Raw genomic sequence first — 279004 nt, 5'->3', positions numbered from 1 at the left:
AGAATTAGGCTTCTTTGGAAGATTTCTTGGACTCCCCAATGACTAAAACGCATTCAATATCACCCCAAAAGGAAACAATCAAAAGCCATAAATATGCCATGAATGGCAGAAATATTAAGGTAATTGGATAATATCGGGCAATACACTGTGATTTTTTTGGAAAATACGTAACCAACGCGTGTTCATAGTAAAAGCCATGGGGACTAGAGAAGAAGATAAGGGGCCAGAAAATATACATGATTACATCTACATTAAAAATTAACCTTCAAATTAGAATCGAAATTCCCATTTCTTATAGTGAAGATTAAAGGTTTAATTTTTCATTACAATGTATTCAAGATCAAGTTGATTTGTATTAATAAAATTCTTGAACCAGTAAAGGAGGGACGTTGATTTTTAAAATTTGCATCTATGAAGATGAAAGTTTGCTTATTGGTTTCTAACTTTACTTCCGGGGGGTGGTAATTGGATATTACGGATCTAAACACAGTCAGTATGTGAGTTGGGGGGGGGTGACCAAAGTGACTGTAGAAGAGGGATGATAGTGTGGACACAGGCGTCGCAAGGGAGGCGGGAGGGATGCCAGTCCAGTGAGAGAGGCGACCAAAAATCCTGAACTGAGCCGTGGGAATTCAAGGAGCAGGAGAAGTAAAAAGGCACGTTTGGCGTGCCAGTCTACATTTTGGGGCTGTCTACTGAGTTTGCAGGCCTTAACCTTGGAATAAAATGTGGCATTTAAAGCTTAATGGTTTTAGTCGTTTGATTAGTTAAGAAGGGTATCGGGATAAGCATTTTTTGTCAGCACTAAAAACGGTATGAGAATCGGGTGCACAAAGCGCACTCCCATCGCCAATCGCCATCTATAACTAACAATACGAGCGATTCACAATAGTGCGCCTTCAAGAGTTTGCAACGCGTTCGCGCCACTTAATCATAACGCGCGAAATCCGTCGACCCTTTGCAAACGCGCATGTGGGTCGACAGATATCGCGCTTTAGGATTGGCCAGTGCGTTGCAAACTATCGGGAGGCATACCATCGTGAAACGCCCGTATTTAATCAAGAGGAGGGGTCTAATCCGAAGCAGAAATCGGGTCAAAAATATTGGATATTTTTTAACGCAGATGCTTTAGAAAATGCTGTCGGATGCTTTCTCAATTCGGACGAAATGGGATTTCGGGTAAAATGCGTTCGTCAAATAACAGTCAATAATTTTATTCCAATCTTAAAGAATGTTTGGACTTTAAAAATTCTTTCCAATCTTGAGAAAATGTTGGATTTGTAAAATCGAGTCGAATTTCGAAAACATGATCAATCTTTAAGAATGTACTCCAATGTAGAAAATATGTTCCGTCTATACAAATTCACCCGCTCTTTAATTAAAAATTCATTCGTCTAAAGAAACATGTATTGCATCTATAAAATTTCTTCCGTTTTTAAAAAATGCATTCCAAAAGTAAAAAATACGATCTTTTTAAAAATACATTCGATTAAAAAAACACGTTCGATTTTGAAACAAGGCCTTCCATTTAGCAAAAGCATGTTCTTTTTGACTCCAATTCTGCTTCGTATCTATCCTCCATCCACGCGATTCGCGCATTTGACCCGGTGGAAAAGACGTTTAGGGGACTCGAACTGAACAGAGATTCCACTTCAATCCGTTTGGTCCTTGTTCTTGTCCTTGAAAAGACTAATGAAAGAAATGTGTTACATTTGGAATGATAATCCTCGACGGAAGCAGTATATGTCCGGTATGGTTTCCCGAACACTTTCAAAGATGTTCCAAAAGGTCCATCTCTGTGACATGGTTGAGTGTATTGTTTGGCTTTGATAAATGGTACCACTGTACAAGTGCGCATTTCGTAGATAAGAATTTTTGGCGTGAGAAGAAGCTCACGTCTCGCAGATGTGAAGGTCTTGTACACAGAATATCCTTATTTATTTTTTCAGAATTGGAACACGGCTTCAAGTAGCACATCATCAGTGGTTTAGCAAGGATTTTACAAGTGGAGGGGGGCACAAAGAGGGCACCAGCATCTTGGGGGTGGGTGGGGGCACCAGCTTTCAGTGGACAGGTGTGGTTTAGGGGGCAAGTTTTTGTTAGCCTTGTTCAATATCCATTCATCCGTTTTTTTCGGGGGGGGGACACCTGTGGGGCACCCCGAAGAGATACGCAGGCAAAAGTATATACACTTCATTTACTCTTAACTTGCAGGAATAATCGACACCCGGGAAGTTTTGTGAAGTGCAATTATTTTTACGAATCAGTTCGTAAAAAATAATATGCACTTCATTAAATTTCCCAGCGGTTGATTATCATTGCAAGATAAAGAGCCGATGAAGTGTGTATACTTTGTCAACTTGCACCTGGGAGAGTATAGAAGGAGACACGCCGAATTCTTCAAATTACACAACTGTCGACTTGGCAAACTTTATAAGGCCCCAAGAATGTTATAATTTCCAAATTGATGATCTCTTTGGTAAAATAATTTCTGAACTGCACCTATGATGAACATAGACATGATACGGTTTATCTCCCATATTCAACAGGAAGAAAACGTGTATCGAAATCAAAGTCCAGAACAGAAGAGGGCGCAGTTCCAAAACAGGTGGAGCCGTTTCCGAGCGGCACGATTATTGCCAGTATTTTTAAATACAGTGATTTCTCCAAATAACCGGTCCCTCGCTACTAATTGGCGAGCCTTTAAACTATGCGCACACAGGAACTTCAGTTGAAAAATGAAATCAATTTCGCAAGCCTGAATGCCGCAGAACCGGCACCAGCCGCCGGGTATCCAGCTTTTGTGGTGGTGGCGGTGGTGGGGGGAGGCAAATTGGAGACTTCGGCTTTGGTCTCATTCAACATGATGTTGGGGGGGGGGAATCAAAAGCCTTACTCTCAGTCCCGAGATATACTTGCTTTTATTTTGTCGTGTTGTTTTCGTAGGGTTTTGGTGCTAATATTTGATAAATGGAATATTATTAATATTTGATAAAAAAATCTGGGGGCAAGCACCCCACCCTTCGCTAGATACGCCTCTAGTACAAAACTCCGGCAGCAGTGTCAGCTTCGGGTTTACACAGAATTAATATTGATATCTTCGTACACCTGATATATTCAGCATGTGGAAAACCTCAGGAGAAGTTATTCACATACCTTTCTTAATCTCAGTGTTAACCATAGTTAAGACCGAAATGAGACAACTGTCCTGGCACCCGCATAGGCACCCGGCACCCCGTTTGAAACCAAAATTCACCGGAAATCGTTTGGAAGTTCTTGTTCAAGTTACTTGCTTAATTTTGAGCACTATATTACAAAATAGAATGATCATAATCTGTGTCATTGGACCACTCTGTCGCCATTCAATTCTTTTGAAGTGTGTATTTTCACCAACTTATGACCACCGCGATTGAAGTTGTGCTGATATTTTGACTATTATTTCCCAGGTTATTGTTAGTGGTGCACTAACTTGAGGGCATTAAAGGAATGAGAAAGTTAACGATAGACTGGACAGAGAAACTGGCGTGACGCTAGGTGTATGAAATCGAAGGAAGGAAATGCTTGTGCTTGAAATGGGAACGTAATCATCTAGTACTAGCTTGACCAGCAGAGTACTACGTACTAGGCCTACATAGGATTGAAGAAATTGGTGGATCACTTACCGTCTTTGGAAGGAACTGATTTGCTACATTCAACTATGAATACATTTGAATTCTCTTTAATCGGGAACACTAATTAAACTGTCTGTGAACATTAATTTTGTAAAGTTCTAATCGACTTCTTTTTGTAGATTATTATTTCGAGATTTATTTCACCAAATCAGAGGTAAACGATAAAAGGACTGCAATAAGTCTAACTGCATCCAGCCAATCAGGCGGCATCATTCCATTGGAGCATTCCTGCATTTAACAGAGCACCACTTCCTGATTCACTCACCACGCGTGTTTACGATCGGGTTTGCGAGGGGACAACCCTAGCCGGTCTGTAATTCGATACCTCGCTCGTCAGAATTCCCTCCGTAGAATTCTGCTGACGACTGTGCCGACTGACAGCGAGAGAGTATTACCGAAACCGCATGCGGAATGGCCAGTGCGGCCGGTATCATCAACCATCGGCGCACCATTCGCCAGGCCAGCCTGAAGTCGGCCGCAAGCGCCATGGACATTCTGATGAGCATGGGCTTTCCCAAGCATAGAGTGTATGTATTCATGCAGTTTAAACGCTACCGTAGTCTTCACTGCTCACTGATTTTACCGCTCAGTTTGTCAATTTATTCCATGCTCTGTGATTTCAAAATTAAACCTATCTATGAAAGAGTTCCATATATGAGGACAAGACCAATTTTGCCTTAAGATGTCTGGTTATAATCAGTATTATGGCCACCAGGAAGTGACAACATGTCCTAGGCTAAAGAGTGCAATTTAGCTAAGGAAATTCTAAAGGATTTACTTAGAAAACACTGAAGGCTCATGGCATCAAGTGTTGTCCATATATGCGGAACTCTTTCTTTTCCCTGTGCATACATGTACACAGGGAACCAGCATCTGGTGACCAGTGAAGTCATTTCTTGGTTTTATGTAAGCATGATGTTAAAACTAGGAAAATACATACATGTATACTCATCTGCTGTCTGTCTGCTGGACCCAAGACTCTCCCAGCGGCGTAGCGAAGGCATTTTCTTTGGGGGGTGGTGTGCCAGGGTCAATTTGCCGACTGGTCGATGTACATCAATTTAATTCATGACATCAATTTCAGTTTCATTTGCCGACTGACCCTTTATTTGCCGACTGAAAAGAATTATGGGGGGGGGTGCAATACCCCCCACACACCCCCCACTCGCTATGCCGCTGGTCACTCTGCTTCGCCATTTTTGACATTTGAGCATAATCTGTTTTATTGTTTTGAGGTGAAATCTGATAATTTTGGTTCATGTAGAATGTGTGACGATTTTATACATGTACGTGTTCCTGCAAAGCAGCAAAGATCCTTGGATTAGAATGTGTAATAAAAAACCCATGATGTAGGGGGCTTTACATGTAGTTACTACTGTACCTACTGTACTCAGGTACCTCCTAATTGTGGACCCATTTGAGACATGCCTTACGTACATATATATGTGCACAGTCACATCCAAGCCTTTATTTATGCTTGACATGTCGCATTTTGAACATTTCTGGGTCTCTGGTAGCTGTCCTTCCTCATGGCTTGGAAAAAGCCAGCTCTTTTGGTTCTGTTGTTGAGATTTACTAATGGGACGAGTCTCTCCTTGTCATGAGTCTCAAAGCTGGTTTTTCCAAGAGTCTCCTTACCAACATCCATGCTTTTACAGGAGAATCTAGAACCCAATTTTTTTGGGGGGGGGTGGTGGTGGTGGAGGGTGTTACGTTTGGAATGTCTTATGAGGAACCCTTTATACTGTATGGCTTTGCTGGGGGGATAAGGTTACGTTATGGTTGGTTTTTTTTACCTGATTTTGCAAGGAAGGAAAATAATATCAGACCCCCAAAATACCTACTATTTCTCAATTGAAAAAAAACAAACAAACTTGGTGGCTCTTTTCTTTTGTTGGCCACCTCCCCATTCACACTTGGATGCTTTTGGAACTGGAAATGACCAAGTCAGTCTGCGCCCCATGGGGCTGCCTTTCTACTTTGGAAATGGTAACAAATGTCTACAGTTTACAGTGACCAAAAATCCCCACTCTGGCTTGCCTTGGGCCTGAAAAGGTGACCAAGGCTGCCCCCCCTCCACACACATAATCCTTGGGCAGTAAAGGGTACATGTACGTACATTGTACACACATGAAGTAGGCCTATTAACTACAGTAGGGATACATTTTTTTTAGCAGTTAGCATGGCAACAACATGCAGTACATACAGTTGTGCCTGTGGGCAAAAGTGATTTTGTTCTGGGCATCAATTTCACCTCCATCAGTTACCATTTTCAGTTCTAGGTACCGGGTATTCATCCCAGGATTTCTGTTGGATTATCCCTCAAAGGAAAAAAACAGGAGTTGTCATTTAAATTAAGTTTATCAATGTTGCATACATGTACATACATAGGGACCAGGAGAATACGTAAAATTGTAATGGACTCTCAGTCGGGAACTTTCAATCAGCCCTAACCCCCAAGCATTATTTGGCTTACACTTTACAGAACTCAGTACTACAAAACACCACGGACCGTAGTACTCTGAGCCTGAAGGACCTAGCGCTACAAATTACTACCTCTGGCTAGGGCACTTCTTTTGTCACTTGTACAGAGAACAATAAAGTCATGCATTCATAGTGCCAGAGCACTGTATGGTACATGTACATTGTCTAAATCTATTGTATTTTATGGCTTCGGACAATAAGGTCACGCCCTTCCACCATTTTTTTACTACATGTATATGGTATTTCCCTCTATTGATTAGGGTAGCAGAAACACGTAGCCTACATATTGTTCAATGTACGTGTACCAGGTACAATGTACATGTACATACATGTATGTGGCTGACTGTACAATAGTCCAACAAATGCACTCAGTCAAGGCGGAAGGCAAGTGGCCAGTCACTGCCCTCTTTCAGACTTTCTCAATGTGACACCCGGTCTGGCTTTAGAATGGTTTCAGTTTCTGTGATGGTTTTGATAAAGTGCTAAAGATCTGAATGCTGCATGCAAAATTTTGCTTTTAAAATGTAAATTGTGTACTATACATACACTTGGAAAATGTGTACAGCCGACATGTACATGTACATGTATGTATGTACCCAGTACACTGTACATACATAGTCCATAATGTGACCCACTCTGCCAAAAAGGCCCATAAGTCATACTCTGCCTCTGTATACATGTAACTGACCATTCCATACGTCTGCCAGAGATCCACTCTAAATTTTAGTGTATTTCAGGAATAGAATGTGCAACAGAGGTCAAAAATGCACAAATTTAATCCGTATTAAAGTGCTTCTCTATCCCTGGGAATCACTTAAAATCAGTTTGTCATAGTTAAGCCCAAGGGCCATTTTTGCAGAGCCAGTGACATACATGTATGAACCTACATAAATAGGCAAATGTGAAATTTCACTTTTGACCTTTTGCAAATTATTTTGTAAATTTATACACCTTCAACAGTGTGAACTGTGCATTGAAATCTTTGTTGAAGCATTGTTTACATGTGCGCGTACTGGCCAGTACATACATGTACATGTATGACGCAGTACGTGTATACGTGTGCATGTGCATACATGTACATAAATTGTGCAATGTACACGTGTACATGTATGTTGCCTTCTTAGTTTGCCGGTACAGTGTACATGTATATACATGTATACATGTACATGTGTACATGTACACTGTACATGTACATGTATACATGTACACATGTGTACATGTACAATGTACATACATGTGTACATGTACAGTGTACATGTGTACATGTACACTGTACATGTTATGTCTGTAAACTGCACAACATTGAATTCTCTGTCCAGGGTTTTAGCCCTGTTACTGGTAGAGTGTACTTCACCATCAAGGATGAGTGGGGGTGTGTGATTTGCAAACTCATCTTTGAATCTAACTGTTTGGAGCCCCCCCCACAAGATAGAATTCAGACTTATTGGAAATTCAGACTTTTGTCCAGTTACATGTATTATACATGCAAGTTAGTAAAGATGTCGTTCATAATAATTTACATGTATCATTTAATAAGAATTCAGGACATAAGTTTTTGGACTTAAAATGTCCATTTCAGCATCATCCAGTAGCGCAGAGTAGTCCAGCTTACAGAAAGAGCTGCTTCTCTGAAAAAATAACTGGAGCTAAATTTGTTTTGAGGAAAGCATTTGAATCGTGTATTTTTTTTTATCACAAAAAATAACTTGAACTACCAGTAAATTTGTTTTAAGGAAAGCATTTGCATCGTGTATGTTTTTTTTATCACAGAAACATGTACATGTATAGTCAGCAGCCAAGCAGTACAGGTTGGCATAGTAGTTCTTTCCTGGAGTTCCGTGTATGTGGATTAGGTTTTCAGTCCCTACCTGATTCTGTGGGTTTTACCCAGAATATTCCTCTGGGGTTTTCTTCCCACCTCTAAAAGTGTAACTGCTTTTTCTCACAGTCTCCTCTCTACAGATATGGGTCATTTATTGGCTGCCTGAGGCACCCTTGTACATGGAAGCCTTCAATCCAAGTTGTAAATTTGAGGGCCTCCATGGGAAAGCAGTGCTGTTCACTGATTGGGGCTTGCCCTCATGAAATATTCATGACATTTAAATGAAATTTATAGCACCACAATTCTTTATTGAGACACAGTTTGTGGTCAGAATTTGCAGCACATTTTATGGAATAGAGAGGGTGCTGAATACCATTGCGGCATTTTCAATGATTTCTGTTTACAACAATGTTTGTGAACACCCCTGAAAATATGACAGAACTTCAACTTTAAGTGATCACAGGCCCATGAACAAAAGAATGCCTCTCTCTTCAGATATAATACTATCGGTTGGGTGGCTACTGGTACTTTGTTGGTGAGGGAATGACTGCTGAATGGGAAACGTGACATTGACCCAACGCCTGGACCGTGAAGTCAGTGGGTAGGGTTGCACAAAAACTTGGGACTTTAATACAGTTCACCACACTTTACTGTTTCAAAATCTGCCTTAAACTGATACGGTTTTCAAAATGGTCCAAAAGATGAATGGACAATTTCAGACGCCCATCTGAATTGTGCAGTGCAGGGCGTACCAGTAGAGCTGCAGTGTCAAGGGAACCATGATTACCAAGTACATGTAGGCCTAGGGTAATTCCAAAAATGAGGGGTCCAAAAGTGTGACTTTTAGAACTGTATCCCTGTTACATCTGACTGTTGTTATTTGACCTGGAAATATCACCGGAATTGATTTCGAACTACTGCTGCATGTATTTGTTTGGCAGATAATTTGCATTAATTCATCACTCTTGGAAATTAGAAAATTTGGTTCTGAACTTACAAAATCATATGTCAGATGTGACAGGGATACCAAAAAAAATGGACCCCTAACGTCTGGAATTACTCTATTACGTGTTTTCCGAACAGTCAAAGTTTCCGCTAATATTTCGCCACCCAAGAACAGTTGAAAGCATGGGTTGTGCGGGGTATACATACATGTAGTTTGAGTGAAGTCAAAGGTGAACCGCACAAATTGCACTGGTCTGTTAGGAGTACCGTAGACTGAAATGGACATGGACATGTATGCGTGCATGTACATGTATGGTATACATGTACATGTGGGTGCATTCATGTAAAACCAACCTGATTGTTTCAATCCACTGTAGCCTCCGTACTGGCACCGTACAGGGAGAATCCAGCTTTACACGGAGTGTTCAAGTTAAATTTCAAACTCACACTGTCAGGGCAATGCTGCTAAATTATAATCTTAACTTACTGGCTTCCTTTACAATATTTTATGTCATTTTCTTCAATAAATGCCTACGTATAGGCCTACACGGGAATTGCAATCGAGGAAGTGAAGTGCTTGCCACTGTATACAAACGTACTAGTGTGCAAGTGTTGATAATCGTGGATGCACAAAACATGGCCTCGGTTACACGTGCATGTAGACATACATGTACATGTAGGCCATGTACAAATCAAATAAAATGAAGTTGTAACAAAAAGTTGAAAAGAAAGTGATTTATCGCTACTGTACAAGTGGTTGAAGAAATTGAGAGAGAATGCGGAAATGTGTTGTACCGAGGTGGATCTGGTACATGTTCTGCTATTTAACTATTATTTTTTATTATTATTACATGTGTGATCACATAATGTCTGGCAATGACACCAAGGATTCCTCAATAATGTACGTGTACCCGAGGCACTGTAGCCTGAAGAAACCCGTAGAGAGGAGACAGTGAGAAGCAGTTACCGTGTCAGAGGTGGGAGGGAAACCCCAGAGGAATATTCTGGGTAAAACCCATGGAATCAGGTAGTAATCGAATCCCCAATCCACATGTGGACCGAGTCGGGATTCGAACCTGGACCGCAGAGGTGGAAGGCAAAGAAAGGACCACTGCGCCCACCTGACGTGTACATGTACTGGTACAGTGTGTGTGCATACAATGCCCATATAAGAAACTCTACCAACAGCACACGTCGTGAAGAGGCATCTTCAGGGTCATTCTTCCTATCTGACCGACATCACAAACGTTGATGCTTCCTCCAGCGTCATTCTGAGGCAGTGTGAGAATTGAGAAAAATCACCCATTGGCCCAACGTTTTTGTCAGTGTCAGCACAGTAGCTGAAGATGGTGGTGGCGGGGGAGGGGGGAGTAACCCGGAGGGGTTAACCTACATCCTTGAGTTGACCACTGTATTGTAATGCATTGTAGAATAGAAGTCCAAATTTTTCATGTTTACAGTGTACATGTATAAATGTACATGTACATGTACAATCACATACATGTACATATGTACAAATGTATACACAAAATAAATTTACTTCTGGAATAGTTCACCTTTTCTCTTATTCACCTATATACATACATTCACTACATGTTTGATTCATGCTCCAAAAGTTCACATCAGTTTCCTACTTTCCTTTGTATATTTTCTTTGGCTCTGGTGTTGCTTTTTAATTTCTTCCCCCACTCAGACCAACTTTTGTTTTTTGGGGAGGCACTTTCCCTTTTCCTCATTTCGTACCAAATCATTCACGCACAGTGTACATTTCCTGACATTTCCAACTAAACTACGGTAAATGTACAAACTCTGAAATCACAGTATTTGGTTGCTTAGTACACTTTGCTGGATGTGCTGAACATGCAAATATTTGCATTATGCATTGTTAGCACCTTTATGGGATGATGAAACAAGCATTAATTTAGACAGTGGTTGTGACATCTGAAACCAGGTTGCCATAGTTACTGACTGTATTATGATCAGAACAGAAACCTGGCTGACAAAGGGGTATAAAAACCAGATAATTGACGAGCCACACGGACTTGTATGTACATGTACTATACATGTAAAATGAGGACAACTTATACAGGAAATGTGAAACCCAGAAAAAGCAACATTACAGTATGTACAGAATAGCAGCACACTGCATAGATGCACATGCACGTGTACTTGCCCACCTACCATCATGACCATACATGTGTACATGTACTGTACATATACCACACATTGTGTACTGCACCTGTGCTTGCTACTGTAAGATGTCCTTCACAGTCTACATGTAGGTTAAGGTTAATAAATTTTGGGTTAATCTCAGGTCAGGTTTCGGTCCCCATCATTCAACACTTCAGTGTGATGGCTGAGTGCCTGGTAAGCACAGGCCATATTGTATGGGCCATGTCAATCTACTTGCACCAGTACTTTGTGTATTCCAGATTTTCTTTTTGTGCAGGACTGTTGATGAATGAGAACCATCAGCTGTGGATTCAAATGACTGTATACTTGTACATGTCCAAATAGGAACATGTTTGTGTGTCCTTGTGCACAATGTATCTCACAGTTAGCTAAAAAACAAATGATGACTAAATTGCAAATTTGTAAATTGCTGGGCGTCCTTTCTAGTTGGATGCATGCATTGTAAATCAGACACATCATACAGAGAATGGAATTGCAACTCTAGCTGTTATTGGTTCTAGTTGTGAAACTTTGCAAGCGGTTTTGTTCATCATAAACCTTTCACCTTGGCTTGGAAATTTCACTGTGCGTTCTGGGGATGGTGGGAAAAAAACCAGGCAGGCTGGTATTTACATGTACATGTAGGCCTACACTCTGTAGATGTAGCGCCTAATGTATCTTGGAATTTTAAACGTTTTAAAAGAGGTTTCACCCAAAGATTGTATAGCCTCGCTTGGCGGGGCAAGATGGAGAACTCAGCCAAAAAGGTGTTATCACCATGGGCGAAATTCCAGTGTGAACATTAATGCATGTATAGGCGCAGGCATACCAGGTCTGCATTCCTGTCACGGCGCCTGCACCTGTTGCGTTAACATAAGGAAGTCCTACATGTACCAAAATGGCGCCCATGCAATAACAATGTTTTACACATATTCATGATGAAGTTCTCCATCTTTCAACGCTATACAATCTTTGGTTTTGCCAGGGGATTTTTTGAAGATTCCTGCAGGGAGGAAAAAGGTTCATAGATTTCGGAGTTCAAAAATGCCTGTCACACAGAACTCTGAAAGGATATATCATCAACGTTTTGTGATATTTTGTACATGTATGTACTTACATTTAGTTTGTGAATTAACACAACTTGTTTGCTTTCTGTTTTGTCTGAAATTCTGTCTGTTTTGTTTCCCTATTTCTAGAGAAAAGGCTTTAGCAGCCACGGGCCATCAGGACATCCAACTTGCATCCGACTGGTACGTTGATTTGTGCCCTTAGTACATGTAGTTTACATTTAGGCATGCAACGTTTCCTCAAATCATCCGATTTCGTCATTTTTCACTCCACACTCATGCCACTGAAAATTTTTATAGAACACTGTACAAAGTCTTCAATCTCTTGTAATGATTGGAATTTCCTGTTTTTTTTGTCAAGTCCAAGTTATATGCCTGTGCATTGGGCTTGCGCGTGGAGTTCTCAGACTAATAAGGCAGTGTCCCAGTTACTCATCTGCACTTTGACATTACATTGCAAATTCCTTATGTGATTAATTGCCAGTTTGCTCTGTAGAGTTGGTTGGACTCTGTTACTCCTCACGTTGTATTTGTCGAATGTAACCTTTTTGTTATCTCAGTCTTGAGTGTTTGTCTAAATTCAAGTAGTTTTAGTCCTTGAAGATGTCTACATTGCTTACAGTTGGTTTTAGATAAATCGGAGGATTCTGTTTTCATTTGTGTTGGTGTTTTTTAGCAATTTGAACTTAAGGCTTGAGTATTGAAATATTGTACATGTATTTTGAAACAGGTGCTGAAATGGTGTTTTTAGACTGTTTTGTGTATCTCAATCCAACCTTTGGTTGCAAGTAGTAATAAACCATCACTACCAACATGCATGGTTGACTCTGTATGGGAAGTGGCTACAGCCATTACCACGGATTCAGGCATAAAAAAAATTTATCAGACACACCCAAGTAAATTAGGACAAGCCCATTTTACACAGATGAGTGATGTGGACCTGTACACTGCACACACACAGAACAGAAACAGGATACGCAAGCAAGCAAATTGACTTCAAACAAATTAAAGTGCCCCTGAGGGATAATTGACGGTGCAATCTAGAAGCATGCCAGTCGGTTGATGCCGTAACTAATGAGACCACTGATGATTCGCCAGGACGCACTTTCTTCAATGGCACTGTCTCACTGTCTCTTTTTAAAAAATCTTCCCCAGTGTCTGTCTATACGACAGTGCAACATACACTCTACATGTATATCGCACAGTTTCTTTCAGTGTATGCAATCCCATAGGAAAGGACTGTTTGATACACGTGTACTGGGTACATGTACATGGTTTGTATCATGGAGAATTCTACTGCAGATCGTCTGTGAAGATAGGCCATAAAAGTATATGTATTTTTGACAACGTGACTTTTTTCTGTTAAATTCTTTTTCAATCCACAAATATCTCTGATCCATGGGGCTAAAGGCCAGCTGGGATCATTTTACCCGTGTATTCTTGCACCAAATCCAAGAAAAACAATTGAAATTCAAAACAGGATGTTGAAAAGAAAAACAACACTGGTAAAAAGGTGAAATTAGAGAGGGTGGATGCATATTTAATTGAGGAAAAATGGAAAAAAAAAAACCAAAACGAGCATTGTCAAATGGTTCAATAAATCTACTAGAGCTTGGAATAATGTCTGAGAAGGGGGAGTGGGTTAGCGTAGCGGTTCTTGCCTCGCTTTGCACCAATGAGGACCGGGTTCGAGTCCCGCCTTGGCTCAGGCTTTAAGTGCATTTGGTTTCCAGTCCATACTCGCTCTCGCAGGTTTTCTCCGGGTACTCCGGTTTCCTCCTGCCTCTCTAAAACTGGACCTTCTTCCTAACTCCGTAATGTGATGCTGATTAATAAAGTGTATGAATAAACGTACAGTTATTGGCGCAAATAGCCTGAGTTGCTGAAAGCGCCATAAAAACAAAACAAAACAAAACAACAACATAATGTCTCAGAAAACTACATGTAATACTTGGTCAGACTGCTGGTTACATGTATATAATGTATGGTTTTCAACCCTGCATGTAGTTTTCAAGAGAGCATACATGTACATGTACATGTAAGTTATCAACGGTTGAGTTTGTGAAAACTTGCTGTCGTGTTCATGTACAGGTACACACACACCGATACATACATGTATGGATGGGTAGGTATTCACCGCGTTCAGAGGATAAGTTCATTTGTTCGGGCAATTTGAACTGAGTTGTGAGGACATTTCTGAGTCCTCACCATGTTTTTCAGTCCCAATAAAACACCAGTAGCTGAAATGTCGAGTGAACATGTACTGGTATGTCCCCACAACTATGGTGCGGGAGTGGTGTACAGTACATGTGCACAGTATGTAGACAAAAGTGTACTCGTTGTAGTAGATGCTGCATGGGACAAGATAAACCAGCTGTGTCCCAGTATCATCCCGGTAGAGTAGACAACACCACATTATGACCAATAATAGCTTGTACAGTACTGTACATGTATGCACCGGTACATGTACATGTTTGTGATTAGTACATGTAACATCTTAATCTTTACATCAGTAGTCAGTAGTCACACGTAGGTGGATATATGTGGAGTTTGCAAGTTTCCTGCATTTTGACACATCCTGTAATCGTGGTATGGCAAACATATTGCACTCCGTGTTGACTGTTTCCTCTAAATTATCCTTGTGTCCTGTGTTATGTGCCCTTTAATCCTCCCACCCCACCAAAACAAAAAAGAAGAAAAGTCCGCAAGGCTGTGTCTAAAGCTCATATGAACTCACACTAATGTTTGCTATCGACAGGTCCGCACAATTTGTGGTCTTGTCCAGGAAGAGCGAAGAGCACTATTAAAAAAATAAATCTGATCAAGACTAATAACTGAAAGTAAAATGCATCCGCACGACGTGTTGTAGAGGCTGGTCCTCTGTACATGTTTGGAGTTTCGATATACCGGTATCGGGGGGGGGGCTACCAGAAAAAGAGGAAGGCCCTGTAGCCTGTGCAAATTAAATGCAGACCACTTCCCCCAGTAGGTGTGATAAGGATCACTCTATATCCTGCTTTACTGGATCAGTTCATGTGTTTCTTTTAGTGGGGAGAAAAAAGGTACTGGGTCGGTTCTGATTTTGCATTTGGGAAGATGCTTTTTATCAAAGTCTTGAGTTTTTAGAGATTAGAATGACATGCCTTGGGAACAGGGAAGGATGAGTCAGGCGACTGTGGTAATGCTATGGTATATGTATATATATATTACCTGTCATTTGTGGGGTTCCACCAGTGGTGGTGAGCGTTGTATTGAGTCAATGTTCCCAACGGCCACTCCATACAAAACCTAACGTGGTGGTTTCTGTCAAAAGTGGGGCCATAGGGAATGACTTGTGAGACTTCACTGATTTTAGAGAATAGTGAAAGATACATGTACATGTACGTGTACAACATCTTTCACTGGGTTTTAGTATAGCATGTATAAATTTTTCTGATTTACATGTAAGATACATATACATATGTGATCATTGTTTGTCATGATTAAACAAGTGATCTGTTGATGAAACACGGAGCCAGAGGACTTACTGAGTATTCATCTACATGTAGAGTATGCACTGCATATGTACAGTACTTGCTGACTTGGGATTTTTGGTATAGTTTTTACGGGTACTGTACGTTCATTCTCTGAAGTTCGGGCACTGTTTGTGACGGCGTCCCTTGTTACATCGATAACTTTTATTGCCCTTTATTTTCACATTACAACAGATTAAGTCATATTATTCCTCAAAGATGAAGCACACCACTACAAGAACTTAGCAAGATTTAGAACAATGTCTATTTAGAATCCACATCCAGGGACAAAAGATATTTATTTTCACTAATGTAACAAGGGACGCCGTCACAAACTGTGCCCGAACTTCATTGAATAACCCAGATGTAATAAGCAGGCTGTTACATGCACATACAGGTACCGGTACATGTGAGCTGTGTTGGCAGAAGTATTATAAGTGTGAATCATGCGGGGCATTGGACAAATGGGCACAGTGTCGGTCCTAAGCTGAAACGCCCATTTCGAAAGTATACTGATGCGGTTGAGTGACTTTGTGTCGTGGCCATTACAGTACCTTGGCAACCGAACAAAAAGGCTCTCCATTCATGTCACAATGATCTGGGCTGAGAGGTGTATTACACATTGCTCATTTGGGTCATTCTATAAGTTCGTTGTCCAAAATGTTTAATGTTAGTAGTTGTTTGTTGATCACTCAACCTTTATTGTGTTCTTCTGAATGAATAACAAAGATATTATTAAAGGCACGATACATGTATGCGTTGACTCAGGAGGAGGCATCTGGGCCAGGGACTTTATCCCAGCTCTTAGGGGGAGGGGCATGCTATTAGTCTAGATTTGTCAGGCTGTGATTCCTTATTCCTCTTCTGCCACTGTTCTCCCAGGCTACTGGACCATGTGGATGATCCCATGTTGGACGAGAATGTCCCTCGGGAGTACGTGCTGTACGCCTGCCCAGTGGGACCGTTGGGGGAGTCCTTGGATGAGTTCTGGACCAATTCCCTGCAGCACTGCGGGCGGAACGGGGCCCACAGTCTCCTGCCCCACGTCACGTTATGCTCTTTCTTTCCTGTAAGTGAAATCTCACCGTCCCCCCCCCACTTGCTGATGTAAAGATGCACCATCGCACCAAAGCATTATGTCCAAGTGTACACAATGTACATGTGCGTAAACATTTGAACACAATCTGACAGTTGTAAGTGAAGGTGACACACTTTCCTCCCCCCCCGGTGGGGGGAATGAAAAATAAAGGGAAAAAAAGGGGGAAGCAAAACAGATGAAAAAAATTGGGAATGGAGAGGGATGAAAGTCACCAATTTGCTTGAAACAAACCTGAAAATTCCCCCTCCCACTTTTAGTTGTTTGTCTGTTATTGGCTGATTCATGAATGCTTTGTCCCCCCTCCCCAAAAAGTGTCCCCCCCAAAAAAAAAAAAACCTGGTGATGTACATCATCAATCACTCATCAATCCTGTAAAGTTCACCTAGCCACATTACAAATTCTGAACAAACTTGGAAGACGTTAAATCAGATGCTGCCTTCTTTGTTCATATCTGTTTTTGGCTGCGGCCAGTGCGAGGATAGCAAGGTGGAGATGCTGACGGTGGCCTTGCTGGAGGCCGTGGAGTCCCTGGAGGACAAGGCCCCCGAGACCGTCAGCTTGGAGCACTACTCCTCGGCCAACTTCATTGGTCTGTTTGTGGAGGAGACGCACGCCGAATTCATGCGAATACTGACCAATCAGTTCAAGGCTGAAGCTCTGAAGAAAGCAGGTGATGACAGTAGGCCTACTCTGAGTTGTGGTTGAGAGTTTACACACATGCACACTGGACTACAATTGTTTTAATTACACGTTTTAAGAACTCATCTCTTTCTGGTAACCATTCCTCAGAATGTGTGCAGTACATGTTTTTCAGGGTTGGGTACTTGTACACATAATAAATGTTCATTGGTTGCAGGTCGACACGCTGCTGCAATTGAGCCCACTTTGGTACATAACTTAGGGATATTTAATTGATTGAGGCGTTCCCTACACCACACAAAACCATAATGTTGACTACCAGTACCTAACACCCGTTTGCAATTGAAGAAGAATTGAAGTTTCCCGCACACAGTGCAGTTAATGAATGAGGCTTTGTCAACTACTTATTCCACAACGCACTACGAAAAGGCCTCTCCGTGACAACCTCTTGGTGGCGCACGGCACTGTGAATCACCCCTTTGGTATGATGATCTGGTTTCAGGTGTGAAGGTGGACCCACATAAGAAGCAGTTGCACATGACCCTGGCCTACCAGTTCAACACCTCACATCACGACGTCCTGGAGAAGCTGTCCAATGAGGTGGACATCAAGGCTGCTGCCCGCTGGGAGCTCAGGCTGTACTCCAGAGATCCGAGGGCTGCAAAAACAGAGGTAATGGATACAGCGAAGGGATGTGTGTCTGCATACATGAGGCAATGGCCAGGCAAAGGGTGAAGACCCTAGACCGCAGCCATATTCTGGCACAGAGCCAAAACTGTGCTGTGGTATTAGTTTGCACATATTTTGTCATTCACTCATGTTTAATGTTCCCAAGGTCGTATGAAAATCTGGACAAAACGTTGCCTCAGAAAGTCATGAAATACAGTCTAGGAAAATGAGGAACAATAGGATAGTCATGGAATTCTTTATTAAGATTTTTGGAATGGAATGGAATTCTGTTCTCAGTGGCAAAAGTCATGGAAAATTCATGGAAATCAAGTTCATGCAAAGGTTTATTTTGATGGCCTGCGGGCCTTGTGGGTCTAAAGTAGTAACAGTGGCAGTGTCCCAGTTTCCTCTGCAAGGAGATGGTCGTATTTTACTCCTGGAAAGTCCTGGAAGAGTTGTGGAATTTGGTTTCTAGATTCTTTTGGGAACCCACATGTTGTTGATGGACACTTATCCCTAAAAGGGGGGGTTGTGAGATGGGCCAAATAACCCAGCTCTTTGAGGGTCAAGTGTCATTTGCACGACGGGACCACGCTCAAGGGCATCAGTCTCGTGTCTGCCATTTTGTACTGGTACGTGTAGGTTTGTACACATTCAGTTGAAAATCTATAGCTTAGATTCCCTTGAGCATTCCCTTGTTTTCTCATACACGTAGTTGAGAAAACTGGAGAAAAAACTCATTTTGTTCTGCGTGTACACTTTCAATGGTTGAATATAATCTTCATCCCTGCTCATTGGCTGGGGTCAAAAATAAACACGAGTGGAATGAAAGTGATGGAACCCTTTGGATGAATCGTTCGCTAATGCGCTTAGACCAGAAGCGCCACGTATTTGAAATATTCGAACTGTGTACGGACTATCCAGAATTATACACGTAGCTTTCTAAGCCGTAGTCAACGCTTGGTACAGTAGTAGACTTATATTTTAGTTTCCCCTGCTTACTACCAGGTGTTACGTGTCCTGTACTCCCACACTCCTCGGGCGCAGGACGAGCTGGAGCTTATCCCGGACGACTACATCTTCATGTCCTCTGCGGACAACCGGGCAGGGAGCAACGACGGCTGGTACAAGGGCACGTCCCACCAGACGGGCCTGACAGGAATGTTCCCGGGGAACTACACAGAGAAGGCACCGGAGTCAGATACATGGACAGTGCACAGGTAACTGAGGCCAGATACGGCTATAAAAAGACATCTCCGTTATTCTTTGGTTTAGCTCCAATTGATTGAAATTGAAATTGACACTTAAAAACATTTTCCATGTCACAGATATCTGAGAGCGCTGTACCGGTGCAAAAGTTACAGCATTTTACTAATAAATGAAAAGTATTAGGAGTAAAAGACAACAAGAGATGAAAAGGCTACCCCCTCCCAAAAAAAATCGAACCTTCCATTTAGAGAAGGACTGTTTAAAAACTTTCAAGAGGGTCTGCCGATGGAATTTCCATTTCCAGGGGTATAAATTGTGAAGAAATGGTCACCGTAGCACGGTGGAACGCCGCTATACTGAACACTGCTATACCGAACATTCGGCTGTACCGAACATCGTCTTTGGATCCCAGTAATTTGTGCGCAGAGCCTACTGAACACTATTCAGTTGCAGTTTGTAATTCCCGAACGTCAACCTGATAAAACAGTCGGTGTTTTTTTATGTTGGAAAGTGACAAGTGGCCATTATTTTCCCAAGGATTAGACGGGAAAGCCACTAGTTGTCAACGGTATTGAATAGAAACTGGTTTTGCGACTCCACATGGATCGGGTGCCGAAGAAAACTGCACGTACGCGCACGGTGGCATTGCACTAACAATAGTCTAAAGAGGGCGCCGCTGATACACAAATCAACCAAGATTGGCCACAGCATGCATCAGAGATTGATCCTGAGCGGTAGTTTCACGACTTTTAGGATAAACGTTATATCAATTTTTTGACTCAAGTTTAAATAAAAAGCAAAAATAATTAACAGATACATTTCTAGAAACCTTAAACTTGAATGCAACGGCAAAACATAACGAAAACAGCGATCCAAGGTATCACAAGAGGGTGCACTTCGGTTAGACAAGAGAGGGCACTATTCATCATGGCAACGAAACGTTCGGCAGTTAAATTCGCTGTACCGAACATTTAGCATGGACCCCGCCTTGTTCGTTATAGCGAGGTTCTACTGTATTTGCATGTATGGTAGTCATGCCAAGTGGTCATTGTAAACAAACTGCACCAGAGGTTGTCAAACGCAGAGTGTGTGTGCTTGATTTACATGTAACACTGAATACATGCACTTGTAGTTTACACATTATATTCTGAGGCTGATCCCTTTAGGCTCTATTTGAAATAGCGCCCTCAATGTCAGTTTTTCAGGGACTGCTTGCTGTGCCTGAAATCACTCATGGCATTGCCAACCACCACGGCAACAATGTACAGTCAACCTTGTTAATAAGAGGTCCTTCCGACTTGGCAAATTACATGTACCTTGTTATAACAGGAACCCTGTATTATCAGGAATGAAAACAATGAAAAGAAGAAGGATTGGGACCTTAAAATGTCCTTGGTTTAAGCAGAATATCTTGTATTAACTGTGCTCTTATTAGCGAGGTTGGACTGTATATTTTTCTGACTTTGCTGATACAGAAACTAAGTTTCTGAGACCTCATAAGGACCACATTGAAATGCAACGTTTAACCAGTTTGTTCCTGGGGATTTATTACCATGATGTGGTAGTCCTCTTGCTGGTGATCAGCTGACTGGTTAAACTGCCACACATGCCCTGAGTCACTGCTGGGTGCTGTTTTTCTGATAATGCTAATCCCAGCAAAGTGTCCCCGCAACTCGGTCCCGTTTTTTTACCCAACACAACAAATTGTGCCCTTAATGCGTTGGATTCCTGCCTCAAGGAGTCTGCAAAAGGCAGACTTCCAACCTTGACCTTGGCTGCTGTGCACAGCCTGTCGTCACAGTGAATAATTGTCCTGCCATGCCACATACATGTATAAGGTGTTGGCTTCATGGGTAACTCTGTGAAGTCCGTCTTTCTGTGTCTGGGTCAATTACCCAGATGGATGTGCGAACGAACACGCTGCGGCAGGTCTCTGGATGATCAGTGAAATCTTGTCCCCATGCATGAGTGATCACACAGAGGCTTGAACATGTCTGAGGAGGTGGACCATACGTGTATGCGGAGCTCTCAAATGTCTGTAGTTGCAAACATCGCTTTGCGACATTGTGTTGGAGTGTATTACAGTGACAATGCTGGGGATGTGTCACAAAAATCGGAGACAACTGACCACCAAGGGTCGGCGTTTGTAAAGTTCAACTTTGCAAAGATGTTTACTCTGAGCCAAAAATGAAGCTACGCCTGGGGGCAAGTTCATTGTAGAGCAATACCATCTGCAGCTGGTGAAAGGATTCAAGAAGGTTGCCAGCAAAATGCCCCATGATTAGGCTTTTTTTCCCAAAATAAACACATGTAGCCCCCTTTTTTTGCAGAGTGATTCCCCTCACCAAGTCGTTGAGCTCCAACCAAGCCTTGATCAACCTGGACAACAAGGTTCCCAGTCCCCCCACCCCGCTTGGAGCTGACGAACGCCGCTCCAGCCAGTACAAGACTCCGGAGGGCCTCCTACAACAGTCAGAAGAGGAGGCGTCCAAATATGCAAACGTGAGTCTCTGAATATGGACATTTCTGCAAAGAGAAGCCAAAAACAACTCCATATTTGACAAGGAAATGGGATTGTTTATTTTGCTTGGTGATGGAAACATCATGGTTTACTTGTATTTTTTTAAAGCTGATGCATCCATGTACATTTAGTTGTGATTCTGATGCTACACCATTGTGAAATAGCAGTAGGTTTTATTCACAAGATGACCATTTTGGATTATACCCCCAAATCCACTCCGTTCATTAAACCGTCTGAAATGGTAAAAAGCGTAACTATTTTTGCAACAATGACAGTTATAGCCATGCTTTGAAACACATGTTTTTCACTTGGACAGTAAAGATGGCACGACTTTATATACTTAATGTGGAATTGCCAATTGCACCTCAAGGATGGAAGTCTGTCATTTGCTCCTGCACTATCAACTTCATTCCTACAAAAATTGAGTTGCAAGAAAATTGTTCAAGAATCGCCTCACTTGCAATTCAAGATGACTGACTCTACATGTAGTATAAAGGCAGGGGCCAATTTCATAGAGCTGCTTAAGCACAAAATTTGCTTAAGCGCAAAAAGACCTTACTTGATAAATCAGGTAACCAGCCAAAACTCCATGTGATGTATATTGTTTGGGGATTGTATTTACCTGTGTTTTGGTTAGCATGACAGTCGGATAGAGTTTGAACTAGTAACCTTTGTTTAGTAAGCAAAGTTTTTTCCCGCTTAAGCAAATTTTGTGCTGAAGAAGCTCTTTGAAACTGGTCCCAGTTGCTTAGCACAACTGTGTCATTTTGATGTCATCCACTGAGGCGATGAAGGTGAGTGTCATTTTGATGTCATCCACTGAGGCGATGAAGGTGAGTGTCATTTTGATGTCGTCCACTGAGGCGTTGAAGGTGAGTGTCATTTTGATGTCGTCCACTGAGGCGTTGAAGGGAAGTGTCATTTTGATGTCGTCCACTGAGGCGTTGAAGGTGAGTGTCATTTTGATGTCGTCCACTGAGGCGTTGAAGGTGAGTGTCATTTTGATGTCGTCCACTGAGGCGTTGAAGGGGAGTGTCATTTTGATGTCGTCCACTGAGGCGTTGAAGGTGAGTGTCATTTTGATGTCGTCCACTGAGGCGTTGAAGGTGAGTGTCATTTTGATGTCGTCCACTGAGGCGTTGAAGGTGAGTGTCATTTTGATGTCGTCCACTGAGGCGTTGAAGGTGAGTGTCATTTTGATGTCGTCCACTGAGGCGTTGAAGGTGAGTGTCATTTTGATGTCGTCCACTGAGGCGATGAAGGTGAGTGTCATTTTGATGTCGTCCACTGAGGCGATGAAGGTGAGTGTCATTTTGATGTCGTCCACTGAGGCGATGAAGGTGAGTGTCATTTTATGCAGTGCATGGCCTTTGGTGAAATTATTCATTGAATTAAAAAGAGATACATTTGGATGTCTGAACTAAAGATCATATAGCACCATGTAGCGGCGCAAGATGGAGAACTTCACTGTGAATATTTGTAAAATGTAATTGCCTGGGTGCCATTTGAGCAAGCGATATGCCTGCGCAGTGGATGTTAATGCACGGGCGCAGGTGCCGCGCCTGATGCACAGTGGGTGTGCCTGGCATGGCACCAGCGCCTGTGCATTAACATCCACTATGCAGGGGTATCGCTCGCTCAAATGGTGCCCATGGTAATTACACCTTCTTGGCAGAGTTCTCCATCTTGCTTCGCTGCGGGGTGCCAGAGGATCTTGGTCTGGTTATTTATTTTTACACTTGCACCAGCAACATTCAAGTTGTTCTCAAGATCTTGACTGCATGACAGTACCATCAGGGTGGCAAAATTGCCACTTTGGGGATGAAGAAAACAAAATATTTCTACATTTGGGAGACTTTTGCCCATGTGTATGTGAGCCTGTACTTGATTGCTCCTTGCAGCTAGATACAAATGAAATATCGGAACTATATCCAAGTAAAAGCAACATTGTTTCTTTCAATCCTGTGTCGCAGCTCTTTAAGCTCACCAAGACACCAGCCCGATCCAACAGCATTCCCCTGGCCGCGACGACCGATCTACCCAGCCAGCCAAGGAGGCTGTTTGTGATACGGCACGCCGAGAGGGTGGACATCACTTTTGGCCAGCAGTGGCTTCAGCACTCATTTGACGTCAACGGTAAGTATTGTCAGACAAGGCCCGTGGTCTGATGATCTGAGCCAAAATTGTTTAGAGCCCTGTGGCACTTCTCCTTATCAGAGTCAAGACTCACAACTGAGCCCTGTGTTTCTATTCCTTATCACAGTCAAGACTCACAACTGAGCCCAGTGTTGCTACTTATCAGTCAAGACTCACAAATTAGCCCAGCGTTACTACTCGTTATCAGAGTCAGACTCACAACTGAGCCCTTGTCACTACTCCTGATCAGAGTCAAGACTTACAACAGATGTTGTACAGCTTGTGACCAAATGCTTGTCAGTAATGATGACCGTGTGGTCACCTGCTGGGGTTGCTTTTTTATTTGACCCTGTTTCAGGCTAGCTTGCAGGATGTAATTCTTTTCCATTCATTCTTTTTTGTGCTGGAAAAAGTTTAAGGAGAAATGATGGCCGAGATCCATTCATTACAGAACGGTCTGGTTCCTGTATCCAATGCCGCAGACTGGAGCGCTAGAAGTAGATAGCAATCAGTTTAAGGCCGTGCCCGAAATGGGGTTCCAGAGCTACGGCTAGGTCTATTGTCAGTACATCTCCGTGTATTTCCAATGGAATGAAGACTGAGGCCTAGCTCTAAAGAACAGATTTGGATGCAGCTTCAAATAATGTAACAGTAACGGCTTCTTATGTTTAAAACCCCGAACTCCCTGTTTTTGCCAACAGGAAAGTACATCCGGAAGAATCTGAATATGCCGAAGAGGGTTCCCATTCGGGCAGGAGGGTCACAGGCATTTAACAAAGACCCCCCGATCACTGAAGTCGGCAAGTTCCAGGCTAGACTAACTGGTGAGAATTCAGCCTGGTGTCCCAGAATATTAACATTTGTGACCCACCATTCCGGAACCAGACTGAAGTAGGTAACTCCATATCCCCAACACCCCTGTCCATGCTCGCGGAGGCTCCACCTGTGTCAGTGTCCATAATCACCAAAGCTTCCTGCTCCTTAGATCACTTTGAAGTGGAAAAAAACACTTGGGGAGAGGAAATGTAAAACATCACGATATACCTACCATGCCTACTCCAATCTGGTTTGGGTACGGTGAGTCCCATTTTCAACCCTATACCAGCCTCTAGGTGACATTTTGTATTTTTTCCCTCTGTCAACAAATTGTCCCAGTTCCTGTTAAACCGAACAAGCAGTCTTTTTTTTTTCATTCACTTTTTTCAGATGTTGAATGAAGCAATATTTCAATTACATTGAAGCACATCCCAGGAACCTCTCAGTGAGGCAAATCCTGTGGTATTTTCATTAGGTGATAACACTGTGCTATTGTATGACCCCCCCCGTTGCACTTCTGTATTAAAAGTTGTGTGCCCGGACTGTGTGATCCGTTTGTCATAACTTTCAACCGCACGTGTGGCACTTAAACACGAAAGGTTGACTTTGCTGGTCGCCTACAGCCTCTGCATGTGTTGCCGTTGTCACTAACCCCTCGCTGCTGTGGCGAGAAGGTTGATACCTGAGGACAAAGAAATGATTACATCTTATCCACTTACTACCGGGGACTCCGGGATCGGAGATGTATGGTTTATATGCATGGCGGTGGTCTCCGAACTCGGACAAAGGAAACAGGGCCCTGTAACAAAAGACAGTACTCCGAACAAAAGACCAGGCTCCTGGGCATTACCGACATTTTTCACTCTCAAAAGTGGTGATAATCCAGCCTTGTTTTGAAACCGTATACCATGGTTTGGGGCATTGAAAGCGAGCGAATTACCACCGGGGACAAAAGTGCTCCACCACCGTAGCGATGAGCCACACAGCACCGCTGCACGCTAATCTGGCCCCTATTGAAAAGGGGTCAGCAGTGCACTGAGCCAGGTTCGCGAACAAAAGACAGTTATACAACACCGCACAATCTGGGCTCTGTTTACAAGGCTGCAGACCTGGCTGAAACACTCGGGTGTCAATGAAGGTCACCTGACAACTTAGAGTTGTGCCTAAAGATTACTTTGTGCGCTTATAAATGACCGTTAAATGAAATGATGAATTTTTGAAGGATTCTGAAAATGGAAAAAATGATAGTTGTGCCGGCCTAGCATCATCAACATTGAAAAATGCCCCGGCATGAAGTGGTTATTCTGAGATTGAAATGTAATCCTTCTTAAACCTATTGTGTCTCACCACTGTTGTCCAGTCCGTATGTCTTTTACTTGTCTTGTCCAAGGGAAAGGGATGTTGGCATCTTTTTTTTCTTTTAGGCTAAGCTTATACATTGTGCTGTTATTATTATTATTATCAATATTATCTGACTTTATTATGTATTCTCATAAATAAAATCTACATGCTATCCTGTTGTAAATGATGTCAGTATGGATATATATGATGTTGACTGAAGCTTGTTGGACTGTCAAATTAACATGCTGTGGAACCGGGCGTAAAAAGGCTAGCCTTCTTCAGTGATCTGTCCGGTGTTCCTGTTTTCTAATTCAAAACTCCCCTGTCGTTTTTGAAATAAAAAATAACATACAGAGATTCCACCGGGTTAACCCAATCATAGTTGGATTCACTGACTTGTGAAGTGGTTCTTTTTTCAGGCCTTTATTCTTCTTTTTGAATCTTGATGCTGCTGTTTCTTGTCACAGGTGAAAGCATGAGGGAAAACGGCATCGTCATATCTCATGTGTACTCCTCCCCTGCCTTGCGGTGTGTGCAGACGGCCCAGGCTGTCATAGATGGTAAAATGCATGATACGCTGTCACTCATGCCTTACAAAGTGGCTCGATAGGCACAGCTTTTAAGGACGTGCTGCTGATTTGTTACAAGGCGTGATTTTATTGAACCTTTTTGATCAGATTTCAGTTCCAAATTTTCTAGAACCTGTTTCATCCTTTCCCATCTGGATCCTCTCAGATCTAATCTTTGGTCTAAATTTGCTAGGACCTGTCCGATTTGAAATGTCTTGTCTAGTCTGTTCCCCAGGCCTGAATTCTCTAGGAACCTGTCTTATTGACATGTATATCCAGACCTACATTTTGCAAATCCTTCCTGATCTGTTTCTAAGGTATAAATTCCCCAAAAGCTTCCAACCTGTTTCGAGAGTCATAACTATCTGTTGCCATTCCAATCAAATATTCCCATACCCAAAGTCTCAAGAGCCTGTCCGGTCATAGATTATTTAGAATCCTTCAGACCTGTTCTCGGCCTGAATTCATCTGGAAACCTTTCCAATCTCTGCCCAGGGCTGAATTCTCTGGAACCCCTCAAGATCCGAGTGGACACGGGGCTGTTTGAGTGGCTGGCGTGGTGCAAGGGCGCACTGCCCAAGTGGATGACCCTGGGCGAGTTGGAATCCCACGGCCTGAATGTGGCACTGACCTACAAGGAGATGATCTCTGCCTCTGACCTCAACCTGCAGGAGAACTGCCAGTCGTACTACAAGAGGGGGGACACACTGCTGAGACGAGAGATCAAGGAACATCCCAAAGGTAGGTCAGTGAGGTCAGAGGTTGGTGGCTAATGTCAGAGGTAAGTCACCGAGGTCAGAGGTTGGCTGCTTAAGTCAGAGGTAGGTCGCCGAGGTCAGAGGTTGGTTGCTGAGGTCAGAGGTAGGGGTCTGAAGTCAGAGGTAGGTTGCTGAAGTCAGAGGTAGGTTGCTGAGGTAGGTCATTGATGTCAGAAGTATGTCATTGAGGTCAGCGGTACAATGTAGGTCACTGAGATCAAAGGTAGGTAAGTGAGGTCAGAAGTAGGTTGGTTTGGTCGTTTGATTTTTTACAATATCTTTTGGTACAGAGCACTACATGTATTGCACTACTTCTTTCTCTCTCTATGAGAACTTCAATAAATCTAACCCCCAAAATTGCATATTTTGGCTGTTCATTTTTTGATGAGCACCTTCTGAGTGGAAATTTCTTTTACTTTGAGTAGCTGTGATTGTTGGGAAGTCTCCAATTGCATTGTGGTATTGTAAACGAAGAATGGACAAGTGTAAAACAGATTACGAAGAAAGTTGAAGAGGTGCCTCTTTGAGGCAAATGCCGATTGGTGCATTCACTGCATTTATAACAGGGATACCAGTTTTCAGGCAGCAGCGTGATTGTGGGCTTTTTTAGTTTCATTCGAAATGGTGGGCTGATTTGAAATCTCCATCACCAGGTGTACGGTAAGTAGGCGCCCATGGCTTTATTTGGATCTGGACAAGAACCTGATGGGCATCTAAGCTTATCGTACGATAGTTCATGTCTTTTTCCTGTCCTGATCGCTGCAGGTGATATCTTGATCGTCGGCCATGCTAGTAGCCTGGACGGGTGCACACGATACCTGCAAGGCCTGTCAGCCAGGCCGGCATTGGAGTTCTCCAAAATAGTACAGAAGGTGGGTGCTGCCGTTAGCTCTCTCTCTGTCGTCGACTTGCGTTTTAGTTCAGTACATCCCAAGTACTGATGGTTGCTTCACAAAAATGCTAACTGTTTCTCTTTTTTGTAAATGCTGCTATATCAGTGCAAGCAAGAAGATATCGATGGTTGAATAGACCAGTTGCGTCCTCTATAAAGTCACATGACCTAAAGTGGGTATTAAATATCAACAAACGCGGCGTCCACCAAAAGCAAAGTGTTTCATAAGTATCATTTACCAAAAATAAAGCTGAATGTAGGTACCATGCTCCGACTACTGATGTGCTGGGTACTGTACCGTAAATTGGCTTTGTTGTTCGAAAATAACACTCGAAACACACGTTGATACAGGGCAGATACCCACTATGGGTCACATGATTTAGTGGGTGCAGGTGGTCTATTGTTCTACACACTTGGTTTAATACGACAGTAAGCATACTTGTATGTATGTCAGTACATGTACCGTCAACCCTCTTGCTGGTAAGGACTGTCGATACATGTATATCAATAATATCCGATATATCAAATTTGCTTTGATATCAATTTGAATGATATCACTTTAATATTGAAATCCATATATTGAAAGTGCCCATGTAATGAAAAAAATGAAGCTATTGGCCTAATAGTTGTTGTTATTGACAATATCTTGTCTTGAAATAAAAGTGTTTGTTTTTCGTGGCCAAGAATAGCAGTTGGCAAATTTACCTTTGATTTCTTTTTTTCCTCTTCACAGAAGCTTGTAAAAAAGTGATTAAAAGTAATCAGCTATGCAGTGTACAGTGATTTTAACTCGTTTAGAACTTTTCACTAATAAATTCTCAATTATGCACGCACAAATGGCCTTGGCAGCAAGAGGTGTCAGTGGGCCATTGAAAATGTATAGGCGTGCGACTTTGATAGTCATTTTCTCTGAAACCAAAAACTGCAAGAGACTGAAAACCCCCAGAATTTGCTCTTTGGATAAGTCCGCCAAATGATTTCCATTTTGTCCCATACCTGATGTCACATTTTCTTTTTTAACTGCCACAGTAGAGGAAAAACATTGAAATTTGTCAAAGTTCTTGTCTTCAAGGGTAAAACTTGTGTAATGTACATTCCACATATCATTGCGCAAAATCATGTACGTGCCTTGTTATATCCGTATAACGGTGTCCCAGAAAAAAAATGGATCCTGAAATAAAAGGTTTGCTTGGCCAAAGTGTGTGCCATTTCTATTTTTGCCGTAAAGTTTGAGCAAAAGGCTTTCAGATGATAACACTGTTGGAATTCCTCCAGTCATTCTTCACTGGGCACAGGTGTTTTGAAATTGAAATGTATAATAGTGCTCTTCATAGGCATAAGAAGTTGACTCTTTTTGTGGGAAAATGTAAGAGTGACACTCTCTTGAGATGTTAAGAGGCTTCCCCTTGAAGTTCCCGGTTTTCTTTGGAAACGAGGAATGTTTACATGGACGTGTATCAAGCACTTTTTTTTTAAATACCCTCATCGGCAGATCCCGTACTGTGGCGCGGTGGCCCTCCAGGAGTACCAGGATTTTGGGATCTGGGACCTCATCACCCCGCCTTTTGCTACGCTGACGCACGCCCCCAACGGCCGCTTCGACTGGCACATTATGCAAGGATGAAACCAGCTTGGCCACATTGAAGCATCGTCTTTCATCAAATGCCTTGTTAGCTGAATATACTTGTATGCATTTTGTACATATCTATGCTCTGATAAATGTCAACAACAGAAAATTATATAGAGTTGGAAAAAGGAGAATTTTTAAAAAAGGAATTGACACGAATGGCAGTGATTTGTTTTATTTGCAAAAAAGTGGTAAAATCGCTTAGTTAATTGGAGTCTTTGACCACCAGAAGAAGGTTTGTGACTTTTCTGAAAAGAAAAAGCCAGGAAATACGTAGATTAGATCATAGTCAATTGGTCACGAGCGGTGTACATTTAGGCTGATGAGGGACTTGTAAGGCAAGACAAGATACAAGACCGGTTACAGGACCAGTATACAAGGCCAGACACAAGACCAGGCACTAGGCCAGACACAAGTGTCAGTGTGAACAATGACAATGGAGTTCTTGTTTAGGTTGTGGCTTGACTAAGACTGGGGGTCTTGTGTTGGTCTTGTGAAGGCCTTACGTGGTCTCGACTACAAACAGTTATCGGGAAGCACATTATTCAGAGGCAGTGGAGGAGTGGTCAAGCTGAAGTTCACACCCAAACTGACCCCATTAATGGGGCACCACCTTCAGTGGGTATCTACTCAACCCGTGTCTGTATTGGTCTGGAGAGGGATGTCAGATTTCAACGGGCTGGGATGACAAGTGGGCAGTGAGGGTTGGAAGATGTTGGAACTGAGTGATGTATAAGAGTGATCCTAAAGAAACAAATTAGATGAAATAAATGACATATGTCACAGGAAATGGAGAGGGCGCGGAACTAGATGGAACAAAGAAAGAAATCTATGCTTAAAATGCATAAAAATAAGATGAATGAAATAAGACGAGCACCTGGGAATAGTGTCTCGCTACGTTCTTTTTATGGCATCATCTAAGTAATGAAATATTAGATCGAGCTTTATGGCAGTCAAGAGTTTTAATCTGCAGACACTTCAGGTAGTTTGAAAAGCAAAATCCATCAAAATGAAATATAATAAACATTGTCATGGATCATGATTTCGTGATCCAGATTTTTACTATGCAATGCCATTGGCCAAGCCACAAGAAGCGATGATTGTCACCTGCCCAATCTAGGATTGGTGGGGATTTTGAAACGCAGGTGTCATCTCCTCAGCCTCAGGTGTGGCTTCATGGAAGCAGATATGATCTCCTGAAATGGGATCGATTCAACCTGAGATGAAACCCAGTGCTGATTTTTAGCCAGGATTTGGAAAATGGCTGAGGGGTTTAGCAGTACTCGGCTTTATATTTAACCCCCTAACTTTGCTGTAAGAGAATGTGTCCAGAAAATCAAAATATATACAACAGAGCTACCGCAATTAATGACGATTGTCTAGTTAATTTGAACACTATAGCCCTTATGCTAGGTGTTCGGTTTGAAAAATGAAGCCCGAGACAGAGATTGAGCTTATTATTGGAAACCCCCCTGGACTGCCAGTTGGTCTTGCTGGAGACCTAGGTGCTAGGGAGATCCCCGGACAAAGTAGAACAATTAAAACTAAATACCTCCAAGGGGAAATAAAACAGGAGAGAAAAAGAGAAAGAAAATGGAAATGAAAGGAGGAAAGGGGATGACAATTACTCATTTGATTGAAAATACCGCCGACTTGAAAAGCCCTCCTCCACTTTTGTTTGTCAGTTATTGATGACCATTCCTCTTTCTTGAGAACGGTTTTTGCGCAAGCCTTGCTTTGCCCATTTCCTCAGATAGCGCTTCGAAGACCACACGTCTTCTCTTCAACCTTAAACCGAATCGTATTATGTGTGTATTATCGACAGGAACGATCTAAATTGGTTCAGTTCTGATTTTTGTTTTGGTAAGGGTTTATTAGTTGTACCAAATAATTCTAACGATCTGCAATTATAACTATGATTGTGCTGCATATACTGTAAATTTGCATATTTTTTGAAATAATAATTTGAATTTTTGTTATGAGAGGTCATAGGTTACTGTATTTTATTTTTGTACAAGGACGCCCTTTTAATTCTAATATTTAATGCATTATTTGATGAGGGACACAGCTATTTGTAATATTTAATTAGTACGTGTAGATTTTGTATGCAAAGTGGCCTTTGTGTTATGTGGGATCCCTGGCGCCCAGTTACGGAGACAAGCGGTAATGGAAGTTGTCGCAGTAAAATATCAAAGACATGTTTCCTATGGAACTGCGAGCAGACTGATTTAAACTGCGTCACAGGGCAATAAGACGTCTCCTCTAGAAAAACCAAGCAGTTTTTCAAAGATGCCGCTCTGAGACAACGTGTTCTTTCTAATTAGCTGTCTAGTTAGGTATGATGTCACAGACTGGCTGAGAGACTGTTCTCGAGTTGAAGTGGGCGTGCCTTCAGCTGCCGCCCGTTCTTACTGTGGGGCATCATTGCTAATGTGGAGAGTGATTAACATAACATAACATTTTGCAGAACTAACGGTGTAACGCCTTATACTATGTAATGTACAGTATCTTGTAGCATTTTGTGACCGGTTTCCGTTATCGCTTGTCTGTGAATGGGCCCTTATATTGTGACCAAAGAAGTTGAATGCGTGTTTCTTGACATGGTTTGCCTGTCTTCGCTGGGATTGTGTGAAACTGTTGGGCAAAGATGTACCAGACATTCTTATTCAAGATTGCCATCGATATTGGCTCCTGGTCCTGGTCACTCTGAGTGGACAGGGTCTTTAGGAGGGTGTGAATTCAGACACGACTAAATCATACCCAAACCTGCAAAATCCTCCTTCCCATAATTCCTTTCCATATCAAATATAAGCTTTATGCAACAGTCCAAAATCACACCTAAGAAAATTGGAAATGTGCGATTTTGGACGGACATGAGTTAATCTCATATACCCAGCAAGAAATGAGACCGAGGGGTACCCCCCCCAACATGTCCAATCCCTATACACATTCCAGACTATTGTTACTTAACACATCCCCCCCAAGATGTCTGAAAGGAATTCCGCAGATTCCTGCGAGACAATGACCAACACAAAGCAGGGGGGGGGGTTATGTCCGTCTCATACCTTGCTGGCTATGTAATCTCCGGTGTGGCTTATTTGGCATATGAAGCGAGAGACGAGACAGAGAGAACCCTCCCCTGCTCTGTGTCGGTCATTGTCTCACTGGAATCTGAGGAATTCTTTTCAGACATCTAGAGGGGATGTGTTAGGTAACAATAGTCCAGAGTGTGTGTAGCGATTGGACATGTGGGGGGGGTACCCCTAGGTCTCATTTCTTGTTTTGTGGGATTGGGGTGCAGAATTGGGTGCCGATTTGTAACGTCATTTGTTGAAAAAGTCACAGCCTGTTAATGACACTCCTCGACCGTGTCTGTTCATTGTGTAATTCGGAGCAGTTATCGGTGATGTCCTCAGTAGCGGCCACTCCGAAGGCGTACCGAAATGGCTGCAATTTTCTGACTGCATTCTCTGCTTTGCTTTTCCACACTGTTCGAGAATTTGGAGCCTTTCCGATTTAGACTAGGGACGATTTTTGGCGCGATGTTTTCCTTTCTATCCCCGAACTTGCACAGGTTAATCCAATTTGTGCTTTTGATAGTTGAAATTAATGAAAGGTTACTATTGTTAAAGATTGTACGTATGATTTAACTCTAGTCTCAAGTGGTTTATAAAAAAAAAACCAAACTCTTTTCTGGTCATACTTTTACTAGGAAAAAACAACCGTAGTTGGAGCAAATTTAAAGCATTATATCTACCTCCTCCTGTAGAAAATAGCGTACTACTTCTTATGCATGCATCAACTTCCTGGGAACGGAGACATGTTTATTCTATGCAACTTTCGTTCAAACTTACATCTGCCACGGGGAATTCGTTACAGTATTTGCCAGAGTGATGAGAGTGGAATATCATTTCATGAGAAAGTAACCAGACACGTCATGTTATAGGGCTTGGAAATGACTTGTTGTTTTATTCACCTTTGCAGGAGCATCTTCAAGGCAAGTAATAATAGCAATAGCTGGCTTACGCCAGTCCTACTGGACGGTCAAGGAGTCTTGACATCACACAAGGCTTTAGACAGTATTGGAGCCAACGTGTATAATAGAGGCCGTTACCATAGATATAGAACGCCTGTCGGTTTTGCACTTCAAAAAGTAACCTTTTGTACTTTTTAAGTACACTGTAGCTAGAAATGCTTTTCATAGTCTTTCATGATTACATTTCGATCTATAAATATTTCGATAAATGCGCAATTTTATAAACCTTAATTGTTGGCGTAAAAATGTTAGCAATGCACAGAGTTTGGATTGTCCAATGTTTATAGAGGCTTTATGCAGCGTTGCGTAATGGTGCACTCTTCTCTCGGCCGCAACTCCTCTCGGATAGAAAAATCTATTTTTCTCCCATATTGTAACATACCCAACCAATACGAACCCGTTTTACTAGCACTAGCAATGCATAAACATCATTATCTGCCCCAACACAAGGCTTGTAATGCGAACCACAGCGATTCTCTTTTGATTGTTTCAACTCAACCAACTCACATGAGCACATTGGCGATAAAACTTTGCATTTATTTTCAATCCATTGTGGTAAACAAACGAGTCGCATGTACATGAACATACAGTCCAAGCTGAATTTCAATGCAGTCACAAATACCACTTGAGTTTCGTAATGAAAAGTGCTTTTTCACGTAAATTGCATTGAACTGCCGAGCGTTAGTGGCGGTTTAATATTGAGCAAACCTTGGACCTGTGATATTGTAATTTGTAAGTAACAGAACTGAAGATATGCATTGCTATAGCGACGTATTTTATTTCATTGTATTTTTTTATCTTTAGATGGTTTACATATATTCGCTGTCTTTAAGGCATTTTGAACAAATATTTTGCTCACTAGCTGTAAAGCATTATGTTAAAAAGATGAGATAAAATAAAAACTGATATTTTTAAATTATAAAATTCCGAGGGCTGATAGTCATTACAATTATTTCTTCAGCACATGATGGTATAGGAAACACACACGTAGCAATAATAACATGATGTCAAAAGTTGACCGGGATAGATGAATTACATATACTTAGATACTTATTTATTTGACCACAACGTACTTGTACAATACGCCTGGATTTGAATAAATTTGAATAAAGACTGGCACACTATTCAGTTATCTTATTGTACCTGAACATTCCCCAAGACTACACTTCGTGATTCGGGCAAGCTTTTGCATAGCGACCACCATCTCTGAAATGGATTCCTTTGTGCCGTCATCTGTTGAAAACAGTGTATTGGCACAAGGCGTCTCTTACGTTGGTATTAAGGAAAAGCTTGTCCCAAATTGCTAGGTATAGCCCATACCAAAAGTGATGTTAGTATGGAGAATTCAAATTGTTTAGTTCACGTGAATTTAAAGAACTCTGTGTACCGGATTTTATTCAAATGTAACTCGCAGAAAGCTTATTTAGTTGTCAAGGGCATAACAAGAACTATTTGGGGGGGGTTCTGGGGGAGGAATTGGAGAAATCGTTTGTGAAACCTTTTATCCTTTCTTTGGGTTAGGTAAAATTTTGGGCTTTTACATGCTTTTGGAAGTTCAAAATCGTTATTTATAACGAGTTTATGTATTTTGTTAGGGTGGTTTCAGTAAACCTCCTGATCTGCCGGTATCTATCGCAATCACAAACACATTTGTGTTAGCTTTGACATTTAACTCTGAAGGCTGCTCTTGGTTTTCTCAAGTCAGGAAAGCCCTGATTCAGTTAGCCTAATGCATTACAACACAAGCAAAAAGGGACAAGCTAGTCTCCTTTTATGCTCAGATTGTTTATGTAATTTCCCATTCGAGAAGCTCCTTATTAGAGTTAATGTACGTTGAGTGGATCACCAGTGAAGGAATGTATACGCCAATTATTTCCTCTTTCCCACAGTACGGCTTTTATGCAACATCGATCGGCAAGACGCGACGCTGGAAATGTTCTCTAGAAGCTTTCGGAAGATTCTTGGCCATTGACCAGTAAAGCTTCAACCCATCAAATCGCAATCTCAAAGCGAAAGAGGTGAACACTATTTTTGAATGGTACAACAAAGAAAAGGTCAGCTACACAGCTGTGGTACGACTGAATTCCATAGCTGAAGCCCCGCCCCTAATGTTGGACGTCGTCGACACTCATAACGATCACGTGAGTGTCACGGGGCGTTGACATAAGCGGTGCGACTTTTGTCCAATCAAATCGCTTGTTTCTAGCATTGCTGGCCGTGTGGCAAAACAGTTCCCCTTCGTGATTGGGCAGTGCGAGCCATTCCAAATCACGCAAGGTGACGACATCACTCCGGTTTTAATGCGCCTAATTCACACGTGAATTTCTGGCTTAGGCAGCCCATCTCAGCTCATCGTGCTTTAAGTAAGTAACAAATCCCCCGCTAAGTAATGCGTATTGATTTTTCCACTCGTCACCATATTGCTCTGTCCATTAGCGATCATTTCCAGTACTCGACGAGCTGCCAGACCGTACTAAGGATTGAAGGAAGACAGGATCTGAGGCTAATTTTGCCAGACTTTGAGGTTAGTTCACGAGCCTCGACCTTTAGTTTTCACCTTCCCATTCACGTTCATGTAATTAGAACGCAGTCCGGCAGATACTCTCAGCGTTGAAAGATTTCAGAGCCTGTTCATAACATTCCAGCCGCACGTCAGTTACAAATTCAAGTTTATTTTGGACAAGTAAAACACGATTACGCGAAGGTTTATTAAAAGCAAAGTCAGGGTTACGGGAATTAGATTACTCCTTGGTGTCGTTGAATTTTCATTTCCAGGATGGTGGAATGGACATCGTTTGATGGGTTCTGCAGCTTGATGAACTTTTCATTGCTGTTTCGTATGTTTCTGAAAGCCTCGATGGTTACTTAAGCCGTGTTTTTGTTTTTACAGAAATATGTTTCAACCCTAAGACAGCAAGTCACTCTAAGACCTCGGCTCTTGCATGCCCGATGTTTTGCTTTTTGAGAAGTTTTGTTGGTAGGGTATTTTAAGTCACTACCTCATGCCTGCTGCCCCCCGTGCATTGAGCTCGTCATTGGAAGAAGTTTATTTTTTGCTTGATCCTACTCGTGAAATTTTGAGGGCAACAAAACTTAGCTTACGTACTATTGTAAAAAGTCAAATGTTAATGGTATTTTGAAGTTGGTTCCTAACTCATTCACACGAGCCCTGATCGAATGCCTGTGTAAAGGTTGACACTATTGAAATTAAAAAGACATGGGTCTACACCGAAATTCCGCTTTAAACCTCAAAGTCAGACTCCTGTGTTGAGTCAGTAACCCAGCAACGTCTCCAAGCTGACTCTGCTCTCCAAATCAATTCCCCGGATTGTCTGGCCACGGATGTTCGGTCTAAAAGATGCCGGGCCCTATTATGAAGCGAGATATTGGCTCCCGTGCGCCAGAGGAGTGGATACCAAGCCAATTGTAATGATGCCAGGGCAATTTTTTAAGACTGCATGCAGTTCGCTATTGCACTTTTCTTCGTGTATTGGAAATTAGTAATTTCAGCGCAAAAGTAAACATACACACTTCACCCAGGAGCAATCATTTCGGTCGCATTATATGTAAAGTCAACACTCCAGAAGTACATGCTATCGGAATGCCAATTTTAGTCTCCAGAAAAACAACTGTAGCTGACAGGGAGGGATGAGCTGATCATGATGGTCGAGCCCGCAGGGTGCAGGTTAACGAATTTCTCAGATACGCAACGATTTATTTTCCTCTAGCCGTTGATTAAAACCTACTGTCACAGACAGGAGCTGATATCAAGCACGCGTTCGCTCAAAAAAAAACCAAACAAAAAAAAACACAAAAAAACCAACAACCAAACCAACCCAACCCAACCCAACCCTGTCTGGGCAAAACTTCCATGAATCGTGTTTGATGTGCGGTCTTCTTGCACCCTGGCCTGGCCGGGGGGGGGGGAGCAGTTGGCCTCCTGGATCGATGCTGTCACTTTTTAACATTAAGAATTGACAGTGCAAACTGTGAAGAACCGCTACTTTCTTTGGGGGGGGGAGGAGGTGATGATTTCATTATGGATGCAAAGCAATTTGACTGTCACTTTAAATAAAAATTGCCCATGCTACTTTCCTGTGGACCCAACACCTCGATGCGTCACTGACCTGGGCCACCATAAAAGGGGCGGGGCGTTCGATGTAAGGTGTTAATCATCTGGGAGTGTCACTCTTGAAACCTTTTGAAATAAATTGCGCGTTCCTTTTGCGTTAGATACCGGTATGCTTTGAGCTTATCGAGGAGACTTTGCTTACGAAATGAACCAACCACGCCCTCCAGGTAATCTCTGAGCAGTTTCTTGAAAGCAACGTGAACCAAACGGACACAACAAAGTCCCTCTTTTGAAAGACGCAGATAGACTTCAGTTAGCAGCTTTCCGAAAGAATACGATTTCCTTTATTTAACATGAGAGAACAGTTCTATTGAACTTGAATGATTGATATCCAGGGGCCAAAAGGCGGACAGGTCCCATCTTTTTCACCGATATTTTCAAAGTTTTCCACTGAAATATTGCGGCCGTTTTGACACTGTCTTGAAACAGATCGATGCACATCGTTCTCGCAAAATTCCCAAAGGCTTGTCTACTTAGGCGACGTTTTAATTGACCGTCACCAGTACACAATGGAATGCGAAGGTGCATCAACAGACTAACACCTGTGATCCTCTCAACTGTTAACAATCTGTTGTAATAACAAGAACCCACTGCTCGGTTGAAAAGAAACTTCACGATAACGTATGCAGTTTCTAAATCACTTGTCAAGTAAGAATTCTTTTTTTTTTTAATTATTTTTCATTATCAGAACTAAATGAAAACAATATCATAATGTCTTAATGTTTAAAATTGCCCATGGCAATGGAACTTGTAAAATTTGAAAAAAAAAGGTTGGAAGAAAATCTTAGATGTCCTAATCTCAGAAACCTCAGAGTAAGGTAGGGTCTGAAAACCCCTTTCCATATATCGGTGACGCAGGATTCGAACCTGGGTCATAAAGGTTAAGAGCCAGTCCCGTCTGAGGTGAGGAGCTCGGACTGAATGTCAGAAACAAGCCCTTTTGCGTGTTACAAATAATCTGTCTCGAATAGGCCTATACTTCTCATTCCATTTTCCAGCGACAACTGTTCTTGAAGTTGTCTGAAGTAGTTGTTTTATGCGACGTTATTTGAGCCAGAAATGTCTTGAAATGTCCAGTGCGAAGACAATTAGACGCACACGTTGGACCTTCTTGCTTCAGGTGCTGCGAAGTACGGGCAAATTAACTTGGTAATGACCATCGGATGAGATTAGATCTTAACGAATTCATTAAATTCTCAAGTCTATGAATGAAGTTGAAAAAAATCATGTCTACGAACGAGTGGTCGTTGACGGATGAGACGAAGGGGTTATATATATCTCAGGTCGATGTGCACGCTGCGAACTTAGCCATGTTACCTCGGGGAGGATCAAATTACAATTTCTTTTATCAATTATTGCACATCCGTTGGCAAACGATATTCGGTAATTTGTTTTTACCTGTCAGATTCGTTCCATCGTTGAAGTGTGACGGGAACGAAAGAATTATTTTGGTATGTGTCGTGAAAGTGATCCGTTCGCGTTTGGGCTGGTCGAAAAGTAATGTGACGTTTACGTGATTGGATTAAAAAAAAGTGACCCATTCTGTGAAAGTGAGTCTTAGCTCGCCAGAGACACTTTGGAGTAGGCATTCCTTTAGAATAATTTTGCACAGTGTAAACCAATAGGAACCCACATTATTTTTCACCACGGAGTATCCACTTTCATCAGGATGCCAAACTGAGTAATTCATCAAAACCAAAAACTCAATTTGCTCTTTCCAATACAAATGAAAACTCATACAGTGGCTCTGGCGACTTAAGAGTCATTTTCACAGAGCCAGTCACAAATATTACTGGAGTGCGATGGAAGTTGTCGACAACTAGTCTTCTGCAGGTAAGAGAGTGGTGATTTTTGTCTGTTTTGCTCTTCAATATCTTCGTGAATGTTGCAATAAATTGCAAATCCGTCGTTATTGTACCATATGACGTTACGGCATTCTAATCAAAAGAGGCTTTTAACAAGTGTTTTTTCCGTCTTCTTAAAAATCAGTGTTTAATGGTTTACAAGGAAATCCTCGAAGTTCCTTGTCGGCCACAAAGAAGACCATTATTTTTGAAAACAGAACACTGTAAGTCTAATGAAAAACGAGTCCACTCTTCCTTTTTCATTTCCTGTATTAAAAGACTTGAACAGTGACTTAGGAGTGAGTTTCAAAACTTGAATAAAAATTCACGAGAAGAGATATCAGTCACATCCATCCATTTAGGACAAGCAAAACTGCACCTTCTCCTTAGTTCTTGGCTTATTTTGTCCACTCTAAGGGTCGTAGTTGTTACCGATGGTGGAATAATCTTGCAACGAGTAGGCCTATCAAAGATTCTCCCTCCGCCCCCAACAGGAATTGTCCAGAATCGTGACCATTTGGTAGAACTGCGGCTTCAAAATATCATTTGTGTGCTTTCACGTTGTGGATTCTCTTTCGACTTCGAGGGAGCTGATCCCCACGGTGTTAAAAAAAAGCCGCCGCTCGAAGTTTGCCTAACTCTGTGATGGCTGAACTCCCTTTGTTTTCATGCATTGTGGGGGCACGACATCCGACTACCTATCGCTACTTTTGAGGCCTGTGCAGCAAAATAGCCTGCTAGAACTGTGATGCTAATATATTATCGCGAGATGCGATACAGTACGCAACTTGTAAGAGGGGCTAGTCAGCGTCACGAAAGTTTGCAAGCAGAAGGCTCGAACAAGTCTCACTTGTAAGTCTGCCTACTGTATTGCATTGTACGATAATATTTTAGCATCACAGTTAGAGCATGGCTATGTTGCTGCATAGGCCTCACAAGTAGCGGTGGGTAGTCGGATCGGGTGGTGGTGTACAGAAATCTTTACTTTGTGCAGAAGATTTTACGGTAACATTTTACACACTTTTGAGGAGGGGGTGGGCTGTTGAATCACCCCTACATTTTTTGTTGTGAGCAAAAAAATTAAAACGGATTGTGAAGAGGTTTCTGGTCTTCCCAGATGCATTCAGTACCACTCAAAGGGGGGGGGGTGGAAGCAATATATGCCATTCTGATGCAAGATTCTTCGTGAATGTAGGCAAACGTACATATCATGAACATCGACCCTATATAATGTCATAATGGTGTCAACCCCTCCCGCTTTTCAAATGTTCATGGCCGGGCAAGTCATTGCACCTTCACAAATTCCCATTAACCCCTCCCCCGCAATTTCCGGCACACATTTACGCCACTGCAAATAGTACATGATATTATCCGAGCAATTCCTTGAGTGAGATTGACCCAGGAACTGAAGCTGGATTTGCTCAACCCTTTTCTGGGTCAGAACAACAGTTCTCCCAGTTAAAAGGACATTTCAGCGCTTTCTTGTGTACACAAAAAGTGTCATTTTGAAGCATAAAAGAACTGCAAAAATCCGGATTTACAGTCTGGGTCAGTGTATTAGCTGAATAGTTTTAGAAAACATGAAACGTACCTAGACCAGGTGACTTCTAATTTTTGTTTATTTGAAATCTTCCCCTAGGTTGCAAGCAGATAATATTGTACACTTCAGATCTTTGTATTGTAAGTCAAACGATCAGAACAAGTGCAAGAACTTAACGTAAGGAGAAAAGAGAAGGCTAGCATCGTTGCATTTCCACATAAAATCATGCAAGGCTTTCATGAACAAATTAGTAGAAATAGATCAATAAACGGCATCTTACCCGCCCCAAAGATATATGGTCTTAAACCCGGCCTGGAAATTACTCCTGCCCACGGTTCAAGCGCCTCATCCTCGTTATACCTCCTTGGGCATGTTTACACTCTACCTGCCGATTATTTGGAGGATCCTTCACTGCCGTGTACGCCTCGTTTATTCAAGGGTATAAAGCAACACATCCCAGCTATTTTGCTTCGACCCCTCACGCCTGCGAGTTGGTAACTCCTGAAGGGTAGAAAACAGACTTGCACATCAATTTGCCGGCACCGGTAAACCGCGTATTCCGTTTCTGACCCGCCCGTGTTTTGTCAGAAATTGGCAGTGGAAAAAAAAAATAGGGTAGCAAGCTCGGGAACACTTCGGTTGGCATCCTGCGTACGTGACCTGTTCCACGCTGGTTCCACCGATTAAACACGTGCGGGAGGAGCAATGTTGTTGGTGGCGTCGTGCCTAATGGCCAGGCGGTGTTTTTTTGCGGAGAAACCGTGCACGGGTGCGTTGACATTACATATGGCCCATTGGTAAGAATTCTGTAAATAAAAGGTACGGAGCCTCAAGCCACTTAAAAAACATTTAAGGGCAAAACCTGGTATTAAACTTAATACTCCCCGACGTAAAGTACATCTTGAAATAGTTTGCAGTACCCTCTGCTACATCTGACTAGGACCGGCCGGCCGACCCCGGTAAGCTCGGTGGGGTCGAGTGGTTAAGACGTCTGCACGAGTAAAAGCAGGAGGTCATGGGTTTGAGTCCCATCCGAGTAAGCTGCCTAGTGAATTTTCCGTATTATGCTCTCGGACAAGCACTGAGCTTGCAGTGTTTATGAATAATACGTTGGTGTAAAGGCAAAACCTGTGATTAAAAGTTAAGGCCCCCTTACACAGACGAGCGATAACGCAATTCTGCGCGATACCAAATGTCGAACACAACAATGGCTTTGTGGAACTCTTTAGATGGAGAGCGGAGAAACGACGCTACAGGCGGATAATTCTCGCGAAACCTTGGCGCGGTCTGGCGTGACGTGACGTTATTACCCGCATGGTTGAGCGCTTCTTCTGATGCCTTCGATTCTTGGAGTCAGTGGCAGGATGATCGACGTACCAAACGGATTTCCACCTGTTTATATATACTGATGTACAGTGGTGCGATATGTCGCTTCCCGTTACCTTTTGTTTAGTGTACATTGAACATTTGTGTCTTAGACTGCAACATTGCTCATGGGTACTGCAACTTGTTCCCCCCCTGCAGTTTCTGTTTCTTTGGTGAGGCCATCCGAAAATGTTTCGGGATAGATCCTAAACACATTTTGCTGTGTTTCGAGCAGTCAGCACGTATGCAGGGCAAGTTCGGCCGCGAACTTCAGTTAGGCCAGAGATGTTCGTCCTTCAGAGGCGAAGATGACCATTGACTTCAGGAATATCATCGAGTAAACTAATTTTAAATTAATGACCTTTCAACTTTAAATTCAACCCCTCCGCAGTGTTCAAGTAGTCTTGCCACAAGATGTGATTTAGATGAAGCTCTCAGCCATTTCGCTTCAACTGAACATATTGATTACAATTTTTAAACGCTTCCAGCCTAAGTGTATGTAAAAGCATATGACCACAGCAGACTTTCCGCGGCTCTGTAAATATCCCTACGCATTTCACCAGTCCCTGGCAAAGGTATCACGCCGGTAGAGGGCGGGCTAGCTGGTAGGACTATAGACATACAGACACATAGACCACCAGTCTTGTGCGTGAAACTGTGACTTTAAAAAGCGTGGGCAAGCAATGGGCGAAACGACGAATGGCAGCGCATTTATTGCGAGTTGCGCGCAACGTACTGGGAATGCATGTTGTTTGCATAGGCTCTAAACAGACGCTCCCTATTTTGCTCTGTTGCACTGCTATCTCTTCTTTTCAAATGTTGCAACCGCATTGTTTTGAATCCCTATAGGTGAGATTAAGTACATAAAGGATTTTTTCACAATCAAAAACTGACTTCATAGAATTTTATGAATGGAATTCTTAAACTGAACGTAAATTCTCTATACCAAGGGGTGGATTTGCCCACGCTTTGGGGTTTTACCCGGATGTCGTCTCGGCAACAGTACCCCGCCGCTGCTTTGAATAGGAGCTGCCTGTCTATGGTTTCATATCTCCGTGGTAGGCCTCAGCTCGGTGGCTTCACTTAACAGTCTGGATGTCGCTTCTGACCCAAGCTTTGCATACTCGCATACACGATCGTTTGAGCGGTTTTGCGCACAGATTTTCTAGTTTTCCCGATATAATTCCGGCAATCAATTTAAATGAAAGGTGTGGCCTTCACCAGGGCAGAGCTGTTCATACATAGAGTTGCGACATGGGTGTTTCATTTGTTGGAAACAAAATGGTGGATTATGCGTCAGTATACGGGGACGATTAGCTCACAATAGCTGCGTGCTGTACTGCGCACATGGCGAACAGCCATTTTGGTTCCAAAGTCTGTGAACAGCTGTTCACCAGGGCGCGTTCAACTGCACGTTACTTTGCGTATGCAGAGCATGAACAATAAAGGCATACAAGGTATGTCAGGATGTACGTATTCCGCTACTGAACGTGCCACTGGATGCTAGCTGCATCTGTCAACCTATTTAATGGCGCCATTCCATATGCGCGTCAACACTTGCACCAAGTGTGGCGTATTCGTCCAAATCGGTCCTGGAGCAATTTTGACGGCCGAACGCAACGCACACGCGTTATGTTATTAGAGTCGATTTTTGTGTCCGTAAAAGTGAAACGCATGAGCGCATCGCGTACGCAACGCACCCCAAAATTGCACATATTGAAAGGCGCCTTAACGGTAAACGATTTCGTGTACAGTGGAACACTCTTATAACAGGGTCCTGGGGACCTTAGAAAATTACCTTGTTATAATAGTTGCCTTGTATTTTCAGTAATGGAAAACAAAGAAAAACAAAGACTTGGGACATAAAATTGTCCTTGTTAGAAACATGATCTTGTACTAACAGTGCTCTTCTTATCTGCGTTCAACTGTATATGCATTACAGTCGTGCATGAAGTCCAGCAGGACTCATCTGATGCTGAGGCCTCGTATCCGCTCCCATGGAGATTTCCATCTTCAAGGTGGGGCATACGGCACCACCTTAATCCCTGTCCCCGTACGTTTTTCTGCGAACACCTGCCCTCCTTCCCTCCAGGAGCCCTACCTGGCAATACCTATCACACTCGAATGACTTGACTGTCTTCACAGTCAACAACCACGCTCTGTCGTTTCCTGCGTAATTATGACCGTGCAAGATGACGTGCAGCGACCAATCCCCTTCTGCGTGCACATTTTTTCCCCTCACATTGAAGGAGCGAACGCTTGAGAGTTTCGGAAGCCAACAGCTAGGTGATAGTTTATGAAGCCTTTGAGCCCTAACAGGCTTGTTTAATCTATGATGCAGGTGAAGTTCACTATGGCACTTGAGTTTATATCCAGGACTTCAGTAATGTTTTTCTTTTTCAGTTTATATGCATATTTGTTTCAAAATGAGCACATTAAATAAGGATCTCCCATGCGCAACATTCATCGATTAATTAATAAGCCGAATGAATACTGACCCCAAGCCCTATGCAAACGAATTCCTCCCGGTACTCGCGATCCCTGCGCGGCTTATTTTCTCGCATAAAGAACCCTTGGATTGTTCCGCCTGTGCCCATGTTCTGTCCAACTCAATTCCTACCATTGGCCTATACAACGCAGGCAGCAACGGATTTTGTTTTCACGACGAATACATAATCGTAGTTTTTATTGCCACTTTGGCAGTGTTTTGCCATCCGGGACCCTTTGAGAAGTAGAAAACCCCTCCTCATGACGCCACTAGAATCAAATACGTCGGTATTTCACAACGGATGAATAGAAATCTGGTCAGAACAAATGGGATTCACCCACAGAAAAATTAGTTTTGCGTAACTTGTCATCCATCTTCCCTCTTGACAAAAAGATCCCATTTTTTTAGTCTTCATATTATGGCACAGATATGTTTGGGGGCCTGTTTGTTTCACATGGATCTGGATCATGATCAGTGATCCTGACGCTGGTTTGCACCATCCATTTAAGCGAGTTTTGGTGTCCGCAAAGCAACGACGGATCACCGATAGTGATCGAGATCCGTGTGAAACAAACACGTTTTTTTTCAGCACAGCTTAACAAAGAGGTACACTTTTGTCTGGGCAGCAGGACAGACGGCCCAAGAATCCCTTGTGCAAGTACCCTGAACCTGTGCCCTGGAAATCAGCTGCAGAAAGGTGGCAGAGCCAGTGTGGTCTCACCATCATTCGCTCCCATGGGTGACCGTCTCTTTGACGTATGGTATTGAACCGTATACTGCGCGTTATTGGGAATCACTCCACCCTCCAGGGCATCAATCAAGGAGTCCCATAATGTTGTGACAAAGGTGGCATTTTCGTCTGACGTGCGTGCGTGGACATGCTGCAGATAATTCCTTCATCTTGCCGCAGAGTAAACGCTTGCAACCCTCCAAATAAAGCATGAGTCAAGTGCCTAAGTCATTCTCGGGAACGAGCAGCCTCGGTATTAAGTTGAGAACAAGGGAGTGAGACAAGAAGTGGGCCTGTCCAAGACTTTTCTGTTGAAAGAAACAGATCGTGGATGGTGGATAGCCGGTTTAGAAATTAAGATATAAGTTGCAGAGTGTCCAGATGGTGGTCCTTTAAAAGATGATCGTAGGCTATAACATTGGGTGCATGGGAGTATCTCAGTATTTTGCACACATCTTTTAGGGAACAGTTATCTTCCTGACGACGGTGAATGTTTATTTTGCAAGTAATGTTGCAAGGAATTCGAAGATTAAAGATTGTGTTTACTTGGCGGCGTCCAGCGGCATGACACACATGTTATATTTTACTCTAGCAAAACCATCTGGCATTTAGAAGTATTTATTACGTCTTTTGTTACTTAAGGATCTTGCTTTAACTGCTGGAAATCTTTTTTTCGTGACGTAGCCGTCCGCACAGCTCAGTGCCCGAGCTTTGCGTTAACACCTCTATCCAGTTTCCAAACCATGGCAACTCCCGCCAAAAGACATGAACGTCATTAATATCCCGGCCTCGTGACCAGCGATGTGCGTTACGTCGTGAGGGGTTATCGTTCATCCATCGCCTTGGGACGACGTAAATGTGCAGACAGCGCGTTGTCCGCCTGGTTCCCAAGAGGCCCGCGATTCATACGCACAGGATCCTCGCCTCCCGGCGATATGTGAAAGAATCAAGCTCTTAGAGTTGTCTCCGACTAAGATAATCCAGCTCCTAACACTTGGATTCGGTTTTCGCTGAGCTGCCGTGTCGCTCCCCTGCCTCGGAGATTCTTTCCTCTGCGGAAGTTAATCGAGATTGTGGAGCTTCTCTTTGGGAAGGGTACACGCCAAGCGAGGAAAAAAATCGGTTGGGGAATAGGGAGAGCGACTTACAGCAAATTTGCTCAGTGTACGGGACTGGTCCTCGTTTAAAGGACAGGCAGGTGTACCGTGGTCATTGATGTATTTTTTAATGTGCGGAACCGTGCTGCAAACCACTTAGGTCTGTGTTCATGTGAAGAGGGCAGGTGGCCTTGCTTGAAATGGTCTGCGGTCGGTTCTCACGATGTTCTCCGCAGCAAAGCTACTGTGAGTGCTTGCAATGGATAGGCCTACTTTGCCTGCAGCCGCGGACATGATACATTGGATCTTCCGTCCTAAGGTGAGAAACAAGTTATTTTCGGTACACGTTTCGAGATGCAGCTGTCTGGGCTAAGTTTTGTTGGAAGTTTTGTTGGAATACAGTTAAAGGAGAGCGAATATGAAGCACACAGTATGTACTCTGAAACTCTTCCCAGAAATTGCAAAAAAAAAAAGAAAAACAACATTCATGAAAACATTAACATCACACTCACATTAAACCTTTTGACTATCGATTCTGAAGTTCCACCGAGGAGTGGTGGTATGAATGTCAAAGTCTGCGCACTGTTTTGGTTTGTTTTAGAGTAAATTCTCCCATCATCCTCACTTCTAATGCGGAAAAGTAACTTTTCACAGATGTAGGCCTAAGGTACGCAGTTACTGAAAATTGCTGATTCGGGAACAGTTGATGACGTTGACTTGCACAGTATTGCGGTCCTGTCATGGACCCTTATGGCTGTTCTGGCTACTCGGCCACCAGCGTCACAGGCATGACCTATGAAATAAAGCGCCGCAGGAACAGGGCCAAGTAAAGCCGAATGCAGCCCTATCGCTCCCCACGCAGTCGATAATGCCCGAATCTATTAGCCGACTTCTCCCACTTGACGCAAGCGACACTGTACCGTCAAGTTGGGAACTAGAAGCTCGAGTCACGTTTTAGCACTACATGTACATATAGCCCATGTAGAAACGACACGGTGTGCATAGTCTAGCAGTATCAAATCGGTCTCCTCATGTCTTTGGTAGGCCTATATTGTAGGTCACGAACACGGTCTGTCCTGTGTTACCTTTCCAAAAGAGCCCCACACAGAGGCAGTTTTCATATCAGACGATACGATGATCGTTTTACTTTGATTAACTTTTAATGCTGTCGGAGAAAAAATAACGAACCGGATCTCCCATTATTGCACACACTAATTGCACATCTTGTTACTTTGTTACGGGAACTGCACGGGACACCTGTCCCCCAAAGAACTGCATGCAGGACAGTAATACAGTTGCATCACATGCCTTTCTTGAATTATCGATTTATTGTTTTGTACACTTTACATCCATAGTTAAACTTGGAAGCTGTGGTTGGGGTGAACATCAGAAGCACCAATTTACATCAAAATGCATGACTATAAATCAACGTTATACCGAGAAGTTGTTTGCAGAGTGAGGATAGTTTTGGATATTTAACGTATGAAATCTAACCTTTGTAGGCCTACAAAACATCTTTGTATAAGACCTGCATGTACATGTATTTCAAAGAAACATGTACATCAGTGTTGTTTTGGGGAAGGACATTTGTTGGGTTTATCAATGATCTACATACAATGTACTTAGGTATAGTGGTAAGGAACTGTTGATTACCTTAAGCTAAGTGACCAATGCCTCATACCAATGTTGTTATGATCGTGGCTTGTTCACGAATACCCTTATGATAGAGCCATCAGAAAACCCCTCGTGTTTCTTATCAAGGTACGAAATTGAATACTGATATCAAAAATACGCTAACTTTAATATTTCCAAATAGGTCACTTGGGAGACATTTTGTGGTAGATTTTTCAACATTAGGAGACATCGGTCATTAGGGAGACATTTCAATGTCTCCCTAATGCTCCAACTACCAAAAGGAGGAAAATTTTTATCGTCCACAATTTGAGAGATGACAGATAAGGGTCTGAAAGGGAAACATGCAAAGTTTGGTTAAGATCGGATTAGAGAATACTGAATTATGGACGGTGAAGTTTGAATAAATTTGTGCACGTTCCCATGGGAATGTCTCCCAAGTGACCCATACTGAATGTTTGCTCACTGCCGCTGTCTATAAAGTGGAAAGTGCTACAGTCGTAAATGGCAATGCAACATTTTAAACACCAAACTCGCTTGTGTGGATGTGTCCGATGTGCACAAATTCATAGCCGCAAGAGCGTGTATTTTCTGACCCAGACAAAGCGATAAATACTTGATGACGTGAAGGTCTCGCAGCAGAAGGCGTTACGGATGTCGAAGCTTCTCGTTAGCTTGCTGGTTGTTTTTTCTTTTTCTTCTGCGGACTCGTTCAGTTACTGTATCAAGATACGCACTTCCCAGATCTCAGCTCGTGTGCAAGGTAATTTTAACTCGTAATTATGGAGTGTACCGCTTGCTCCAGGTTTAAAATGACGAGGAGGTTTACTGTGTCCTCCCTGACACAGTTTGTGCGTTTCAGTTCATTGCGTTTTTCATGGGGACAATTTCACGGTTTGGGTCAGTGTGACCATGACCTTCAGCATCTTCTAAGTGCTGCTAGTGACCGAATGAAAAGCGAGTAGTGCCGACACCAGCAAGGCCCTGTGAAGCCACACAATAAGCCTTTTGCGAGTTATATTAGAATGAAATCTGGTACACTAGTACCGAGTTATCTGATTGCACGTATACATGATAATTTGAATTCCCCAGACTGAAGACACTGTTGCTATGCCTCGTGATTCGGGGCAGCGTATTGGTGCAAGGTGTCTCTTAAAAAGCAAACGCTTCCCCCGAATCACGAGGCATAGCAACAGGGTCTTGTGTATGGCACATTCAAACTGTTATATCCCGTGAATTTAAAGATCTCAGTGTACCAGATTCGTTTTTCCAATTTAATTTGCAAAAGGCCTATTGGCGGACTCTGCAGCCATCTTAGCATTATCCTATGCTGGACGTACTTACGAATCACTCGAATGATTGTAGTTAAAACATAGCCGTCACCTTCTGCGTGCAAGAAATTGTGTTCCACCCTGCAGAAATGCTGTGCACGTCATATAATCTACAGGGCAACTTCCACCTTTCGACATTATACTTCTAGCTTCAGGCGTCCACACGTTGTGAGAGTTTTTTGTGCAGGCCTATCGTATCATCAATGGCAATGTACGTTGCGTGCCAGGATCGTGACAGAAACGCCTTGCAGTGACGTCAAATTCGGGTAAAGGATTTCGGAAGTGCGGTTCGCTTGTTTTTGGCTAGATTCGTTTTGAAGACTAACATAATACGACTGCTTAAAATGAGCTTGGAGCGGTGACGTAATAAATATCTGAAACATGTTCTTGAAGCATTATCTCTGAATTATCTCGTGGAATTTTGCTTAAAAACAGAAAATGTTCTGGAAATTTTTTTTCAGTTAAATGACTGATTGTTTTGGTGACATAAATATGCTAACTTATATCCTTTCATGAAGAGATTGCAAAAATAGTAAATCGGATTAAATTCAATCGTATATGCCATCATTTAAATCAGCATACATCTCCCTGCCAAAAAAGTACGGTCTTTTGAATACAAGCCTTTAGGAGTTTTCCAAACGATTCTTGCACCAATTGTAATGTTTACCAAGGAATAAATGCCATTAAAATGCCTGATTAAGAGCTAGTTTATGAGGGAAATGATTGCTGCCGTAGCTTCTGGCGATTTTCTCGAAATTACCGAAAGATCAATTTGCCTTTGAAACGGCTGTACACGATGTCCAACCCCTTGGAGATGAGCAGATGATCCGCTCGAACTGCACGCAGTAAAAGCAGTTGTTAGGTAGTCATTAACTACTCGTTTTTAAAAACACCCCCAGCAGTCTTCAAGGTTATGAGCGGCTGTATTGGAGCCAATTGCGCGTGGTCGTGCAATGGGCAACCCTCTCATAATACTATTAAACACTGGTTGATGAACTTTCTTCGATGGTTAATTCATGAGACAGTCTCCACGAACATTTGGTGTCGGCGTAGCACGCAGACGAATCGCTTGTTTCAAATTACATGAGCGTCGGTGATTTGTGAAGCGTTTGGAGGTGCCAGCATGGAGGATATGTGGTCTAGCCCGTTGGGAATCAGTTCCCCAGTGCCAGCGCGTTAATACCTCTCCCCTTCTTGTTGCTGTAGCGACGAGTACCAGTTTACTGGATGAACTCCCTTGCCAGCGTCAGCCCCCTTTAGCGGCCCGAAACCAAATACACATAGAGGGCACTTGGAATTACAGTGGGTTGTGTATTAGTGCACCTCGATGTGACCGTAAACGATGGAAAAGGTTTGTATCTAAAGCTTCTCGTACAACCGGAGAAACACGTGATCATGTCTGCCTTTGAGTGCCATTTTGACACCTTGCGTTTCCCCGCGTCGCGTGCGAGGATATAGCGGATATAGACGACTTGGGAATCAAGCAGGTGCATGTCCGAACCCTTTGCCTTGTTTTCCCTTCCCGGATTAGGATGTGAAGTGACGAGTTATGCGAGGGATGCAGGGCACAGGTGGTGAGTGCTTTATTAGTTCCCGATACAAGACAAACACAGGCCAACAAACGATGTGCGATTGCTGTTGTTTTGTACATCTTGCGAAGTGTGATAGATAAGCCTTTTGCAAGTTTTTAAATTTGAATAAAATCTGGCCTATTATTGAGTTCTTTAAATTCACAGGAACATAATTTGCATTCTCCATACGAAAGACACTATTGCTGTACTTTTAATTCTCCGCAAGGTTTTGCTTAGTTACATAAGAGACACCTTGCGCCAATGCACTGTTTTCGATGGACAAGACAGGGCACAAAAGAACCAGTCCATTCCAGAGATGGTGGTCGCTATGCAAAAGCTTGCCCCGAATCACGATACATAGCAACAGTTAGGAGATTTCAATGTTATTATGTTTTTGTGCAAACAGATAACTCAGTGTGCCAGATTTTATTCAAATTTAACTCGCAGAAGGCCAAAAGACCAATAAGGTCCAAGAGTTCCACCGGCGAAGCGCAAGACTTTGACATCCTACGTGTCCAGACCCCTTTAGCTTGTTTGATTGTAAGTAATCTTAAATTGGTTTCTTGCCAGTCGCCGTGCAGCTTCTCCTGTTGACTATTACTCATCACTTTCACAAATGCTGTTGATATATTGTCCCAAGGCATGTGAAAGTTGACGATATTAATTGATTTACGTCGTGGATGACCCGTTTGACCTAATTGCTCTGAACTTTACTAATGCCTCTCACAGTAGCGGCAGCATTCTCTGAAATTTGGTATGCGAGAGGCACGTCGAGTACTTGCTTCAATTCTTTCAAAGTTGCCGGCATTCATTATTCACACTGCCGACAGCAAATAAATTAAACACATTCCTCCGTGTTTGCGGTTAACAACTGGAAAAGTTAATATTGCCGCCACCTTGTGCACGCAAATCTGACGCTACGATTGAGGCCAGTAATGCACTAAAATGGCAATGGAAAAAATGTGATTTGAATTTGTAATGCCAACGTGACTTGAGCTTTCTGGAAATACCCTTTTCCATTCTCGTGCAATCTTTTGAGGACGTCAGTCAGAGCAAGTAGCTCAACTATTCTTTCCTTTGTCTCTCTGCAGCTGGCCGGACATAAGTAGAAGCATTCTCCTCGGAGGAATTCAGCCAATGAGCTCGTCAGCTGCTTCCAAATCGTATAAAAGGAGTCAAACCTGCGTCGGTTGAGGTTTGCCAATTGTGCCGAGTGCTGACTTAAAGCAGGGACGTTGGAGGAAATCCACAACCCAACGGATGTAGAACGGCAACAAAAGCTGTAACAAGGCGAGGCGGGAAAGAGGTGTTTTTGCCGGATCGGCAGCCTACGTGGCCCTGCTGAATAAAGTTTCTTAGATTTATCGAGTTTATCATATAAACAACAACCTCATGAGTGGAGCATTTAGCTTAACGAACATGTCATGGTGGATGTACACATCAGAATCCCTCGCTGTGCATTGACCAGGCTTCTTGTCTGTTAGGGGCAAAGTGGACCTTGCAGGGAGCAGTGAGTGAGGTTTTGTCCGGATCTTTCGGTAGGAAGAATTTCGGATTTGCTCAGGATTTCAAACAGCAACTCACTGGCGACATCGACGAAGCAGGCTGTAGCGTGGATCACGTTTGTGGAAATCGCCGAATAACCGAGGCAACATTGTGATGGACCCGCCACTTGCTAGATGCGTTGGTCATTCGTGAAGAATTGGCTCTGCTGGTCCCGTTCTTTGTGCCTCTGGGAGGAATACACAGAGTGTGAATAATCCATCTAATATCTCGCTTTGACCATATCCTGTATGACGGGTGAGGAAGGCTCGAACCATCGTGTGGATGGACGTGGATAGAGCCCAGGGCGTCAAAAGGTAAGATTGGAATTTGGAAATAGCAAGGATTCTACGAAGTGATAATCTCATACTCTGACCAGAGTACGGTTTAGGGTATATTTCATACATTGCGCATTATGTCATATACACAGTCGAAAACAGATACAAAGAGCATTGTTTAAACAAGGTCATATCTATAAGGACAATTTTAGGTCCCTTTTTTCCCGTTACTGATCACAGTAACGGAAATAATAACAAGTTATTTGTGGAGTCCCAAGGACCTCATTGTAATAGTGTACCACTGCTTTCTGCTGCCTATTATTACACTATTCTTACTCATTATTACGTAACATCGTGTGATTGTGGCCCGTTATTAAGATGTGGTACGTCCCATATTGTAGAAGTTATATAATGTTAAATTGTTTCCTGCACATTTGTGGTACGAGGTATTTACTGGTCCAAGTTTATGTTTTGATACTTCATGTATCATTTGTGTTCTTCACGGAACGATCATGGATCCATTTTAAATGAAGGCCGGTGAATAGTCTTAGAACATGAACTCGACTTAAGAAACGCCTGTAGATCATTTAACGAGGACTTGTATGGGTGCACGTGTATAGAGGGGCTTGTGGGGTACCGGAACGATAGGAAGTAGCCCATAGGGTACTTGTAGGGTACTGAGACGGTACCCGACAAGGATTTCACGAAATAGATATATCAAATTTACTCAAAAAAGAGGAATATAGTCCATTAAGAATGAAGTGCCATTCATCAGTCGCAAAATGAAGTATTTTAAATAAATACTTAAATAGGAAGTAGCCCATAGGGTACTTGTAGGGTACTGAGACGGTACCCGACAAGGATTTCACGAAATAGATATATCAAATTTACTCAAAAAAGAGGAATATAGTCCATTAAGAATCAAGTGCCATTCATCCGTCGCAAAATGAAGTATTTTAAATAAGGGACGTTCAGTCGAAGTAGGAAAGTGAATCTGGTTCAAATGGGAGTGATTTGAATTTTTTTCCGTGTTGTGTGGGAATTTTGTACACGAGCACAAAGGGAATACCCCACAAGTATAGCTGTGTATGGTTCATTGTGTGTGTGGTTCATTGTGCTGTGTATGATCTCATTCACTCACCGAGGTAATACAATCCGTGAACAGCATTTTCTGTTTCCTATTAATTTTTGAGTAAAAGAACACGTTGCTTTCCAACGGTGCAGATGAATGTATGAAAAGAAATGCATTCATTTTTAATACCGATAAATGCACCGGGTCAAGGTCCAGCCAATCAGGCAAGCCCTCGTAGTCATACTGGGGATTGCAATTATAGAAAAGGGGGGACCTGTGTTTAATACCCGTGCTCGCGCTGCCTGCACATGCACAAGCGCGTGCAGCTGAATAAAGCTGGCCATGTTTAGATTTAACACATGCGCCTCCAGACATATATGCCGAAAGAGCCTGCCAGGCATTACTTCCATTGCGTGTTGGAATCATTTTGAGTTCTGCTAATACTGTCGTGTTGGTCTTTGAGGGGCTGATTTTTATTGGGTTTTTTTTTCAGAGCCCCATCAAAAGGTGCCGGATCGCCTGTGCGCTGAAGGCTGCTTGTTTACTTGCGTTATGATTAGTTTTGCATGTTTGTCTTTGATTCGTTCGCTTAAAAATGATTCCAAGTGTGTCGCGTTTGGTTGGACTTATCATGCACGTTTTCAGTCATAGGGTTTCCGATATACAATCAAAGCTGCATTAATCTAAGAATATAAGAACTCGAAGTGGCTTCCTGAAGTTAAGAAGACACATCTCTGCATTATGCGATATTTGAGATAACCATTGTGTTCGGCTCTCCATTGTCAATCTCACTTCCTCTCTTTTTGTGTGCCCGCAGTGTCTGACATTACTTATATCCAGAGCAGCAGTGGGAAGTACATTACCAGTGCAGCTTTCCAGAGACTTCGGTCATACATGAGTTGCAAAATGAAAGTGTTGTCGCGTGCGGGTTGTACGGCCTATGTGTAACTCCACTTCAAACTGATTTCCAAGTTTGTTTTGCATTTTGAAAGGCCATTTTAGTATCTCTTTTCATTTTTATGGGAGGTGAATAATTATGTAACTTTATGAGCATTGTTACAGCCTCTTCATCATGGACATTCGATAAATTTGTCCATATTTTACTGTCCACGATTTTCTTTGGCGAGTCGTGGTTAGTTCAGCACACGGGAGTGCGACACTAGCCAACGTTTTCTTGCAAAATATTTTCGAACAGAAAACTCCCAACAGAGTCATCCCTGAAGTAAGTTTCATACACTGAAAAGGAGTAGGAAATTGCAGGACATATGTCCAAGCAAAATTCACGTGATGAGCCCCTGAAGGTCACTCTGTGCGAATAGTTCAAAGACGTTGTCGATGAACGAATGCATCGCGAACAGTACGGGCAAACAGTAATAATACTGTAGGCAACGTATACAATTAGCCCGGCTCAACGTGAACTCATGCGGACTGCGCTTGAAGGAAAAAAAAACAACTTCCACAAAAATCGTCAGATCAAATGCGTTTCTGGGAATCAAGCGATGAAAGGGTGAATCCAGTCTCAGGGTTGTGTGATGTCATCGGCGGAACCGTCTTGAAGCACTCGGATCATTATTGTGGAGCTGTGTAATTTCAGATTCCGATTCATAACTTGTGACGGGACTGCAAGGAATCACCCGTCTTGACATGAACCAGTCCTTAATTAGCGATTCCTTCGCTGGTTGCTGGGAGAATGGCCTAAACATGTGCAAGGGGAACGGGTTTCAATCATCGACGGAATGACTTTGATAGGCCGACCGTGTGCTGTCAGCATGACGCCTGTCCAAAAATCTCCTTGGTTTTCCTGCAGACGAAGCGCTGCCACTGAGCTTCAACTCCTAACTGGGGAGACGACTTTGTTAATAATGTAAGTTTGACGCTTGCACATGTCAGAGCATACGTCTTCCATCAACGGGTCTGATGATGGCTTGCTGGTCTAAACAGTAATGCAATTAGACTGGTTAGCTGTAACGGTGTCTTCAAACAGTGATACTCTTCAAACCACAAGGTTGAGGAACTACCGCAACACACACGCATTAAAATTATGGAAACTCGAGAAGTTCACGTAGGCCCAATGTTTTTAACTTCTGTCTGCTTCTGTCAGTTCATAGTCAGTGGTGTTATGAAGTGAGTCCTTTTATAATACCTCTCAAAGTGGGTTTCAAGTCACAAACGGACGAAAGCGACCAGGAAAAAGTATTTACCGTTTTTGAACTGTAATTCGTTTCATAGTACATACATTGGTTACCACTTACCAGGTTTCAATCTCTCGCAAAATATAAATACTAGCCAAAGTTTCAACTTGAGGCACATTTTGGAGCCGCATACCTTTCTAAAAATTAAGTGCCCACTAAATACAACCTTTTACTCGCTAATTAATAACATAATAAGGTACTTCTCATGTCCTGTGTGTACTTTTTAATAATAAGTGCGGTTTGCCGCAAATGTTACGTGCACCCGCTAAAACGAGTGCACCAAATGATAGTGTTCTTCTAATTCGCTGGTTCGCTAGGGATGGTCCAGATACACATAATCAAGACTCGGTAGCCACCAGGGAACCTTGCATATATCTCTTATACGACTCCATTCCTGTGTACCGCTACACAGTAGGCTCCCCAAGGAAAACAATCTAGGGGAAAGGCGAAACAGGAACGATGTATCCACGAGGTAGTTTAAAATTCAAGACATGCCACGGTCCCTTTTCAAGCGACTCTCAGCGCAATCGCCCACCGATTTTTGTCTTTCTGGCGTCGTTCTCCGTCGACTGAACCCGCCGTTGGCGGCCTCATTGTGCATGCACGGCTCGCACCAACGATACCAAAAAAAAAAAAAAAATCGAATCGCGACGAATTAGGAATCAGGCAAGCGTACCACCTGGCGTAACTAGATTTCGAGGAGGGCTGAAGTGATTTTCTGCCCCGGTAGGGATCCGGGAACCGATGCAGGGATTTCGGAATTAGTCTGCTATTGGGTGGTGATAATGCAATAGCCTCAGACGGTCCAAAAAGAACCTAATTCGAAAATAACATCTGCCCTCTTGAACATTCGTCCGGCTGTAGACCTTTATATAATAAGTCAAAAGGGTAGTTTTTGCCTAAGAAAATTAATTTGCAAATTGTTAAAAAAAACCTACAGTGAATATTAAGACACTTGATGACAATTTCTTTTTTCTTAATACCTATGACAATATCTCTTTTTCTTGATACTGATGAAGGAAAATGGATAATTTAAACTTCGGCCGCTTGTACAAAATGGCGGTCAGTGTTTGTAAACAATTAAACGAAAGAATTGCGGTTAGGTTGGTGTCTTTCGTATATTAGTTAGGCCTTGTCAAAATCACATAGCAATATTTAATCTAAGTGGTCCAAACATCCACCTAGAAAGGATACACCTGAGCTCTGTGGATCACCGTCCCTTGTGATTGACTCTAAAATATCTATCCGTTAACTATGGGTATATCACAGAGGAAGTGATTGCGATGTTTCGAGATCACAAAAGAGAAATAGGTAGGTTACTAGCATCGTAATATGTTTAATTAATCATGCCTGTTGAAATAGAAGGCATGAAACGAAGGAGATTTAGGGGAAATCATCTGGAAGATATGTCTATGCCGAACAGGTCTCTGTCGTTCTTATAACGTTCAAGGTTAAGCCTGCACATTTCTTAAAGATGACGGTCTGTTGACGGTATGCTCTGTAAAGATATCCAGATTTTTCGTTGGACATTATGCGCCTGGAATTGGAGTGGAAAATTGGTAATTCGTAATTACCCAATTAATTTCGAATCCATCCGGCAAATATTGTTCGCAATTAACGCAGGGAATGAGCCGTGGCTAATCAGCCATCTGCCGTTGGCCACTGCACTTTATCACGCCATAAAAAACTGTATTGTATTATTCGTTAATTTCATTCAATTTGTCTTGCACTCGGTTGGCCTGCTTCCATGTCAAAAGATACTTCAGCGATTGTGGAACACATATCTAAAATGCTGTTAACGGAGAAAACTGCACATATTGCAAGGACCCGCTGGCAGTATGCAGCGAGCCGCTGAAGTACTATTCTCACATCGTTTTGCGTCGTTTTGATCTGACCATAGGAAACAACGTCTGTTAGATTGGACAATTGAACTGCGTTTCAAGAAAGCGTATCTCCTCAAACGTGCATGGTTGCTGTGGGCGTTTCTTGTGACGTCATAGTGAACACCGTCACCCTTAATGTCACCATTTCAATAGGGAAATCTGAAGCTTCCACTTTTAGCCCTATCCCTAGCTCTGGAAGCCCGTTTTGGACACGGCCTAAGCAGTAGCTGTCTACCCTGAAGAATAATTTGTAATACTTGATCGCAAATACATCAGTGTTTAAGTCAAGCATTGCAAAATATTTAAAAGGAGGTTGGAGCGCCCCCGATCACTAAATAGTCCGCACCTGGCGCAACACTTTCAGCCAACAAGATAAAAAAATATCTTCCTCGTGAAGATGGTCTGTAAAGTCAAAAGTGTCATTTCGTTCCACTCCAGCGGCTTCCCACTGACTACTGTACTTCACAGATGTCTTGAGTGCAACTTTGGCGATCGGATACCACCGGTGAGAGAGAGGGGGGCAACGGGTCATACCCCAAGGGACCCCAAAACAATGGGGAATCAGGTCACCTCTGCGCCTGGGTTCCATTCCCTTCTCAGTCCACATGTGGATTGGGTTTTCAATCCCTACCTGATTCCGTGGGTTTCACCCAGAGTATTCTCCTGGGGCTTTCCGCCCACAGCTGAAACTGTAACTGCTTCTCACTGTCTCCTCTCTACAGACGTGGGCCTGCGGCGCCCTGGTAAAACCTTCGACCCACGTTGTACATCTGAGGGCCTCTATGGAGAGCAGTGCTGTCACTGATTGGAGCTTACCCTCATTAAAGATGACATAAATACATGTCTTTTAGAAATAACCAAACAAAAAGGGGTTAAAAGGAAGAGCCTCACCCTCCAAAAAGGACACCAAACAATACATGAATAAAGGTCTTTATTTAGCCTCCCCCCAAAAAAGTTTGCAATCTGTAACACCCGAAAATTAGGCTTTGGTTCCAACTTTGTGTAGGTGGTTCAGGTGAAAGGATGGAGATAGCATTCACGTGTAAAGTTGAATTGAAAGGGCTTCTGTTGTTATCGAAGCTCCTGGGAAGTATCATTCGCACCACACCGCAGCAAACACGGGAAGATGTCGGTAGTGAGCTGAATCCGGTTTCACGAAGAATCAAGGCACTAAACTCTGCTAAGCAGGAAAAAAATGGTTTTCAAAATACAAGTCACTGATTCGATGGAATAAATCCACTGATCCTCTTACATTTTTTATGTGCTCAGGAAAGCATCTCTTTTTGAACATTGGCAAGGCCAACACGTTATGATAATTAGGTATCTGGTGTATGTTCAAGTTGACAGCTCCTATGCCGTCGCGGAGTGCGGATGTTAATGATCACGCGCATGCGTGAGATCTTATGATATTGAGGCTTGTTTTCTTGTACACACCATGGAGAAAAGAAATGGTTTTCTTCGTGACTATGCAAGGTTGGCAAACGATGTGCCCAGACAATAAGAAATTAGTTTGCCGGCGTTTGGTAATTAACGTTTTGGCGTCATTGGCTCCATGATAGGAGACAATGAGAAAGCTTTGCGTGCAGGCAACTACGCAAACACGGCTGAGTTGCACAGCAAATATAACCATTATCTCAAAGTCTACTACGCCAAGAATAGTCGTGTTCCACCTTTATCAGTAGGGTAAATATAATTTAAGGTCATGGAAAGAAGAAAAACAGTTTCTCGTTTTGATATTTGAGGAGGAGGAGGCCTTTTTCTTTTTTACCGATTTTCAAGATGGCGGGTTCGAATCCATCCTGATACTTTTACATGTTTGTCAGAAGAAGCTATCATTCAATGAACTCTTGATCATGTTTTTTTTTTCAGAAAAAAAAGTTAAAACACAATGCAACTAAAGAGATGCTAAAACGCGAAAGGGAGGGACGTAACGCTGACTTTTATTCTGGCGCGCCAGTAGTCTGCAGTTTGAGAAATTGAAGACTATTTTGTCGCTTTCTCCAAGTTTTTCCCCGTTTTCTGTACATCAACTTGTCATTCTGTGATTTTTTTCAACAACAGAGAAATTATAGCATCGACTAGAACCCTGAACAAAAAGGCTCCGGGGGCTTCCTTTGAATATTCATGTGACTTTTCATAATACAGAATAAATGTTGAAAGTGGAGGTTTGGGGTCAAGTTCACAACCTTGGCTTTAGAATGGAAGACTTGTGATCGCCTTAACAAGGACTTGTGACGGTCTTGACAATTAACAACACTGTTCAGCAGTTCGCTGAGGTATCACTTATTCGTATCGTTTCGTTTTGATGAAGGAGCCACAAAGCCTACCTACGGGTTTATATCAAACTACATAATGCAAGGCATACTAAAAACAAACAAGTGTATGTGTGAACAACATACTCCTTCCCAAAAGCATGGATATCATAACAGTAAGCTGTTGTAAAAGGTAACCGAGGAACTTCGGATAAGCTTCTGCATCGACCCACTCAATAGAACTTGGAGAGGAGGGAGCCATATTGATTGATATTAAAATTGTGGTGTGGGTATGGCATAAACATTGCTTTATTGATTAAAAATGGGGGAAAGTTCATTGATTAGTTGGGCATTAATTTGTTGCTTTTTAATTTGTTATTTGGGGGTTTGCACTCGCGGGTCTGAATGACAGAGGACATATCAGCTAGAACGATATCGAGCTGAAGGCATCTAGAGGCGTCTCGGGCAGCCGCCAAACGACCCAGAGTTGACCTCGGAGCACAGCCAGAGATTGAAATAAGGGGAACTCGGAGAAAATCCCTCGTGGTCTGGGGGAGAATCAACGACCGGCTTCACTCACACATGGCACGGGTCGAAAATTGAATCCGAGTCATAACAGCGGGAGGTGAAGCAGTTTTGAATACGCACAAGCCAGTCAAACCACCTATGTGTGGAGTGCCGTGGCCTTGTGGTTATGAGCATTGAATTCGTAGTCGGCGGGGAAAGCCGCAGGTTGCGGGTTCAAATCCACCCTGGGGGTCACGGTGCGTGTGCCCTTGGGCAAGGCATTTTGTCACTCATTGCCTCCAGGAGTAATTGGGTACTTGTGAGGGCAGAGTTAGTTATTGTGGTTGATTTTAGCTGCTTTGCGCCGAAAAGGCAGCGTCGAGCTGTATACTCCCCAGGGAGCTGGGATGGTATTTAGAATGTTTCGTAGGCCCAGTTAGTAAGTAATAATAATGGAAAGCACTTGGATCTAAATTAGTTTAAGGTGCTATATAAAAACTGTTGTTATTATTCTATCAACACTCTCAGACCGCAAATATGGGGGAGATTGAAATATCCCTGCATAGCTAGCCTGCAGAGAAAATGGTTCCCGGATTTCTAACCCAGATCTGTCCCACGCGGTAACGTCATTCTGTGACTTCAGTGAGTATGCGCATGACACATCTGTCTGATGATGCACTCTTAGAGCTTTTTGGCATTACTGGTAATCTCGTAAAAATATTCTATAGCAATGTGTACACCTTAGCGATGGGAGTCAAGGTTTTTGTTCGGCACCACGGCCTTCGGAGCGCAGTTATTCCCATCTACACGTTACAAAATATGTGTGCTATTTCTTTCCTGAGACCCCCCCTTCTAAAGCTTCCTGTTCTCGGAGGCAAATGGGGATCGATAAAAACGACAGGACCTGGGAGCTGTGATCGTGTGGCTGCTGTTTGGACTGAGAGTCTACCCTCCACAACCGGTAGGAAAAAAAATCCCTTCTGTAATGTCACTTCAATTGTCCCTCGATTGATCGGGTCTGCATTTGCAGAGAGCCAACGCAGGCAGTCGGATGGTGGGCCAAGATATTTTGCTAATCGACCACTCTCAGCCCTATTTTGTTATCAGTTGTTGTGTACGCGAGCTACGGGTAAACATATTTCCCAGACGTAGAGATTTGTGAGCCTTTTATTTCCCTTTTTCGAGGAGCGCTTCAAGTGCCAAAGAAATTCTGATTCAATGCTACCATATTGTTGTCGAACCATAATCGCCTTATACAGGTTATCGTTTAAAGAGAACGAGGTTAACGACTCTCTGAAAACGAAGTTTGAAAGCATTGTCAAATGACTTTCTCTTCGGGTTCAGTTTAGCCACATTCGGGTTATAATATAAATTGCAAAACAACAAAAACTGGAGATTGAATTTTTGCCCTAGATTGAAAAACACGTTTGATTTTATTAATTTTCTGTTTTTCCTTAATATAATTGGTCCAAGTCAACTTAAACTGTGCTGAAGGGACCTTGTTTAGATGTTTAATAAAGAAGTTTGCATTTGGTCCTGCTGAAGGAGTTTGTGTTAGGTGAAAGTGGACACTGACATATCAACCAGCTGCATTGGTGAGTTGATATGTAGCTTTATGACACATACTGCTAGTCGTCATGGAGCAGATACCAGTCTTTGAGGCTGCTGAAGGATGTCAAGTTTTAGCAAAACAACATAATAACGGAAGGTGAAGGAGGTAGCACTTTGCATGAGTTAGTGTTCCACCGTCGCGATCTCGGCAATAAAGTCGCCAACGGCTTGTGAGATGATTGCACAAGGGTGCCAGATCATACAGAAAGTGAGTCCCGACCGAGCCGATGGAGGGATAGTCGAGGGAACTTGGGGTGGTCCTGTTTAATGTTTCAACACGGCCAGCTCTGCCAGACGCTGATTCGAGACCGAAAGTGCAGTGAAAAATCATGCTTCCACCAAGGGCAATAAATCTGGCTTCTGGTGACGACATCCCATCGATTTTCAAAAGGGGGAGAAGTTTAGGGGAATGGGTCTTGAGCTGGAGAATAAACTACACAACTACAGGATGGGTGCGGGAAGAATGCTAACTTATCAACAAAGTTTACACCCAACATTATTTGGACCTATCCATGGGCGGCTTGTTGGTAATAATTTGCTCACAGTATCAGCCAGCATTCCGTTATATGTCTTGCCGATAATAATGCTCCGCGATAGACCAGTCTGAAATCGATCTCTTATGAGGTCACAAGCATTGGCTTTGTTTATCCTATCGGAAAATACCAAATGGGTCACATTTGATTCATGAAAGATGAATATCGCGCTGAATACTTAGTCTGAGTCTCTCATGGGTAGGCTGTTCGATCGAAAATGGCCTTTTGTATTAACGCGGCGATACTGTCTCATGAAATGACATTGTCTGGGGACGTAGACTCTATGTTGTTCTCTCTGTGTATTCAACGAGAAAGATGGCACATCCTTTTAGAAAAGTGCAATTAGGGTACAGGGTCCTTGGGCTGGCTCAACTCAGAGCAAGGGTTTCTTAAATTTGGCGTAAGAAGTTCATTGTGCAATGCTTGGATTACATTATCTGCCGCCAAAACTTATAGCTGAGGATAACCGAGAGCTGGTAGTTATAACATATTGATAGTACATGTGGATGTTTTGACGCTCTGACAATAATAACATGTACCTAACAAAGACATATTAAAATTGGATCACGCCTACAGAAAAAGTCGACGCTGATGCGAATTAACCCCCAGGAATCGACAGAATCAGTACTACTCCGAGTAATCATTACTTTTGTGGAGTGCGGTGTATAATGTAATTCTGGATGGCTCGTAGAAATACCTGTTCCCGAGGCGTTGGATTTGTCGTCTCAGCGCAATATGCCACTTTGCAGTTCATCTCTATGTTTAAAGAGGAGTTGCCCGGTATCCACCGAGCCTAAGGCATCGGTAACCCCAGTGCTCAGCTTCAGCTGTGAAGAATGCTTGGCTCTAGCTGCATTTGTCCATTGAGGAATTTAGCTGATTCCCTGCTATAATTATCGTTAACATTAATGGGAAGTACCGTAGCCGTCCTTCGCGAAAATAGTGGTGTAAAATGTTTGTCGTGTCCCCTCTCCCTTTAGATGCAGCGCGCGCAGGTCCTCTAGTTTTGACCCGTCAGCATTAGCAAAGTTGTGGAAAACTGGAGGTCAATATGCATTGAAAAACCCCAAACAAAAGGGAAAAATCTGCAAAAGTAAAAAACAAAAAATTGAATTGTGAAGTATGTACACACTCTTGTATGTAATAAAATATGCATGAACATAAACACGCCCAGTATTCGTCGTTATTGACGACGCCATCTCAAAAACTATTCCGGATTCCTCCTGTTTTGATCGCGTAACCTCGGCAGATACTTGAGCTGAAGATTTCCTTCAATGGAATGGGTGAAAAAGCCTCGGAACCAAGCTAAAATGGACGGAACTGTTTGCCCTTGTTCGTAGAGAATGCACGCCCGGTTTTCACCTTAAAGCTGCACAAACTCGCAGTTTTTTTTCTTTAGAGGAACATACATGGGCATGAATTGGCAACAGTTTCCGTTACTGAGCTCGCTTTGAGTGCACCTTCTCGGCTAAAGCTGTCAGTTCAGTGTACCAAAGACGGGCGTTTCACAATAGTGTGCCTCCAAGAGTTTGCAAAGCGTTGACCCATCACAGAGCGCGAAATTTGTCGACCCTTTGAGTGCTTCTCAGCTAAAACCGTCAGTTCGGTGTACCGAGCGCGAAACCTGTCGACCCTTTCCAAACGTGCAAACTCTTGGAGGCGCACTTGGTGTTATTCACCTGTATTCTGAATCGACCTCCCTTGATTTGTAATGCCCCGATAGCCATATTATCTTTTTGCTGGAACTTACTTTATCAAGGGCTGCGTTGTTACTGTCCATAAAAGAAGTGCACTGTGATGCAACTTGGGAATTGCCACTACACTGTACTGCAGTTTAGGATGCCTTTAACAATAATCACAAGACATGCTGTTGATCTGACAGCCATTTAATTGAGCTGGCCTCGGCTTCGGGAACAACATCGGGGAAATAGCATAATGTGCACGAAAGGCAACTAATGCAGCATATAAGTGATTTGATGAGCGAGAAGAGCACAGTGTACTTTTGGTTCGAGTCCCAAATTCAAAGACGTGCGTTCTGTTCACGCAAACAGTGATAGGCCAACCTGTGCCATATTCATGCTTACTATACACGCTGAATGTTCAGCATGCAAGACGGTTACCAAATTGTGCTAAGAAATCGTGGGTTTTTTTGGCAAATGCACGTGTGTGTGCTTTAAAGCCTCGTGAAATGTTCCCAGTGTCTCATGCAAAAACGTTGGAATTGAATGGAGAAGGCCAAAGCATTTCTTCCGGTCATTTAGTAATCTATCCTTTGTACTTTCACCAAGAAGTATATCACAAATGGAAAATTTGGAAAACGGTAAACCACCAAATAACAGGGTTGACAATTAATTAGAGGCGCGGAACCAAAGTGGGGGGATTTTAGGGCCCTACGTCAAATTAAAAGATGTAAAGACCCCTTAGAAAGCGTAAAATATTTATGGATCCTGTTTAGCGTGTAAACTTTCGGACAAAACAAAGAGAATGCCTGGCTTCTCAAACGGTGACAAACAACATTAGTACACCGACCCAACAAAAATTCCCGACCCTTGACAAAAATTCCGATTCAGTCCCTGAATTACAGATTGTTAGCACATTGAAAAGGATCTGGTAACCTATAGCCAGCAAGATATGGGACGGAGGGGTACCCCCTTCAACACATCACCCCTTACATTACATCACCCCCCCCATGTCAGAAAATTCTTGAGAGTCCGATCAAACAATGACTGACACAAGGGTGTGTGTTGGGGCGTTCCCTCAGTCCCATATCTTACTTCAAATGTGGTAACCTTACATTATATGGAGAAATGTACACCAAATGTCGTGTAATGGGGCTGTTGATAACTGAACTCAAGTGGAATGCGTTCATCATTACGAGGAGACAGTGCGGCGCGACAGCTTGTCCCAGTTTCTAGAAACACAATAGCCCACCTGGCCGTGACAGAGAATGAAGCGCGTGCTTGCAGAAGAAAAACCAAAACTGCATGTGACATCGGGCTTGGGAGTTTCAGGTGTCGGACGCCTTCACTGTTCCACACAGCCGTTCAATGAAAAGCGATTGACAAAGCACAGTTGTTGAGAATTTCAAGCATCATTTCGATGAGAAACCACCGTTTCAATTGGTTCAGTACAAAATAACAAATCTGGCTTGTGAATATGGCGCACGTTCCAAAGAAATCTGTTTTTAACTGACTATTTTCTCTTTTCGGACTTTCATTATTTCTTCAATTAAGGTGCGTTGGCTAAATTGGCTGGGGACAAAACCGATCAGGCATAGGCCTACTCGTCTTCAGTCTTAGTTAATTACCTTTATTTAGTGGGCAGAATTACCTCATCTCGATTTTTAATTAACTTTCTCCGGGTATAAACACCTTGTTGATTCGTCTGTGATGAAATCCATCCCTGTGTAATTACTTTGCAATTGCAGTTGCCACTGTTGAGGTCTAAGCGCCGAAAATAGTCTTCAAAAGACTTTAAACATGAAATGATTTCTGGGAGAATTGTATCTCGAATTTAAATATAGAAAAAGCAGTGGAAAAAGCAATCAATTTGTATGGACCGAACACACACACGAAACTGAAAATTAAGACTTTTGCACACTAAAGACATCTGACATATTAAAGTTGTATCACATTCAAATGCTCCAAATGATACGTTCCAAACAAGTTAAACAAGATAGATTTTTGAAAATTCTTTCAATTAATGAATATAATTATATTGTTGATCTAAGTCATTGGAAACCCCAGAGGCCTATTTTTTTCATTATCTAAATAAAGAATAAACCAATATGGATAGCTATAAATCAGTTTATGATTTTGACATGATAGTTAACAGCCCCATCGTAAAAGTACTCACCGCAGGTTTGAGATTGTTTTTTAGCACAAGCAATAAATCTACACACGATGCTTTCTTCCCCTTTCTTCGTCTCCAGCCTCGGGAGACCCTAGGCCATATCTAACGACATCCGACAAGTATTACCCACAAGCCCGCCGGCTGATGGAAGACTAATGCCCGTTCCCAGGGCAACAGATGAGATGGGCGAAATCGAATGTGATGTCGAGGTTTTGATCCTCGAAATTGCTTCCCGCTTTTCCCCCAAAGTGCGTGAGCACGTTTGTGCGTCAGTCTGTACCCGCAGGCATGCACATTGCCAGCGGACGATGGTAGACACCCTTGTTGTGCACTGTGACAGTCTCAAGCCGTAAGCCCTGCTACGGTGAGACAAAAACAGAGGGAACTTGCATGGTTACAGCGCTCGCCCAGGCCAACGCTACCGCCCGGTTAACTATGATGAAAGTTCAATTTAGTTAGAATTGCTTGCTTGTTAAATGCGTCAATTGAAATTCATTGGCCGTTGGCAAAATCAGTCTTAGCTTGAGATCTGCGTCTGGATTTCTGAAGGAGTGTGGTACAGGAATCTTTGCGGGGTGGAGCTTACTTTCTCAAATTAAATTCCTATCCCCAGCCCGATGGAACTCTCTGCGGTTGGGAGTAACAGGCGTCTATGGGCATTGGCTGGAGGGAGAACGCAGTGGCTGCCACGTGCATATATACGATTTCAAGTCGTCGCCACGGTCTGCCAACAGTCAACGGTTACTAATTCTCACTGTCTCCTTTCTACAAGTTTCTACAGGCTTGTGAGCTACAGTGTCTAGGACGTTTTTGAGGAATCCTTGGTGTCATTACCAAAAATAAACAAATAAAGTGAACAGCCATGTCATGGTTTGGGGATGGATAGTCGATTCCAGCTCCGCGTTGTTGGAAGTTGACAAACTGATTCTCGAGGTGATACGATAGGCCTACCAAGGAACTTGTATGTCAGCTTCCAATACGGCAGGGAGCTAACATCAACTATCTACCCGAATAAACCATGTTATAAATATTAATATATAATGTCTCATGCGTGTTATCACAATGTCAGGCATCTATTAAAGTGCACGCGTTGCAAACTGTTCCCTGGGAACAGCGTGAAATATCTACCCTTGTGTGTTTGACTTTTGCTTCGATCTTTGCGTGCGCGCCTGCTAAACAGCACAAAGTGACCAGCACGTGATGACGAATTTACTAATGAGAATTCGGCATTTGTGAGAGAAATAGACCTGCTTACTCTGGCGTCATAAGTGGGCGAACCTGCGCGCGCACCTTTTGCCAGCCCATAGCGTGTTTGCTAGGTAGACACGTGACCTCTCTTAAACAAGGTAAAGAGTAGCGGTAAAAGAGAAATGTCATAACCATTCATCTGGTCTAAAATATGGAAGACCTCCACGTTTGGAACTAGCATTGAAATTGGGATTTTAATCTGGATTGAGCGCGGTCAGAACTCATTATAGGTCTCTGGGGGATTAAGACAATGATGGCAGAAGTGTGAAATTTATACCTTACACAAAGCTGCATGCAGTTCTTTAGTAACAAAGACAATCGAACGAATTGAATTTATCAGTTTCGCTTTACCGGACCAGTGCCCACCTGACTCCCAAAGTGCATGTCTCACGTCGTTTAGCGCACACAGGGTAATCGCGGTAACTTGCAACCATTAGGTGAGTGCACCCCCCCTCCCAGATTATTGCCGGTTGGGGGCGCCATGGCGTCATTTCCGCATTGCGTGGCGCTCACGCTCAGGTGCACCTCGCATGCGTTTATCTGCTTGTGCGCATGGTAAAGATTAGCCCCACAAGAGCGTGAATAGCTGTAGTGCGTTAATCGTTACGCCTATGCCGCATTGTCTTCCATTGCGCTCTCGCACATCATTACGGAACACTCTACCCGCTCAGTCTCCAAGCCAAGTGTATTGACAGCCCTGGATTTAAGATTAAGTGAACTCTCTCTTGGGTATATTCCTCTTTGAATTCCTCCTGCAGAGTGCCAACTTCCCTTGTAACTGCAACTCTTAGGTAAGAGTGACACAAGTAATCACATTTGACCAAAAACAAATGGGGAGAGACCTTAAGTGAGAGATGCTTAATAGACTAATAACAGGCAGCCAAAGAAGAAGTATGGAGGTTATTACTGAACTGTGCCACGTTTGCGCGCAGCTTGCTTATACGAGCACGTTAAATGCCTCTGCAACCAGTAGACTAGGCTGAGTTCGATTAGCTTCCACAGCTTGCACAGGTTTAACCTCGACCCCACAGTCTTGCTTGTTTAACACAGCACGCACGACCACACCAGGTCAGGTTTGCTCCGAGTAAGCTACTCGAATGCACCGCACCCATATGTTTTGTGACTGGCGAACATACAGACGCACAGAAGTTAAAAAACGCATTAGCTACTGAGGTGTCACCGCAATATTTGACGCACGTCTTCTCTGATTATTAAACAGGTTAGGTTGTGTTTTGTTGTTTGAGAGCGGGGTCATTCCCGGCCAGTGTCAGGGAGTAACCTTGCAATTTGATTTCGTGATTGTGAACAGGAAAGTTTTAAACCTGCATGGGCAGAGACCGCTGAACCGCACCACACAGTGAGCATGAATGAACCCAGAGTCATCCCTCACTCCAGGCTTGACTTCCGGTAACTAAGCTCACGTGAAGACGGCAGCTTACTCTCGCGTGTTACCACTGAACCGTATATCACATGCTTGTCAAAATAGTCCTTCATTACCCGGGAAATTAAATCATTCTACCTCAAGTTAACTGCCTGTCGTGGATCGACGTGATGGAAAAACCATCAATGCTCAGATCGATTCGAATCTGTGGTTGACAGGCACTCGCTGACAAAATGCATTTTTCTTTTCGTTCGTGCACTTTGATATCGTCGTGTGAGACGATAAAAAATTGGGCCAATGGGAAATGTATTCAGCTTGGAATTTTTTTCAAGCACACTAAGTAGATAATTTTGCAAGGACCGCATTGAATGTGGCCATTGACAACCGTTTTTATTCGGTCAAACTGCGGCAATACGCCGTCAAAGTACATTATGCAATTTTGTTATCAAGACATTACTACTGCACACTTATCTTCTGTCCATAACAATTAATCATCGAAAACATCCGGATACGCATTCAGGGTAAGTTTTGTTCAGAGCGCCTCCTTAAAGAAGTGACCGTAGACCAGAGAGGCTTTTGGCTACATTGTGTGTACGTTTTTTGCAACATAAAGGGTGTAGGTAAACACCACGGTGATGTTCAAAGTTACTATATTGGAGCTTGCGTAGAAAAGGGTTTCCTAACAACCTCACTCCTTGGGTCTAACTTCACCTTCGGACCCAACAGTATTCACTGAGAGGGTAACTGGCTGAAAATAAGAACAGCAATTCAAGTGATTTCAGGGACTATTTCCTGCCTCAGTTATTTCAGAGTATTGTATTTACAACAGAAATTGTCTCTGTGGAGCAATTGAGGTATCATTTACAGTTAGGAGAAAAAGTACTGGATCTTTTCTGAAATGACATATTGAGATTGTGGTCTTTACTACAATTTCATGTTCTCTCGTGACCCTTCCTTTTTCATTGGACTGTTTTACACATGCTTTTGCACACTTTGTAGACGTACGATATTACAATCTCTTTGTCTTCATATTGCACACCTAAATCAAAGAAAGTTAACCCCATCATGCTAAAAAAACCTCGCACTGTATGGCTATCACTGATGTCCTTTATAGTAGTTCTTTTGAAGCTGTTTATTTATCTCGTCTTCTTCCTGTATTCTCCCGGCCAACGACCCGCACCAAATGTGATTAATATCCACTTCGACACAATGGGCTCGCTTTTCACGTCTTGCGCTTTTCCCCCACTATCTAGAGGACTTCTCGTTCCCACAAAGGTCAATCGCTCAGGCAGAGAGCGCAGGCAGTGTGACGTTCGCAAACCGCTCTGATCCGAGAGCCAACAAACAACTTGAAAGTGAATTGCCAGCTTGCAGAAACGACAAGACGAAATCTTAATTAAATTAAAAGGAAGCAGGTTTAGAAGGAGAAAAAAATAACCCTTCGGGACCGAGTGCGTCATTTCTGATTCGCTCGTCTTACCATGAGACATATAATTCGACCCTCGTTTTAAAATTTTTCTTTATTTAAACTTTTTATTAGCAATGTTTCATAGAGTGGTCACGGACTTGCTAGCATTTATTGAGCAAGTGTGCTTGATCACTTCCTCAGATGTAGGGGAGGACGTGTTTTGCCCTGAACAAAACATACACATGCTGGAGAGGCGTCCCTTCAGAAACCTAAACTCAAAAGGACAGTCTCTCGAGATTACTAGCGAGAGGGATTATCCAGTGCATCCCTGGGCACATTGTTCGTGAGGTAAGGCATTATTCAGGTAGCTGCATACGTTTCCGAAGAGATATGTTACTAACTACCCGTATGAAAGTTTGTTTCAACACTGGTATAGATCTCACTTTTCGTCCTGGAAGAGCGCCATCTGGACCAGTAGTTTTAATGGTTTGATTCTTCACCGGCATATTTGCGGAGAATTGTCACCTTGGGCGTCTCACGTGCTTTTCACCGATGAAATTATACAAGCTAAAAATGGAAGTGTCGAATCCAACACTTACACTAGTGCGACTGGTGACTACACTTTGAAAGTGTTGAATCAAGACTTTTAAATAATTAATCCAAGATTTTAAATATTCAAGTGTAAAGAGTTAACAATTTAAGTGTGCATTTTATTATTTTTTTCTTGGAAATTGTCAGGATCATTCAAAAGTTCAATTATAATTCAAATGCTAGATTTAACATGTATTAATATGCAGGACTTGGCACTTTCAAAGGGCATTCACTGTGTGCACACATGTATTATTTAGCGTGTGACATACTCTACTTCAAGTGGTGCAAAACTGATTTCGGTAGTATTTTGACAGTCTTAAAGAATTAACAGCTTTTTGAAATTGGCTATTGTCTCTTTCCACAGCACCCAGTCGCTGCGTAGACGAACTGATTTTAGTTCCAGCTATTTTAGTGCTAATAAAAGCACTGGATTATTTAAAGAAAAAATTGGTCTGTTCGTAAAACGTATATGCTGCAGTGCAGTCACGTACTGCCAGTAATGCGACCAAAAAAAATAGGTTAAAATCATTCCCTGAGCGTCAAATGCTAAACGTTTATTATAGTCTTACACCGTGAAGGACTGATATCGGAACTTTCTTGTTTACTTATTAAATGCACCTTGGGTGTGGCTGAGCGTTGTCTGTATCTCGGGCTTAATATTACTCGGTCATTTTTTTTAAATAGTGGTATAATCGTCAACCAACACCTCACAACTATTTCTATTTTTATCCATTTTCAAAACTGTGTTCTGTGGGCAATACACTGCAGGGGTCTGCTAGAACTTTTTTCTTCATGGTCCTGTATCAGGGCATTGAAGTGCTTTCGGAATGGAAGAGCGTTGCTGGAAACTTGTGAAAGTTCATGGCATGATCCTTGAGGTTCTCTTGTACTTTGCGTTGCGTGCTAAGATCTTTCTGCTGTTGTGCATGTGGTTAAGAAAGCTTCACTTGACGTAAAGTCTAGCTGCCGAAGACAGAGGAACACGTTGACGTCGCTTTCTTATCGATCAATACAATTTCCCCGCGCATTGCAGCCAAGCGTTAGATAAGTCGAGACACGCGCGCACTTCAGCTATTAAGCGCAGTCGGTTCCCGTGCACACCTGTGTCCTGCTCAGTTTTGGGCAAGAGATGTTCGTTGCTTACTTGCACCACTTATTCGAAACGCTACCCTTTGGGGACGGCGCACAATTAAATTAGTGCTGGCCATTCTCCGGACATTCACTGACGGAATTGTTTATCAAATATCCCCAGGTGTTAGCAAGTCCATTTTTAAAGTCCAGGTCAAGTCACGAGTCATTTTTTGCAACTCCAATTCACAAGTCGTTTGATCGCAGGTCAAGTCATAAGTCAATTTGGTCCAAACACAAGCGAGTCACGAGACTTTTTTGTCCAAGTACAAGTCAAGTCGTGTGATTTCGAGCCACAGCCAAATGATTCAGACATGGCTTTTGGCAGATATGACCGAAGTAGAAGTCTTAATTCCGCTGATTTTCTTAAGAATTCTATAGGCACGCGTTAATAGGCCTAATTTAAACTTTAATGGGTTTGATTCAGTAGTTTTCTGACTTGCGTTAGTAACAAGTCATACAGTAATGTGCAAGTTCAAGTCAAGTCGCAAGTCACTTTTTGCAGGTCCAAGTCAAGTCAAGTCTCAAGTCAAAAACTGCTAGTTACAGTCAAGTCATGAGTAACAAAAATAGTCACTCCGGTCCGACTCGAGTCCAAGTCAAGTGACTCGAGTCTACAACTCTGAATATCCCCAGGATGTTTTCGAATGTGATATGGACACCTTTTGAATACAAATGATACATCAGTTGTATTTAAATCTGAAATGACAGCTACTGCCAGCCATCGTTTCGGCGGCGAGAACCATGAATGTTCCTTGAACTTACCCTAAACTAAGCCTTGTGATAGAACGGTTGAGAAGTCTGAGATTGTACTATTGCATTATCCCCTTTTCTCACATAAAGATATCGTGTTAGCACTGTTAAAGGCTAGCAGCATCAGTGTGGTGTTAAATCAAACCTTAGAAATACACCTTGGTGTCTACGTTAACGTTACTTTTAACTTTGTTTCGCTATTTCAATCGTATTTGTTCTGCCTTTTTGGTGTTTATGCTTATGAATAGTTCCATATTCATGAGCGAAATTGTAATAACGCTAAGCAAGCCTAAATGCTACACGTTTACACGAAAAATCCTGCATTTTTGTAGATTTGGCTGGACTAATTAATCTCTTTTCTGCTTATTGTCTGTGTGCATAGTAATAGCAAGCATCAGTCTCTTTCTCAAAAATGTTTGCGTTAAGTGAATTCTGGCTTCACATTTTTACAGAAATATCCGTGCACTGTGCTATGTTTTCCCCAAATGACATCACAGCAACAGCGACCTCAGTTGTCAAGGGAAGCATTGATGTTTTGAAGGTTTTAATAAAAAATAATGCACTTTTCAATGCATGCAGCCAAACAGGAGTGCAAGGGAGTTTTCATACATTGAAGAGGGGTATAAAATTGCAGAAAACTGTGCCTGAAAAAAATCCATTGCAGCTACAGTTTGAGTGACATTGCAGTGTAATATTTGAACTTTCTGGAGTTGGGACCCTTTGGCAGTATTGCGCACATCTCAGTGTACAGATCAGTTGTAACTTGACTGCAACACGGGAGGATTGGAGTGTACACAAGGAAACAAAAAAAAGACAAAAAGAAAATGGCGTCCTGATTTCCTGTGGCATTGATTCAAAATCATCATCGGCCAGAGTAATGGAGTCAGGCTCCAGATAGAATCACGGCATTATACTTGCTGATCAAACACATCCTTAATAGACTCGTTAATCTGTAAAACGTACGGTAAGCGTCCGTGCGTGGCAAAGTCTACTGGCTAGGCCGTCCAAGGAGAATGAAATTGTTCTCAATTGTCATCTATATTGAGCCCTGAGCTAGGCGCAGTTTTCCTAGCAACAGAGGCTCCTTTGGGGAGAACTACACTTCGGGCCCGTCCATAAAGTAGGTACACACGAAGGGGCGAGGAGCGATTGGTGCCGTTGCGTACAATATGCGTAGGGGGGGTCAAGCCAGCGCGTACCGTACGCAAAAGCGAAGATTTGCCTTTGATGAATCTTCATCATATCAATACGCTTTACAATACAATACACAATAAATAAACCGCAACATGACTCATGACACAAAGACCGGCAGCGTCTTCCGGAAACGTACAGGTGCCCTCTTCGTGCGTAAGAGGAAAAAAAACACACCAGGTTTGTTTTGGTTTTGCTTTTATTCAACAGCATCTTTATTCAGCCGCCAAGTAAATATTTCCCAGTACCACTATAAAAACTGTCATTACTTTGGTATTTTATTACAAATTTGAAAGTAACGCGCGAATAACAGCACTACAATAGATATACAATGTACTGTGCTATATAATGGTGCTAAAGCAAGATACCCTGAGAAGTCAAAAAATATGTGGAATGCACATGCGTACAGGGGGAGGGGTTGAAGCCACTGCGTACGCCATGCGTACAGTGGGAGGGAGTCTGAAAAGTCGGCATTTCGTGTATACGTGCTTTATGGACGGCCACTTTGCTGATTCACGAACGGCTATGAAATTCACGTGTTAGGGTCGCGTCGTTACCAGCAAAATGAACACTCCTTCTCAACCTGGCGCTTTTCAGCCAATGGGGGGATCGATGCTTCTGCTCAAGGTTGACAAGCCCACGAGGGTTATTTCTTCGAGAGGCTGCGACGCTAAGAAGATCCTCTTTATCTTTTCTGGGATTATCTGATTATGGTAGCTGTTTTGCAAATTGCCAAAGATTACAGCATGAATGATAGCTGTTTGGAAAAACAGCCTTTTAAAATCGCCGTAAGAAATGTTTCAACACGGAATTTAATAGCCCATCTGGTCGCGTGAATTGACTGCCTGCGGCCCCGGTCACTCGGCCGGGCGCGCCGAGCGAATCTTGCAGGTGCAGCAAATGATGACCTCACTTGAGCGCGAATGTCCCTTTAAAGCCTGTGACAAATTTAAGTGGTCTAGGACGGTATTTCACTGCACGCGTATTTGATGGAACAAGACGAAGCCAAAAGAGAGCAGTGACGCTGATTCCAACTACATACCAAAGAGTCTGAAGATGATTTCATTTGGGGGGGGGGTTGCACACACTGTTTGAGCAACTTTATTCATCTCTTCTACGTATGAAAACCGTTTGATATATTTTTTTGAGTGAGGTGTAAGAAAAAAGTGCAGTGCACTTTTTGACCATTTAAAAAGTCCATGTTCTTCCAGACAGCTCAGGACGCTATGTCAGTGAGGGGAGGATACCATTCATGTACGTCGTACCATAGAGGAAGTACGCAGAAGGATTTTGAGCTGCACGGGCCATAACATCTGGCCAATTACCGCTTTCTGGCATGCCTGGTATGTCCATAGCCATAGCGCAGCGAGCGCTGGCTACCCACCATCTGTTTCACAGCCACGAAACCCTATGATTGCCGCCTCAAATTGTCGCTGGTAATCTGCATCCTTAAAACTTCGTGTACTGACGCTTAGGGAATTGAATATTCATGCATTTGTTGGTGCTTGGTATGATCTCATAACAACATTAGATTTAATGCTTGGGCAGTTGCTTGCATTACCCTGTGCGCCCTAAAGATGTGCAATCACTGGCCTTAAAGAGCACTTTCGTCTGGACTCATTTTGGGAATAAAAAGCCCCGTTGCTTACAAGATTTTGTGTGTTGTTTGAATCATTTCTATTTTGGCATTTGTACAGAAGAGTATTTTACGAGATTTTATGATCACTCCCTGAGATGAAATTCACAGGGAGTTCATTTTGTTCCCTATGGACTTAGCTTTCCAGCAGTAGTCAACATTTTGTTCGCCATTCTTAGCCAAACTCGCGCCAAGTTTTTGAAAACTGATTTATTGAAGGGGGTAGAATAAAATTAGAAACTTTGTATGGATTATGGAACAGTGTGTCAAAATTTAAAAAGTTTATTCACGAAGGCAAAAGTATGTCTAATGTCAGGGATTTTTTTCTCTCTATTTCCTGGTCACAGTAATAAATTTTATTTAATTGCAAGCAAAAAACTGCAAGTATTGCTGGGATATTACTGGCCCCGCTGGTCCGGCTAAGGTGCGGGCAGTAATCAGGCATTTTTTGAATGTTTTCTATTATACGTCTAACTCGGCGGCGACCATCATCGAACACTCTGAAGTGCCAGAGTTGCAACTGTGTCTTTCTCCAAATGATGCAAGATATGGGGTGGAGAGCACCCCCCACCTTTGTGTTGGTCATTGTTTGATCGGAATCTCAGGAATTCTTTACAGACTTCTGGGGGGATGTGTTAGGTAACAATAGTCTAGAGTGTGTATAGGGATTGGACATGGGGGGGTACCCATCGGCCCCATACCGCGCACGATATCTCTTTCTGTGTCCTTCCTCTGTGGTCGTACTACGGAGTTCTTCAAACCAAACGTTGCTAATTGGAAACGTTTCTTAGACAGGCTTGCTCATTGGCTTATTGCCATACACCAACGCAACAATGACCCACCGAAGAAAAGGCAATGTTTTCCCGCAAAATATGAACTATAGCCCTTTTTGGTGCACAAATCAATGTAACTTTTCAGATTTTCATCCGGGGATGACATCGCAGCTTTGCTGATCGGCATAAAACCAAAATGGCACGAAAATGGCCTTAAAAGTAGAAAAAAAATTGTACATGAGGTTAATTGCGACACAAAGATGCCCTTTCGAAAGCTGTTTCCAACAAATTGCATTGCATAGACCCTCTAAGCGGAGTAAGGAGTGTTTAGTGCATTTTTTTTCACGATGTGCCACTATCAGCAGACTGTGGATTGCACATTGTTATCCTAACAAAAAATACCCCTAAAAGACTTTTTTCCCCATATGAATATTCCGTGACATTAATTGTTTTCACTGCATAAATGAGGTCCCCACGATGCTGGGCTGATTTGAAAGGATTCCCTTTGTCAGCATCACCTTACAGAAAGATCGTTAGGGCTATTGAATCATCTTGTACACTTTTCGTGGTGAAAAAAATATTGAGGCGGATTGTGAAGAATTTTTCGAACTTGCAAACAACCAAAAATGTATTCAATAGCACTCGAAAGGGAAAACGATTTTACAAACTATAAATATACTGTTCTGATGTGAGATTCTAGGGACAATTCAAACGCCAATTGGTGGCAGCAGGTGAGATTGTTGGTAGCATATGGAGGTGATAGTGTTCCTCAGAATGGGACAGCAAATGTTTCCGTGCATGACCTGCCAAATGTGACGGTCCAGTTGTCGAATTTTCGAAAGTTACGTCAGTGTGTGAGATATGTGGCCATCTAGGGAGATCACCAGCAAGTTGTCAAGGCTTCTGCCGATTCTATATAGACTGTGTGCTGAAAGTTTATATACACCCTGTTTTTCGTGCCTTTGTAGCCTTGAAACGTGGCGCGCCTGCTAGCTCACTTTGCTTCGTTGCTCAATCACCCTGAGTGCCAGCGTGTGCTGACCACCTCGATCAGCTTGGGAAACTGTGACTTTCCTCACGTCGAAAGAAAATAAGAAATAACAAATTCACAAGTATTTCGTACGCAAGCGTTTCGTTCCCCCAGAGTATAGTTCGTTACCTGTTTCACTAATTGAAGTGTATACTCACCACCTGTATTAATCCAGATCGTAGAATTCTTGGCTTGTTTTTGTAATGGTTCCATTTTAAAATGAGAAGTTCAAATGTCTTGTCCATGAACAGTCGTTTTCGTCTGTGAAACGACTACAGTTTGGTTTCGTTTTGGTTAAAACGTTTTTGCACTACACGTAAGATGAAACATAAAAACATTGTGAAGCATGTTTGTTTTGGAATAAAGTTGCCGTAATTTCCAGATAAACAGAGGAAAGGGTCACACTGTGAGACATATAGTTCTTGTTGCTTTGTTCGTTGATATTTCTTCTTTTCATTTGTGGTTTTGTGCACGTTGTAAATATTTCTTGGTGATGTTTACAAAGGCGTTCGCTGAGGCCGGTGGGTAGATATCGTCGGCCTTTTTTTACGTGTCGTTGTAGTTGCCAGTTCTTGGAAGAGTTCTTGTGGCAGCAAGTAGTAATTTTTTTCCCCCGGGTACCACTAATTCTCTCCTGGGATGCCTCTGCAGGGCAGGACGGTCAATATTTTCCGACAGGTTTCGCTTGCCCACTGATCATGAATTTAACAAATGCACTCACTGCCTTTCTCTGCCAATTCTGGGTCGACACAATCCAGAGTGATATGATAAAAGGATAGGCCAAATAGTGCGAGACGGGGCACCGCAACGTGTCATCACACTGGTGGCTCGTCTTCCTACATTATTGAGTCTTTTTTCAGAATGTCTCTCGCTGGCCGTTAATTATTGAGATTCAGAGCTGACTTGCCGTAGCTGCATTCGACCGTGAATGATAATTATCATGTGTCACACTGGCATCTACAGGACTTTATACGGCGATCGATGCATGCAACTCTATGTGCAGTGCATGTGCAGTGGGCGTAGTTTAAACTGAAGTGACGTCACACGTACTAACAGTTGGAGGCAATCTGCTGCTTTAATTGCGTCCTCTTCATCAACAGCTGGGCAGGCAGTTAATGTGGGCTTTTATGCCAAAATCATATGCAGCAAGGTATGAGACGGAGAGACCCCCCCTGCTTTGTGTTGGTCATTGTCTCGTAGGAATCTGGGGAATTCCTTTCAGACATCTTGGGGGGGGTGTCAAGTAACAATAGTCTGGAATGTGTATAGGGATTGGACATGTCGGGGGGTACCCCTCGGTCTCATTTCGTGCTGGGTATAGCCAAAATGCCACAGTACAAAGATTGCATTATAATGGGCACATGCATCACGTGACGGACAAAGCAGGCCGTTAGAGCTGGCGTGAGGAAGGTAATTGGGTAAGGGACAGAAATGGAATAGAGAATCCGGAGGGTACTTTTCTTTTCTTTCGACTCCTTTTTATCAGTTTCGCTCCTCCTAGAAAAGATTAGTTTCAAATTGAAAGGTTGCTTTATTTCCTGCCCAAAATTGTGACCATTAAGTTTGCTTCCACTGCCATAAACAGAACGCTCACTTCAACGCATTATCGACTCAAGCCTCGCCCAGTCAGCTTGGCACTTAAGTCACATAATGCGATGATATATTACTTTCACGTTGGAAAGTTAGCATTTTGCTATAAGAACCTCGTTTACTGACGGCGAGAGGTATTTGGATCGGGTGGACAGGAATCCATCGAGAAGAGCCGGTCTTGCGCCTGCTTCTGCATGCTCAGGTCTCGGCTTAGAGACCGTTTAAGTTAATTAGGTTTGGAATGAAGGCTTGTGAGGGTAAATGTCAATATTAAACAGCCCAAGGCTTGCGGCTTCCAGGAAATCAGACACTAGCAAACACCATTCGTAGCAGGTGATAGTCTATAGTTTATTTGGATAGTACTTGTAGTATTGCATTACCTCTGCATTTATTTTTCTGCTCTTAAATATTCATTACCACATATTAACTATTCAAATTGGCATGTAAACCCACCTTGCTGGTTGAGTCCACGCTGTAGACTTTGTTGATACAGGAAACAAGGAGTAAGTGATGATTGCCTGAACCTCCAACTAACACACGCTTGAGCGAGCGCCCAGAAATACAGAAGTTTTCCTAAACGTCTCAGTTATGTTGATTTGAAAACAGTGTGTTAACCACAACACCGAAAGGTTACATCTTCTGCATTCAGTGTTGTCTTTTTACCCCTTTGTTTTATTTTATTTGCTTACTTCTCAATGTATTAAAGCCATCAGTAGCTATTTGTTTCTCTTCGCAGTCGGTGAAATCTTTAAGTTGTGCGTCACGATGATAAAATAACCTAAGTCAAGTTTGCTTTCAGCACAGAAAATAATAATGAAAGCATCGGAATATAGGATAAAAAAAGTCGAAGACATCTCGTGACAGCAGAGCGTAATTCCCACTCAATGCGTCCATCTACTCATGACGCAATGCAAAACAATCTCTATTCAACCCGCCCCTGAGCTTAGGTTGTTATTGGCGCACTGATGCGGCGGACCATTAAACTCTTATATGCTCCCACTCAGCCCGGGTAACAACGTATTACACGCGCCTATAAATAGCTGCAGGCAGGTGGACAGGTCTGACCTTGACTTTGACGTCGACCAGACTCAGCGTTTGGGTTCCGTACCTGTAAGATGGCGTGCGACGGCTGTTTTGCGTCACGGTAATGTCAAACCAAGGCCAGAAGCCATCGTACGAAATTAAAACATGATCACGCAAGATTAGTCGTGCTTACTGTACATATGACTGTCATGGGATACATTGAACTTGCCGTATTTATTTTCTGTATACTAGAATTCCGTAACAGTAGCAATGGCTACCACCAAGTTGCATCTTAATGCCTGCAGTTGCGGGCGATCCTCGATAATTTCCGCGGTAAAACGTAGTCGTACACTAAACAGCCTTTGCTGTCTGCAATTGATAAAATTCTCGGCTGATTTCGATTGAAAAGTACCATCCAGCCACAATGATGTGCACGCCAAAGCACCATGTAATTCCTCCGACTTGAAAATAAGCCCACGTGAACGTACTAAGCGGAGGTGCCAACACATCGGTTTCCTCGAAAGTGAACGCACTTTGTTTTTAACTTGGTCACACGGATTGGCGGCTGAAGAAAAGGGTAAGAGATGTCGAGAGCATTACTGTGTAAGCAGAGACCATGTACACACACCCAAGTGTGTAAACGTCTTCAATCGTGGACTCCCTATTGTTCCTCTTTTGTCCGTACTTTAACTTTTTCGGAAGACCTCCCATATGTTTTGTACACGTTTTCCAACCGTGGACTCTTCGGCAACCGTGGACCCTATTGTTCCTATTGTTATAGGTCCACGATTGAAGGCGTTTACACACTCACACACACATCGCACCCTACATTATGTGGACTTCTTTTGTACAGATGTCCGCACTATGTATGCCAAGCTTGCGCACACAGACGGGCTTTTAAGAGAGCATCATCAGTGCACTATTCACGCCAATCTTGCAAAAATCCACCTTCATGCAACATTTAGCAAGAGGCGCAACCTTCCACGGTCGTTAAGTGCAGACATACCACAGAGCAAATGCCGTACTGGTTCTCACACCCTGAAAGCAAAAGCTTTGTAATCGGAGGGGGGAAGAGAGAAGGGAATATGGGATGAATTTTAGCTGGACTAGAGTCGATTTAGAAAGGAAGGGGGCCGGGGATCACAAGGCCTCATCCGCGGATGGGAGAAGTTCCCTATGTTTAAACATACTGCAAGGTATTTGATTTTTACGGCTTCAGTGTCTTTATTTAGTTATTTTAGTTTTAATGTAGGTTTAACTGTGATTTCATAGTGTCACCGTGTATGGTAGTTAGCTTTCTTTTCGCGCAGGTAGGGGTAGAGGCGTCTGTCCCCTGGAAAAATCGAGATATCACCGATGGAAGCAGGGTTAGGTCTAGGTAAAACTATTCTCCATGTTGGAGGGACAGACCTATACCCATACTGCGGTTTGGGTACTGGCGCGGCGACATTCATTCGACACTTAAATATCCATTTATTTCCTTAAGTTCTACCTGTGCTGCAACATTGATAATTTCTATGGAAACAGCGCATTATAAATCTTTAATTACTATTAAACAAAATGTAATTGTGTGAGGAGACCCACGCAATTATTCCAAGAGCGACAAGGGGCTGCTCCTGTTCTCCTCACCGAGTACAGCCAGCGGATCGATGACATTTTGTAAACAGAAATAAGAAACAGATCCGTTTCCCATAATTACAGTGTATCGTAAGATACTGGCTGATTGCCTGGGTCGGCCAAGACTTGTTGGCGGCCTTGTTTAAGATCTTTGCTCTCTTTGCAGCTTTAAAGGACAGTGGTTGAGACGACGCGGAAACACCTCAGTCGGCTTCTTACTCGGTCGTATTTCCAAAGCGTGCAAAGTGTTTACAACATCTGATGATTTGGTCGTGATATATGACTTTCTATGTGTAAAAACCACCGATTGTGTGCGTGTTACTGATACGCACAGCATGTGTTGTTGTTTGTTGTTGTTGCTGAAGCATTAAGATCACATTGAGGGAGACGGGTAAATCCCGGCTGTTTTCTCAATTTCGTATTCATGTTGTCTCTGTAGCCATTTGTGCAAATATCAATTGACTAACTGTTGTTCAACCATTTGTTCATGAAGGAAAGTGACCACATTATTGTACACCCAAATGGCTATCTCTAGTCTTAGGAATCCAACTTTACTGAGCAATTATTACCCGGGGCGTTCCGATAGTATACTTGAGTATCATTTCATTTTCAGTCATTTAGTGCAACTACAAAAACTACATGAGATTTGCGTGTGTGTTATTAGCCACAAAATGTCACATGCTCGCGAAGGATGACTGATAGCCCATGCCATAGCGGATGTCGGTGAAGCGGAACATTGCTCGAAGTTCGAGCGAGATCAAGCGTTGAGAATTGGTACTGTGAGTGTTTGATTTAATGTCAGATATCAAATAAAGGCCGTACGTACCGTACCGGCCTTGAGTCGTACAAACACGTGTCAGTATTTACGACAGTACTTAAGGACCTTCAGCCGAATTCGAAGGGTTTGCCTCTTCTTTTCCTAGTTTGGCTTCAAGTAAGATGCTTGATATACTTGCACAATTATATCTTTTCCCGTCTTATTTCCTCCTGAATTTCACTTCAAATTGTACATTGAACCATAGGCCATGTAGCGGCAGCTCTTATCTCTCGTGGAATTCGCTGGCCTTGATAAGATCCGCCACTAGAGGGATGCAGTGTAATTTCAAGTTGTGGACCAAAAAATAAACAAGCATCTCGACAGAAGCTTGCAGTTTCGATAATGTATTGTACATCTTTCACTTCCAGATTAGTAGTGACCATTGTAACAAAGCTCCAGACAGAGATTCGGTATACGCAAGTTCAAACGATTATCTCCAACAAAGCTTGTCTTCGCAGTATGGGTTACACGTGCAGCTCCAGAGAGATGAGTAGAGTACTACATTAACTTGCTAGGCTCCGTGTAAACTGCAATAAATCCAAGTACACGTACGTTGTTCAATATACTTGTAACAAGGCAAGAATTAGCATGTATAAGAATCAAGTGTTTTCTTATGAAAAAAAAAACTAATCCAAGACTAAAGCTCTGAAATACACTACAAAGTTATCATATCAGTAATTCAAAACAAACAGGAAAGACATGTTTATCACTCGTTCATTTTGGATGATTTGGTGACCAATATGTATCATGCAACGAAAATGGCTGTTGCAACAATGTGCTTTTAAAAAAGGTAAACTCCAGGAGGTCAACTGAGGGCGTACTACAGGTTTTCCAGGGGCTGCAGTTACAGGCTATCACTCATGTAGCCGTAGTTTATAAGACCCTGTTTTTCTGATATTTGACAACAGTGTTCAAACTTTCGAATCCTGTCGTTTCATTGACAAGGCTGTGGCAACTTGCACTCTGTTTCTTCATGGATGGCGCTGTTCATTCAAACCATCCTCAGTTGGACAGTGGCGAGAAAGCACTTGGTGGCGCTGTAGACTATTCCAGCGACCACGGTTTTAAAGGCTGCGGCCAAAATGTTATTGAGGCTACCGGTAAATTGCAGGGTTGGGCAAATGACAAAATCGAAACTGAAGCCACATGAATAGGCACACAGCGGAATGCACTTCCCTTGTGGGTTCCGTCCGTTGCCGGTTATTTTCAGTTACAACTTCTGACGTTGTGACAGCTTTGGTACCAAGCTGACACACATGATGGCAACGTGTTTACAGTCTGGGAAACGAATGCAAGAACAGGTGTTGCCATCGCATGAGCTTGCTCCTTGCTCTTCCACATAACTGTTAATTGTCTTTGCGGTTGTACGTTGTACACTGCTGCTTGGGGACATTGACAATTTCTGCTAGCACACAGGCCTTTTTTTGTAGCGTAGAATGATTCTTGTCTTGAGCTCTTTCGCCATAGCAAGAAAACACTTGGAAATCGTCTGTAAAGGAATATTTTCGCGGATAGCTGCGTACAGAAGATTACGTGGACTGGGTCACGTACTTTTGGACCGCACGAGCATGCAAGTACCCACTCCAAGGCGAGAAAAGAGCAGACTAGAGTTGCCATTGCCGTTTACGCCCAGTGCCGACGCGAGGACGCTTCAGGTTTGCACGCCATCCGTGGAAAGTTACCCGCGCTTGCATTATGGCATTTTCTAGGGGGAGTCCATGCTTGCATTTTTTGTATGTGTGTGTGGTCCCACGCACCGAGGCTGTCGTGAGGGCGTCAAACAGCTCCACCTGTATACTGTTCCTTACCCAGTACGCAGCCTTCAGGAACAACAAACACCGTGTCACTGCCATCAGACTTATATTCGAACTATTGTATGAGGAAATTTTGCTTGAGCGATGTTCTGTATTTTCCTCGGACAACTACAGAGTGTACAATGTGTGCAAATAATGTTTTTTTTTTGACGGCCTGGTACAGGCCCAAAGCACGCCCTTTTCCTCAAAATGAAAAACTTGGTTAGAAATATGCCTAATAACGTTTGGAAGACCCCCTTGGCTAATGAAAGCAGCGACGTAGCATGTGAAGTGAACGAGATAGAAGGTTTAAAGATTCAGTTGTTTCAGGGTGTACGTGTGACATCATATTATGTTGAAGTCTTGCCGGTCGCAAAGGAGTTCTCGGGTATTTTGTGAGAGTTTGCGAGCATCTTAAATGCATTATGATCGGTTTTCCCCTTAACTGCGTACTGCCTCAAGCTCAGGCCCGCCATGAATTTCAAAACCTGGCCTTTCAGAGAGTGTGATCCGCGACAGACGCCAAGTGGTGTGTACGGAGCTGGCTCCCGAAAACCACGCACTGAGCCCCCGCGCTGAAGTGGCATCGGCAGGGCGCTACAGCAGCAAGTGCGCTTGGGGGAGTGCAAAAGCCATTTAAGCACTCGAGTCAGGCCTTCGATGAATATTCCCGACGAATACATGTTTTTTCCCCTTCATCGCCTCTAACAACCAACTCATGGTTCTTTCGCTGGAGATGTTTGTCAATTAGTGTCGATCACGTGGCTACTCGCGTGAGGATGATCAAGCGCAGAATTCATCGATTGACTTTGAATAAAGTCCAGTCTAACTTGTTTTCATAATAGGCATGTCTACTGTTTTTTCGTATACTTCTCTGAGCCCACGACCCCTTGTCATTTCTAAATAACTGTTTTTTTTAAGCTTCAACATTTTGGAATATGCTGGAATAAACTAGACATGGACACGGCAGATGCAGCTGTGGGTCTAAGATCACACAAGGCCGTTGACGTCGTGAGGAAGGGGGCGCTCTTCCCCTGAGAAACAAGCCTGAAGAACAAGTTCATGAAATGAGGGAGGAGAAGAGATGAAACTCACCAATTTGCGGGCACTGTTTTCCTTGGAACTGACTCCCTTTTACCGTTGATGGTTTGTCAATTGGCTGCTGGTGGGTGCTTTGACCGCTCCTCTTCCCCCGCCCGAAGGAGCTTTGCGCTTCCTGGCAGGCCAGTGTGCCGAGATGCAGTGGTGTTGGCAACTCCTCCGGTCCAATGACAGGACGCCATATTTAGCTATATGCCGTGCGCAGACTTTATAACCCTTCACACTGTCGGGTAATGTGATCACTTTTATGTCTTCTCTTTTTCTTTCTGTGGATTTGTTTTGTATCGGTACTTCACAGACAGTTTGGGAAGCCACATGAATCAGACTATAGTTAAAAAACTGTAGTTATTCAGTCTGATGGGCTGACAGCAGCCATCTTGCTGTTGTGCATGATGCGCTTGCGGCCGTTGAGTATGGAAGGCAAAAATGGACACATCGGTATCTCTTACTTTGCATCCACTACTGTTGTAAAGATGGAGTTGCTTAGTTGAAAGCACTATATTTTGAATACAGCCCAGAGTTCCCAAAGACCCCCCCCCTTCGCTTGAAGGGAGCTTTTGGGGAGCTTCTGCAGTGGTGTATTTTGGGGCTGAAAGCATCAATATTCTAGACACGGAATTACAAACTTTGTTCGGGGGAGGGCTTGCGATTTCTTTGAGCTTTTGCACGTGACGTAACAAGACGGGCAAAGGCATTTCAGAAAGCGTACCATGTCAGTAGAGTCACATTTATTTTCGACTCTGTTTTTTTCCCATGGTAATTTCATGTACTCAAGAATGTTGAGAGACTTTAAAGGAGCAATTTCCGCGCATATCTTTGTAATTAACTCAAACCACGTGATTGAAACTCCTCTATATCATAAAGGGAAAGTCTTTTCTAAAACAAAAAATCCCCTCTGTCCCCCTAGAACCAAGATCTGGACACGCCCCTGAGCTACTGTAATATTATGCGCAAGGTTAGACGTATAATAATATGAAATATATAGGCTCATTGGCCCTTTTACAGGAGCGCTGTTTTCAATATAATTATCATATCTACATCAACTCCACTTAAAAAAGGAAAAGAAAGAATTACTTTGTTTTCAACCTGCAAAATTGAAAGTTGCCACTAATCTATGAGAAAATAATACCCCCCCTCCAAAAAAATAACCAAAATATCCATTGTCTATCCCATCGTCGGTATCACCCGGCTTTTATTAGAGTTCTGCCTGAAACACGAGAAGGTTGCTTGGATCTCCGCTGTCCCAGCTTTAGCCGTCTTGATTGGGGGTTCAACCCTCCTAAGACACAGTAAATTGATCTCGTCGATGGTTCCTTCATTAATTGCGTACGAGTGCCCCCAAACGCTACTCACACTGACGACTGGTGGAGACGTGGATGTTTCTCGTTTGGAGAAAAGAATAACAGCGAGTGTACCTGTGCGATATTTAAAACTATCATTTTCCCAGCTGAGATTCCGGTTTCATCCTCGCTCCCTGTGGGTTGCTCACCACTACCACTCAGCAGCGCTGCTGCTGTGATTGGCGGGTGTGGGGTTTATTTGAGGTCATATCACGACGCAGACGGCAGGACATAACTGTTCTCTTGCATATTTTGGCCACGTTTCAATTAGTTGTGATTTATGTTATTTTCAGACAATTTATTGCGTAAAATGTACTTGCATAAAGCGTCAACTATGATAAACCCATTGAAAGGTCCACAGTAGAAACAGAACTTGAAGTTTTGTGGTTCTTGCTGTAGCCAGCCTGTTGAGGGCGGGCTTTTGGTTGGTTATGTCAATGTCTGTTCTGTGTCTTTTCCTCTGTCCCATCCTTGACAGATTTAACAAGGTTTCGTATGGCGGGGGTCAGGAATTTTTCAAAGCTTGAGCTGGAAGGCCATATGGTTTGGTTTGGGGGACTTCGTTTAGAATCCTAAATAGACCAACAAATAAAGTAAAGGAAAAAAAAATAGACCTCAATCGATTTCAAGGTATGCAGCTGAGATAGGATGAAACAACAATAGTAACCCGACATCCTGTTCACATTCGTCTTCAGTATAGAGTTTTAGATGGGTAGAATCTGGAAGTGATTTGTGGTGTCTGGCCTTGTGGACCAGTTCCAGCGAACTGCCTGCCAGAGAGCCTGCATCCAGCTAGAATAATATAATGACCCACCGAGTCGGAGCACAGATAAATCGTAGTTGAATGTACTGAGATGCATACAGACACACGCACACATGTGCCGCCCGAAGTTCCTATTAAAACACAACGCTAAAGTGCTGACAGACGGTCTCTGCCATGGCTTGAATTTGCTCAAATTCTCTTACAAGGTCGCGGTTTGGTCACAATCATTCGCTAATGACGCAAAGAACTTGCAATATGGTGTGCTGATTTTCGTGAAAAGCCTGAGGCTGAAGAAAAGAACTTTGAATTCGTTATCTATGAAGCACGGTTGATGGACCATATGGTTGGGCTTAAGACGCTCAGGGTACCAGCTTGTTTGCATTGAATGTGTGATGTACCATGACATCAGAGGATTGATTTCCATATCACAAAAAAATATTTGAAAATTGTGCATTTTTTCTACATACATGAATAATTGACTCATGAAAGACCACCTCTGTGGAAAACATGTTTCCTCTGATTTTTTCTGTTACATAAATATATAAGCATTCAAATCGAACACAGTGTCATCTGTCAGCTCCACTATAACAAACTTAAAGGGCTTTTTTCCTGTTTATGCCAAGATGCAAATTCTGAACGTCGATTGTGTCATTCAGAGAAAACAGAGAAAATGAGGGATACCCTCGACCTATGTTCAAAGTGGATAAATCCTTGTATATGCCAAACAATGCATGTTGTCTGCCACATGACAATGTTGTTTGCCACAAGTTTTCTCCGGATGGCGCAATTTACAATCAGAATTTGCATCTTGGCATGAACAGAAAAAAATCCCTTTTCAGCTTGTTATAGTTGAGCTCTGAAGACAAATGACACTGTGTTCCATTTGGATGCTTCCATATTCATTTGAACAGACAAAATCAGATTAAAAAAAACCTTTTTCCTTAGAGGTTCTTTTTAAGTTGTGTTTTACCATACAAGAGCCGTTGACACTGATTACGTGTAAGCGGGTGTGGTTATAAGTGGACCGAAATGGCACTTTGGCATTTTGGAAATAAAGTCTATCATACCACTAAAGGGGTTACATTGAACGAATAGAGTTAAGGACCATTACATCAAGAGTACTCTGTAAACCATCGTGGTGTACTCAAATCGTTACATACACAACATCATTTTTTTTTGCCCCAGTGTCATTTGTACTTTTTTTGATAGGATTCATGAGTAATTAAGGCAATATCCTAACTGATTGGCAAGCAGTTTGCCGCGGGTCTTTCTGAATCATTTAACAGACCATCGTGTCTTTCTTGAGGATGGTAAGACTTGACCAAAGCACCACTACGTTTTACCAGCCCGAGAAACACTGGGCAAATGTAATTGCCAATTAGTTAAATTGTTATTTCCTATAAACCTCCTCCAAACCTTGGATATAGGTCTCTTACTTGGCGCGGTCCCCTTTTTTCCCACAGCTGCAAAATTTGCTCGCCACAAAGCACATTCGCGAAATTAACCCCGTCCCCGGCAAGGATCAATACCAATGTCTCCTGCTCTGTTTGCGGTTCAGGCTCATCAAATTAGCCTGAACACCGGGGGGAGGGGAGGCCTGCCTCATGTTACAGACAGACTCCCGGCCCGGCGGACTCGCCCCAAGGGAGGAAGGGATAAGTTCAACGAAATTCATGAAGAGGGGGATAGAGAAGGAGGGGAGATATCGGTAGACGGGAGGGGGGGGGGCGTTCGATCGTTCCTCCCAGTTTACAGTCTCGTGGACGTTAAACGAAGCGCGTGCACGCACTTCGAGGGGAAAATGAATGTGAAAATGTTACCGGTGACGAAGACAGTGACGTAATGGTTACGACGGCGACGACAATCGGATCGAGGTACGCTTAGTAATTACTGAAGAAGAGGGGCACTTTGGGGCGATGGGGGAGATTGCGTTAGCTTGTCCTGAAGAAGCACTGTTTGGAGGCGAGGATGCCAAGGACCTGTGATGCCATAGGCGTAAGGGGGAATGTGACAGTCTTGCTGGTGAATGAGCGCTTTGGAATACTGTAATGCCTGACGTCATTGACGATGTTACTTTTGCTATGAAAGTCATTCATATGACGTGAAGTGGCGTTTGTGTCAGTAATAGTTCTTGTAACTTCAGTCCGTCTGTCGCATTCATAACACACAGACTATCCCTCGTAAAACCTTAAAGCCTTAAAGCCTTTTGCGAGTTCAATTTGAATTAAATCTAGTAATCTGAGTTCTGTAAATACACGTGAATATAATTTGAATTTTCCAGACTAAAGATGCGTCGCTATACCTCGTCATTCGGGCACAAGCTTTTGCTTGTCTGGTTACATAAGAGACGCCTTGCCCCAGCTGTTTCAGTAGATAAGAAGGGCTCAAAGGAACCAACCAGTCCATTCCGGAGATGGTGGTCGCTGTGCAAAAGCTTGCCCCGAATCGTGACGTATAGCAACAGTGTTTCTAGTATGTAAATTCAATTTTTTTTTGTCAATGTGCAATCAGATACCTCGTTGTGCCAGACTTAACTCAAATTTAATTCCGATTTCAGTCAAATTTAACTCGCCGAAGGCTTATTATCGTTGATTTCTGAAGCGAAAGTAATGCTTCACACAATGTGCCGTCAGTGCCATTGATGAAGAGGACGAAATCACCGATCTGATGTCTGTTTTGACCGAACGACAGAACGCCTTTTAGAGAATAGGTAACTTCTTTTTAAATTATCTACTATCTATCTACTTGTCGTTTTGAGTAGGTGTGTCGTGGACGATATCACTTGCTTTTGTGACGCCAGTGAAATATCGTTAATAGAGCATCGCTCCTAGAAACCTCCCAATTATATTCGTTCTTCACATTCGCCGTTGGGTATGAGATCCATTGGGGCGCATAAAAATGCAAGAGAAAGGTATAACTGTGCTGAAAAAAACTATTGTCCGAGACAACCCACTTGTCCGGCCGGGGAATGTAACCCGACTCATCGGGGATCGCTGGCCGGCGAGGTGGTGGGTCGCGGGCAGAGTCTCGGTGAGGGTAACGCGATGAGTGCCGGTTGCTTTACTGTGAGACGAGCCATTCTGAATTGACTGCGGCGCCGCCAGCTGCCCGGGGCGATTCCCCGAGATTTTGTTGACGACGTCGATGTCGTCCCACGTATCAACCCCCCCCCGCCACGACCAGTGTGGCGTATGCGAATATTTCGATATCAACACGAAAACAAGTCCTCACGACCCGCTCCCCTGTTGAACCGAAACCTCGACTACGTTCATCTGCACCTGTATTGAGTGTCTCCTTCCTCTCAGTTTTTCTCTCAATCCGTCCGCTTTTCCACAGGTAGCCCTCTGGCGATATCCATCCTCGTAACAAACAACACACCTGTCTTCGACGACATTGACTAACAGTGTCTTCAAGTTATGTTCTCTCGCTTATGTGTGTCTGTTTTTCTCCTTTTTTTGGTTAATCCCAACCTTGCTGCCGGTTGCTACAAGATCAACCACGACCCGAAAATACATTCGTTTCACTAGTGACCTAATAACACACTGCACCGTGAACTCTCTGCGGTATACATGATTTATCCATGTATCTATCGTCATTCGGCGCCTCCATCTGAGCTCATCTGCTCATGTATGTGTTCTGTGTATGGCCGTATCGTATGGACAGTGTCCTTTCTGAACTCGAGTTGGCGCTACAATTCCGGAGCAGGGATTGCCTTTGTAACTCACTCCTCTGCAACTCTCGAGAGATCCGTCGCTTAACCCCCGCAGCGCCCTTCCAGTGCTGTCTCCTTCCCCTCTCGTCAATACTCAGTCTAGACATCCTTGGATTAGTCTGTTTGGGGGCTGTCGGCTTCCACTATTGACACATCAGTGGCAACGTCCTCCCAATAGTCTACCTTGATCCCGATCCATTCTCACCTACACATCCCGCTATCTCGCCGTGGCCTCGATGACCCAGTAACACGGTGCACTACGAACTTTCCATCGATCCCTCAGTCAGACCTGTGGTACCCCTCTCCACAGTTTGCTGTTGTCTCCATTCCCCGTCGCTGTCAATGTCCTCTTCATCTCTATCAATGCCGTTTCTAAGAGCCTTATGTCGTCTGCTCAACTCCGCGACCTCCTTGCTCTTTTTTCTTCTTTCCTCCATCCCCCATACGTCGAGATTCATCCCGAACCCTCACAAGTTGTCGACCTTTTCCAAGCACCCTTGACCGTGTCAGAGAGAGCCCTATAGATTTCAGCCAAAGACGGATCTTAGTAAAACCCAGCTTGGACTTTTGTAGACTCACTCTTGTATAGAAGAAGTCGGTATTGTTTATAAAAAGGCAAGTATTTACTCGTAAAGTTGTTTCACGCCATCGTTTAATACGTGAAGTTAACATCTCCCGCTGACCACTCCCTGTGTTTGAATTTTTCCTGTGTATGGGCGCCATGACAAATCAACCACTGTCAGTACCCTGCATCGAAATTGTGACGTTTGGTGAGAATGGTCTGAATAAGAAAAAGACTGCTCCACCAAACCTGTAAAGGTTTTGGGCAACATAGGCACGCAGCTTATACCGTGAGGAGTTTGCCCCGGTTCCTTGATGCTGAATGTACGTCTCTATCCGTTTCTTCACTTCTTTACTTTCATCTCCCCAGAATGGATTATGTTACAAAAGCATGGCACAGTACCTTTTATTGTCTTGATATCTGTCGCATTTTTCCTTCAGTCGTTGCACCGTCTTTATTTTCCCCAGGGAAAACTTCAACATTCTTTTCCTCAGATTTCTGCAATGTCTGTAATACTTAGCTTCCTTCAGGGACGGATCTGTTATTTCTTTCCTCTACTGGGGGAGTTTCAGGAATCTGTTTGTTCGTGGGGGGGGGGTGTTGCTACATTGTTGCCTTTGGCGACGTCATTTAATCTCCATGTTTTCCTGAACCGTACATGCAAATAATATTGTTACATGGCTCATTCTTTTCAGGGGTCTTCCAACCTGAAGACTGTGCCTCTCCAGCCCTAGGAGGGATGCGTAATCCTTACACACACATTATAGGTTTTTCAGGCCAATTTCGAAAAAAATGTGTAAGTGAATTAGAAATAGCGGCATTCGTTTTTGAGCGAAACGGAACCAACATTCAAATCTCCGTTTCTATTTAAACAATAAAAATTCTATTTCGAAGAGGGTGCATTCAGTCGTGTAGAGTCGGTGTTCAATTTTCTTTATATTGCATTGGTTTAGAGCGTTGACATTCATTTTTTGCACCTCTGCATTCCTGCATTCATCTTTATTTGAACTCTGTTTCGGAAAATGTGCAGGCAATTTCGCGCCAAGTGTTATTTAACATATGCCTTGGTCAAGAATTGGAATTCGTTGGGTGTCAACAGAAGTTACGTTCTGAAAAGTGTTTGACTGGTTAAATGTTTGAATATTAACGATTGAAATAAACCGTTCATTTTGTCATTGGAAACTACATACTATTGTATAGGAAACTTATAAATACCGGCGCTGAGGAAACCTTCCTTCTTGTGCTGCAGCATTTCAATCATAGAAACCTTTTTTTTACAGTTTAGTAACAAACACACTATAACTGACTAATAGGACATTTATTATCAAAGCGGTGCTGTGATTTCTGTCACTTTATATTCTAATGAAATTGAACGTGTATTTTGCGATTTCTAAGTACAGTCATTTTACAAAATAGATAGTGCATTTTCCGCAATTGGCCGGGAAAACCTACAGTACTCACCGCAACAGTCTCATATTCAGGGTTTGCGATCAAGCTTTTTGCGCTGGATTGTTTATTGTTGAAGTGTGTAGGCAATTCCAACACATCTACAGTGTTTCCAAACCCAGCAACGAACGTTTTGTGCACCGTTCGTCTTCTACCAAACATAACATGGGAAAAATAACATCATCCACTTTTCATCCCTTGGATCTTTACATATGCCATTTTCGGTCGGTAATATGATAAGTCATTTTTATTTGTCCCTTCTTCCCAGTTTTGAAGTTTTTGCTTCCCAATAATGGAATTCTATTCGAATAGTTCATCTTGCTTATCTGGAAGCGCTCCGGTGGGCCCCAGTTCCTTGAGCCTACGCAAAATCTCTCTTATCTCTTGATCCTGAGAATGCATTCATCGCTTCTGCCTGCTCCAACTTCATTGTGGAGTGATATATCGACCTGCCTGCCCTTTTCCTTCAATGCCCACTGTCCGAGCAGGAGAAAGGGACACGGCCGCGCCTGCAATCGCACACCGGTGTCGGTTGACGTAATTTGATAACTCAGGGTACTTTGCCCAAATAATTTACGTAAGGTGAACCGTCTTGATGACGGTAACCAAATAAAAAACCCCTCCTGAGATAACCAATTACACTGCCTGTGCATATATTTCACGGGTTTTGTCCTCTTATTTTTCCGTTTTCCTGTAAGATTAGTGGTGCCGTGTTTTCTTTGAAGAAGGCATAGCTTTTCAGATGAAGGATTTTCGACTTTGAAAGCAGAGAAGCCTGGTAAGTAAATGGATGAGTGGACGGAAATAGTGAAAAGTATTAAAGCCATTCAGAACCCGTTTTTTTCTTTTTCAGTGCGTTTTATCCTCAATACCTTTTCGGCAACTTTTCCTTGCCCAATAGGTTCTATTATTTTTACGTCAATCTGTGTTTTTCCTGCAAGCGGCTGCTAAAACTATGGCCGGCCGTCAGTACAAAAGTAAACGAATAATTCAAAAAGTGTTAAAATCCTGCGCAGCCATCAAACCTCGTAAAATCGAAAATCAACCCAAGGGTAATTTTTTTTTGGGGGGGAGGGTAAACTTTGGCTGCCCAAACAAGTTGTTGGCAAGAGAGTTGAGGGTGGCCTTTGCCACCTATTCAATTCGCTGGTTCGACGCACATACTGATACCACAACGTTAAGCAACTCATGTTTTCCACTCATACCTATATATCCGTAATATTTTCCTTCGTTATACAATCGTAAATCTATTTGTGTGTAGCTTGCGCTAGGCTTTTATTAATATAGGGGCGTAGTTCCTAGAGTGCGATTGCCTCAGATTGTAATCGTATGAGACGTCATTGTGTATACTTGTAAAAGTTCCAACACTGTTCAAATTCTCGGCCAGTGGATTGTTTCATTTTGTTGTACTATTTGGCATCAGTGGCATTGTTAATTCCTTTCCTTGGAAAGAAGTTTGTTTGGCGATGCGTTTCTATAAGGGCATCAGTTTACGCCACTAATTCAATAGCATGTACACACGCAAAGTAGAAAGCAGGGAAGCAAAGCACGATAGAGGAGTGCAATGTTTTCTCATAAAGAGTGACACTGGAATGGGAGACTTTGAGACGCTGGTGGCAGCAGACATACTGGTCCTTTTTCAAGGTATTGCACGTGCTCAGAACCATGCACGCATGTTCAAAACAACGCGCGCATGCTCAGAACTGGCAAAAAGGACCGGTATGTTTGTCGCCACCAAGCGTCTTGAAGTCTCCCATTCCCTTCGTACCCTGAAACTGACATTTCCCATAATGGATGATAACTTAGCCGCGTGGAAATCAACAGATTCGATTAACCTTCATCGGTTCGGTTCATCTCCTTAGACTGAATACAAGTATCAACACTGAACGGTGAGAAACTCCGATTGGAAGACACATTAAAAGCATTTTCTCCCTTTGGCCGTACTTTGGCCATCTGGAAATGAGACAAAACATTTTGCTCAAAGACTCATTTTCGCTCTGACAAAGCTCCAACATGATTTTAGGAGGCAAATTTGTGGTAACAGATTTGCTGAGCTTTGGCCTAGTGATATTTGGTGTCGGCGTCCAAGGGAATCGCTTGGCACTCACGCTTTCCACAAAAGGGAATAATCTGTGCGTGTTTTTTTTAATCATTCCGGTTCTGATGCCGTTTGCCAAAATGCTGGTGAACGCAAAGGCACGGTGCATTTCACGTTATCAAAACACTGTGTCTACGTGAACGTTGGTAAACCAAGCTTTGCTCATTCACATAAGACTAGGACATCTCCATTAGCAGTAAAGGAATGTGCCCAAATCAAAGATTTGGCATGCATACATCACACCACTAATATACAGAATATGAAAACATTAATATCATCAAATAACTTTCAATGTGTCTTGGTATAGTGGACATCCACATGCACCACACACAAAGTGGAGCAAAACAGTGTAATAGCAATGAAAACTGTATACCCAGCAAGAAATGAGACCGAGGGGTACCCCCCCAACATGTCCAATCCCTATACACCTTCCAGACTATTGTTACTTAACACATCCCCCCCAAGATGTCTGAAAGGAATTCCCCAGATTCCTGCGAGACAATGACCAACACAAAGCAGGGGAGGGGGTTCTCTCCGTCTCATACCTTGCTGCATATGGAAAACTGGATTGTACCAGCACCAGTCTTGTTCACCCCGATCGCTAGAACTAGGTCGAATATACCCATTAGCACAAAAGAAAAAAAAAAGTCTCAGTCGGCGGCTCTTGAAAATGACAAGCAGCACATCTTCTTCTCATTACTTGTCCTCGTCTTTCTGACAACCCGATGTTCCGTCAACTTTTTCCCCCTGTTTTAATTGCACTTTTTAATGGTGAACGGTCTTTTTTTTTTCCTCCGACGTCCCCTGCCGCCATTGATTATGGCCCTGACAGCGAGCAGCTGGGCTTTGAACGTCGTACCTGCCATTGCCAAACGTTCTCAGTCAACAAATGTTAAACTTAAGGGTTTTGTTTTTGTATTATTTGATGGGGGCTTTATTACATTGGAGTCTGGTTACCAAAGTCATTATCCTGGAGACAATGACGACACTAAGAAATTTGATGAGACTCTGACTGAGACAACCTTCAGGAGAGTTGTAATTTGAAGGCACAAGAAAAGATCATAAATTCCGAAGTCTACCGTCACATTCTCTTGAGTCTCCTTTCTCAACGTTTAGAAATGTCAATTTGTATGCACTGTTTCAATTGTTTGTTGTTTACCAAAATAATGGATCATATTTATGATAGAAACTAAGACTAGGCAAATATTGTACCGAAGGAGTTGTCCACGTTTCCAAGTTTGCGTGAATTCCCTGCATCTTTTAATCAGAATCCATCTGTAAACTGCTGCGGTACCCTGAAATTCTGACACACAGTTGCACAAACTATTAAAAATCTAGATATAAAGCAAAGTCTGAAACACGTGCCAGTTATGTGAGTGTGGATATGTAGACACATGGTTCGTCCGAGTGAGACATAGCAGCGGATACCATAACCTATTTCCAAAGATGTACTCGACCACTTGCCAGCTGGGTGGTCAGGTAGTTAAGACATCTGCACTTGTAGGCAGGAGATTGTGAGTTCGAGTGCCATCCGATTAAGCTTGTGATTTTATTGGGGGGGGGGAAGCTGTCGGACAACACGGAGCACAGAGTGTTACACATGTTGGTGTACGAGCAAAAACCATTATAAATTGATCAGAACCTCGTCATTCGAAACCAGACAAAAGTGCAGTTTTGTTGAACAAGCTTTCTTTCATTTTTGGCGGCATAGCTCACGCTGAGCTCACTGACGCAGACAATGCGCCCTTGCGGTCTGTTATTTGCTTCACAAGAAGGAAGATCTCTAAACAAACAGTGCCATAAAGCAACTGCGTAACAGATGCAACGTGTCCTTTGATCACGGAATGAGCAATATATAAATTGCTCCATCACACGCCCGACATTCCTTGCCGAAGTAAAACCCGCCGAAGTCTGTATAAATCATTCGCCGCGTTTAAATAAACCATCGCTTTCATGGTTATGTATACGGACTCTTGCCACAATACCACGCTGTGTAGTAAAGTGCTCGCGGAATTCGCCGGCAGGCGCCTGAGATTCGCAAGTTGACAACGTGGGAACCGATTGCTTCCATGATCATTATAGGCCAAGGGAGGGAGGCACAACGCGAACTAATCGAGGGTAATATATTAAAGAAATCCAATTATGCTATTCTCGTCGAGTCAGTAGTTGCACGCGATCATGATCAGGAATTATTGTCTGTGTTTTACGCGACTACTGGAATTTGAGCTTCAACAGATCAAAGCAATTTCCCCACTGGTAACATGGAGCTGGTAGCAAAGTAAATGGAAAATACTATCAGAGGAAGATATCATAAATTGACAAATTATTATGAAATGGTTCTTACTTGGAAACCAGTCACTGAAATCACAACTTTTGTCAGTATCTAAAAAAGAAAAAAACACCATGTGTATGTTTTTACTTCCATTTATTTCGAAAATGGCGCTGTAGAGTTACATTATATGAGAAGGGGTAACCTTTTTTCCTAGAAAGGACGGCTTTTTTACCGTCTCATTTCTCTCAGATATCTTTCCATTAAGATTACCGTGCACGCTTTCGCTGTTTCATTGGACTCTTGAAAAAAATTATGCTTTTCCCTAAAAAAATTATTAATTTAGCTGAAAGTTGAAATGGTATCAAAGTTCTTCAGGTATGAAGATGGTGCAAAGAGGTTGTTGAACCTTCCATCATCTGAGTAATTAAATTGTGTATTAAAACCGAAGAAGGAAATATTCACAGCAATCAATATCATTTATTCAATAATGTTAATAAAACACAATTAAGAAATACTGGCAAAAAAGTACTTTATTTGAAGAGTCCGTGGCCCGAGAGTCTGCCTGACGAGGAGGCACAAAAGTCCTCTTTAAAACGAGGTGAATCTCCTCCTGCGTGTGTCTCCGAGTCGGCGGGCATTATCCTCGGCAGTATGTTATCTCCACAGGACGACCCAGTGGAGGGTTCAAGTCAATTTTTCCCCGGTACCACTCCCTCTATCTGCGCCCGCCAGGTGCAGGGTGCCCCGGCCGGACCCGAGCCCGTTACACTCGGCTGAGCACGTCACATCGAGTCCATCACCGCCCACACTACACGCGGGTGAAGCCACTTCCGAGCGAAGTCTCCGAGACAAACCGATCCTGAAAATAGTCTGCCTACAGTTGATGTCGGTCGTCGGATAAGACTAACCTCGACAAAAAATATGTGTTTGTTGGTTTCAAAATGCAGGAGTAATATTGGTGGTGATCCATCTTTAATGTCAAATTGTAAATCTCAAGACGAGGTGAAGAATCCACCTTTGTAAAATCATTTGTCGAGGTGACAGCAGTTGATACTGCATTCTTTAAATTGACAATTTCCTGAGTAGTCTGTTGAAACACTTTCTAGCGCAGGTCCCCTTCCTTAACTCTTTATAGTACACTGTACTGTTGGTAATCGGCTTGACATGTAGACTTAACCTCGTCTTGAACATGGGATCATGGATAATTGCGTGTCATGTTAATCTGTAACGTAACCCGACACTGGGATCTACAACAAAAATCTGGACAGTGACAGTTTTCTCCGTTTTAGGCCATTTGTGCGATTTTTAGAGACAGAAAGCTTTTGTACGCAGAACGGATTCACTGATTCACGAATCTACATCATCAGATGTCATTCTGTTCACATGAATGATAACCTTCATTGTACACAGGGAAAGACAAAAAAGACTCTCAGAGTGGCTTTGTAATAACAGTGGCTTGATTTACTTGGATTGAAAAACTGACAGATCAGAAAAATTGTGTCCGGTGGTCATTAGAGTGTAAGTAGTTTGTTACACAATTTGGCCTGAAGTCGTCACGTAAAGCAAGCAAGAATGGATTTTCGCTGGGAACCAGTGGCCTCCGCTATTAAATATCGAATTAATTACAAGGAAAATGTGATTTAACAGCAAATAAATAAATTAGCCCTTACAAATCGGACTGCCGAAGGGCAGGACAGCGCACCATATACATCCAAAATTAATTTCCTGCGATATGTTGTTGTGCAGGATATTGCTTTATTATTTGGCGGGAACTGCATTTGCGATTGCGGCGGCCAAGCGTATCCATATTCCCCGCGGTTGTTTTTTACCGCTCGTTTATGAGACATGTCAACTTGCCTCGGAACCGGGAAATGTTTGGTTGTAGTGAGAACATGTTTATCGTGGAGGGGAGCCTTATCGTGCTTTGCTCACTTCCTGAACGCGGTATTCTTCTGGCCCGGAAGGGAGAGTTTCAGTTTGTTTTCTCAAAAGCGTGGCTTGTTTTGTTTAGATCAGTCAAAAATACAACCTTGTCCTAAGAGCCAATTTCAAAACAAAGGTGAACATGTGAATTTCTGCACACATCAACAAAGTGCAAACGTCTCTAACAATGCGCGAATGTGTTTCTGTTGGCGTTTTCAGAAAAAGAGAAAATGCAAAAGAGACTGCAAAGTACGGTGTTCCGGCATACTAAGCATCAACATCCATTGGCCCTACACACTTGCCGTAATATATAGGTTGAAGACTGGATTCATGTCACTGCAGCTTAATATCGAAGTTGCAAAAATGCTAATTTAATCGGTCAATACACCGCTGGTCGTAGATTCAGGTCTGCCTTTAAGGCTGTGCGGAATTTTCAAATAACCGAATGTTCGTTCGATCGATTATCGAATATTGGAATATAATTTTTCGAATTAATATATTTGAATGTATAATTCATGAAAAAGAAGGGAGAATTTTCTTTTGTTTTAAATGAGAAAAACTGCAATGTGGAGGCTTGTTCCAAATAGACTCAAATGAAAAGTGACAAAAATCTTACAACAATTTAAAAAGTACATTATTCATAAAATTTAAAGGAATATACCTGTTCAACAGCAACAGAAGTATTATTTGTGGCTGGAGATACTTGTAGAAATGAGAAGCTATTATAGTGATTATAATGTACAATTTTGTGCGTTATTGCAACGAATTTTGTATATGTCATATATTGGTTAGCTCCTCAGCAATCTGCCTGTCTGTACGACCGAATAATCGGATATTCGATGGAATTGAAGGTCAAATATTCGAATAATGAATTATTCGAATTGACTCAGCCCTACCATCCTTAAGGAAACCTGTGCACGTTGAATCTTTCCACAATTGTTTGGAAGATGTTTGTTCATTTTCTTTGAAGACTGCATAATAACCACTCAAATTATTGGCTTAAACACGAAAACAAATTTTGGTAATATTTTTTTCCCTTCTCTATTCACATTTTGCCTTATAAAGACCTTGTCCGCCCGTAAAACAAACAGACAGCAAAAGATCCCTGCATGATCTAGACTCTCTTTGCGATGTTATTATACCCCATCGATCGGAGGGATGTCTGTTTATACACCTTGAGTACCCTCGTTTTTTATTATTAGCTTTTCGCATCGGGGTCTTAAATAGGCGGGTCACATGGAGCCTCCCAATCGATGGAGTCTACAGCTTTCTCCCCGTTAGTTGACACTTGCAGAGTTTTCATTTCATTTTTTTTCTGGGTCTCAACGAATATTCCGTTCGGTCACCCGGATCCGCAGAGGGAAAACAACTTCAATTACAGCAGAGCTTTTGGCGCAGAGAGGCACGACGTTGACTGCTGGCAAGCTGCGTGAAACGAATCACTTTCTGGCGGGAAAGCCATTTTAATTTGATTACACGTGGTCAGCCGGGAAGAGAATGAATGTTGGTGTTCGGTTTAACCTCCCGCATATTTTCACACCGGGCGTGTGGTGGGTAGCGCTGAGGGAAGCGGTATCACATTCGGCCTGTCACTCCCCGGTAATTTGGAAACACGACCAGTGTCTTGTAACATACTCTTTGTATCTCACGCAGCGGGCAAGAACCTTCTTAAAGCATGTCATAGTTGGGGTCTGCGCTGGTCGTTAGCCTTTTAATCAGTAGCAATTAACGTCTGATCAGAACCATGACTTGTCTTGGAGCTTGTGACTTGTTTTATTGCCTGCCGTAGAGCCTGGAGGCCTGCAGGATTGTTCGAAGCGAAATCATTACGGTCCGTTACAGTGTCAGATTTATTATGTAGGCCTATGTGTACAAATTACAACGGGCCGCCAGTCACCGGCATTTCTGGTCACGAGCATGGCTATACATGCTTGGGATTGTATAGTTTCCAAATACGCACGTTTTTTTTTCTAATTCAGCGGTGTTGCACTTGTTTAGATTTTGAAATCTTCCTTTTCAAATCGAGACAAGTTCAATGTTCTCTTCAAACTCACACGGTCATGGTCTCAGACAGACTGCAGCCGACTCGTGTGCCCGCCTGCCATTTGCAGACATGCACATGTAACGCTTTACAGACAATGTAAATATTGAGGCTGTAGAGAGTAAGCAGCATATGGAACCCGCGAGTCAGTGCTCAGTAATGTGACGTCCCACATAAAACAACGTGAGATTCAACCTCGTCCCCTTCAACTCCCTCATTTGATGCACAATATGCAACAAAGGGGACCCCCTCTCTATTGTTTCTTCTTTCGTGTTGATGGAATCTTTGGAATTCCTTTCAGATTGCCGAAGGGGGGGGTACAGTAGGAACAATAGCCTAAGGGGATACAGCTTGCACATTAGGGGGTCCCCCGTTACCGCATATCGTGCAGGGTATCGACTCCCTCAGGAAACAGCATCTCCCGTCCTTTCTTCCGAACACTGTTATTAACGCTGTATGTAACTCACTGCCATTTTTCCTTTGTATAAGACAAATGGAATTATTTCATCGAGCCCCCCCCCCGCCGGCCGCGGGAGACTTCTCATAAACCGAGGCGCAGCTCAACCTAGTTTTACGCGATTCCGCCGGGCCGTAAACCAAACTGCAATCGAGTTGGAGTGAGAGTTCGCTGGATAGATAGAGAGAGAGAGAGAGGGCTGAATCTGGGTCAGGGAACCATCTCGAGCGGCGGTTGCAATCAGAGTAGAATGACATTATTAGAACTGTGGGCAGAATTACCGGTCACACAAAAGCCCAGAAAGACAGTTGTAGGAACCGGGCAGTGTGGAATGTAAAACTAATCAAATATCCGTCAACGGCGATAGTCTCTAGAGGGTGGATTGTTTCCCTATATATTTGTTTTTGGTAGGTTCTCTTGAGTGTTTGTATTCAAGACGCCAAACTCATTGAGTACTCCTTACCTTCTTTTCTTTGGAGGGAACCTTTCCCCTTTATTTGTATTTAATTTGGCTTGGTATTCGATATATTCCGATCTCGCTTTTTCTTCGTATTCTTTGGTTGTCGTATAAGATAAGTTTGATTTTCCCTTTTCCCTGAACTCCTTCAAAAAATCTTGAAAATGTTTTATTGTTGATGTGTTTCCTTTGTGTGAAATCAGATTAAAAATACTTAATTTAACATGGTAAATAAGTTTTTTTCTTCTAAATTTGTAATTTTAATGCACCAACTCAGCTAAAATGAAGCAGGATACTAGACACAGCTATCAATTAAAGTTTAAGTAGCTCATTTAAAATTAACCGCAAAAGAATATTTTTCGCCTGTTTGTAAAACAAGCTAGCCTATACTTTTGTCCATCACTATCAGGTGACTGTAAATTACTTTCGCCTTGAAAGGCAAATGCATTTCTAGAACAGTTATTAGTGGATTATGATCAAGTAAACCTGGGATATCAGGGTCATGGCCTTTAAAGAATGCTTAGCGTATGTCTTGACAGACGGGTTGTTTTCCAGAGTACATACCACTTCACTACCGGTTCTTTTCAGAACCGCACTTGTTCAAAGAGAAAAAAATGATTCCATGGTTGTACCAGAAAAAATAATATATCGACTACCTCATCTACCTTGCTCTGTCCTTGTTTTGTTTTGACTGTATTGTACTGTAATTGTCTTTTTGTGTATAATCTGTTCCCAGTCTTCCTTGTCTGGTACTTTTTTGTTGTCTTAAGGCATTTCTGTATAAGATTTTGTCTTCTAAATATGCCTCCGTATTTTCCCCCTTTTTATTTCAGTGTCCCGCGGTCTCATATATCTTTCACTATTGTAATAATAAATCTTTCATTTATTGACCTTGTGTATAACCTGATATATACATTGCAAAGCAGAAATAAATGTTGAGTCAAGAAAAAAAGCCGTGTTCCCATTGGAAGGGGGGGTTAACTTACCACGACTGCCCCTGTAGAATTACAAAATTAAATCCAATGGGAGCACACGGTAAACTAACATCCCTGTCAACTTAATTCGATCGCGATGTAAGCTTATGAGGGTCACTTGGAAGTTTTGGTCGCAAAGGTTAAAAGTTTGTCATTTGTCATCAGCGGGAAAGCGCGTGCCCCTCCACTCTGTGCAGGTGACTGTCCCGGTGACGCGGTAGCCCCGCTCGATCGCTGCGTCCTTCGGTTAATAATATCTACGAACTAGAAAGTGTAGATTAAATTTCCTTATGCTTAGAGAAACAGGTATAAGGTAGGCAGGAGTTTTGTCTAAAACTTGCCCTAATAAAAACCGTTCGTTGTTACAACTTTATTCAGATAGTCGTTGCCTATGGCAACAGGCAGAAATGCTTGAGTCGACGTGACTTCCTTTCTGCTTCATTCGATTCAAAACAGTGCCACTCAAGCATTTCTGCCTGTTATCTTTGGCGAGGATATCTAAGTGCAAATTATTATTCTTGTATGTAACCAAAGGAGTCGTTACTTGAGTGGTGTTTCACAAGATGTTTGTTTATACCATAAACATGTATGCTGAAACTGAAACGAATTTAGAGCACCTTGCACATTATTTTTAGTCACCGGGCAATGAACATGAAAATTATCATTATACTCAGCTAGTTGTGATGTCCAACATCTTATTTTGCCACTGGGCCTTTGTGTAATATTCAGAAATGTGTAGATTTTACATGTTTTTTTAAATTCTCAACGGAGAAAGAGCTTTAACGGTGGTGCGTAGCGACTTTTGACGGAGACTGTTACCTAAAGGCGTCGCTCACAGAAATACGGGCGATTCACAATAGTGCGCCACCAAGAGTTTGCAAGGCGTTGGCCAATCCTAGCGCTCGAAATTTGTCAACCCATTCCAAACGCGGAAAGGGTCGACAAATCTCGCGCACTGTGATTGGCCAACGCGTTACAAACTCTTGGTGGCGCACTTTTGTGAAACGGCCGTATTCCAAACCGAGTCGAAATTTGTCTGCGACCCACTGGTGAATGACTAGACTACAGGCGACTGAAGCAAGTCTACTCTGTAAATATTCTTCATAGCCAGAGCTAGCCTCTCTTCCAGCTCTCTCCCTTCCGTGGATTCCTCTGCGGTGTGTCGTTACTTCGACTCTGAAACCGACACCCAATTTTTGCTGCACGAATGCGGTGGCACTCGCATTGCCCGTCACAATTTAATTTGGGTCCCTCAGTCAGCCCACGCAGCGGGCACTGATTTTGGAATGCTTCTCTGGGTGTGCCCATCGTCCTACTTCGTGATGGCCAAAATATTTAGCTGAGGGTTAGGTCAAAGGACTGCAACAACTTTATGAGATGTATTGATCCAGGGGGTATCAGGACTGACCAATAACAGACGTATCACAGCTGACGATCTGAACACAGTAAATATGCTATTTTGCTAAATGAGTCATTTCTTCAAAATGGATAACTCGCCAAAGAGACAGTTTGTTGACGTAGTCCTGTTTACTGCTAAAAGTGGGGGGGGGTCATGACATTCATCCTCGCTGCTGTTACAATATTGCAATACACCGTTAATTAAGGCGATTGCAGTACGCCGACATTTTGTTTATGAACTATTGCCCCATTGATTAAATGAACCAGTTTGGTATTCCAACAGCGCATGCCCAAAATGAAGCGCGTCCGAGGTCATTCGGACACGCGTGCGAGAGCTGTCTATCCGCGCCGCCCTACGCTGACTTGCTTGCGCGCTTTGTTCCCCAATGATCTTGCTTTTTGAAATACCCAACTGGCTTATTCGACAGGACTATTTTTGCTGGGGAGTTCGGCAGTCACCAAATAGTGAAGTCTTGTTAGCCATGCATAGTCTTAAATTGGGTGTGTTAAGTGGATGGCAATGTGGATAAAAAGTACCCTCGCAATTTCTCTCGTAGTTTCAATTACGCCCAACACTGTCCACGGACACACTTTGATTCTTGTACGAAACGGGCTGGTCGCGGCTCTTACAGAAAAGATATTCGACAATACCTCTAAGTATTTATAAGGATTTTTAATCTTTTCTTCTTTTTCCACTTGGAAGAGCACTTTCCTAATTAGAAAGCCTCATTAGATTTATATTTTCCACAGAAGTGGACAAGGAAGAGATAGTTCAGTCCCATCTTGACCGCGGTTTTGTTATATGGTTTTATATCTCAATTCCACATTAGAAACGAAAAAACTAGACTTTAGACTATGGGGAGTTTGGTTCGACCATCATACGCAAGGAAATCTGAAAAAAACAGTTAGAAATGTGCTGTAGTTTTCAGCGTAGTTTATAGCAAACTCATTTTCAAACGTCGTGTTCATTTGTGCCACCTTGCGCGATTTCAACGAGTACAAAAAAAGTAGTGTCTTCTTTGCTCTAATTTTTATCAACTCGACTTTCCCTTACCTTTGTTGTTGATATTTCTATCTTCATTCTATAATTATAGTACCTTATAACGACTGTCATTGCACGGGGTTGATTGTGTAACAGTGATTAAATGTGCGTATTGTCTCTCCGTCCTATCTAGGTGTGAAACTGAAACGCGCTGTTGAAGTGAGGCATCCTGTTGCCGCCCTTTAGTGTAATTTGATCGGTACTGTAGCTATCGCGAACGCGTCGAGAGAGCTACCGATTGGCAGAAGTTCGCGTGATGGTCATCACGGCGTGGTGCTGGGTACACAATTTATGTCCTGCCGGTTCCTACTTTGTCACCGAGTTATCCTAGGATGGGGTCTCCATGAAATCCTCATTTACCCGGTGGGGTGGGCAATATTTCTTTCGTGGGAAATTATCCGAAAATAAAATGACTGTATCTCCTTGGGTATGTGCTCAATAGACGGACTCTGCTGGGGGTGATTTTCGATCTTTTTTTTTTCAACGATTTGAAGTCTTCATGATTTTCTTGCAAGACTTCTGTGGCCTTCTTGCGATTTCATTTTTCAAATTAATTTGATTTTATGCCAAAGGGTGTCTCTGCATAGTAATTCTTCTTGAGAAAATTCCAGACATTACAAGCCATTAACCCCAATAAAACAATATCCATCGAACCTGAAAGAAAAGCTGACTGTTGCAAGGGTTAACGACAGTAAAATATGGTCTAACCCTCAAAAAGCAGTTTCCATTAGCTGGTTGTAAAAAATAGCCATCCAAACCGCATTCTGGGACGAGCCAGATTATTTCGTTACCTTGTCAACAACGATTTATACGTGTTTAACAGTAGACCAACTGCGCCCAGGAAGTCACGTGACCTATAGAAGGTATCAAACATCAACAAACGTAGTGTCCTCCATATAGCAAAGTGTATTTTAATTTGCCATTTGCCAAAAACAAAGCCAGATGGTTGGTACAGTACCCAGACCACTGATGTGCTGAGTAGTGTACCCAAGTAGTGTACACTTAAAACACATTATAGTGTGTGTGGGAGGACATCAAGTTTGTTGACGTTTGATACTCACTATAGGTCACGTGACTTAGTGAGCGCAGTAGTCTGCTGAAGACGCTCCCACGTATTTGTCATAGTTGAACAAGGACTCACTGTAACTCATTTCCGACGATTCGTGTCGTCGGACTGCACGCTGCATTTTGGGGTTAGTCCGGCTTTCGAGAAATTAACATGGATGCCCCGAATTTCGAATAACTGGGGTCGCTTTAATACAAGGCAGTCAAGTGTCCAAACCTTAGAGTCCGTCCACAGAATAATTCCGCCCCACAGTCACCCTCAACCAAAAAAAAAAAAAATGGAATGTACACAGGCATCTCCACCTGCCTTTGCCACGGGCAATATAGGGATTCTACTCAACGCCAACAGGTGCCGGTCGAGTGCGCGCGTGTTGCTGCGTCGAAAGGCAACAGCGCCGGACCCGGGCAAAATATCGACTGCGTTTAGGTGGTGACGTCCTTGCGCCTTATTTTACAGGGAGATTTTGCCCTCGAGAGAACAGCAACTCCCGTCGTCAATAATGGAGACAGACACGTAGCACTCGTGAGTAACGGCACAGAGCAATCATTTGCATATTGGACCAAAACTGATTGGGAGCTTTTCACCGCTTAGAGGAACTTGGTTCATTTTCTTGCTTTCTCCTTGATCCCTTATGGTATCATATGTTTCTTGCGTTTCAAAGATTACTAATTGCATTTTAATAGTTTACTTTATATCTTTTCGCTCTTTAGGGGGCTTTGTGTTAAAGGAAATAGGTTGGCCGAAACCAAAGGCCGCGATGCCGGCTTTCCACGTTCACCACCTGCCGCCTCCTGTCCGAACCAATCCACCTCGGAACAATTTCCTTACCTTGGATAAAAATTGCTCCGAACGAAGACAAGCCAGGCAGACAGCCCCCACCTGCTTATCAATTGTAACCATGTGTCATGAGAGGAGGAAATAGACGCGCTGTCTGATTTCACTCCATCCCTGAGCTGCCGCACTCCCTCCCTGTTTCCCCGACCCCCTCTCCGCCCTCGCATCGTCAAACTTCCTCAAGGAGGATGCGCGACCCACGGCCCTCTCCTCCCCGTGATTAGCCACCACCTACTTCCCCGAGAGCAGCCTCTCCCCCGGTGACAAACAAGCTCGAGGCAGCATCGACCGGTCGGGTGGATGGGGGCTGCAGCTGGCAGGACGCGCAGCTAATTCCAGTGACGGCTCGCTTGCAACCTTCCAAAGGGCACAAGCGTCCCCGGCAACAGTTATATTCTGTGCCAGTCCTTGACAGAAACAAAAATATGTCGGTCGTGGTCTTGATCTGATCTGCATTAGCCAGGATTCACGTTCATTCGGCAGCCAGTGCGCACGTGGGCAGGACACTGAACCGCCCATCAATGCACAGAGACCCGTCCTTCATGCTTGAAGAAGCCCTTTTTCTTTTTTTCTTCTTTGTTTTCGTTTTACCAAGCAGGTAGTTGTAAGGACAGACCAAACTCCCCGGCAAAATAAGGTTTACGTTCTTTTATATTAAATCATCACACACATTGCTTGTCTTTGTAGAAGAGACATATTACAGAGGTCTTATGAAGAGAAAAGCTTTCATTATTTTTTTCGAGGATTCTTGGGTCAAGGACACCTTGGTGATTGCAGAGATATTGAGAAATATTTTAACATGAAAGCGGCATCGATACGTTGAACCCATGCAACGTTCAACCATTACCGACTACATTCTATGAAAACCCTTACATCCCGAGATGACCAAAAATGGAATGTAAGGCAGGGGGAATAGCCCTTGGATTTTCTGAGAGACCTGACAATGTTTGTAGTTGTCTCTAAATGTATGTTGAGATTTGGAATTACAATGCTTGCATTGGTTGGTTTGCCCTGGCCGGTATACGTTTCTGATGAACACTGCAGTGTCGTGTAAACATTGTCATTAACGTAAAAGCATCCTTCCCTTCAGCGCTCAATGATGCTGATCAACAGTATGGAGGTGAAGTGGATAATGATGCGTGTCGATGACCCAGTAAGGGGTGTGGACAGACGCTGCTGTGGTATTTTACAACGTCTGTATCAATCAGGACGCGCCACGCCGTTTGACAACGCACATTGGATTACCAACGTGCACTTGGATCGATGAGATGCTGTCTTATGATGACGGCGATATGAATTTCGTCGACTCTGTGCCGCAGCTTGGCTGTTGCCGCACAGAGGTCGTCGTGGAGTTCCAAGCGAGGCAGGTTGGGCAACAACTAAAATCTGCAGTATTTCACCTGTCGTCAGATCACAAAACAGGTCTAGAGTGAATTCATTTTTTTTAAACACGAATAGTTAACTTTTAAAAATGTAATCACTTTTTTAAAATATCGGCCTCTTTGCGTTCCTCGGTTGTTTGGACAGGGCGGTTCAGATTGCATCTTTTTATCTTGTATGCCTGTTGTAAACACGTAAACTTCACATGAAATAGGGCCTAAGCTTGGGGTATATTTTAATGCTTTTGTAAGGATTTTAATGTTTTTTTAAACGGATTTTGTTTTTCCTGGAAACGATTTCAAGGGGTTTGCCGAAAACAGGAAATACTGACTCCGTCAGAACCTTGACCTAGGGTGTGTCATATCGTTGTGTACACCTGTGACAGAATCTTTGTTGGATTTGTTGCTTGGCACCAATAAACTTTGGTCTTGGTGTCTGATACGATTGCTTATAAAAACCAGACTGTTTTCACGATGAAATCCGTTATACCAGTAGCAGTTTGATTGCAGCTCCTGCACCTATGGAACTCGTCTTGTCACTCATGTCCACAATAATTAGTTAATTGATTGGTTTAGGGCACTGCTACGCCCATACAGTTCTACCCTCAGATATGTTGACAGAATGTCGATACAGATGAATTTAATTTTAAGGAATCGATTCCAATTACAGTCTCAACAACTGGCCTCCTGTTGTTAATAACCTCACCGCACACGTAATTAAAAGGAAAACCTTTGTGCATAACGAGTGCTTTCTTGAGACGATTGCTGAAAGAAGCAAGAGGGAGTTGGACGTTATTCAGTGACGTTCCGCACCTCCAGCGGTCTGCAATGGCCACCACGCCTTACGCCAAACTAATCGATACTGCAGAGACCGCAAAATCGATACCCTGCGGTGCGTTTTTTACAAGGCTTCGGTAAGGTGTCAAAAATCGAACATTACAGGTGGGAATGCAGTAGGATGACACAAACATAATACTTATCGTGTGTGGATGAAAGGGGAGTGTTTGAAATAGAATGCATTGCATCAGTGACGTTTTTCTTTTCTTTTTTTTTTAAGGCGTAGAGTATTTTGAAGGCCTTACCCCAACAGTTTATCGCCGTATACAATGTCACAGACTTGGATGATACCATACCGTGATAGCCTGAAAAAAGTCTATATGGTAATCATGGTGCTATGACACACAAGGAGTCAGCACATACAGAGATCAAAAGGGTCAATGGTGGCCACCGCCAGCACTGCACGTGTTGCAAGGACAAAACAAATTCCGCGCCGCGTGCGGGCTACAAGGAATGCTTGGAGTTGCATTTGCAAAGGTTTGTGGGTACCGCGCATGCGGGTCCGTAACACTTCCGCGTGTTCAACATGGCTGCCTTGAGACGGAAACCACCGTCATCCGAGACTTAAATTTCGATAATTTTAGTGATTGTTCTGATACTCCGAATGCAATGTCTGGTTACATCTTTACATCCCAAAAACGTCTCTCTTAACAGCAAACAGTACTACTTACTATTACAAATTCTCCAAAAGTACGCACAAGAAAACTGAGAGAATGCAGTTGGTAAGGGGAAAAATATCAAAAAATACACCGAAAAAAACATGGGGAGATGCGTTGTCCTTTCTGTCATTGTCCACAACTGTCTCAACATGAAACCTCAACACGTTGTCAAATGCATTCCTGCGGCATGTTTCCACCTTCTTTTAACCGTAGGAACCACTAGGATTGCGACTTAGGATATAAATACCGCAGTTCATATTTTGAGTATTTGTTCTCTACCGCCGGAACCGCAAAGTGTCATAACTGACTTTAAAAAAGTCCGACCTTTTGCCAAATAACCACCGCTGATTCAGAATTTTCCAGCGCATCGGCGGAGATCATGCATCTTTTCCACCATTTATACTCCAGTATGCCGCAGCGAAACACGGCGAGTCTGTGGGTTACCAGCTACCTGGTGGGGGGGGCTTCGTTCTAACTCCTTTTGTTTAATAGCTCCATGGGTAAATTTAGACCTGCTCCTGTGAGTCACTAAGGACAAATAGTGGAAAACATTCCACTAATATTGACCGTTCAGCCTACGAGTGATGCGTTGTGCGTTCTATTTTACCCCTAGCAAAATGTAACACTCGTCGGATCACCGCGGGGGGCTGGTTTGAGAATGGTACGAATAATGCTGCTGCAACAACAACGCAGAATCTGTTTTTTAACACCTTGCACACTGATTCTTTGCTTTCTACAGATTTAAGATAGGCTAATGTTGTCATGGGACGAACATGATTGAAGACATTGTCAACGTAACAAACAGGCTGACATGAACCGACTTGATCGGAGACTAGTATGTAAACTCAGAGCAGAGGATACAAGGATACAATGAAAAAAAAAGGGCTGACAATCAGCATCATGATTTTCTCATGGAAATTCCGTAATAAATCTTTCATGGTCGACTGTTGGACTGCAAATCATATCCGAGGGCGTATTCCGAACTTTTGTTGTGTGACGGCAGTCACTAAACTTTCCGGGAACGTGCCTCTCATCCGAACTGGATTTTACATATCCGTGGTTTCCCTTGATAAAAATGTTTCCACCCTATATCTCTCAGCGCGCGCAGCATAATTTAGTCTGCGTGTCATCCTTTATTTCAACGGAGTCTGCAGCTAGCTACCCTAAACAACATCTATTGTGCAAGCATGATGCAAGTTTTGTGTGACCTTGAGTGCCAGCTAATGAACCTCGACTCCAAACAATGTAAAATCATTCTGAGAAGAAATCTACCAAAAGCCTTTCGATTGATGCTTGATATTAGCTAACCATACTCGGTCAGCTTACCGTATCAGCTGATCATGTTTAAAGAATCAAGTTGGTGACCTCTATGGGAAAAATTTATCTGTGTTTTATATTTTTTGATTATTTTTATTTATTTTTGTAGCCTTAGAGACCCTGGACGTACCATTGCATGGCAAACGTAAGTTCAAACATAAATAAACCAAACTAAAACACGTGTGCATGCACGCGCATTATTTCAGACGCGATACTCCAGTTGACAGTCGGTTGATGCTGGTTGAAAGGCACGTGGTCCTGATTTCGTACAGTGAGTATGGCACTGCCTAAATGTATGGGGGCCTAGAGGGACTTCTTCACTGTACACATTACTCAACTGTACCCCTCTAAAACACGTTAAAATTTCGCAGTAGCAGGATTCCAGTCGATGAAGCAGATTTAGAATATATACAAATTTATTTTTTAAAAAAAGGTATGTCACCAACGCACTGGTCTCGGCGACGCGCATGCTGACCAGAAACAGGAGACTTGTTTTGGGCCTTATACAGTTGAAAGTTGTTATCAGAACGAGACAGCCGCTGAATACTGTACTTTCTGCCTGTAAAAAAGAAGATACCTTGCGACGTGCTCTAGGCCGGATGAGGGTAGAGAGTCTGCGAGCGATGTTGCATGTAATAGCCCGGGTATGCAGTTCAGATGGTGGCTGCTTATAACGAATGCGTTTTTCGTCGAAATCATTGTTCTCTGATGTTACTTTAACATTGTGCAACCTGTGTGCCGTTCATGAAAAAAAAAGGGTTTGTATGATCAAGGATCCCTATTGGCAGAGAATGTTTATCGCATCCTGACTGGTCGGCCGATAGAATATCCCCCTCGTGAAATGTACTCCTGCTACCTGATATCTCCCCGGTTGGGATATGGCAAATATACATGTACGTTGCCGTATGAATCACCCTCCCGCACGCACGGTATTATGCAAATGCCGCACGATCTAAGGGCGGTGATTGTATGCAGTGATTGTGTGCGTATAAAACACAGGGTGTTGAGGTAAGGCGAGATACGGTGGAGGCGTCACGCGCGTCGCACAGGGTTGGCAGCGAGGCCCGATCAGGAATGCGGGATTTCTAACGGACATGGCGTCAAAACAATATCACAGAGAGTCCCTGCGATTTGGGTGACTCGAGGTCCTTTGCTAGAGACCACTGACAACCGCTCCAATTTGCAACCTGGGAAGATTTGGCTAAAATGAGGAAAAAACGCCAAGCGCATAATTTTGCAGCAATTGCTTGAAATGACATGTCTGCCCTTTTCTCTTATCCAAAATTGTTTGCGTTCCGTGTTTTTGCGTAGAGCGACTTGACGTGATTTCATTCTTGAGTCCTCGTTCGCCCCCCTCTCCCTTAAGTAAAATCAAATGAATGCGGTTGAAACCCAAGAGATTTTGAGAGCAAAGTCCTTTCCACTTGGAATTGGAGAAATTGAAAATGATTAAAAAAACCACTTCGGCGGAAAGTCAATTTCTTCCGCAGGATAAATTTCGTTTCCGTCGTCAGGTCCATAGATCCACTCTTTGGAAATAGAAGCCTGCGATAATATGACAATTGTTTTGTAATACCCCCCCCCAACTTTGCAATGTTTATTTATAGTTATTATCTTTGAGTTGCATAGGCTACCCGTTAACCGGCTCTTTGTATCCCCTAGATTACCTAGTGTGCGAAACGTTCCATAATTTTCTGACTCGTTTGAGATAGAAAATGACAGCTAAAAATCATCGCTGTAACGCTATCCGTCAGCCTTAGGGCGATTAATTTGGCTGACTATTTCAAGCGGCACTGGCTCGGATATCACCGCGGCAGGTTTTTTTTAACGTCTGCGTGCCGACCAAGGGCATCTTTGTCCTCGGAGTCCGACGAAGCCCGCATGCGCATGATAATAAAGCGCAGCGTTCCTCGTGAACGTGCGCGAGTGTGCCGTGCAAAGTTACGGTAACATTTAATCGTGAAATAGAGATGTTTGTATCTCTTTTTCTTTATTAATAATGGAGATATCTCTACTTCATATTAAATGTCGTTTTTGCACGCCATACGTGGGCTTGGAGGCTGGTGGAACGAAAATACAATAGAATCGTCACTGCGGACAGCAACACTTTCGACTGTAGGATCTCCGCAGACGTTGCGCTGTTCAATACTATATCCATTCCCACCGCCCTTACAGGGCAATGAGATATGTGGTAATGGGTTGTTTGCAATCCTTTCAAAACTATGTGATAGGGATTAGGCCCAGCACCCTGTAAAGGCGATTGTGACAAGCGATTTTGTACCTGTGTCTGTGTGAGGCAAGGTCTCCAGTCTAATGCAATGAAAGCTCAGCCACCGCCAGCTATTTTGATATGAAACAAAATAATGAGAGTAAGACGTTTTTGTAGGCTTTCACTTCCCTTCCTTCGAAAAGCACGTAAACAGACATTAAATGTGACCTCATCTCTCAGAAAAGCCCTAAAAAAGTTACATAAAGAAATGTTTCATTTTTTGCCACCCTTGGAGGCAAACAAACAAAATCGGTTCCCAAAGGTTTGATTCTTCAAGTACCCTTGCAGATAATGCGCAGCAAAGATGGCGGAATGAGAATGCAGCTTGGAAAGGTCCAAGAGTACTTTAGCTGTAGGGCACTTGTTTAGAATCTTCAGAATCACATTATCTTCATATTTAAAGAAAGAGGTTTGAGTCTATGAAATGGTTCTTTTCAAGTACGATTGAATGAAACCTTCTGTCAAAATGATATTGCTGTTTTGTTCATTTGTTACTCTCACAGTTTACCAACGGCGATAATATTTCATTGGTAAAAGAAACCGAGATGCGTGGCTCGCATGCCAGATTTCACGCGCATGGTACGGGCCGTTTTAAAAGCGAGCTAAATGGCGGCCGCGGGTCCAGTTTCCCGGTAAAGAATCGATTCGTACATACGTCCGGGTAATGAGCATCGATTCGGCATAATTCAGTTTAGGTGGGTGAACTGCGGTGTGCACATCCTCCCAGCGCAGGGTCGATCATCACGTCTGTCTCGGTAATGAATATCGACTTGGTTGGAATTCGGTTTTTATTCTGAGTGCTGAAGTTGGCCGTGCGTGAAGTGCGGTGTCCACTTTCCATCCAGTGTCTATGTGACGAGACGCGATTTGATTTTTGAGAATGTTCACATGTACCGTCATGCCAGGTTAAATTTCAGTGTGTTGTAGTGCTGTCCGCCCTCATGCTGAACAAGTAGGCTAATACCGCCTGGTTCTGAGACTCTCTGAATAGGCCGGTGTCGGTACAGTTCCATTTGTATTTAAAAAAGAGGAACTCAAGACACCTAAGACTGCGTGGTCTTAGCACCGGTACGGGAAACTGCCGCCTGCATGTTAAACATTTTGTCTTTAACCGACGCGCCTCAATCGCAGTCTCAGACTACCATTATCACAGACGGCACGTGACCCCATGCACGCGCTGTGTGACACCTTTTGAACGCAAATAGTATTCGTTCAGAAACACCCACCCTCCCCCATATTTAGTGCATTGTTGTTACTGACAGCGTGAACGTTTGCATCGTCTCCACACAGAGGAGTTTTTCGTCAGCGGGCTGGACAGCGCAGCGTTGCAATTTCGACTTCAAAATGCCGTGGCGGTGTGTAGCCTGTTGGCGGTAGACGGCCGTCTGTCGCTGGAGCAACCACGTTGGCACAGTCGTCGCGGTGATAAAATCAGCAAGGGGGACCCATTGGCACCACTCTGTTTGTGCTCCATTATGTTCTCCAGTACGGGCGTGCTACATCACCCCCAACACCCAGGCACAGAGGTGGAATCCCCACGGGCAACGCTGAACGTGGGCAAACTGGCAGGTTTGCAGTTCCGAGAAAGACGGTGGTGTTAAATGCGAGAGACTATCCACCAACTCGTCGCTGTCTGAGTCGAATACCTGTCCTGATTGTATCAAGAGATTTCCCAGAATGCATTCAAACACACAGGCATTTCTGTGAAAACCACTTCAGATGCTGTTGGTGGCGCTCAGACGTTCTCTAGGCACCTGATTTACACGGAATGCATACCTTTATGAAAACGAACACAAGGCTAGCCGTTTCCCTGATAGTCGCACAGTTTCACAGAGCAGTTCTGATCGTGTCATAGACCCAGCACGGAAACGTTATTCTTGTTTCCCGGACTTCACCCAGATACCTGGGTATAACCGGTGCGTGAAGGCGCTGTTGGCTCTACTCGCCCCTCAGCCACTTCCCAGTTTTCTCGGCTTTCCTCTATCAAGATACGTCTTGCGCGTTTCATCAGCTTCACAGGTCGGGAAGTTCTCCCCGTGTGCTCCATCACAAGCCCCTGGGATAACTTTCAGCCACGTCCTCGATATCACCTCTCCATTTCCGTTGCGTAATTCTCACTGATTGGCATTTGAAGCTTGATTTGCATTGGTTTATGCAGGTAAGTTAAACAAAAACATCGCAGTGGTTGTTCCATGTGAGTAGGGACTTCACTCGGCAGACACAGTCTGTGTTGTTGTGCAGGAGGGACTCGTCCCAGACGGGTGCGTAGGAATGTACATTACACTCTGATATAGTGTGGGATGTGAGCACAAACTCTCTGTTACCGTGGTCACACTAGGTCAGGACCAGTACTGGCCTCCGTCCGGGAATTCGGGATGATTGATTCATGATTGTTACTCAACCTTGACATCAATTCTGTTGATGTGGTCTTTTGGTCGCTACAGGTGGTGCATATGTTGTCTGATTGTAAATGAGTGTCTTGTTTTCACTTTATTTTGACCTTTACACGAGGTTTGTGTAATGCAGAAAACCCCTGACTGGTTCATTCAACGGGAAATCTTATAATTATAATTATTATAAGTATTAGTATTGTCATTGTATTTTAGGCTGCGATCTTAAATAATTGAGGTATAGGTCAGATAGTGCATAACTGGCAGTAATGGCTTCTCAGCAGTGCGGAAAAATATAGCAATACAAATCATGTCAAATATTTAAAAGGGTGTGATGTCAAATTGCCCGTGATTGGTGCTCATGGCCAGTCTGATGCAGACAACAGCACGCATGCGCATTGTGCGTGCAGTTTGGGTTGGTTCTATGCCTTTACGTAAGGTGACGGCAGGTAGCCGCTGATGGCAACAACAAAGTATGGCCTGGTGTCCAGAATGCCCCGAGTGTATGTAGATGCAGTATTCGCATGTTGGTTATTGTCAGTCAGAATTAATCAAAGTTGTGCAAAAGGGAGATCAGACAGCAAAGAAATTCACAGAGAAAACTTGAAGAACCGTTATTTTTATTTTAATTGCGACTTTTGTTGGGGAATCTGCAAATAGAATAGCAATATTTATACGCAACCAAAAGTCGCGAGTATTGACGACAGTACCCACAGATCAACAAAATTGGTTCAAAATATTTGGATGAAATCTGCAAATTTTGGAAACGGGTTTTGTTCTCGTTTTGGTCACGACGCCGTGACGGCTAACGGATGGGGAGCTCATCAAATTGTTGGAATCCTTTCACCTGGAAACAAGACAAGTGCAGTTCTGCACCACGAACAGGAATTACCCTTTTTTGAGGCATATTCCAGACAGAGTGAACAACGTGACAATAGAATGCAGCCAATTGTATGAACAATGTTATGGTTGCGTGGAGGCACTGACACTCTCATGGTGACAGCTGAGTGGCCCATGGGACAACCAGTTTTTCCAGTATCGGTACCGTGTACACCTGTACGGGTGCAGTGCAATTCCTGGTTGCAGTGTACATTTAGCATTTTATATGATGCAAGATATGGGGCGGAGAGAACCCCCCCGGTGTTGGTCATTGTTTGATCGGCATCTCAGGAATTCTTTACAGACGTCTGGTGGTGTGTGTTAGGCAACAATATTCTAGAGTGTGTATAGGGATTGGACATGTGTGAGTGTGGGGGTACCCATCGGCCCCATATCGTGCACGGTATCTATTATTTACGTGTGACTGTGGCCTAGTGCCGTCTGCTTTAGTTTTCATCACCTGCACTGGCCTCCTGCCCGGTTCCAGAATCATTCATGGGACTCATATTCGATCAAAACGAGGATCCATTGTAAGGCCTATAGGAATAAATAGAGTTTCTCCTTTGCGCCCGCCTCTTTCTTTAATTTTTATTTTATTTTTAAGGTGTGAGGCGGTTAAGTTAAAAGTACCATACGTTCCCCATTTTACTTATATTTTTACAAAATATCATTTTTCATAAATGTAAGTTAAGAACCTGTTAGATGGGGAGGAAGCTCGTCAAAGGGCATAAGAATGGCAGCAGAAGGGTCGAGGAAGGTTTTCTGCCATCTTGGAAAAATTTGCCACCTGTCCCTTTTTTCGAAGCACGGGTCAACAAGCTATTCAATTCAACTTGGCCTATTGTAACACCCCGAGCAGATACTGGACCAGTATTTGCCCGCAGTCTGCATAATCTGGGGCCTGCAGTTTTCAGGAGAGGGAGCCTGAATTCGAAAAATAAAAGTGTCGATGACTGACATGATTCTCTGTGGTCTGTTGGCAGCGTATCTGCAGAGAGCGTAGAGTTTTGAGTTTAATACGCGACTCCATGTATTGAAATCACTCTCATTGGCATCTTCAACAAAAAGGGAAACATTTTAAAGGGGAAGGACTGATAGAAAGTCGCAGGTTTTCATGGAAATACTTTGAAATTGACCTCTTTATATCCCTGATTAACAGTCTGCCACTGCTAGGTGCTTCTGCCTTATCCCCCAAAGAGTTACGTTCATAGTCTTGACGAAGCTCATGATCCTTGACTTTAATGTTAGAATGTAACCTGCGAGCTACCACACAGCGTGTCCTCCAAAACAAGTAACCTAAACGTAACATTCATTTTCTCCCCAAAAATAAACTGATTTGATATCAACTTGAAGCATGCAATGTTTTCTACCTAAATTAACCTAACGTACAGCGGATGCGCAAACAGTCTCGCTGTTAAGGATCCGAATTCGCTGAATTCAAATTCCTTCGTGTTTACACAACTGTTTGGGTTTTTTTCTTTATTGGTCTACACTTTGTGAAATAGAAGGCAATGGTTGTTTAATGAATTGCGCAATGAGTTCTTTGGGGGGCGTAAACAACCTCAGTTGCATTTGAACAATTTAGGCAATTTTATCTCAGTCAATTTGAACGATCCCATCTGTAACATTACTACTTAGAACCATTTCAGGACTTGTTTGTTTGTTTGTTAGTGGAAAATAATAGGGGTTTCAGCACCAAAGGGACCTCGCGTGTAATGAAGTTAACTAAACGTTTTGATTGCGGCAGTAAATCCCATCAGAGAAAAGGGAAAAAGTGGTTGTTTCTGACATTTATTTTTTGAGCAAAGAAATGTTAATTTGTATTTCAGCCATTATTCCAGCAGCCTTAATAACAGAGTTGTAATGACTCGAATCCATGACTCGACTCGAGTCCGACTCGAGTCACAATCCTTGTGGACTCAACTCGAGTACAAGTTTATAAGACTTGAGTCTCAAAAAAGTGAAAGCAAAATTTTAGTTGGCTCCATACCTATCACTCTAATTTATTTTCAGGGTGTCTAAAATGAAAATAAAAATACCAAAAATTGACTTACATGTAGCTTTGTTTTTATTATAATTATTTGTTCAAAAATTGTGACTCAAATTGACTCGAGCTAGGTATTTGACTAAATTGGACTGGACTCGCCTGCACGAAGTGACTCGACTCGTCTTGACCTAATGACTCTACTCGACTCGAGTCACCATGTTGAAATGACTCGAGTCACCAAATTTATCGACTCGTTCCAACACTGCTAATGGCAGTACCGGGCACAACATGACACACTTGGTCAATATGATGAGCATGATCACAAACGAATAAAGGCCTGGATTTCTTTTCACCATACATCAGTCTTCCCACTAGGATTATAACGAGCAAAAAAGAAAATGCTCCATCCATCAAAATGCACCTGAAGTGTAACGACGTTCGCAGCCTCGCAAATGGAAGTTAAGTAGTAATTTCAATAGATATTAATAAGCTCAGGCTAGGTGGAGTGGTATTTCTTGATGTTGGCTGATTTAAAGTTTGTTTCCGTTTTCATTTTTCTATTGTTTTCTGAAAGGAAGTGGTGATGGTGCGGGGCAAGATGGTTTGTTAATGGACTCCTTTTATGTTCACTTTTTGTATGTCGTTACATTCAAGTCTAGGACATCGTTGGATTTATGCGATAAACGATAGGCTTACTTCCAAAATTATGCTTACCGATTTTATGGAATACCTTTTTGGTAATAAGTGCATTCAGTTTTTCAGATAGAAACCTATTTACTTTAGTTACTTCTCTGGTACATCAACGACCATGGTGTTAAAGTATGCCGTGCAAGAAGTACCCTTTGTATATCCAAGGAGAGAGACTTTAGTCCCCCACTTACTGAAACCTGACACCAGCCCATAAGAGAAAATCGCTCGAATGTGAGGTTGTCCGAGTTTGACGGGGAAATCATCGCGTGAAAACTCAATCTATTGGTTGATTAGAGGCTTTGCAGGGCGAGAAAATGGACATCTGAGAAAATGATGAGAGCATTAAGAGTGGATAAGATGGCAAAATGGCTCTGATGCAAAACAGCCATACGAACTTCACGCATGGGTTAGCCCGCTCTGAATAGGGTTTATGGGCACGCTGACTCGACGGTATGACTCGTCGTCGTCCTGTCCCAAATTGCAGTCATATGGAGTGACTTAATTTTCACTCTTCGGGAATAAGAGTTTGATTGCTTTGAGACCACCATCCACTGCCTGTCCATAATCATCCATCAGAATGTGACTCGTACGCCAAATCACGAGTAGGTAATGCCCTGCTTAGTGAATGGTTTTCAAGAACTTTCAGGGAAAACTGCGTTCAACCATGTGAGCTTCGATTTGGGCTGAGAATTTAATGTGGCGAACGACTTGTCTTTTGTTTTCTTTTTAGCAGAGAGCCGGAGATGGAAGATGACGTCTTTTGAGGTCATTCGGACGCGCCTTCGAGGTCTGCCCTATCAATTGCGGCTCTTCGTGGACTTGCATATATGCTTTATTCTCAACCGGCCTTGCATTTATAAAATACCGAACTGGCTCATTCGGACCTCCGTGTTTGGACCAAACGCCCTCCATTGGCCTCGACTTTACTTAGTACAGTGAAGTGTAGGCGTCGAGCAGTGGGCTTCGCGCGCGCTCTTACGAGTCTTAGGGGTGGATGGGCTTTTTTATAGAAGTATCTTCAAAAGTCTTTGGTTATAACACACACCAACTTGAGAAGAAAAGGAAACATGGGAGATGACTTTTCATTTCATGTGTCTCTTCAGCATCGGAGAGACTTGTCAGTTGAAGTGGGGGCCTCTTGTATCACTGCAGTCTGCGGCAGCTTATTTATACTCGTTCGCATTTCCTAGGAATACCTCGCCGTGACAAAAGTGCTGGATATAAGGGCACCTCTGGATGCTTGCTCAATTCACTGGAACTTCAGGGAGTGAATTTATTTCCGAGCTCCCTCAACCGGAATATCTATCTCTATCTTGGACTCACGAGCGTTTTATTACCGTACCATTGCGCAGACGATTGGGTCATTATCGGCTTCACTGCTGACGCTATCACAGCGTGGCAGGATGTTCTTCCAACAAAGCGTACACCCCCCCCCCACGTTTGAGGGCGATGGTTTCCAAGTACGCTTTGGTACCAACGGCCCTGCGTAATGCGTGCACTTTCTTGGCGCGGTCTCTCTCCGTGAAATCCACTGCCATGCTGCATACGCTGGGCTGCAAATTTAGCCGACGTTTTTGCCTATGTAAACCAAAGTCCGGCTGCCCCAACTTAATAAGCATCGATTCCAGACTGTCGGCGCTGTGCATTTTTTTTTACCGTCATGAGGTTTAAGCGAGGAAGAACAAGAAGTGCAGGGGTCTTGTTTGGGAGAGGTGTAAAGAAACGTAGAGGCCCGTCGGGGGTGCAGACTACACAATGCTGCCGCCAAGGTCCTTTTAGAGCCTTTGTTTACGAGAGGGCGTTCGAAAATGTCAAGGGAAATAAGATCAAGCTTTTTGTTCCAATCGATGGTCCCACTCCATTTTCAATTGCGTTCAAAATTGCTAAGCCCAAAGATGTCACAGTTTTGATGAAGATCAGGAGACGGATTTGGGATTCAGCTGAGCCTCTCTGATCCTTTAACACGGCAGTCGCTTGAGTGGGAGTATGGGGTGTTATACCCCACCCCCTTCTGTCCGTTTGTCGGAAAATTCAAGGTGCCTTTGGCAATAATGCATGGATTAGCAAGGGGAAAAGAAAATGGCAAGTGCAGGTAATTATATAGTGTCAATTCGCGGAATCAGACTACCATTGCGCCCATGAAATCTGTCGACATGCCTTCGATAAATTTCTTGATGGCACCCCTCCTTAATGGTCTGGCAATGCTTGTGAACTTTGGCTGTCGTTGCTTGAAGTCCATTCGAAAAATCACTATGATCCGTTCTCAATTGCTGGATTGAATTTGAAATAGACTAAGTGCATGTGTTGCAAACTTAGCATTGTTAATAAATCTTTTACAAGTTTGACCTGAGCCTCAACTTAGGGGCTTTATTATAGCTGTAATCTCCATATATCGGCCAACATTTTAAAAGACGGTGCAATTGCCAACTATGAAAACCTTCATCTCCTATTTCATTGCCCTGGCATCGTGGCAGTTCATACCAATCATTGTCATTCCTTTAACGGGGCGTTTGTGTGAATCACATAGGATTTCATTTAATTTCATTTCCATAAGGGGAATTTTCTTTAAACTGGACGTCCATAAGAAATGCAGATGTAGAGAAGGAGTGAAACTCTGCTGCAATTCGACAGGGCCACCCCCTCCTGCGAGAATGCTCTCGCTCTGTGCTCTTTTCGAATCTAAGTGAGTGTTGCCAAAAAAAATGGCGTTAAGTGGACCATTACAGGTGGACCTATATGCTGCGTCTCTGCTCTGTAATACCGATCGTCCCTGAAGAAATCAGCAAGGGCCAACCGACTTGATCACTTCCATCAGGGTTGGAATGCAGTCATTCTGGTTTCAATTTTCGAAATGCCAGTGTGGAATGCGCATCTCTATTATTCAGACATTTGTCTGTCTCTCTCTCCCCGCTTTCTTTCCTATTTTTCTTACCTGATTGGACAACCTTGACTGATTTTATTAGGTAACCATCTGTTTGCGACTCGCTTCCCTCATTGCTCCAAACTTTGCCAGTTGATTGAGCTCTGCTCAGGCATTTACTGTCGTGCAGCAACGTTAATGGGTTCATGTCTTTTGCAATCAATTCCACGGTAATCTCTCTCCAGATCATTTTAACATGCAATGCTCAGCTGCGAGCGGAACCAACGAAACGCGGCCTACAAATGCATTGGTTGTCGAATTTATTAAAATATTTACCTATCAGTCCATCATTTTGTCAAATGACTTTGTCATGTGACAACCAATACGAGTAAGTTTGGCCAAGACTCGTAAAAGGCACCATCAGTTTGACAAAGACGCATAGGCGTCGTGTCGAAAGCTCACGTGAGTGAAATTTCACCTGGGAGAATTGTATTTAAATTTATTAAGCTGTTATCCCCGCTGTTGAATGTGTGACTCGATATGTTGTAATGATTACAGGGATTACGTGGGAAAACAGCAACAGTGACAGTTGCATCCAAGGTGCAACATTGAGTTGTTGCACGCATGCTAGTCCGGTTTGGCCGCAGGAATTTTGTGGCTGTTCAAGGCAGTCGAAACTATCTGAACAGTCGATTTTATCCATATGCATTGTTCAGTAGTTTGCATATGTTCTCTCATGACCCCGTAGGATTTACAAAGTACACTTGTAAAAGCTGTTGTTTTTGGACCGTCTTGCGTGGTTACGCCGTCTTTCAACCGGGAGTGAACGAGTCATCGGATTGGAATATGTCGCAGATGGCTCAATGCCCGGCAGAACGATCTTGGAGTCTCAAATTAAAAAAACGTGCTGGGTGCGCCTTGTGACAACACATAATAAAGTAATATCAGAAACGAATGACAGATATACATTGCCATGTTTATAAAATTGTACTGGGTTGATAGTGAGAAATTCAACAAGCCTTTTGCGAGTTAAATCTGAATAAAATCTGGTACACTGAGTTCTTTAAATTCACGTGAACATAACAATTTGAATTCTCCAGACTAAACACACTGTTGCTATACCTTGTGATTTGGGGCAAGCTTTTGCTGAGTTACATAAGAGACGCCTTGCAACAATACACTGTTTTCAGTGGATAAGAAGGGCGCTAAGGAACCAGTCCATTCCAGAGATGGTGGTCGATGATTCAAAAGCTTGCCTTGAATCACAAGGTATAGCAACAGTATCTGTAGTCTGAGGAATTCAAAATGTTACGATTATGTGCAGTCAGATAACACAGTGTACCAGATTTTATTCAAATTTAACTTGCAACCGGCTTCTTAACTGCTGCGTGATTAAAACATGCCTTGTATTTGCATTGTGTCGTTGTAGTTGCGCACTACTGAGAAAACTAGAGGGGCACAAAAGACGTCATTTCTCTGTCGAAGAAAAGGAACGCAGGGTAAACGTATAAACGTGATTGAAAAATCGTCACCTGCAACAAAATAAACAGTGTTCAAAGATGCACAGAACGTCACCGCTCAATGTTGCGTATCTGGAACATATTGTGTACTAATTAAAAGATACGTCAGCTCTTACTTTCAAAGAACAGGCGTACATTGGCAAATAAGATGTACATGTACGTGGATAGAAAATATTCCACAATGTAAGCTGGCCTCGCTGTCAAAATATTGACATTCGTGGGTAGGTAAAACAATTACTGTGTCTGAGCAGAGGCACGTAGATATGGCGAAGTGCAAAGACGGTGTACTGTGCCGCGGTCAGAGTTTTGTCTTAATTGGAAATAGTTATCGATGACAGCTTGAGGATTCTGTGTCAAGGGCTGGGCATTGTGGTTGTAATTCGATGTCGATAGTGGCTGGCTTATACCCGCCAGTGCAGCAGCGGTAGCAGTTTCCGGTAACGAGTTTCGCAGGCCGGGTGGTCGCCATTTTGAAACGATGTTGTTGTAGTGAGAATTAATTTATAGCCCTTTTTTTCTGGACAGGGTTTCCTTTGTCACTGTTTTAGTAAGCTTTGTTTTCGCATTACAATTTTGGTATAATTTATTTATGCTTGTATCTGTCTTGTATCTGTCTTTTATGGGAGTATTATTAGTTTTTCAGTTGTGTACGTAGATAACTTTCGTTGTATCACATTCACCGTCGGCAATAATTGACCAAAATAAAAGGGGTGGAAGTTGCCAGATATGTGTGTGAAAAGGAAATAGATCGGGCAGTCTACATCCGTTGGGAAAACGTCACTCGAAGTGCTGTTGTCTTAAGTTTCGAACTAGTTAAGAGACTTCTCACTCTTTAAAACTGTCTACGTGCTAAAAATCGCCAGTTTCAGAAAACATTGCCCCAAGAGCTGTAGTTGTCGTTTTGGAGAAAGGACAGCAGGCCTATCAAGAAAACTTGATTCGGCCACAGCCAGGACACAGATTTCGTTCGAGAGAAGCCTATAAGGAAAATGGGTAAACACTTTTCTCTGTGCGGGGGAGGTAAAAAAAAGAACATACCGAGGGCAGTGCCCGTCCTAACACTGCCCACGAGGACCCCGGAGGATCGTAAGTAGGGACACTTTCTACTTCAGCTAATCTAATTACACTTGAGTCGAACCCGTTTGGTGCATGCTAGCAGCAGCTACGGGTAGGCAGTGTGTATTTCCTGGTGGCATAAGAATGGCAAAGTTTACCTTGGCCGCCACTGTCAGCTAGGAGATTTTACTAACAATCTCAGCCGTGGTACAGGCAACAAGATGGTTCCTGATATCTCCTGTTTGTGGGGTTTGAAATGCGGTATTTCTACTCTGGACTTTTGAGTCACAGTCTTCGTTCTCAAAAAGAGTTCTACAGCTATATGTTTATGATTTCAGTTGACATTGGTTTTTGAGGGATGATGTATGCATTGACTGGTTTTTCGAAATTTTGAAGACCTTGGAAACTACAAGCACTTTCATGTGGATACGTGTTGTCTTCATATCCTAAAAGACATGTTCCCTTTGGCATATGGCTTATTTGTTAGTAGTGTTATACAAGCGGCGTGTTCAGTGGTTGTCGGGTTGCATTTAGAATCTGATCCCTGTCATGATGTGAGGCAAGTCTGCGCGGCTGGGGCATGATCAAAGTGACCGGCGTCAAGGGTTTTATCTTTCCGACCATGGGTCAGTGCTTGGCCGCCCCAGCCGCCAAGTTATCCTTGCCTGCAAGTCTGTCCAAGGGCGTTCATCTCTTATAACCAACTTCAACCTGAGAGTGCAGCAGGCCTTTCGCCAAATCAGCCGCATACTTTGAAAAGTGCACCGCGCACATGCATAATCCCTCCATGTACGCGATCACAACTTATGTTAGAAGACTTTAAAAACTTCCAAACTAGATTAATGTTGGCAATAGTCAGGCACCATCTTATTACTGGGCGAAAGGGACAAATTAGGGAAAACAACATGCAAATCTGCAACGGTTTAAACGTATAAGCCATCCCTTTAGAGGTTTATGCGATGTAATTAATTCCCAGACTCCATGCCCTTTGGGGTGAATCTTCGTGCGGCGGAGTGGAGATTACACGTATCCAATCACACACGCCTCGGAGCTCCCCTGTGGTGGAAATCCGATTACTAATATCGCTTACAAGCCTTAATTAAATCCAGGATGACGTAGGGTGAGGCTGGGAGAGCCTCATGAATATGTCTGATCAGTTTGGGGGGCTTGAGACAGCACGTGTAGGACGGGTTGAAACCAAATATGGACACGGAGGTCCCAAAGTATCAGTGAAATCGGCACTGGATAAGAGCATGCGCCCTTGATCTGGTCAATTAACAGCGACTAGAAGTGCACGTGTGGACGCCGTTCAGACGTGGCGCAAAAGCGAACACAAACCCGAACTGGTGACGTCAGATCATTGGCGCTGCGAATTAGCAAAGGTTGAACGCATTTCAACCCGAACGAAAGTTTGCTGCAAATCTTTCGTGACGTCAGATTCCCCGGGCTCTCGCATTCGCCTGAAGTATGGACCGGCCTTTAGATGTCGCAAACCTGAATATCATTTCACGCCACCTCAAAGCAAATGAAAAAGTGTAATACCTACAGTGGACCACTGGCCCTCACCTGAGTGAGAGAAGGTGGCGGAGAGAAGTCTGAGGACGAAACACTAAAACAAATGGGCATCAATATTCATGCCTTTGTCGGCTGTCTCAGGAACGTTTACCTCGATTCCTGGGGAAAAAAACCTGCCGAGTGGTATGCTGTTGGAGAACAAATCCCACAATTAAACACGCGAGTTGTTAAGATTTCCGTGTCACGAAGTGCCATCAGATTTCTGCTGTCGGCATCCGGAGCATAACTGTTTGAAGATCATACCTATCCTGTTTCCCTCAAACAGTAAGCCGCCAAATTGCAACAACAGGCACGGTGAGAAATTAAACAGGTGGTAAGTCTGTGTATTCCAACCTTCACATGTTCAGCAAACCTCAGCTGAGCAATGATCATATGCAGTAAGCATTACTTTGGAACTTAAGCTGCACGGTACACCTCTGTGTTACACCTAGTAAACTTAGCAGCTCCACATGTCTATATTGCTGAACCTATACCGCGGCCGCAACTATACTGCACGTGTATGCCGGATCAATATAGAGGAAATTGACATATAGGTATGCGCGTTAAGGAATATCCCTCATTCTGCGAGAGAAGATCACTTGGCGCAATAAAAGACATCCCAAAGGGATGCTCCAAACATCCAAATGGAAAACTGTCAAGAAAATCTGTAATATTCATGTTTGCGTTCACTGATCTCCGACAGGCGACAGGCGAATTGATCAGGTTGTGATATTTTATGGGGAAAGGACGTGAGCAATATATGAGCGAGGTTTGATTGAGATGCACTCTAGGCGCCGAAATCCCCCCATCAGACGGTAGTTAATTATTACGATTTGGGAATGCGATTAAAATCTGAATAGGCCATTTTGCTGTAAGAGGTGAAGTCACTGTCCTCCACACTGCCACTCCACCTGGAGTAGATTTCAAGAGACACTTTTGAATGACAGGAGTGGTTGAGACTGGTTCCCTTCGCGCATCCTATATAAAGGTAAAGAAACGGGAACCAGCGCGTACAGCTTCATTGATTTTTATTCAGCCTGAGCTCAGAGTGGTCAATGAGCTATCAAATGTAGTTCACGCGGAGATCAGTGAAACTATTGAGACGAGGCAAAGACATTTACCTAGAAGTGGGATTTAATATTGATGAATTGTCATATGTAGGTTTCTCCACGACATGTAGATGATCGTATGGTCCCCATTTGGCAGGAAAATAATCAACTTTCTGCAGCTGAAATGGTTTCGATTTCAAACTTTTAATCCAAAACATCTGCAGAAGTCGTTTGTGTTCGCGTGAGGTTCTCAGCATGTCTTTTAATTAAGACTGTAATTTAAAGGTAACCTTGAGATTTTCTAGTTGCTTTAAAAACTAAACCCTATGGATCTCTATTCTAAAATGCTCTATTCTAGAATGTTAAATGGCGACTGTAGGCTTTAATATGCATGTGGTTTGAAGGGGTTAGACATGAAGCTTGAGAATTCTGGTGTCAACAATCCGTCATCTGACTCTCTTGACATTACTCGCAATTTTGATTCTATAAACAAATCCCACTAAATATATGGAGTTTCCTCCACTTTAAAAAGAAAATAGTGAGATCAGTCTTGAGATTGAGTATTTTTTTTTACCAAATGTAAATAACCACGACTTTATCTGGTCCCAATAAAAGAGTTTAAAAAAAGGAACAGTTACAGATGACGTCACAAACGATGTTCAAGAAAAAGGGGATTGTTTTTTTTATTCTAATCTGGCCCGAGGTCGGCGTTATGGAAAATCTATAAGGATCAGAGACAACATGCGTGAATTTGATCAGCCAATCCCGCAAGGATTTCGTGCGAAGTTTAACGGTTTGATGTTCTTGGTATTTGCCTCATCGGAGTTGAGAAGACAAGGTCGGGTAGATGTAACACGGCAAGGCAAGGGGATATGTTGTCGGGTGGCAGGCGACGGCGCTGCAGCGCAAGGGATTGCCGCTAGATTTACTGGAATCGGCTTAGATCACGCCAGATGTTTATGCGCCGCCTTCAAAGAGATAATTCTGAGTCTGCCGCCAGCAGCTTTACGCGGTAATGTAGCATGGCATTTCACAAGCTTAGCCAGTTCTACACTTAAAAAAAAAGCCTGTTAATAACAGTGGATTCTATTGTCAATTGGCATTACAGAAGTTGCTGTTTTGGGACAGCACATTCTACCGTCAAATCTTCTCTGTATACTAGCACGAGATACTTATGGAAGTATATTTAGAACACGGTAAGAACAAAACTTAATTCGTCAGTTCATTGGGCCCGAGTGGGACTAAGAGAGGGCGTGATATCCTTGCAACGGAGGCTCCTTTGGTAGGAAATCCACTTTGCTGGTTTCCGAATGACGAGATACGTGCGTTGTGTAAGCGTCCGGCCCTACCAACAAAAATACTCCCCCAAGCATGGCTCTTTTCAACCGATGAGGGGGTGCTCTGCTCGAAGCGGAATTTTGAATGCGTCCAGTGCCCAGGATCATTATTTACAAAACCGTACGTACAAAGGAGTAATTGTACGAAGTGATAATCCGTACGTACGGTTTGGTAATCCGTATGTACGAAATAGTGATCCGTATACTAAATAGTAATCCGCACGTACGAATCTCCTGTTAGTATATACAGAGAAAAAAAATACACTAGAATGTGCTGTCCCAAAACAGGAACATCTGTAATGCCAATTGACAATAGAATCGATTGTTATTCAACAGATATTTTTACCTGTAGGAGTTAAGATTTTAACATGTCACAAGGCAAAGCCAAAGGTCAAGGGAGGCCCGGATATAAGAGTCAAGAGTTCCGACCAAGCTCTGAATAAGCACTCTTCTGTCATTTTAGATAAACCAATTTGTAACGCTACCAGGAAAGTTATATCGATAGGGTGTTCGTTGATGATATTTTTCGCGCAACTTTTTTTCGCGTGGGTGTGTTTGCACATTCCAACCCTTGTTTCGAGTTCTTAAGTATGCCAGAATACAAGAACACAAAATCAATATGTCAAATGCTAAACAGAAAACACGTCCACATGTAGCTGAGGCTTTTAATATAACAGGCTAAGAGAGTTTCAACAAGGTTTACATTCCCATGCAGCCCTCTTGATTCCCATTTAAAGTACATGTAGTGTCCACGCAATAAAAATGTCCAAGTACTTTCCTCTTTTCCCACACATACTAAGCAAATATTTGTCAGTGCATGCTGCTTTGCCACGGCATGCCAGTACTTAATCGAAGGCACACCCTCTCACACCCACACACTGCGAAAATGCAATGTACAAAGAGCGCTGTATTTGGAATCGACCTGTCCGTAAAGTTGGAACAATGTTTTATAGTTGGGACTTAGTTACACCCTTCCGTCTCGCCACTCCGCACAGAACAACGCACTGGGAAAAGTCGAACCTCTCCATGGTACTGAAGCACATATCTGGACACTTTATATTGCGCAAGACCAGTCTGTTCAGGACCAGTTATTTTTTATTGCAATCACAGAGCTATTTAAAAAGACGTCATCCATTGTGAAGTACGACATTTTAGCATGCACCACTTGTCTGATGGACATGTTTTGATTATTGACCGTTCCCCTGAGGCAGTGCGATTGCGTACAGAGAAATGTTACTCTTTTCCTGAAGTCCTGAAGGGAACAGACTTCAAAGTAATGAGCTTCTCTGTAAAACCCAGGGATCACAGGACCCAGAAGACGTGGATTACGGGAGCTGATCACATTCTGAAACCCTAGACGTTCTACCATCACACTTTTATGTCGACGGATCAAAAAGTGCACAATTTCGCGCTGAAAGTGATACTGCCAAGGATTATTGCTGTAGACACGATTGAGTAAAGGAGCTCCGTGCCATAATGCATAATTCAGACTAGCCAGATTTCGCTGCTGGTGCTTGCAGTTTGGGATATAGAGTTACCCATCGAAATGGGATGAGTGCATACTGTAGGAGCTATACTGATCTTATTTTGTACTTCATTTTTCTTTATAACCAAGAACAGGCTACAGTTGTTATCACGTGTTCATTATTTTACGGACTGGAGGAACTATACGCCTGTGTTCATCGACTGATGAGGACCCGTGTATGGGAATTCGAGCCAGAATCCCTGCACCGGTTGACCCACATCAGGAGTACACCGAGACCCGATGAGGCCTCGATGACTCCAGCATTTCAGCATTCTAACACACGAGAATAAAATAGAGATAGGATTCTGAACAGAAATAGCTGGTCCACAATCAAGCAGAAGAAAATTACCGTCGTTAATTCAGACATGGTTTCAGGATATGGCGCGCAGGCAAAACATTCACTTGGAAACAACTATACCAATGCAGGACAGTAACTTGTTCAACCAATACATCTTGAAAATTGTTCAACCTTGTCCGGGGGAGAACTTTATTTTCACTTTGTCCCAATTGTAACCTCTTAATAGGAAGCTCTTGTTCTGCGCCCTCTTCGATGCAGTGATAGCAAATAATTTATATCGTGTGTGTAAACAATATTAGTAATAAAAGTACATAATTATGTAATGCGCCGTATCTATCATGTCTGATACTCCGGATGCAGTCTGCCAATAACACGGGCATTTAGCAAATGAACAAGCTTAATACATGTACATGCATTTGTATCTCACAGTCAAGCTGAGATTTCTGCATCCACAGTTTGCTAATTTCCTGTTGGATATTGCACGTATGAAAAAGACGAGTCTTTTAACAGAGTCTTAAAATCTGTGTATAGAGGGTTTGCATGGCTGCCATTTTGCAGGCACGTGCTTTTGGTCCACATGGTAGGCACACAGCAGCTGTGTTGTATTTGAGTCCATCACAAGTCCCTGTTAGTCCATCACAAGTCATTCGGTCTGAAGCCAATTCACAAGCTATTCAAAATGAGCTGTGACAGGATTTTTTCGCCATTGTTTACCCTGTTACTTATAACTTACCTCGGTGAGGGAACTTGGGACTTCGAAGTGTGAAGGGACCTGTGAAGGGACTTGTGATAGACTTGAATAGAATACTGAAAAGGTGGTTTCCCTATGCATGGAACAAAAGAACTGTACTGCAAGATGGCTACTATGCAAAGCCTCTATCTGAAATCGAAATCAAGGACTGTTGTTTTTCTCGGTATACCGTATACAGTATTCCGAGAGCTGAAACTTCGTCAGCTTTGTTCGTAGGCACCTTTCTATAGATTTTGAGTAATTTTGTTGCTCGAAAAGACCTTTCGGGCAACAAATAACAGATGATGGGCAGTGCCTTTAATGTGCACTCAACCTCTACTTGAAATTGGCGGCCTGGTACATATATGGCTGTTATCGCTGTTTCATGTGTCTCAGACCATTAAAGAATCCTATGTGATTTCAGGTAGCAAGGTATGTTGTTACACGCATATTGGCCGGTCACTGTGGTGTGAAGTTTAATTCTGATGGAAACAGGTCTATGAAGAGTATATATCCTTCACGCAGGACTGCCGTTCTGTCGTATTTGCCACCATAAAGGCGCCTTTCCATATGCGCGTCAACACTTGCACCAAGCGTTGCGTATTCGTCAAAATCGCCCGGGAGCGATTTTAACGGCCGAGCGCAACGCACGTGCGTGCTATGTTAACGGAGTCGATTTTTGTGTCTGTGAAAGTGAAACGCATGAACGCATCGCGTACGCAACACACCCAAAAAGTACATAGGGAAAGGCGTCTTGAGGCGCACGCAATACAGCCGACGAGACCGGCATTTATAGGAGTCAACATTTCACGCTGCACCGGTTATCCATGCGCGTCTTGGAGGTGCTTTCTTTGTACTACGGGCCTCGAGCGGGACCAAGAGATAGCGCAGTTTTCTTAGTAACGGAGGCTCCTTCCGTGGGAACTGCACTTTGCTGGTTCACAAACAATATGAAATGCAAGCGTTGTGCTACCACCAAAATGAACGCTCCCCACCAACATAGCTCTTTTCAACCGACGACGGAGTCCTTCTGCTCAAAGCAGATAGGGACACGGGTGTTGACTAGTAAACTGTTTGTGTGCTATCGAATTTTTCCCAATTCGTTATCTGTGACATCCTTCTGTTGTTTTCCTCAGAACCCTGTATACAGCGTGTTCCTTCTTCGCGTCTTTGTAACACATCTTTCAACATATTCGATGTTCCACCCTAGTGGTTTTTTTTATTTCTTCGTCTTTTTTTGACAGCTGTCTCGATGACCTTTTTATGAGCACTGCCCGTTCCGCCGAAAGCGCAAAAATGAGGTACAGTTTCGTTCTCGCTTTGATCTATTCTTCCTGGTCTTCGAAAAATATGTCCGGCTCGACCGCCGAGGCGCCTTGCACAGTTGTGAACCTGAAATATTGCAGAAGCAGGTTGGCCCGATGATTCAATTACGGGCCCTTAATTACTACCCTCGGGGAAAGGTCAGCCGACGCAAAGTTTTGAAACTGAGGGCCGGGAGAGGGAAAGTGATATTTTGCCTCGTCTCCTGGTCCGTCAAAATTGTATTCGTTATACGCCAGCGGATGAGTGGCAGGTAGGCACAGCGACTGCACAACAGCCCTCGTGGTTTACTTTGAACGATATCGAAAGAAAAAAAATTCTTTGCAATTTTAAATTCTCACCAGCATGTAGAAGAAGAAAGTTATAATTGATTAGATTGCGTGTGGGGGGGGGTGTTGACTGGACGCCAATCACGACTGCATGCATACTAAGGACTGCAGAAATGCCTTCTTCGGGTCAAACATGTTCATTGTAACTCTGTGCTTGGGTCCAAAAAAGAATTCTAACTAGAAACAAGTCTAACGGTAATATTTTGGGGAAGTCTTTTTATCTTTTTACATTTTTGTCTTAATCTGTTTAGCTGTTTCTCACTCTGGTTTCTGATTGTTAAATCATTGTTTTGAATCTACTATAATATAACAAACGTTGAATTTGGGTTGATAAATACACCTTAGGCCTACTCCTCATACATCGCTACCATTTGTTGTCAAAACGCCATTTTTAAGGAAGGAAATTCATGATTTGGTTTGCTTTTCCCTTCCCTTGACGACGTATATCCGGATTGGTGCAAAAGACAAGCTTACAACTTCATGCCCACCGGGCAGAAATCCTTTTCATTCTGAAGGACCAATGGAGGAAACTCCGGTTACCATACAGTCTCTTGTCAGTTCATACAGTTTTAAAGTACTGTGTAATAGTAAACAGTGTCCGCAAATATTTTTAATTAAAGAAGATATGCACTACACGTGTACGGCGTAGCTAAGTCATAATGTCGAGTTTTAATTTAATTGACCGTCGAACCAAATACAAAGCAGTCTAGACAGGAGGCAGCGCTGCGACTCCACCTTCATCTGTTGTCACCGGCGTTGTCACCATTGTACCAGGGCGAGGTTGACACCATCGGCATACATCGGGTCTGGCCCGGGAGAGACGATACATTCCACGTTGCAATTTTAAAGAGCTGTTCCGTAAAAACACTATATAAAATGTTAGGGGCAAAATCACGCTCGAAAGTCGGTTATCTGCATTTTCAATGCCACCGTCTCGTCAGCGACACTATACTTGCACAGGAGATAAGGGTTAAGGACAGCAATAGCAGACGACGCGCAGATTGTGTTTGCCGTAATTTCGTCGGCATTTGCGCAATAGAAAGAAGTAACTCTGCATTCGTCGAGTCCATGATAAATTGCATCAGCGTGCATCAGCGATAGGGACGCACTGACACCTGCTCCTACGCGAGTCTTTCCCGCCAAGGAATACCAACCATTTCCCGCCAAAATCAATTAAGACCCGTATATTGGAACCCACAAAAAAAGAAAAAAAAACTGGAGTATCAACCGCTGCCGCCGAGATATTCGTCTCGGAAATTTAATTGTAGTGGCGTTCGTGATGCTGGGTATAACCCTTACCTCTCCAACTCAGCTCGACTCATTGAAAGCAAATCTACCGTCGGAATCGTTTGTGGATTTCAGTCTCACTTCCTATCGCGTTTTTTTTCACTCTCTGGAAATTCTTCAACTGCTGATTTTTTTCCCCGCTCTTTTTTTTTTTTCATATGTATTTTAATTCCACTTGTACTTCTCCGCTCGTCCGATTTCGAAATTAAAATTTGGGAGAACCGAACGTTGCCTTGGGGTTGTTGTTTTTTTAGCGAGAGGGATTTGTTTGGTTTACAGTTAAACGTAGCCTCCGGGTTTCGAACGATCATCGATGGTGATTTCGCCTAGGCCGTCGTTTCTTCCATCTTTTTATTTTTTTTCCGGATAACTTACAGCTACTGAATGTCCGGCATAACCTAACTCTTATAGTTCCAGCGAATTTCTTTTTCTGTTTTTGCAGGAAATCCATCTCTCTAAATCCCTGATTGAAAATGAATTTCAAATTGGAGCATGCTAAAGGCGATATGACTTCAACAACAAATGGTAAATTTAGCAGCCCTTTCCCCCCGGATGTAGAGCGTGCGTGTCTCAGCTCCACCCCCCCGTGCCACGGTTAAATAACCACAATCCCAGACACACTTCGCATCGCACCCACAACAAAACAGGGTCGAACCCATTTGCCAACAAATCTGCATCGTTCCCGGCACTTACGGAGATCCGCAACACAATCACGGGGGCAAATAATTTGATCTCCGCCATCCGTGTGGATTTACGCTAAAGCCTACCGCTTGACAGACAAGATCCTTCCGCGCCCTGCTTGGCGTATTCAGACCTTCTACCCCTCTCCATTTCTGTCTTCCTCTTCACTTGGCCAAACTAGCAATTATTGCTTCTGCAAATTGGCGCATATTTCGCCCACTCCTTAAATACCGCTCCCTGTGTGTGCTTCGGAACTGCAGCGGGCTGTGATTACTCCTTTGCTCCTTTCTTTTGGAACCGAAAGTGGTTCACTGAACGGGCACTTGGGATTTATTGCGTGCGAGGGGTTTCTTACCTGAATTTGGATTGGTCTGCTGAAGAGGACAGCCGGGATCGATAAGTACGACCGACAGGATTGGCTGGTTGAGTCCAACTTGATATTTGTACACCTGCGCCTGAAGTGTCACGAACAAGTGCTATGTCGTAAAGGAGAGAGATCAAGCTATATAGCTGTGAGTTCATTTCGTAGAAATAAACGGCAGCAAAAAGTAATGTTGTGCGCCGGCATTTGCAATTCACACTTCTAGTTAGAAACACTTATTGGAAAAACACAGTTCTATTCTTAACTATGACAGTGTATGCTAACTTCATAACAAATGGTGTCTTTCATTTTTCAAGGCCTTGTGACGGAAACTCAAGTATGTGTAGTTGTCACATAGTGTTCTTTGACAGCAGGCTGAGGGTCATTTTTAATTTCAGTCTTGCATATAAGATTGAACACCGTTAGTGTACATTAACGTACACTTGAATGCGGGGTTACTTTGCTTTGATGTCCATACTACGCCTAGGCAAATAATTGCTACCTCCAGCCATCGTGTAGTCTGGTTCCCTCCCCAAAGATTCCTTGACGCTTCTTGATAAAAAAATCTTAGGTCAGGCATTACCCACGAATATAAGTAGATATGACGCAAGGGTCAGGAGTCACAATTGGAGAGCCTGGGTGTTTTCGATATCGTTATATTTTGGTGCACCCTGTAGGTGTGGGCTTTTGCCAGTCGACGTCAGGTCCCGATTCTTCCTAGATTCTCCTCTAGGGAGATTACCGAAGAGAGCTTCGATTTCAGTGTAAAGTCAAATATTGTAGGATCAATAGCTGCCATTAGGATACGGGAGTTTACGTTCAATACCCAGCCGGGAATAACCGAACACCACTGACACCATCCGAACATGCTGGATATAGACAAAACAACTTTGGAATATTTCGGTTATTTCCGAAAAACTGGAGGAATTCCTCCAGTCTTGGTCACGTGGACATTGGGTGATACCGAACCCTTGATTCGTAGAGTAGTCAGAATCATCGGGTCTGGTGTCCAGATTAGCCGTGGTGTCCATTTACCCTGCATGCAAATATCTTAATTTACTTGATTTTCATAAGTTGCACCCTCTTTCAGCCTTGCCTGAGTGTAACCCAGTAGCTCACACATTAATCTAACCAGTGTGTTGCTGTGCGTAACATCAAGCAAAATTTACCGTCTCGGAGCGTCTTGGTTCTGCCTCTCCTTAACCCGGCATCGCGCACGCGTACATGCAGGTACGCACGTCATTGTCTCCAATAAAAGAACCGGTTATCAGCCTACTTGTTTACGCGGCCATCGCAGCCCGTGCAATCCTTCGTCGAATGTATCGATTGGTATCGATCCGATGGATCGCCGAGAGATCCGTCGGTTTAATTCATACGTACATGTATTATAGATTTTCCCCTCTCTCTCTCTCTTCCCCTCACGAGACCGGGGGGATGGTGGGCTTAATTCATTTATCCCAGCCACGGTCTGTCGCTCCTAATGCGCGGCTCGGGTTTCTCCCAATGCAAACACAACCCGGAGGTTGGCACAGACGGCAGTAGCATTGCGTAGCTAAACGGACGTGCGTGCTGCGGCCGGGACGGATGTAGGACCTGTTTCGAAAGTGGCACTCGCTCACAGACTCCGCGCCGGACCGGATCATTTTATTCCCAAACTCCTACGTGAAACTGTTTCACTGGAAGTTGGAACTATTATACCGAGAAGTGGTAGCAGCTTGATGACATATAGGGGGCCTACAGTCGTTTGGATCTCGTCAACCGGCCATTTCCCGCAGGATTTTTGGTGAGTTGTAACCGGCGTTATTCGGTTGGGAAACGAGTTGATACTTTGAAGACGGATGGCACGTAGATCGATATTGAAGGACGGTGAAGGTAGATGGGCTTTCGTTGTTTGGCTGAATAGCAGTTTCAAACTAATGGACAACCGTGTTCACTTTTCCGCAGTAAATTTCGATTCACAACAAGTGTACACACAAGTGTAGAATTTGAAATCTTTGTGCGACGTATGTAGTGTATGTCTAGTGTGAACTAGGTGATTTCAGGGAGGTGTCGCTTGTGCCCAGTTCAACTTCGAACCGAGCTCTCTGTTCGTCCCCCTCGAGATGTGATCTTACGTGTTTGCGCGCACTCGCCTCTTTCAGGAAACGAGTTTTCCATCCAGACTGTGTGGTGTAGTCCCACGAGGCCCTCGTCTCGATGGTACACCGCATGCCCCTCGGACCGATGCTTCGGCCGAGGGGGAAAGCCGTTGATACTCGGCGCGGATGAAATTCAGGCGGTTGCATTTAATCCAGAGAAAACGTGCACGGTAAAAACTCGGTCGTTCAGTTGCGCTTTGTCATGTGTTTGAAATGGAATTTTTCAGCACTTTGTTAACGAGGCAGATGCTCTATTGTTAAGGAAGTTTGGCGGTCCCATTTATTATCGTTTGTGAAATCATTTAAGCCGGGTATGAACATAACAGAAGTGCTCATTGGATTAATGTCGGATTTGCGATGAAATGCAATGACAAATTAAGTAACATAAGTCTATATTCTGTCCAGTTAAAAGCTGCAATGTACCAAATATTACATAGAAGTCACAACACATTGTTAATGCAGTTGCTAATGAGTAATTCGTGAGGACGCTTTCTGAATATTATGCATTGACCCCAAGAGCACACGGGCACATTAAAGACCCAGTTGATGGTTGTAAAACGATCCGAAATGTTATCAAGTCTGTAGGCAGAACACATGATTATCGTTCACCCGAGGTCCCGTCGAGGGAATACATTCGAGCGTGTGATGGATGGGGAATGTTGTCGGCATGTTTTCCGTTAATTTGTGAACTTGTGTAGGATGACAGGGTCAGCGTTGTTGGGATATCACAGACACATCGCTCTGTCTCTCTCCCTCACTGCCTGTCTGTGTGTTTATGTTAGTGTTCTTACAACACGGGCAGACGTGGCGTTTCAGCGCCAGGACTGGTTTTCTAAGATTGAATCTGCGCCGACCGGGGCTTTAATTACTTTTACAGGCCAATTGGAAACAGCACACGTATTACTTCGGACCGAACCCGTCCTTGTATAAAACGCACGGGGACGTGACAGTAACAATAAACCCGCGTCATGTGACAACCGATGCGCAAACATTCGGGGTGTTAAATCAAATCAAACCTCCCCCTCGTAATTTTGTGTGTGAACAGAGCATCCGTCCCCTGTCCCAGTCCCACCCTGAACCCAAACAGTCTTGTAGTAGCTCGCGTCCAAGTGCTCGCAGCGAGAATTGAACCCACCTCCCATGGACGTCCAGTCGAGGTATAAGTAGGATTTATCCATTGGCAAAGCACAGTTTATACAGCCAAGAGACTACGATGGACAGTCGCTTCGATCGAAACGACGAAAAGACTCATCGTTGTTCCTCGTGGGGAATGGCGCAAGTTGCATTTTAGTGGAATGAAAGCCACTGCCAGCGCCGGATGTCACCCTCAAACGAAACGTATACTTTTTCATGTAGAAAAAAAATAACCTCCGTCAAATAGAAACTCATACTCGATATCTGCTTGTATCGCTAATGAAAGTGGTTCCAATGGCTTTATTTTAATTGCCAGATCCATTTTGCAGTGCACATGAAAGGGTCGCTGCCCTAGTGCGCAGACGGTGAACAAACATCTATGTATACGGACAATACGCGTGCGGTATACTCGGGAAAGTCATCGGAGACATTTCCTCTGTTTACCAGAACTACACGAATACAATTTGTTCCACTCTACTTAATGGCCGGATGAACTCTCGTGCCAATACTTCAACCCCAGGAATCGTCTTAATCGTCAAACCAGCGAGCAACCAACTAAATGAAATTAATGCCCTGGAAACATGACCATATAGTATAACCAAGGCATTGTCCACTTTATCATTCAAGCCCAGCGTACGGTCTCGGATTTCTTTTCTGTTCCGTTCTTTTTTTCTTTTTTTCCCCTCACCAGACATTCCCCAATGCACTCGAGACCAAAGCTTTCCAGAAGCCCCCAGATTTCCATTTATAAAATTAGAGGTTGGTGGTGAGGGCGCTTCACCACAGTCTGGAGGAGATGCGGGCCGGTACACACTGCGGTTGTATGGCAGGCCAGGTGGAGTGCATTTCATAGCGTCGCGCATTGAACGTTGACAATATCAAGATAGATTTCTTACCCTAAGAGCAGTTTTTATGAACGAACCGAGGCGAGTGCACACACTGTGCACGGACAGCGACGCGTCGTCTCCGTACGTGCGAAGGGTTATGCATACTGGACTTTCTATACGTCTTGTGTTCAAAAGTCGTGGAACAGGGAAGATATTTTGGACATGCAAGACGACTGTGTGTGGTTTGTCAGCCCCGCGAACGACGTAAGTACCGCTGTTCAGGTCTTTGGTAATGAAGTTAAATTTAGAAACTCTAAAAAATGGTCTTGTGCAACACCTGGAGTTCTTATAATGACTTGTTTTGTTGGTAAACATGCCAAGTTGTCCCTAATGAATGGGTTCTTAGTAGGTTCAGACACTGTATCGATGTTCCCCGGTTTAACCTACCGTAATGTCTGGGACTGTTGAGGGGTACATGTTCCCATTCTTGACATCAGCCTGTCCATGGCGTGGAACACAGAGAATTGAAGATACCTCATGAATGCGCTGTTTCTCAGTCACGCTAACCTAAGTATGAACCGTGTGGCTCAGAGGTGAATTGTCAAAAAGTTACTGAAAGAGAAATCTTAAATCTTGGTATTATATTATATTAGCCGGCCATCGTGTAGACAGGTGCGTGGTTTGTCTCAATGTCTGGATCCATGCCTTCAACTGGACCCTGACACCTTAAAATGAAACGTAAATTGGCTTTAGAAAAAAATACAAATCTTGGTATTATACATTATTAGACGGCCATCGTGTAGACAGATGCGTGGTTTGTCTCGATGTCTTTATCCATTCGTTTAACTGGACCCTGACACTTCAACACGCAATTGAGCCCATTTCAAAAGACGGCAAAATGGTGACATTCGAGGTCATGACAGTCATGAAACTTTTAAATTTGTGGCGTTTGCCCCCATGCACTGCATTAATTAACACTGCAGCTCTGACATGTTGTGTATCTTAGGATGAGAATATCGCAAGCAGCGGCAGACCCTAGGCTATAACCTCTGTCGCATTATTGATAACATCGCTCTCGCGTCTGTCCATTCTACCTGCATGAACAAATCTGAAATGAATTTCTCGGTACTTCTGGATTTGTAGAAATAGAAAATCAGCGAGAGCAGCTTGCCACTGTGGGTTTCATTCTAACCGCCACTCAAATACAGTAAGTTTTGAAAACACGAAATCCCTAACTGTAGCTGTCAGGAGGATTCGAGTGACATCTGACTTTTTGTTTGGAAACAGCAGGCCGCTGCAGTGCCAATCAGCCGTTCACTCGAATGAGAAATGTGTTAGTTCATCCTCAATTCAGTGGGTTTGTGCCCACTGAAGAGCAAGTTGATTTTAGCAACTGCGCACCGGTATTTGTCTCACGGTATTTTAGAGTGTTTTTAAATGAAAACAAAAATACACAAATGTTTCAGTCAGAGAGGGGGTTTACTGTGTATGTCGGATGTTAATATGAACGCGTGCAAGGATTTTAGCAATATCAATGTTCACATACAATGGAAGAAATTCAAAAGGATTAATTCTGTCGTCTGGCATGCCTATCAAGGGACAATACGGACCTAATATATTGTAGTGTTATTACACATGTTTTTTTTTATCCTGTCGTTATCTTTATTTCTCATGGTCCAAATCCCACATGACCTGCATCGCTTACTCGGGCACGATGTGTCGGCAGGTTATGACACAGCGCGCTGCCTATATAAGCGCGTGCGGGTTATTAGTGCACTGCCGGCCTATTCGCAGTGGATGTTTTCATTTTACGCAGGATTTCCTCGGGGCAAAATCTCGCGAGATTTCCCCCCGAGGTTAAATTAGAAGGAGGGGGGAAGATCCCAGGACAAATACCGGAGCAGAGAAGGCAGCGCTGATTCCTCTTTGGTTCTCCTCGCTTCAGTTGTTGTCAGCCAAGGAGTGCGTCAATAAAATATATTCCAGCAGTGCATTCTTCAAATTCGAAACAGCTAGTTCTTGCGACGCACGCTCGATCCATTTCAGACCAAGGTTACTTCACATCGCGAGCCTAACCATGTCATCTGGTTCGAGAGTTCGTATTGTGTTTTGGCGTGCTGCAGTTGAGAAGTGAAAATTCGTTTGTGTGCTGATTACGCATGCGCGCGATGCTCAATGAAATTGAGAGACTGCGGCTATTGTTGTTTCGCCCCTTGTTAAGTTTGTGGAACCAAATCTGAGACTCGGAAGCTACTTCCTGCCCCCCCTTCCCCTACGCCTCAAATAGTATTCATCGAATTAATGCGATGCGAAAAGTGGGACGCTGCGTTAACAAGGAAAATCAGATTGCGAAACCAAATTTCTCTGTCTCTCTTTTTCGTCGGAGCCTGAGATTTTAGACAATACAGCAGTCTAACTATCGTTAGGGCCGGCGCGTGCTCACAAGTGTTTATCAAATTTTCTTTGAAGGAACAAACACGCCTGGGACTCGAAGTTGTCAGATGATTACTTTGGGCTGTTATTTTGGTCTTGTCGCTGACATTTGCTACAATGAGAGGGACCGAGAATTTCCCGATTTTTTCCCCATGTAGGCTTGTCGAAAATGCCTCTCGGATGCCCAAGTGCGGTTTGAACGGAAGAAATCCCGTATGGATAGGCCTCTCTCGTGTCCAATGACAGCTTAAGTATGCAATTAGAAAAAGCGTAGATTTGTTTTCCCCTCTTTGCGATCTGACTTTAGTACACCTCTTCAACTAACTCACATCTCATGTTAAACTCTTCAGAGGGAAAGCCTTGCTGTCACTTCACCTCATACAGGGACGAGGGGTGATATAGCTTCTGTGGAAATATATATTTTGTCGTTGTTGGTGATGTTCTCAAAATAGCACGCTTGCATGTACCGGAAAACGCGATATACGTTCTGTTATTGTTGAGGTGGCGATACCAACTCCTTAGGGAGAAGGTTCAGTTGGGCTAGTTCTGTCTTGTGCCAACTTACACCGATCTTTTAGGAGGATTCTGCGGACAGCTGAAAGCTGTCTGCTGCACAAACATTCCGTTTATGTATGTCTGCTGTAAGTTGGGTCGAGTAACAATCATCTTTCGGGCCTTTATGGATTCATGAACCTTAAAGACACAACAAGTTCATCTCACACCATGGCACAATGTTGAACCTTTTCATGCACTTTGCTGTTATTGTTTGAGGAAACTGAACGCGTGCCAAGCCCTTATCAAACGGTGGATTTAGGCCAAGATGCTTGCTTCATTGTCCTGCGGATAAAAATAACTTGTGTGTTAAATGCCATCAGATATGTAAGCTTTACATAGCGCAGGAGCTGATTTTAGGGAAGGGAAAGTAGTCAGACTCGTGCAATCGTCTCCAATGAAATGCATTGGACTTTTGAGGTACTTGGCACGACATTCTTCATATGTAATTGTGAAAAGTAATACAGTTGCATGACCTATTTTTGTTATATGCTTGTGTAAGGTTTCAAAGTCTAAGAATGCCCTTGTTCAAGCTGTGCAGGCATTGAATGTAGCGGCCCAGCTACAATTCTCACTACTGGAGGAAGGATACTACGGGGTCGCCATATTCCCCCTTCTTTTAAATTTGTAGAAATATCTTTTCTAATCTGTAGGAGTTCACGGCAACCGGGGGGGGCAGAATATTTTTTTGGGGGGTGGGGAATAAATCTCCGCACACCCCATTTATGACCACACCACCGATTAATGAACTAAATATTCCACAATTTCTGTTGTTCTCTTCCAGGTTCCACTGTTGGAACTGTGAGTGAGTGGAACGCGCCCAAATGAGGAATAAGGGGCTACAGCTGGAGAAGTCCGAGGTAAGTGCAGGAATCAAATTTTATTGGCTAATGAGGCCGCTTCCACTGTTTCACGACGTGTCAACCGGCCATTGAGGAAACTGTTTCCTCAAACCAGTGACACTTGATTGGCTATACAGCTGGCGTCGTTAGTTGTGTCTCCTCTCTTGTAATTTGATGGGTCGTCGATTTGTGTTACACTGCATTTGGTTCAATTTCATTGGCTGAAATCATTGGCTGATACACTGACGTCACAGCCGTTTCCTCATTTCGTTTAATTTGACTGGTTGACTAATAGACGTCACACTTTCCTCTCCGTGGTTCTCCTAATGTAATAAGGTACCTAGGTTGACGTCACATTGTCTTGGTGACAGCCCTTGTAATTAGATTGCATGTAATCAGTTGGTATATATGTGATTGGGGCAGGGCGAGGAAGACGAGGGGATGTTCCCAAAGGCCGGGTCCGAAAAATTTAGGCTACGGCTCTCAGTAATGCGCGTGTTAGGAGCCACTGGCTATAGCAGTTGCAGCCACTCCTTGTAGATGTGAACATGAAGCCCTGTCGCAGCCAATTGACATGCAGGGACACCGTGTGGCTAAATGGAAGTTTATACTTCTATCGATTGCTGCAGTCGCTTTGATGTCATTGTGAACTCGTATTGCGCGAGTTAGAAAGTATTCCGTCATCATCGAAGTGGAAATTTTGCCACAGAAATTTGATTTCTTTTTCCCGAGGTGCTTCCTCTGATTTGATTAAGTGGCTCCGAATCTTTATTGACCAATTTCGGTCCAAAATATCAAATTGTGCAAAAGGTTGCTGTGTTTATAGAAATAGTTTATATGATGTCTGCACTCGCAGTGTTAAGTTTTTTTTTGGGGGGGGTTGTAGGGTCTGAGTGTTAAAAACGGTGTTTTTGATATAAAAAGTGTTCCGAGTTTTATTAATTCGTTTGTTTTGGAACGTTTTCATTCTGAATGCCTGCTCCAGTGGAACAAAGTCATCGCTATATAATTGCGTGTGAAACCAGGGTCAAAGTTTGAGGGAGACCATTTGCCTGCGGGGGGGTGCTTAAACTCTGGAGGGCGCTCTCTGTGAGATCGCAGAAAAATTATGCCCAGCATTTGCCATCCTTAAGCAATGAGGGGATGACGAGAAATCCCCTTTTTGGTAAAGTTATACGGCTAATGGAAGCTTGACTTGTATCTGTTTAGTCGGGTCATGATCATTTTTACGACGTCACTGATTGTTGGTTATCAGAAATCTTGTGTGGTCGGACTGGGTTAGTAGCTCACTATTAAGCACGGGGCTAATCGGTAGCTTCCAGGTACTCAGGCTACTTGCGCCAATAATTGTACGTTTTATCCATAACCTTTGTTAATCAGCATCACTTCACGGAGTTAGGAAAAAGGTCCAGTTTTAGAGGCAGGAGGAAACCGGAGCACCAAGAGAAAACCTGCGAGAGCGGGTATGGATTTGAAACCAAATGCACTTAAAGCCTGGGCCAAGCCGGGACTCGACCCCGGGCCTCATTGGTGCAAAGCAAGGAAAGAACCGCTACGCTAACCCCCCACCCAAATATATTGCGATGTGGATTACCTTGTACCTCAATAACTGCGACACTCAACTGCGAATGTTTCGCTTTATTGTGCTGTTTTCTATGCACATGCTATAGCCTATTGAAAATATATACGTTGTGACAGTGCAGAACCCTGCCGTGATCATGCGGGTCTGCCTTTGATTAGAAACACCAGGAAGTTGCCTCAACATCTAGAACAAGCAGCAAGGCCTTATTGGAGGCACAAGAAAGGGAACTCTTCCATTGTGTGTTATGTCAATACTGTTCATGATCAGACGTTGACAGGGCAGACTTGATTTTGAAAAACGGCATCTTAATTAACCAAAAAATAGAGCGCGCCCCAAGAATCGGTCCAATTTCACTAGAAGCCATCAGCTATTCTGTTGACACAGTTAAACTTCGAACGCAACATGAGTGCTGAGGTTCAATTTGAGGTTCATTTGTGATGTTGTTGAAATTTTCAAATATAATTTGTGACCTGGGGTGTTATTTCAGACGTCGTGATTTAAACCTTCCTTTCTCCGTCGGCGTATTTCGTTCTGAAACATGATCCGTCGTGTTTCTAACCTCATTTTACATGTATCGCCTTGACTCGTATTTTACCTCCTGGACGAGGTGTTCAGAACTAATTTGATTTCGCCGAGCAAATGCATTTCGGCAGTGTCTAAAGTAATTCGATATATTTGGCGTGGTGCTGGTGCTTGAAAAAAAGGCATATTTCTATGAATATTTGGGAGCTACTGGCTACCTGAAGAGATCAATTGTGTTTGCCCATCTTAATTGAACTTGAATGGCTTTAGGCACCTGGCAAACACCTCCAGTTATTTCAGTGGTACCTCCAACTTCTGTATTGGGAAAACTGCGAGGTGCCTGTTTGCCACAAAAGCGAGTTTTAAATACAAGGGACACCAGGGAATATTGAGCAATGCAGCCAACGTGTTGTTAGGGTGAGGCCTACTTCGCGAGAAGTAGGGAATCGGGGATGAGAAAAACCTTGCGGCTGCGCCTTGACTTGGTCACGGAGGCGGCGCCGTAGGCTTTCGGTCAGAGTGGAAAGGAGATCTTTGGTATGGTTGAAACATGAGCAGTGAATGCGGCCATCAGCATAAATCCCTCACTAAGTGAGCTGTAAAGAAACTTAAGAAAACCTTGCATTTGGGGCTGATAACTTCTGTCTGAGATGACGGACCAAACTTTGTCACGTATAGAAAATCTGTGTGATTACTGGACCCTTGGAAATGGTTCTTTTTTTTATTTATAGCGCTGCCAGCTTTCGAACTGCACATATATATCGTGCTCCGGCAGATTTTAATAACCCCACTGGCCTACCAGCCATAGGCTGCTTGGACTTCACATGCGTTCCGCTGGGGAAATTGTGACGGATGTACTCATTAGTCACGGATGTTCTTGCGTGTATGGGGGGAAGAGGGCCAGGAATTGGAATATTGTGGCATTTCTATGTGGTGGACAGGGACTCGGGCACCTGGAGTATGTCGCACAGAACGATTGCGTCGCTCTTCGTTCTCCTGGGCTCGCGCTTTTCATGTGAATCGGCTCGGTCCGCGTTCAAATATGCACCTAGCAAATTTCAAAGCGAACATAGGTGCACAGTGCCTAACACTTTCCTTTGTTGACGGAAAATGATATAAAAAGTATTCCCAGTACATAATCATGATGCATGATGGGATGGCGTTGTTTTCTAGCGTTTGAGACTAACTTCACCTCATGCTTGAGCAGAATGCAACAAAGCAGCCGAGTGATGGGAAAACTCCAATTTCGGAAATAGTTGTAACAGCTGATCATAACGTCGACCAAAAATCTCTTGTTTTCGATGTGTTTTGAGGTTTCAGATGCGTCACCATGGAGGATTCCTGAATATTTGTGTCTTTTCCTTTACATTGTGGAACAGTAAATGCATTGAGATATTTATGCGTATTGTAACTATTGGAGAATCATTGGGAGGCCTACGGCAGCACCGATGGTCCAGAATCATTCTATTGTTGTACACAGTAATACCAACATATTGTTAAATAAATTTTATTGTCGCGTGCATAGCCTGATTAGATATCTACTTTGATATCTGTTGACAGTGTCTCTCTGTATTATTCGTTGCACTGGTAAGAATCATGACCACTTGAGGTCATGCTTAGTATATGCCGTGTTTTCTTTAATATGTTTGGGCATATTCTTTCACTGTACAAAGACAGGCACTAGTTAAAAAGTGGGTCCTAAAGCTGTAGGTTGTGAAGATGATGCATCTCAAAGTGGCAGTGCCAATGCCACGATTTTATTGAGGCAAAGTCGATTGGTTACGGTTTCTTGAAGCTGGTTGACTTGAGTAAAGACAACATGCCCTTGCTACCTAATAAAAAGTGGTTTAACAAATGGTCGTCTCTTGACCCCCCCCCATTGTCATTGCGCTGCAGCTTTCAGCATTCAGATGCCACAGGGTGCCTCCAACCTATCTGAAGTGTTGTAGCCTGGAGCCCATCCCTTTTACAAGTCTTTTACACAAGTCTAGTCACAGGTCCTTTCAAAAGACCCGTGTGAAGTTACACGGTGAGCAATGACAAAGGAAGTTTAACAGTTATGTAGTTACTCTTTGACTTGGCTTAAGGCTTGCGGTGGACTGACATGGACTTGTGATGGATCGACTACATTCCTCTGATGAAGTACCCGTGTCAGTTGTGTAGGGCAACGGTTTAAAAACCCTCATTACTAATCGATCAAGTTCATACATATTTCAGATACTTACAATGGGAAAGAGTTATTTTCGTGTTGAATAGTGGCATTTCTGAAGAGGCCTCTCGGAATAATTACTTGAAGGAGATTTGAAAACTCCGCGGTTCGTTGAGCAATCATTTTGTGCTTTTTGTTGTCATTAAAGGGACAATATAATGCAGTTATTTAATTCAGCCCAAGAAATCGGGCCTCGGTGGTTTAGATCCCCAAATTTTGTTATTTTATTTTTGTATTGCTATTTTTTTATGTATTCTGAAGCCTTTCGTTTCATGCTAGTGAAATTTGCTTATTCATGACAAAACAGGATGTCATCTAACTCACTGAGCCTCGTTGTTGTATTGATTTGTGCACAGAACGTATGGTGTTTCTATATTTTGCTATCGTAAATTTCCATTTCCTTGGCGAATTTATTGTTGTGTGAGTTTATGGCAGCACGCCATCGTGTAACTTTGTCTCAGAAACGTTTTAGTAGAGAAAATTCAGGGTTCAAGATATGGCCATGAAAATATGTAACTAAAAAGGTTCTTCCTTGATTTACGTCACTGCAAGGCCACCCTTATTCGTCTGGAAAAGGTGGTACGATTTTTAATATTGAAACAAGTGCACAATTAGGTATACTTTATTCTAAAGGGCATAAGTAGTTTTCATTCATTAAAGAAAAGTATAATGATACACAAAGCGTGAGTCCCGTAAAATATTGCATGCTGCCTTTAAATTGCATTCGCCAACAAACGTCGTCTTAAATTCCCTCGTTAGGAGAATCCCCTATGTATCAAAGGCCACTGTACTAATTTATCGCTCTAGCAATGGCACTCTTCATTCTCCGGAACAATCGATGAAATATTGATGATAATGTTGTGTTTGCTCCTGCCATTTTATTTTCGAAGAAACGCGATATGGTCTACTGTGTCGTTAGATTTCACGAGTCATCCATGACCGTGCCCGAAACCTTTTAATCACTCCGTATTGAGTGAAGAAAGAAAGCCCAACGTCTGCGGGGAGACCCCCTCATTTCTTTCACCTTTGTTGCATGAACTGATAGGGCGGGGGCTGATGAAGCTTCTGCGCATGGAGTGATTGTGTCTTCTATGCCCAATGAGTCGGTTTGTTGGGAAATGACTGTTTCACAGTGTGCACTGATTGATGAAAAGGGTTAAAGCTTTCCTCGTAACTCTGTGCTCGGTGCCTGCGTTGGCCATGCTTCGAAATGCTTATACAATCTCCCCCGTCTCGTACTGGAAATGGGTGATCCTAGCCTTTTCGCTTGTTGGTCTACGTTACGGTAAAGGCCAGTTGCATTTGCAGGAGAGGGGTGAGGGAAACCGTATGTGCACGCCGCATGTCCCCGTGTGTACCGTTGCGAATTATATCTGGGATTGCTTTTTGATTATGGGGGCCACCAGAAGGTCTCTGTACGTGGCATCCGGGGATATCCGGCTTGATGAGATCTAGTTGAAGGGGGATCGCGGGCACGTATGTTACCAGATGCCTCGTCTTCAGATCCGACGCTGAAGCTAGGTTTTCCTAGCCTTCAGCGGATATAGAAAGGAAAGGCTAAAAACCAAACCAAACTGAAGCTAAAAGAATAAAGTCTTTGAGGCCGCTTTTCGCACCATTTTTTTAAGGAGGTTAACACAGCAACTATAGTAGAAGCCGTCACTGCAGTGGTGCACGCTATCCTCTGTATAGGAGGTACCTGCATGAGGGCTTTGTACCTCGCCAAAATGCACAGGTGCCTTTAAGTTTGTGAACCTTCGTTCGCTCAGTGGTTGTACTGTGACACGTCAGATAAGTCTGTAATGCAACTGAATATTGTTTCATGTTGGGGGCTTAACCCCTGTGCATTTTCATGAAACTGTAGGCCCTAACATATTATCCAAGATCATTTAATATGATGATTTCATGTTGACGTGTGATTGAAATAATCAACTCCAGTGTTTTTTTACTGAACATGTTTGGAGAATAACCTAAAATCGGTCGACCCAAAGGGTGTTTGAAAAGGGTCGGCAGATTTTTTGCAGTGTGACTGGCCAACGCGTTGCAAACTCTAGGAGGCAATATTGTGAATCGTTCATATTGTCTTTCCAGTCAAACAAAACAACTGTACTTTCAATGAAACCATTTTTTTTGCTAACATGTTGGTTTAGATTCGAGTATGCCCAATGGAAGCACAGTATCCATGCAGTTACCAGAACGGGATTATCGTTATTAAGTATTTCTTGTAATGAAACCACGGATTCCTCAAAAGCGACCAATAGCTCTTAAGCCTAAAGGAACCTGTAGAAAAGAGAAAATAGGAAACAACTACATGTTTAGAAGTGAGGGGAAAGCCCACGGAATCAGGTAGGGACCAGAAAGCCCAGTCTATACGTGTGGACCGAGTCGGGAATCGAACCGGGGCAGCAGTGGCGAAAGGTAAGTGGAGAACCGCTACGCGAACCTCGCTCCCTTGCTGACCCAGTAATGACTTCGGAATGACCTCCTTCATAATCCTCAGAGTAATGATGGTCCCGCGAGGTTCCTGTCATTGTCTATTAACTGGTAACTGGATCGGCTGGAAGCAGGATATTGATGGTGGAGGCGACGATGGGAAACCGAGTGCATCCGATAGGAAAGAAACATAGGCCTAGGTAGGAATGGGCGCTACTTGGACGGAAGAGACGTAATGACAGAATGGTAATTTCCTTCGAAACGGTCCTATCGACTTACATTTCTGATTGCAGTTTTGTCCTGCCTGGCTGTGCCCAGCATCAGATGCGAGATTTGTGCTTTTCGAGATGTGAGCTTGTTTTACGGATGCTTTGAAGGTGTTTTATTATGCACGCGGGAGCTAAGTCGTCACAGAAAATTTCTGCCCTGCGTCGACTCTAACACCCCTGTGGATGTTTAATACAAATAACACCGACTTCATCAGACTTTGAAAGGGAAATATTTTACTTGGACCTGGTAGATTACAGTCAGACAGAATACTGTGCTCCCGTCGGCGATAAGGATGCCTACAATGGAACGTAGATATAAAATGGCTTCCGAGTACGTTATTGGAAAGGTATGTTTTAAGTGATTTTATTTCTGTGCAGGCAATCTGTGTCCTTAACGCTTCTTGTCAGGGAATTTGAGGAAATACGGCTGTCGTGTTTGGAACCAGGCGCGGATCCAGGGGGGTCAGGGGGTCGAACCCATCTCCTCCTTTAAAAAACAAAAGGTAAAGAAATAGAGAAAACGATTTAAACAAATAAAGTAACTGCACATTGTAAACAATGTACATAAATATCATGTAGGCCTTAATGTTACATCATTGCTCCGCTTGTTTGCATAAAATGAGTTATCAAATGGACTCTGAGCCCCCTCCTGTACAATTCCTGGAACATCCCCTTGGAACATCTCTGTGGGTCACGCCTAATGCATTATTGCACTTAACACCAAGCGCATGTATGATGACATTGTGGTATGGACAACATTGGTCAACGTTCTTGAGATTGTCAAGCTTTGGGCGACATCAAATTGTGCCTACGTATTCGCTCAATCTGCACAAGGCTTTTCAGCTCTCACGAGTTCTTCCATGTATCTCCGCTGCATGTCGATACACAAGCGGTTACTCGTCATGAATGTCCAAAAATATCTTCGGGATCGCTTCAAAACAACACCGTGCGTGGACTGTCGTGAACATGTGGCCAAATCGACTGGTGCACGAATGACGTGGTACCATGCCCCTGAGCATTACTGAACGATGGCAGGCAGCTGGACGCCCCTGGTGTCGAGTGCCCCACAAATCATTTTTTCCCAGGAAAAGTCAGGACTCGACTCTGCTGGCATAAAATCCCTTGTCGTTATGTTATCATCCGTTGGACCGTCAGACAGATTTCATCCAAGTCCAAAGTTCCTTGGTGCATGAGGGTTCGCACAACGAACTCAATGCAATGGAAGAGTTTTGGGGGAGGCAGTACACTACAACGTCATTCGAAAACCCGCGTTCCGCTTCTTTCTCTTTCAGGTTATTGTATGAGATGCATATGCCCATCTCTTACCTACAGGGATAACTGACAGAGACGTTTCGTAACCACTGCGTGTAGTAAGTTCTGTGAAGACCCCTCGATCTTTGTTTACATGACAGGGAACCCGTGAAAGGTTTCTACGATAACTACCATATATAAGCCGACCTCGCAAAAGCAAGAGAATGAAAAGAAGTATATAGGTCACTCTGCTTAGTTTCACGCGATAAAGCCCCCGATAAGATTAGACGGATGATTGGGAAGTATCACCGTCAACGGTATATCCATCCAATATCAATAGCTGCGTGTGTTTTTTTTCTCATTGTCGTCAAAAGTGCACGAGCATTTCGCAGTTCAATTTTCTGTAAACTTGATCAGTTGTGGATGCGTGGGCAGAAAACTGTAAAGGGCACACTAAGACCATTTAATTGCATTTCGTTTCCTCGAGGGCCGCTGTGGAAATTTAATGTGCGATATGTCACTGCTGTAATAAAGTTTTAATGGTGTCACACTTTGTAGGCCCCGAAATTGTCGGCTGTTGTGAGAATGCAAATTTCGAACCAATGTGCTACTTTGCCGTGAACAGGAGAATACTGTTTACTTCCTGATTTTCTTTCTGCCACCCTCGAGGTATGCATTTATTATCGACTTGTGTGGATGGATCTTCTATTTTATCGGCGTCTGTCAACGTGCCAGTAGTGACGAACTCCATGGTGTTACACATAGCAGAGCACACGGTGCTTGTTCCTTGTTTTGATTATTTAAGACTGGCAACATGGCCGCCAGCAACCCGACCATGGTTACCCTAGGCCTACTGCACGCCACAAGGGTGTGACGTTATTATCTCTTTATTTCGAGTTTCCGAGAAACCCACTGTATCGATTCCGAGATTAGGTTTCGGGCCTCAGCCTGTGCGCTGGTGGTTGGTGCGCCGAGCGAGAACCTTTAAATATCGATTCCGCATTGCAGGTTTCAAAATATCGATATGTGCTAATAATATCGGAACCGGCTCGCACCAAATGGGTCGTGCCTTTATTTTGACAAGCCGTGGTCGGTGAACATAGCTGCTGGCTGTTGGCGTCTGGTACGTGCGTTGTTTAATGTTAGCCGAGGACCCCTGTTTCCTTCATGCTCGGTTCATTCTCTTACTCAGGTGTATGTAAAGCACTCTGAAGTGTTTATTTAAGAACCCGCGCAGAGTGGCAGGATTTGTGGACCTTTCGTGTTGGGCGCCATTTTTGTATTGCACCCTGAAGGCTTAACTCTGTCTGAGCGTTGTTTTATCAGTGCAGGTATAATAATTGGTACCCGTCCACTGTCGAGATTAAGTCCTCCTTTTCTCATCACGGCATGAGAAAAGAAGATGTTGAGAGTTTCTTTTGTTTGACCTCACACTTGAAAAGGATACTGTGTAGAGGTGATCATGCCATGTCATTTATACCTCGTTTTGTTTGCTTAGACCAAAATGAGAGGTTCACCTTTCTTTACTGTCATCGTTGTCCCTCGATGGTGTTTTGTGATGAAGAACAATATATAAGTTGACATAATGTGTAGACTTTACTACATACAAGCTTAGTATGTAAACAGCGAAACATTCTGTCACTGCGCTGGCCGAGGCGACACGTGAGAGGAATATCGACACAGGCGCAGCACGTCCAATGCCCGCCAGCGGTAAAAGGCGGGCTTTCAGTGGTTCCCGCTTACGGTGGTTCCATTCAGCAGAGCATGTCGGTGTGGCACGAAGCACGACAGGTATTGCTGTGATCACGTGTGACCACACAATATTATCGATCACAGCTCGAGTTTATGTGGACTTATCCATACAAAATGACACCCAGACATATTTTTCAGCCTGCATGAAAAGCGAATTGATATCTTAAAGACTAACTGAATGCAACGTAGCAACAACTGCCAAAGCTGATGCTGCTGCTGTACAGGGGGAGTCAGGTTGGTGTCGTGGCTCTTTTCTCGCCTTCCACCCCTGCGACCCAGGTTCGAATCTCTCCCACCTTGGAAACTGAACATTTCTTCATGGTCTTTTCAACTGTCACTTTATCCTATAATTGGCGCTAAATGCGCTGTTAAATGCTGCTGGATGAACATATAAATATATACAGTGTTCTCAGTTGACAAGAGTATTGCATGTTATTTCTAGCGATACGACCATACAGAACAGTGTTCCTTCTCAATTGTTCATAGACAAAGCATTCTGTTGCTCATATTGTTGTGGTTTTATTTGACGCCTGTTTTACTGCTGGGTGCTATTGCCAGCTGGTAACCTCAAAAGAGCCATTTTTTTTTCTATTTTTTTTTTATCTCCCAGCTGGAGGTGGAATCCGCAGCTAGGATCTTAGCTGTCCCATACCAGATTTTTTTTTTCAAATCTGACGTGCATGTAAACATAACTATTTAGAGTACATCGAGTTTCTCTTCAATCCGAAACGGGGGTTTTGTCTTACATGTAACAGTTCTTATATAGTTAATTAACGGCCTTACGCGTGTAGCCCCAGATGTATTGTGCACGTAAATGACGGGAAAAAATCAAGTTCTTAACTGACACGTCTCGGGGGAAAAAATTCCGTTTTGCGAGGTCTGTGGTGTCTAATGTATCAGAAGACAAGACTTCAAAACTCTTTAAGGTCTAACACAGAAACTAAAAAAATAAACACTGCAATGATGCTGGAAACAATGTCGAGGGGTGGGGGCGGATCCCGATCGCCTGCTCTTTCAGGACTCGTGTTTGGGAACTGGTGTTAGATGCAGTGTATGTATGCTCTCAGAAGATCTGTACACAGGACGTTAAACGATTTCACGTACCCATCACCTGTTAAATATCTGCCATGCGTGCACTAAAAACCGACCTATATAAGCTTGATAGGACACATATTCTTATGTAGATGCAAGGTATAAAACGTATGTTTTATTGTCGTGCCTGTCTCCACATATTTTGCCTAATGTGGCGTGTATCAAATATCAGATATGACTGATCGTTTTTCTCCAACGTTCTGAGCATTTGTGATGGCGGGCAATTCCATCCGGACAGAACACAATGTGAGCAAGTCACGGTATTTGTCTTTTAGTCAAAGCCTTCCCTATTTTTAGTTTTTTTTTTCTTTCCCTACGGGGTGCAAAAGCCAGGAAGAAGCGGCAGGAGAAAAAAATAATTATTTTCGACCAGAGTTTGTGTTAATATTCGTAGGTTCGCCATAAATAGTGAAACAGTGCCCAAGAACTCGGGGCAAGTATCGATTTTAATATGTTATTTTGTGGTTGGTTCTGATTGTTCTTAGCTTGAAATCTGAGACAAAATGAAAGCGTCAGTTGCTGTACGTTGCCCACGGCAAGCTTACTGCGGTTACCTTGGCCGGAAAAACCTGCCAGAAAAAATGGTAAAAGTGCAGGCAGAAAAAGGGCGCAGCACTGCCGTGGCAGAGGATAAGCCTTGTCAATGAGTTCTCTAAAAATGGCGCGAAAATAAGAAATGTATTCGATTACATCGCTGAAATATTTACCCAGAGCGTGTTGCTTTTAATGCGCGATTGGGTGTCGCAGTGCGCTGTTTGCGCACTGACGGAGCCCGCGATAGTGTTACTGTGGGCCCTGGCGGGCCCTTTCGCCCAGGTGTAAAGTTTACAGAAAGCGCCGTACGGTCACGTGACCATGCCCACGCGGGATGCGTTCTAGATGGGCTCTGCCCGATTGTGTTGACGAGTTACGGTGTGAAAATTGCTGCTCCTTGGTCATGGGTTACTTCGTCTGCGCTCGTCTGGCGCGGGGTGCGGGGGACATTGTATTCGAAACATTGCGAAGGAAAAGCCTCCCGGAGATGGCGAAGTGTGCAATGCAATTACGTTGTCGGTGTTGGTTTTGCCAGTGTCGTAAGCAGTCTCGCACCGCTCAACCAAAATGCCAATTCTGTTGTTATGATTGTCTCGTTCCTGTGCTTGAGCTTTGAAAATAAGCCAAGGTGTTCAAGTCCGTCACTCGGAGTTCGCCACGTGGCAGGTATCGCACTTTCGGCTCCCCGACCGTGGGGCAGAGCGTTCCAGTGATATCCGACACCACCGGCACAAAATGTCGTTATCTTCAGGGCGAAGTTACTTTACACAGTCGCCTGCAGGAGGTTCATACATAGGAGGTGGTAACGTTTCCAGTCACTTATGCCCGACGTCCCTTTTGCGAAATTTTATCAGGCTAATGTCACTTTTCTTAGTAATGTCAAATGATTGCTCTGTTAAAAACCATTACCGCGACCATCCTTCATCATGTCTCATTAAGTGAAACATTCATCTTAAAAGTAAAAGAAACAAAATTAAAAGAAGCATTAATTCACTATTGCTGAATTGCGATCGTGTTCTGAAATGAAAAAGAAAGTAGACGAAACACGTTTCAGGGTATAGGTAACATTACAGGAACTTGTGTTAAAGTAATGTACTCGATTAACTTTTGCCCTGCCCGACGTGTATTTCAACATTTTATACTCAGTGTATGCCCCCGAAGGCTTGTAAAAAAATACCACAGTCGTACTCGGGTGGGACTCGAACCCATGTCTTCCTGCTTACTGGTGAAAACGTTTTAACCACTTGACCACCGAGCTTGCCAGCGTCGGCTGTCGGCACAAATCCATCTTTGAAATAATTGTACTCAAATTAAAAAAAAAAAAACAGGTTTGATTGGGCCAGTTTGGTCATTGTCTGCACAGCATGCCGTCACTAAATATTTTTTACACAGAGTGTTGACAATATGATTGATGACTTTTACCCGTTCGATTTGCCCAAAGCTTTTATTTTGAAAAGCATCCAAACGCGAGGCGACTTTGCAGTGTACATAAGTAAGCTATTTCTTAAGCGGTGTTTAACCGCAAGCAAGGTTATGGAAGCTATTCTTGTCATGCCCGTTGACAGAATCCCACGGCAGAAAAACCGGAAAGAAGTCATGCCGTGAATAGAGACAGTGGCACTGACGGAACATGGCAGCATATTGACGGGCGTTGAACCGCAATTAGCACAACATGCCGCGCGGCCGTTGCTCGAGGACAAGAGGACGGCTGACATCGCGTATTGAAACCACGTCGATGTTGCTGTGCCGGTCTGCTAATTGCGTACGAATTCCTATGTACATCGCATAAAGAGCCTGTGGATAAACCCAGCCTTGCTGTCAAGTCATTACACGGACGAGGATGGTCTATTTATATCGATTTCCCTCAGCATTGCTTCTGTGCAATTGTTTTCAAAGGGGTATACCAAAATAAGAGACATTTGGATATGGTGATTGACCGACCACAAATTACATTAATACGGTGGTCAGGATTCTTGCCCCTTGTACAATGCGTGCACGAATTCCGTGAAGACTACGTCAGCGAGTTGGAAACTAGACAAGACAAGCGGTGTTGGAGGGGTGTGGGGGTACTTTGCGACTTGTTTGTGCCCCCCCCCCCAAAAAAAAAACCCTCCAAACGTCACCTCAAACTTCACACGGGATGACATTTTGCCACTTCTTCTCCCTATAGTGATGTCGCTCCTTTCAAGAGCTCACCAATTTCGGGACCGCTGCACCCGTCACGTCACATACGCGCGCTGCGTACGTATATCGCTTTGTGCTGCTGGTACTGTACTTTTATAGCCTGTGGGAAAACATCGTGCCTGATAGGATTTGCAGTTGCGGCATACGTGCAGTAAACCATTTGCAAGTTAAAATTGTTAACAATGAATACAATTTGGTACACTGTGTTATCTGATTACACATAAACGTAACAATTTTAATTCCCGAGACCAGAGACACTTTTACTATAAATCATTATTCCGGGCAAGCTTTTGCATAGCAACCGCCATCTCTGGAATGGACTGGTTCATTTGCACCCTTCTTATCTACGAAGAACAGTGTATAGACTGATTGCACAGGCCAAGTCACGTGACTTATAGTGGGTACTCAGTATCAACAAACACGGTGTCCACTAAAACTTAAAAGCAAAGTGTTTCATAAGTATCATTTACCAAAAATAAAGTTGACGATAGGTACCGTACTCAGACTACTAATGTGCTGGGTACTGCACCATAAATCGGCTTTGTTGTTTGAAAACAACACTCAACCACACGTTGCTATGGGGTTGATACACACACGATAGGTCACCTGATTTAGCAAACGCAATTGGTCTATTGTCGCAAGCCGCCCTCTTACGTAACCAAGCAAAAGCTTGCACCACACCACGAAGCATAGCAATAGTGTTTTTAGTATGGAGAATTCAAATTGTTATGTTCACGTGAATTTTAAGAACTCAATGTGCCATATTCTATTCAAATTTTACTGCCCAAAAAAGGCGTATTAGACATTCGAAAGGCGCATGTGAAGATGACTTCGACCCACCAACTTGCTTGATATAAGGCTGCCCCCGTGGGTTCTAGTATCTTCGATCGCCCACTGAGTGGATCTGGTGCCCTAGTGGGCATAACACTTCCGTGTGCTGACAAAGAATTGATGTTCCGAAATTGCACATGCTTCGACCATTTGAGAAGGTCTTGAGTTCACGTGTTGCAAATGATATGACATTTATGAAATTAACCTTTTCGCAAGAATACCACTGATCAAATGTTCAAAACCCCATCAGCATAGAGTGACAGTAATTTATGTGACAGGCTAGCACATGTATGTATAAATAGACCCTGTGCAGCTGGTACTCGGTAAGGGTTCCTTTACCGTCACAATGAATGAAAAAAAGATGGAATGTTATCCATGTATTATATTTTATCTTGGCTTACGAAAATGTGAATTGCACTTGGGACATTTGATGATGCTCACGTGAAGGGCAGATGTTCAGTGTTGGAGGATTATCGAAGTTGCTCTCGTCAATACTCGAGCGCCAACAAGAAAAACAAATTCGAAATGCCACTTCTGTAGTTGAGATTAGCCTCCGATGTCTTCAACGGAAAATGGGAAAGGGCTCCACAACGCGTAGCTGCCAGCATTTTGTGCCACGTGTGGTGGTTGTGGTGGACGCGGTAGTTTGATTCGTAGCGCAGAGGCAATGACCGGGAAACGACGGCTCACGGGAATGAAACATCGAGATACAGGGCAGAGATAGGATAATGCCCGACTCCCTGCTGGGCCTGGCGAGACAAACACTCAGCGGCCGCACGGTCAAGTACGCTTGTATCTAGATTTGCCGCGCGCAAGAAACCTGCATATATTAATTTGTGTAGTGTACGCCTTGGGCTGTGAAAACGAAAAAAGAAATAGTTGCGCGGGCGCAAGTGTCTGTCGAAGCTACTGAAGGAGCATTGATTTTTCAAGTAGATCTAAGTCGTTAAAGACAGCGAGAATTGCCTGTGAAAAGGAAAAAATGATTTGATGAATATTGGATACGTACCGGCACTACATGTGTTCGAATGCCATTGGTGTATATTAAAACACTTGGTTCAATTTAGCTTCTACGGGTAAAAAAAAGTTTGTGAAAAAAACAGGCATACAATCAGGGCAAAGCTAGGTTTCTCAAATATTGGGAGATCGTTAGTCACAGTTGTGGTTATTTTCCTGGAAATTTATCCGAAAGTTTTTGAGTCTGCATTTTTTAACCTGAATATGGAGCATTTAGAATTACAGCAATCTGGGATTTCTCTTCAGCTTCACCGTTATGCGATGTTTAATAGTCTGATTTAGCGAGGGCAGTTCTCTGGAGCAGCATTTTCCATTTCATTTATAGATTTCCCAAGGGCTGGGGCCGCATTGAAGAAGAGACCCGCGCAGGGCCGCTTTTCTGACGCGGTTGTGAACACGACGTACCGTCAGTTTTATGGACATTATCTCTGTCTACCGAAGGTCACGGATCAATACAGCGATCTAGCCCCCCCCCGCTCATAGTGACCGATCATCTCCCTCCGCTAACCAGGTGGGCCGGAATGCTCTCGGGTTTGCTTCCCTGATTCCGATCGAATGTCGTGAGCCCACCGAACATCTGTTCGATGTTAATTTCAAAGTCCTGCGAAGGTCGCCCGCAAACGCGATCGATGGTTGGGCGGCGTCGGCCCCAGCCGGCCGCGCCCGGCAGCGGAACATCCGCGAGATTAACCATCGGATGATTGCTGAGAGATACCTGCCGCGTTAATGAACTTCTCGGATGAAATTTCACGCTGGTGAAGACGGTTTCTCTTCTCCTTGTTTCATAGCCCCCGGAGATATTTCCCTTTTCAATCAACACCCGTATTTCAAGATGGTTTCTTGGTTAGAACTGAAACTGCGCATGCGCTCTTGCACAGGGTTGATTGGCTGATGCAAAGGCCGTCTGCACAAGCTCACTAAAAGTTGCGCGTGTGAACTTTGATGGGTGCTTCCTTGCATGACTTGTTCCTTCGACGGCGTTTGTAGTTTAATTTTGGTGGAGGTACTTTGAGCTGTTGTTCAGTATTATTCCAACAGAGCGGCCGTCGTTGTAAGACTTGTCTCTGCTTCCAAAGCCTGGGGTGGTATTTCAAACATTTTAGCTTAACAAGGAGAAAATAATGAATGACAGGTGTTATTTTCTGATAGAGATACACCAGGCACAAAATGAGGCAGAGGGGTCCCTCAACAAGTCCAATTCCTACAGCCTATTGTTACTTAAATCATCCCCTCAAGATGTCTGAAAAGAATTCCTGAGATACCAGTATAACGATGACCAACACAGGGGGGTCTCTCTGTCCCATAGTTTACATCAAATGGATAGAGTTACCTCTTTTAAGCGTCAGAACTGTCAAGTTAATGGTTGCGAAAACTTCATGTAAGCGTGCGTCGATTGACAATACGTCTTAGTATGTTCGTCCGTGTATTTCCCCCTAATTGTCAAGCGAATATCATCCATGGAAAGCGCGTTATACATGTACGCCGCCTTGATTGCTTTTCTGCATTATCGAACGCTTGGTTCTCGCGTAAAACATTACAAGCAACTCCCCATCTCATTCTCACTTTGTCCTCATGTCAGATTTGGAGAGGACAGAAGGGTCTTCTCTGGTCAAAAGGTGAGTTTCTGTGTTCGAGAACAGTCTGTGGTGGGGAAAGTGCTGGCCTTGGCAAATAAAAATCGTGATGGAAAGATAAATGCAGACAAGTCGCTGCCAAGACTCTTGCGTCCCTTTCATCAGCTGTCATCTTTTGTTGTGACAGAACCACACAATTGAATTTCCCAATAAATCACTGCGCAGCCATTCTCGCAGGGCAAAACAACACGCAAAGTACTTAGTTACCTTTTTTAAGCATATTCTCTGCATTGTTTCGATATTGTTCTTTGGTGACAAAGGCGCTCCTCCGCGACACAATGCCAACCTTCTGCGCCAAGCCAAAGTTGCCTAAGTGGAATGTCTTCAGATTCATTTTGAAAGGAATAACAGAGCGCCTGCGGCCTGCTGCAGGCCCAGAAAGAAACGTTAAGAAAAAGACTGCATTTTTGTTTGAGTCTTTTTCTTCCTTTCCCGATAATTAAATAAAATATTGTCATGGGACTTAACGCTGATGCGGAAAAGGTAATGACATTAGTAAGCGAGAGAAGCCACTGAAATGTCACATAGCAGGAGTTTTCTGTAAGCCTGTGAGTCGAATGGTTTGAGTGATTTTGAGTGACGTCTCGCATTTTGGGGGGGGGTCTAGAATTAAATTTGCAAAGTTGAACAACATTATATTCAGTTTTTCTTCAGAGTTGGAGATTGAGCGCCCGTCGCCTCATAATTGGTGCTAAATCAAACCGGGCTCTTTCCGTAGCAATCGTTCTTTTTCGTTTGTTGGCTTTTTATGTATGTATTTTTTTTGCTACTTTTTACCTGTATTTTGGAGCCTTTTCGATGTTATGCCAATGATTTGCACATTCATGAACAAAGCTGTTATGTCATTCTCATCGATGAACCCCAGTGTTCCACAAAAATTGCTGGGATTTTTTTACATTTTGCTGCAATAAATGATGAGAACGATCAAATGAAGACTGCCAGGCCAAAAGATCACCAAATTTGCTGAGAGCCGAAGCCAGTTCTGTCAAGAGAGTAAGCGTACCACGTTGCACAGAATGTCAAGAATTTAAAACTCCCTTTTACAAAATGTAGAGGTCATAATCTTCTCTTTGAAAGACCTGGTTCAAAAGACATTTAAGAAGTCTCTCTACGATATTATATAATTATATAGGAATCTGGTAAAAATTCCACCAGAAACTATTTTTGAGACAAATCATCACGCATAATAACTAAACAGTAGGGTTATACGTTTTTAAATAGAAATTAGAAAGTGACATTAAAAGAGCGAAAAAAAAGATTCACAATAAATCAGTATATCTCACGCCTTGGCCTGGAAATTAGGTAAGTCAAGGAAACAGAGGTGTTAACTCAAGAGAATTTTTCAGAGTTTCTAAAGAAGAAGAAAGCACGGATAAAAGTCACATACGAAGAACCAGAATATTTAGAACGTGGCATAGGAAGTGCCAGAGTTCTTCCTGTGCTGCATGTGATTACGACATGTACGTCTGAGTTTACATGTGATTGATGGCCTACCTCACACCGTAACCGGACAACTCGATATCACCCCCGTGGGCGATACATAATCGAAAGTGACTCGGCATTTCTTGTAATGAAATTCTCGTAATATTGTGCCTCATTTTTTAAAGAGGACTGTGTCTCACTTATTTTAGCCTGTGCCCCTGGTGGAATCAATCAAACAGTCTTTCTTGAGGGAGGAAAACAGATTTTAGAACAATAATGTTGGTGAAACTGGACCCCAAAGTATATCCAGCGAGACGTGTTTGGTGGAGCCGTTTTATCATCTTTTGTAGGGGGGGGCCCAGATCGGAGTGCTTTTGGCAACTGCATGTACGATGGAGCACACAGGCACCAGTAGACGACATCTCTTGTACCAAAACTCTCAACGACTTTCTTGGATGTCTAGGATCCAGACTTCACTTCTACCATTCAGCTGTCCGAGCACTTATTTACAAAACGCACATATAACAATTTGGCGGCTGTGAAAGTTGTCAAGTTAGAATAAAAGCAGATGTGCTGTGAACAGTAAATTATGAAAAATGAGTATTTCCAATGAGACTTTTTATAATGCCAAGATATTTTGTTTATTTGGGAAGAATAGAAAGTATTACAAATGAAACCCACTTCACTTTACATGCCCTTTAATAAGGACCTTTGCTCTTCAAGGACGTATATTCGGTTGTATGAGCTGCATACTCCCAGGTTTTCTTGTTTTGTGTTCCCTCTTTGCTCTGCAGCACCCCCCCGTGCTTGTGGGAAAAGTTGCTTGCCTTTCTGTGTACCTGGACAGGACTCGATTCCGGGCATGAATATAATGTATCAACTTCTAACATGACAGTTACTGACATGTACTCTTTCATTAATCATGCAAGGATCTATCGAACCCCATGGATTAATCGCACTTCCGTTTCGTGGCTGTATACTTGCGCCTGATGGTGCTTTTCGCTCAAAGGAAAACGCAGTCCGGTACCGCTTTTACCCCTCCGGATCATTCCCTTGCCAGATGCCTCGTCGGAACGGGAGCTTTAGTTAACTCATTTCGGATGAACGCTCGCTGTAATGGCCTGAGTAATAGGGATGCGTTCACCCAAGAAATGCGCCGAGGCTCATCGCGTATCACCCGTGCATGCTCTCTGTTATCTGCCGTCCCTACGTGCCGAAGCTGTTTACTCCGGAAAAAAAATCCTCGAGAGGCGAGCGAATTGCCGGACTAGTGCGATGAAAAAAGCGACAAGGTGCAGGTATTGCTAAATGTTGCCTGGCCCCGCAAGAGTGGATTGTATTTTTTTTGTAATGCAGTGTGGGCGTTAAAGTGGAAATCGTACTCTTCAAAAACGCTTCTGAACCAAGCTTATAACGTCCAAACGTTATTTTTAAGCAGGAAACAGTGAGTCTTGTGTGAAAGATTTTTGTCCAAGCCCAGGTTAATATTTTGTGAAGTATTTTAAAAGCAATTTTCAACGTGGCATGTTCTCTTATTTTTTTATCGCGAATTTCCAATTTTCTTTGTGACTTGTGTTGAAGGTTGAAGATCCGTAGCTGTGACTGAAAGAACAAACGCTACGAGAAATAAGAAAACAAAACAAAACAATAACAACAACAGAACAACAACACTTGGAATTGAAAAGCAGTCTTCGAGCTTTGACCTCAAGAATTACTTGAAGTCATTTATTAACGTCGGTTCTGTGCCGCTCAATGGCCAGAGCGATCTTTTGTCATTTGAATGGGAGATGAGGGCTTCTACCGCCCCCCTTTTTTACACTGCAAAATCTAAGGTGTTAAATTGATGTTAGAGGACTACACTCAGTGTGCTTTAGTCCTCTGATAACACCCAGGGTGTTAAAGATAAGGTGCAGAAGTTTTAATAAAGTTTATCACATCTGTTTGCATCGAAGCGTAGTTTACGTAATAATGTTATAGTTGACTCGAGCTCAGCTATCTATCGCCATCCGCAATTCACTGCACAGTTTACTATTGAGGGACATTGAAAAAGATGCAGTGGTACTGACTTGGTTTAGATTTCTGAGTGTCATCATAGGCCCACACCAGACTGGGTGTAGTCTTCTGGTAACACCCGGGGTGTTAAATCAGCGCCACAGTTTTTGCAGTGTGGCATCATGCACGTGGAGGATCGATACGTAGCAAAAAAAGTAATTCGGATAAAAAAGGTTACAACAGATCAGCCAAAATCGTACTAAGTGGTCCCCGAGATGGTTGCGGTATGTCAAGAAAGCATTTACGACGTGGAGGAATAAAATTTGTCATGGATTTTAAAGCAAGAGTACACGTTTTGAGCAGGCATCGATTACAGCACCTTTTTTGGTTTGTTTGTTTGTCTGTTTGTTTGTTGGGGTGTTGGGGTGTTTGTTTGTTTGTTTTGTTTGTTTTGTTTCTTCTCGTTTGGGTAAACAACTCATAATATCTCACTCTCGATCAATGGCTGATTTAATATTGTGAAGGATTCTTATTTTGCACTTGTCCATTGATGTTTTGTACTGCCAGAAAAAAAAATCGATATTCACACATTCCCAAAGGTTTCTTTTTCTGTTGATGTGTGCGAGTTACTTCCACCTCCAAGCAACAGTTTTCTACTTTCCCCGGAGATACAATCACTCTCTACAGCGGTGAATTGTGACATTCCTCTGTAAAGTCTACTTTTTGAGCTGTTTTCTTCCACGTCAATTCAGATAAGAAGAGGGACGGGAAATGGACCAACTGACCTCCAAGTTGGCAAATTTTGCTCAAAGGGGTCTGCATTTAGCACCACGCCCGATAGGCGTGAATTTGTGTATCAATTTGGAATCTTGGGGCCCTTAAGGCGGCGAATATGAAGACGCTTAGGGCAATGATTTATTGAAGAGCCGTCTACCAAAAGTAGAATCATTCCGCTTTACTGATTGCCATCACTCTGGCAAGATCACGTTCTGTTTGCGGGAATTTCATCAGCTTTCAGGGCATAGTTTTTTTTTGCAAATTTCCAAGGTGTTCGTATGCACCTTTGCTCAAAACAACGCGCGCGTGCTCAGAACTGGTAAAAAGGACCGGTATGTTTGTCGCCACCAAGCGTCTCGAAGTCTCCCATTGTTATTATTATTAGTAGTAGTAGTAGTATTTTTTTTCGATTCGTGACAGCAGCCAGCTACATCTGCCGTGTCGAATAATTCGAGTGGCTCGGCGATAAAGACATGCACTTTTCAATTCTCGAGACGGTTCGCATTTTGTTATTGCGACTCTTTTAATCACAAACAGTCGACAGCTTGCGTATTGTTTTAGTGATAATTGGACGAGGTCCATTTAGTGCGCGTGTCACGCAGCAGATATGTAGGTCATCGGGTCACAAGGCCCCCACGCTTTTGTGCCTGTGGCGCTGATGATGCGGAAACCAGGCTGCGAAAACTGCGTTGGTTGTTCCATTGCAGCTGTGTCAGAATGTTATGGCTGCCACTGTTCATGGGAGCCACTTCCCATAGACGTGCGTGTTACTCCTTGCGGCAGCCAGTCGATTTCAGAAATAACCCTCATTACCATTCGTCCAACGTATACCCCACGATGTTTCGAGAACGTTACAGTGTTTGGAGCGTATTCACACATCCAAGTTCTTACACAATGGTTGTTTTTTTGTTTTTGCAGAAAATATGCCTCTGATTTTTGTTTGTCTGTTACTGCCTCTTAACGGGACTGAATTCCCCTAATGTTTATCTTCAGATCAAGCTTTTGTCAGTGACGAATCTGCTCACCGACTAAAACAGCACTCATTCGGTGAGATTTCGTTTGCCAAAGAATAGATTGATTGTGCCCTCTAAATCATGTGACCTCTAGCGGGTATCAACCCCGTAGCAGAGTGTGTTTTGAGTGTTGTTTGCAAACAATACAGCCCAGTTACGGTATATAGGCCTAGCACCAAGCACACCAGTAGTCTGAGTACGATACCTACCGTCGGCTTTATATTTGGTGAATGATACTTATGAAACACTTTCCTTTTGTTGGACGCCATGTTTGCTGATATTTACTATCCACAATAGGTCACTTGACCTATCAGGCGCAATCGGTCTGTTCATTAGTATAGTAGTAAATATTGCCCCCCCCCCTGCGTCCTCGAAATGTTCCCAGAATCGCAAATGCAGCATATTATGATTTAAAAAAAACCCTTTTCTCGTCACGAGTTAATTCTCAAATCCTGTTGAGAATTTTAGCTCGGGGCTGCTGAGACGTGATTTTGAATCTTTGCCGTCCAGGCTTGCATAGGGACACCTCCACTGATCAAAAGCCGTCACAACCAAGTTGCAGATACTTTGGAGTTTGGGATTCACTGATGCAAGGAATAACCGTAACTCCAAGCGACATACTGAGATGAGCTAATGGGTCCGTGATATTGTAGCGACATTTTCCTCTGTGGTCCAGGTTCAACAACAGTCATCCCACCGCGGTTCGGCTGCCCAAATAGAACCCTCTAGTCAGTCCCGGGTCCCCGTGGGCCGGTTAAGGGGACCCTTCCCTGACGGCTCGATCGATTACTGGTGCAAATTTCAGAAGCGCACAGGGGTAGAAGACTCTGGTGGGATCGAGGCTGAGGAAACACCACCTCCGGTGCCTGAAAATGTGAGACACTGAATTGAGGTTTGTGGAGAGGAAACATGAAATGGGTGTGCTTGCGTCTTGGTATAAAAAGAGGGCCAGTTTCGTACAACACCAACGAGACCTCTCTGTGGAAACAACACTTGTTGATCGAACCTCTTGCAGTACTTCTTAAACATCCTTTTGCCCTGGTTTTGCCTGGGAATGAACACTGTATGTCTTTACCTTCTTGTCTTACGTTTCAGTATATTACGTTTCAGTGCGTCAAGACTATTGCGATGAGATTTTTCCCTGGTTAGAAGGCACAAGAACCCGTTGGCGCTTTAACTGTTCGAAGTCTAGAGCGGTTGTTTCTTATTCAGAATGAAAATAGGCGTAAACAGTTTTGGAATTTCTTACTACAAAACTCACAGTGATGATCATCAACGTGTACCAAAATAATGGGAAACACGAGCCACATTAATACTGGGTTTTGAAAAAAACAAGCGTTATAAATTAACATCTTCCCAATGCAAAATACATCTTGAAACTAGCCACATTGTCAAGCTCATCGTCGAATGTAGGTTAGATTAGAAAGGGAGTGTGCGGTTTTAATTTCGAGTGTCTTCGAAAGGCTTCGAGAGATTGAAATACATGAGTAATAACAATCGCCCCGTTGGGTCAGCATTCGATTCTTACGGTTTTGTAAGAGCGGGTTTGTGGGCTCAGATGACGCAGCCTTGTAAACCATCTTCTTAACACCTCTTTACATCCACGACTGGATTTTGGGATCTATTGAGACTGAAGCCAAGTGTGGCTTGGTTAATTTCCCTTACGGGGAGTGGCGTGAGTAAGTCAGGCTTAACGATGGGGAATCTATTTTCTTCTAGTGATTTGCCGCAGTCACAGGCCCAGGTTTACTGTGCACGACCCTTTTAGATGTTGTCGACGAAAGCGGAATTGTGTGATCATCTGCCTGTGGAGCACTGGCGTGTCGCAAATGTTCAATCCTGCTCCAAAATTCGCACTTCTGCCCCTCGCGTCAATGCCAAAAAAAGAAACAGACAAACAAAAAAAAATCTACCCATGATACATTAATATGGTGCCCTTCCTGTTCATAATTCCGCCCGGGAAAAAAAAATATATATATACATGCTGGATGCAGCGTCAGCGGAATCGCCGAGTTCCTCGCGCACCTGAGATGAAAGGAAGCCGACAGAGGTTTCCCGCCCAAACTTTAATCCCACATAGGCAGGGGAAAAGTACACAGGAATATTAAAGCAGAATCGCTCACATCAGCCGGGGCTGCACCGCGCGCCAAAATCTAATAAAACCGCAACCAGATACAGAAACACGTGGCAGCTAAAGATGTTACGGAAATGCCCCGGCGCCGAGGGGTTCCCGCCAAAAAGAGGGAGAGAGAGGAACGTCAGTCTATTTAATCTTCTGGAACGGCGAGCGGTACAATAAGAACATTACTGTGACGCGAGCCGTTGGAATATCTATGCAATGAAGACGTGTAATGGTGCTTTGCCGAATGCATAACCGGATAAGGGGGGGCCGATCAATTTATTAACTGCTGCAACGGTAACTGGATTGAGAGGACTGGACGCGGTGTGTGGGAAAGTGCAAATGTGACTGCTGTTGCCAATTTGTCGCAAATTCTGGTGTCAGTGCGGTGGATTTCGCGTGTGGAGGTTTGAAGACTCTGCGTGTTCTGTTTCAGTGCAGCGCGGTACAGCGTGCAGACAATGCAACTTCAAGGTGTTAGCATGCACTTTAAAAACTCCCGGGTCAGATTGACCCAGAACTGGGTCCCATTCAGCGTGAACCTTTTCTGGGCCAAAAAAACTTACACCCTTTCGGGTCGTATTTGACCCTTTCTGGGTCATAATTTGACCCGGAAAAGTGTCACCGTGACGTGGAATAGGACCCAATTCTGAAATTCTGAATCAATCTGACTGGGGAGTTTTTAGAGTGTTTTTTTAGAGGTTTTTTTGCGTCTGTAATTTTATTCTCCATGCTTTTGCGCTGTTACCAGAAGTCCACCGACGACCAGCCACCGACAGCATGCAAAGCATATAACTGAATGCCTTGACTTGTCTTTGCCAGACCCTAACCATGCTGAACCCGACAAGGTTATGCAGGATTTCAATGCTCCCTCGGTGGTCAGGGTTAAAGTTACTCTGACGCCCGTATGCTTGACAAACGGAGATTATGCTTCCTCCTTGTTGAAGACTCGGAGAGATCGTGGTATTGCCAGTGGGACGCCCGTCTGTGAGTAGGGTAAATACCCGCCGTGGAAATAATATCAACTCAATTGGGATTGAATAGGGCATGATTAGGTTGTGTCCCTAGAGATTTGATCACGTGAAACTTGCCACGTGGGGTAAAATGATCTACGCCAAGGGAAACCGTTGTCAAGGCGTTATGCCGACGTTGATTTGATCACGTGAAATTTGTCATGTGGGGTAAAATGATCTACGCCAAGGGAGTCCGTTGTCAAGGCTATGCATTCTCATTTTCTAGGTTAAGAGGACAAGCCGTTCGAAGAAATGAGCATTCACCACGTCCACATCGACCAGCATTCATAGCAAGGCGTGTTTTCGCTGCCATTTTGGATTTCCTCTTTTCTCTGTTACAATTTGGGCTCCGCCACTTCCCCTTTCGGACTGAGCTGTTTTGATACGCATAGAGCGGCACTTGCGATGAAATTGGAGACGTGCGGCACACAACAGCTTGCAAATGTCGGCTTCTTGTGGCTAATCGCCTGCCGCGTGTTCGTCGTCAGGGTATGAGATTAGATTGTGAGTCTCTGGATATTATCTCGGAGAATCAGAATGTCGGTGCCATTTTGTGGATAGTTGGACTGCTTAGTTTTTATTCATATTGAAATCTGTTTGATTAGGTGTCCCCCTAGTACTGGTTACTGTGGATCCGTGGTATGCGCCTGCCAGTGTTGTACAGTAACGACATTTAAGACTTTATTCAAATAATTATAATACATCTGAAATGTTACCTCAAATTTATCTGGAATAATGAAATCTAAATTGTACTAATGAAATTCCCAAAGTGGACTGGTGTTAAATTTGCCTCTGTAACAAATAGTCAGGCCATAGTACCGTGAGACTATTACTAAAAGACGATTACACCTATAGTTTCTCAAGCTATCTTGTCGATTAACGATGAATTATTAAACGCACAATTTATGACAGAAGCATCAGAGCCAATACACATTGTCTCATCCCTGACGCGTTGTTACCAAAAACATTCCCCTTGTACGGTGCATCTCAACAGAATTTATTCGATTTGGGAAGAGGTTGGTGCCCTGTCTGCGACAGATCTTGCAACGAATGGACATGTATCGCCTCAAATTTTGTCGATGAGACGCTGTGTATACGCGTTTCTTCTGGACAGAACTGCAGATTGCTTTTGACTTGCCAAAAGTGCACGAACCACGAAGTGTAATTAGAGACAGTGGACCATTCACCTAGTGTGTATTTTCCAAGAAAACAGGAGACTGAACATCCGCAAACCTGCTCAGACAAGGGTCTCACTGTTCTTACTGATCACCCTCATGTTGCAGAGTGGATACATTCGCAGCGACAATTTTAACAAAATTGCTTTTTATTTTAATGTTCGTTCAAGCAGCCCAATTGGCGAAGGGTGTAATTCCTATCTTAAGGAATGTGGATGTCTCATTTTGTAGCTTACCAAAGTCAACGGAAATATACACAGATAAGTAAACTAAAGTCTTTTTTGTATACCGATTATGGAGGAAATGCTTTTTGTTTCACCTCTGATTTATCTCATGGTATTAAGAGCTCACAGAATTGGGCAGCGCTAGTCTTCAAAAGAGCAAAAAATAAAAATGAGATTTGGGGAAATGTGTGATGATTAAACTAATCTGTGAAACGTTTGAAGCTGAAATTTCATCCGCTGCGCGTTTCTGTGCATTAAATCCAGACTGAATGGCCTGTGTGTAACGTTCAACATTTCCAACAATCAGATTTCAAAAACATCATATTCCGACAAACAAATTGAAGCCAGGCTCAAAATAGCAATATTGCCAGAACTCAAAACTGGCTACTTACCCAAGCGTGCCCGGATTAGAAACACTACGTAACATTTGAGTTTCAAGCCATGCCCATTGTATATGCAAAGCACGGGACGATTGTAGACAACTGGGTCTGAAACCCGAGAAGACATTTTATCGCACAATTCATTCTCAGTGGCGGGCATGCACAAAAGCACTGGAGACAGATTGATACCCTACACTTCAGATTCGGGCAAAATCGTGCGTAACGCAGCATGAATAATTGAAATTAAGTAAATATTTTAAACGGCTCGTCGGCCGGCGTTTGGCGGGTCTTTTATTCTCTGGCCTGCGTCACGTAATTTAGTTCATCGATACACAGCCAGCAAAGTCCGTGTGGGAATACCATTGCCCTAATTAGCGCTTATTTGTAGGTTTCAAGGGTAACTTGCGTTGCCATGCTAAGGACATGTTTTCCTCTTGTATTTTGTGTCTCCCTTTTTGGGGGAGGGGGTGTTTTTGCACAGCGGCTACCACTGAGGCAGTTTTTGAAATTTAAAGTCAGAGGTATTACAGAGAGAAAAAAGTCTTTTGTACCTATTGGTCTTGAGCGCAATTCCCTAGCAACGGAGGCCCTTTTGGTAGGAACTTCACTTCGCTGGTTCACGAACGACTATGAAATGGGCACGTTACGGTGGCATCGCTACCAACAAATGAACACTCCCGACCGTCATGGCTCTTTTTAACCGATGAGAAGTTGCTTCTGCTCAAGGCGGGTATATACCGTTGTAATATCACTCCGCATGGTCTCTATTCCAAGTGCTTATACACAAAGAAAACTTGTTTCAGCCCGTGGCTACATCGAGGTTCCCATAGCTGCACCTTTATTATGCGTGGCTGAAACTTCTTCCTCCAATAAACCGGCACCACAGTTCCAAAAGGGCCAACCTTTCCTATCACCGTATAGTCGTCAAATAATTGTCGCATCACTCGAATTTAAAGCATTCTACTAACGTGGGCACTTCAGAAAGTACGGACTCCCGTGAAGACGCGGTCGGAAAGCCGCTCGGTAGTGCGTAAACGTACCTTCAGGTGCATTCCGACGCGAGCTTGCCACAGTTCCCATACTATTGTCGTACCCCTTCTCCGCCATTAGACGAACCCACTCACCCTGACGGTCTTCACGGCAGTCTTATCCCAGACTGTGACCCCGTTTCCAGGTCAGCTTAATCTGTTGTTGGAGGGTCATTTTGAAAGTTTCGTGTTCAAACAAAATTAGAATCCTCTAAACTATAAACCTTAGCAGAAGTATCCAACCGACCTATTGTTTTTGTAAATCTAGGGAATATGCCATCTCCTGATAAGCAAACCAGATTTGAAGCCGGGGTTTGGAAAATTTCGTATGACTCTAAGGAGTAGGCTATACAGCGCCACCAGGTGTTCCTTTTCGAAGTCAGCAGTTGGCTTTATAGTCGTGCATCAAAGGAAGGAGTCTGCGATCTGTTGCACCTAGACCGGCGTTTATTCCCTATAATATAGTTTAGCCAAGGGAATGAGAATACAGAATATTGGTGGAATTTAGGGGCTGAATTGGGACTCTTCAAGAAAGTGACATCGCTGCATCGAATGGATCATAAGTCCGAAATTGGGACGGTACAAATATATCATTACTGCAAAGCCAGGAATGTGAAGACAGATGATGCAAACACGAAACGCTGAACTAAAAAAAAAATAAATAAATAAAAAAAATCCCAAATCGTCTGGTCACCCTACAGCTTCTCCGCAGCCTAATTATTGTCACTGAACCCAATTCGGGTCAAGATAGCTTATTTTGCAACAAGGCAAGCAAAACCCTGGCTTCTTCCACGCCTCATCGATCCCGCAGATTGACGTGACAATTACCAGTAAACTCCTTCGTCCCCTCTTCTCCCCGTTTGTTTTTCTCTTTCTCTCGGGGGCACTCGGCAATCAGACGCTCATCACTCGCCGCTGTTACACACGCCACCTCCATCAAACCCTCGAAAATGTCCCATCTCAATGGCGCAGTAATCGCGATTTTCTCGAGTGCCATACGCGGTGATGACAGACAATGATAAGTATGATAGTGACAGTCTCATCGAAAGCATGCACCCAGCGCAGCGCGAGGCACCGGCGAGCAATTTCCAAGTTCTCGCTTTATACGCAGGCTGTGTTCAAATGGGCAATGAGTGGAAATAAGCAGCGCATCCTCACAGGAGTAATTCGGCACCATCACAGGTTTGCAAATCGATGGACCGGACTTACCATCAATCCGTCTAGTTAGTTACCGAACGAGGCAGACTTGTTCCAGCGAAAGGTCGCGTATGCACTGTGACGAATTAGTTGGAACATGGGGGAAATAAAAAAAACCTGTTTTTAGCAAACTAGCCGTGCTGATTGCTACGATTGGTCGTTCGATTGCACCCTAGGAATGAGCGTGTGTTGTTGTCTCAGACTCCTTTACTGATGGCGCCGCACTCTGTAAACGTGTGCGTTTTCCTACAAAGCTCAGTGGACCGCGAACCCCTCAAGCTCCATATTATGGAATTGCATGTGCAAACTTAAAAGTGTGACTTTGTCGGTACATCCAGACGACCTCGTTCTTTCATTTTTTTTCTTCTGGAAAACTTCCTTTTTTTCAGAAGTGCACAGTGATGACTACCAACAGTCAAATAACTTTTACCCACCGACAGAGCAAATCGAAGGACATTGGCACACGATGTGCTGCAGTTTAAAAGGATTGTGTAGTTTTTAACTTTCAACGTATAGAGCTGCATTAAACCAAGATGCCAAATTGCTTGCCTGAACATTTTAAGCTCCCTACATTAAAGTGCCTGCGAGAGGAAGGGAATGGTTCGGGAAAAAATCGCTCTTGTGTATGATCAAAGTTTCTCAGAATCGCTCCAAATGCTGAGCCGATTGGGAAATGCTGCGGCACTTTCACTGATCCGGATCTGCCGAGTTGTGTACGCGGGGCTCATAATCACTGACCCACATCTCTAATCTCGCATCTTAACCCAGAGAAACTTGGGACTTCCTCACTTCGCTGTGCCACGGCGAAATAACATTTGGGCCCGGGTATTGTAACTAACCTGAGTGTAACTTAGTACGTAGGGACCGTCTGAAGTTGCCCGCCCGCATGCACCAGCGTCAGGCAAGGGGAATTGTACACCGGGTCTCCCTGCCGCGGCCTGTACACTCGGTGACGCCGCGGGGACAGTGGGTCGACTACCGGAGAATTGGCGGATTTGTGACGAGGGGCTGCAAATTGAGTCGAGGAGCAGGAAGGCGGAAGAGGGTCTTGCGGGGGTTCAAGCCCGGTCGCGTTGTTACTCGAGTGCGCTTGAAAATGTTATTTTCGTCTAATGTTCCTATTTTGTAGCTCTCTTATGAGCTGCCGGGATGTCGTGCATGATTTGGGAAAAAAGCTCTTTCATAAGCCTAAATCTTAAGTTCTTTTCCACTGCGAGTTGGGCCTACATTTGTTTCCTGTGACGTTCAGCGTTCTGAGAAGCAGCTGGCTTCATCACGTCGGGTTGGTTTGGGTTTTATGACGATCACTAAGGGTGACTGACGTAAAAGCGGGATCAAAGCAGTGGAGAAGCAAGATGTTCTGGACAGTTTTTAGAGTGCCGTACTTGATGGCTTTAATTTGATTGGAAGATGACCGGGTTCGATTGAAAATACGCGGAACTTTTATAGTGCTTTGTGCACGCGAGATTAAGGACGATGAAATCATCAGCGACTACATAATTATAGGCGAAACGAGCCACGCAGAATGTTCCTCGATGGGAAAGTAGCTGTATTCCGATTCATTGATTCTGCAAAGCCTTCAATTATAAGCGGTTACAGTTGTGAGTCCTGAATGATGAACGACACAAACACGCACATCCCCGGTGCCTTACTTCGTATAGCACCAATACGAATCCTCGTCTATCGAGCACAATACGATGGCCCTTTTCCAATACTCGACTTGGGCTCCGTCTCAGGTTTCGTTCCCAAAACCCATCCCCGATTGTGGGCCTGAAGCGTTTAAATTAAATTGGATTACTGTAACTTCTGGCTCTCTTGCATCTTATTTGATGTTTTGTGGCACTATTAGACTAATTACTGCGCTCACAGCTTCAAATTCTGCCAGTTAAAAAACAGTTGAAGCCTGAGACGGAGCAGAGGTTGAGTATTGAAAAACGGCCTGTGTCGTATACCTGATTCTGTCATATTCCATAGTATGCGCACTGCAACGCCATCTTGTACTGAGTTGTAATTCTCTCCGTCCACTTGCCCCAATTTCTTCCCTCTTGGCGCTCCATATACTCAAATCGACAGATCGCATTAGGACAGATCGTGTCCTAATACTCACCAAAGAGGATGGTCGGTAGAAAGTCCTCTTCAGTTCTGGCTTGCGGGTCATTTAATCTACCGCGGCCTCAGTCTATTCCTTCTAATTCGACAAAGAAAACAGAATGTTCAGTCGTTACCAGACGGCTTAATTCTCTCCGTCCGGGGTTGGGAAATTGCTTGACCTCTTAAATTTCGTCCTACGGTATCATGCCCTTTTTCCCCTGTAAGCCGTTCGAGGCTTGGCGGGACTGGTGGCCTGGGAAGTTGAAAGTGCATTGAAATGCAGTGAGAAGTGCAGGACCTAGAAGGTTTGTTTTTTTTTTTTTAATCCGATTGACTCCGAAACGCTCGAGAAGTAACAAAGTTGACTATATGACTGTTCTTCCACCGTTGTCAAGAAAAAGGTGGTACAGCTTTATCGATTTTTTTCCATTTTTGTTTGTCGGGCTGAATTTATCTGAAAATACCCGACTTTTTGTAGATTTGAGCTTTAAAATAAGAGAAGGCCAAAGCATACCTCCCAAATGAATTGAGATGCATGGAATGGTGTGCCTCTACATGATTGCCTTTTCGTGACGTGCAGGTTATCCTCGGTTCCTTGTATGTTTAGCGTATGTCTTTGGTGAGATTTCCAGGGTGTATAATTATCTCGCGTATTTCTTGCTTTTAATCGATATAACAGGCAAGCCCAGTCTCCACATTGTGTCACATTAGTGATTCTATGCCGGAACTGTGTCCAACGGGAATGTCGATGACGCGGCCCAATTGGTGATTTGCAACCCGAGCTCAGGCGGTTTCGAGCATGCGGGCAACTAACAACGGCTGATAAAGTCTGCTGCCACCAAGAGTCTCAGATGCCTTTTTCGAGTCACAAAAATTTGCTTAGGAACGGCACGGCTGAAATAATCGGTTGAAGTGGCATCCTTTTACGTGCATTGGGGATTTGAGAACTTTGCCCTGCGCACTGCAGAGATGACGATGTGGTATTGTTACATTTTGTGCCAATATTCAACCACCACAAGTATGCACACAACATACAGCCCGGCAGGCGTTGTGCCGTGTGCAGAGCATAGACGACACACCAGTTTACTCAGAGAGAAAGGTACCCTTTCCCTATGGTTCTCGGCACCATGCAGTTATGAAAGCCAAAATCAGCCAAAAGGCAACAGTCGAGGAAAGTGACAGATTCGAGTCCCGGGGGGGACCTTCATTTCATTCGTAGTGATTAATTTTGGGATTTAGAAAGAGAGACTGAAAGTGATAGGGCCCCACGGCGTGATTATTCCAGACCCTCTGGGCTTATAGTCGAGAAGGATCGTGGTACTCAACGGGCCGTCAGTTCCGAGGCTAAAAGAGGTAATTTTGGAGATCACTCACAGCTCGAGAGAGAGGGGAAAAATACCCATCCATCATTTTACAGAGAGAAAGAAATCTTATTGAAAACCTTTTGCTCTAGACGTCAACGCGAAAAAAAGCTTTAGCCACGTCTGCATTCGGGATGTTTTGGCTGTGCCTTAAAAGTTCAAGCAATAGATGCGTCTCGGAAGAAATAGCCCTAACAAAAAGTCCCCTTATCAGATGCCTTATCACGGGTAACAAAATCCGCTGCGTTTGTATCCCGCAATAAACAAAACGACTCTAAAGGCGCCTTTCCATTATGTTCGTTTCAGGGAGCGTTGCGTGTACACGATGCGTTCGTGCGTTTCACTTTCACATACACAAAAATCGACTACATTAACATAACACGCGTGTGCGTTGCGTTCGGCCTTCAAAATTGCACCGGGGGCGATTTGGACAGATAGGCAACGCTTGGCGCAAGTGTTGACGCGCATATGGAAAGATGCCTTTATTCTGCTCGCCCCTTGTGGCCTGAGGAAGACTTTCAAAGTGTACAAACACCACAGAACTGCGGCGCTGAATTGAAACCATGTGGTAGGCAATTTTGCAGTGTAGTTTTTTTTTTCTGTAATGTGACTAGCTTGGGAAAGTTTGATCGGAGTGGAGTCGAAGATTCATTAAATTTTGTGATCCGGATTCGGTTCCCATTATCATTCACGTGGAACTTATCTAAAGGCTCCACCAGATTCCACGAGCGTTTTCAAGGTTTGTCTTTTTTTAGGCGAAGGTTTTGGAGTGTTTCGTTTTTTGTGTTTGTGCCCTTTGCGGTTGCCTGATATAACACTCCAGAAGCTTCTGAGTAAAGCGGAGCGTTGGGAATAGGAATGCGGAAATGAGAGAAAATAAATGTGGAGTACTTTTTATCATGGTCTCAACCGGTTGGTGTAGACCCTTCACATTGCCTACAGTATGATAACCTTTGGGCATCAAGACACCCAGTGCAAAATGCACTGCACTGTATGTTCAATATGTTGTCAGGAGGGAATAATTTCCATTTATTAGTTGATGGCTACCTTCTACTATTTGCTTTTTAGCTGCTCTAGATTTCTAGGACAATTTCTTGATTTGGTCTTTTGTCTGCAATTGTACTGACGGGCAGCCATAGTTTGCCAACCTGTCGCAGGCAAAAGCTTCGCCTACGAGTTTGAAATAGGGAGGTCTGTTGTTAGAAAGTAACAGTTTTCCTTTTTGCTTTGTTTTGTTCCGTACACAGGTGATTCGGCTCACCTCGGACGAGATCAACCACAAAAAACTGCGGAGCCGTAAACTCCACAACTACACCATCCTGCATTACTCGCCCTTCAAGGCCGTCTGGGACTGGTTCGTGCTGCTCCTGGTCGTGTACACCGCCATCTTCACGCCTTACGCCGCCGCCTTCCTCCTCAACGACGACGAGCGGCGGGCCAAGCTCAACAAGGAGGCCGAGACGCGGGCCGGAGAAGGGCTGTCTTCCAGCTACACCGAGCCGCTGGTCATTCTGGACCTGATCGTGGACATCATGTTCATCGTGGACATCTTCATCAACTTCCGCACCACCTTCATCGACGACGTGAAGGGGGAGGTGGTGTCAGACCCGGCCAAGATCGCTAAGCACTACCTAAAGGGCTGGTTTGTTATCGACGTGCTGGCGGCCATCCCGTTCGATCTGATCCTTTTCGGCTTGGCTAACGATGAGGTGAGTCATCACGAAGCCAAAGTCCGATTCTAATATTACCTGGAGCGGTGGCGTACCTAAGATTTTACTGGGGGCACAAAGGGGGAACCAGCATCTTATGGGGGGGGCACCAGCTTTCAGTGGTGTGGTTTTTTGGGGCAAGTTTTTGTTAGCCTTGTTCGATATCCATTCATCCGCTTTTTTTCTTGGGGGGGGGGCACCTCGGGGGACTGAGAACTGGTGGGGGGCTACGGCACTGAACCGGAGTGGCTTCGGCAGTGCCTCGGCATAGCTCGTCCCACTGATCCCCAGATCTCTCTGTGTGCAACCAGCAAAAGCCATTAACATTATTACAACACCTTTGCCACTGGATGACTCACTATTCAAAGAGCATCGATGTGGTTTCTGGGGCCCACAGCTTCGAATCTACTTCCGTTGTTGAACTCAGAAGTTAAAAACTATGGACCATGGCCAGATCACTTGTTTTGTAACCTATCACTCTTCTTTTTTTCCCAATTCCGTCTTTGTCCGGAATTCTCGTCCTAGTCTTTTGGCTGCGGCCTCGAGACTTAATTTTCACGAGTTTAGTCTCATAGGTTGAGACCCTCAGGCCCAACGCTGGTCCATTTCCTGTTACAAGACAAACCAAACTGTCCAATATGAGGCAAGAGACCGCAGCGTTTTCATAGATGCACCAGCAAGCCTTTAAAATGATATGTAGTTCGAGGTGAAGCCGAAGACGAAAACAGGGCCTTCAAAGAGGTCCTTTTTTTTCGTTTGCGTAAGCGTTCATTTTAATGGTGTGGGTTCTTTGTCGGTATGTCAATTAAGGGTGCGTTCGATTGGCTCAAACGAGGCAACCCTGACCGCTAGCTGTGTGTGCTGATCAAATACGTTAGAAGATTGGGATGAGATTGAGTTTACTCAGGTCAACTCGTGAATGGAAGGTGGTCGAACGCATGCTAAGTTCCTGACAAGTACAGCTTTACCCGTGTGAACGTTGGGCATTACTTGAGCTCTACAAACGGCATTCCTTCCAACTTCCGATTATGTTGCACACAGCATGGGCCCGATTAGGTTTCTAGTCAACTCAGACCCACACCAACTCAGACCCACGCCAGAACGGATCCAACGTCAATTTGGACCTAATGCAAACTGGGACCCAACATGAGGAACATCTTATACAGGCCAATAGAAAATTCTACCAAACTAAATATTTCTGTTGTTGAATCTTGAGTTTATGCACCCGATACAAAGTTCCAGTGAAATTCTAGTTCCAACATTAATTTTTTTGCTTAACGTTCCATTTTCTTAAATTTAAAATCCTTTAAATTGTGCCCAAAATGAGAAAATATTTAACGTTTCACAAAAATTGGAATTGGATAGTGCATTTAATACAAATTTATTAACACATTTTTTTCGGAAAAGTAAGGCAGGAAATATTTTGAACAAAATAAACAATGATCATTTTCCCATTAAAAGAACTGGTTGAAGAGGTCAGAAATAGCTCAAATCACAGAACAGTGAGTACGTATATAGAGCCCACAATACACTGGGGGTCCTAAAAAAGGCCCCGAGACCCACTCTGCGGGGGCTTTGCACTTTTATTATTTCAAAGTTTGGCTTGGCTGACTCTTAAGGCTATTAACTGATTTTCTTTGTCTGTTTTATTTTTTTTATTCGGACTCGGTGAGTCCGAGTAGGTTCGCGTTGGGCACTAGTTGGCATGGGTTCGGGTTGGTATTGGGTTAGGGTTGGTATTGGGTCCGAGATAGCATGGGTCCGAGTTAGCATGAATCCAGGTTGACTTGCGTCCGAGTTGACCTCATCCACTTGAGGAGACCTGGGGAGGGAAACGAAAGGGGGTCTTAAGGTGGGACTTGATCGCTTGTCTGCTCTTGTTAGTCGCTTACTTATACTGGCGTTTTTGAAAAAGGACAACATCCATTAACGGCGATTTAAAAGTCTTCACGCTGGACACAAAAAAGGATACCGTCACCAAGTGAAAAAGATTGAAGGAAATCTGTTCAAGTGAACACTTCAAATGTATCACCCGTCCCTTATTCTGCGTCCCCCTTTGTAGAAAACTACCACAACCATGGGTCTGCTCAAGTCGGCCCGCCTGCTCCGGCTGCTACGCGTGGCCCGCCGCCTGGACCAATACTCACAGTACGCACCTGCCGTCATCTTCCTGCTGATGTGCGCCTTCACGCTGGTGGCTCACTGGATGGCCTGCTGCTGGTACTCCATTGGGGAGGGGGAACGGGACTTGGACTACGGCTGGCTCAACCAGCTGTCCAGGGACATCAACGAGACATATAGGGTGAGTCTTTGGTCAAGAATCTCAGATAGATCAGAGGAGAAACGTGAGTCATTTTGCGGCTCCAAGAAAATTTATTGTTAACCCCAAAATTTAAAATAGCTAATTTCTCCCCGGATCTTCTCACAGACGAGGCGGAATCCGCACCCAGACCTCGATTGTTCCATAACTGGTATTTTTTCATTCATTTCAGAAATTCATGATAAGTACAGCCCTGCGTCCGAGAAATTTTCTTTCAATCTGACACAGGGTTCTTGTGGTAATTATAGTGCGGGCTTCCTCGCTGATGCATTGAGAACATAGTTGAAAAAAGTTGACATTTTTGGAAGATATGTCTTTTAGAGAGAGCACTTCGCCTGTAAATAGTATAGAATGTCAGATTTTCATTAAATAAATGCCAAAATGCCCAGAAAATACCAGTAAAAATCCTGAAGGCTCATCATCATAAAAGTGCACTGCATATCAGAAGCTATGCACAGGGGGGCAGATCCCACCGCATAACTTCAAGGGTCAAACATGTTGCATCTTCAGGCCTATTTGACAAGTGGTTCATTCTCAGTGCGTGGAGGCGTGGATTAAAACTGCGAGATTTTACGGGGTTTTTTTTGTTTGTTTGTTTGATAAACATTCCGCTTGAATCACAGCACCAGGCCTTCTAACTTGAGAATGTGGTGTATATACATCCTTCCACTGCACGCAAGAAGCAGTTCTTTTTTTCTCTTATATTCATAACACTTGACGATTACCACCTTTTCGCTCTCTATAAAAATCACATCCGCTGCAGGTTAATTCCAAAGTCTCACCCCGACAGAAATAATGTAAAGCGAGTGTGCGAGACTGCTTGAAGCAGTTGGACTACCGTCATCGTGACACTAGGCTTTGAGGTGTTTATTATCGGAGGCTGTGTTGTTGATCGCATGAATCACACCACGACATACAACTCAGTTGTCAGGGATATTTTCAGAGCGGACACTAGATGTAATGTTAGACCAACTACGGAAATCTATCGATTGTGCATGATAATCATGATCTAGTCATGATTAGCCCTTCATTTTCAGCACTTTTGAATGTGAGTCGCAGTGGCTCATGTGATATTTCGGCATAGGGGATCCCGTCTGGATAATTATGACCCGTAATAAGTATAATGCACTTCGTCTCTGGTAACCTGACTCAACGCATGAAAGCTCAACAGAGAGCAGTTTTTACTCGAGTTGTCCATAGATGTCATCCTGATTCCCGCAAGAGCGACTCGTCCAAAAAGGGTTTAAGTTTAGTTCTCAAAATCAGCAGTGAAACATATGTTTTATATGCCAAATATTAAAATCATATCCACATTTCCATTGCAAATTTAGTCAGCATGTTGACTAAATTTACTGCCCGTAGGCTCTGTTGCGGTTGACTGGTGTGGTATTGTGCTCACGTGTCCCAGATTAGTGAAACAAAAGTCTGCACACGTGCAAGAGAACAACGGAATGCTTGATCATCCATTGTGGGATTAGAAATGTGCCACACGTCGTCTCCAACGCTCCAGCAGAATTTGTCTGTTGTGAACCAACGTGTGCCCAAGGAACCCTAGTCGTTCTTGGAAAAGACCCTGTTCAACCTCTCCTCCATTATCAACCCATCATTGTCGTGCCAGCAGCATAACGCATGCTCGGAATAACTTCAAACATTCTCGATCATTTTAGACAATCGGGAGCAAATCTGTGCCACCCTTGGGGCATATGAGTCTGACAATTAGAGACAGCCGAGATATTATATCCGGTGCTGGGGCAGCTGCAGAGTTTCGTATTCGTCTAGACTCTCTTTAGCAGCAAATGAAATTACGGCCGTGTAGCCTACTGAGGTAACCAAAGTTATCGTGCGTTGACATGCACTTGTTAATTGTCTGTCCATGGTCTGTCCATCAACTCTTAGTACATGGCTGCATACTCTGTTGTGGTGTTCCAAGCGGGTGTCCAGACGTCAGTTAAAATCTACGTGCAGGACACGCTGGTTCGCGTACGCGGTTGGCACACTGCACGTGCCACTTATTTTCATTGGAATGATGGCGCGAAAGTGGTCAGCTGTCCCCTCTATCCGTCACTGAAGAGTGTGGAATTGTACCCGGATTGAAAGTCTCTTTAAAAAGGAAAGTGCAATGTAACAGAATCTGCAGTTACCAAGCACTGGGGCCATCTGGAAATTTAAGAAACGGCATCTTTATGCCTTAGGAAAGAGAAAGCTAAGCCGTTTACTCGCCGGTTCTGTACGTCGATACCGCCCAAACTATTGGGTCGAGCCCGGTCGATCGGCCGACACGAAAAATCCATTAGCGGTTTGGCACCCGACAGCGTGGCTTGACACATTCCCTGATAGATCTGACATTTCAGCCCCGCGCGAGAAAGATTTTCCAAAAGAGAGAGAGACCTAAGGGCATAAAAGACAAATATGAAAATAAAGGGGGAAAGGAATAAAAAAAGAACACAAAGAGTGTACCAAGATGAGCACGTCGCCAGCATCTCCAGGGGAATTGGAGCGACGCAGTGCTGGTGAAGGAGAAAGACCTAAATGCATGTAGAATGACAGATGGGATGCGACGGTAAGGTCCGGTCGCCGTCATTCCTCAAGAGGGCATCGTGGTCTCCCCCCCCCCCTTTGTGGCTAAAGGAAAGGCCGATTCTGTCTTGTTTTCTTTTTTTCATCTACAGAGACATGTTGATTTTATTGCAAGGGCCCCAAACTGAGCAGAAGCCAGGGTTTAAGGTTCATTCACTGACGTTTGTGGGCTCTGTCCAGAATTCACTGACCCGTAATTACACTGGCATTCTTGAACTACACTTCTTTTATTCTTTGTTCCAACTTCAAGGGCCTCTAGTGCGCGCCCTGATGGTTCACTTTTGAAGAAACAGTAAGCCCCAGCGATTGATGACACACTGCGCTGCTATCTCCATAAACGAAGCGAAATGCTGGCAGTATCAACGTGGTCACATTACTCCCTGCATTTTTCCCTATCGGCAACTTTGTGGAAGCTGGCACTTTAGCAGAGGTTTTCCACCTCGCCTTTCAGTTTGGCTGACAAGCACCTGCAAGTTACGTACACTTCAAACAGCTTAAACAAACACAACACCGTGATATAGCGAACACAAATACGCCTAGGTTGGCCGGTGTTGATACACCGGCTACAAGAAGAATATTCCACAGGTGATGTACCAGAGACAGGACGCCTCTCCGAGACCCCAGGTCTGGGCCTAATCACTGTTGACGGAAATACAGACCAGAGGCAGCGAGTTGAGGCCCGTTGTTCTAAAAGCAATTGAAGGCTGTGATTGCCAAGGCTAGTTTGGTGCCACGTACATTATGTAGGATTGTCGGGGGATGCATTATCATGCAAAGAGTGTACCACCTCATATTCAACCAAGGGCAATGTTCTCTTGTGGAAGAATACCGGCGAATTTAATTTCTTACACGCTGTGCTTTTTGAAATGCGCTGCATTGCGTTGCGGAACGCTGTGTCACGGTGCTGTGTCGTGTTGTGTTGTGTTATGTTCTAGTCCAGTCCGATCTGAGTTTAGGTTTGGTTGTGGTTTGGTTGTGTTTGTTTTCTGGTTTTAGAGAGGAGAGTAACATTTTTGTGTCACGGCACCGGCTCCTGTCAACCGGTCTGGCTACTAGCATGCCGGGCCTACTACCTGAATCGGAATTATCACACGACGAGCAGGGAGACCACTCTGCGAGAATCAAGCACCCAGGCGAAAACAAACGCACTCACGTGCTGACGTTGGAAGAGAGACCCGACATCTCTAGACAAGGAAAACAGACAAACAGAATCTGCTGGCCAGGGATGATTACTGGGTAAGGTGAGCGAACGGGCAACCGACGAGCAGGCAAGCAGGTGAAAACGTGCTGTCTGTTTAGCAAGCCAGCCACCAATCTACCCGAGTTTATCCGCAGACATGAAAATGAGCACCGCCCGCATATCCCTGGGACTTATATCGCGTGTAATTAATAAGGCAATGTTGACTCAAGTCACGGTCAAGTGGAAACCCATTTCACGTTTGGTTACCTCGCCCAGCGGGGCCAAGTGCCTCAATCGACGCCGGCAAGGGGCTCCATTTTCCCCCTCTACCCTATCTCCATCTTCCTCCCACCCCGTGGGTCCTGGATTCTCTTTTCGCTAAATTGAACGTGCACTAGTGCCCAGTAACAAGATTACACGTAAACCAATTACGGACCCAGCCGAGTGAATATTATTACATAGATGTAGGTATATTTTACGGTGTGCGTGTGGAAGAAGTGCTGGGCTGGAATTGAGTAAACCGGAGCAGGGTGATCGCCTCCACAAGTTCCCCTGGCGATGAGCACTACTTTAACGGTCAGAGCCTCTTACATTAGACTTGCGTTGGTCTTTTACCAATCAAAAGCTGACACGCATTAATGTGGGCGCTGTCAGACGCATGTGCACAGAGCTATACACAGAGAAAGTAGGGCCATCTTCAGACTTGGAACCTAAATGGCTGTCCACGTAAACTGACGCGTAATCCACCAGTTGGGTTCCAAGACTTACGACACTCATGTCACAACTCTCTCTATGAACAGCTCTGCATGTGCACAGGAATCAGAAGAAAGAGCTGCTGAAGTTAGCAATACCTGAACACTATCTCCTCATACCGACTTGACAGCGCACCCTGTACAGCTATTTCTGCTGTTGACAGATACGGATCGCCACTTTTCAATGGGCGGCCAAGGTTTGCAGAAAGCTTGCAATCGGTTGGCAACAGCTTCTGTCTTACAATGCAAATTTTCCTTCGACGTTGTTAACGCATCTGGCATTTTTGTTAGTTTTTAATAGAAATATTCAGCATTTGGTTTAGTAATATTTACACGAGATTTGGGAATTAAATCCTTTGCTTTGGTTTTGTACTCTCGGCCAGCTGTATAATTTTGACTGCTACTGGCTGGGGAAGATGTACTTATGACATTGCAAATGAAATGTCATTATCTCTGTGCACAAAAGGAAGCCTCCGTGGCTTGATTTTGGCCTTTGGAAATTACTGCCACAACATTCCTTGCAGAGGCAACCCTGTACATGTACACATTTGAAAGTTTGACGTTTCGAGCAGTAGCAAAGCAATAAATCAATAAGTTATTGGTTAAAGGTACTTGGAACGTTTGCTTAAATACCTCTGGTTTAACTAAGAAAATAAACTGAGCGTACATAAGACAGCAGGTACGAGTCCTGGAACAACAGCCCACTATGATTTTGAACTTTCTGATGAATACCGTCGCATTAGGGCCTCCCAGGTTGGCACTCAGCCTTCGGTCTCGATGCGCTATGTAGTCATGTTGAGCGCGTTCAGTTACGGTCGTCTCCTCGCTCTAAGTTATTGGCAGTAAGCGCGCCCGCGCTTGATTTGACACTCACGCGACTTTCGTGCATACGAGGGCGTGGCCCATTGCAACCAACTCGCCGAGTTGATCAATTGGGCAAGTTCACGTGTCTCCTCGAAGGAAATTTGATGCCGTTGTAACTAGTTTTTAAAAAAAATCGTTGCATGGTGGGGGGGGCGAGTTGGCTGAAGTCAATGAAGTTTATATCGCATACGGGACAAATGTGTGTGCGGATGACCCTCGCTTTCGACAGTTCGAATTCGTGTTACAAATTTAATTTAATTGACCCAGTTGGGTGCCTCTAGTAATCTGAAAAGTGTTAATATCACCACATACTGCGCATGCTCACCAAAACCCCTACAGCATCAAGGGTAAACGCGAGGGAAGAAATCGAACGCACTGTGTTGTGCATTCCATTATGGCTTGTACGATTTACTCGGGTTTAACCTCGACTCAGTTGTCTCTCTTTCTTTGACACAACAAACATGGGCATCCCCAGGTCAGGGTTTACCCGTGCCAGTTAATCGAAAGCAACCATAGAAATCGTTAGTTAGAGTAGTTAGAGAGGTTTGCGGTAGCATCGTGCAAGGGTATCTCTTTTATTAGTATGAGTGGTTCTGAAAATAACCGGAAAGTACTACGTTTCGGACATGTGCTCTGTCCGCCGTCAAGAGATTGGTTAATTTAAAAAAATCGTGTTTATCTGACAAGCTTGCAGAAACTAAATGCAAATTGCACTCAATCTACCTTGAGGACTGAATAGGCGCAATCTAAGTCCATGTTGGGTCTGGATTCTGGAATCCACGTATGCACTCATCCCAGTAAACAATGTCGTGTTACTAACCAACCCCGCACTCCACTTGTGCACTTGCTGTTTTTTCCTCAGACCATTTCGTCAAAGTCTGGTGGCGGTGCTAAGACATTCATTCATGCGTGAACTTTGCATTTCTACTGTGTGGTCAAGGTGCCGAGGGGACACAATTGATGGTCTCCGTCGTGGTTCTTTGTATCTTAAAGCTCTGAATAAATAAAGGCGTTGGCAAGATTTGTCCGCCGTGTACTGCAGGCTGCCAGTGTTTTCCGTCATTCCTCCTCACCGTTTGGCAACATGCCATGAATATTTAATCTCGATTGTGGTACCTAAAGCAAACGCTTCGCCGCTCCTGGTAAAATTCGCTTGAAACATCGGTGTCACAGCGACGCACGACACAGGCATTTAGTCTCTATATCAAAGGCGCCTGTCTTCGATACTAATGAAATATTGAAACCCATGTAGTGTTGCGTTTCAGATTGTCCACGGTTAAAACCTTCGCTTCGCACCGATCTGTTTCGAACTCGCCTCACCTGAAGTTTTGTCTTGCTGAAGATTTGTTTAATTCCCAAGTTCACATCAACCTTATTTTATCCTATCAATCCCAAGGCCAAAATAGAAATGGATATACAGTTAATTTATTTATAATTGTCAAGGGATTGTGTTGACGGCTACCTCGCATGGCATCATCAGGTGTACGTTTGCTGTCCGCAGCTTTAGCGTTTTTTTGTTTTGTTTTTTTGTTGTTGTTTTTTTGGTCGGAGACCGCACTAGGGCGCTTTTGTCAACCAAAGTACTCAAAGACTAGTGAAGAAGAAACCAAACGATGGGACTCGCGTACTCCGCTCTGGGCGTGACCCAAGCCTCTCAGTTTCCCCAAATATTGTTGAATATATACGTTTTTCTCTGACGTATTTCGTGATGGCTCCCTCGACATTTTTTGTCCAACATTGCCACAACTTTTTTTCCTGAGCCGAACCTTCAGGAATTTGTAACAACTCGTTGCCGTCATTCTGATACCAATTTTGGGCAAATTAAATATAAAGTCCTCAAAGGAGTGTCCTTTTGTCCGAAATAGGTCACCCAATAATGTATTCTTTCCCACTACAGCGCTCACTTGCCACGCAGGTGGGCTTGAAATTCAAATGTCGGTAACAACAACACCATAGATAAAATTGAGTTGAAACTCCATATTCATTTAACCTGACAAGGTATGTTTTTATATGCAAGCCATGTTTTGAAGAAATCTAGCTTGGATAGCCTAAGTTCTTGAGGGAATCCACAGCCGGTTGTGAGATCGAGATGGTCCAATGAAACCATGCTCTTTCAAGGTTAACGGCATCATCGGATTGAAGAAAGTGAAACGCTTAATTGGTTAGTTAAATTAGACGTATTGATAATGACAAAGCCCGGTAGAATCGCGTGAACTACATGTTACTAGACTTAGTTTCTGGTAGGCTTTAACGGAAAAGAGGCAATTGTAAATTGTAACAAATCCATCAACTTAAGGAGTCTGTGTTACGTGACATTTGCTCCTTATGTTAACACAGTGCTTTCGACCATTGAAGGAGACCATCAGGAATGTCCATTGAGACGCCTCAGGGTTCGCCGATGGTCACGTGAACTTTCTTGTTGTCAAGAGACGGCGCCTTGCTTTGGTCGTTTATTTAATAGACCCTTGCTCAGTACACGGATTGGCAGATCGACGTGTTAGGATCAGGTCCACTCAGTGCCAGAGTTCCTAAAATACCTTGAACATTGAATGGCGAGTTTCAGCATCAAATTTTGTAATAATGAAGCACGCGCAACTCTAGCATGATTAACGTATAATTACATTTCTACAGAACGGGCCAGTCCTGAAAGTTCAAGTCCTCAGCCGAGCAAACTCCATAACTAGGAGGAGAGGAGATGATTTGAATATGACGAACCATTTTCCAAGAGGGTCAAGACTTGCGGCTGATTTTTCGTTTTTTTATCAGCTATTCCTTTGGACATTTCGTTCCTTCCGCTAAATGACATGGCCCCTCCAGTATTGAGAGACAAAATTTAACATTCATGCTTCAGCGATCTCGCCTATACCCACGATGCTATCGCTGCCCCGCGTAGCGAGCAGGAGGGCAAAATGATTACATACAGTCTCCGCCGTTGTACTTTTGGTGGCACATTCTTATAATAACCCCGCAAAGGTGCATGCAGCGTGGTCGAAACTTGAGGGCGCCCGACACGTCCCAGTGGATTGACGATAAACCATATACTGGTAAGACAGTATTGTTACTCTCAACCTCTTCTATTGTCTCCCGTGAGAGGAAAGTCTCTCTTTTGAACCTTGGCCCTCATTAACGCGTCTAGATACTCATTGGTTTGGTGGATTGCACCTCCTAAATTGGTGTCCAGTAGTCTACGAATGTGCCAGAATTCGTATAAATTGACAACATGAAAACAAAGACCATGGCCAATCAATGCAGGGGCCGCTTGCAAAGTTGCAATATCCAAGTGGATATTCAATTCTTTTTTTCAATTAAGGACACGCCCTTCGGCTACCGACCAACCAAACGGAGACTAAACGCTTAGCTCCCGTCTCCCAATGGCGGGAACTGGACTCTTGATCTCGTGTTGCCCACTGCAGACCTGTGTTGTCGTCGAGTACTTTCCGTGTACCAATGTTATCTGCAAAATACTGAACTGGGTAAGAGGGAATAAAGCCAGAGTGCACAGGCATTTGATGGTAAATGTGCAGAGTAAGAGGTAAGACAAAATAAATGTTAGACTTCAGACACTCCCAGTTGTGTAAAATTTAAGTTTTGTGGAGAAAAATACTCGGAAAGTACTTGGCCGAGTACTTTCCGAGTACTTTTGTCCTAAAAAGTTAATTTTCATCAAACAGTGATGGTCTGAAGTCATTATGTTGCTTTGTAATCATACCTTTATGCATGTACCATCAAATGCCGATGTACTTCAGCTTTGTTCCCTTCTAACTAGTCAAATATTTGGTAGAGAACTTGGTTCTCAAAAAGTACTCGACTACATCACTGCTGCAGACACTGCAGCGTCAAAGCGCACCAAACGGTCTCAGAAGTTCATTCAGCGGGGAAATCAAAACAGGGTAGCAATTGATAATTCCAGCGATAACACTCATCACCAACCTACTCCCACTACTTTCGCTTGCCTGACTCGCCGTCAAATTTAATATCGGATTATAAAACATGAATGATTTCCCTCTTCCAAAATATTCTTACGGGCTTTTTAATTTCTGGACCCGGCAGAGTGCTTGCGTGTCGCAAAGTGGATTAGATTTAATTAGTGGCATGTCGACAGAGCAGCCGGAATCCAAATTGAAAACTGGAAAGAGCGATTCTCGCAGTTCAGTGATTCCTATGGAAGAGGAAGAAGTCACCGAGTTAACATGACGCTGTGGAAAGCAATCGGCATAGATTTGGTTTTTTTTTTTTAATAAGTAACAAATGGAGGATTGAGAAGTGGCATTGGAAACCCTTAAAGGCTGCCCCCACAGCTGGGTAGCCAGTGGCATAATAACTGGGGGCGGGGCTTGGCCCCTGACAAAAGTCCATGTCCTCCTCGTATGCCTCACCCCCATTTGAAATGTACACAGTGTCTACAGTTCATCATTGCTATCAGAGCCCCCTTGAGAGAAATAAGGTGACCATGTCGCTGGCCTTTCAGAAATTCCATCATAGTTCCGTTACCGATTCTATCAAGGAAAAGGTCCGTCCTCCATCATATCTCTTTGCCCTACGGTGGTGCTTTATGATATGTGCACAATTTCATCTTAATCGGACGGGACACTTTGTAATAGTGTCCCTTGCCTTTTTGGAGCATGTCGCGCCATTGATGAAACTAATCACAAGCTTTTTCAGCTCTTTGTCGGTCGCTGAAATGCAAAACCATTGTATTTAACGTGACAGCAATGTGTAAGCTCACGAACACGCCAGCGCGGGAAAAGCATTAAAGGCGCCTATATGTGCAGGTTTTTGCGGTGCGTTGCGTACACAGTGCGTTCATGCTTTTCACTTTAATTCTCGGACACAAAGATCGAGTCCGTTAACATAGCACGCGCGTACGTTGCGCTCGACCGTCAAACTCGCCCCGGGAGCGATTCTGACGGATATGCAACGCTTGGCGCAAGTGTTGACGCGCGTTAGGGAAAGGCGCCATCATGGTTACATTTGGGAGAGAAGGCACCCCTTCCGAAGCGTTTCGGGCTAATAACACAAAGAAATGTATTGAAACTGAACATTGGGGTGGGTTTAATTCTCACAAGGAGAGCAACTTGCAACATCCTTTGGTCTTGTCCATTATTTTCCTTTGAAAATGGATCGATAAGGTACATGTAATGGGTTTACTAATTGTTTTGTAACACATGTGACCCACTCTGTGAAAAAGAGTCTTAAGTCGCCAAACTCACTTTTGAGTAAAACGTCCTTTAGAATTATTTCGCAGAGTGTAAATCAATAGGAACCCACAGCATTATTCCCCATGGAGTATCCACTTTCATCAGGATGCCAAACTGAGTGATACGTCAAAACAAAAACCTTAATGAAAACTCAAAAAAGTGGCTCTGGCGACTTATGACTCATTTTCACAGAGTGGGTCACATATGCAGATGGTCCTTCGATTTTATTCTAAGATTCGTTGTGTTATTTGTTGAGTTTATATTCTTTTTGTCGGATTGTGACTGATTGTAAGGTTGGATTAATAAAATGGGTTTTTTTTTAATCTATTTATTTCCGTGTGTCTAATAAACTCTTCAAAAATAAGGATTTTTGGTATCTGTACGTAGTACGGTTTCTTTTTATTGATCATTTTTCATGTAATTGTACAATCTCAGCCTTTTGGCTGTCTTTGACAAATATATGATAAAATAAAAGTAAAAGTGTAATGAGACTTAAAAGGGTTATTCGCAAGATTGAACAATATTATCATAACCTTTGGAAGAGAATGATTGATTGACATTGCACTATGTGCTATTTCATCATAGCAGCCCAACTGAGGACTTGCAGTCGGTAAGTTGGATTTGTTTTTATTTCTTACAAAAACAGGAAGACGACACGGGAGGTCCGTCTGCACAGTCCAAATACGTGACGTCATTGTATTTCACGCTGACGATCCTGACCACGGTGGGCTTTGGCAACGTGGCACCCACCACAGACGTGGAGAAGCTGTTCGCCATATGCATGATGCTGGTTGGCTGTAAGTAACAACCTTACTGCAGACGGCTGTCCATTATAAAGCTGTAGAATTAAGGAAGTATCACAATTTCATAGAGCTGCTTAAACACAAAATTTGCTTGAGCTTGACCAATCAAAACTCCATGTGATGTATATTGTTTTGGAATCGAAATTAGCTGTTTTTTGGTTAGCATGACAATCAGATAGAGTTTGAGCTGGTAACCTTTGCTTATTAAGCAAAGTTTTTTCTGCTTAAGCAAATTTTGTGCTTAAGCAGATCTATGAAATTGGCCCCTGGATACTGACGCTCAAGGCGATGATGATTGGTGGTTAGTCGTGCCGCACGCAATATTGCTCATTTAGATTTATGGTAAAACACGGATGTTGACCCTATCGGTTCTAAAATGATAAATAGCGGCTTTCTCAAGAAGGGTCATTGGAACATGCCACTTGTGCTTAAGTTAATAAAAATAGTCCTGTGGACAAATTGTGAATCAGTTTGGTGCGCAAATTAACCTCAAAGCCCGGCTTTTCGGACCATTCCAATGCCATCGATCGCACAAAATGTTGTGGATTAGCTGTTTTATTCTCGGTTTGTCTTATATCAGTATCAATGATATCTGCCAATCGGTATCGTAAGGCTAAGCAGTTTGCAATGTAACTTCTTAACGAAATGAGCCACGTATACCCCCCCAAAAAAAAACAAACACACAAACAACCAACCAAACGTTCATGCCCTCGATAACTTCTCATGGGACCTACCTTGACCCGTTGAACCTCAGCCCTTCTTTGCTGTACAATCCGGTAACGATACCTTTTAGCCACCTTGCGAGGCTCTCATCTTGTCATAAGGAAATCTGGACTGACATGGAATCATTTCTGGTCATTGTATGGACTCCAGCCTCTTGTTTGTCTCGTTTTATGATTGCCCTTATTCCGTACAGTGTACAGTAAACGGGCACTGAGTATGTATTTCATAGCATCCAAATTTCACATCAAATATGATGAGCCTGTTCGGTATTCCAGTGCATTCCCAAAATGGAGCGCGTACGAAGTCATTCGGGAACGTCAAGCAATTGAGTGCCTATGAGGTCATTCGGGAACATCAAGCAATGGAGCGCGTACAAGGTCATTTGGGAACGTCAACAGGCGTGCGCTCGCAAGATCTTCCCCACCAGTGCGGCCTGCTTTGTACTCAAATGACCTTGTCTTTTTGAAAGACCTAACTGGCGCATTGTCAGCATTTCCTTGGTCTGTTTTCCAGCCCTCATGTTCGCCTGCATCTTCGGTAACATGACGGCTATCATCGAGCGGCTGTACGAGGGTATGGCCCGCTACCACCAGCAGCTCACTTTGGTCAAGGAGTTTGTCAAGTTCCACAATGTGCCTCACCCGCTGCGGCGACGCCTGCAGGAGTACTTCAAGCACGCTTGGGTCTACTCAAACGGGAACGACTTGCAGGAAGTCGACGAGGTGAGTTCAGCAATCAACCCGGGCAAGAGGTCTCACTAAGTTGGGTAAAAACACCAGGTTGACGGTTTGGTATAGACAAATCAGGCCAATAAAAATAGAAGCCATTACTGAGGGGCATCCCGTTCGAAGGCAGGGCTGGTGGTACGCGCGCGTTACATACCTATCCTATAGGGTGTCCTGACTTGCTATAAAGTGCACACGTGCGCTCGAGTTGAAACATACGCGTGAGTCGTGATGGCCCCTCAGGAATGGTATCTCGTCAGATTTGTCTATCCACCTTAAGCAGAAGTACCCCCTCAACTGTTTGAAAGAGCCATGGGGGTCGGGAGTGTTCATTTCTGTTGGTAATCGCGCGACCGCAATTCATGCATTTCGTAGTCGTTTGTGAACCAGCTGAGTGCAGTTCCTACCAAAGGAGCCTCCGTTTCTAGAAAAATCGCGCCCTCTCTTGGTTGCACTCAGGGCTCATATAGGTGCGCAATACTTCTACACAGTGAAAATGGTTTGGGCAGACGCCTAGGAGTCTACTTCTTCATTCAGGAACAACACGCATCGAGTGCTTTATTGCCAGATCAGGCCACAGTGCCCCAGTCGCAGTTTTTGTTCCACTGCCTCACGGGACATGCTGACGTCATTAACTCTACCACGTTTTCTCCGCACATTGACACGAATGGCGTCAAATCAAACTTGGGGAAAACATGGCACCGCAGGTCTCCCGCTAACAGCCTTGAGCAGTAGACGGTCTGCTCACCCAACACTCAAATCTCGCCTTCAGTGCACACACGGCAGTCGCTGACGGAAAACCACGCGGGGAAAGATCTCCATTAGCCCCGGTGCTTTTGTGCCTTCTCCCCGCGGCAGAGGTAGCCGTGGGACATACGAATTTATGTAAACAGCAAAAATGAAATCGTCATACAGCAGTTGGTATGAAAATGTGCATTTAGCTTGACATAAAATCTTCTACCGACCCAGGTATAGAAAAGAAGGAAAAACAGAGAAACGATGTTAATTAAATAAGGAGATTCAATGTGTTTTCATAAACTGAATTTAAACTGACTTTGGGAATTTGTTGCTTGCTGAAAAGCACAACGAGGCGGGAATGATCAACACGAAAAGTGACACTAAAATGAAGCTGCAATGTCCTCGAAAACGTCATTTTGTCCTGTACACAGCCGATTTGCCCACGACCACAAAAAATTACTTGATTTCATAACACAAGATAGCCTGAGTGGTCGTTTTTACGGTATGCTAAGCGCGTAAACGATTGCTTTGTAATAGGGAAAGCTGCTTGCATGGCTGTTAAAAAAGGGGCCCATTGGATATGCTTGACATCATCGGTTGCGACTTTCCTGCGCAATTAGGAAATCTGACAACCCATATTTCCCCAACTATAGCGCCGTAAAAGCAAGAGGGAAAACAAATTACGTGGTATTGGCTGTCAGTGTGAAAAAAATAAATGACGCTTGGCTGCTGAGTGGTTCGGTAAATTGGACCGCTCAATCTGCAGTCACGCCCAGTAATTCTTCGTCTCTGGGAATCCATGAACTTCCGAGCAGACATCAATCCATCTGCTCCTGTCAAGTGTACTGCATCTCAGTTGGCGAACAGTACCACACGGAATGATAAACGACCAGTGTTGAGCAGACTACAGAGTCTATTAGGCTTGATAATAGGTGACATTGTTATTTGCTCCATTCGATTATTCCGCGATGATATATGCGCGCCTTGTTGACATGGCCCTCGCTGTGGTTGCGTGACAAAGGCACGGCAGCATAGCGAGGCATTAAACATGTCTGTATAATTGCGTGATCTGGGAATAATGAAAATAATTGACATGTTTCATTTCCTGCCGGCAGCGTGATTAGGGTGGTCACGCGATCATGATTTCGCGTGATCACTACAAGGGAAAAGCTCTGTAGGCAGGGCTTCAGTTGACCGACCATTGGACGCAAAATCGGGATCGTGTGTATTGTGTTAGGGTACACGTTTACTCGGTGTGTCGCGCAAATATCGCTAACGTTCACGATCATTGCTCGAAAGATCGTTGGCGCCTTTTGCGCCTTTGGCGAGGTTCGTCTGAGTGGAACGCCGTGAACTCAGAGATGATAGCTGGCGGAGTTCGCAGAGTTTCTTAGGTGTCACGGCTTGAAGTGCATAGCGATCTTCCTTCCTTAAGGTTCGAAATATGCATGACACTTAAGGTGGTGGGTGTGGATTGCAGTCAAGACAGCGCCAAGAGTGCTAATGGTTTAAGACTCAGTGGACCCTCTACCGGAGTTCATGTAGACCTGGCAGTGTCAATTGTAACTCTAACTTAGCCCGAAACGTCTAGTATGATTTAGGGCTCGCTCACCGCACCGGCTTATTAGGTTAATTAAGCGCCCATCCACAAGATGGCTCGCCAAGAGACTCGATGTCAGCACGACCCGTGGCGTATTGGGTCGATTAACTGGAATATTTCACTTGCCCTGGACCTATCAGAAGACAGGAAAGTTAGAGATAGCAACCAATGCAATTTTAGAGGCCTCAAAAGTGTTGCCTGATCTAAGCCATGTCCGACTAGCTTAATGGCTACTGTGCGCCGTAACACACAAACAAACTGAGATGGCTGCATCGCATATGCAGTGTACCACCTTCCATAGGAAAACGTGTTATTTTACAGTCGTAGCCATTGCATACAGCAGAGTGGCTAAGGTTCTTAAATGTAATTTATGAGATCTAGTCTTACGTTTAGTGCATGTGCTTGCTGTAAGCCATAAACATCTTCGTATCCAAGAGAACGCGCGCGACTTCTCCGTCCCAATCGATGTCCACTAAAGCCTTTTTTAATGTCCCGTTCATTCTCCTCCCCAGGTCATGAAAGATTTCCCCGACTTCCTGCAAGCCGACATCTCCCTCCACCTCAACCGCAACCTCCTGAACGGCTCGCCGGCCTTCAAGGGCGTGGAGCACGGCTGCTTGAGGGCGCTGTCGGTCAAGTTCCAGAACACCCACACGGCCCCCGGGGACATCCTCTTGCATCGAGGCGACAGCCTTAACCAGATGTACTTCATCTCCCGGGGATCACTGGAGATTCTCCGGGGCAATGTTGTCTTGGCAATACTTGGTGAGAAGAAGTTTGATGTACAGGGCACACTCAAGAACCCCCCCCCCAAAAAAAAAGAAAACCAAACTACAGTTACAACGGCAGAAAATATCTTTCTCCCCAAGATCACAATAACTCAGTACTATCCTACCAGGCTATATATTTTTCGGATACCAGATCTGCCGACCTCCTCTGCCAATCTTTGATTTCAACTATGTTTTCAATGAATAAATGAAAATGAAACTATCTAACCTTATTTTCTCATTTATAGTTTCACCAGAGGGGCGTTAAAGCACTAGTTTCTCCATGGTTTTCCAGCCTGAAGTTAATTTGCTTGTTTTCTAACCAAATGAATCAAACCAAACGTTATCTTTGATCCGGCAGAGAAGTTTTTTGTTACTCTTTCCCCACCCTCCAACAATGGTTCCCTTTAAAACATAAAGTGAATGAATAAAAATGTAGGGAACCTTCCCCAGGGAAAGCCACAAGTATACTTTCAAGACGCGTACGGTCAGTCCAGTCCTGCACTGTCTTCTATTGGACAAGCATTAACGCTTAAAGATCTATGTTCTGTCTACTTTCAAGAGATGTGATTACCCCATTGCAATTTGTGTCATGCTTGACCGCAACTGGAGCAGTGGGCTTCGCCTAAAAGATCAACATTTTAAAAAGGAACCAATAATATCCATGACAACAACTGCTTAAATGCAAAATAATTAGCCCATAATCTATTAACTTCATTCAGTTATACATGAAATGCTGCTGCGAGGATGGTTGTGGTGGTGGTTGGGCAGAAACGACTCCCCAAACCGATTTCATTATTTTCCTGTGAATCCATATGGGTTACTGGAGGGAAAACAGTTTTCATTGATCAAGTACAACTGACAACCAGTTCCAAAACGTTGACAGACACTCCAAATGATGTCGATTTTAAACGTGTAGTTTGCTCTTTGCTATTAAAAAGTTGGTGAAACGGACAGCTCCATGAGCTTTTTTCACTTGCCACTGATTAAGTTTAGATACATTTTGAAAAGTTTCTTCTAAATGAGTGCACAGACAGTAAGGTATTGCACAAGTTCAACTCATGACCGAATTGTAGCCAGCACTGCCACTGCCGATTCTTCAGATTACAAACTTACAAAGTGCATCAGAAAAAGCACCCATCAACATATATCCAGAAAATATCTAAATCCCTTGATTTCCTGTGTGATTCTTTTGTTCTTACGTCTGTTCACGATTATAAATATTATGTTCATGTTTTCCTTCGAATTCCTACAAATAGGTAAAAATGACGTGGTGGGCGAAAACTTTTGTCAGCGGCCTCTGGTAGGGAGGTCAAAGGGCACGGTCAGAGCATTAACATACTGTGACCTTTTGACACTGTATCGGGAGGATCTGATGGACGTCATCAAGATGTATCCTGACTTCCGGGAACACTTCGCTGAGAAAGTCGAAGTCACAATCGACATGAGAGACGTAAGAACCTGAAAAGGATATTTTGGGCAGAAAAGCCCATCGATTTGACCAATGATGCTCAATTTGAAGAATGACAGATGAAATTGCACTTTTTTTGATCAATGTTGGATTTCCTTCCCAGACCGAGCTCGATAAAATCGTGCCAGACATCGCCCCAAAGATGAACCACTGGCCTTCCACTAAGACCGTCCTCAACCGCCGCTTCTCGGCCGTGGTGGCCGCCGCCCAGGCCGCCCGCAAGAGCAAGGAGCAGCAGCAGCAGAGGTCGGGGCAGGGCGGCGGCGCTGGCGGGGGAGGCAGCGGAGGCCGGGTGGAGCTGACCCCTTGCCCCAGCACGGAGACGGTGGCCTCTAAGGCCGGCTCCGAGGCTAGCTGCCGGGACTCGGCCTTCACCTTCCAGAGCGGGAAGTGGAAAAGGAAGCCCAGCAAAATCAGTGGGTGTTGACGGCTTTTCAAAGTTTGGAGTTAGAAAGATATTATGTGCTTACCAGAACAAAATTCATGAACACGCACCTAAGTACAACACGCTGTGGTTCGGAGAGTCGACAGGATTGTCAAAATCACCATGTCCAAAATTACTCGAATGTGAAACAGAATACGCACATCCGGAAACCATATTAGAACCTCGTATGTCATAATTATTAGAAAGCTTTAGAGAGAATGTCATAGATCATACATGTATTAAACGTCGTCATCAAGCAGGTCTTCCCTTGTATTTCTTAAGTCCTACCGTGGATTCTTTCTCAAGATTCCAGCAAATGGTTACGAATTTTGGACACTTTTTCTGTATTTGTCAGTTTGCAGTGTACTAAAGCCTTCCTTTAAAAGTCCATTCATAACCTTGGGAGCAGTTGGAAAATATCAGGGAAAAGTTTTTCGTCCTTTCAACACTGCAGTGCCCTATGGAGAAAACTTTACCACACCAGAATTAGAAACGAATAAAGCCGGCGCATTTTGATTAATTGTCGGTGGGTTAATGGTAACTAAAATGTGACCCTTTAAAGTAACTTTGGGTTGAGTGGAAATATCCTTTTCTATTCCCGCTAAGCTTACACTCATGCATTGTCCTGTTTGGCTCATCCTTACAGACACTGTGGTCTCCATAGAAACCAAAGACGATGAGGACAAAGATGAAAGCGACCCCGAGGTTCCCCTTATGCAACGCAAATACAGACACTACACTGAGCCCCACCAGCGTGGAAGCAAGACCGCAGAACAAAAACACTCCCTCGTCAGGGACGCTCATCGGTCTGTGGAAAAGGCGGTGGCGCTGTCCTCGCTCGGTAACCGCGAGGCTCCTGAGGGCGCCGTGACCGCCTCCCTGCCTTCGGTCAGCCCCAGGGCCGGCGCGGCCGACCCGGACAACAATAACGTCGGCTACTTCGTGGACAACAACGCCATCCACAGCCGTATCGACGGCCTGTACACGCAGTTGGGCGCCATCGAGAGGAAGTTCGACGAGCAGAAGGCGGCCATCATCGAGTGTCTTATCGGGAAGTCCCGGCCCGGGGGTAGGGAGGGACGGCCCGCCGCTTACCTGGGCACCCACCCGGTTGGGAATACGAGATCCATGGATCGTCGGCCAGACGATGTGTCAGGGCCTACTCGGGACGCTGCAGGTGGTGATCCAAATTCTGGCCCGACCCTGGACAAACAGAAGCAGGATCCCAGTTACAGCAACCACAGCGACCACCCACTCATAGAGCTGGGCGTGGCCACCACGCCCGTGGCCAACGCCCTTGGCGGGGCCCCACCCGAGGGAACCGCCCGGACTGCTTCCGATCGCCCCAAGCCTGTGGTGGTCACCTCCTCTTCCCTACCTCCGCAGCAGGACAGCCGGCCTCCCGAGGCCTCCGAGAAGCTACCTCAGCTGCGAACCAAGAACTTCCGCCAGCGGGGGGCGGGCCCAGGCCGCTCCCGTGGTAACGGCCGGCCCTTCTCTGTGCCAGGCCGTGTGTCCATGGGCAGCCGCTCCCCTAACACCCGTGCGCCCTCGCTGACCTTCCCCGTGCTGAAGGGCGAGGATGAGAGCGGGGAGGTCATCTGGCTGGAGAGACGGGGCGAAGAGCTCAGCGGGTCTCGAATCTCCTCGACGTCATGTTGATGCTTGGTAGCCCACATTGCATAAAGTTTGCTTGTTAAATGAGGAAAAAAGACACCCGTCATCTTGCATGATGCATTATCCTGGATTTGAATACAAAACTTTAGCTTTCACAACAAAATACAAAACTAGCCGACCCAGACTAGCATAAGTTTTCACTCCACCCTCCTGCTTCGATCTGCGACTATGAACCCTGAGCTGGACTTAGAGAGGGCGCAATTTTCCTAGCAACGGGGGCTCCTTTAAGTAGGAACTGCACTTCGCTGGTTCACAGACGACTATGAAATGCACACGTTGCAGGCGCGTCGCTACCGACCGACATGGCTCTTTCCAACCAATGAGGGGGTGCTTCTGCCCAAGGGGGATAGGCTGTCTATTTGTCAGTGCCAACATTCAAAAAATCATGGTTGCTTAACCCATCTAGGCATATTTATTTTGAAGTCAAATATTTTTGCCTAGACATTAACCATGGCTTAATACGACGGCTTACAACTTTAACGTACTTTACCATTGATCAATAAGTTTCTGACTCTTAAAGCATAGAACACTGCAAAGAAGCTAAAGGACTTGTGTACAGATAGTTTTTTTTGGTTTTCGCCAAGTCATTTGGTCCCTCTTCAAAATCAATTTGTTTTGGGACACAGATTTACTTATTTACTTCCTCACGTACATGTACTTGTTTTCTGAGGGCCAGAATTTCAAACTATATTGAAAGCGTTTGAAGTTTCAAAGACATACCAAAAACACACTATGAAAAAGATTCCAGTAGGTATTTCCTTGTGAGAAGTGACAATAATGCTATGATACGACACAGCTATAATAAAGCGCTTTTTTCGGACGGTACGGGCAATAAATGAATAATCGTGTTGTGCGGTGAGCACCGTGACTGAGCGTTGCCGCTTGGCGGACCAACTTTATTCAACTGACTGACAAGATCGAACAGAGATGGACGGCTACCCAGGAAATTAAGAGATTTGAACAAAACATCAAACCGACAGACAAGTACGCTAGACTAAATCGGAGCAGCTGGCTCTGAAAGAAAAATAGATAGTGGTCTGCCATTCTGAAAAAAAATGGTAGGATTCACCAATGTTATCAAAAATGCTTGGAGTTTGGTGACCACTGTTCTGTAATGAGGATCCAACTTGGACAAGGGGGACAAAAATTGGTGTCGTCATTTTTTTTAGCGTATGGCAGTCGGAGAGCATGGCCATAATTTCAAACAAACTCTTAGTCTCTCCTCAAATTTTTACCATGGGTGAGAAGGAGAACAAGGAGGCCACGAATACGTGAGGGATTACCAGAATTCAAATGGATGTCCAGCTGAGCACGGCCGATGGAGCACTGCAGCAATGCTCCCGAGGGCTCTAAGCTCAATTCCTGTTTCCTTTGATTCAACTTTTATTTTTTGAAGTGTCGAGTTTGTTTCAGGCTTTTTCGCTTGTTTGTGTTTGTTTATGAGGAAAGAGTCTAAATGAGACAGTTTGACGACACCTACAATCCCCCTCTTTATGATTTCACCGCAAGGTTTCTCTCAGTGGACAAGCACACTTAGAAACTGAGGGCAGATTTACAAAATTATGTAGATCTCTCAGCCGCTCCGACAGACTCAGACTGCAAGACTAGACAGTGAGTGAGACTCAACAATAACTGACCGACAAACCCTTAGAAATAACGCACGGACATGGACCAGACAAGTGATAACTCCAGTCAGTGGGAACGGCATGGAGTACTCTAAGAACAGGTACCCTCCCAATTCCCGCCAAATGACCAAAATGCTACCACACCATAATTACATGGCGTAGTTTACTAAAGCCACTCTATATTCGGTGTTTTTTTTTTAACGAGCTTGTGGGGGAAGTTTCACAAAGCCTGCTCGGGTGGGACTCGGGCCCACGACCCCCTGTTGCTTGTGCATGTAGGAATCTTTACCGTCGAGCTTGGCTAGGCCCGCTGGCAGGCTCGCTTCTTTTGCAAGTGACGTGTGTCAGCGAAGGGCAAAATAAGATTGGAGTGTCAATGTCCCAAGTGCGAATTCCCCTCAACAAAGTTGCTGACAGAGACCGGAAAAAGAGGGGCGCACATCAGCTCAGAGCAGGCTACCAGTCAAATTTTCGCTGGTGTCCTGGCTGTATCTGCTATTCGGTCCTATCTGTTGTTAACATTTCAGGGATGCTTTGTTGGCCCGACAAGCAGGGGTAGCAATGATATAGGGCGACTCAGAAGCCCCTTTTTGGTTGCTACATGTGTACTTCGTAAATTTACGGCATTTTTCTTCTTCTTGGGCGCGAGTTGGATCTTTTAAGTGAACCCATGACAACATGACCGACTCGACTGATGGTGTTTGAAACTTACATTTTGTAAGCCTACATGAGACAGACCAAACTAACTTTGGCTAACATCACAACGGAATCTAGACATTTTTGGTACAAACATTTTCACGCGCGCCAAAGTTTTGTATGGCATAATTGGCCCAAGTTCCAACACATGCTGTGCCGTGTGTACAAAAATGTGTAAACCTGTGTCACGTGTTTATAAATGCGTGTATATATCTTCTAAGACGGCACAAAATATAAACAAGATGTGACTACTTATATAAATAGGAGAACTTTTTGTAAATTTGGGCAGCTTTTCTACCTGATGTGTGATGTGTGTGCAAAAAAAGTTCTTTTTGTAACGCAGTTAAAGATAAACATGTTTCTTTTAAAAAAGACCTGGGCTGACAAAGACCGTGGAACCAGCTGTAATCGCGTAATGTTTTCAAGAAGAGGTAAATGAGAGTGAGTTCGTGTTTTTTACTGCCACATTTTCAGTGGCTGCGGGTTGGGGAAGTTTTGGAGTGGGACAAGCCGTCTTCCGCATTTTCAGTCGGCCAATTTCCCTCTGCTTATCTGAGAGAGGATAGCTGACGATGCTACTTCTACCAAGAAAATGAAAAACGACCTCCATGGAGACGCACAGAAAACTAGACTTCAGAAGACAAGTGACATTGAATGATTGAATAATATGGCTGCATTATTTTGGCTTCTTTCACAAATATTTGATTCTGTTTCCGTCTTCTTGGCACGCCAGAACTCTCCGTAGATTATGTAGGCAATGTAAACAAACGTTCTAAGCACAGATACATTCTGTAACACTCTTTGGAATGTTCAGGTGTTAAATATGGTTATTTTTTGTATATATTCACAAAGAGTCGATTTATTTCGTAGGTGTAACATTGGACAAGCAGGGTTTTAATTGTGTTTTTTTATCCCGTTTTTCATTGCAAAAGTTGATTTGCGTGTAGACGTTTTAACACAAGGGAGCGGAAAGTCTCTGAGGGGGTGCATCCATGCCATGAAGTTACCATGCCGGTAGCTTTCCAGATTTTTCGTCTTTGTTACATTGTACTGAGGGCCTTTTTAACTTGAGAGAATTGCATGAGTTACTTGTACCCCAACAGAAAGAAACAACACAATCAGTGTAAAAAGAGGACGGTCGAACGGATTTTTTTGTTGTGGGTCAGCTTGCATTAAGGATTCTTTTTTCTACAAACTTAAGCAGTCAAATTGTATTGAGCAACTCCGAGCAGAAATTGCGCGACCAACAGATTGTAGTGTGGTTCCCAGATCTATATATTCCAACTATTCTGAGAGATCGTGGATCTGGTAGCCGCCATGGTCAGGTGACAAAAACTTGTGGGGGGGGGTATCCCGTTTCTCAAATATTCCATACTTGGCCAAAAGTTTCCGAGTGGTACGTTATTTCTAATTCGGTAACGTTCGGAATATTTGCAGTGTATAAACCACCTTTCTTCACGGATTTCCCGACACGCCACATTTTTCTTAATTTGTTTTTGAATACTTAGGCCTACTGCCACTTTTTGGTACCTCGTGACAACGGTTCACTTTTAAAATTAACGGACACGCGCGCTCTGAATCCAGGACATTACGTTATATCTTTGTTAGTTAATGGTGGCTAGTGGACCAACAGTTTATCCCACGTCAGAGGGTAGTGTCGGGTGCGGGAGCCAGACTAAGCAAATTCATGAGCGGAGCAAAAAACGGTGAGAGGAACCAGTCACAAAGCAATACACTACATACATTGCATGACACTGCGGTCGGTAACCTGTTTTCTGCAACAGTTAAAGCTGTGCTCAACACCTTTCCGTAGCTATACACCCTCAACTTCATGACACTGGGCCTCGCTGTATAAGGGCAGGTTAAACGCTTTGGCGGGAATTCTGTCAAAAAACCCACTGGTCTTTCCATTTTGCCGAGACCTTCTTGCAGCATTTTCGATGATATTTCTCCCACAAAGACACTCAGGAATATGAGCATGTCGCACTAGAAAAACAGGAGACGATTCCGGGATTTTCACAAAAGAATTGGCACAGCCGGGCCCGCAGATAAACTCGGAGTTCTTTCATTCTTAGAGAACATTACCCTGCCATTCAGGATCTAGACGAGACTGTCAAAGGACAACCAAATGGGTAATATCAAAGATTCTGGTCTTTTCCTATGCAAATGTAATATGTTACATGTCTTCCCGAATGTGCCGTTTTAAGTAAGTGTAAGAACATAGGCTTGTTTTATTTTAGCAGGTTGATGATATTATGAACAAGAGAGCTTTTTAATGAAACAGTGCAGTGCACTTGTGGGCATTTGCAATGCTGAAAAATGTTTCCAGTTTTCTCCAGGGAGCAACAATCAATCAGTAACTAACTGTCTAGGGTGAAAGCTCCAATTCTGTAGCGCTACACTTGTACTGCGGGGCACATAATTATACGTGCTCATGCATTCCTGGGCATCTCAGCATGATTTTATTTTTTAGTCCTGTCGTTATTTTGAACAAATTGTGCCCTGAGTTCGACATGTCCTATGCCAGGCTGAGTGCTGAATGTGCTTTTTTTTCCGTGACATGAACAGTTCTACGAGCAAACAATTTTTGTAAGCAGTGCCAGGAAGATACTTCAGGCCGGGATGAAACAATGTCGATGGACCACGTCGTCTGAAGACGGTGGCTGTTGTGAGCACGCTGGTGGAATAAGTTCCAATAAAAATCTCAGTACGGGAGGGAGCCGCATTTTGGCAGCCCCCTGCATTTCATAAATTGCTGTAAATTATTACATTGTAATGAGGTTGGTATGAGCACATAATTATGACTACGGCCTTGGTTTGTTTTTAAGAGGTCGCCTATTTGAAGTGGGAAACGTTTGCTGTTAGACAAAAATAAAGAACTAAAACGACACAAGAGTCGCCTTTGTCTTATTTCTGCCTGTCTGGCACTGAACTATATATATAATTATATATTTTACATACAGAGCATAAAGGCCCGTCTTAATGAAGTGCTAAATCACTAAAACAACATCAGAAAAAGATAAATATAACCACAACACCATTCGACCAAAAAATGATCTTGGACAGATATTTTGTGCATGCATAATTAAAAAATGGATAAAAATATGGCATCAGTCCTAACTCTAGTTGGGATGGTCCCAAGTGCAGCGCCCGTAGTCAGCAAAGTTCCATTGAAAATTCAACTCTCTCTAAGTGTATGCGGCTCACAACCACCACAATTTATCCCACATACGCCAATTTGACATTTCATCCGTAACACAAAAACTGGGTGCTGCTACGGCGAAAGAAGGACATAAAGAAAACGACCTTAGCAATGCCATGGAACACACAGGCGCCGATGGCAGCCCAACTGTAGTCCGGACAAACATCATAGTAGGGGCGTAGTACTTCTATCTACACCTAATCCCCCCCCACACAAATACATATTGTATTACAATAGGGGACGGGGCTGCCGGCACTGCCCCACATGCAAATGGCAGTGAGGGGTCATCACAATCATTCTATATGCACTGCATCCTATAACGGAGGTACGGACAAATCAATAATTAACTGTCAATCACAGCAATCAAGACACATTGTAATGAAAATATGATCAGCTATTCGATAGAGGGCGATATGAAGGGGGCCTTCTCCCAAATCTCGGCTTTCGCTCCGATTTCGCCTCTGGCTTCGCCTGATCATTACCGCCTGAATCATGGAGTTTCAATTTTGGCCAATCACTAAGTCATGTGCTGGGAGGTATAAAAATCTATTTTTCAGCCCTAAGAGGGAAGGAGTTTCGTTTAGTTTGGTGAGGAAGCAACCTGCGAAGGACTGGCATCCCATCCAGGGGGGAATAGAAATATTCTCAGTCGTTTCATGCCAAGGAAACCAAAGATAAACACCGGCCTGATGAGCCAAATTGGCACGTACCAGACTTGCTATCGCGCCCTCTGGAGGTTGCTATGGCTCATTTGAAAACATTGCTGAATTGAAACAGTTAAAACCCCGGAAGATTTCTTTTCCTAGTTGTATACAGCGACTCAAAATTAGACTGAATCTATGAAAACTAAAATGGACCTTCAATTTTTGAATTTTGTGAATTGGCATTAAATGAAAAGTTGAATTAAAACAGTTCAAACCCTGGAAGAATTCTTTTCCTTGTTGAGTATAACAACTCAAAATAAGACAGCATCAAAGGACACTAAAATAAACTTTTTTTTACAATCTTTTACGCACTATTGAAAGGTGAACTAAAACAGATAAAAACCCTGAAAGAATTTTTTTTCTAGTCCGAGGTGCGTTATAAAGCACATATGGACTGGCCAAGTTCGGTCACTGGTGCACGGCCATGCCCCCTTGGGCTTATGAGTGACCAGAAGAGGGTCATATCTTCCCGAGGCCGAAGATAAGACCCTCTTCCGATCACTCACAGTCCCTAGGAGACATAAATGTGGACTAGTGACCTCACTGCGCGGGCCGGTCCATAACACAAGGTCCCAAGGGAACACTTCATTGATACATGGAACAATCTTTTAATACTTTCCACAAAAAGTGTCAAGCAAAGAATGACCAAAGTTCATTTGACACCTGACTTCTTGCTTCAGCACATTTCATTGGTTTGTTTTCTTTCACAAGCAAAACACTGAATCAAAAGAATAAGATTAAAACCATCCAAGGGGGAAGCCACACTTTTCACACTGACACCAACATGTCACTTTCATAGAAACAGTGGACACATCTTCCCCACAGAGGGCGCTATCCATCTATGAAGGTCCCTGGTGCAATGTGTGTGTGTATATCACTGATCTCTATACACTGGATAGGCCGCTCTGCTCTGCGAATTGAAGCGACTGCGCGGCCATCTTGGACTATTCAATACAAAAGTATTTTCCAAGTCACCGGCTTTAGTGCCGTGCATGAATGCACTTAGTGAATTGACTGAAGTTGGAGGCCATTGTATTGAATGTCCTAAGATGGCCTTGCGGTCACTTCATTTCACGCACAGGCAGTTACTGCTGAGTCGCCTATCCAGTGTTTAGAAATCAGTGGTGTGAGTCTGTGCTCACGTGCTGTGCTGGTCAAAAGCAGGCAGCCCAAACAAATAGCAGACAACCCATATGTTGCCATAGTCCCCTAAACTCCATACAGATGTTCTCCTCGTCACCAAGAGGTCGTCATGGAGAGGCCATCTTTCAAGTTAACGGTCGACAAAGAAGTGGCAGACTTTCTGCATGTTGTATATCAGTGAATTCCACCAGAGGGTTTGAGGAAATGTGTAATTGGTTGGGGCTTTCTGTGTCTCATACAAAAAAACCACCATTTTATATTGATTAACACCGATACTCTTCACACTACCTCGTCTTCAATCCAGGCCAAAATATTATCGGAACAATTTGAAATCACCGCACACAGAGCAGCCACCGCAAAGACCTTCTGTTGCTATTTTCCCACAATGCACCGTTAAAAAGGGCCTCTCCGTGACAACCTCTTGGTGATGCATGGCATTGTGAGTCACTGCTATTAACGGAGCCGACATCTGATAGCAGTTGATAAGATGTGTCCAAGAGATCAGTGTGGTATGGCTTACGAATGGACGGATATCGGTACAGGTGAGACCGGGCGCCACGCTCAGACCAGTCTCATCTGCTGTCCTCAATGATGCGCTGCTCAAATGAGTCCAGCTCAGCCATGGCCTGGACCGCCTCAAGCTCTGTGGCTTCGTCGTAGTCACTGAATATTTTAACAACAGAGACGGGGAGAAGAACGAGGGAAGGTTCTGATTGGCTAACCGTCAAGTGAGATCCGGCCACAAACACATGAGCAAGCATGACTTTCTGCTGAGACAAAAATAAATCGCACAGGGGGAATGGGTCTGAACTCTTGAACAAAATAAGTACTCACTCGATTGCTTCTAATGTACGCAAAAATGAACACAGTTTTACAGGTGATTGGCACGATGGGCAAATTTGCTCTCCAAATACAAAATGTTTCGAAAAAAATCTCAGTTTTAAGCCAGTTGAACTTCTGACAGAGGAGAGCAGTTCTAACTACTTGCTGCCAGGGTTTCCAGAACCGGACACCTCGGGCCTACGCACAGCCAGGCTGCCCGAAATCGGACAAAAGAGCTGGGCCTTGTAACAAAAGACTGTGCTCTGAACAAAAGGCCGAGCTGCTGGGAATTGCCATCATTTTTTCAGTTGTCTATAGCAGAGGAAATCCGTCATTGTTTTGAATGATTATACCACTGTTTGTGGCATTCAGTGGGAGCGGATTACCACCGGGGACAAAAGCGCTCCAGCACTCCGGAGATGAGCGATACAATACTGCTGTAAGCTAATCTGGCTGCATATCTGAAAAGATGCCAGCAGCGCACTGGGCCAGTTTCAGGAACAAGAGAAAAATACGCATCACCGCACAATCAGGGCTCTCTTTACAAGGTGGCAGGCCTGGCTGAAATACTCCGGCGTCAACAGATGTTGTCCGTCAGATTAGAGTAGCCACCAGATAGTAATGTGTGTGGGTATAAACATCATGCAACTTCAAATTAAACCCAGCAGCATATGGTTATGGTTCTGGTTACGGTCCCATATTTCCAGCTGTTAATTAATAGCATTTTTTCTAAATTAATGTTAAAACTGTTTTTATTTAGCAAGAAAGTTACTTTGTGATGGACTGGCATCCCATCCTGGGGCAAATTTCATAGAGCTGCTTAAGCACAAAATTTGCTAAAGCGCGAGAAACCTTACTTGATAAATCAAGTAACCAGCCAAAACTCCATGTGATGTATATTGTTTTGGGATCGTGTTTACCTGTTTTTTGGTTAGCATGACAATCAGATAGAGTTTGAGCTGGTAACCTTTGTTTATTAAGCAAAGTTTTTTCCTGCTTAAAGCAAATTTTATGCTCAAGCAGCCCTGGGAACAGAAATCTCAGTTATTTCACAACATGGAATTCAGACAGAAATACCACAAGGAGATATTCACAGCTAACTCAAACTACAGGTTCTAAAATGCTAGTCCAAACCCACAGAGTCGGAATCAGCAGTCTGCGGCAAAAAATAACCCGCATATCTTAGGGAAACGGCCAACAGCTTCTGGTTATGATATTCGGAGCCAAATACAGCAAGAATACTCACTCTTCCTCATCCAGCAGGGAGGGTGGAGCTGGCCGGTGAGATATGGCTTCCTTCTGTGGAGAGCAAACCAAATGCAATGGACCTTTATTGCGATGCTGCCATGTTTGTCTTGAACCCTGTAGGCCCACTGGCAATAGCAATACAATGCCACATGTTGATAAAAGGGAACAGATTATTTTTCCTTCCAGCCTCAGTTTGGTTTACATTGCTTTAAATGGGTAAAAAAAAAAAGACAGCTGGCCCATAATAGAGGTCTATAAGCACATTGATCAGTTTTCCAATGCAAGATGATGACGGCAACAGCAGAGAAGTTACAATTCTTGTCAAGGAGATGAGTTCGCCACAAATGGGGTAGATGCAGAGTCTATCTGTTCTGAGCGGGAACAAGAGAGGGCGTGATTACACGCACCACCAATGGGTCTTTGGTGGTAACTCAATGCATGCGTAAACAGGTCTCGGTGCATTTGGCATGGACACGCTGTGCACGTACAGTCAAGTTCTGTTGGTATATTGCGCATGGGCTTTGCACGAGCTGGAGCCCAGTTAAAAACTTCCCACCAGCCTGTCCCGTCTTTACTGACGATGGTGGACATTATTTTACGGTGGATAAAACTGCATAAGCAGGTGTGTTCTTGGCAATGTGGCCTCACCTAAGAGGAAGGGAGGGATGTGTAACTGCCCCGGCAGGAAGTCTTCCCCCCCCCAAAAAAAAATTGGGATTTTTTTGTGTTGATACAGACCTACTTAACAAGACTTTGAATGAGCCGTCCACTAAACAAACTAAATGACTTGGTTGGGGGGACATTTTAAGTCCTTCAACAAGCCGTCCACTAAACAAACTAAATGACTTGGTTGGGGGGACATTTTAAGTCCTTCAACAAGCCGTCCACAAACTAAGTGACTTGGTTGGGGGACATTTCAAGTCCTTCAACAAGCCGTCCACTAAGCAAACTAAGTGACTTGGTTGGGGGGGGACATTTTAAGTCCTTCAACAAGCCGTCCACAAACGAAGTGACTTGGTTGGGGGACATTTCAAGTCCTTCAACAAGCTGTCCACTAAGCAAACTAAGTGACTTGATGGGGGGGGGACATTTTAAGTCCTTCAACAAGCCGTCCACAAACGAAGTGACTTGGTTGGGGGACATTTCAAGTCCTTCAACAAGCTGTCCACTAAGCAAACTAAGTGACTTGGTTGGGGGACATTTTAAGTCCTTCAACAAGCCGTCCACTAAGCAAAGTAAGTGACTTGGTTGGGGGGGGACATTTTAAGTCCTTCAACAAGCCGTCCACAAACTAAGTGACTTGGTTGGGGGGACATTTTAAGTCCTTCAACAAGCCGTCCACAAACTAAGTGACTTGGTTGGGGGACATTTCAAGTCCTTCAACAAGCCGTCCACTAAGCAAACTAAGTGACTTGGTGGGGGGGGGACATTTTAAGTCCTTCAACAAGCCGTCCACTAAACAAACTAAATGACTTGGTTGGGGGGACATTTTAAGTCCTTCAACAAGCCGTCCACAAACTAAGTGACTTGGTTAGGGGGACATTTCAAGTCCTTCAACAAGCCGTCCACAAACTAAGTGACTTGGTTGGGGGGACATTTCAAGTCCTTCAACAAGCCGTCCACAAACTAAGTGACTTGGTTGGGGGACATTTCAAGTCCTTCAACAAGCCGTCCACTAAGCAAACTAAATGACTTGGTTGGGGGGACATTTTAAGTCCTTCAACAAGCCGTCCACTAAACAAACTAAGTGACTTAGTTAGGGGGTCACTTAAAGTCCTTGAAAGACCTGCCCGCTACACGAACCAAGTGACTTGGTTGGGGGGGGGGCAACTCTTCCCCCCCTCCTTTTGCCCCGCCTCTGAGAAGAGTCTGCCTTCACCACTGGTCCTTGGTCTTTTTCCTGAAGTATAACTGGTGTTAAGAGTTCCCCCATTTGATTTTTGAACGCTTTGTTTGAACACTGATCAAATATTCAGCACAGCCTGTAAACCTCGCAAGTCAATTCTCCAGATTCTGAGCTTCGAGCACGCTTCTAATGTTTTGGGACGTTCACTTTAATACTTTCTTTCAACTGAGCATTCTATTTTGATTATTTTTAAACTCCCGTTTACAATTCGGTGGTGTGCATTCATGCGGACAGATCCAGGCCTGGCTCAGTGAGTGGACTGTTGAAGCCAAGCGGCCAGTACGTCAGCAACCACCTGTTAGCGATATTCTTTCGTCTTCCTCCTTGTTGTGGCTACAGAGGGGCCTTTCCACCCCCATCCCCGATGATTCACCGCAGACTTTCTCACCTCTTTTCTCTCCTGCTTCCTCTTCTGCAGAATGTGCAGCGTTTCTTGTCTGGCAATGGCCTGCCATCAGAAAGGGAAAGGCTCCAAATCAGAAATTTGACCAAACAATAAAACAAAATTTTTACTTAACAGAAGTGATGTCACAGATGTGTGACTGACTCATGAATAATATTCTTTTATAACTCTTTCAGGAAAGTGAAAAAGGAGGTTGCATGTGGCTTGAACACAGTCAGTGCAAACTACAATTGGGTTGCCATAATGCAGCCGCTAGCCCACAAGACCATATCAAGACCCCACAAGACCGTCACAAGACCTCGAGTGTAAATTCAAGCCACAAGCCACTCAGCGACCCGTAGCAAAAATGCTCCTTCGTCACTGTTCGCCCTATTTCTTGTGACTGGTCTTGAAAAGGTGTTGGGTCCCTTTGCAGATGTAGTGTTTGAGGGCCAACCCTAACCCCCAACCAAACACTTGGGATCCGCAGATACCAACGTTGCCACTGGGGTGTTAAAAAAAATCATCCCATTTTGGACCAACTTCAGGACCATTCAGTCAATGAATATCGAGAACAGCCGTCATATTCTGTAAGACTCACATCAGTTCAAATGCAAATCAGGGGAGAGATTGTGGAAAGTAAAGAAATCCACAAAACATCGAGCACAGGTGTGGTAACAGTGATTACGACAATGCCACTCTTAGGGGCTTTTGAGAGAGCAAAGGTAATTAACCCATGAGTTCTGTCTCAATGTCTACAATTACACAAGTCTTACGCTCTTTTTCTTCGCAGTAAATTTTTCACAACATGCAAAAACTAGCCAAATGTGAAAGCTAAGGAAAGAGTCCCAAATTTTGCCTCCAAAATATTTGAGTTTCACAAACACCAGCAGGTTTTAAAAAGGGGTCAGAGATGGTACTTTAGCCGTTTCCCCCCGGTACAGAAGTCTTTTCCTTGCGGAACTCCCACCCCTCCAAAAAAACCCTGTCCCCTTTCAGACTTGGTGGTGTTCATGACACTCCGTAGTCGCGGGGGCCAAGAATGGGACTCTTTCCAGATCCTCAGAGAATGACATGTCAGCGGTTGACGGTGGTTGGTACCTGTTTGGTCAGCTTCATGCTCTGTGCATAGATCACCTCTGCCTGAGCTCTCTCCAGGAAATCCACAAGTTCTGAGCGAGAGCGTCAACGACAAAAAACGAATCAGACTTTGGGACGACAAATCATGATCAAAAATGTGTTGGCCACACTGCCATACCTACAATCACCTTAGCATTTTGCAAGAGCACAAGCATAATAAACCAGCACCTCCAGTCTAACGGAAGACGAAGCTTAGGTTTAAGTGATTTCAAACAAATTATAACGTCCACATATATTTATTGTTCATGCAGTCGATGAACCTTTGTGTTTTTCAATTCACCTTACTTTCAATTTGCGTTTTGCAACATGAAAAGCTGTCCTGGTGTTTTGGGTTTTTATGCTTAATGCCAGTTAATTTCCATATTCATGAGCATAAATGTGATGTCATACTAGGGAGAAAACCTCAATGTTGCATTGATGTATGCAAAACATACAGAAGGATTGATAAATCTGCTCTCCTAGAAAGGGTGTTTAATTGTTTTCAGGCACTGAAAAAGAGTAGAGTGTATGACGTTCCTCAAAATGGATGTCTTAAAAAGCTTCATCGCCAGTCAGGACCTTGACTTTTCAGGAATGAAACTAGAAAACGGCACTTACTCTGCGAAGTCTCTATCTTTTCATAGGCTCGATTCACAGCTGTTGGAAAACAGAAAAAAATACTGAAACGTTAATTTTAACCATTAAAATGTTTATGATTAACTAATACGTTGTTAGTTTAATATTGTGGGTTCTTGACAGATCCCAAATCTTTCACTAGTTTAAAGTAGTGAAGGAACATTTTGGGCCTGATCAGCGAAATCTTGACCCTTGCACAAATTCTGCACTCCATCTCGAGTTGATGTACCTTTGAGTGAAACTGGTTCGTAAGATAACCAACTCAGGAGGGAGTACAATCAATCTGTGCAACAGTCAAGATTGTGTTGAACAGGCATATTGAGAATTGTTTGGGTAGTTGAACAAAATCTGCAAATTGCCAGCGTGGCCAGGATTTATTCTCATGAGTACACACTCTCGAGCTTACGCTCTGAACAACTACTCGGCCTCACGTTCACTCAATTCCAATGAAAAAAGCCTTCACTTTGAATGGGCCCTATACAAACTTTGCACACAACTGTGGGGGTGTGAATCTTCTCTTAATTCTACTTGGCACAGGCTAGCTGTAAGTAATTTTCTAGTAAATGCTAGGCCTATGCCGTAATTTCTTAACCCTCAAAGGGCCCAAGGTGAGGGGAGTTCATCACTGCTTATTTTTTTTTTTACTTATGCCAAAGGCATGTTCAATCTCCACAATCTCACTCAAAATGATCAGTGTCTAGCTTGTTTCTGAATGTGGCGCAAATTAACTCTAGACTCGGCACGTGAATGTGGCAGGGAAAGCGTTCCATATACGGACGCCACTTGACACCTCCTTAAATAAACTCTATGACACTGGTCTAAAAATTTCTGTGTTTTCTCAGTAAACAACTTGGTATTTTCCCTCACAAATTGGAACTTTCTGGACAAGAGTTTGCGTTCTGATGGCTAATACATATAGGTCACTGTAGGCAATAATCACTGGCATCCGTATGTGGAACTCTCTCCTGTGGCAGTATAATACACCATGTTTCCATGTCATTTCAAAACGCTTGAAATTCTGACAATGTCAGTGAAAGACTTTCCAACAATTGAGTCCCGACATTTAACGAGCACGCCCATGTTTACTGGAAAGAGGTTCAGTGAAAGGTACATGTACCATTCGGCACTACTACAAGGTTATCAAGGTCTCAGTTGAATAGGATGTGTCATTCCAAAGAAATGGGGGGGGGGGAAACGGAGCCCATACCGTCGTGAAGAAATTTTGGTTTATCCGACATTCTGAAAGACTACACGCAATAGCCTACCCCGAATCTCTGCAAAGGGGTGCATGTAAGAACACTCTGAGGTACCCGTTCCATCCATCAAGTGCACGAGCATACTTTCTTGTGACTTCAAGAAGTTTCTTATAATCGGCACCACAAGTTCTTTCATGCGCACTGTTTGTCCGACACCTATTCTTCACCTTTATTTCTTATGCACCTTGCCTATGACGTCACTTATGCACCATCCTAGTACAGCTGGAATTAGTTAGATAAGGCCATGGGAATGAATATCCAGGATTTCTGTCCGCTGCCCGCATACCGCTGAAACAACCGCCCAAGATTTTGTTATTTTCAAAAGAATTATTATTTCAGAAATATTGTTTTTTCCTGTCGGGAATGGTTTAAAATATGGCTGCAAAGTAAATTCGGAGTTCGTAGTGCACCCGTGTACAAATGGCGTGATGCAAGACGGACTGAGAGCTAGTCTACTGTCAAGGTTGGTTCCCTTTGCACAGACGCGTACTCGCTATCGATGTGCGGTATGTACACCAACTAATGAACAATGAAAAAAAGCCTCCTGAGTTTTAAAAATTGTCCACATGGAAATCCGGGATGTTCATTCTCCTTGCCTAAGAATTAAAAGACTCAAAACCTGATTTTCAATGGGTCAATCTCATTTCCCAAATAGGCTACTCATCCTTCCAACATGGGCTGCTTAATTTACAATGTATTTCCAGCTTGGCATCGGAAACATGGTCCTCCAAGGAAACCGCAGGGGAGGCCCATATGTAGCCAGGGCACAAGACGTATTGACCAGGAAACAGTCGTTGGTAGCACTCCCAAACATCACGATCAACAAGTCTTGTGTCCAGACCACATAAAGCCTTTTCATGCGTACATCTTGGAGGATGCGCCAGAAACTCTACATGCCCGTATCTGAATGGGAGGAGGCCGTGAAAAGTTTGTGCTGTGCATGTGTCAAGCGAAAACGGTTCCATCTTGACAGTTTTTGAAGTCAGAAATATTATTGATGCCCCAACCGTTTGACGTTGGCATTTACTGAAACCAGGAGGTGGTGATACTATAGGCCTAGAGGTATTTTTGGTGAGTCTTTGGAATTTTGAGAACCGTTTTCACCTTACTACATGTACAGGCGTGGAGCGTTAGTATGACGATCCCGTCCAAAATCGAAAAAGAGGAATAGGTCCTACTACTAAAATTCCACTCAGTGGAGCTAGGCTGTAGGCGACACAAACAATTTCTCGTAAATAATAATTTCTTTTGAATGACACATTCTGTATGCAACCGGATACCGAGCCCTGGGTAACCTCTTACACCATAGGCCTGTGACACCTTCACGAAACATAAAGCTGCTCATATTGGGATTCAATTGTAAACTCTTTCAGCAGTATGGGCATGGCCCAGGCCCTGCATGCCTCCTGGGCCCTGGTCATGTTGGTGGTACTGCCTACGTTGTCTTCCCGGAGGTGCAACTTTCAGCCTCTGTCTGACATCTCCAGACACGAGCCGAGACTCAATCGGCGGCTGCAGGGTTAGTGACTGCCAAAACAGCTTTGCACACGCCCGGTCTTCATCGCTACACCCACTGAAAACGGTTCTTCCGCCTTGCTCGCAAACTGGTTCAGTCACGGTGATGGTGGCTGCCATTTTGGCATAATTATCACGCTTGTTTTTTTGTCGTTTCACTCAGTTGTCATGTAGGGCGCCACCAAGGAAGTGCCAGCTCCAACGTCGCGACGTTTCATGATGGTTGTTTTGGATTATTTCCAGTGGGCAAAGACAGACCCAGCACTAGAATATAATATAAAATCAGTGCTCTGGAATATGTGGCAATCACATATTCCAGAGCACTGATTTATATTATATTCTTGTCAACATTCTGATCACGGTGCTACGCAGCCCTTCCATATTTTTTATTAGGCAACAGATTTGCATCCGCCCCCATGTCCAAAATACTTGGCTGCGGCTTGAAATTACGCACAACTCCATGAGGAAGACTCATCTTTTACAGGGTCTAATTTCAGCGTATCTTTAGTTGTCGATACAAAAAAAAAACTGAAGTGAAATTTAAAGATACAAGAGGTGAAAGATCACGCAAAACGAGCAAAAAGGTAACAGTGGACCTGCAGCAGACACACTTGCCCCAGAGTACTCAAGCCAGTGGCCGTGGCCGAGTACTGCACGCGCACCAGCAGGATGCATCGATTGCATGGATGATCGATGAAGTCCACGGGAACGTAGGCCGCGTCCAAATCACTTGGCTGCGACCTGAAACTACGTACAAGTCTACGGTATAGTGGGCACAGCCATTTTCCATAAGTCGTGTAATTTCAAGCCACAGCCGAGTAATTCGGACACGGCCTTACAAACTGGCGTTTGTTCATGTGAATAGAGGGCGCTCTCCATCTTTTCCGAGGGCGTTTTGGAGGATGGGCCATAAAAATTTATTAGCCATTTTATGACACTGAAATTACCACTGAAAATTACAGAGTTTAACCAGGAAATACTACAGAGGGGAAGGGACTGTGTTTTCCTTCGTAGGTGCCTTGCAAGCTCGGTCCAGTGATTAGGTATGATGTTAACATCTATGCGAAAGGATTTGAATCTGGACGAATGATGGGTCTATGTGTTCCCGTAGGAAATGGATGTTTCATTTTTGCACAGGCGCACATGGACGTTGGTACATGGTGGTTGTGGCACTCCCAAAATGGCGGATTTCCTGGACTGATTGCCCAAAGGCTGGCTGCGTTGATGACAACAGCCAACATCACTGTGTTTGCACTGAACATCTAGTTCCAACAATAAAGACGTTACATGTGATAGCAAATCAACCATAGTTGCAGTACATGCAAATCCCAGAGCAGCACACCACGCTGTTTATTTGTTCGATTGTTTCCATCTGCTTGCTTTTCCCAAAGTACCATCATGACCCCTAAAAAAAAAAAAAAAAAAAAGTCGTTTGGTGAAACCAACAAGAATATGGGCCCTGTGTATAATGGCATGAACCGTTTATCAATACTCACTACCCACGGTCAAGTAACGATACTGAGAGTACTGCACAACACAAACTTTCAGTTAAAAACCCCAAACATACCTGTACTCAAAATGAAGATCAAGACCCCCCCCCAAGATACCAGTAACAGTACAAGGCAATCCAAAGGGCCATGTGCACAATACCCTGAAGAGTAGAAAGGGGTATAGATTTCGGGGGATTTTCTGTCCTCATTAAAAAACAAATCACGTTCTTTGATAAGTTTGAGTGTTAGTAAACTTTCAATATATATTTGCTAGAAATGGAAATACCGAAGGGCTTAGAGGGCGTGGTCTTAAAAAAACGTATACAGTCTTAAGCTGTAGGGGGTACCAGAAACGTACAGTTCAGTTCCTGTTCATTTTCTGTGTATACACAACGTCACTTGTTTCTTTTCAACACTTTTGCCCCTATTCAGTTTGTTTTGTCATATCTTATCAGTGAAGCCCACTTTGTTTGCGCCTATACCCATCCATTTATTTTAGTTTCCAGTGCAGTTTACTTTTTCCTGTCCGTATTTAAGTTGTATCATAAACATCACTAATGGAAGGCAGTTCTTTGAAAAACTGTTTTATTTTGTGGCTTTGATAATTTTGTTGGCAGTTTCAATGGTCCTGTGCATGATGGAGATAAAATTTCATGTCAATAGTCCCAAAGCTCACACATGAATCTGTTGCAAAAACAACCCCCAAACCAAACTTCCGTTTACACGAACAATCCCACGGATCTCCCTGTGACTGACTCTTTCCGTTTCTTCCAATTTCTGAAGAATCGCCCATTTTTGCCCCCGCCCCGCTCTCTACAGTTTCTCCACCTTGAAACCCACTCGGTGGACAATATCGGCACAACACCGCGGCTTGGATTCCCCACCCTAACAGAGAAAAATATCACTCCCGCGCGCGCGCGGGTAGTACCCCCATCATCGAAGAAATTAAATCCCCTGAGTGCCAACGATGAGGTATGCAATGCGCTACACTCGTCAATTGAATACAATCGCGCCCAGTGGAACGGGGGTTCGTTTTAAAAACCCACTTTGCCTGTCAATACATCCCATTGAATAAAAGGAAAAAAAATATATATATATCCCACTTCAAGAACCGAACAAAAGTCCAGCGAATGCCGCCTGCCTTCTATCGGGTGGCCGTGTTTCTTAACCACGGCTGACCTTTCCAGCTACCGTGGGGGAGGCAAGGCGCCGGGCCGGTACGGTTCACATTCGGTGGGATTTCATTGTGCCGAGCCGCGCCACTCGCAGTTAACGACCCCCCCTCCCCATTGACAATGCCTTTGATCATCGTACATGTACATCCGCTGCTAGGGAGATGTCGGGCGTCAAGAGTGTGTGGGAGTAGTGCTGATGCATGACGGTAAGCGGAACTAATCTATGAAAACTCTGATTTATCGACACCAGAGTGCCATTAATACGTCTCGAACAAAACAGCACTCCCCTAATTTTCGGTTTCAAGTAAAATGAAAATGAAAATTGCTGCAAATGCCCTCAAAGTATGGGTGTTTTGCCAAATTTGCATGACATTACGGAATTTTGGGGGGAGGATTTGAAGTTTGATTTTATTTTCATTTGTAACTACTATGTACAATTGTAATGAAAACAAATTAAATACGAAATGGTGGCGACAGATTATCCAGGATATTTTCAAGTAAAATGTAGTGAACAATTATTCTGATTGCACATTAGTTTGAAAAGGTTTGCTGGGCAAACATAGAATATTCAGGGCATGCATCAAAATTTGAATTCTGTAATTACATACACCATTTCAAAATTACCGGGTCTGTACTGTTTGTAAACCAGATTAGTTAGAGGTTTTGTACTCGGTCACGGACCCCTTATCCACTTCCCTTTTCGTACACATCCAGTTTCTCCAAATCCCGCAAAGTTACTGTTTTGAAGCTGAGGCTGAAGCCCACATTGGGGGGGGGGCTGTCAACATGTCCACCTTTTTACCACAGCAGGATGTTGCGTAAACAACACTCTTATTAACGAGGTTCGACTGCGCCCGTTCTGACCTTTAATGACCATTAAATCTAATACACTTGGCAACAAACCTTTAACCTGATGCTGATGATTACTGGTATTTAGAAATGTAGACGATAATTGTTCCATGCTAAAAACAGCAGCGACAACTGGATAACATTTGGCCGACGCGGATAATGAACTATCAAAAAACGCCCCCAATCGATTGGACAAACACTTGAAACAGGGTTCTCCCCCAAAGCGACAAATCTCATCTAAGCTTGTCATGGATACTCCAGCCCCCCCCCGTCCAACTGACCCGCGAGTACGGTCCAGTGGTCGTGGACGTTCAGTCTTGTGGGTGGCACGCGGCCGCGGGGAGACAGAAGCATACCCGCGCGCGCCTTCCAAGAAGGCACATTAAAAATCACGTTTCAAGAGACCGCCCTGCTGATGAATAGGGCGTGCTGGGGAGCCGACAGTGATGGGATTTGGTAGGGGGTGGGGATCATCAAAAGCCGCCAAGACAGCCTGTGACGCGTGACTTCCATATTAAGCCCAAACTTGTCATCGACACGCGCGATGTTCACATAATACAACAAATCGATGGAAAGCTAAAAGTTAGTCAAACCTCGTTACTAAGAGGTCCTCGGGGCTAATTAACTTGTTATAACAGGAACCTTGTATTATTAGGAAGGAAAACAATGGAAAACAAAGGATCGAGACCAAACTTTCCTTGTTCTAAGCAGAAATCTGTATTTGTGGTGCTCTTGTTAACGAGGTTTAACTGTGCAAAATTCGCACTGTGAGTAAACCATGTATTCTGGAGTTCTGAACATCTCCAAAAAAAAGGACAGTTTTTTGAAACAATCGACAGCTCATTAAACCAGGCAACTGACATTGATGCTGCTTCTATGAGGCCTCACGGTGCTTCGTTTGCCCTTTCTTGAGTTCTATATTTAACACCCCCTTCAACTTCATGAGCTGTAACTAGTGGCATTGACCGACTGGATTCACTGATTATGCAATAGATTGACTTATTACCATATCTAACCAATCATTCCACAGATTAACCAGCGACCAATTGACTAATAACAAGCCAACAATAAAAACCCATTATGTAAACTTGGGTTTAAAACTGTCCAACAACTTGACAAAACGCACACATTAGATCCACCCTTTACTTGAATGAGCATTTTCTTTATTATCACAATGCACTCTACCAATCTGAAGCAATCAGATAAATATGTTGGCAGAACCTTCTGAATACTTTTTCCTGACTCGATTAACACATTCTCATTTCATTACAGAGCCACTGAAGTTTTTTCTCATAGTATTTGCTTCTTATTTCAATTTAAAACTGACAAACAGTCGATCTCGAAAAATCAATCACATGTACTCAGGTATTTTTTGTTTACAGTTGGGTAACCTTTAACAAAAGGAAATCTACAGGCATTTACATTTGGCGAGGTCACGTGAAACTGGGATCATCTGACAAGTGGGCAATTTGCCACGGCAAAAACTAACAGGTGCACAAACTTCACGTGCATTTTTTTTACAACCGCATTAAACCGGCAGAAGTCGGCATTAAAATAAAATGGGTCTTAACGGCCATGACCTGTTGAGCCGCTGAATATCGTGTCTCTCCTTCAAAGCAAAAAAATTCCACAATGACACAACGGAACACTTCAGTATGCCATTCGTAGCACACGCATAAAAAAATTACCAGACCTAGAAAATAGACAGGAACAAAAACACATAAATTTGTATAGACTCTTCAAAATAGGAGCGGGAAAAGTACGTTTAATTTTTTTGTCGACTTTAAAGTAGCTTTTTGATGTCACAAAAGTAGAAATGGTTTGGAGTTGCTGGTCGACTGGCTTCTTTTTTCCCGCTAAGTTGAACATATATTTTAACAAATCACAATAACAAATAAAATGTCCTCTTACAAATAATTCACGCTTAAATGTACAATCGTTTTGAAGAGGGAAACATCTTTTTCGGATCCTCTGAGGTTCTTACCACAAATGGGACAAACAATTTACAGACAAGGACTTGTTTTGTTCAGTGTTATTTACATCATTAAAATGCTATATACATGTAGTTGGAGATCTACACCTCTAAGAACTTGGCCTGTGTCAACATTTTGATGTGGAATGACATAAACTATTTGGGGAAAATTCATTCAGCGCAGGATCATCAACAAATGATTTCCTTTTGTCATGTACTGTTGCCATGGGAACTAAAAGTACAAAGTAATGTAATAAAACTAATACGGGAAGGGGAGGTTGAGCCAGTCAGAAATGACTCTTCCAAACAAAAAACGTATTCCACTTACTGCAGAATTTAAATAATATGTAACCCTGCCCTCCAATAAGACAGTCAACCTTTTCCGGGGTTTAACAGTAACACTATTCCTGAATCCTTTTTAAAGTTTTGAGAAAATGTCTGAAACAACACGGGCAATTCACAATACAGTGCTCCAACAAGAAATTGACACAGAGAGGCCATTTGTTAAGTTTGCGGTGGATAAAATCATGGCAGCCTTGTGATGCGACTTGCATCATTGGAAATTTTGCCAGTAAGGAACTTGGGAAATTTAATGGATTGGGTCATTCAATGCAATACAAAAAGAAATGATAAGTTACATTTGCTCAGTCGAAACTGATTACAAATCTTCTTAACAAATATCAGGAATGATTCCAATTCCCCCCACGGCCAGCAAGTAGAATTTGTCAACCATTTCCCACAAAGCACTGCCACAACTGGCCTTCCCATGGCAACCTCTGGGAGTCGCACTGTACTGCAAATTGCCCGTAGGAGGCAGAAAAAGTAAACCTCTGATTGAAGGGGGGAGGGGCAGGGGGATGTCAGGATTTCAGAATGCAAGCTTCTTCATGAGGAGGTAGACGTGCATGTCTTGCTCCACGCCGTGTAGGTTATTAGCGTCCCCCTGTAATCTCATCAACAGCCCTCCGTACGAGATGTAGGCAGACCTGATGCACACATGAAAAGGGAAAAAAAACCATTAAGTCAAGTTGCATTTTTTTTCTTAAGAAGTAAACTAGTTCCTCCCTCAGCCTACGAAACAAAACCTGTGTTAACACGTACGCACATAAAAAGCCGCTCGGGTTCTCTTTGAATAGCCCTTCTGCCACTTTTAATACAAAGTTCCACGGCCAATTGGTCAAGGCTGAGCTATTAAGATGAGCAGCGCAGCAGTGAGCAGCACAGTTTCCTTTTCAAACACAAAATGGATGGCTCTGTCCAGTGAAGCATGCGGGTACCGTCCTTGGGCAGTGTGAAGTTAGTTTGATGTTGTGTGAAGCCATGGGACCTAGGTGTCAATAGACCAAAAACAAAACCCAGTCAATCTTGCAGATGGTCCGGTTTCTAGATGCACTGGGGACTTAAAATCAAAGGTTCTCTCGCTCCCACAAACATTCTTGACTTAACGCTGGGAACCTGTAAACAGATGGTCCTCCAATTTCACAATCAACTTCAAATTCATATGTAAAGCTACTTTGCCTATGTTTAGTAACCTTGGTGACTATGTTTAAACCATGTCAAAATACAGCCTGTTACATGTACATGTAAATAACCGAATGCCTCAAAGCCTTCGGACAACTGCGAGGGCAAGTGAAACCATACAAAATCCCAGATTTGACTTTAAAATGTGTTCTAATCGTCCCAAATATACCTCTTGGAAAAAAGTATGGGGGTAAAGAATATTTATCTTTGCGGTTCGCTTGACATTTTGGAAGCATGCATCTTACTAAGAATGTACATGTACAGTGAACAGCCTTGCAACCTTATGAGGCCTAGAAGGGCTGGCCTGGCCAAGCAACATAAACTCTGTGCATTTGCAAATTACACAGACAAATGCAAGCAACATCTTCTGACTCTCAAATATATTGCCCCGTTTGCAAAAATCCCCCCCCCCCAAAAAAAAAAAATTCACTGCTCCAAGTGGTGTTTGCTTAAGTCGAAAGTCCCGGGTAATGGTTTGGAGACTGAACAGTGAACACTTCACAGACAACTGCCTCTCCGTCAGACAAAAAAACAACCAAAAAAAAAAAACAACTCCAGCTGGCAAAGTTACTGCCGTCACCCCTACATGTGGATAATGCAGAATGGCTTTGTAAAGTACCAGTATTAGTCATCAGACAGTCCTGCCTTCCTCTCGTCCCGACCCCCCCCCAACATGTCCAGGCAGAACTTGGCCTGAAACTCTGTATTCTGTGGACAATGACCCCGATGGGCAAGTTGGTACATGTGCAAGTGGGCATAACTTATGGTGCCAGAATACGGTAGGGTCAGTTACCAGCAGAAAATGATCAATACAAGTAGGCTGTCCTTATCCATGCACATGATTCATTGCGGGCAGTTTGCCAATGACGTATATGTGTACATGTGTCCCTTGTACGTATGTCTGCCATGAAATGTCACTGTAAGTTCAGCATTTTCTTTCAGTGCTACAAAACCTCGCTCACTCCCGCTTCTACTGTGCAAAAGACAAAAAAGGTGTGTTTGATTTCTGGCGTCTCCAGAATTTGACCTCTGTGGGAGTGGCCGACTCGGGGTCCAAGAGTCAAAAAAAAAAAAGAAAAAGAAAAACGAATACCGCCTCCATAATTTCCAACTTGACACACTGAAGGATAAATATATCAAATTTAAAAGCTGGGCTAATTGCCAGCGAGTGTAAATATTTACTGACAACATCTGACAAAAAAGTGCTGACATTATTTTTGATTCACTGACGTTAGACTGCCATTTAAAGTTGAATTTCTCAGTCAAATTTAGCCAAAAAAAATGCACCGCTGTCTCAAGATTCTTGTCTACATGTACATTTCTGATGCTTATATGTAATTGAATTTTCCAATGTTTACTGGAATGTTCCATTGCTGACAATTCAGAGACAATGTTGGGGCAAAGGGCCAAACGTGTATCTGTGATTCCCTGTCTCTGCCAGTTTTTCATGCCTAACCAAACAGAAGCGGATGCACGAATTTTTTTCCAGGGGGGTTTCAGGCAGAGATTTTTTATAATGTTTCATTTTTGGCAAACAAGTAGAAGGATGATGAAATTCATCAAATTTTTGTTAGAGTGTGTGCAAGTTTGTTTCTGCATTCAATTGGGGACCCTGAACAATAGAGGACAATAAGGTCCCCGATTGGCAACTGTGTACAAAACATATGGGTGGTCTTCTAAAAAAGTTAAAGTACAAACAAACGAGGAGCAATAGGGAGTCCCCAGTTGCAGGCAAATACAGACTTATGTGTGTGTGGGGGGGGGGGACTGTCAAACATGCTCTAGCTCAGCAAGAAATCTGTCCAGTATTCTGAAGAGCACACGGTGACAGTCGAGTCCTCCCCTGATTTCTCTCACAAAACTTTTCACGAGACCAGTCGCAAGTACATGTGCACGTACATTTAATGGAAGGAGAGTTTTGAGGTGTGCTCAGAAGCTTTGATTCGACTGATTTGACCTTTAGTTCAAACCCGGAGCCCTGTCGTAGGCTGAACAGGGCAAGAAGGGCAACAGCGTGCTACAGTTTCACAGAAACGGGCAATAATCTCTCCACAGAGTGGGCAAAATTGAACCCGCTGGGAGAGAGAACATCTCAAAAATGTAACATCCCATATTTTTCCACTTTTGTGTCTTTTTCAGAGTCTTTCAAGCAACAGAGAATTGTTAAAGTGACGTTAAAGAAAATAATATTAACCCCCCCCCCCAAAAGGCCCATAGAAAAGTCTGAACATGCATGGCCTGTACTCTGAATCTGTGATTGAACAACTACAAAAAGGGTTACTGACTGCTTTTCCTCAATTCTTCACAAATCAACAATCCAGTCCCCTTTTTTTATGCGGACAAATTAAATTCTAGATGTACAGCAATAGCCAGGCCCATTACAAAGAGCCCCTTGTGAGGGGCCAGTTTCCCAAGATCAGACCACTGAGGTAACCCGGCCCAACAAGCCAACAAGTTGAGACACGTTGGTCCTCCAGCACAGACAATTGGAAAGCCTGCCAGGCGACCCTGGTGCCTCTCTGCCAGCCAAGTGGGTGTTATGGCTTGGTAGCCTCACCCATCAAAAGGAGGTATACAGGGTTCCTCACTCAGTGCACATTTCAGTGACTACATGTACCTAAGCTAATAGGACACGAATGACTAAACTTCAATTCTGTGTCCAACCTACGCCTACATCACACATGATCCAGCCACAAAAGAAAGACTGCAAATGTGTTCCCGCTTGCTGACAGTCCTATAATCCAGTGACAAACACCTGTTATCACACTACTAGTGGTCTGTGTGTGTTTTAAGGTCAAGTGCAACACCCATGTAACCTGAGACCGTCAACAAAAAATAAGATATGGTTTTATGATCACTGCATATTCAAAGTGGGGAAAGACAAACAGAAAACAGACAACAAAAGGTTATTGCTGATATTAAATGATAATAGCCAACAATAAATTATGATGGACTGAATGCCACCAGCACATATATGGGAAGTGACTCATAAAAGAAAAAAAACCACGCTAAATTTAGAACTCTGTATTTAACAGATTTCGAAGCTGCGTGTATGAGCCATGTTAATTTTCCAACGGTCCACAAAGACTACATGTACATGAATTACATTCACTTAAACTCGATGGAAGTTTTCCAAAGTTACATGTACGGAAAAGTTCACAGACATATTTCCCCCCCCCCACAAAAAAAGAAAGCAAAGTAAAACTCAGGAAAACTTCGAAATTGTGCTTGACAATATGCAAGAAATCTTTTAAATGAATGAACTCCATCAGTAAAAACTTGCAGTGTGTGAAATGTTACTGGTGAGTGTATGAAATTGTGTGCCATCGTTGGAGAAAAGTAAACCTCTAAGCGTAGTAACAACTCCCAGAAATGCGATGGGGAATTTCTAGATTGTAACTGCGACTTCATTTTGTCCAACATGAAACAGTGCACATTTTAGCAATTAGTGGAGTCACCTTCAATGCATAGTACATGACACCTACTTTCTCAGTTTGTAAAGTCTAGTGAAAAACATCACTACCAGTAATAAGGAAAATTATGGACACATCTGCTTCTACTTTGCAAAAATTAAACAGACTTTACAAACAGGATTAATGTGTACATGTACACTGTACCATGTCCATTGCACGTTGTACATGTACACGTACTGTTAAAGGCCAATTACACTGTTATCAACAAACAACTACAATGCGCGGTATGTACATGTACATGTACGTAAGTCACACAATATCAGAACTAAAGAAATCAGAGCCAAATTTCCCTTTGTACATTTCCAAACCACACCATCCCTACACTTGGTGCATGCATGCCAGAGGCCCAAGAAACGGGTATTCCCCTGCATTCTATTGTGCTAGGCATGGCATTGCACAATCACCATCTGTTTGGGTGATTAACCTTTGGAACAAATGCCAGCATGGCAACATGTGGAGGCCCTTTATCAAGCCCAGCAATGCCAACTGACTATTAAACGGGAACTTGGTAGTCAAATTAATCATAGTGTACCCTGTTTCCACACCTGCTTGGAGCAATTACTGTTGCATTAATTCCAATGTGCATTTAATGTGCATATGTTTCAGGCTCACATGTCATGTATCCTTGCTAGCATGTAATCCATATCTAGATGTCCAAGAGCAAACGCAGACTGTCGCGACCATCAAATTCATGGGTAAAACTCAAGGCTTCATGAGCGCACAGTACTTGCACGTACACGGGGCATTCAGTGCGCCGTGGCAATTAATGTACTGCCCCACCCTGGCCAAAACAGCAATATGATACATGTAATTGGTGAATGAGAATGACATATGTGGGACTTTACACATACACGAAGTCATTCGGTACGAGTACAGCACGGTTGTCACGTTGGAAAATGGGAAAAAAAAAATCAGACACCCTTTATGGAAGCCGTTTTGGTTAAATATCCCAACCTGCTGTACATTTATATGTGCAGCAATGGAAAACTGCACAATAGATTTGCCAGGTTTGAAGATGGGATTAATGTGAATAAATTGCCAACGACCAGACAGCCCCACCTTCATGGAAGTTCTTGTCTGGATTGTTTAGAGGGGCCTGGGGTTACACTGATACAAGCACTGACAATTCCAGTTCAACCATCTGTTGTAGGAACTTATCTCTGTACGATTTTTAAAAAAATTTGAAATAACTTCGCCGAACTTTGATACTTCTTTATGAGCTTGCCTGGTTTCTTTGTCAAGGATGGGATTACTTTGTTACACAATTCTGACAAGTTTGTATGATAAAGCTGCAAAACAAAGAGCTGATGTCAAAAAAATCTGTAAAGCAGCATACAAGAATTTCCTTTGGGTTACAAATTCTCTTCCGATCTTTGCTGAACACAAATGGTCCGCTAGCACAAGTAGTTTTGCTTGTTTTGTTTTTTTTCTAAACCATGGCACAGTCAGCATGCAGAACTCTGATGCACACTGAAAGTATAAGGTGAAGCCGAAATGTCTTTGGGTGAGTCATGGTTAGTAAGAGAGAGAGACCTCGTTTAGTCATCGGCTCTTATGCACTGCGACAAGGACTCAGTCATGACAGTTTATTAACATTCCTCTGTCATTTTCATGGGGGGGTACAAAAAAGGAAAGGTGCATACACTGCAGGAGAAAAACAAAAAAAAACAAACTGACTGCAAGTGTAGGCCTAATTGATTCCTATGAAATGACCGTGTTGTTTTTATGACAGCTTTACTCCCTGGTATTCACTGTGTGCAACTTAAACGCATCCCAATGTTGAACTTTATAAAAGGCCCCCCCCAACAATTCTTGACGAACACAAAAATAAATGTCAAAATCTGACAAAGAAACCTAACCGTTCTACATGTACGTAACCAGCAAATGTCAGTGTGTTTAAAGTTTGATTTACGTTGCACTGGTTTGACAAATTGAAGCGGACGCTGTTACTGTCCAAATCCTTTCTTCAAGAGGATGTTAACTGCTGTTCCTCTCCACTTTGCACTTTGAGCCAAAATGCCACGGCCTCCTAGCAGCACAAGAAGTATTCCGAGCATCAATATTTCTTTGGTCAAATGAAATCGACATCTAACGCACGAAACATCATGTTTTACTTGTTTCAACGAACAAAATTGCAGTCCCCACTGGCCCCACACATACATGTTCAGTGGATGTCATACATCATACACGTGAGGGGAACGTGGACCGTACTCTATAAATGCTCAATGTTTTCTTGTCACCTTTGTGGGCTTTCACAGGAACACTCAAGGCATTGTTTGGGATTGATGGGCACAATCAGACGTCCCCCCTCACCCATCCCTCCCCAGTAAGTCAACTTGCGTGGGGTCCGCGCATGCATTCCAGTTCTCGGAAGTCGTGAAAGCCAGTCGGGCCTGGTTAATAATGTGTACAACATATTGACTTGTAATGAATGTCTACATGCTTGACAGTGTTCAGGATTTGTTCATTACTCGGCCACAAAAACCGCACTTAAGGAGAGGAGAACAACATCCAGACGAATGAAGCATTGCAAGCACATACGGTAATATTCCAGTGGGGGGGGGAATATATATGTACTGGTTGTGGGAAAAAAATCAAATTAGTCGTCACAATATACCAGTATAAAACAACACCCATTACAGCTTACGCTGTTTCACATGTACACACAAACATATTGTACATGTACATGTACTTGTATACACAAACATACTGTACATGTACATGTACATGTAAGCACAAACATAATACATGTACATGTACTTGTGCACACAAACATACCACATGTACATGTCCATGTACATGTTCATGTCCATGTGCATACATGTACAATAGTACAAGCAAACAACATCCGATATCATGTACACAGAGACAATGAGTGGCTCTCAATTTAATTGACTATCTGAATGTACTAAACTACGTGTACAGGTGCCCAGCATTACTCAGTGCACAATCTGCTGTGCGTACCTTCATGTGCATATATGGGTAACTTTAGAGAAATATGACTAGATCTTGTCACTTTGTGATGACTCAAAGCCGTAAACCATAAGGAGGTAATGTTGATTTGCTTTCCTAAAATAGCGCACTGAAATTTGTGACCAGACTGCTGTGACGACCGTCTAGACAACACAGCCATGGGTACACGTCGCTTGTTATAATATTTCAACAATTCTGGATGTGTTTTTTTTTTTTTTTTGCAGACATTATCATTAGTTAAAAGAACTTGGGGTTAAAATGGCGGTTGGTTATGAACATGTTGGGTTACCGGTGAAGGGATGACTGGGACCGTCCCATAGTGGCTTTGCGGGTAGCCAGTTGGTTGGTATACGGTGACGGACAACCAGCTAACCACACTGCCACGACAGAGCGGCCAAAGTTGACGGGAGTCCGCCGTTAGTTTGAGAAACAACTCAGAGAGTTGGTTAATACGTCCAAGTGAGATACTGATGGTGGTGTTATAAAGTGTGACAAAATGTGTAACTTAGAGGCATGCACTAGAAGCCAGCAAGGACACATACCTACCGGCACATGTGCATGTGGGTACCACATGACATCTAAATTAAGATCGGGTCTTTCCATATTTTTAACACCAATGTTTGGTCCGTTTGTTGAGAAAAACAGTCTGCTTAAAACATCAAAAATAATACTAAAAATAATACCGTACATGTACGCTATACATGTACATAAAAGGTCTATATGTATGATAACATTCTTCTAACAACTTAATGATTATCCAAAAAATTTTGCAACAGAACAAAATGTCGCAGTTTATAGGAAAGAAGCAATTGAATAGGTTGAATAGACAACATTGTAAACTTGTTACAGCTGAGCAAGTCCCTCTGGAGAGAAAAAAAAAGGAAAAAAGGAAGATCACCTCATTGGAGGCATTAATATGCTGTCCGAAAACCTCAGGATTAAAGAAATGAGGACAGCTTCAAGGTGATAATGGAGCACAACAGGGGCTGGCATGTACACTGTAAACAGTGGTCAGATATGGTGATGGTTGAAAATACATGTAGGCACCTGCACTCCCGCCCCGTGTGAATTGTCCAGGAACCTTCGGATGTTAGAGATTGGTTTACATGTGGTATGACGCAAACGCAAGTGCGACTTCATGCCATCGAGGTACATTTTCTTCGTGTCGCAGAGTGCTCCTTTAACCCGCTAGGTTCATCCAGAGTTTAACCACCTCGCAGAGGCGCATCTGCGAGTAAAGCCGGGAGGCTGGAGCACAAAAAGTGTGTGCAAGATACACCGTCTACCTGTCTGTGTCTTTTGTTTGAGAAATGGAGAAACTCGAGGAGCATGCTGGACGGACGAGAACCCCTGGTGAGGATATATGTACGTGTTGCAGGAATTGAGATTTGCAGGAGAGCCCAGCGGACAGCAAACCGCGCGGGGAGTTTGCTCATCTCCTTAATGCAGGAGTACATGTGGAGTGCGAAGCATGAATCACGGACGAGATTCATCTAGATGAATCACTGCTTCATAAAGGCATCCCACACGGACATGTAGCTGTACTGTGTGGCTCCTCGGATACGCGTACACGAATGCTTATGATGCAGCAGCTGAACCTGGAGTTAAGAGCTGTGTGAAGCAAGGAACCGTTTATGCCGTAAGTCCTTCCAAAACACACAAACAGGTACATATACTGTTGGTTTCGTACGCACTGCAGCTACCAGGAAATGTACATAGACTAAAAGTAGAAGATCCTTCTTGAATTCATGTACACGTAATGTACAATGTACAGCTTCAGGCACAGTGCTGATGTCTTCATTAGTCAGCTTGTTCAACTCCCTCGGTAGTCCTTTAAAAGAATTATTTCAGAATGCTAAATCACCTGGAAGCTGTTTCATCCTTAAAAGTAAAACCAAATATCATATTCAAACATTAGAATTTGAGTGTAGGCTGCTCCTATGTGGACATTTTATGCAGGCTCTAGCAATACAATGGTCAATAAACACAGCAAGAGGCAAATATCTTTTTCATTAACAGAGTAACAAAACTCAAAACGACCCCCCCCCAAATGAAAAGAGATGGCCATATTCTAGATTGAAAGTAGGATGACGAATGGCAAATGTTCAACTCGGAGGAACCAATGAAATGCTCCTTTAAGGCTGGGGTTCAGCTACAGTTCAGCCACCTGACTGCCTCATGTACGCACATCTTCTAGCACACCTACATGTATGAATCATACCCTCTGCAAAGGTGGCATCAATGTTGCAATTTCTCTGACAGGAGATAAAGAGGCAGACGGGCCACAGAAAGGCGAAGCAGGATTTGGGACGGGGGAGGGAGGGGGGAAGAGGGATTAGGGGAAAGCAGGCAAGTAGGAGGTAGGGCTCAGTGTAGGAGGGTTGTGTGGGCTACTAAAGGGAGATCGGCTGAGGGGTAAGACAGGGGAATTGAGCTGGCTGGGACAAAAATGGTGCCTAGAGAAAAAACAAACGTGTTCTGTGCATGCAGCAAGGGAAATCATAAAACGTTTCAGGTACAGATGACTGCATGCCATGTACAGTACACGTACATGGCTGGTACAGGGTTGTGAGTGAAGAAAAGGGTGAGAAAGGGGGTGACGGACTGGCTTGCAGATATGGTGACAACAGGTTGGAAAGACATGATTGTGGGACGTGAATGACGGGAATAAAATGTATGACGACTGTGCATCTCATCACTGAACAAAAATGAATGAGTTTTTTTGGACTAATGGATTTCATTCTGTAAGTGTGCCGTAAGTTCAACAACAACAACCCGTCAAACCCATCAAATCCCCGGGTGTGCGTACATGTACATGTACTATGCAAGCAGAACAGGGATTGAATGTGAGCCAAAAAGTATCCTGGGACTACCGTACATGTACCGTAAATGTATGAGGATGCTGTTGAAGAGTTTCAAGAGAGGAATTTATCTCTGAAGTTCTGAATACTCTCTGTTTAAATGCAACCTGTTGAGACACTCTGGTAATGGTCAAACAATGGTGCAGCAAGCAACCTTCAAGTCGGAAGATCAAATGCATATAGCTGGATCAGATATCACTGGAGAAGGACTCTGATTTTTTTTTTTTAAAGGTAGATTGATTTTTATTTGGAGGTAAATTCTTCTTTGGGTACAAGTTCGTGTCACACATTATCATGGTTCTGGACAAGTACATGTATGGCTCCCCAAATAGAAATTCACTGAGAGAAAGAAAATTGGAAGAAAAATGGAAACAAATCACAAGATTAACCACAGGCTGGCAAATCTTGAATGCTTAATTAAAAAAGGCGATCAAATAGAAACTTTAGAAGGGAACTACGCAACTACTTCTTTGTGACGCAGGTCACGCTGACATACACAGTCCACGCCCAGAACCATCTGAACCCACCAGATAGTATCATCGCGGTTTACATGTATAAACCATCATTTGGGGCAAACCAAAAAAACAGGAAATGACAACCTAGTTAACACCCTGGAGACAGCAAGTGCACTTTTGCTTTTACCCTTCGCTTTTTTGTCAACAGGATGTGACAATCTGGCCCCAATTTTTTTCCACGGGCATCACCACTGGAGTCAAGAGCTCACCGACCGTATTCGACGGGAAGCCATTTTTTATCTTGTTTCCTGAATCTATCCTATTCAATGCAATCGGATAAATGAAGTTGTGCCAGACTATTTTGGGTTCCAAACCTCTTTTTCTGTTTCTTTTCAAAATGTGGTTTACCACATTTACCGGCATACATGTATATACATGTAACTGATCACAAATTTAAATTATTCCAAACATAAACTGGCACTAATTTGTAAGAACTTTTATTTCGTGCTGTTCTGTTTAATCTCAGGTCCCCCAAATAAAAAGTTTTTAAACCTCATCTCCATCAAGATGGCCAACACGTGAATACAGTCTGTTCAATTTTTGTGGGGGTTTCAGTGATTCTATGGACAGTCAGAGTTTAGTTTGCAAGGCCCTGGATTTACACTGTAAAGTGAATAGAGCGGATGACTCGATTTGGACGAGAGAAAAGTTCCTGTGAGGGGCAGTGCATGTACCTACATGTACTACGGTTAAAAGATGAGAACAGGAATATTGGAAGAAAGTTAACAAATTTAAGGTGGCAAACAACTTAAAAAATAACCTTTTTTCACTGGGAAGCTGATCTGGGTCAAGAAAGGGAAAAACCCACAATAAACTAGCAAACCGAAAAATACTCCATAATTCAAATATGAGAATATAAAGGAAATAACAAAGAGAGAGACAACGAATGAAATATGCAACTTACGAGAAAAAAAGCACCTTTACCCATGGAGCAGTGAGTATCATTAATGACGTCAGTGTCAAGTGTTATCTTGAATGCCCAGTAATCCTCATGTGTAACGGTTGAAGTAAAATGTCTTTGCCTTCCTCAAATCTGATCAATACATGTACCTGAGGTGGCAGAGGGGCAACAGTGACTGTAAGCGTCGACTTTCCAGATGGTAGAGGGAGCGGACTGCCAGCCTAATGAATTTCAAAAGAGTTGCCGGCAATAAAATGATGGTTATCAGCAATGGGCAGGACAGTCAGAGACCTCTTGGCCAGCCACTGATCCGTTTCACATGTCGAGGGTGATTACAACCCCCTCACACTCACAGAAGTGGGCGGCAGAGGGAATTATCCGTGAAGGAAATGAGAAAAACATCAGGGGGGGCGCAGGAGGAAATTATAATATTAGTTTATAGAATTGAATAATCCCATGCCTTTCAGACGAAAATGGGAACAAGGGCATGCAGGTACATGTCTTAAACTAGCACTCAGCTAGGGTAACTCAACTCTCACTTTAGAGGATGGTAATCTTGTGGTATGACTACAGAGTACATGGACATGGAAACTCAGTACACGTAGGCCCTAAACATGTAGGTGAAGTAGTAAACTGCTCTTCAGCAAATGTTATGATTGCTAGAATGCTCAGCATGTCAAGTCACTGACAGTCAGGCACAGGTGGATGCAGACGTAACACTCGATAGAGTTATTTGCAGCTGTAATACGTAAACATGTACATGTACGTTGTCCGCATGCGAACACGTTGATTTAATACACACAACATACACAGGCACGATTTTAACTTCTTTTACATACATGTACATGTACCATAGACATGTACCATAGAGATGTACCATAGACATATACCATAGAGATGTACATGTACCATAGACAAGTACCATAGACATGTACCATAGACATGTACCGGTACCATAGACATGTACGATAGACATGTACCATAGACAAGTACCATAGACATGTACCATAGACACGTACTTTTGCTGCACTTGTTTATGACTCGCATACATGTAAAAATGTCACTTCAAAATGTACCTGCCTTACATATAACTGGAATAAATGGACCAAAGTGACAGAAATTCACATCTTGAGAGCCAATCAAGTCCCTCAAAGCCTTCATTAGTGTCACTTGCACATGTATCCGCACGGAGCAAATAGGACAAAAGGTGAGTAGAAAAGCACACACCAGGCCAGCCTACGCTGTGGCCAATAGGCAACAGGAATCATGTTTCTGAACAACACTCAAACTGAAGTGGGCAGTGGACTTGAGTTCTTGAGCCATACATGCAGTTGAAAAAGTCACAGTGCCATCGACAAAATGTCATTGTGTGGATCACAGTATAAAAATCACCAAGGAACATTAGAAATGGCACGCACACGGGATCCGCATGCGGCTCGGACAAACCAGGTGGTGAGGTCACAGTTTTCTTGTGGTTATTTTATCCCACTCACTGTAAGCAATGTCCATTTCACATCAAGATGCTCACGTGCACACATGACATTTTTGAACAAAATGCAGAAATTTGAGATTTCACCACCAACTTTTTGCTGCATATGTATGTAGGCTATTCCGCATGTGCACCATTTCTAAAGGTACCCAAAAGCATGCATGTGAATGAACGATATCTGCAAATCATGCATGAAAACTTAAATTGAAAGCCCGCTGCCCAGCAAAATAACAGTTGGAGAAGTGTTCAGAAAAAGTTGCGATTTCTGTCACTTAGGTCAGCAGGCTGATATACATGTAGCAACCAAATTGAATAAGCATCCAAACGCTGTCCAATGTGAAAGTTGGGATTACACATTTGAGTGATACATATCAAAAAGAAAATGTAGCGGTCTAGCAGACGACTGACGATGGCGTGGCAAGTATGCAGTCAGTGCCCTTACTGTCCAATGGAACCAGCAGATGTATTCACATTGATTGCTTCGTCACATGGGAACACTCTGTTGGCCCTGTGGACAGTGGGCAGTTTTCACTCTCGGGCGGTTTTGCCCAGCCTGAGCCGGGATGCCAGGCTGACCCAGGTGGGACCATGTGACTCTCACTGAACTTTGCATGGCATGCTCGTCACCAAAACTCAACAAATCCATCAGAGAGGAAAAAGATTGTGTCATGAATGGCAAAATACCCCAAAACACGCCCTGTAATAACACTCAAACCACTGCTGCATGACATAAAGGCTTCGACACCTTACAAAACAGCACACTTAAAACACCTGCTTGTAGTGTTTAGTACTTCGTGGAGTGGTTGCTGCATATAACATTACGAAAGAAATAACATCTTTATTATGTGTTATAAAAAAAGTTAGTACACCGGTACATGTACATGCGCGTACGGGTACTCATGATTTTCTGTCATTCACAAAACAAAACCACATAACAATTAGACACAGGTAATTATAAATCTTCATAAAATGTACATGTATACAAAGGACAAGTTCATAGTACAGCACTATTGATGATACTTCTCATGTATATCTGTGTAGCAGCCAGATTGCTGATGGTACTGGACATGTACATGTTCCCCTCTCTCCTTTTCCCTTGTTTTTACATTCATGATTCCTTCAAAGTACTGAAATGTAGCACAATGTTCACTTGATCCTATTTCCAGTATGAAAAACCAACTGTAGGCCAACCGCTCTCTTGGTTTCTTCTCAGCGAGCTGCAAGCTCGCATTCAAAGGCTCGCCCCTGCCCTGTTTAAGATTGAAACGCCATATTGAAACGTATATACCTGTACGTGTACGTGTCATCTGGTCAGCGGTTCACAAGAAGCCTAGTCTATTACTGGCACAGTGGGTCCAGATAAAACCACGGCAGGAGAAAAAGCTGTACACATGAGCAGCATGATCAAGGTCACGACATGCAAGGCAAATCACACAATCACGGAGTATGTTTTCCTCATGTACATGTACATGTATGGTTCTGTTACACTGTCCCATCTGCTGTGTTGATTCATTGTTAAGCAACCCTGGTGTCTTTTGCTGAAGACAGATTTTCTGTCTAGTTTGTTTTTTAATGATTTTTTGTCGGTCTTTCCAACTTGCAAATACACGGTGTCTTGGCACTTTCCACAAGGGAGAAACACAGAATTCAGAATGATCAGTTGGGACTCAAACCCACAACCTCCTTCTCTCAACATTTCAGCGACACAAATATGGCATTAACCCTAACAGTCCTCAGTCCTCCAACAGGTGAGGGATTGAGGACTGTTAGGGTTAACAGTCAAAACTTCCTTATTAGAACTTTTAGCATTTTAATCTGAGATTCTGTGCAGAATGTTGAAAACACATATTTTACATGTAGGAAGATCGCTCTGGAATCTTTCAGGCCAAGTGAACTTAACGAACCAAGGCTTTCGACGGAGCTCATTTTCAGGGCGAACAAGTTGGAGAACAGTTAGCCTTTGTCAACTTTGTACCTGAATGATACTCTCATAATTCATGATAATCAATCTAAAATTTTATTTGGACAACGTGCAATCCTGTGAACTCGTAAAGCTATTTCCTGGCTTGTAAATGGTACAGAGAGCTAGTCCAAGAGGTAAATGTACCTAACAATACAAAAGTATCTTGTATAACAAAGTTCTTCAATATCAAAGAATATTAACTTGCATTGTACATGTATTCATTGTAAGTTTGACATTCAAAATATCAATTGTGAACACCACAACTTCAGGATTAATGGACAATGCACTACAATAGTCTTTCTCCAATTCAGCAGAGCTTGACATTACTTTGTCAGTTCGGAATGCTGTGTACACGTATCCATGGTACATTTGTTTTGTTTTGTCAATGTGTACGAACCTGTACATGCATGTGTAGTTCTTGGACAGGTACATACATGTATAATTGAAAGGCAAGTTGACTCAGCCTTTACATGGACTTTAAAGTGAGTGAATGAACAGGACTGATTTCCTAAAGACTGGGGCAAAGTGTAAGGATTATCAAAAAATGGCACCAAAAGAGTCCAGGAAATAGTTTGGAGGGGTGAATCATTCGGCTTTGCATGATCATGTATTATCCACCAGGCTGAGAGGTTGTTTGAAATCCATTTTGTGCTCATCCATTGATGAACTTTTATTGGATTGCTTCTCTTTGTCTGTTTCAATGATCAAAACTTTTCCTACAGTATGGAAATTGCCCCAGCTTGTCCTGCTGGCATGTTCCAGCGAGCCGTCACCAGTCGGCGACACTGTAAGTGTAACAAGGTGAACCAGCTTCAACAAATGACTCATTAGGACCCGGGCAAACATTCAGTCGAGCAGACAGACACTCGGCCGTTTTAAAATTAAATACTTCCACCGGGTGACAACTGCCAGCAATTTGCACTAATTACCGAAGACACTTCATCGGCGTTAGTCATAGATGACTGGCTCGGTGGTCAGAATATCATTTGATGCAGAGCATAAAAAAAAAGCACACCGACACAAAAACTAATGCCTTGGAAACAATGACCGAGTGCTGCAGTTGATACACCAAATGATGCATGACTTTTAAGTATCTTCCCACTGTCTGGAATTTGGCAGTAAATTTACATTGCAACGTAGTCTTACTCTGTGTGAGGAGGCCTGAATTGGTTTTCATGTTACATGTTACCTTCCGAACAACTCCTATAATAAAAAGAAAGGGGAAACATGTCTTGTCTGGCTGACAGCACAGCCGTGTTCCTGCAAGTCCACATCTTCCGATATATACATCATGCCGAAGTGGGAAAGCCGTTGGCTTTGATTTTGCGAGGAACGCTCGTTCTCTAAATGCCTTAGCTAACACAGCCTCTTGGCTGACGTCCATGAAATTTAGTTGAAAGAGACTTTAGAAAGGGGTGATTGCTTTCAGGCACACTAATAAAAAGGCAAACAAAAATAACGAGATCTACAGAAGATGGCTATAGTTTACAGGTAAAAAAAAAACTGTAACAAGTACATGTGTATGTATGTACAACTGTAAAGAAGTGCAGTGGAATCACACTGGACTGACTCGAGCCAAACCAATATACGCTTATCCATGAATAAGAGCTAGGGGTGCATTCGTCATCAAGCAGTTCAATAAAATGCACTGAAACTCACAATCACTGTACATGTACATGTGCAGACTTACCGGAAATCACAGGGTTATGATCCAATTAGCAATCAGAGCAGAGACAAACACTGATGACTGATGAGATGACTCTTAAAAATGTCCACAAGAAGAAAAAAAACGAAAAGAAAAAAAACAAAAAAAAGCAACGTTGCACCAAAGTCCCGTCCCACGCTCTCAGAGGGATACTGATACAATGACTGCAGGTTTTCTAAATGATTTGCCAGGCAGGTTGCCCTCCCTGGCCAAGACAGTAGTTAGCAATGGCCAAAACTTGCCCGGACTTGTCTTTTTATACCCGTCTCGTCAGGGCATGCCAGCCCATACTGGCAGATCAGCCCCACTGCAATGCCAAATATAGCTCAATGCAAATGAGCCTCTGTGCCTGGCAGTGAATCACTGATCTGGTTAGCCAGCCAATCGGTGACCTGGATCCCTGGCTGGCTGTTGCCAAGTGGGACTGCAGACATGCATCATGCATGAGGGGAGGCCGGGGACAGGAGGTGAATGGCTGGCAGGCTGAACTCTTCTCATGTATATGCAGCCAGCAGGAAGTGGACTTGGCCTTGTGTGAATGGCTGGCGAATAGGATGCCATGAATATATACAGGATCTACCAGGAGTGGAGGGTCCTGATTGGCCAGGGCAAGTTTCTGGGAATAAACAGGGAAGTGGAAGCGCAGCCATTGGGGGAAGTGGTTGTACATCCTTTGTGCTTTTCATCTTATCTACTGCAAGCAGTATCAGTGATCCCATTTTATCATGAAAGTACACATTCATAAATAGTATACAGGCCTGTTACATATGGCTGCATGTTTCTCTACAATCAGAACTTTCTTTGTCTATGACGAGTCTTTTAAAAGTGAAAACAAAAGCTTTACAGAGTAAAACAAAAGCCATCATCAAAAAAGTGAAAGTAGTAACAAAGTGAAGCCTACAACAACAACTACGAGAAACCAAAGCCAAATCTTTTACACAGTTTTCTCCTTTTTTATTCATTGTCATGTTTTCAAAGTAAACGTTTAAGGGGGCGGTGCTATCGAGGCTTTCAGTTATTCTAACCATCGTTCTGCTGAATCCAGCGATACCACCGTGAAAGCAAAGTTCTTTGGACAATGTCCATCTAAAATCAACACAGCCCACTGGGAAAACCCTGCGAGAACTCAGCTTTGAGATTAGAGTGTAGCTGGCAGGGACATAAAAGCTAATTAAAAGATTTGTTTCGAGTCACCCTCCATTTACATTGAGGAACTGATTTTTTAAATGTTAACCGTAACAGTTCTGAATGCTACAAAGTACTACTTACATGTAGTAGTGAAATGTAGTACTCAGCCCTGTCGCTTGTAAGAGGACATGACATTATTATTCTCTGAAGCCATAAAATGCAATAGAGAAGACAATGTACCACATCGTGCTGTGGCACTATGAATGCATGGTTTCATCATTGTTCTCTGTACGAGTAACAACGGAATAAACCTAGCCAGAATCAGTAATTTGTAGCGCTAGGTCCTTCAGGCTCAGGGTGTTTCATAGTACATGTCTTTTGTAGTACTGAGTACTCTAAGCCAAACAACGCCCGGTACTGTTAGGGTTAATACTTGTTGTTTCTAAATAATATGTACTGGTACATATTATTTAAATACAACTTGGACCAAAGACGGTGACTTGTTTGGACTGGTTTATCAATGTCTTGCAGAATTTCGACAGGGCAGACCACCCCAGACGTGTATACTGGTATACTGGTACTCTATCCTGTAAATCCAAAGGGGCATCAGGCCACATCATGGAGATCAGCACTAGGTGGGATCTTATTTAATCTTCCAGAATTGCCCAACTCCTCCAGGGTTTTGGAGAATCCGTGAGGGTTAGGCGCAAGGGACATCAAGTAATTTGGATTTAAAGAAGATGGCACGGCAACTGTCATGCTATGAACCGCTTTTGGGTGGTATTCTTTCACAGGCAACAAATTCAACTTTCGAAAAGAGCAAGATGCAGTAGCCCACTGATGATACACAACCAAACACCACAAACAAATAGCACTTGTCCAAATTTCCAAAACTTTGGGGAGCCATCAAGAAGAGATAATGTAATGGCAACAACAGCAGGCTGTGTAGAGTGGCTATTCTCCCCCCCTCCCCATACGCGAGAACTTTAGTTAGGACTGGAGGCAAGGCACGGTAGGTGTTTAGTGCTAGGCTTCTCTTGAAGTCCCCAGTACCAACATCTCTGGCGTGGAATAAGGAAAAACAAAAAAATCAACTTACAGTCTGGATGCGGCCTCAGTCGAGCTCTCGTCCCCTTCGATTCTATACACAATGCCGTACATGACGTACTCAAAGCTGCTCGCCCTGGTGGGCGTACCATCGTCGAGGGGCGTGTACTCCCCGTCGTCAGGGTAACCATCTTCCCTCAATGTCGTGGCCAGAACCAGACGGAACTTGTCACCTGTTTTCAAAAGGCAAGAAGTAGTATACGTACATTTTGTACGACATACGTGTAGGGATGAAGAAGCTACAGTTGACATGGGCAGGAATTACAAGCGATTTAACCCTAACAGTACATAATACTGAAAATTGCTCCTTTGTGGTAAAATGTAGTAATATATGGAACAGAGCTGTCGCTTGTAAGAGGACGTGACCTACTGTTCTCTGAAGCCATAAAATACACAATAGATAAGACAATGTACCATACAGTGCTCTGGCACTACGAATGCATGGCTTTATTGTTCTCTGTACGAGTGACAAAAGAAGTGCCCTAGCCAGAGGTAGTAATTTGTAGTGCTAGGTCCTTCAGGCTCAGAGTACTATGTACATGTAGTATTTTGTAGTACTGAGGCCTGAAAGCCAAATGATGTGCAGGACTGTTAGGGTTAACACAGATTCTCTCGGTGTGCACTCTCACAAAAATCATTAAAAGCACTGGGAATTCAGTTTTTATATCTGGGATTCTGAGCACTTTGACAGCGTACATGTACATGTAATGCAACTTGCAGAGCACACCAAGTCTTCAAGACCTAGTGTGAGAAAACTCTTTGGATTTGCGACAGTGGGACAAGAACCCACGACTTCCCACCGGTACTTGAAGTTACTGCCTGCCCCATCGGTGAAAGTCCCGGTAAAAAATTTCAATATCAAACAGCGATCTATGGGTACATCTCCCCAACTTGAAAATTCAATATGCAGTCAATTCAGTTACTCTTGCATCGTGTTTAGGATGGATCAACAAAATGTATTCATTGAAGCACTGACCATGTGCACAGATCTATGAAAAATTGTTGCAAGGTCATCACTAGTCAATCGTGAGGTCATCACTGGTCAATCGTGAATTACATTCACATGTAACCAGTGCCAACTCAAGAAAACTGGGAATGTGCTGGATTTTCAAACATTCCATCAAACATCACATAATTTTAATAGTTATTTTTTAAATTGCTGGGACATAAAATGCACTGAAACACAAAATGGAAGTATTCATTTTTATATCTTGAAGGTATGTGAAGATAAGGTTTTAAAACAATAATGCCATAACTTCACAACTTGGCTACTTATACCACTACTTCAGCTCCCGCTTACCAATCAAACTTAGAATTTACCCTACACCCCTACTATATACATTGGCAACTGGACTTTTGTCTTCACAAAACACTTCTTGACACTTGCCAGGTTTAAAACACTCGAACGGGTAACATCTACTGCCGTTTGTACGTGTTTTCCTACTTTACCATTGCTTTGTTTCAGAATCTGTTTCTCTACTTTCCCAAATGTGCTCAGTAATTTCATTTCTAACGTATGTAAATATTGGTCATGTGGGAAACTGTGACAACCAAATATTTGGCCAAATATGAGTTCACATATATTCAAATACATGTATATTTGAACTTTATCAAACTGTTCAAATAAACTGTGACAATAAGGCGTTTCCCTTATCAGTGTTCATCCCCCGTCACTAAGCCCTACATGTACGGCAATTAGCAAACTTCGGACTTTGTGACAAACTTTCCCAGTGATGACACAGCTTGCGCCTGAAAAAAGAGAGAAAAAGACTTGACTTTTCGTAACAACTGTTTCACAATTATTGTTACAGTGTCACAAATTGGGACATTCACAATACATGTATTGTGCATTGGGCCTAACTGATGAATCCGTCCGGAACAATTCTGCTTAAAAATATCAGGAATTTTTGTTGTGTAGTTGTCATGGTTGTGGGGACTAGACAAGTGTTGAAACACAGATGTTGTGGTCATCAAAAACATTATTGGGACAATTTGTTCCCCCCCCAACTTGGTCTCAATTTTCCTCAAATAAAATTGTCCGCTCCGTGTACACAGGCAAGTTCAGACATGCATGTACATGTACGTACATGTACATTGTGCCAATTATGTTTAACTGTATAAGAGATGTAGCTTCTAATCACCCTATTGCATGTAGCAAGGAGACATTGCATAAATTTTTGGTTGTTTAAATCAGAATTCAGATGGTTAAAGACAGAAGGTGTTGACATGTTGTCGCTACAGCAAAATACATGCAGTGTTTTACTTTGTCACAAAAGTGGCCAACGAAAGTTCTTTGCATATCGCCGAGTTCTAGCAGGAGATGAGCACAAATTTCCATCACGCCTCTTCCCCGGATCAAAAGTGCAACGGGCAACTGAAACTCCATGTATATACATGTACATATACATGTAATGTAAGGCGAGCATGAGGGAAACCTTCGGCTAACATATGGCGTGACGGTGGGAAAAAGTGATTCTGACTGCGGTTTCGCTTTCTCATCGTACATGTACACGTGGGGCTGTGATAGCATGGCGACTGCAGGACAAGGAAATGAGTACGAAACGACACAAGGCTGTAAAATTAAAGTTGCTAATGGGGTCAATCAGTGCGGTGTGCTTTCTCAAAAGTTCTTTTCTCACGCAGGATGTTTCTTTGTACTTGAATCATGCTTGTCTAGGTACATAGATAAAGGCATTCAAAATTAAATCTTATGGTCGCACTCCACTGTATATTTGCAATAAAAATTTATGTGACGGTATTTCAACACTATTAACTGTCTATACGTGTTATAATTTTACACCACAAAGGACTACACTGTGTGCAGGTGTGGCATACATGTACATAGTATGGACCCCTGCACAAAAGAGGTCCACGTTATGTAGGGTGCGATGGCATTGTGTGGACTTGCACACGTCCACACAATGTTCTCCCCTCTCTGAAAAACACTTTCAGAGGCATTTTGGGGTCAAGGTTATCTGTGGCAAATTAAAGAGGAACAGTCCAGGAGATCATCATCAAATAACCAGCTCCAAGGAGTTATCCCAGTTGTAGAAAAAGGAGCAGTTTCCTAAAGTTTCCTTAACCACAGGAGACCAAAGGAATGTCCCCACTTTGTATGTAAAACAGGTGTGTGTGACGATGAAAGTGTATCAGTTCAGGTCCGTGTGTTGAACACGCACACACATACATGATTTGTTTGTGACTGCTGTGTTTTTTTTTTTTTTTAATATTTTTCATTACCGGGGTGTGGCGAGTGTTCCTTTTGACCCCTATTACGGTTGCCAGCAGCTACAAATCTACATGCAATGTCCCACATGTGTGTGTGCTGGGAATACACTCTCACACACCAGTAGGTGACGTTGACTTTTTTTAAGCGGAATCACTTCAGTTTGAGATCACACCCTAAAAACTGAGCCAAAGAGCTTCCTGTCTGGGATGATGATGATGGTAAGAATAGGGATCTACATGTACATATATCACGATACTACCTCATGATTGGTAAAATACACAGCTAGTGGTCCACAGGAAGGCTTACACGCTTTGTACACTTGTACATGTACGATGTACATGTATATTTGAAGTGGAGGTACTGAACATGAATGACTTTATAAGGTACAATGTACATGTATCTCACATACATGTACAGTATTAGGAATGTGGTTTTTCGATTAAGAAAATCTGAACTGTTTACGCTTAAGCAGTACATTCTCTAGAAGGGTTAAACTGGGGAAATGGTGAGGGTATTTGAGAAATTTAAAGTTCGTCAAATATTGGTGCTTGCCCGACAGGAGTTGAAAAAAAGTGCGTGTAGTGCTTGCTCATGAACATCCTGTGGGTTGAAAATTCTTTGAAAATCTGGTCACAAGTTAGAGGTTGAATAATAAAAAAGGAATATTTCTTGTGACAACACAGCTGGATTGACTTGTGGATTGAATTGGGATGGGCTTTTTTGTGGATTCATAAAAGACATGAAGGACTGTTGACAGACTTGACTACACCACTCGACTGAATTTTGGATGCTTTCCACTGACCACAAAATGTTGCTCATCAACAAATTGATGCCGAGTGGTTATGTGACATTGAAAGCAGGTACGGGTAGGGTCTCATCTGATGAACCATTAATCCATCCTTTGGGGCGGCAAAACATGATATTGGGCAGGTACATGTACATGTACTCTGCTATAAACCATATGCAAATATGCATATACATTTAAATACCGGTATGTGTCATTGAGTTCAAAATGGCAGACAGATGTTGAAATCATTGCTCAAAAGTGAAGTATTTTTCAGTGCTGCAGTGGCGTCAAGTTGAATGAAACCGGCACGGCACCTTTCCACAGAGATGAAAAATATGCACAAAAGCCCACTGGAAACACACACATTTCAGGGTTCCAACAGCATGCTGTATTACATGTGTACAATGTGCATGAACCGACCAAGACCTCAGGAAAATTTAGAAAATGTACGGTACAAGAAGACATGACAAAATGTCGGGTCATTACAGTAAAACTTACATTTTTGAAAATACTCTTGGGGCCTTTACTCTGAGCATCAAGGAAATGTTGTATTAAAACAGACAACATTTGCTTTACTTTTATTTCTTAAACTAGTGTTCTGGGGCCAATATAATAACATTGTAAATTTCAACAAAGCTTCTTGCCCAATTTTTATCTGTAAGTATTTTCAGTCAGGACATTTTTGCACTGACACAACAAAAATATCAGTAGTTTACCCGGGGGGCAAAATCAATGCCCAAATAAAAATGTTGAGAAAAGTACAGCTGGGCTAAAAAAAAAAGTCCCTGTTCTGTGTAAATACGAGTACATGTAGCTTGACAAGAACATCGTATACATCAAACTGTCACTGGGGAAGGGCAGGGGAGAAGAGGAAGGAGGGCCTAGAAGGGGGTGCCCCCTTGAGAGGCTGTGCCCAATAACCGAGTATTCCATCGATTATTGAATATTATTTTTCCGAAATAGTTGAATGCAAAATTCATGAAAAGGGAGGGATAATTTTCTTTTGTTTTACATAAGAAAAATTGCACTATGGAGGCTTGCTCCAAATAGATTCAAATGGAAAGCCACAGAAACATTACAGAGATTCAAGATGTAAGTAATTCATTAAAAAATGTAAAAATGAATACACAATTTTAACAGGAAAAGAAGTCTTATTTGTCTCCTAAATCTTGCTAAATTGTGGCCGGAGATATTCTTAGATGTGAGAAGCTATTATAGTGATTTTAATGTACAACTGTGTGCATTGTTGCAACTGATTTTGTTCCTCAACAATCTGCCAGTCGGTAAGACCGAATATTTGTATATTCGATCGAATTGAAGGTTGAGTATTCAAATATTGAATTACTCAAATTGACTCAGCCCTACCCCCTTGAAGCAACCCCTCCCCTCCATCCAATCAGCAATACACCATGCACTGCCTTAGCTGGTACTGGGCCCTCCCCCCCATGCTAAAAGCCGACAACAGGGCCAGTGCAACTTGGGCCAGGGCTGGGCAGGCAGTTGAGGAAAGGCCGGCGAGGGGACGGGCACTTTTTGAAATCCTAGATGAAACAGGCACAGGACACTCCTCTAATTTCTTTTGTCCAAGGTTTCGGGTTGTTTTACCACATACAGGACGTTCCGTCAACCTTTTGCTCACCCTTCCACCAAAGGGTGACTGCAAAGGGAAACACACACACACAAAAACTATTAAAACAAAAGAATGAAACCAGGAAGTTCAGATCTGAAAATGCTGTTTGATATCCCTGGTAATGCAGCGGGAAGGAAAACCACAGGACATGCAGGAGCAGGACTGATAAGGGAATCAAATTACCAAAGTGTGCACTTCAGTGTAAAAAAAAAGGAAAGAGTTTTGGGGAGAGACAACCTGGATGTAAAACCCATGATGCCAAAGAGGACCAACATTCTTACGGCTTTTGCAGCGGGCAGCCAAAAAAAAAAATCAATGGTTCGGTACGGAGGCATGGAGGATTTCAAGGGGTAAACAAGCCCGGGCTGGAAGCCTACCGTGTGATCTGTTTGACAAACCTGAAAATGTCAACTAGATTTCACTATTTCATTGGCAGGACTAATTAACATAAACATGACCACAAGCAACATCCTGTAGGCTCATAACAGAGAGGGACGAGTCTGAGCATTGCATGCACTGTTGATTTTTATGATGCACATGAATCGGTATGCAAACTGAGGTTTCCAAATAATCATGAACTTTATGATTGCTAAAATTTCTTCTAACTGCCCAAAACCTGCCATACTCCAACAGCAGGTTTTGTGAGGTTTTGGCAGGTTTGTTACCATACCTGAGGAACTTGTTGAATTTTGTGAGACTTAGAATGAAAGGCCCAGGAAGATGGTGTTGGATTCTGTGTCAGTTGGGACACACAGGGTTCATTGTGTGCAGTGTCTGGCTTGCTGTACCAATTGTTGGACTATGCTTGATTTTGTCAGGTTTGGTACTGTTCAGTGCAAGTCATCCTATACTGCATAGGCCCATCCATACCATATCACTCAAACTCCAACGGGCTCATTCTGTTGGAGTTTATCAGGTTTGGTACACTAACCTGCATGTACAAGTACATAGACAAGTACATGAACCTGTTGGATTTTGTAAGGTTCAGTATGCTTTCTAGTGCAGGAGCCTAGGGGGTTAGGGTTACTGGCAAAAGAGCTGCTCACGAGCAACCAAGATTACAATATTTACATGTACATGTAGGCTGACAGCCAAGTTTTCTTGAGGAGCATGTGCATGTATGTTCTTGGTGCTCAAGCATTCGTTCTTTGTGACTTCGTGATCCCAGAAGCTCTGGGCAGGTGAAAGTACAATATCAATATTGTCACCATTTTCATGAAGAGACAAATTGGCACCATATTTTTCAAATTTCTGTTTTGGGGCAAAATCAACTGGGCTATGCGATACCTATAACTTGGTGTAATAATTTCTTACCAAATTTACTGAAATCAGCCAAATTATGGTAATCTCTGTGGACCAAAATTCAACTACACCGCATTTTTCTTTCCATGAAGAGACAGACTTGTCTTCCACAGACATAACGTTCCCCAAAAATGTGGGCAAAACCACGGGTAAATCTTATTTTGCAGTTTTCAGGAAGAGACAAATTTGACTCCAGAAATGTACTACGCGTGCCCTTTTCACAAAGAGACAAAAAGTCGCCAAATTTTAGCATTTTCACGAAAAGGCAAATGTACAGGTATTTATTTCCAAAATAAACAATTTGAATTGACTTCTGTAAACAGGACCTGTTACTTTGTAGCTTTGTCTCATTTAAGCTCCCCTCTTTCATGGAGCTGCATTGGTTAAGTTAAGTGTTTGAAAAAGAGACCAACTTCAAATATGATTTTCTTGAAACCCACACGTCTTACTCTCCAGCGAGACTCCGGTGAGACCAGTGTCTCTTCGTGAAACTTGTGATAATATGTAAAACCACAATGCAGTATGTTGGGTGAAGGAGAGGAAGGAATGAGGAGAATCATATTCCACAAACATACATGTACAGTGTACATACCAAGGTCCACTGGATATAATTGGGTGTTCACATCCAGAATGAGATCCATCTTGAAGCTTTCACTCTCACAGTGGAGACGTGAAACTGCAAGCAAACAAACACAGAAATGAAAAAATACTAAAAGTAAATATCAGAGACTCGTTTCTGCAAGGGAGAAATTCAACACAGGAATATGAAATAAACTCCGTTCATCTGACTGTCACATTCTTTCCGGTTCTCTTGGGAGAAATTTTCTAGTTTTTCAGCCCATGCATACGTACAATGTAATTCTCATTAATGTTGCCAACAGATAAAAAATATTACACGCACAGATTTTTCAAAGATGTCAAAACTAATTTGTGACTTCTTAAAATCATCTCTCCCCAGCTTTTAAAAGCAGCAAACTTAACTATTGCTGCATGCGATGAAGAGAAATCCAGAAAATACCCAGCAGAAGGGTTGTCCAACTAATACTGCAGATTTTCAGGCCTTTCGATAGTAAACAAGATGCGACTTTTTTCCCAAAAGGTGAAATGAATAATGATTATACTGTAAGCCCTAGTACACATAGTTTCATTGAACCAAATGCAAAAAAAACAGCAGCACAGCCTGCATGACTAAGCCCCTAACATTCAGTACAAGATACAAAATTCATGGAGTCCAGGAAAAATCCTGCTCAAGAAAGAATTTGGTCTGGACCCAAACGGGACTACATGTGCGGTATGATACTCCATGAGGGCATGCCCGGAGCAAGCATCAGGCCCACGACCCCCTTACAGGTATAATAGCTTTGGAGGGTTACACAATCTGCTCTACGTGGGAGTGGTAATCATGGAACATTGGTTTAATACAGCATCTGCATTTTTCTAAGAAAGTGGCAGATCCTGCATTTACAAAAACGGGATGGGGGATGACATCCGGAACAGAGGTAAAAGTAAAAAACAGCAAGTCATAAACGACAATTTCTGGAGTCTTTAATGTCATGTTGTAGAGCAAAGTTTCTTGGCATTATGAACTGAAAGACTGCCATGGTAACTACAACATGTACAGACTGACAAGGATGATGCAGCCTGTACATTTATCATTATTCCGTTACCACATCTCAAGCAGCCCGTTAAAAATAATCATTGCAAGTCCTGGATTTCCACGACTTTTTTCTCTCTGACAACGGAATTCCCAGACACCGTATTCCCTCCCCCCCGATTTTCCATTGCTTTTCAGGACAACTTTTCACTGAAATTTTAAATGACTGTGGAAATCCCGCAAAGTACACAAGCAGGGCATTACATGTATTTCTTTTCTCCTTTTAGCAAAACTCTTCTGTCTTTGCAGTTACTACATGCCGGTGTACATGTAACAACCAGTTAGAAGCACAATCAAAACGGGGAAACAAGTTTCCCCTTCCAAGTATTGTATAACTCAACAAGTGGAAGGGGATGGGGCACCGGGGCCCAATTTCATGGCGCTGCTTACCGCAGAATTCTGCGTTTACAATCTCAATTCCGTGCTGGCCGCGCAAGCAGGAAAAGTCTGCGCTAACCCTTTAAGCACAGAATCCTTAGTTACGGGATGTATGCATGCGCACAAGCCAAAATTCCTCGCTAACCTGTGAAATACGTTCGCCTTAAGCACTGAACTTTCTGCTACGGTAACCGCCAATTTTTCGCTTGCGGTAAGCCGTGCCGTGAAATTGGGCCCAGATGCAACCTCCTCTAGTTTCACTAACGTGGAAGTGGTACCTGTACATGGACATACAACTGTCTTAAGGGACAGTAATACTCCAGCAATCTGCCTACACCTGTGCAACTATCTGAGTGTCACTTAGTAAATTGACCGAGATGACGGTGTGTTTATTGCAACAAGAAGGGGACTGTCTTTGTGAACCCTGCATGCTGAGTTTGGGACACTCTATTTTGTCAATCCAAATATGCACACAAAAATCAAATACATGTACCTCGAGCAACAACTTGGGTGTCCTACATGTACTTTTCAATTCACGAAAAGTAACACCCCCGGTCTAAATTTGAACCGGGCCTGAGATAAATCTAGAGATCATTTTAAGGCCTGCTATTGTTGAATGGGCAAAAACAATGTACAGGATATGAAGCTGATCCAGAGGACAGACGTTCTCAAATGATTGAATGACGCAACCTTATCAAGCTGATCCCAAGCTGTGATGTAAAGCATTAGCATAGCACGTCAGCTGTTGGTATTGTTTAAAAATAGTGCAACACTACGCCCCAGAGGAAATCAACATGACTACCATGACTGGATTGATTTCGTCCCTCCTTGAGGGACGAAATCAACGAATAAGAAACAACAGCAATCTAGGGTGTTGAACATTACCCTGCACGTTGTACAAGTCGGCAGAAGTACGATGGTCATTTCAAGCTTGCAAAACTTTCTCTCAGGACATTTTTCATTATACCAGTACCTGCTGGGGGGAGGGGGCAATTGACAAGTCCCGTCAGAAGACCCCGTGTACATACATGAACATGTATGTGTATTGCACGTTGCAATCGACAGTTAAGGTGGGAATGGGGAAATTCTCTTCACACTTCTTCTCTTCCTAGGGAATTTTTTATTTAGCAAAATGTGAACAATTTTCCAAAAGTGGAGAAAGATTTTTCGCAGATTTTCCCACAGGGATCAGATTATCACAAATTTGCCCACAAGTTGAGAAAGAATTGTCATAGTTTTTCACAAGTGGGAAAAGATTTTCACTCATTTTGACACAATAGGGAAAAGAAATTTCACAGATTTTGGCAAAGTGGGAAACATCCTCATAGATTTTTCCACAAATGGGAAAACATTTTCACGCAAGTGGGAAATTATTTTCACGCCTTGAGAACATGAACGTCATGGAATTCTTTCCAATTCACACTTACATGTACATGTAGCTTTCAACAGCAATGTACTTTTATGTAAACTTGTAGCAGGGTCAACAATGAAAGAGGAATAGAGGAACAGGCTTGTGATGGGCTTGCACAGGCTTGTGATGGGCTTGCACAGGCTTGTGGTGGACTTAGCTTCCGAACAATCGTAAGTGCTGAACCTCCCCCCCCCCTTACTGACAGAAATTTCTTGATTTTTCCTTCAAGGCCAATGCGGACACCTGTAATCAAATCCTGGCAAAAATGCAGCGCCACTACTGAATGTTACTGAGGTTCACTTTCAGTGAAACCCACAAGAAACGGAAGAGTCAGGCGATGTCCACGTCATCAGATGACTCGACAGAAAACAGACATGTACCAATGTGGGTGTAGATGTACATGTTTATGGACCATAAATGACACACCTCTTCCTACAGACTTGTCGGACTGTACAAGTGATCAGAGCTGAAACCAGCCCAAACTGCTACTGGTGGGTTCCAGCTGTTCCTTGCAGTTATCACCAAATGTCAAAAAGTACAAACTTAAAATGTAATCCCAAGCTACATGTACTGGCAGAGAATACAGTCGAATTTAGCACTGTATTAACACCCAGAATCAGTGGCTGCAAACGTGTACATTCATATAATACTGACATGATTTTCAAGAGAAACCTGTAATATAAAGGAGAGCTCTGAAAATTACAACCTCAGAAAAACAAAACAGTACCCCCAAACAAATACACAAATACATGCGGTATGAGCAGTTTCATATTATTTGAACAGCTGCAATAAAATATGGTCGGTTCATTTCAAGTTTAGGAGGTCTGGCAAATGTTATTTCCCCTCTGAAATTCAAGCGCTGAACACTGCCTGAATTTAGGCCTGAAACGAAAACCTGCTTTGGGCATTAATTGCACGCTTGCAGGTTCCAGAAAAATGACAGGAATTGGGCTCTCAATTGTCCAACATGCCCGCGTGTGCCAGAGGTACATGTACATAAAAGGATGGGACTTTGAGGAAATGGTCAGGAAGGATTTTCTTCCAATCTGGTTTCTGCAGCTGCCGGCCCAGCACAGAAACCACAACTCCAAGGCTGGAGGGCCCTGTAAAGTCCCTGGCTGCTGAAGGGAGGGGGGGTAGGCAGAGGGAAAGAGGAAGTAGCCAGGATGATTCGTTATCTCTTTATTTCAGGCCTGAAGTACCAGGGCCAGTGTTTCCATTCAAAATATACTGCAATGGGACTCCACCTCCCACGCCACAGGAAAACGTGCAGTGTGTTGGGCCTCAATGTCCTGCATATACGTTATTTAAAAATGGAATCACATGCGCGTGTATTATAACATCCTTCCAACATTTTAAGCATGAAGTCAAGTCATCCATAGCAATGATACGTGTAACATTGACCAGGGTTACATTCATTAAAACTTAAGCAAACAACAACCTCCAGTGCTCCAGCTCAAGTTTTGAGTTAAGTCAGTTGCATGTAATTTAGCAGGACAGAATACAACATCCCCTTTGTAGGATACCGATGAAAGTGCTGGTATCTGGGCAACTGTAGTGTGGAATAGTGTTGAATCAACTGTGTATATTCAAAATTCCAGTGAAAGCCACAAAACTGAACATGGATGATGACAATGATCACAGTGTACGGCTGTTAAATTAATTACTCCAGTACATGTGTAACAACGATCTAAAAGTTGAATAGAAGGGAATTTGTTTCTTTTCACTTTCACCCCAAAGTGAAAACGCAACCTTCAAGATCCCACGAGTAGTTCAAATGGATCCAGGTGCCATTCGCTGGGGTCATGCCATTCTACCATGCAGGGGGGGGGGAACTATAAATTGTGGGGGTGAGGGAGGGTTGCAAAACCATTCACCCCCGCTTAGGTCATCAGGTACCAAGGCAAGACAACCATGTGTCTGAAACAGCAAACTCTACAGAGGCTTTGAGTGGTAGCCATCTTGCAGGGCAATTGTTTCATTCCACAAGGAATCCTCCACTGTGCATACCCAGTGGAACAAAAGCACTGGCCTGCAAGATGGCAGCCATGCAAACCCTCTATAAGCTTTCTGAGTTTCTTGATTTGTCCTTCACCCCCATAAATGTACATGTAGTCCCTTAAACACTTCAAGAGCTGCGCTTGCAAATGGGGACTTGAAATGTTCATGTACCAGAATAATTATAATGATAATCACTTCCATTACATTACAAATGCCAATACTACCAACTCTTTTAAGACTGACCTTAAATGACAGGCACTGGAAAGAAATGGGTTTTATAAAGGTCATGGCCTAATTACTCCCATCAAACTGTAAGTGTGCACTAGAGCAGACATCTTCACTACCAACTTGTAAATCATCTTTTAGAATCTAATCTCCTCTTTTGTGCCTAATAGGATTACATGCAAGGCTTCACTGAACCAGCCATAACATCTCCTTCACAGCCCATTGATAAAGTATTCACACCTCATTAACGGATGACCACTCAGCAGCATGCAGGCTTTTGTCTGGCTGCTCCTGTTGTGTCAACCTCAATGGCTTGGATAATAGTTGTGTTTAATAATCCAGGACAGAGGCTGATTCAGCCTGATTTTACTCAGCTCACATGCACACTGTTTCAAGTCATACTATGTAACCAGGTACAAACCAACTCACAATATTAGTCATGTTTACTACTCACATGTACAAACAAAATGTAGTACATGTAACGTAAACACCCAAGTGCATCATCAAGAAAACGGAATCTTAAACTTTTTCCTGATGTGAAACTCTTTATTTCCAAGGGATTAAACTGGGGACTGGTCGCTTTTTTCTCAGAATGAAAACTAAATTTAAAATGAAGAAGTTTGAAAACCACTGGTTTGAAAACCACTCACTGTAAAAACTCGATTGAAATCTTGATCCATTTGAGCGAGCAGACTTCACTCGTCCCTGACTTCCAGTCAGTGGGAGTGAATTTTCATTTCAACAGATCCATTATTTCACTTTGGAATTTCGAGAAAAACCATCTTTCTTTTTCATGTCACCCCTACATGAGTTTGTACAGAACTGCCTTATGTACACAACTGCTCCTACAGTTTTGGACAGGAACTTTTTTTAACACTGGGGTACTGAAAACTGGTAACGTTTTTAATTGGTCTGACATGTAAAATGAGAATACACTCGAAATGTTCAGGCTCATCATTGATAAAACTAATAAGGTTCAAAAGAGGAACGAACAAATTTGTTTTTTGGAGGTTATGAAAAAACCTGAGGGAACTTCATGGAGTTTATACCTAGTTTCGACGAAGAAATGATAAAAACTTTGTTGAAAGGGTACGCGGACAAGCAGTTTACTTTAAACATTCAAACCAAACAGCCATCATAAGCCTTGATTATCCTCACCAAGAGGTTTAAAATAACTACCGTTTATGTAAAAGTACAACCGCTAAGCAACTTTTTGAGAAATAAACCGAAAGTATATTGCAAGCTACATGTATTCCAAATTTTTTTGGTACATACATGTAAACTGAAGGCTCGTGCATGAAGTTACACTAGGTTTCATGAAATTTGTAGCTGGGGTGTTGAGCAAACACGTGCGGACATGCCAACTGATCTGCTAAATGCTTCAATATGCCTGGTGATCCAGCGCAGTGAACATCTACATCTTTGCAATATGGACCCCAAACTGAATCTTTTCACATCAATGAATGCTGGGCCTATAAACACTAGTCTCATTTCTGAAGTCAATAAGCCTGAATTCCACCAAAATTCAAAGAGTCAATTCTGATGTTACCTAGAAAACAACCACAGTACAATGTACCAGCATCCAACATATTTCCAATTCTATCCCTGCCCAACCAACCAAGAATGCATATTGTCAAACTCAATGACCATAGTTTTGATAGGTATTCTAAAAATTTCATTCAGATCTGGGATGAAAGCAGGCAAATACCAGCACCTACTGCGTTCTGATCGAGTTGGAAATCTTTTCTTACTCTCTGCATTTCGAACTAAGGTTGCCATTTTTCCAACAACGGTAACGTTTTTTCTAACATCACATTTGGACATCCCTACGATTATAAACACATTGTTGTTTTTTTTTATTAAGCGATTTCACATATTTTGGTCTGTCACACAACTTTAAGTACCTTAGCTGCATCTAGGGCATACAGGATATGTAAAAAAAAGAACAAAAATAAAAACTGAAAATCAGAAAACAATATATTTACGTACATAACCCCCCCTCCAAAAAAAACCCACGCCCCACATCATCCAACAGCTACATGTACATGTACCAGTAGTATGGGTCCAAGGCATGGTTAAGTGTTGAATAAGCCATTTGAGAGTTAAATTTGAATCAAATCTGGTACACTGAGTTCTTTCAGTTCATGTGAGCACAACAACTTGAATTCTACATACTAAAACCACTGTTGCTATACCTCGTGATTCGAGGCAAGCTTTTGCTTAGTTACATAAGAGACGCCTTGCGACAATACACTGTTCTCAATGGATAAGAACGGCACCAAGGAACCAGTCTGTTTCAGAGATGGTGGTCGCTGTGCAATACATGTAGCTTGCCCTGAGGCATAGCAACCGTGTCTTTAGTCTGGGGAGTTCAAATTGTTACGTTTATGTGCAATCAGATAACACAGTGTACCAGATTTTATTTATATTTGCTGTTTGACTTTTCATATCAACCCAGATAGAGTGCCCTCTTTTTCATTCGATATTCATGAGTCCCTCCACGGAATGGTGATGCTCAAGGATTTTTCTCATCTTGTATCAAGGTTTTTGGAAAAAAAAAATCTATCATACAATATGATGTTAAAAAAAAATTACGTCCGAGACATAAAATATGATTCATGATGAAAATCTAATGCTCAGAGTTGTTAATATTAATTTAATTCCCAGCGGGATATCTCCAAAATAAGTGGCAAAATGAACATCGCGCATGGAATTTTCAAACACAACATGTGACAGCATTTTCAGCATTCTCGAACATCATGCATGTTTTGTCAAAATTCTCAACCGTCATCAAAATTCCGTCAAACACGACGTTTGCAACAAACATTGTACCCATTATAAATTTTTGATGCAGCCAAACTTAAAGATTATTTTCAGTGGTTGAAAGGTGTCAATGTTTGTGCTCTTTTTGTCATGGCTTATATTCTTTTAGAATTACATTTCTTAGGCAATGTAAAATGCATCAGTCAAAAAAATACTGAATTCTCCTTGTTGTCGAGAAAGGTTTGAAATCAAGTCCTCTGGTGCAAATACTTTGACGTAAAACTTTAAATGAATTCAACTCCATTTGATGTGCACTGGTAGGCAACCAAATGTCTACCACATGCACAGTATGTCTAATTATCCCCGAATAATCACTTTTATATTCTGACAGTGCTAATTTGTATTTTACAAGTACACGATCCAAGTCACTCTTTTAGAAGTTTTGAAAAATGACATGCGCAGTTGCATTTTGGTCCATTTTATGAAGAAGACTTGTCTTATTCCTTTCTAATACTCACCACTACCAACAAAAAAAGAAATTGGCAGTGGTTTCTTCAGCAGCTTTGGCCCAATCTGGAAAACCACATTTACACAACATGAGACACGATATTGTAAACAAATCCAAGTGTTGATCAAATACACATACACGGTCAGGACAAAAGTGCCATTACATGTAGTGTAGGAATCAGGAAGTTTATGGTGCATTAAATCCCAGCAGGACAAGGGTTAAGGCACTTTTCAACCACTGTTTCTTCCTCAACAAATTCCAGCAGACATCTGGAAATATACATGTAAAGCACTTCCTGAAATATATCTGGTATAAAATGCAACTGGGATCCTATCAAAATCATTGAGGCCGTCTTCTCCTGGTTTTACTTGACACCTGCGAGAGCCCACAGAACTCTTCTTTTCTGTATCAATACGTCTGCCATTCAGATGAAACTAGACATGATGTGGGCTAAGAATGATGGGAGTGGCTTTTGATATCTTGATCGTGCAAGTTGCTTTCAAACTCAGAATTGGCTTTTGGCCAGTTGCCGTTCCCGTTGAGGATGGGTCACATGCGTGGACCGGTACAAACCGTATTCTCTGACATAGATGTACATATATTTTTTTTTTAATATAAAGTGTGGATTTCAGTCATCCGAAACATTTCTAATATCATTAACGGTGCATGTACAATGTACCACTCCTTTTTAGAGCAAACCCTGAACACAAACATCTAGAAAGCTGCAACACTTGCTCAAAAACACATACACACAAAAGACCTCTTGTCTCTTATCTTAAATAGATGTACCATAGTTATTTTAAATACATGTACATGTACCTGTACCCTTTATGCCTTGGTGCTGGAAGTACTATACGGACAGTACATGTGCTTAGTATGCACACTTACCTATAGATGAATCTAAATGATGAACACACAAGGCAGCAATTTGTTTGTCGCCGCTCACATACTGCATACCGTCACTCCTGCATCATCAGTTTTTCCAGTTGCCTTTATTTTTATCAGGTGACTCATAAACATCAAGGGTTGATGATTCATATGGTGGTCAAGCAAGTTCTGTTTTTTTTTTTCTTTATTTCTTTTTTGTACATCTAAAACAGGCCTGGATGGTTTATCCTCCCTCAACACCGAGGGCGCTTGCCTGGGCGTATCCCGACTGAATACAAAAACTAGTCCGTCACTTTCAACGGCGAAATTAAGATCGGTACTTAATGTGGCATTTAAAGGAAGCACGCAGGGTGCAGTCCACTGAATTCAAGTGACAATTTCTGGCCGGCTCGTTATCATGAAAAGTGCCCCCCACAGTTTCTTTCGCAAAATGGGGAGACTGCACCAAGTTTTGCCAGGATCAATTCCCTACATGTAGTTCCTTGGGTTTCTATCTGAGAGCCAAGTGGATAAAAAATATGGTTTAGAAATGGTCCTTCAAAGCCTGAGCGTGTAAAAGGATGCCACTTGAAATATGGCTGCATGAAGGCTTCAGAAATATCACTTTTCGGGTGGGGGGGGATGATTTGTTTTGTGTGAATGACTGAAAATGCAGTTGGTTAACGCACAAAAACTTGAAAAAAACAAATCGAAAGATTATAAGGGCAAGACAACAACAAATTTTGTTTGAGAGACCCTAGCAATGTTGGCTTAACGTATTTTATTGAGCCCTAAAATTTTTTTATTTTACCCTCTATTCAACGGGGCTTGAATTGGTTGACTCTACCGATGTACTCAAGCTCAACTTGTCTTTGTGAATAATACTATGAGTCCCATTAATACAAACAAGATCTAAATGTAATACTCGTTTTGTTTTTTTTGTAAGGGAAAAGAAGCCAGTACTTTTCATATGGGCAAGAGTTACAGTTGGGTTTGACATCAAACAGAAATGGCTTATTCAGGAGAGAAATTTTCAATACGGGGCGTTTGAACCTTTTGTTCCAACATCAACAGGTTGGCCGAAATCTGGTTTCTACCCTGTCCCTTCACACACAGAATTTGACCTCCCTTTCCTAATAAATATAGTTCCACTTCTTATCGCATTGCAACTGGAAACAGGGAAATGTAGATACATGCAAATGTAGGAACAAGGCAATGATTTGATACAATTTTTATTTTCTACACTGATTTGGTTAGCAAAGTGCTAACTGGTTACATACATGTATAGGCCTATAAAGGAGGTCAGGTGACTTAGTTTTAAATGAAATGGACATTAAAGGGTGCCACAGCTGCCGGTTGGTAAACTTAAGCACCACAGGAGCATGCTGTTTGTCTCTCTTTATTTCCAGTTGCACATTTTCCAAAAACACTTCTTCCACAAAAAAAAAAAATGAAGGGCCACTCTCCCAAAGTAGGGTGGGCTTGGAAACAAGAAGAATAACGTGTCTTAACTATCTGACAGCTTTAGCTGGCAAGTACCATGCAGACATGTACCAGGGGTGAGGCTGGAAGAAACTGAAATATCCACAGAGCAATCTCCAGAGGATTGGAGGGCCCCACAGCAGCATGGGGTCTATGGTATAAATTTTCTTTTGCCCAATTAAAGGCCACCCTTAAAATACCCACTTACACCTGTGGTGGAATGATTTCAAAGGGGGGGGGGCAGTTGTTAGACCCTCGGGCATCAACCATTAATACATGTAGGTTGATCCATTATACCCCACCCAATGATAGGACCTGAAAAAAAGTGAGGGGGAGGCATCCCTGACCCCTCCCCCTTACGCTGTCAGTGCCCTTTACGCATATGTACATTTTGTGTGTATCATATCAACCATATGGTGTAAAAAAACACCTTAATAGTAAACTCAGGTTTTTCCAGATTTTTAATGAGATTATTTGAAAATCCTGAAAAAAATTGGGAAAAAACCTGGTGAATAAATCCTGAAATCGGGAAAAATCCCTACAAATCTCATCCCTGATCTAAAAATATAGTACATGCAAACATCAACCACAGAAATGAACCCGAGTCCTGATGTCCAATTTAAATGTGCCCCCAACATCCCCTAGCTACATGTAGTTCACCCACAACAACCAGTCTCTGGACAACTCTCTCACAACAAAACTTGTTCCACATGAGAATTATGCCTTTCACAGAAAAACAAATTTATTTGCTACAAATATTTATCTTTCCTTGGCTATAACAGCAGCATCAATAAGTCAATCAGAGCATGGTAAAGAATTGTAACGCTCAGCGCTTGGCACAGGGAAAATTTATGTGCATGTACAACGTACATATATCAATACACTGCCACACAAATATTTATTAAAATAAACGACATCTTTACTTACTAAGGTACATGTAATTCCAGAAATTAGGGATCGAAAAGTGCGACATTTTTGTGTCCCTGTTACATCTGACCTTTGTTATTTGACATGGAAATATCAGCGGAATTGATTTCAAACTGTCTGGCAGGTAATGTGCATTAATTCATCACTTTCAGAAATTAGAAAATGTATTCTGAACTGACAAAACCATATGTCAGATGTGACAGGGACACCCAAAAAATGGACCCCTAATTTCTGGAATTACCCACAACTGAATACTTGAGTATGTAAACAGGTACCTGGTACAATGTATGCTCTGGAAATTCCAACATGATTTGGGTTGCCTACATCATGTACACTGCACTTGAACCAAGTAGTTTTGGGATTCAACTACTGCACTTCCAAGTCCACTAGTTCTGACTACGGCTTGGCTTTTCCTGATGTTGTAGAAAGGCACTTACATGTAGCCTCAGCCATAGTGACAAAACAGCCGAATGGATCGACACAGATGACTGTGTCCATTTCCATTTCAGCAGCAGTCCTCTTTAATATACTTGGTGCTTAGAGCTGCTTGCAAAATACATGTACAGCCTTCACTTGCCTTCACAGCTTGGGGCTGTCACGGCAGTGTAGTAAATAATCTTCTCCCAGCACCCCAATGATGTCATCTTTATTGATAGTGATGATGTCATACTTCGGCTGCACAGGTGTCTGCCTTAGAATGTGTTAGTCTCCATTCAAGCCACTAACTGCATGTACACTGTACATGTACATTAACAGTGGACTGTCAACCCTCAAGAAAGACTGTACAGGTAAATGTACATGTACTAGAACGAGGGTAAAGCTGGTCTACATGTGAGACTACTAAGGCATCTGCTTAAGGCACCAGTCTACTGCTTAAGGCACCAGTCTACTGCTTAAGGCACCAGTCTACTGCTTAAGGCACCAGTCTACTGCTTAAGGCACCAGTTCCATAATTTCACGGTGCTGTTGAGGACGGGGACTCTGCATTTCAGATTGGTGTTACTTATTTCTGATCTTGTAACACACAATAGCCCATTATTTACACAATTAGAAACAGGTTCCAGATCTTGTACAAGCATTTGCTTCTTGTCTGGAATGCTCATACCATTTCTGTTATTTTGATATTAAATTGATGTGAATATTTTGTTTAAGATACTGTACATGTATGGAAATAAATAAACTTAACTACTAGTAAACTTAACGAAAATAAAAAAAATTACAATGAGATGCCAAAACTGTTATTTTGAAGGCCCTCTAGGTTTTTTTGAGGCCTTCCAATTATTAAGGGGCCCAAGGTGCCATCCCTACATACCGTTACATGTACATAATCCGGCACTGGACTGCAGTGAACAGTATGATTACAAGGACACATTTGTTTCGATGGTGAAGAGTTCACTTCATATTCAAGCCAAAGTGTTGAATCTACCTTATTAAAATGTGTACACATACAGTCAGTGACAACACTTTCAAAAAAGTTGAATGCTGCATTTAAGCATTGAATCTATCACTTTAAGCATCTACTGGTACCCCAGTATAGGGGCCTACACGTGATCAACCTGGGCAGTAAGGCATACATTTTGCAAACGACCTCACATGAACTCACCTGACCTTTGAATTCGTGTTATGAACATTTCACTCCCTACAAAGGCACAACCCTGATTTGTACATATATGCACACTACACACAAATCCAATTCCAGGTTTTATATTTCAGGGACAAGCCTTGAATGAAGACTAGCAAGCAAATAAAGCCATGAGAACAAGGGGGTGATGTCACACTTATTTATGGAAGGAACACTCTCTCGGGCTTGGGAATATTTGAGTAATAATTACATGTAACACACAGTACTGGATTTGTCTGAGAGACAACTTAAGGAATTGAACACAGGTTAATGGCCAACTCCTATCACTCTGGTAACTTCTTAGTACACATCTGCATGCATGTGTGACATGTGGTTAAGTAAATACCCAGTACCTATTTCAACACTTAAGTGACACTTCCTATTTCCGTAATTTAAGCCTTTTCCATACCCTCAATCTTTTTTGAAGCTCATGTACATGCACAAACCCACTACCATAAATCACAATCATTTGCTTACTTCCTTTCCAATCAGATGTGGTTTGACCACAAATTAACACCCTACCCTACCTCTGAGAAATATTCATTTCCTGTACTGACAGTGACATTGGCCCACTGATCGCCCTAAGGTACAAGTGTACAGATTTGTTTTTGCTAATATACTGCCGTTTATTGTCAGCACAATAAATCATGTTGTAAACTTCATACTTTACACAATTGTTCAAACTGAAAATAATCATCTGCACAGTTAGATCATAGCTCTATGGTTAGATACACTGTACCCCAGTACATGTACATGTACATCGATTGCCAGAATATCACACATTCTGGGTGCACATTCCCCTTGTGACTCAACCTGGACCTTAACACATAGTCCAATGATCTCACATTCTGTTCACAGGTAAATATCATCATAATTTCCCTCTCAACTCCTGAATATTCAATGTTCCCGGCCATCAGATCTGCCCAACAACAGGGCCAGTCAACCAACCGGGAACCAGCTGCTGTCTGCCTAGCAACAGGGAGCCAGTAGGGCTGTCCAATCAGCGGGCAGTAGCTAAGTGGGAAAGTTTTCCATTTGCATATCCCTTGCACTAGTTCCATGGGACAGCAGCAGAGCTTTCATGTATATGTGTACTATACTGTACATGTACATGTGCATATACTGTACATGTACATGTACATATACTGTACATGTACATGTACATGTATGCATACTAGTGCCAATGCATGCCTGCACTCCTTGTAGTTTGAATGCAAAATTCAGTGTAATTTCTTTATGGCTGTAGTACATTAACCCGAACAGTCCCTGAATGATACAAAGTACTACTTAGCAGTAAAATGTAGTACTCAGCACTGTCACTTATAAGAGGACCTGACTTTATTGTTCTGTGAAGCCATAAAATACAACAGAGAAAACAATGTACCACACGGTGCTGTGGCACTATGAATGCATGGTTTCATTGTTCTCTGTACGAGTAACAATGGAATAAACCTAGCCAGAAATAGTAATTTGAAGTGCTGGGTCCTTCAGGCTAAGAGTGTTTCATAGTATTTTGTAGTACTGAGTACTCTAAGCCAAACAACGCCCGGTGCTGTTAGGGTTAACAGGATAGGTACCGTATTTACTGGAACTGCAAAGCGATACACATCTAGCATGAGTACCACCAGTTAGTCCAGAAAACAAGAAATATTCAAAATCTGTATCAAAAAAAAATAACAACCTTTGTATGGAACGTGTACTGTACATGTACTGGCACACGGTCAAAAGTTGCATTATGCACGTCAAAGTACATGTGCATGTAAGTCTATGAGTAATGCTTTGCGTAGACAAAATACCTTCACACAAGGACCCATCCACAATACACTGAAGTACTGAAGCAGAAATGCCAACATGATTGTTACCCTGGGTACATGTACTTACTTAGGCCTACATGTACATGTACCTTCACACCGACACCACACTACTCACCCCTCCCCTTTTTCACACACAATCTGCAGGACTTCAACAATTACAGTGTATTTTTTGGGCTACTGAAAGAGTTACAAAGTATAAATTTGCAGGCTACTGTTTGACAGCTGCCTGTACTTTTGGCCCTTTTTGCAAAGCTTTAGAGGTAGTAAGTGCATTTAGGTGTAGTCAGTCTTGCTCGATCCAGAAAAATAAAACATCCTTCACGTTTACATGCCAACATTTAGTAACTATGGCATTTTCTAAAGTCATTATCCTTGAACAAATGCAACTTACGAACAGCAAAACCTTGATCAGGAACCAAAACACTTTTTGTACAAGCATGTGTTCACTTGAAGAACAGTGACCTTTAAACACCAAGATCGCTGAAGATACACATTTATTTTTTGTATACTTTCAAAGTACAAATGTGATCCAGTCACTTTGCTTTGGGAAGTGGATGATGACAAAGTGCCCTTGCTGCCCAAAAGCTGTGAATGACAAAAGTGTAGATATTCTTTCTTTGGTTAATTTTTTTTTCTCAAACAAGAGAAACTGCTTTTAATTTTTTAAATGTGCGCTCCCGTGTGTATATTGCAAATGTTTGATTTTTTTTGTTCAGTCCTCTCTAAAATTCCAACATATTACGCAGGAATCGCACACAGGTGTTTCCTGTTTATGAGCGTCCCTAAACGTTTCTCAGAAGCTGGCAGTGGATAAAGGTGGCACGTTTTCTCCGAAAATCGGCAAGCGGTGCTGCGGTTAAGGTTGATGACCCTCAATCAGATGGCACGAGGTTCAAATCCAGCAGCTGGTTTCGTGTTGCAAGCTTGGACAAATCACTCACCGTATCCAAGCTTCTCCCCTCCCCCTGGCTCCTCTGGAGATTAAATGGGTACCCGGGGGGGGACTACACTGTACCAGTATGCGTTCCCCGTAATGAACCAGTTTGGAATTCCAACAGCACATGCTCAGAATGAGGCTCTTCAGCAACACCTACACGCCCGCGATAGTGTGTCCTATCGGCGCAGCCATACGCTGGCTCACTCACGCGCTTTGTTTGCCCAAGACCTTGGCTCTTTCAAATATGGAACAGTCTCATTGGCTGCTAAACACATGTACAAGAAAAAGGAAAGTTCTGCAAAGTATTTTGGAACTGCAGGAACAGTGAAAGGTGGCACAAGCACAAATGATGATTATTGTTAACGATTGATCCTAATATTGCCCAGTGTTGGTGCAGGCTGCTAAGCTTTGCAGAAATATCGCCCTTGTTTGGAGTAAGATTTTTACCACAATATTTGCCCAGTTACTTTGAAAGAGCAACATTATTACATATGTTCAGAGTAGTTATGTACAGTCAAACCTCATTAATAAGAGGTCCTTTGGACTTGGCAAATTACCTTGTTATAACAGGAACCTTGTATTCTCAGGAATGAAAACAATGTGAAACAAAGGATTGGGGCCTAAAATGTCCTTGTCTTGCGCAGAATCTTGTATTGACAGAGCTCTTATTAACGAGGTTCGGCTGTACATGTACAGACTGATAGAAGTGTTTATTTCTGTTTACTTTATATGTACATGTAGCTGAATGAGATCTGTTAACACTTGCAGGGTACCGGGGGGGGGGGTAGAAAATTATTCAGGCGCATTTGTACTGACGGCCAACCACAGTTCTACTAGCCACTGGTAACCAAAGCTATGCAATGTGGCAGAAGCAGAGATTACATGGGCATACCCCTACATGTAATTTCTTTAATCCCAGTGCGCGTGATGCCTGCCGGATCTGGCCAGGCTGGGCCAGGGGTTGCATGGAGACAATCCCCGGATATTGATAAATTAAGAACATTTTTCCTGCAGCTCGCAAACGACAGACCCGACGGCCGCCCAATAATAAAAGCTCTGAAAATAGGAAATTATCCATTACTCGCCCAATTTGGACCCAGGCAGACAGTGTCTACGCACTATATGTATAAGGGCTTGGACAAACAAGACATGTCAGGCTGGTGATAATGCTGTATATCGAGTGATGACTCAATATTCTTCTTTGACTTCCCTTGTCAAGACCTTTCTGGTGGAGTTCCCTTTTGCGTCTAATAAAAACCATACCTTTTCCATTTCTAGTTCAGTGTGATGTGGTTCTGCGACTATTGCAAAACATGCAGGCTTAGCAGACTCTTCCAAATGCAAAATGCTACCAGTAGATACATACATGTAAATTCTCATACTTCTAGCTTGACAACAGTGTTGAAAGTCGTACATCATCACCTTGATAACATCAAGCGAAAATGGTGGTGACAAACGACATCTGTAAACAAACAGATTAACTTTTACAAACAATTTGGCTTTTCATTTCGTCAGTTCCTCCATTGCAGTTTCACCAGTGGTACTTCCTCCAGTACTGGATTCTCTTCTTTTTTTGGGGGGGGGAGGGAGTAGGAAACACTAATCACTGGCTCTGCTGATGACACAACTGCATACATGAACATACGTACTGTGCATATATTGCACAGTACTCATCTGGTTCGTTTTGTCCTTGCATCTTCCTTTTTTATTTCAAAGTCTAAGATGGACTACACTTGAAAGCCAGCTTGTGAACAGCACAAGGCCAATCCATTGGTTGCTCATGTACGTGCATTGTATCCTCCTGAATTGCTATCATATTGTACTGCGGATTGATATGCACAAAGGATACATGATTGCATTACTTTGTGGCACATGTACATAAAAAACTCCATACGCATTCTATTTGGCTCTCCATGGTGTGTCTGACAATACATAGGCCTATATTAATGTATGCAACATGAAAGTCTAGGGTCAAGTTGTGCCAATTAAGGTCAAGATGCCACACTAAATTCATACGCAGTTTCATACGGTATATTTGGTATATACATGTACGTGCATACATGTACGTACCGGGTACATGTACATGTACGTGTATACATGCACATCAACCATGCCAAATGAGCTTGCTTACTTAGACAGAAGCCCTCCCTTCCGTGGGCCAATTTCACAGTGCTGCTTAAGCGAAAAATTTGTTTCAGCTTGAAAAAACCTTGCTTGACAAATCAGGTTACCGGCCAAACCTTCTTGTGATGTACATGTATATTATTTTGGAATGTATTTACCCGTCTTTTGTTTAGCATGACAATCGCATAGAGTTTGAGGTGGTAACCTTTGTTTATTAAGTAAGGTCTTTTCATGCTTGAGCAAATTCTGTGCTTCAGCAGCTCTATGAAATTAGCCCCTCAGATTTTTGAGGGAAGGACATTTTTCCTTTGTTTGAATGGAGCAGTCATGAAACCTGCACATGTCCTAACAACTATATTCGGTAGAGTGTGTGCTACAAACGAAACACAAGTTTCAAGTCTCAGTTTCTGGCCTGTTCAAACATGAGCCATGGACAAGCAACAAAGAGACAGATGCGCGCGGCAGATTATCTACACAACACAATTTCTACACCACACTTCCTTGTTTAGTAAATTCAGAACCACAAAACTGCGACATCAGTTTGTAATGTTTCACTGTCTTTCTTCTTTCATTCGATTGCTAGCCCCCCCCCAAGCTGCTACATGTACTTATCATCTCAAACGAAAAAGTTCTTTTCCAAAAAGACCCACGCTGACAGGAATGTTTGGCACCCATCACGCATTCTCCCACAAAAAGTCTGTCAAACTTCGTGTGAAGCATGATTGCGTGTCTGAAGGACAGTTTCTGTTTCTCCATTTATAAACTGTTCAGAGTTGATACTGCTCTTTCGAAGAACATAAAAACTGAAAGATTGTGCTTCACGTCAATTAAGAAAGCCACAAACATCTCTTTGTAAGGAAAGGGTCAATCTAATAACAAAAGGCCTGCCAATAGAGCATTCTGCTTACAGTGTACCAAGAAGTTTTTGTTCTAGTCCTTTCTTTCTCGTTGTTTTCACTCCTGATAATACAAGGTTCCTGTTATAACAAGACAGTCTGCAAAGTCCGAAGGATGCCTTATTCATCAGGTTTGACTGTACTGTACATACATGTGGCAGGGTTTTTAGTACCATACTACAGAAAGTTATCTGGGATACTAGATTGCAGGGATCGTGGGTGGGTGTTGCGGGGAAACAGGTGGGGGGGGGACACATACTTCCCGCAGGAAAAAAAATGAAAAAGAGGCAATAGGAATGCATTTGAATGGAGAAATAGGGGACGAGAATCATCACTTTACACTGAAAATACTTTGAAATACACTGTGAATGGGCCATTCTGCAATTGTTGACTGGTTGCTTTGTCTTCCTCCCTGAAGAGACCTTTAACCTTGTTACACTGAAACAAGAATGAATGTACATGGAACTCAGAGCGTTTACAATCCTTGCCCTACCGGAAGCAGGCTTGGGCCTTGGGGGTCACAAGAAATGGAAATCAGGCCATCGTGGACAGCGGCCAAATAAACACTGGCACTCTTCCTGACCTGTACACAAAGTTTACAGAGATGACATTGATGCACCATCTGAATGTTACTTTGAACGGCACTGACATCTCCATATATGTATTGAAGAGTTGACTTCATGTGCCAACCTGAATTTAAAACGATGGACTGCTCTTTATGAAGTGCATGTTACCTGAAGTCCCTAATGCCCGCTGTCATTTCTAAGAACCTTTCCGTAAGGCTTGATTTATACACTGGAAAGAAATATGCAACTTTCAGAATTAATTGCAAGTTTAAGAGCTTTTTTAACCCCTAAGCCTGTTACTTTACAATTCTCACAAAATCACTCCATTGCAACCAAAAGCCCGGATACCGCTTAGTAATTTTTGCCTGTGCCAACTATTTCGGCACAGAGCCAAGGGAAGGGGGAAAAAAAATATTGCCATATCACGCTGCAACTATTTTTGTTTTGTTTTCTGGATCTCTCTCTTCCTTCTAAACCCACACCAGCCACTCACGTCTCTGGTGTCTGCTATCAGAATCAACAACGAGCGGGCGGGTTCCCGGGGCCCCAGCACCAGGAAGGGCCCCGGCCATGTCGACAGGATGTCAGGACCGCTTATCAGGAGGAAACAGCCCGCCGCTTGGCCATGCCCAGCCCAGAACAAAGGACGCTAACTCCATCCTCTGGCCGAGTTTATCACCTGTTTTCTGGAAGCTGAGGCGAATAAAATGAACTTTCCTCTTCCAGCTCAATTTTTTTTTTCTCTTTTTCTATGCTGGGACCAGATGACATGAGATGCCTGGTTTTTCAGGTGTAGCTGATTGTCCATTCTTTTTTTTTCTTTTAGCTGGTATAAATGTTACATTTTTTGAGGATTAAAGCCCATAGTCCACAGCAGGTGTACATTTTACACAGGCTTTCACTGCAGTAACACTACCAAAAATTCTTGCAACAAATCCAAACTAAAACAGACCCAGATGGAAATATCACCTCACGCTGAGAGGTTTCCGAGAAAAGAACCGCACACCCCACCCACTGCCGTTTTGTTTTCATGCAGAAAGCGATTCCGTTCGCAGCAGCAATGCCACAAAGAGCATCACGCCACACAACGCAAGAGTCACTGGGTCAAAAGTCGTCACTTCAAAAGCGAACGGCAGTGCAGTGAGCGCATGCCTCTTGCGGGTTTACATACACGTCTGAGTGCCGTACAGTGTAGCACATTGACTGCATCCCTCTCTCTGGGCAGCAAAATGCATTCCACATGTGTGACAGCATGTTGGACGAATAGGATATGTTCATGTATTTGCAAGGTGTTCAGAAAACCTGTTCTTTTGCAAGTACATATAACTCATGAGCAAGATCTTTCTCATTTCAAAATTGTACTTTTCCATTTCAAGTTGTCTCCACTTATAAGAAAATCTATCAGTATACAATGTACATGGATGAAGGTCAAAAGATGTGACCCACTCTGTGAAAATGAGTCATGAGTCACTTTTTCAGTTTTACTCTGAATGAGATTGAGGAGACTGAGCTCTTTGTTAGGATGTGTCACTCAGTTTGGTGTGATGAAAATGGACGTTCTCTAGATTTTAACATGTTGAGGATTCCTACTGCTTAAACACTGCACAAGATTCCTTCAAAGGCCTTTAACTCAAAAGTGTCTCTGGTGACCTGTGACTCACATTTGCAGAGTGGGCCACAAATACATGTTTTGAAAAAAAAAAAAAGAACAGAAATTGCAGAGAGAAAGCTGGAGAAACTCCACTGCCTGACTTTGGAACTCTTCCCAGCTAGTGTCATGACAAAGAGACATTCAACTCTGACAAAGGGTAGAAGTAACGGCTGGACAGACTGGTACAAGCACTGAGAGAGGGACAAATCCTAGCTACAGTAGGTGGTCTGATCAAGAGTTTTACTTTCGGTTCTGTGCGGTGTCTGAATTTAACAAAAAAAAGGGGGCGGGGGTCTCTGCCCCGCTCCTTCACGGAAATCATCGAGCACACACAACAAGGTTATTGTATGCACGTGTATCTAGAGGGTCCCTGTAGTTTCGTTTTGTGAACCTTTTGCAACTGTGTTTGCTATCAACACAAACTCACTTGCCCACGCATCTTACTTTTTCCTTTGTCTTTTTTTTTTTAAACTATTTCAAGTTCCACATCATGTCATCAAGTTGAACAAAGTTCAATCGTAAGTGCACTGTACAGTGTGGCATTTCATGTGCATATGTACGGGCAGCATCCATCAGATCAGCTCTCCAAAATACAACGATTAATTTTTAACTTACATGTTTTTTTAATGGCAGAGTTTCAATCCTTTTCGTGGCCAACATTACTAATGACAATGCCAGCAGGATGTGGTACATGTACATGTATGTGCATAACATCATCAACCTTAAAAACTACACGTAGCTAATTTCGCTCAGATACATTTTGGAAGTGATTATTTCAACTGATGCCGATGCCTTGATGACTATAAACCGCTCTTGAAATTGACTTGAGGACTTGCTCCTCACCGATGAATACGCTGTGCGTACAATGTACGAGTAGGCCTACATGTACATGAATATACCGGTAGGATACTGCATAATACACGTACAGTACGTGCAGGTGGATTGGCTGATGGTGTGGGGCTGGGGTGTGACTAGAATGATAAGGTTGGTAAATCAAGCACCAGAGAATTGAGGTACTGGGTGGCGGCTTTTTGGGACACTTCACTAACTGTACCGGCCTATATATACATGTACAACATCACTACAATTCATGACAAGATGACACCTCCAAGTTCTGAGAATGAAAACAGCACGATCAGGGTTGGGCACGTGTTTCGCAGAGTACTTGCACCTGTGTTTCAGGCAGAAAGGACCGACAGGAAACATGGGCAGCCATGGGAAACATGCATGTACCGGTACATGTAAGCACATTGGAATGGGCAGGAAGTTGGAGACGAAGAGAAATGCACGTGCGCAGCAGTTGGTTCAGAGTCGTGGGCTTCATGGTCACACAAGTTGCATGATAGTTACTCCAAGGCCAAAATACAATTCTGGGGACTGCTACAGCTCTACACAGCTTGACCCAAATTTTTCAAATCCTTCTGCCAGACCATTTCCCTACACGTAAGATGTTGTCACTGCAGACTAACTCTCACCAATGATTATCTCACACTAAAAAAAAAAAAAAAATCAGGGAAGACATTATATCAACACAGTGAATCCAAAACTCATTCTCTGAGACTAAATCTCACATCCTGCTTGGCAAAGGAAGACTGCATTCACTGGCAACACCGTGCTTTTGCTCATGCATGTGGGTGCGATATTTCGTTGCCTGTCATTGAAAGCCACATCTTCCCCAATTTTTCTCGTTTCCCATTTGGAATCCGAAAATTGCTCTGGGTACGGTTTCACGGGAGAGTTGAGCAGTGGGACACGGTGCATACAAGATGCTTCACAGCTCCTCTAGGGCTATACATGTACATGTATACTCTCAACAAAGAGCGAAACCCACATCTAAACTGCTAATATAATGTATATATAAAGCATTACTGACTTCCTGAAATTGTTCCTTACTATGACAATCTCAAAGCACATCAACAGGAAATGACCATGCACATATCTGGGGCAAGCAAAGCCCACCACCCTGTTTCCTAATAACAACACGTTGGACGCCCTCTCTTGATTGGATTGGATTGAAAGAGGATGTAATCACGTGCCAATAATCATATGACGTGCACACCGTACTTGCATCAGACGGAAATGCTTGCATTACAACTGAAGCATACAAAATGTTCAAATGCTCCCAAGAAACCAGTGGTGCATTGCTCTTGAGAAAAAAAATAAGGGCAAGGAACTGCAAATGGACTTAGTGTTACAATCATCAACCTTTCATAATCCTTCAAATCCGGGTATTGGACTTTTTCTACATTTTAAACCTGCACGGCTTAACTTGCGTAAAGATGTACATGTACATGTTACCATAGAGTTATGTCCCCCCTCAAAATTTGAAAAACAAAGATCCGACACTTTACGTCTGTGGAAGATTTGCCCGGATGTCATAATTTTTGTACTGCCTTTTGCGCTCTCAGTGCACTTTGTAGAACATTAACCCTAACAGTCCCCACTCCTTCACCTGTTGGAGGACTGAGGACTGTTAGGGTTAAATATAATTAGGTGGGGCATGCTCATTCATTTCCCTCTTTGTCTGGGTCATCTTCTTGCACATGTCGATCACATGCTCTTCCGTCACATGACGCTGATCCAGGTCCCCAAAATATCACTCACTGCAGTCACGTACATGTACATGTCCAATGTAAGTGTACGTGACTGCCAAGACAGCTGTCTTTTTTGGGGGGGGGAGGGGCTCGTTATCCCCCCCTCCCATTTCTTTATCTCTCCCCATTTCGTTTTGGCCAGCTGAATGTCTACAACAGACGAGAGGATGTACATGAGTGTACGTTTGAAACAAAAATAGAGTGACGCATTAAATGCTGAACTACCATTTTTATTAAAAAACTTCTAAAAACTCAGCTTTTGCAAGCAGCTTTATAAATGAAGGCTGTTAAATGTGAAGGGTTTTCTGTACAGTCTGGGATCTACATGTACATGTTGCAACATAATGGGTTGGTTCACTTGTATGGTATGCATTTGTCCTTACAAAATGTACGTGTACATGTACATGTACGTAAGTGTTCATGCCACGCTGTAGAATTTCAATCTAGTTTTTGCCAGTTATTAATGAATTCTTATATCAACAAGAAATAAAGCATACATGTAAAGTACAGGTCTACTTGATCCATTCATGAAAGTACCGGTGCATACCATGCTCTGTTGACCTTTTCACTGATTGGCTTGCTGATTATCTCTCAGACGGGTTACTATACCGACACGTGCTTGAAGTACATGTACATGGTACAATACATGTACACCATAGACATGGACATCCCCAGCATACTGACCATCAGTGTACCGTTAGACATCAACATCATGATGGCCATGAAATGGGGATGGATTGGAGTGGACATAATGGACATTTCAGGTGGGACCACCACCCCGCCACAGCGAATATATACAGACATAAAGGAAGGAACAGTTCCCTTTCACTGAGTTCATGGAGAAGAACTCCCAAACTACACCGCCGACAAAGAACTTTCAAGACGATTAATTAAAGCAGCTTTAACTTTAGCGAGGAACACGCTTTGCAAGACCTCCTTTTCCAGTCTGAATTTGACAGTGAGCCCACCAAAAGCCCCCTCCCCCCAACAAGAAGGGCAAAGGACCGCCAGATGTCTGCCAACTGCAGGGCAGTCCAGAGGTCATCAAAACTGCTGGTTATTTTCACGTGACTGTCAGTAACAGCATTCCACACCCCAAGGGGCACGCACACCTACATGTACATGTAATTGTAGCACATACAAAGTACATGTATCATGGTCGAACCCTCCCAATACAGTTTGGGTCATCACATCAATGACTTACATACATGTACATGTATGTATCATTCGGGGAGCCTGCCCCCCCATGCACGGTTGCTCAACTTGATGGTGAAGAGAAAGTTACAAGGGACAACAGAATACCCACCACAGTGGGAAGGTAGGAATGAACACCCACCAGTTTGCCCTCTCAGACAGACTGGTTGGATCGCTGCAACAGTCTCCTCGGTGGACCTTATCATAATCATATTAATCAGCTTCAAGGTGTTCAATATTCTTGTGCGAGATTGGTCGGTAATGCTTCCAAGTGTTGTCGTGTTACACCCTTGTTACATGTATCTGACATGCATTGGCTGCCAGTTACACGCAGGTTACGGACTGACTTTAAATCTTTATTAACTTATGAAATTTTGAATGGTCTTGCTTCTTTGTACATGTTTTTGTGACGGGCTGTAGAAAAACGGCTAATAAGTCGGCAGATTCAGGTTATCAGTTTTGATATGGCTGGATTGAGTACATCGAAAGCTACAATTTGATTTATGAATGACCCCTGTAGTGCACTGCGTTCAAGAGATGTTTAGACATTTGTATATCCACATTCTCGGATTCAATAAAAGCACTTTTCAAGAAAAAGCTCAGAAAGTGTAGCACTTGGAAACACAATGCTATGTAGGATTTCCTACTGAATGATCCATTTTTCATCTTTATTCATCAGTATCCATGTTTGTAGTCACAAATTCTGAAACCATAAATGTTATACAAGCTAATAGAGGAAAAAACACAAAATCACAATTTTGAAGAAATTTTGCCCGCCCCAAAGAGAACAGGCCATGACATATTTTGGAATTGCACGACTTATCAACCTTTTTTGCAGAGCGGGTCACATTTGTGCCAGTTGACCATAATAAAGACCTTCATCTCAATACAGTGTCAGACATGCCAAGGACAGAATGTTTCTTAGTTACATGTACATGTCCATTTTAAGTACACATGCATACATGTACATACATTTACAATGTACATATGGCCCAGTATACATGTACATGTAATATATTTTTCCTGCTTAAATGTCTTCTAATCGAATTATCCAAGCAGGCTTTCCAATAGAACAAACAGATTTGAGGATTTTGAACGTGTTTTAATATATGCTAGTACTGTAGGTGTACTTATTGTTAATTTATTTCGTTATTATAAATTCTAATGCAATGCGCCTTTTCAGCTCATAAATAGTGCCAGTAAAAACAATAATAATAATAATATGTACCGGTATATGAACAGGTATGCATTTAAGAGTAGAGACAGCAACGGAGTATTCAGTCAAGCCAATCTGAACCCCATTAAATTCAAGGCAGATTTTCATGTTAAAGGTTACAATTGAGTTTCTGAGTGTTGAAATATTGAAGTCGACCTTTTCTTAACATTTAACAGCCACCCAGCTTTCTATTCCGGCTGTGCATGTACATGTAGCAGGCCTAGCAATACATAATTGAATACATGAACTTGTATGTGTCTGAATAACACACTGCTGCCGAGTTGTTTGGGCATATACAAATGTGCTGGCCCTGAAGCCCTATTAATGCTCATGACATCTGGAAACTCATGATTACCACTGGAGCAGATTACATGCCTTTTTTTTTAGTAATCATGATTTACCTCCACACCTCATTTTTTGGTCTGAGTTTTGTCTCTCAAGACTGGCATGCAGGAAGCCTAACAAGAAACAAGTTAAATTTGGAACAGAGTTAACCTCAACATGGGAAAAAAAGGCATTTGGGGCTCATCTCCCAGGCTACAATTGCTGCCAAGCCTCTGTCTTCCACAAAAGAAAGAGTGTGACGTCTCTGATTTTAATATCACTCTTACCGGTAGGTACATGTATGTACATGTACGACCATGTATATTGCAGGGTGACACTTTTCTGACGCACACCCACAAGGAACCAACTACACACAAAAACTGAAATTGAGGTCTGGCAGATTTTTTTTTATTACACAGAAAGAGGCATACATGTACCTTACTTGTACTCGGCTAAGTTACATGTATGATAAATTTCCTGATGTCACGAGCATTAAGCCTTAAACGTGTTAAATTACTTGTGCTGACCTACATGTACATGTACAGTATGTATGTACACTGTACATCACACCAAGCCTGACCAAGTAATACAGTTTGACAGTAATTTTACCGAAAAATAACCACAATTACAAAATTGTCTAAATCACCATTATGGTAACTCCATAGCATGACTTAAAAGATATCATGAACATGATGATGAAGTCAGGGGTTACAAACACAAAGTAGCATACCTGTCTACCTGTCACCTGGCAACCCACGACCAAATTGTACCGGTCAATGTGCAAGTACGGTCTGACATGTCTGATTTGACATGTGGTCGATGTGGGTCATGCTGGTCCATGATCCAATACTCCAGCGAAAAGTTCTCAAGTTCCATTGATTGTCTGTCATGCTGTTTGCAGTGAAATCAATTCTCCCAATTAACAAACCCTGACAGACATTGACAGAAACTGTTTCCCATTTGTTTCCTTGCTCCATGTTCTAATTCACTGAAAATTCAATTTGGCGCGGCAAAGGAACATGAGCGATCTCTCCCGAATGTCACATTAAACACGGCCAGCCTGGGAAACCTTTTCTGGTTTCCACAACATGCTCAATTCTTGTATGGTCATGACAAACGCTTAAGAATGCCGGACATGTCTGGACTCGCTTGGCATCTCATGACACACGCTCCAAGCATTTCCAACATGGCGGCGCCCATGGTCACACACGAGGGATCGACAGACTGTGCGACAATTGGACAAATTTCCATACCCAACGCCGCCAAAATCGGTCCAAAAAGAGGACTTAAATGGACTCACCTCTGTCAAATTTCTTGCCGTCAGGATCGATGTCCTTGACGTCGAAAATGTCTTCGAAAAGCACCCCGGACATGTTGTAACTTGCTGGCGTTCCACCCGGCTTCTTGTTAACGTACGCGCGTATCTCGCGGTGTCTGGCGCGGATTCGCGAGCGCAAGTGCCGGGTTGGCTAGTTCTGGCCATTAGAGGGGGCTATTTCAAAAGACGATCGTGCGCGAGTGCGCGGCAAAAAGTACGAGTCTCGGTCCAGAAAACGCATGTTAAGTGCGGCCTTTCAAGATAAAACAATTCTTCTTTTCCCTTATGGCATACTATGGGTTAGCAAAAAAGGAGTAAAATCTAAAAGTTCAAAATGAACTTTCGAAGGCAATTTCTATGAGAATATCTTCAAGACCTTTATTTCTCTGGGAACGAGTTTTGTTGATGGCCTCCATCTGCAGAACGGACGTTTT

General features: G+C 43.2%; 4 protein-coding genes across 13 annotated transcripts; 2 read left to right on the top strand and 2 right to left on the bottom strand.

Annotated features, from left to right (window-relative positions):
- Window positions 1-3923: 3923 nt before the first annotated feature.
- On the top strand, window positions 3924-35109 carry ubash3b (ubiquitin associated and SH3 domain containing B). The gene is made up of 13 exons (XM_022243555.2): window positions 3924-4198; window positions 12291-12344; window positions 16556-16742; window positions 17244-17442; window positions 17914-18083; window positions 19089-19300; window positions 21620-21791; window positions 23784-23946; window positions 24648-24770; window positions 26571-26663; window positions 27168-27413; window positions 28196-28302; window positions 29815-35109. Exons 1-13 carry the CDS (start codon window positions 4083-4085, stop codon window positions 29944-29946), a joined length of 1974 nt encoding a protein of 657 aa, XP_022099247.2. The 5' UTR covers window positions 3924-4082; the 3' UTR covers window positions 29947-35109.
- Window positions 35110-46971: 11862 nt separating this feature from the next.
- Window positions 46972-205597, top strand: LOC110983883 (potassium voltage-gated channel unc-103-like). Of its 6 annotated transcripts, XM_087142162.1 has the most exons (12): window positions 46972-47500; window positions 52807-53574; window positions 71676-71822; window positions 145088-145163; window positions 179495-179956; window positions 182019-182258; window positions 193494-193644; window positions 194887-195095; window positions 197949-198201; window positions 199463-199656; window positions 199778-200090; window positions 200745-205597. In XM_087142162.1, exons 4-12 carry the CDS (start codon window positions 145128-145130, stop codon window positions 201758-201760), a joined length of 2874 nt encoding a protein of 957 aa, XP_086998288.1. In that variant the 5' UTR covers window positions 46972-47500; window positions 52807-53574; window positions 71676-71822; window positions 145088-145127; the 3' UTR covers window positions 201761-205597. The 6 variants fall into 6 exon arrangements, with proteins under 6 accessions (XP_086998288.1, XP_022099210.2, XP_086998287.1 ...); XM_022243518.2 differs by lacking the exon at window positions 71676-71822; XM_087142161.1 differs by lacking the exons at window positions 46972-47500; window positions 71676-71822 and adding an exon at window positions 51117-51718.
- Window positions 205598-208590: 2993 nt separating this feature from the next.
- LOC110983884 (cilia- and flagella-associated protein HOATZ-like) lies at window positions 208591-218198 on the bottom strand. Its single transcript, XM_022243523.2, has 6 exons — window positions 217954-218198; window positions 215241-215279; window positions 214605-214675; window positions 213510-213569; window positions 211214-211266; window positions 208591-209808 (listed from the first exon to the last, which is right to left on the bottom strand). Exons 1-6 carry the CDS (start codon window positions 218147-218149, stop codon window positions 209718-209720), a joined length of 510 nt encoding a protein of 169 aa, XP_022099215.1. The 5' UTR covers window positions 218150-218198; the 3' UTR covers window positions 208591-209717.
- A 4486-nt stretch (window positions 218199-222684) lies between these two features.
- polr2h (RNA polymerase II subunit H) lies at window positions 222685-278704 on the bottom strand. Of its 5 annotated transcripts, none has more exons than XM_022243512.2 (4): window positions 278553-278704; window positions 250692-250775; window positions 243144-243324; window positions 222685-224501 (listed from the first exon to the last, which is right to left on the bottom strand). In XM_022243512.2, the coding sequence occupies exons 1-4, from the start codon at window positions 278623-278625 to the stop codon at window positions 224384-224386; spliced, it is 456 nt and encodes a 151-aa protein (XP_022099204.1). In that variant the 5' UTR covers window positions 278626-278704; the 3' UTR covers window positions 222685-224383. The 5 variants fall into 5 exon arrangements, 4 of the variants coding, with proteins under 4 accessions (XP_022099204.1, XP_022099206.2, XP_022099205.1 ...); XM_022243514.2 differs by lacking the exon at window positions 278553-278704 and adding an exon at window positions 262753-262783; XM_022243513.2 differs by lacking the exon at window positions 278553-278704 and adding an exon at window positions 259928-260066.
- Between the last annotated feature and the right edge of the window lie 300 nt (window positions 278705-279004).

Source organism: Acanthaster planci, linkage group LG10 (genome assembly GCF_054643075.1).
Source record: "Acanthaster planci isolate LZ-2023a linkage group LG10, COTS_SCS, whole genome shotgun sequence".
Taxonomy (NCBI): Eukaryota; Metazoa; Echinodermata; class Asteroidea; order Valvatida; family Acanthasteridae; genus Acanthaster; species Acanthaster planci.
This window is presented reverse-complemented; position numbering and strand designations above follow the sequence as displayed.

What these genes read in the sequence shown, in the direction of transcription:
- ubash3b (XM_022243555.2), top strand. Translation starts at nt 4,083, where the DNA reads ATGGCCAGTGCGGCCGGTATCATCAACCATCGGCGCACCATTCGCCAG. An exon ending in CGAGGGCTGCAAAAACAGAG is followed by an intron (nt 18,084 to 19,088) that starts GTAATGGATACA and finishes GCTTACTACCAG; the next exon opens with GTGTTACGTGTCCTGTACTC. An exon ending in AGGCGTCCAAATATGCAAAC is followed by an intron (nt 21,792 to 23,783) that starts GTGAGTCTCTGA and finishes CCTGTGTCGCAG; the next exon opens with CTCTTTAAGCTCACCAAGAC.
- LOC110983883 (XM_022243518.2), top strand. Translation starts at nt 145,128, where the DNA reads ATGAGGAATAAGGGGCTACAGCTGGAGAAGTCCGAG. An exon ending in TACAGCTGGAGAAGTCCGAG is followed by an intron (nt 145,164 to 179,494) that starts GTAAGTGCAGGA and finishes TTCCGTACACAG; the next exon opens with GTGATTCGGCTCACCTCGGA. An exon ending in ATGCATGATGCTGGTTGGCT is followed by an intron (nt 193,645 to 194,886) that starts GTAAGTAACAAC and finishes TCTGTTTTCCAG; the next exon opens with CCCTCATGTTCGCCTGCATC.
- LOC110983884 (XM_022243523.2), bottom strand. Translation starts at nt 218,149, where the DNA reads ATGGCAGCCACCATCACCGTGACTGAACCAGTTTGCGAGCAAGGCGGA. An exon ending in AAAGATAGAGACTTCGCAGA is followed by an intron (nt 214,676 to 215,240) that starts GTAAGTGCCGTT and finishes GCTCTCGCTCAG; the next exon opens with AACTTGTGGATTTCCTGGAG. An exon ending in GCATGAAGCTGACCAAACAG is followed by an intron (nt 213,570 to 214,604) that starts GTACCAACCACC and finishes TTCTGATGGCAG; the next exon opens with GCCATTGCCAGACAAGAAAC.
- polr2h (XM_022243512.2), bottom strand. Translation starts at nt 278,625, where the DNA reads ATGTCCGGGGTGCTTTTCGAAGACATTTTCGACGTCAAGGACATCGAT. An exon ending in CGGCAAGAAATTTGACAGAG is followed by an intron (nt 250,776 to 278,552) that starts GTGAGTCCATTT and finishes GTTTGCTTGCAG; the next exon opens with TTTCACGTCTCCACTGTGAG. An exon ending in ATTATATCCAGTGGACCTTG is followed by an intron (nt 243,325 to 250,691) that starts GTATGTACACTG and finishes TTTTGAAAACAG; the next exon opens with GTGACAAGTTCCGTCTGGTT.